Below are 288,358 nucleotides of genomic sequence, written 5' to 3'. Positions count from 1 at the left end.
CCTGGTTTGTGCCTCCCATTAGCACCTCCGGGTGGTGATAACAGGGCACTTGGGGCTTACCGACCGGGCGCAATGAAATCAGTGACACCCACAACACCCATTGCGGGTTTGCGGTGGCACTAAAACTTACTGCCTCAATATCTTGCACCCCAGAGATCGTGTCGTTATCCGGTACGCAGCATTGTGTTATCGCATAGGATGTGCAATTAGCTTCCGCCCGCTGCAGCATCGCCGGGCGTCAACATTGTTACCTTGGCTGGCCGCTTGAAGAGCGCTAATTAAAGGCAGTGGTGGTCATGTAGGCCAAAATGTAATTATGTCACCAGTGCCCTGCACTCTCAGCATCCTCATTCAGGCTAACATCCCCAGCATTGAAGCACTGACCACACTCGATCAGCTCTGCTGGGCAGGCCACATAGTTCACATGCCAGACACGAGACTCCCAAAGCAAGTGCTCTATTCGGTGCTCCCCCACGGCAAACAAGCCAAAGGTGTGCAGCGGAAACGATACAAGGACACCCTCAAAGCCTCCCTGATAAAGTGCGACATCCCCACTGACACTTGGGAGTCTCTGGCCCAAGACCTAAGAGGAGGACGTGTATCCGGGAGAGCGTTGAGCACCTCGAGTCTCAATGCCGAGACCATGCAGAAATCAAGCGCAGGCAGCGGAAAGAGCATGCGGCAAACCCACCCACCCCTTCCCTCAATGACTATCTGTCCCACCTGTGACGGAGTCTGTGGCTCTCGTATTGGACTGTTCAGCCACCAAAGAACTCACTTCAGGAGTGGAAGCAAGTCCTCCTCGATTCCAAGAGACTGCCTATGATGGTGCCTCTCAGAGTGTTTGGACCTGCTATGCGGGTATTGCAGGTGCCATCACCCACCACACATAGCCTTAGGCTTCAATGAATGCAGCATTAGCCCTTCCCTTTAAGGGAGAAAAGGAACATGTAAAACCGGCAGCGCTGCACGGAACATTGCGCAGCACTCTGCCGATCTCACTCTCACTCCCTTTAGTGCTCTAAGGGAAGTGGTTGCATTTGATTTCGTGCTTCACTTCCTCTTAGAGCGCTAAAGTGGAAGTTCCCGGCAGAATCAAATGTTTAGCACCCGGCGATACTTCTGTGCTCCTGCAAAAGTTATTGCCCCAAACGGAGCGCTACGCAATTTCTAACGCTTAGCTTTGTAGCCATTTGTGTTACGGGATCAATACATTGGCCATTGACACTTTTGTTTCCAAGTTGCCATTATCCTCGCATTGACGTATTCTAATTCGTTCTCCATTAAATTTTGGCATAAATTCACCACTGGAGGATCGGGGCACTACATTTGCTGCACCATTAATGACATCACAATGGTGTAACTTATGGCATTTGTATCCAAATCCACTATTCCAGAAATGTCCGTGACATGTCAAAGAACAGTTGACTCCAGACAAATACAGTTCTGATGCAAGCAGAGAATTCTAATGCAACGACTATTCATTCCTATTGTATAGGATTCCTAAACAATGTGAATCATTTGAACACAAAATCTTGACCGAAACTAGTTCCCCAATGATCTTATTATTATTCAACACTTATGATCTATCTCCTACAAATTTCACATGCATATACATATATATATTTATGTCTAAAATCTAATCATTTATATGTCTGATATCTTTCTGGTAAAGGGAAAATGTCTTCTATGTAATGTCATTTAATCCATGCTATAAAGAGAGCTATCTGCGTATGCATCAATGTCCCCCAATTACTCAGCTATGATGTGTTATATTTTAAAATGGTAATTACAGTTCAATATGGGCAAAAACATATTGTGTAGAACTCCCAATCTAACAACAGGAGGATTTGGTCCAGTTACCTTATTAATGGGACAGTGAGATGTGGGTGGCATTATTGATGTCGTGTAAACAACCAAAATGTTGGAAGAAATAATTAGGTTTTGACAAATTATTGTTATTTTAAATTCTAGGGCCAACCTTATAGATACTGCTTCAAGCATAAATAATAGTGCACCAATTAACAATGTTGGCTTCCTTCATATTAGCAAACAAAATCTATTCAACAACTTTATCACAATGCAAACAAAATACAAGCTGCTCCAGTGCTAGCCTGTTCTTTCCTGATGCTAAGCTAATTATGCCATTCTGAATTTGCTTGGTGTAAAACACACATGAACTCCATGTAAGCCAATTGGTAAACTTTTAAATGTGTATTTTGCTGGTACATGTTGTACCTCTACAGTCTGATACCCTTGGGACCTTGGGATTTGGGTTGCTAATATGAAGGAAGCCAACATTGTTAATTGGTGCACTATTATTTATGCTGGATCAGAGAATTTTCAGGACCACGGGAGGTCACACTGACCCTATTGTGTGTCAGCAGTACCCTAGACTTACCGGGTCCTCAGTCTTGAGATGTCTGTAACATTGCTTTGTAGCTCCAGAGTTGGGTTGTTGCTTGAGGCTCAGAAATGCTCTGCGCTTACAATCAATTAGTTCTTGGATCTCCTGATCATTTTCATCAAACCAGTCCTGGTGTTTTCTGGTTGAGTAACCAAATGTCTCTTCACAGGCATTGGTTATGGAGGCCTGGAGAGCAGACCAAGCGCTGTGGGCATTAAGCGTCTCAGGGTCATCAAGCCACGCCAGATTGGCTGTGAGGCGCTGGCTGTATAGGACTCTCTTAGCTGGGTCTTTAAGTGCCCCGGTATTAACTTTTTTGCAGCACAGCTTCTGCTGTTCCCTCTGCTTTGGGGCTATGTTAATATTGATGGTGGATCGGATTAGGCGTTGGTCGGTCCAGCAGTTGTCAGCTCCTGTCATGGCGCGGGTGATGCGCACATCCTTGTGCGGGAGTTGAGAGAGGCAGTGGCCTATAAAAGGCTCAGCAGTCCGGGGAGCGTCGAGAGAGGCGGGAGTCGAGAGAGGCAGCGGCCTATAAAAGGCTCAGCAGTCCGGGGAGCGTCGAGAGAGGCGGGAGTCGAGAGAGGCAGCGGCCTATAAAAGGCTCAGCAGTCCGGGGAGCGTCGAGAGAGGCGGGAGTCGAGAGAGGCAGCGGCCTATAAAAGGCTCAGCAGTCCGGGGAGCGTCGAGAGAGGCGGGAGTCGAGAGAGGCAGCGGCCTATAAAAGGTTCAGCAGTCCGGGGAGCGTCGAGAGAGGCGGGAGTCGAGAGAGGCAGCGGCCTATAAAAGGTTCAGCAGTCCGGGGAGCGTCGAGAGAGGCGGGAGTCGAGAGAGGCAGCGGCCTATAAAAGGTTCAGCAGTCCGGGGAGCGTCGAGAGAGGCGGGAGTCGAGAGAGGCGTACCGGTGCAGCTCCAGCTGAGAGAAGTCAAAAAAGAAGTAGAAAGAAATCAAAAGGTGACGTCACAGCCAACGTGGTAAGTGATTGGCTGCTGATTGGTGAGTAGTTTTTCTTTTTCTTTATTAGTCAGTAACTTTTAACATTGTTGTCGGCAATTTAAGTGTATCTAAGGGTTAAGTCATGGCAGGACAGCTCGGTCACGTGATATGCTCCTCATGTACCATGTGGGAACACAGGGACAACACCAGTGTCCCTGACGACTACATGTGCGGGAAGTGTGTCCACCTCCGGCTACTGACGGTCCGCGTTGCGGAGTTGGAGCTGAAGGTGGATTCACTCTGGAGCATCCACGATGCTGAGAATGACGTGAGTATCACGTGTAGCGAGTTGGTCTTACTGCAGGAGAAGGGTCCACAGCCAGAAAGGGAATGGAAGACCAGCAGGAAGAGTAGTGCAAGGAAGGTAGTGCAGGGGTCCCCTGTGGTCATCCCCCTGCAAAACAGATACACCGCTTTGAGTACTGTTGAGGGGGATGACTCATCAGGGGAGGGCAGCAGCAGCCAAGTTCATGGCACCGTGGCTGGCTCTGTTGCACAGGAGGGCAGGAAAAAGAGTGGAAGAGCGATAGTGATAGGGGATTCAATTGTAAGGGGAATAGATAGGCGTTTCTGCGGCCGCAACCGAGACTCCAGGATGGTATGTTGCCTCCCTGGTGCAAGGGTCAAGGATGTCTCGGAGCGGGTGGAGGACATTCTAAAAAGGGAGGGAGAACAGCCAGTTGTCGTGGTGCACATTGGTACCAATGACATAGGTAAAAAAAGGGATGAGTTCCTACGAAATGAATTTAAGGAGCTAGGAGCTAAATTAAAAAGTAGGACCTCAAAAGTAGTAATCTCGGGATTGCTACCAGTGCCACGTGCTAGTCAGAGTAGGAATCGCAGGATAGCTCAGATGAATACGTGGCTTGAGCAATGGTGCAGCAGGGAGGGATTCAAATTCCTGGGGCATTGGAACCGGTTCTGGGGGAGGTGGGACCAGTACAATCCGGACGGTCTGCACCTGGGCAGAATCGGAACCAATGTCCTCGGGGGAGTGTTTGCTAGTGCTGTTGGGGAGGAGTTAAACTAATATGGCAGGGGGATGGGAACCAATGCAGGGAGATAGAGGGAAACAAAAAGGAGGCAAAAACAAAAGACAGAAAGGAGATGAGGAAAAGTGGAGGGCAGAGAAACCCAAGGCAAAGAACAAAAAGGGCCATTGTACAGCAAAATTCTAAAAGGACAGAGGGTGTTAAAAAAACAAGCCTAAAGGCTTTGTGTCTTAATGCAAGGAGTATCCGCAATAAGGTGGATGAATTAACTGTGCAAATAGATGTTAACAAATATGATGTGATTGGGATTACGGAGACATGGCTCCAGGATGAGCAGGGCTGGGAACTCAACATCCAGGGGTATTCAACATTCAGGAAGGATAGAATAAAAGGAAAAGGAGGTGGGGTAGCATTGCTGGTTAAGGAGGAGATTAAGGCAATAGTTAGGAAGGACATTAGCTTGGATGATGTGGAATCTATATGGGTAGAGCTGCAGAACACCAAAGGGCAAAAAACGTTAGTGGGAGTTGTGTACAGACCTCCAAACAGTAGTAGTGATGTTGGGGAGGGCATCAAACAGGAAATTAGGGCTGCGTGCAATAAAGGTGCAGCAGTTATAATGGGTGACTTTAATATGCACATAGATTGGGCTAACCAAACTGGAAGCAATACGGTGGAGGAGGATTTTCTGGAGTGCATAAGGGATGGTTTTTTAGACCAATATGTCGAGGAACCAACTAGGGGGGAGGCCATCTTAGACTGGGTGTTATGTAATGAGAAAGGATTAATTAGCAATCTCGTTGTGCGAGGCCCCTTGGGGAAGAGTGACCATAATATGGTGGAATTCTGCATTAGGATGGAGAATGAAACAGTTAACTCAGAGACCATGGTCCAGAACTTAAAGAAGGCTAACTTTGAAGGTATGAGGCGTGAATTGGCTGAGATGGATTGGTGAATGATACTTAAGGGGTTGACTGTGGATGGGCAATGGCAGACATTTAGAGACCGCATGGATGAACTACAACAATTGTACATTCCTGTCTGGCATAGAAATAAAAAAGGGAAGGTGGCTCAACCGTGGCTATCAAGGGAAATCAGGGATAGTATTAAAGCCAAGGAAGTGGCATACAAATTGGCCAGAAATAGCAGCGAACCTGGGGACTGGGAGAAATTTAGAACTCAGCAGAGGAGGACAAAGGGTTTGATTAGGGCAGGGAAAATGGAGTATGAGAAGAAGCTTGCAGGGAACATTAAGACGGATTGCAAAAGTTTCTATAGATATGTAAAGAGAAAAAGGTTAGTAAAGACAAATGTAGGTCCCCTGCAGTCAGAATCAGGGGAAGTCATAACGGGGAACAAAGAAATGGCGGACCAATTGAACAAGTACTTTGGTTCGGTATTCACGAAGGAGGACACGAACAACCTTCCGGTTATAAAAGGGGTCGGGGGGTCTAGTAAGGAGGAGGAACTGAGGGAAATCCTTATTAGCCGGGAAATTGTGTTGGGGAAATTGATGGGATTGAAGGCCGATAAATCCCCAGGGCCTGATGGACTGCATCCCAGAGTACTTAAGGAGGTGGCCTTGGAAATAGTGGATGCGTTGACAGTCATTTTCCAACATTCCATTGACTCTGGATCAGTTCCTATGGAGTGGAGGGTAGCCAATGTAACCCCACTTTTTAAAAAAGGAGGGAGAGAGAAAACAGGGAATTATAGACCGGTCAGCCTGACATCGGTAGTGGGTAAAATGATGGAATCAATTATTAAGGATGTCATAGCAGTGCATTTGGAAAGAGGTGACATGATAGGTCCAAGTCAGCATGGATTTGTGAAAGGGAAATCATGCTTGACAAATCTTCTGGAATTTTTTGAGGATGTTTCCAGTAGAGTGGACAAGGGAGAACCAGTTGATGTGGTATATTTGGACTTTCAGAAGGCGTTCGACAAGGTCCCACACAAGAGATTGATGTGCAAAGTTAGAGCACATGGGATTGGGGGTAGTGTACTGACATGGATTGAGAACTGGTTGTCAGACAGGAAGCAAAGAGTAGGAGTAAATGGGTACTTTTCAGAATGGCAGGCAGTGACTAGTGGGGTACCGCAAGGTTCTGTGCTGGGGCCCCAGCTGTTTACACTGTACATTAATGATTTAGATGAGGGGATTAAATGTAGTATCTCCAAATTTGCGGATGACACTAAGTTGGGTGGCAGTGTGAGCTGCGAGGAGGATGCTGTGAGGCTGCAGAGCGACTTGGATAGGTTAGGTGAGTGGGCAAATGCATGGCAGATGAAGTATAATGTGGATAAATGTGAGGTTATCCACTTTGGTGGTAAAAACAGAGAGACAGACTATTATCTGAATGGTGACAGATTAGGAAAAGGGGAGGTGCAAAGAGACCTGGGTGTCATGGTACATCAGTCATTGAAGGTTGGCATGCAGGTGCAGCAGGCGGTTAAGAAAGCAAATGGCATGTTGGCCTTCATAGCAAGGGGATTTGAGTACAGGGGCAGGGAGGTGTTGCTACAGTTGTACAGGGCATTGGTGAGGCCACACCTGGAGTATTGTGTACAGTTTTGGTCTCCTAACCTGAGGAAGGACATTCTTGCTATTGAGGGAGTGCAGCGAAGGTTCACCAGACTGATTCCCGGGATGGCGGGACTGACCTATCAAGAAAGACTGGATCAACTGGGCTTGTATTCACTGGAGTTCAGAAGAATGAGAGGGGACCTCATAGAAACATATAAAATTCTGACGGGGTTAGACAGGTTAGATGCAGGAAGAATGTTCCCAATGTTGGGGAAGTCCAGAACCAGGGGTCACAGTCTAAGGATAAGGGGTAAGCCATTTAGGACCGAGATGCGGAGGAACTTCTTCACCCAGAGAGTGGTGAACCTGTGGAATTCTCTACCACAGAAAGTTGTTGAGGCCAATTCACTAAATATATTCAAAAAGGAGTTAGATGAGGTCCTTACTGCTAGGGGGATCAAGGGGTATGGCGAGAAAGCAGGAATGGGGTACTGAAGTTGAATGTTCAGCCATGAACTCATTGAATGGCGGTGCAGGCTAGAAGGGCCGAATGGCCTACTCCTGCACCTATTTTCTATGTTTCTATGTTTCTATGTTTCTATCCCTGGCTCGGACGATGACATAATCCAGCAGGTGCCAGTGTTTGGAGTGAGGGTGTTGCCACGATGCCTTGTGTTTGTCCCTCTGGCGGCACAGGGTGTTCGTGATGAGGAGTTCGTGTTCTAGACATTTTATCAGGAGTAGGGTGCCGTTGGAGTTAGATTTCCCTACCCCCTCTCTGCTAATCACGCCTCCCTAGAGGGCTGTGAAAAAAACAAAAAACCCAGGACTTAAAGAACAGGTGGTGGATGGAGAAAATGCAGGTGATACAACAATTGGCCGCCAGCCATGACATGCGAGGATTCTTCATTGTAGTTAAGGCCATCTACTGTTCAAACTCCCAAAGCTCCACCCCACTCCTGGCCAAGAACAGGAAACACTCATCAAGGACACCAAGGCTGTCAGGGCCCGCTGGAAGGAAAACTTCGAAGATCTCCTCAATTGAGACTCTGCCTTTGTCTCGAGTGTTCTCAACTCCATCCTGCAGCATGCAACCCGCCACCAGCTCAGTGAAACCCCATAGCTGCACGAGGTAGGCAAAGCCATAAAACAGCTCAAGAATAAAAAGTCTACGGGTGCGGATGGAATTCCTGCTGAGGCGCTAAAATATGGCAGAGAGGCGCTGTTGGTGCAGATACATGACCTCATCTCTCTCATTTGTAGAGAGGAGAGCATGCCGGGAGATCTCGGCGATGCAGTGATCATGTCCATGTTTAAAAAGGGGAACAAATTCGACTGCGGCAACTACAGGGGTATCTCCCTGCTACCAACCACTGGGAAGGTTGTCGCTCGAGTTCTCCTCAACCATCTTCTCCCTGTGGCCGAGGAGCTTCTCCTGGAGTCGCAGTGCAGATTCCGTTTCCTACGGGGAACAACGGACATGATCTTTGCAAGACGACAACTGCAGGAAAAATGCAGGGAGTAGTGCCAGCCCTTATACATGGCCTTTTTTGATCTTACAAAGGCCTTTGACACTGTCGACCCATGAGGGCTTATGCAGCATCCTCCTCCGTTTTGGATGCCCCCAAAAGTTTGTCAACATCCTTCGCCTGCTCCACGATGACATGCAGGCCGTGATCCTTAGCAGCAGTTCCATTAAAGACCCAATCCATGTCCGGACCGGGGTCAAACATGGCTGATTCATTGCCCCAACCCTCTTCTCAATCTTCCTCGCTGCCATGCTCCACCTCACAGTCAACAAGCTCCCCGCTGGAGTGAAACTAAACTACAGAACCAGTGGGAAGCCGTTTAACCTACGCCGCTCCAGGCCAGGTTCAAGATCACCCAAACCTCTGTCGTTGAACTGCAGTACGTGGACGACGCCTGCGTCTGCGCACATTCTGAGGCTGAACTCCAGGATATAGTCAATGTATTCACCGAGGCATATGAAAGCATGGGCCTTACACTTAACATCTGTAAGACAAAGGTCCTCCATCAACCTGCCCCCCAGTCATCAAGATTCACGCGTGGCCATCGACAACATGGACCACTTCCCATACCTCGGGAGCCTCTTGTCAACAAAGGCATACATTGAAGCGGAGATTCAACATCGCCTCCAGTGCACCAGTGCAGCCTTCGGCCACCTGAGGAAAAGAATGTTCGAAGACCAGGCCCTCAAATCTACCACCAAGCTCATGGTCTACAGGGCTGTAGTAATACCCGCCCTCCATTATGGATCAGAGGCATGGACGATGTACAGAAGGCACCTCAAGTCGCTGGAGATATATCACCAACGATGTCTCCGCATGATCCTGCAAATTCCCTGGGAGGACAGATGCACCAACATCAGTGTCCTCGCCCAGGCTAACATCCCCAGCATTGAAACACTGACCACACGTGATCAGCTTCGCTGGGAAGGCCACATAGTTTGCATGTCAGGCACGAGACTCCCTAAGCAATAGCTCTGTGCGGAGCTCCTTCACAGCAAACAAGCCAAAGGTGAGCAGAGGAAACATTACAAAGGCACCCTCAAAGCCTCCCTGGTAAAATGCGACATCACCACTGACACCTGGGAGTCCCTGGCCAAAGACCACCCTAGGTGGAAAAAGTGCATCCGGGAGGGCATTGAGCTCTTTGAATCTCAATGCTGCAAGCATGAAGAGGTCAGGGGCAGGCAGCGGAAGGAGCATGTGGTAAATCAGTGCCACCCCCCGCCCTCCCCCCGACGAATATCTGTCCCACCTGTGACAGGGTCTGTGGCTCTCGTGTTGGACTGTTCAGCCACCAAAGAACTCATTTTAGGAGTGGAAGCAAGTTTTCCTCGACTCCGAGGGACTGCCTATGATGATGATGAGGCTTACAGGGTGCTGCTGACAACGACCCCGTAACGTTATGCGCTGTACAGTAGCCTACTGTGCAGTATTTCTCAGGCCCAGCTTCGGCGCCTCAGTCAGCCGCCATGCTCCTCGCTCCCTCTCCATGCCGACCCAACCTCGGAGGGAATACCGGAGGCAGCGGGAAGAAGAGAAGCAGCCAGCCCCAGGACACAGTGCAGGTCGCGACCCGCGCTGGGAATGATGCCGGACCAGGGATGTTGCCGGACCAAAGAGTCCCGGACCATCATCATGGTTGGCATTTTGTAGTATTTTAATATGACTTTAATTCTCATTATACCAGATTTTATTGGGATTGAAATAGAAGTCATTTGTTTGACCAATAGCTATACGGAGTACATCAAAACTATACAAAAAAAAATTTACAAACTTTTTTAAAATATAATTTTGATCACAGTAATTCAAAGTTAATTTAAATAACCTTGAAAAATAGTCAAACCCATAATTTTATCTTCTTATTGGGCTTTTACAAAACCTTGTGAGTCGGTAACATAAGCCGAAATATTGGGGTGGGTGTGGGGGATGGGGGGTGGGCGGGAGGGGATTTTAACCCCAAAAATCAGTTGGGTTGTGGTTGAATGGGAGGTTAAAGTGTTAAAAATCTGAATCACAACCCCAACCCACCTACTTCCGGTTTTAACGGAAGTGGGACAGGGGCGGGCAGGAAGTGGATTGGCACTTTAAATACGACAATGAGGCTATGTGCCTAATGCTAAAGCTCCATTTTAAATGTAACTCTGGACAGCCGGGTTTCCTGCACTATGAAGAACCCCCAGCTAAAGGAAGGTGAGAATATGAGAGTAAACGAGAGAGACATAAAAACATTCAGTAAAAGCTTCTATCAGTATGTGAACAGGAAAAGATTAGCGAAAGTAAATGTGGGTCCCTTACAGGCTGAGATAGGAGAAATTATAATGATGAATAAGGAAATGGCAGAGAAATTAAACAACTACTTTGTGTCTGTCTTCATGGAAGAAGACACAAAAAACCTCCCGGAAATAATGGAGAACCAAGCAAAAATGAAGAACTGAAAGAAATTAGTATTAGTAAAAAAATAGTATTGGAGAAATTAATGGGACTGAATGCCAATAATCCCCTGGACCTGATGGCCTACATCCAAGAGTTTTGAAAGAGGTGGCTATAGAGATAGTGGATGCATTGGTTGTCATCTTCCAAAATTCCATAGATTCTGGAACAGTTCCCGCATATTGGAAGGTAGCTAATGTAACCTTGCTATTTAAGAAAGGAGGGAGAGAGAGGCATGGTAACAGGGCACTAGGAAATAATAATAGGATTGGGCAGAGTAATGCAACTGCTGATGTAAATACTATAAAAGGATCAAGTTCCTGAAGAGCTATCTTGTGCGTGTGTGTGTGTTTGTGATGTCCTAAAGAATATATCACATTGGCAATGTAGGATAGGATAATGGGATTCCCTAGCTGAAATTGTTGTTGGTGGATCATCCAGCCAAACAACAGAGACTTTGTGAGGTTCTTTGTTTTGCAGCACAGCTAAAAAGACAAAGGAAAATTTCAAGCACACTTAGCTGAACTGAAGAGTCCAGATGGTCATGCCTATGGGAATAATAGGGCACTTGGGTGAATTCCATCATGACTGAGAGACTTTTGAAGCATATGTGGAGCGGCTAGAAATGTATTTCACCGCAAATAATATCGTCGAAGTTCCCAATGATGAAAACCGTAAACGGGTAATGTTAGAAAGAAAACGGGCTATTTTCCTGACTGAAGCAGGCCCCAAGGTGCATGAAACCCTGAGAAATATGCTTGTTCCCATCAAGCCGAAGGACACGCCACTGACGGAGATAGCACTACAGTCCCTGGAAATTGCTGAAAGTTATGGTTTTGGAATATGAACTCAATTAACTGATGAGAGTATCAGTGAGTACATTGTAGCATTAAAAAAGCTATCCATTCACTGTCATTTCAGAAACGTTCAGGACTGAGCATTGCGTGACCGCTCTGTTTGTGGGATGAAAAAGTAAGCAATCAGAAGAAAGTTGTTGATAACCCCTAACTTGACTTTTGATTCAGCTTGTCAGACAGCTATGTCGATGTATATAGCCGACCAGTACTCCCGAGAATTTTGCAGCATTTCCAGTCATCAGCCAACCGAGGTGAATTGCTTGCTGGTTAAAAGTAAAAGGCAGTTGGGCCCCAAGGCCTCAGTAACTGGCCAGAATAACAATAAATTGAAGTTGTGCTATCAGTGCTTGGGACAACACATTGCTCAAAGCTATCTATATGTGAATGCAGAGTGTTTCTACCGCAAGAAAACTGGGCATCTTGCGAAGACATGCCAACTGAAGAGTAAACCGATGTTCAATCATATAAGTAGAAATCACTGAAGAGAAGCAACAGGACGGGGAGATTTTGGAGATACAGGTCATCAGGAGTACGAATGTGTCTAACAATGATTCACAATGTATTGTCATCCAAGTAGACATTGGAGGAACTAGGATACTCATGGAAATGGACACTGGTGCATCCTTGAGCGCAGGAGAAGGGGACGCCAGGGGCAGCAGCTGTAGAGACAGTGGTCAAGGGCTGCAGGTATCATTGTGGCCCAGCATGGAGAGGGCCAGAGAGATGGCGACAGAGGTGAGGTCAGAGAGCTGCCACAAGAAGGCTCTCAGCAAGGGCATTCCCTAAGTAGGAGAGCGAGGTATGCAGACCCCCCCACACCAGATACTGGGCCAGCAGTTCGAACAGCGTGAGTCCGGGGTGCGTGGAGAAGCCTATAAAAGGCCCAACATCGGAGGAGGAGCAGCAGTTCGAGCAGAGCGAGTCCGGGGTGCATGGAGAGGCCTATAAAAGGCCCAATGTCGGAGGAGGAGCAGCAGTTCGAGCAGAGCGAGTCCGGGGTGCATGGAGAGGCCTATAAAAGGCCCAACATCGGAGGAGGAGCGGGTGTTCGGGCAGCGTGACTCCAGGGTGCATGGAGAGGCCTATAAAAGGCCCAACGTCGGAGGAGGAACAGCAGTTCGAGCAGCGCAAGTCCAGGGTGCATGGAGAGGCCTATAAAAGGCCCAACGTCGGAGGAGGAGCGGGTGTTCGGGCAGCGCAAGTCCAGGGTATGTGGAGAGGCCTATAAAAGGCCCAACGTCGTAGGAGGAGTGGCAGTTCGAGCAGCGCGAGTCCAGGGTGCATGGAGAGGCCTATAAAGGCCCAATGTCGGAGGAGGAACGGCAGTTCGAGCAGCGCGAGTCCAGGGTGCATGGAGAGGCCTATAAAAGGCCCAACGTCGGAGGAGGAGCAGGTGTTCAAGCAGCGCGAGTCCAGGGGACGTGGAGAGGCCTATAAAGGGAGAAAAAGCAAAAAAGAAGTAGAAAGAAATCAAAAGGTGATGTCACAGCCAAAGGAGTAAGTGATTGGCTGATGATTGGAGAGTAGATTTTATTTTTATTTTTTTATATCAGTAAGTAACCTGTTAACAGTGTTGTCACCAAATTAAGTGTATCTAAAGGTTAAGTCATGGCAGGAGAGCTCGGTCATGTGATATGCTCCTCCTGTACCATGTGGGAACTCAGGGACACTTCCGGTGTCCCTGACGACTACGTGTCCAGGGAAGTGTATCTTCCTCCAGCTCCTGACAGACCACGTTGTGGAATTGGAGCTGAGGGCGGATTCACTCTGGAGCATCCACGATGCTGAGAATGACGTGAGTAGCACATGTAGCGAGTTGGTCTTACCGCAGGTTAAGGGTCCATAGCCAGATAGGGAGTGGAAGACTAGCAGGAAGAGCACTGCAAGGAAGGTCGTGCAGGGGTCCCCTGCAGTCATCCCCCTGCAAAACAGATACACCGCTTTGAGTACTGTTGAGTGGGATGACTCATCAGGGGAGGGCAGCAGCAGCCAAGTTCATGGCACCGTGGCTGGCTCTGCTGCACAGGAGGGCAGGATAAAGAGTGGGAGAGCGATAGTGACAGGGTATTCAATTGTAAGGGGAATAGATAGGCGTTTCTGTGGTCGCAACCGAGACTCCAGGATGGTATGTTGCCTCCCTGGTGCAAGGGTCAAGGATGTCTCGGAGCGGGTGCAGGACATTCTGAAAAGGGAAGGTGAACAGCCAGTTGTTGTGGTGCACATTGGTACCAACGATATAGGTAAAAAAAAGGGATGAGACGAATTTAAGGAGCTAGGAACTAAATTAAAAAGTAGGACCTCAAAGGTAGTAATTTCAGGATTGCTACCAGTGCCACGTGCTAGTCAGAGTAGGAATCGCAGGATAGCTCAGATGAATACGTGGCTTGAGAAGTGGTGCAGCAGGGAGGGATTCAAATTCCTGGGGCATTGGAACCGGTTCTGGGGGAGGTGGGACCAGTACAAACCGGACGGTCTGCACCTAGGCAGGACCGGAACCAATGTCCTATGGGGAGTGTTTGCTAGTGCTGTTGGGGAGGAGTTAAACTAATATGGCAGTGGGATGGGAACCAATGCAGGGAGACAGAGGGAAACAAAATGGAGACAGAAGCAAAAGATAGAAAGGAGATGAGTAAAAGTGGAGGGCAGAGAAACTCAAGGCAAAAAACGAAAAGGGCCAATGTACAGCAAAATTTTAAAGGGTCAAAGTGTAATAAAAAGGCAAGCCTGAAAGCTCTGTGCCTCAATGCGAGGAGTGTTCAGGGCCCAGGAGAGGGCTCTGAGCTAGTTAGAGTGGGTGAGAGCTCAGATGAACAGGACCCCAAGAAAGAATGCAAAAGGCAGGAGGCAACAGAGCAGAGTGGCACTGGGGTAAGTGTAAACCACAAGGTGATGGGAAGGGACAATATGTATGAATATAAAGGGGCTGCAGGAGGAGTCAAAACTAAAAATCATGGTTTAAAAACTAGTATTAAAACACTCTACCTAAACGCATGCAGCATTCGAAATAAAGTAAATGAGTTGATCGCACAAATCATTACAAATGGGTATGATTTGGTGGCCATTACAGAAACGTGGTTGCAGGGTGGCCAAGACTGGGAATTAAACATACAGGGGTATCTGACATTTCGGAAAGATAGACAAGAAGTGAAAGGAGGTGGGGTAGCTCTGCTAATAAAGGATGATATCAGGGCAGTTGTGACAGACGATATTGGCTCCAATGAACAAAATGTTGAATCATTGTGGGTGGAGATTAGAGATAGTAAGGGGAAAAAGTCACTGGTGGGCATAGTTTATAGGCCCCCAAATAATAACTTCATGGTGGGGCGGACAATAATCAAGGGAATAATGGAGGCATGTGAAAAAGAAATGGCAGTAATCATAGGGGATTTTAACCGACATATCGGTTGGTCAAATCAAATTGCACGGGGTAGCCTTGAGGAGGAATTCATAGAATGCATACGGGATTGTTTCTTAGAACAGTATGTTACAGAACCAACAAGGGAGCAAGCTATCTTACATCTGGTCCTGTGTAATGAGACAGGAATAATAAACGATCTCCGAGTAAAAGATCCTCTCGGAATGAGTGATCACAGTATGGTTGAATTTGTAATACAAATTGAGGGTGAGGAAGTCGTGTCTCAAACGAGCGTACTATGCTGAAACAAAGGGGACAACAGTGGGATGAGGGCAGAGTTGGCTAAAGTAGACTGCGAACACAGACTAAACGGTGGCACAATTGAGGAACAGTGGAGGATTTTTAAGGGTCTCTTTCATGGTGCTCAACAAAAATATATTCCAGTGAAAAAGAATGGTGGTAAGAGAAGGGATAACCAGCCGTGGATAACCAAGGAAATAAAGGAGTATCAAATTAAAAACCAATGCGTATAAGGTGGCCAAGGTTAGTGGGAAAATAGAAGATTGGGAAAATTTTAAACGACAGCAAAGAATGACTAAGAAAGCAATAAAGAAAGGAAAGATAGATTACGAAGGTAAACTTGCGCAAAACATAAAAACGGATAGTAAAAGCTTTTACAGATATATAAAACGGAAAAGAGTGACTAAAGTAAATGTTGGTCCCTTAGAAGATGAGAAGGGGATTTAATAATGGGAAATGTGGAAATGGCTGAGATCTTAAACAATTATTTTGCTTCCGTCTTCACAGTGGAAGACACAAAAACCATGCCAAAAATTGCTGGTCACAGAAATGTGGGAAGGGAGGACCTTGAGACAATCACTATCACTAGGGGGGTAGTGCTGGACAGGCTAATGGGACTCAAGATAGACAAGTCCCCTGGTCCTGATGAAATGCATCCCAGGGTATTAAAAGAGATGGCGGAAGTTATAGCAGAAGCATTCGTTATAATCTACCAAAATTCTTTGGACTCTGGGGAGGTACCATCGGATTGGAAAGCAGCTAATGTAACGCCTCTGTTTAAAAATGGGGGCAGACAAAAGGCAGGTAACTATAGGCCGGTTAATTTAACATCTGTAGTGAGGAAAATGCTTGAAGCTATCATTAAGGAAGAAATAGCGGGACATCTAGATAGGAATAGTGCAATCAAGCAGACGCAACATGGATTCATGAAGGGGAAATCATGTTTAACTAATTTACTGGAATTCTTTGAGGATATAACGAGCATGGTGGATAGAGGTGTACCGATGGATGTGGTGTATTTAGATTTCCAAAAGGCATTCGATAAGGTGCCACACAAAAGATTACTGCAGAAGATAAAGGTACGCGGAGTCAGAGGAAACGTATTAGCATGGATCGAGAATTGGCTGGCTAACAGAAAGCAGAGAGTTGGGATAAATGGGTCCTATTTGGGTTGGAAATCGGTGGTTAGTGGTGTGCCACAGGGATCGGTGCTGGGACCACAACTGTTTACAATATACATAGATGACCTGGAAGAGGGGACAGAGTGTAGTGTAAAATAATTTGCAGATGACACAAAGATTAGTGGGAAAGCGGGTTGTGTAGAGGACACAGAGAGGCTGCAAAGAGATTTAGATAGGTTAAGCGAATGGGCTAAGATTTGGCAGATGGAATACAATGTCGGAAAATGTGAGGTCATCCACCTTGTAAAAAAAAAACAGTAAAAGGGAATATTATTTGAATGGGGAGAAATTACAACATGCTGCGGTGCAGAGGGACCTGGGGGTGCATGAATCCCAAAAAGTTAGTTTGCAGGTGCAGCAGGTAATCAGGAAGGCGAATGGAATGTTGGCCTTCATTGCGAGAGGGATGGTGTACAAAATCAGGGAGGTCCTGCTGCAACTGTACAGGGTATTGGTAAGGCCGCACCTGGAGTACTGCGTGCAGTTTTGGTCACCTTACTTAAGGAAGGATATACTAGCTTTGGAGGGGGGACAGAGACGATTCACGAGGCTGATTCCGGAGATGAGGGGGTTACCTTATGATGATCGATTGAGTAGACTGGGTCTTTACTCGTTGGAGTTCAGAAGGATGAGGGGTGATCTTATAGAAACATTTAAAATAATGAAAGGGATAGACAAGATAGAGGCAGAGAGGTTGTTTCCACTGGTCGGGGAGACTAGAACTAGGGGGCACAGCCTCAAAATATGGGGGAGCCAATTTAAAACCGAGTTGAGAAGGAATTTCTTCTCCCAGAGGGTTGTGAATCTGTGGAATTCTCTGCCCAAGGAAGCAGTTGAGGCTAGCTCATTGAATGTATTCAAATCACCGATAGATTTTTAACCAATAAGGGAATTAAGGGTTATGGGGAGCGGACGGGTAAGTGGAGCTGAGTCCACAGCCAGACCAGCCATGATCTTGTTGAATGGCGGAGCAGGCTCGAGGGGCTAGATGTCACATTCCTGTTCCTAATTCGTATGTTCTTATGTAGCAGGCCAGGATGCAGCCTGCACGGGAGCCAGATGCTGGGCAGCAGCAGCCTGCAGAGGTGGAGGAGCCAGCAGAGCAGCAGGGAGAACACAATGAGGCACAGCAGAGAGCAAGACAGCTGCACAGACGTGGGGAACCGGGCCAAATCGCCACTAATTCTGATTGTTTTCTTCATATGGCCTCCTAGAAGAGATTGCGTCTGATAATGGGGAACAATTTTGTTCAGAAGACTTTGCACAGTTCATGAGCAGAAACGATGTGAAACGTACCAATGTTCCACCGTACCACCCTGCTTCAAATGGTGCAGCAGAGGGCATAGTACAAATTTTAAAACGTGCCCTCATCAAGCAAATGTTGGATCGAAATCCAAAGAAATGGCAGTTGTCGTTGGACCACGAACTAACAAATTTTCTAATTACTTGTCATAATACTCCTCAAAAAATACTGGTAGAACACCAGCAGAGTTGTTTCTCAAATGACAGCCATGAACTAGGTTCTCGTTGTTAAAGCCAAACTTGGCACAGTCAGTAGAAGAGAAACAATTAAGACAGAAAAAGAGTCATGATTGAGGTAGAGTAAGAGAGAGAAGTGTGAAATTGAATCAGAAGGTAAGAACCATCACGATAAATGGTAAAGTGGTTACCAGGAAAAGTAGTAAAGATATGTAGCCCTCACACATAGTTGCTCAAGATGTTTGATTGTGGACAGGTTAGGTTTGTTCACATTGATCATATTTTACCGACAGAAGAGGAGTTGAAATTTGGAATGATTCGATTATTTCTGATGAGTCAGATAGTTTTGTTACAAATAGGTATGATGGGATATCGTAGTGAAGGTGCGGTGAGCGTTTTGTGGTGGAGGACTGGTGAGAGATTTTGGCGGAGGTGCGGCAGATGAGGGCACGGGGCCCAGAAGAGCCGAGGGCCCAGGGGCAGCACTGGCCAGCCCACACTGCGATATGTGTGCGCACTAGGTCTGTGCAGCAGAGCAGATCTCCAATCGTCCCTGTTAACCCTTGTCACTGGATAAAGGCCTAGCTCTGTCCAGCCCGTGTGGTGGCTGATGTGCAACAGTCACCACACGTTAAAAAAATCTGCACACAGGCATCTTCCACTGCTTCGATTGGATTTCAGGACTGGAATATCGGGTCCTTCATTGAAACATCTGTGAACTCATGTGGAAGCAAGTCATCCTCGTTCGAGGGATCGCCTATGATGATGATGATAAGGTTACAAGTAGCGTGCAAGGAGCAAATCCTACATCAGATCTACTGGAAACAAGTCCAAGGGAAATTCAGAATTTAATTCTGAGTCCGAGTCAAGCAGACAAACAGTCTGAAGTTGTAAAGATTTCAAATGTCGATCAAGCATTGCCCTTGGATAATAACTCTCCTCAGGCTCAGTCTAGAATGAGTCTAACTTCAACAGCAAGTTTTGAATGTTCTGTTCGAGAGCGAAGGTATCCCCTTCGAAACAGAAACCCAGTGGTTAAGTTTGATTAGAAATATGGCATAATAAGTCTATGGGCCAGACTTTCCATAAAGGCACTCAATGCCCGATTGCCCACTGAGAAGGATCACTAACGCTCAGCGAAAAAAACAGGTGAGAATTTCCATTTTGAGGGTAAAGGTGTGTGGAACTGATCGCCCGGTGAAAAAAGGCCCGTTGCACACTCATTGTCGGCGGTGTCTCGGCGGGTAAGTGGAAAGTTAGCCAAATGGGCGGTCATTACCGGAATGGATGGTAAGTACAAACATTTAGGCCAAGGCTGCAGTTGGGCCTATGGAGGGGGGAAAACCTAAAGAAAAAATTATTATTTAAAAAAAACACATGCAAAGCATTCCCAAGACAGTTTTAACCCTAATCTCCGTGGTAAAATTTTAAATAAATAAATAAATAACCTTTCACTTACCTTTCTTTGCAGGGCCCCCCCCTTACCGCCCTGTAAAAGCAGTTTTTACAGGGCGGGTGTTTCAACGATCTGGACGCTGGCGGATGAGCCTAAACTTACGCCTGTTGGCTATTCTCCGTGTTGCACATGGGCGGTCTGGTGCTGGTGGGCGACTTCTGATCTGGGCGATACCAAGGAAAAAACTTGCGTGCAAACTCTCGCCGGGCAAAAAAACAACTGTAACGCCGAGAAAATCACAAACAATGAAGCGGAAAGTCTGGCCCCATATCTTTTGTTGTGTATAACCATACAAATTATAAATGATGATTATTTTGTTATGATTACATCCTCATTGAGGATAGAGATCCCCCTAGTGGACTACTGCTCCAGCTAGTGGACTACTGTGGTAATGCAACTGCTGATGTAAATACAATAAAAGGATCATGTGACAAGTTCCTGTAGAGCCATCTTATGTATAGGTATGCTTGTGATGTCGTAAAAAATATATCACATCCGCTTCAGTAGGAAAAATAGAAAAGCAGATATTTTTAAATGCTGAAAGATTGGGAAATGATGGTGTTCAGAGAGACCTGGGTGTCCATGTACATAAATCATTGAAAGTTACCATGCAGGTACAGGATCAATTAAGAAAGCAAGTGGTATGTTGGCCTTTATTACAAGAGGATTTGAGTATAAGAGTAAAGACATCTTATTGCAATTATATAAGGCCCTGGTGAGACCGCACCTGGAGTATTGTGCACAGTTTTGGGGGCCAAAATTGAGCCTTGCCCCAAATGGGGCACACCTACCATTGTTTAAAGTGTTTCTCTGCCCCAATACACGGGGTAGAGAATCCGGAGAAATTCAGGACTTGGAATTTTTTTCCGGTCAGAGCGGTGTAACAGGGCTGAAGTGCGGGTGGGTAAGAGCGGCCATCGCTCCAAGTCATCAGCGTGACGCGGATGTGCTGCGTTGCGCTGACTCATCACAACATCCTTCCCTACGGTTAATGGGGAGGGCAACTGCGAATTCTGCAGCCACTTTAGTGGCAATCATTGGGCCACCAGGGAGGGTTTTGGCCAGGCCAGTGGCCTGGCACCCAAGAGAGGGTACCAGGCTGCCTGTTAGTGGCCCGGCCGAACCCGTGGGCATAATTGTCGGAAAGAGCTGGCAGTCGGCTGAAAATAAAAATAAAATGGAGTCGCCGGCAGCGCAACCTCTCCTTTAAGGGCAGTCACGCCACCCAGCCACAGACAGCTCCCCACTGGGGAAAGCTGTTGGGGACAACGATTGGCGGTGGCGCTGCTCCCACGGGGCAATTCCGCACAGGGCGATTTCCCGTGGGGCAATTTCTTGCGGGGGTCGGTAAGGGGCCGGTGTTTACCCGATGCGACAGGAAAACAGGCGGTGCAGTAACCCAATCCTGCCACTTCCAGCCTGGGGGCAATTTCGAATGGGTCAGCTCATCCACCCGTCCATTGTCAGCAAGGCCTCTCCGCTCCATTCCTGCCTCTGAGAGGTAGAAATGGAACTTATGGAGGGAGGCAATTTTGGTCCTTGGTCTCCTTACCTGAGGAAGGATATATCTGCCATAGAGGGATTGCAACAAAGGTTCACCAGACTGATTCCATGGATGGAGGGATTGTCCGGTGAAGAGAGATTGAGTAGACTGGGCCTATATTCTCTAGAGTTTAGAAGAATGAGTGGTGATCTCATTGAAATATACAAAATTCTTACAGGGCTTGACAGGGTAGATGCAGGGAGGATGTTTCCTCTGGCTGGGGAGTCAAGAACCAGGGGTCACAATCTCAGAATAAGGGTCAGCCATTTAGGAGTAACATGAGAAGAAACTTCTTCACTGAGAGGATTTGTGAATCTTTGGAATTCTTTACTCCAGAGGGCTTTGGAGGCTCAGTCTTTGAGTATAAGAGATCGATAGATTTTTTAATATTAAGGGTATCAAAGGATATGGGGACAATGCAGGAAAATGGAGTTGAGGTAGAAGATCAGCCATGATCTTATTGAATGGTGGAGCAGGTTCAAAGGGCCAAATGACCTAATCCTGCTCCAATGCTTATGTTGTTATGTTCTTATGACTGCTGGATCCAGGAGGTTAGAGCCTTTCCACTTATCTGCTGGATCCAGCATTCCTGCCTCATCAACCCCCTACGATCGTGCACCCGCTGACTCTTCCAAAATACCCCCACTCCCAGGCCTCCAATCTCCTCCCGAGGCTGATCTCCGACCCCCCTGATCTATGCCCCCCCCCAACCTGCCTTCCTACTCCCTCTCCCGATCCCGTCCTTCCAACCTCCACCCCCACCCTGCCGCAGTGATCCCTGGCACCCGACCCTCTCCGACGATCCCTGACCCCGCTGTCCTCCGGTGATCTCTGGCCCCGACCTTCGCTGATATTCCTGGCACCCAACCCCCTCCGACGATCCCTCGCCCCAACTCCATCGACAATTCTGGCCCCAAGCCCTTCCGAAGAACCTGGCACCAAAGCCCCTCCGACGATCCCTGATCCCGGCACCCTCCGATGATCTTGGCCTCGACCCCCTCCGACGATCCTGACTTTTCTCGTCTCTGCTCCCCAAGCCGACATGCTCGACTGCCAGCCAGCCTCTCAAACTGGCTGGCTACTAGTGGAAACAGATTAAAAAACATCTTTAATCAGGCCCTGTTGTTAAATTTGGCATGGCCTGAGGGAAACCTGTTCTCCAAATTGTGCTGTGGGATTCTTTTATGTCCACCTATGAGGGATGACAGGGACTCAGTTTAACATCTCATCTGAAAAACACAGCGCATTGAAGCACAATCAAGATTTTATTTACATATACGCAACAATATAATAAATAATGTTAATGAGAACTTAAGCCCCAGGAATGGCCCTAGAAATAGTGAACATAATAAGAACATAAGAATTAGGAACAGGAGTAGGCCATCTAGCCCCTCGAGCCTGCTCCGCCACTCAATAAGATCATGGCTGATCTGGCAGTGGACTCAGCTCCACTTACCCGCCCGCTCCCCATCACCCTTAATTCCCTTATTGGTTAAAAATCTATCTATCTGTGATTTGAATACATTCAATGAGCTAGCCTCAACTGCTTCCTTGGGCAGAGAATTCCACAGATTCACAACCCTCTGGGAGAAGAAATTCTTTCTCAACTCGGTTTTAAGTTGGATCCCCTGTATTTTGAGGCTGTGCCCCCTAGTTCTCGTCTCCCCAACCAGTGGAAACAATCTCTCTGCCTCTATCTTGTCTATCCATTTCATTATTTTGAATGTTTCTATAAGATCACCCCTCATCCTTCTGAACTCCAACGAGTAAAGACCCAGTCTACTCAATCTATCATCATAAGGTAACCCCCCTCATCTCCGGAATCAGCCTAGTGAATCGTCTCTGTACCCCCTCCAAGGCTAGTATATCCTTCCTTAAGTAAGGTGACCAAAACTGCAGTGGATGCATTGGTGATAATTTTCCAACAGTCTATCAACTCTGGATCAGTTCCTATGGACTGGAGGGTAGCTAATGTAACACCACTTTTTAAAAAGGGAGGGAGAGAGAAAGTGGTAATTATCGACCAGTTAGCCTGAAATCAGTAGTGGGGAAAATGTTGGAATCAATTATTAAGGATGAAATAGCAGCGCATTTAAAAAGCAGTGACAGGATCAGTCCAAGTCAGCATGGATATATGAAGGGGAAATCATGCTTGACAAATCTTCTGGAATTTTTTGAGGATGTAACTAGTAGAGTGGACAAGGTAGAACCAGTGGATGTGGTGTAGTTGGACTTTCAAAAAGCTTTTGACAAGGTCCCACACAAGAGATTGGTGTGCAAAATCAAAGCACATGATATTGGGGGTAATATACTGATGTGCTGGTTTGCAGACAGGAAGCAGAGAGTTGGGATAAATGGGTCCTTTTCAGAATGGCAGGCAGCGACGAGTGGAGTGCTGCAGGGCTCAGTGCTGGGACCCCAGCTCTTTACAATATACATCAATGATTTAGATGAAGGAATTGAATATAATATCTCCAAGTTTGCAGAAGGCATTAAACTGGGTGGCGGTGAGAGCTGTGAGGGGGCCGCTAAGAGGCTGCAGGGTGACTTGGACAGGTTAGGTGAGTGGGCAAATGCATGGCAGCTGCAATATAATGTGGATAAATGTGAGGTTATCCACTTTGGGGGCAAAAACGCAAAGACAGAATATTATCTGAATGGCGGCAGATTAGGAAAAGGGGAGGTGCAACGAGACCTGGGTGTCATGGTTCATCAGTCATTGAAAGTTGGCATACAGGTACAGCAGGCAGTGAAGAAGGCAAATGGTATGTTGGCCTTCATAGATAGGGGATTTGAGTATCGGAGCAGGGCGGTCTTACTGCAGTTGTACAGGGCCTTGGTGAGGCCTCACCTGGAATATTGTGTTCAGTTTTGGTCTCCTTATCTGAGGAAGGACGTTCTTGCTATTGAGGGAGTGCAGCGAAAGTTCACCAGACTGATTCCTGGGATGGCTGGACTGACATATGAGGAGAGACTGGATCAACTGGGCCTTTATACATTGGAGTTTAGAAGAATAAGAGGGGATCTCATAGAAACATACAAGATTCCGACGGGACAGGTTAGAATGTTCCCGATGTTGGGGAAGTCCAGAACCAGGGGATACAGTCTTAGGAGAAGGGGTAGGCCATTTAGGACTGAGATGAGGAGAAACTTCTTCACTCAGAGAGCTGTTAACCTGTGGAATTCCCTGCCGCAGAGAGTTGTTGATGCCAGTTCACTGGATATATTCAAGAGGGAGTTAGATCTGGCCCTTACGGCTGAGGGGATCAAGGGGTATGGAGAGAAAGCAGGAAAGGGGTACTGAGGGAATGATCAGCCATGATCTTATTGAATGGTGGTGCAGGCTTGAAGGGCTGAATGGCCTACTCCTGCACTTATTTTCTATGTTTCTATGAAGATTCTAAACAATGGGCCTAAAATCCCTTCATTGGGAGAGGGTATAAATCAGCAATTCTGCATTTGCGGGGCCAGCAATATCTGGATGGGTAAAGGGGCACCAGGGTTCCGCTGGAGAAGCACGCCATCATAAATTCCATTCCGTTTCAGTGACAACAACATGCAAATGACAAAGTTAGGAAGGTATAATGTCACTCATCCTAAGTTCCATGACCTCCACATTCCCCGCCGCTCTTCGGAATATATGCCACTATTTAATAGATGCAGGTTGCCAGGACCTGTCCTTCAAAGTGAAACCACTTGATTAAAGCGACACTGCTCAACTGAGATTACCTATGGAGACCCTGTGGCCATATTTTGGGAATCACTGTAGGTATTGGGAAAAACATATTTAATCTCATACTCAAGAAGCTTTCCTATAATTTACATTACCCTTGGAAAGCATTCTATTTCAAGACAAATACTGAGCTCCGATCTGAGATCTGCAGAAGGACATTGGGAAACCCACGACACGGTCTATTAACTGGAGGAAAATGAGCAGCTGCAGGCTGTAAGGGAAGCTAGATTAATCAGGCAGCACTAGAGGAGAACCAAACTATTTGCCATTACCCATCTAACAGGAGCTCTGTTGCAGGAGGCTATGCTTTAGTCATGAAGCTTTAGAAGAGATCTGATTGCCAGATCTGCAAACCAAGTCCACAGCACACATCGAATTATATCGAATTTACAGCACCGAAACAGGCCATTCAGCCTAACTGATTCATGCGGTGTTTATGCTCCACATGAGTATCCTCCCACCACTCATCATCTAACCCTATCAGAGCTTCTAGTTTTTCTCCTGCATGTGTTTATCGAGTTTCCTTGTAAATGGTCTCACTGTGTCAGAGAAAGGGACAAAGATGTAGTTGAGAGGATCTTTAATCTAAAAGTTTCCCAAAACATAATACAGATGGATGCCCTTGCCACTATGGGCACATCCTGGGTATCTGGCACAAGACAAGGATCAGATAATGCAGTGTTAGGCAGAAACTTGTAGGCCTGTTGGTGCCACCAGATTGAATAGTATTTTTTTTTAAAGTGTAGATAAGCTTCCTTTAAAAAGGGGCGAATGAAACAAACAACTGGAAATTTTCTTCTGGGGTTCAGCTGGATCCCACATGCATCAAGCTGAGAGTCAGTATGTTTGGTTGAGCTGATATTGTAATTAAACTTGCTCTTCATCCACCCCACAGGTTAAAAAATAGCACTCAATACTTTGTCCTCAGCACTGTTTCAACCAGGACTTCTAATTGCACTGACGCCTTGGTTGGTAGGCCAACATTTTTTATTTGTCTGTGAGGCTACTTTGACTACAGGAGAATGATTTCTAATGTTTTTGACAGACAGCATTAGATAGGATGAGATCAAAAGATGTGAGCAGATGTCAAGCTTGTCAGTGATGTGCTGATATTCGGGATGCTCAGTGATCCACTGTATTGACAAATCAAGATTTTTCAATCAAATAGGATTTGGTGTACTATCCAAAACCTCTCAAACTGTCCGGGTGATCCTTGCAATTCACTAAACCTTTTCAGCTCCAGTCATACTAGAATATCTCCTCAGTTAGGGAAAAAATTGATTGGAAAGGAACCTACCTGTGCATCACTGAATGGCAACTCCCGACAACCTGCCACAATTGAAACATTTTCAGACTTCTGTGGAGGCAACTCAATCATGACAGCTCACACCCACTGGTATCAGTGGGAGCCACAGCAGTCAACCATTGTGTAACTTAAGATTCCTCCCTAATCTATTACATAAATATCTTACAGGCTTTGATTATATACTGAATAGAATGGATATTGTGTGCTTCATCTCACATTAATGTTTAAACTGTGAATGACATAATGGGGGTGATTTTCAACTTCTGGCCACCCATTTCTTGCCTGAAAAACATGCAGCCAGCAGTTGAAAATCGACGGGGCACTTCTGGCCACCCCATAGACACCCAAGGCCCGCCTGATGTAATTTTCAGATAGGCCTGTAAATGGGCAAGTAGAACCTGGGCCTGTAAATGGCCTGCCTATTTTGAGTGGGAAGTTTCCTTGTATATATGGAAATCAGGACCACTGTTACAATTTTCAGTTATAAATGGGCAGAGTGTGCTCCACACTTGCTCCACCCGTTTGTACTAGGTGATGAGTGGCACTACTAATGGTTCGTAAAAGGGCCACTGGAGGCCACTCGAGAATAGGCTCAATCATTTTGGGAGGAAAGATTTGTGGGGCTGTGAAGAACAGGATCGTTCCTCCTGGCTCCAAAAACTACTATGTCCCATTGCCTATCTGTGCTCGACCCCATACCCAGTTTGGCTCAAGTATAGGAAATGCCCAATTTTTCAACCTGTCACAACTGCTGAGCTTTTGTTTTCCGTGCACTCTGTGTAAAATGGCAGCATGGCCACCCTTAAAGGGGAGGGCGCACTGTGATAGCCACCGTGTTATTTTTTTTGTTGGCCCTGAATGTTATTACTATTCAAAATTCCTCTTGACCCAGTGTTAATTAATAAGATTAATTGTGGGCCGCCCCGATCTGTGTGAGAATACCACCGCAGGTTGGGGTTTTAATTGAGCTGGAGCGCCGGGCCCTGGAACATCGTGGGCGAAGGGGCGGCGAATGAGGGTACAAGGTCCAGAAGAGCTGAGGGCCCAGGGGCAGCATGGGCCTGCCCACACTGCGATATGTGCGCGCATTAGGTCCGTACAGCAGAGCAGGTCTTCAGTCGTCCTGGTTCAACCCTTGCCACTGGATAAAGGCTTAGCTCTGTCAAGCCTGTGTGGTGGCTGGTGTGCAATGGTCACCACACATTAAAAAAATCCACGCACAGGCATCTTCCACCCCTCAATTGGAGTTCAGGACTGGAACATCGGGTCCTTCATTGAATCATATGTGAACTCTTGTGGAAGCAAGTCATCCTCATTCGAGGGACCGCTTGTGATGATGATGAATTAACAAGACTCTTTAAAAAGCTTCTCTGTATTTGAATACTGGAGACTTTAACAACAGGTGTCACTGTTTGGGAAGATAATAGTCAAAACATATGGAGGGAGGTGGGGGTTGTGTGTGCAGGAAATAGTGATTGTAATGTGGAGTGTACATCGGAGGGCAGTGGACGGAGCAATCCCAACACCCACCATGTAGCTTCCCAGAGGCTCAAAGCTTGTTCATGGTCAGGCTTCATTTAAATGAAATTGGCAAGCTGTCTGTCCTAAACGGGTGCTGATAGGCAGCTTGCCAATCAGAAAGTGGGGGGCGGGGCAGGATATCTGGTGGCTCATCCATGGAGCTGAGCCGGCAGAAGACCCTTACAGATAAGGGTCAAGCTGATCGAGAAGTGGAGGGGAGGTAAGGCAATGGTCTGGACGTAGAGGAAGAGTAAAAATGCTCCTCCTGCTCCCAAATTTCTCCATAAATCTCTTGTTGGCTGCTTGCCACTCATTGTAGTTTATAGATGGCATTGATGTCCTATCTTACGTCACAACACCTTGATTAGCATCCAGCATTGAAGCGCCTACCTGTTTCTGGTAGGAGCACTTATTTTGAGTCTATGCTAGCCATTGGGCCTCAGGCAGGAAGACTGCAATGTGGCTTTTTAGAGATTTTGGTCTCACTGCTACCCTGTTGCCAACAACTCCCTAAGCAAACACCATATCACAGATAGAATTATCTACCATGAAAAGAATACTTTAAAAGAGTTCAGAATCAAATTGGTCTTGTCAGGAAAATGTATGATTTTGAATTGGATGTGTAGGTGCTTGGGTTTTCTGTATACATGAGATTGTGATCACAGCTGCTAACCGGAAGCACCTTACAAACTGGGATCCATTTAATGTTATTAATGCATGTAACCTCAGGAAGGATTTACTCAACATTTCACTTTGGTGAAGGATGCAACACATTGAGAAAATTAATATTTCAACAGAAAATACTTGAGCAGTATAGAACCAGACTTAGGCAAGTCCAACAACAATCCATTCATTTCTAAATCTTCAAGGTTTTTCTGACAATCTATTTCTAACAGTAATGAACAATGGATATGACTATAAGTGAAATGAATGTATAAAAACAAAAGGAAAACATTAAGAGAAAAAGAGACAATATATGAGTGCTGATGCGGCAACAATAGTAACACCCTTAGCCAGAGTGCAGTGTCCTGGCTTTGCCCTTTTGCATACCCACTTGTGCAAGCATTGGTATAAAACTCATGCAAAAAAGATGTAAGCAACTGAACTGCCAGGAAACTTAAGTGTAGCCTTTAAAAAAAAGTCTTAGCTGGTAAGTTTGGGTGAAATTAAGGCATTTATCTCATTATATGAAGAAGGCATTGGCAAGTGAACCTTTTGCTAAAATCGGAATGATTTTCCTCATGGGGTTAGGAAGGTGGAAAGGTAGTGCAGATGGGAAGAACAGAAAGCAGCTGCAGTGGCAATGGAAGCTGATTTCAGAAGGCAAATGAATGGCTGCTGCACAACTTTATTTCTCAGACAAATGTGCTGTCAGTAGCAATGGGATGAGAGTATGGGACACCACTTGACAATGTTCTCAAGGCATTCATGTTCTTGTGAAAAATTTGCTGAACTGAAGGAAGATAAAAACAACAGCATAGGCTGTCCGTTTGTACACAGAGTTCTCTTATTTATTCATTATACCTGTGTCTCTTTCATCAAATATATGGCAGACAAGCAGAAGAATCCACGCAGAAATTCATCCCAACCTTCTAATCAGAAAGGTTGTAGTGTGGTTATCTTGAATCATGGGTCTAGAATTTCCTTAAAATGAATTACACGCACGGTGCCTTTATAAAAAATTGTGCCCTGGAGAAGGAGTTACATGTATGTTTCCTGGGTTTGCCCTTTTGCATACCCACTTGTGCAAGCATTGGTGTAAAACTCGTGCAGAACAGGTGTAAGCAACTGAACGGTCTGGAAATGTATGTGCAGCCTTTAAAAAGACAGTCAAACCAGTTCGCTACAGTAGCAGACTGGGGAGAAACAGGTCAGAGAGCAACAATGCGGGAGTCTTTCACCACTTTCTAATGACTATGTCATTTGTGCCCAGACAGCAGTAGGACAGGGCCCCATTTAGGAGAACACACAACTTTACCGATTTGGACCTCCAAACCCTTGCTCAAGGAGATTGAAGAAGGGAGACATAGGCTCCTGGATGTAGGTGCCACCAAGCCTGCCACAAATGTAACTAATGCCTCCTGGCAGAAGGTGGCACTGGCACTGATTACCAACTGCCTTATCCCCAGGACTGAAGGCCAGTGCTACAAGCAGTTGAACGATGGCGTCAAGCTAACACACTGGGTACACTTTTCTTTGCTCACCCTGGGCACTAGCATATTGTTCACCCTCTTAAGGCAACGTTTCCACAACCAATCCTCACACTGCACTCTGATTAAAGGTGGTTATAACTCTGTATCCTGCACAATGGCTACACAGCTCCCCTCCAGCACTGATAACTGGCATGCACAATCTAAAAACTCCTGCCTTCACGTTAATAACCTCATACTCCAATGTCTCTTAATCCAGCACTACCATGCCATAGGCCACACACTCCATAACTGCTAGCCTTTCCCTCATTTACTCTATGTTTTACAGGATAAATTGCCATACAATGCCTATCAAAGGCAAGTCACTTGGAGTGGATACCCCCATCTTTAAACCCCTCATCTTCTTCACGGACAATGCCCTAGAGTTCATGGGCACTCATTCAGCTCTTGATTTGGAAGATCGTGGGGTCGACGCTATTTTGCCAATGCCAGGTTATTGACTGAACATCTACACTGTTATGCCTGTGAAGCGCATTACACACAGAAAGAACCTTAAACCCCATGTCTCTGTGTCGTTAATCCCAAGGGAATAATGCTCACCCATTCTTACCTTTCAACCTCCTTACTTGCAAATCCACCACAGCAATAGGGCCAAAGGAGGAGGAAGAAAATGATGATGAGGAAGAGGAAGATGAGCTGGGCAGGTATTTCTCCTCATTGCATACGATGATAATGAAGAGAAGGATGAGAACTGAGACACTTTCCCCATGCAACTTTTTCACTGTGCCCTGTCTTCCTCTGCACCAACCCCTGACAACTCACCACCTATGGCTCCTACTTCCTCACTCCGAGGCAACAGGTAAAATTCTTTCACCCGGGTGAATTGGGTTGGGTTAGTGAGAATGACTAGAGACTAGATGATTCACAGAACACAAAGGAACCAGAATCGTAGGAAGTGGGTGATGATGTGCCACCTTCCCAGCAGAGGCTGAAGAGAAGGCTGCCTATGGATTTGAAGTTGTGGGACCCAGAACTCAATGCTGCCTGAAAAGGAGGATGTTTGAGCAACGACATACCGACGTGCAAACATTCTCCGCGGATGTGCAGCCACTGATAAGGATGACGATCGGGTCTACAGTTCTCCTTTGCGGCAACGTCACAAAAAGTTTTATCTTCCTTGCAGGCACCAATGGAGTGATTGGCAGATTCATTGCATTCTGCAGCAGATCCCCAGCTAAAAAGCAGCCAGGCAGCAGTCGGTACCTCCACCTCCACGGAAACACAGACTCTGGATGTAATAAGGGACAAATTGGAGTGAAGCAAGGATCGTGACTTCCAGATCGTGACTGCCATATTTCAGGGTGTCATGTATGTAACCACAATGTAACACCACTGTATCACTGTATACACTCAACCTAGATGCACACCTTGACCACAAGGGGTGAACTTGTGGGAGACACTCCTTACCTGATCACACAGGTATAATAAGGGAGGTCCCACGTAGGGTCATCGTCTTTGGAGTCCTATAAATAAAGAGTTACGGTCACAGAGTGACCTTGTCCCTGGAAAGTGCCTCGCGTAATTTCATACTGTAGAGTAAGGACTTTACATTGGCGACGAGAAACAGGAATTCATGATCCACGAGAATGGCCACTGGTAGCACAGAGGAACGGTACTGTGTTGGGGAAGACTGGGCCGATTTTGTCAAGAGGCTTCAGCAAAGCTTCGTTATGAAAGAATAGCTGGGGGATGCAGCGGCCGACAAGCGAAAGGGTCATCTTTTGACCAGCTGCAGACCAAAGACTGACGCGCTCATGAAGGACTTACTAGCACCCAAAAAGCCGGCGGGCAAAACCTTTGAAGAACTTAGCAAATTGATCGGGGAGCACCTCAAACCGGCGAGAAGCATACACTTGGCCCGACACAGATTCTACACCCACCGACGTCGTGAAGGACAGAGCATACCGGACTTCGTAGCGGACCTCCGGCGTTTGGCCAGCCTCTGTAAGTTCACAGACGCCTGCAGGGGGGAGATGCTAAGGGATTTCTTTATCGAGGGCATCAGTCATGCGGGAATTTTCCACAAATTAATTGAGAACAAGGATTTGACCTTGGAAGCGGCGGCATTGATAGCTCAAACTTTGATGGCGAGGGAGGAAGAGACAAAAATAACATACGTATGCAATTCTGCCTTTAACGCGGTGATGGATCAGGGAGTCAACATCATCAATGCGACTCAGAGCCCCACAGGCAAGCAGGGGCAGTCTGACACTCCCCAGGCAGCTATAGACCCCAGAGTAGGACCTCAACAGAGACAATGGCAGGCTGAACGGACATTCAAGCCATCACAGTGGACAATGTGGTCCGGGATGGGGCCATTGACACCCACTAATTGGGTACTTTAGAGCAGTCAAAGGGACAGTCAGCACAGAATGCCTGGCCATAGTCCCTTTGCTCCCAACAATGGAAACTTTAACTCATGTTGGATGTGTGGGGGAAAACATTCAGCTAGATCTTGCAGATTGCAACAGTTTGTCTGCAGGAACTGCAATCTCAGTAGTCATTTAGCTCGAATGTGCAGGAAGCCTGCAACCAGACTAATATATGAGGCGGATGGACCAGAAGAGGGTTCTTTGAGGCAGGATGACTTTTGGGGCGAATCGATGGATGCCGAGGTTCAGCGGGTCCATGTGACGAATATTCACAGTTCATACACCAAAACGCCAGCAATGATGATGAGGGTTTTATTAAATGGTATCCCAGTACGCAAGGAGCTGGACACTGGGGCCAGCCAGTCACTCATGAGCGTTCAGCAATTTGAGCAGCCATGGCCACTTAAAGCCAGTAGACCCAAATTAGCACGTATTGAAACACAATTACAGACTTACACGAAAGAAATCATTCCGGTGCTAGGCAGTGCAATGTTGGCTGTCACACACAACGGGTTCGTGAATCGGCTGCCGTTCTGGATTGTCCTGGGTAATGGTCCTGCACTGTTGGGGAGGAGCTGGTTAGCTGAGATGAACTGGAAATGGGGGGATGTTCATGCAATGTCATCTGTGGAGCGGAGTTCGTGCTCACAAGTCCTACAACAATTCGATTCACTATTCCAACTTGGCATCCGGACTTTCAAAGGCACCAAAGTAGTAATGCACATCACCCTGGATGCCAGGCCAGTGCACCACAAAGCCAGAGCGGTGCCGTATGTGATGCGGGAAAATATCGAAAGCGAATTGCACCGCCTGTTGAGAGAGGGCATCATCTCGCTTGTTGAATTCAGTGACCTGGGCGAGCCCCATTGTTCCCGTCCTAAAAGTGGATGGCTCTGTCAGGATCTTTGGCGACAACAAGGCCATGATCAATCGGGTGTCCCTACAAGATCAATACCCGCTCCTGAGAGCGGAGGACCTTTTCGCCACGCTGGCAGGCGGCAAGCTGTTCATCAAATTGGACCTCACCTCAGCCTATATGACCCAGGAACTGGTTGATGAATCTAAACTACTGACCACCATCACCACGCATAAGGGACTGTTCGTTTATAACAGGTGCCCGTTTGGCATTCGATCAGCAGCCGCGATTTTTCAATGAAACATGGAAAGCCTGCTTAAATCCATTCCTGGAACGATCTTATTGCAGGACGACATCCTCATCACGGGTCAAGACACCGAGGAACACCTCCACAACCTGGAGGAGGTGCTACACCGACGGGATCGGTAAGGCCTACGACTAAAGAAGTCTAAATGTATGTTTTTAGCTCCTGAGGTTGAGTTTCTGGGCAGGAGGGTTGCTGCAGATGGGATTCGGCCCACCGAATCCAAAACAGAGGCGATTCGACGAGCACCCAGGCCCTGCAACACATCGGAGTTGCGTTCATTTCTGGGACTGTTGAACTATTTCGGGAACTTTCTGCCGAACTTGAACACGTTGTTGGAGCCGTTACATGTGCTCCTGCGTAAGGGTTGCGATTGGTTTTGGGTGACTATCAGGAACGAGCTTTTGATCGGGGGTGAAACCGACTTTGTTCAAACAAGTTGTTGACCCTGTATGACCCCTGTAAAAAATTGGTTCTGACCGTGATGCATCATCCTATGGGGTTGGGTGCATGTTGCAGCAGGGCAATGCTGAGGGTTAACTACAACCTGTGGCTTATGCCTCCAGGTCGCTCTCTCAAGCAGAACGGGGATATCGGATGGTCGATAAAGAAGCGCTCGCATGTGTCTGTGGTGTAAAAAAAAATGCATCAGTACCTCTTTGGTAGGAAGTTTGAATTAGAGATGGACCACAAGCCATTAACATCCCTGTTGTCAGACAGCAAGGCTGTCAATGCCAACGCATCAGCCCGCATACAGCGATGGGCTCTTACGCTGGCTGCTTATGATTACTCCATCCGGCACTGGCCCGTCACTGAAAATTGTGCTGACGCGCTCAGCAGGCTTCCACTGGCCACCACTGAGGGTGCAGCGGAGCAAAGCGCTGAGATGGTCATGGCTGTCGATGCCGAGAGTTTATGTTGGGCAATGGCATCAACCACGTCAGGAATGCACCGTTCAAGCCGGCCTCCAACGGCCAGGCGGAACGTGCGGTCCAAATCATTAAGTAAGGTATGTTCAGGATTCAAGGACCCTCCCTACAATGCCGCCTATCGCGTCTCCTGCTGGCCTATAGATCCCAACTGCACTCGCTCACGGGGGTCTCGCCCGCAGAGCTACTAATGAAACGGACACTCAAAACTTGGTTGTCCCTCATTCACCCAGTCCTGACTGACATAGTTGAGGGCAAGCGCAAGTCACAAAACGAGTACCATGACCGTAATGCGAGGGGGAGATGTATAGAAGTAAATGATCCTGTATTCGTCCTTAATCACGCCATGGGGCCCAAATGGCTTGAGGGCACCGTAATTGACAAAGAGGGGAATAGGGTCATCGTGGTAAAACTCAACAATGGTCATATATGCCGTAGGCATCTGGACCAAGTAAAAAAAAGGTTCAGCATCGACACGGAGGAACCTGAAGTCCACGAGATGGAGCTCACAAGACCGCCAGTGAACGAGCAACAAGAGCAATCAGAAGAATGCACAGTCCCTGCGGTCAGCCTGGACAGGCCGGAATCACCACAAGTGACAGACACTCACGTCAGTGTCCAACAACCAGAGCCCCAACTGCGGTGCTCCACGAGGGAGCGTAGACCACCTGAAAGAATAAATCTATGATTCCAAATAAGACTTTGCGGGGGAGGTGATGTCATGTATGTAACCACTGTATTACTGTATACACTCAACCTAGATGCACACCTTGACCACAAGGGGTGAACTTGTGGGAGCCACTTCTTACCTGATCACACAGGTATACAAAGGGAGGTCCCACGCAGGGTCATTGTCTTTGGAGTCCTGTAAATAAAGAGCTAAGGTCACAGAATGACCTTGTCCCTGGAATGTGCCTCGAGTGGTTTCATATTGCACAGTAAGGACTTTACACAGAGCTTTCAGGATAGCTACCATTAGACATGCCACACCACTGATTACTAAGGCCACAGAGCCAAGGCTGCGGAATGATGGTTCTTGGAGTCCAGCTGCCTGATTCTGCCATCCCTCAGGACCAGCCAGGCTTCTGGTCTACCCCACCATTCCCCCTCCCCCTCAGAGCACCATACCAGTGGAGCATGTGAAGCAACACCAGGCTACCCAGGAGCACTCTTCAGAGGCACTGCCAGCATTGGCTTCATGGCAAGAGCCAGTTGCCATGAGGCAAGGGCTGGCTCAGTCCCATGACCCTTCTGTACAATATAAAGAACCAACCATCTCCCCCCACCCAGCAGGTACTCCAGCTGCACGAAACTTGAGCATGGACACCCACCCATTTTATATTTCATTGGGTACGGTAGCATAGTGGTTATGTTATTGGACCAGTAATCCAGGGGCCTGGACTAATGATCTGCAGACACAAGTTGAAATGCCACCACGGCAGCTGGGGAATTTAAATTCAGTTATTAAATAAATCTGGAATTAAAAAGCTAGTATCAGTAATGGTGACCATAAAACTACTGGACTGTCGTAAAAACCCATCTGGTTCACTAATGTCCTTTAGGGAAGGAAATCTGCTGTCCTTACCTGGTCTGGCCTAAGTATCAGTCGTGGCTCAGTGGGTAGCACTCTTGCCTCTGAGTCTTGAAACTTGTGAGTTGAAATCCCACTCCAGGGACTTGAGCACATAAATCTAGGCTGACACTCCAGTGCACTACTGAGGGTGCTGCACTGTCGGAGGAGCCATCTTTTGGATGAGACATTAAACCAAGGCCCTGTCTGCTCTCTCAGCTGGACATAAAAGATCTCATGGTACTATTTCAAAAAAGAATAGGGGAGTTATCCCTACTGTCCTGGTCAATATTTATCCCTCAATCAACATAAAAATAACCCAGATTATCTGGTCATTATCACTTGCTGTTTGTGGTAGCTTGCTTGTGTGCAAATTGGCTGCCACGTTTCTAACATTACAACTGTTGTGCATATATATACCCTGTACACTCAATGTACAGTTACATAAGACCAATGAATGTATCTTTACACTGTATACAATACGCCTGTACCACCAGAGGGTGCAACAGGTGGAGACCTAGAGGTTACCTGTACACCGCAGGTAACCAGGTATAAAAGGGAGTCCACCTTACTGTAACCTCATTCGGGAGCTGCAATAAATGAACAAAGGTCACAACAGTTCAAGTGCAATACCTTACCTCATGGAGTCATTACTAAAGTGCCTGCAAACACGACAATTGGAGATGAGACTACGAATTCCATGTGAAAAATGGCTAACCTTAGCAACTTTCAACAATTCGCTGATGGAGAAGATTGGGATGCCTTTGTGGAAAGGCTAGAACACTACTTCATCAAGAACGACCTGGCTGGAAACACACCGACCTCGCTGGCTGATAAGTGCTGAGCCATCCTGCTCAGCAGTTGTGGGCCCACCGTTCATGGCCTGATCAGGGACTTGCTAGCCCCAGAGAAGACGACAACGAAAATGTTCGCGGAGTTCGTAACCCTGATACAGGAACAGCTTAAGCCAAAAGAGAGCATCCTAACAGCCACACACTGGTTCTACACATACCAGCGGCCTGAAAGCCAAGAAATTGCTAAATACACTGAAGACCTGAGGCAATTAGTTGCACTGTGTGATTTTGGTGACCACCTCACCGACGCACTGAGGGACATCTTTGCTATCGGAATCGGCCACGAAGGCCTCCTCCACAGGCTGCTCTCTGCGGACACCACCGTCACCCTGCAGAAAGCAATTAGCGTGAGCCAAGCGTTCATGGCCTCGGCCTGCGATTCCAGAAGGATAATGACTCAACCCCAGGGCTCCACACGGCAAGTACAGTGAACCGAATGGCGCCTTTCAGAGGCAAGACTGTGAGCCCGAGCCCCGCACCCTGAGTCCGCAGCAGGACGACAACCGGCCAGGCCCATGCTGGTGCTGTGGAGGAAATCACAGAGCCCACCAATGCAGATACAGAGATTATACTTGCAAGGGCTGTAACACTAAAGGCCATCTACAGCGAATGTGCAAAAGAAATTTTACTCAGCGAGTCGCTGAAGAGTTGGCCGATCACCCGGGCTCCAGTGGGGATGAAGATAAAGAGAGAGTCCAGGAGGCAGCTCAGCCCCAGGAAGAGGTGTACGGAGTGTTTACCTGATCCACTGAGAGTTCCCCGTTAAAGATAGAAGTTGAAATCAACGGTGTTCCAGCCTCAATGGAGGTCAACACAGGGGCGAGCCAATCGCTGATGAACCAGGCGGCCTTTGAGAAACTCTGGGACAACCCTATCGAATAACCTAAAATGCTATCAATCCAGGTGAAGCTGCTCACTTACACAAATGACCCCATCCCAGTCGTTGGCAGCGTGGATGTCCAGGTGTCCTACGGCGGTGCAATGCACAAGTTACCTTTGTGGATCGTTGCTGGTGATGGTCCAACGCTGCTAGGAAGAAGTTGGATGAAACAAATCCAAATCTTTTGGAGCTGGGAAAGCCTCCAGGCCCCGGCGATCGACGTCCTTGGCGGCCCCAAATTTGGATCCATCGCAGCACCTGAAGATCCTACCATCCAGCTCTGCACGGCGATGACACAGACTGCACTACCCTATGCAGGGAGACAGAGGGAAATAAAATGGAGGCAGAAGCAAAAGATAGAAAGGAGAATAGTAAAAGTGGAGGGCAGAGAAACCCAAGGCAAAAAACAAAAAGGGACACATTACAGCAAAATTCTAAAGGGGCAAAATGTGTTAAAAAGACAAGCCTGATGGCTCTGTGCCTCAATGCGAGGAGTATTCGGAATAAGGTGGACGAATTAACTGCGCAGATAGCAGTTAATGGATACGATGTGATTGGCATCACTGAGACATGGCTTCAGGGTGACCAAGGCTGGGAACTCAACATCCAAGGGTATTCAATATTTAGGAAGGATAGACAGAAAGGAAAAGGAAGCGGGGTGGCGTTGCTGGTTAAAGAGGTAATTAATGCAATAGTAAGGAAGGACATTGGCTTGGATGATGTGGAATCGATATGGGTGGAGCTGCAGAATACCAAAGGGCAGAAAACACTAGTGGGAGTTGTGTACAGACCAGCAAACAGTAGTAGTGAGGTTGGGGACAGCATCAAGCAAGAAATAAGGGATGTGTGCAATAAAGGTACAGCAGTTATCATGGGCGACTTTAATCTACATATTGATTGGGCTAACCAAACTGATAGCAATGCGGTGGAGGAGGATTTCCTGGAGTGTATTAGGGATGGTTTTCTAGACCAATATGTCGAGGGACCAACTAGAAAGCTGGCCATCCTAGATTGGTGATGTGTAATGAGAAGGGACTAATTAGCAATCTTGTTGTGCCCTTTGGGGAACAGTGACCATAATATGGTAGAATTCTTTATTAAGATGGAGAGTGACACAGTTAATTCAGAAACTAGGGTCCTGAACTTAAGGAAAGGTAACTTTGACGGTATGAGGCGTGAATTGGCTAGAATAGACTGGCAAATGATACTTAAAGGGTTGACGGTGGATAAACAAGGGCAAACATTTAAAGATCACATGGATGAACTTCAACAATTGTACATCCCTATCTGGAGTAAAAGTAAAACGGGGAAGGGGGCTCAACTGTGGCTAACAAGGGAAATTAAGGATAGTGTTAAATCCAAGGACGAGGTATATAAATTGGCCAGAAAAAGCAGCAAACCTGAGGACTCGGAAAAATTTAGAATTCAGCAGAGGAGGACTAAGTGTTTAATTAAGAGGGGGAAAATAGAGTACGAGAAGAAGCTTGCCGTGAACATAAAAATTGACTGCAAAAGCTTCTATAGATATGTGAAGCGAAAAAGATTAGTGAAGACAAACGTAGGTCCCTTGCAGTCAGATTCAGGTGAATTTATAATGGGGAACAAAGAGATGGCAGACCAATTGAACAAATACTTTGGTTCTGTCTTCACGAAGGAAGACACGAATAACCTTTCGGATGTACTAGAAGACTGAGGGTCGAGTGAGAAGGAGGAACTAAAGGATATCCTTATTAGGCATGAAATTGTGTTAGGGAAATTGATGGGATTGAAGGCCGATAAATCCCCAGGGCCTGATAGTCTGCATCCCAGAGAACTTAAGGAAGTGGCCCTAGGAATAGTGGATGCATTGGTGATCATTTTCTAACAGTCTATCGACTCTGGATCAGTTCCTATGGACTGGAGGGTAGCTAATGTAACACCACTTTTTAAAAAAAGAGAGAGAAAACGGGTAATTATCGACCGGTTAGCCTGACATCAGTAGTGGGGAAAATGTTGGAATCAATCATTAAGGATGAAATAGCAGTGCATTTGGAAAGCAGTGGCAGGATCGGTCCAAGTCAGCATGGATTTATTAAAGGGAAATCAAGCTTGACGAATCTTCTGGAATTTTTTGAGGATGTAATTAGCAGAGTGAACAAGGGAGAACCAGTGGATATGGTGTATTTGGACTTTCAAAAGGCTTTTGACAAGGTCCCACACAAGAGATTGGTGTGCAAAATCAAAGCACATGATATTGGGGGTAATATACTGACATGGATAAGGAACTGGTTGGCAGACAGGAAGCAGAGAATTGGGATAAACGGATCCTTTTCAGAATGGCAGGCAGTGACTAGTGGAGTGCCGCAGGACTCAGTGCTGGGACCCCAGCTCTTTACAATATACATTAATGATTTAGATGAAGGAATTGAGTGTAATATCTCCAAGTTTGCAGATGACACTAAACTGAGTGGCGGTGCGAGCTGTGAGGAGGATGCTAAGAAGCTGCAGGGTGACTTGGACAGGTTAGGTGAGTGGACAAATGAATGGCAGATGCAGCATAATATGGATAAATGTGAGGATATCCACTTTAGTGGCAAAAAAACACGAAGGCAGAATATTTTCTGAATAGCGGCAGATTAGGAAAAGGTGAGCTGCAACCAGACCTGGGTGTCATGGTTCATCAGTCATTGAAAGTAGGCATGCAGGTACAGCAGGCGGTGAAGAAGTCAAATGGTATGTTGGCCTTCATAGCTAGGGGATTTGAGTATAGGAGCAGGGAGGTCTTACTGCAGTTGTACAGGGCCTTGGTGAAACCTCACCTGAAATATTGTGTTCAGTTTTGGTCTCCTAATCTGAGGAAGGACATTCTTGGTATTGAGGGAGCGCAGCGAAGGTTCCAGGGATGGCTGGACTGACATATGAGGAGAGACTGGATCAACTGGGCCTTTATTCACTGGAGTTTAGAAGGATGAGAGGGGATCTCATAGAAACGTATAAGATTCTGCCGGGACTGGACAGGTTAGATGCGGGAAGAATGTTCCCGATGTTGGGGAAGTCCAGAACCAGGGGACACAGTCTCAGGATAAGGGGAAGGCCATTTAGGACTGAGATGAGGAAAAACTTCTTCACTCAGAGAGTTGTTAACCTGTGGAATTCCCGACCGCAGAGAGGTGTTGATGCCAGTTCATTGGATATATTCAAGAGGGAGTTAGATCTGGCCCTTACTGCTAAAGGGATGAAGGGGCATAAAGAGAAAGCAGGAAAGGGGTACTGAGGGAATGATCAACCATGATCTTATTGAATGGTGGTGCAGGCTCGAAGGGCTGAATGGCCTACTGCTGCACCTATTTTCTATGTTTCTATGTTTCTATAATCCAACCCCAACGGACAGAGCACATCTTCTGGACCGTGGCAGGACTCAGAAGGGAGAAGATCAATGCAGAAGGTATCTCTCCAGCTTCAGTGGCAGACCCTGGGGAGAGAAGGTTCACCGCAGCTTACCTCGAGAAGGAGAAGGTGGCGCCCGCACCACGAGGCGAAAGGCCTGAAATCAAGATGGCCGTGACCAGACCACGAGAGGCAGCGTTGAGGGAGTAACATCTGATGCGGAGCAACGAACCGGATTGGGGTAAAGATTGCAAGGCCCTCTTAAAGGAGACCAGCAACCCAGAACAATTAAAGAGATAGTTCCAGTTTTTGTACAGCGATGCCAGTGATACTAATATGAGACATGTAATTAACAAATGCAAGTATTAAACTGAACCGTTGAACAGCGATGCCAGTAGGTTACGCGGAAAAGGTGTAATTGATGAACACAAGTATCTAAATGTATCATTGTACAGCGATGCTGGTAATATACAGGGAAAATATGTAATTGAGCATAAAGATGTAATTGACAAATGTGAACTCGTACCTGAAAGCGATCGGAGCCAATGTATCATGAATGTAAACAATGGAATAATGTGTGATGCCGGGTTCAAGATGCTCGCTGACAAAACTAAGGTCAATCTCCCGTTTGAAGCACCCAGGTCAAATGGGCTACCCAATCTTGTAGCCTGCACCTCCAGGACCCCAGGGAGTGTGGCCACACACAGTGGGAGCTTACCCACTGCAGGGCCAGCGATCAGCGGACGGCACAGGCACCACTACTGGCACCCTGCCCCAGATCGGCCCTACCCCTCTGGCCACCAGGCCAGAACAGGGAGCAAGAGGCCAGCAATCTCTAGCCCTCAAAGGAGGTCAGGGAGGCCACACATTCCTGTGGCTCTGCTCACCACCAGGTAACGTCAAAGGCCCTGAAACCCAGCCAAGGGAGTGACCCGAGTTCACCCAGCTGGCAAGGGGCGCAGCGCCACCATCAGACAACCTGGACACAGTCCAGTGACTCTGAAACTGTTGTCTTCACCCACCTGCATCTACATCCCAGGGGCAAGACTGTAATACCATGTATGTACCTTATCTGTAAAATGTACTTGTTCCACCACTGCTAAACCCAAACAGTCATGTAACCAATCCTATTTTTTGTACATGTATGTAAGTGCAACTTTCGGACCACACACATGGTCTATGTATGGGGGGCTGGGAAATGGGGGTAAGTAGCCAAGGACACATGGATCACACCCAGAACCCACACAAAACCCCACTTCAACCTCCAACCATCCACTGCTGACCATTTCCCAATGTTGTGGCAATAAGGACTTGGCGATCCACAGGGAGAGAGCCATCCCCAAGCACAGACAAAGTGCAAGGGCTTTGGGCACTCAAGTCGAGGGCCAGAGCACCCAGTGCAAAGACTTAGGAGAAGTGATGATGTGCAAGTATATATCCTGTACACTCAATGTACAGTTACATAAGACCAATGAATGTATCTTTACACAGTATACAATATGCCTGTACTACCAGAGGGTGCAACAGCTGGAGACCTAGAGGTCACCTGTACACTGCAGGTGAGCAGGTATAAAAGGGAGTCCATCTTACTGTAACCTCATTCAGGAGCTGCAATAAATGGACGAAGGTCACAACAGTTCAAGTGCAGTACCTTACCTCATGGAGTCATTACTAAAGTGCCTGCAAACACTACAACAACAGTGACTACACTCCACAAGTACTTCATTGGCTGTAAAGTGCTTTGAGATATCCAGTGGTCATTCAAGATGCTGTATAAATGCAAGTATTTATTTTTTTATGTGAGTCCAGACCCACAGCAATGTGGTTGATTTGTAACTGCCCTCTGAAATTGCCTTGCCAGCTGCCCAGTTGTATGCATGAAGGAGACTCATCACCACCTTCTTAAGGGCAATTAAGGATCGGCAATAAATGCTGGCCTTGCCAGCGATGCCCACATCCCCTGAATTAATTTAAAAAAAACTGACACAGAGAATTTCAACAGAATAAAGCCAGTGGGCAGAAGTCTTGCCCCATCGTGGTTACAATGATGGAGCGAGATTGTAGATTTTCAGGGTCCCATCTCTCTAGCCACACTTTGTCATATTTCATCTGTTTCTCCCTAACTGGTCCAGCACCTAGCACCAAGAGTAATCCTAAGATTACTCAAGGCCTTTAGTCTCGAATCTAGCTCCTCAATCTCTCTAAATGAACCATGACATCTGGCTGATTTCCCTCCCTTTCTAGGCACTTTTGTACATGCTCCATTATACTTGTACCCTTAATATGAGGTACTAAACCATTTGGGATTCCCTGTAAATCAAGCTGTCTATGCCCAAATCTCCCATTACTATTCTCATAGGTAATATCTTTGCATCCACTACAGATAATCAACAATACCATTGCTGTTGATGATGTCAGGGAAAATGGTGGGTCTGGACAATTGGCAAAATTCCCACCAGTTCTGCCTCTGTTTTTGTTGTGGTGCTCCTCTTAATCACACTCACCTGTGTTTGTCCTTGTCCTCGTCAATCGTTACGCGATGTGATCTGCAGAGTTCGCATATTTTATTTCCGAAGTTAACATGATAAAAGGAACCACGCCACTTTGTTTCTTCATTGTAATATAGAGCAGTCCAGCAGTACTGATTGTTTTCAATGATGGTTTGCAATGGAATTGATTCGACACTGAGAATCTATAAGTACTTAATTGATATTTTTGCTCTATGCTGCTGTGACTGGGCATGACTGAATGAGACAAGAGAATGGAAGTGTGAAAACAGCTTTCATCATTGAAGTTTTGCAAAGTGATCCCTCTTATTTCAAATGTTGCAGTAACTCTGAACACACATCGTAATAAGAGATAGGGGATATATGATAAGGATTTATGGGATACTATCTATACTCCAATAGTAGATTGATCAGATAACTCAATAATGACAAATTGTAAGTAAGTTGTAGTCACTGTGATGAAAGATTCAGATTCTATTCTGGAGTTATTTATTATATGCTCACTTTATATCACACATCAGATATGTATTTCAATTCTAAATCAGCACTTAAGTGTTACATTAAGTTAGCATGCTGCCCCTTTGCCTCTGGAATCCAGATTGCAATCGAGTCTCGATTATTTTTTTGGCCTCTGCCAACAGTATGGTCCCTTAGAAAGTGAGTGCAGGGCAGTCTTCATCTACTTATCGAAATAGTTTACTCCAGAACATGGTGAAATCACAGAGAGAGAGATAGGTACAAGAAGAGGAGTGCATAACTGACAGCAGAGAAGGGGGAACCTACTGGAGGAAGAGGAGAAAATTTAAAAACTGGTCTGTCCAATAGGTGTGATACACTTGGTATCTGTGGGGGTACAGAAGAAGCTGCAGGAAGGATGGCCAAAATGCTAGTCAAGGTACTGTGGTACAGGAGGGTGTCCAGGGTTTGGGTGGAACGGAATGGAAAGATCGTAATCAGATATTCATGATCAAGTGTCCAGGAGGGTGTGTTGCTTACCTTGTGCCAGGGTAAGGTATAGCTTGAAGCAACTGGAAAAGAACTTGGAAACAGGGAGAATAACCAGTTGTTGTGGGCCATGTTGTAACCAGTGTTATAGGAAAGAACACCGAGGATGGCTTGCTAAATAAGTATTAGGAGCTCGGAGCTAAATTAAACTAGTAAAAGGGAGAAGAGAGTTCGGGTGGAAATAATAGTAACCTAAAGATAAGAAAAAGAAATGAGAACAAGTCAGAGTACAAAAAGAGATAAAGATAACATAAATACTCAGGAAACAGAAAAGGTTGTAGAAAGTAATAATATAATATCTGTTAAAAATAAAGCAGGAGTAATGAAAAATAAGAGCATTTTAAACTGCCTGTATAGCAACGTACAGAGCATCAGCAACAAAATGGAAGAAATTGGAGGCAGTGAGGAAACAGATGTAATAGGGATAATGGAAATATTGCTACTGGCAGGACAGGATTGGCAATTAAATATGGTAGAGTATAATGTATTTAGAAAAGATAGGGAAGGAGGAAGGTGTGGTGCAGTAGCTGTTTTGATCAAGTTGTGTTGCCTGCCCAGTGCCAGGGTTAAGGACATCTCCGGGCTGGAGAGCAACTTGGAGTGGGAAGGGAAAGATCCAGTTGTTGTGGTCCACATAGGTACATAATGGCACTGGCAATAAAGGACATAACTAACAAACAGATATAAATAGAATCCATATGGGCTGAGATAAAAGATAGGACAGATTGGTTCAAGTTGGGGAGTAAAACGGAAGGTAGTAGTGGTAGGGAGAGTATAGTTGGGGGGATGGATACTGTTCTCTGAAGCCGAGAGCGTGAGTCCCGAAGGCTGTGTTGCCTGCCTGGTGTCAGGGTTAAGGACATCTCCTCCGAGCTGGAGAGTAACTTGAAGTGGGAGGTCCATAGGTACCAATGACATAGGTAAGACTAAGAAAGAAGTTCTGCTGAGGGAGTATGAGCAGCTAGCGGCTAAATTAAAAGGCAGAACCACAAAGATAATAATCTCTGGATTACTACCTGAGCCACAAGCAATTGGAAAGGGTCAATCAGAGAGTTGAATGCGAGTCTCAAAGATTGGTGCAGTAGAAATGGATTTTGATTCATGGGGTACTGGCACGAGTACTGGGGAATGAGGGAGCCGCTCAGTTGGGACAGGCTTCACTTGAACTATGAACTCTGCTGGGATCAAATAACTAGCACTGTAGATAGGGTTTTAAACTAAATAGTGGGGTTGGAGGGTTCCAGTGAGGCAAATTAAAAATGCAATGAGAAAGTACAAGGCAATAGTACAGGATAGCAATACAGGTTATGATAACCAGAGTGTGACAGTAAGGGACAGAGTGAACAAACATAAGAGTGCACCAGCAATTAGAGTCAGAGTAGGGGAACATGACAAAAAGACAAAATGAAAGGCTCTTTATCTGAATGCATGCAGCATTCATAACAAGATAGATGAGTTGAGAGCACATAGAAATAAATGGGTCTGATTTGATAGCCATTACAGAGACGTGGTTGCAAGGTGACCAAGGCTGTGAACTGAACATTCAGGGGTATCTGACATTTCAGGAGGATCGACAGAAAGGAAAAGGAGGTAGGGTGGCTCTGTTAATAAAGGATGAGATCAGTGCAGAGAAATGATATTGACTCAGAAAATTAAGATGTAGAACTAGTTTGGGTGGAGATAAGAAATAGGAAGGAAAATAAGTCATTGGTGGGAGTAGTCTATAGGACCCCTAAAAGTAAGACACGGTATAAATCAAGAAATAATGGGGGCTTGTAAGAAAGGTATTGCAATAATCATGGGCGATTTTAATCTTCATATAGATTGGTCAAATCTAATTGGCAAAGGTAGCCTTGAGGATAAGTTCATAAGAGTGTATTTGCAACGGTTTCTTAGAACAATATGTGTGCTACCAACTAGGGAGCAGGCTATTTTAGATCTGGTAATATGTAATGAGATAGGATTAATTAATGATCTCATAGTAAATGATCATCTAGGGAAGAGTGATCATAGCATGTTAGAATTTCAAATTCAGTTTGAGGGTGAGAAACTTGGGTCTGAATCTAGTGCCCTAAACTTAAATAAAGGCAATTACAAAAGTATGAAGAGAGAGTTGGCAAAAGGGGACTGGAAAAATAGACTAAAGCATAAAACAGTAGATAAGCAGTGGCCGACATTTAATGAAATACTTCATAACTCTCAGCAAAGATATATTCCAGTGAGAAAGAAAGACTCTATGAGAAATATCCGCCGCTAACTAATGAAGTTAAGGATAGTATCAAATTGAAAACAAAGGCATACAATGTTATTAAGATTAGTGGTAGGCCAAAGGAATTGGGAATTTTTTTTAACCAGCAAAGGATGACTAAAAAAATATTAAAGAGAGAGAAGATAGATTATGAGAGTAAACTAGCAAAAAATATAAAAACAGACAGTAAGAGCTTCAACAGGTATATAAAAAGGAAGAGAGTAGCTAAAGTAAACATTGGTCCCTCAGAGGATGAGACTGGGGAATTAATAATGGGAAACAGGGAAAGGCAGAGATGTTGAACAAATATTTTGTATCGGTCTTCACGGTAAAAGACACATAAATGCATCCCAATAATAATCGTAATCAAGGGGCTATAGAAGGGAGGACCTATTTCTAGAGAAAAAGTACTAGGCAAACTAATGGGACTAAATGCAGACAAGTCCCCTGGACCTGATGGCCTGCATTCTTGGGTCTTAAAAGAAATGGCTGCAAACATAGTGGATGCATTGGTTGTAATCTACTAACATTTCCTGTACTTTGGAGAGGTCCCAGCAGATTGGAAACTTGCAAATGTAACAGCCCTATTCAAGAAAGGAGGGAAACACAAAGCAAGACATTATTGACCAATTAGACTAACATGCAATTGGGAAAATGCTAGAATCCATTATTTAGGAAGTAGTAGCAGGACATTTAGAAAATCATAATACAATCAAGCAGAGTCAACATGATTTTATGAAAAGGAAATTGTGTTTGATAAATTTACTATAGTTCTTTGGGGATGTAACAAGCAGGGTGGATAAAGGGGAACCAGTAGATGTGGTGTATTTGGATTTCCAGAAGGCGTTCAATAAGGTGCCACATAAAAGGTTACTGCACAAGATAAGAGCTCACGGAGTTGGGGGGTAATATATTAGCATGGATAGAGAATTGGCTAACAGAAAACAGAGAGTTGGAATAAATGAATCATTTTCAAGTTAGCAAACTATAACAAGTGGGTGCCACAGGGATCAGTGCTAGGGCCTCAACTATTTACAATCGATATTAATGACTTAGACGAAGGGAGCAAGTGTACTGTAACCAAAATTGCTGATGATAAAAAGATAGGTGGGAAAGCAAATTTTGAGCAGGACACAAAGAATCGACAAAGGGTTATAGATAGGCTCAGTGAGTGGGCAAAAATTTGGCAGATGGAGTATAATGTGGGAAAATGTGAGGTTATCCACTTTGGTAGGAAGAATAAAAAAGCAAATTATTATTTAAATGGGGAAAGACTACGAAATGATGTGATACAGACGGATCTAGGGGTGCTCATACGTGAAACACAAAAAGTTAGTTTGCAAGTACAGTAAGTAATTAGGAAGGCAATGAAATGGTGGCCTTTATTGCAAGGGGATAGAGTATAAAAGTAGTGAAGTCTTGCTACAACTATTGCTGAGACCACATCTGGAGTACTGCGTACATTTTTGGTCTCCTTATTTAAGGAGGGATATACGTGCATTGAAGGCAGTTCAGAGAAGGTTCACTAGGTTGATTGCTGAGATGAAGGGGTTATCTTGTGAAGAAAGGTTGAGCAGGTTGGGCCTATACTCATTGGAGTTTAGAAGAATGAGAGGTGATCTTGTTGAAACATATAAGATTCTGAGGAGGCTTGACAGGGTAGATGCAGAGAGGATGTTTCCCCTTGTGGGGGAATCTAGAAATAGGAGGCATAGTTTCAGAATAAAGGGTCGCACATTTAAAACAGAGATGAGGAGGAATTTCTTCTCTCAGAGGGTTGTGAATCTTTGGAATTCTCTACCGCAGAGAGCAGTTGAGGCTGGGTTATTGAATATACTTAAGATGGAAATGACAGATTTTTGAACTACAGGGGAGTCAAGGGTTATGGAGAACGGGCAGGAAAATGGAGTTGAGACCAAGATCAGATCAGCCATGATCTTATTGAATTGCGAAGCAGGCTCAAGGGGCCAAATGGCCTACTCGTGCTCCTATTTCTTACGTTCTTATGGTCATATTAATATAGTTATACTACAGACCACCAAATAGTGGGAAATGGAGGGAGAAATATTTAGGCATATCTATGAAATGAACAAAAACACAAAATAATAATTATGGGGGATTTCAAATACCCCAAATAAACTAGCAAGGAGAGGGAGTGAAATGTGAAAAGGGGAGGAGTTTATACAGTGTTTACAGGACTCCATTCTGACTCAAAATGTAAGAAGCCCAACAAGATAGGAAGCACTATGAGACCCAGTAATGGGAAATAAACCAGAGCAGATAAGAGATGTAAGTGTGGGAATGTTCATGATATACTAAGGTTCAAGATTATGAGCTCAATTTTCCGCAGTGATTTACACTGTTTTTTTGGCGCAGGCTGCTTTTTTTGGCCGAAGTTTCCCTGATCAATTTGCACCAGCATAACTCAGTTAGTTACAATTTTTTTAGGTACGTTTTTTTCAGCCAAAGGGGCCGTAACCTGCCACCTGCGCCAATTCAGGCCAGTTAGGCAAGTTTGGCCAGTTGAGAGTTACTCCAGTTCTCCTTAGGTATGCATATGTGGCCTCTGTAGAAAAACCTTTTGGTGAGTTAAAGAAATATGTGCAGGTAAAGAAATTGGCGCAGCAGATGCCCGGACAGCAGCAGCAGGAGAGGTAAGAAAGAGGGGGAGAGAGATGGGTGAAGCCTTTTGGATATAGTTAGGTGCGGGGACAGGGAGGGAGGAGACCATTCGTCCTGGGATAGGTGTGGGGAAGTGGGCTGGGAGGCCATTCGGCCTGTGATAGGTGCGGGGGAGCCGACCAAGGCAAGAAACAAAAAGGGCCACTGAATATAAAAGGGCTGCAGGAGGGGTAAAAACTAAAAATCATGGTTTAAAAACTAGGATGAAAACACTCTACCTAAATGCACGCAGCATTAGAAATAAAGTAAATGAGTTGACGGCACAAATCATTACAAATGGGTATGATTTGGTGGCCATTACAGAAACATGGTTGCAAGGTGGCCAAGACTGGGAATTAAACATACAGGGGTATCTGACGATTCAGAAAGATAGGCAAGAAGGGAAAGGAGGTGGGGTAGCTCTGTTAATAAAGGATGATATCAGGGCAGTTGTGAGGGATGATATTGGCTCCAATGAACAAAATGTTGAATCATTGTGGGTGGAGATTAGAGATAGTAAGGGGAAAAAGTCACTGGTCGGCGTAGTTTATAGGCCCCCAAATAATAACTTCTTGGTGGGGCGGGCAATAATCAAGGGAATAATGGAGGCATGTGAAAAAGGAACGGCAGTAGTTATGGGGGATTTTAACCTACATATCGATTGGTCAAATCAAATCGCAGGGGGTAGCCTGGAGGAGGAATTCATAGAATGCATACGGGATTGTTTCTTAGAACAGTATGTAACAGAGCCTACAAGGGAGCAAGCCATTTTGGATCTGGTCCTGTGTAACGAGACAGGAAAAATAAACGATCTCCTCGTAAAAGATCCTCTCGGAATGAGTGATCACAATATGGTTGAATTTGTAATACAGATTGAGGATGAGGAAGTTGTGTCAGAAACGAGAGTACTATGCTCAAACAAAGGGGACTACAGTGGGATGAGGGCAGAGTTGGCTAAAGTAGACTGGAAACAAGGACTAAACGGTGGCACAATTGAGGAACAGTGGAGGACTTTTAAGGAGCTCTTTCACAATGCGCAACAAAAATATATTCCAGTGAAAAAGAAGGGCGGCAAGAGAAGAGATAACCAGCCGTGGATAACCAAGGAAATAAAGGAAAGTATTAAATCAAAGACCGATGCGTATAAGCTGGCCAAGGTTAGTGGGAAACTAGAGGATTAGGAAAATTTTAAGCAACAGCAAAGAATGACTAAAAAAGCAATAAAGAAAGGGAAGATAGATTACGAAGGTAAGCTTGCGCAAAACATAAAAACAGATAGTAAAAGCTTTTACAGATATATAAAACGGAAAAGAGTCACTAAAGTAAATGTTGGTCCCTTAGAAGATGAAAAGGGGGATTTAATAATGGGAAATGTGGAAATGGCTGAGACCTTAAACAATTATTTTGCTTCCATCTTCACAGTGGAAGACACAAAAACCATGCCAAAAATTGCTGGTCATAGGAACGTGGGAAGGGAGGACCTTGAGATGATCACTATCACTAGGGAGGTAGTGCTGGACAGACTAATGGGACTGAAGGTAGACAAGTCCCCTGGTCCTGATGAAATGCATCCCAGGGTATTAAAAGAGATGACGGAAGTTATAGCAGATGCATTTGTTATAATCTACCAAAATTCTCTGGACTCTGGGGAGGTACCAGCGGATTGGAGGGCAGCTAATGTAACGCCTCTGTTTAAAAAAGGGGGCAGGCAAAAGGCAGGTAACTATAGGCCGGTTAGTTTAACATCTGTACTGGGGAAAATGCTTGAAACTATCATGAAGGAAGAAATAGCGGGACATCTGGATAGAAATAGTGCAATCAAGCAGACGCAGCATGGATTCATGAAAGGGAAATCATGTTTAACTAACTTACTGGAATTCTTTGAGGATATAACGAGCATGGTGGATAGAGGTGTACCGATGGATGTGGTGTATTTAGATTTCCAAAAGGCATTCGATAAGGTGCCACACAAAAGGTTACTGCAGAAGATAAAGTTACGCGGAGTCAGAGGAAATGTATTAGCATGGATAGAGAATTGGCTGGCAAACAGAAAGCAGAGAGTCGGGATAAATGGGTCCTTTTCCGGTTGGAAATCAGTGGTTAGTGGTGTGCTACAGGGATCGGTACTGGGATCACAACTGTTTACAATATACATAGATGACCTGGAAGAGGGGACAGAGTGTAGTGCAACAAAATTTGCAGATGACACTAAGATTATTGGGAAAGCGGGTTGTGTGGAGGACTCCGAGAGGCTGCAAGGAGATTTGGATAGGTTAAGCGAATGGGCTAAGGTTTGGCAGATGGAATACAATGTCGGAAAGTGTGAGGTCATCCACCTTGGGAAAAAAAACAGTAAAAGGGAATATTATTTGAATGGGGAGAAATTACAACATGCTGTGGTGCAGAGGGACCTGGGGGTCCTTGTGCATGAATCCCAAAAGGTTAGTTTGCAGGTGCAGCAGGTAATCAGGAAGGCAAATGGAATGTTAGCCTTCATTGTGAAAGGGATGGAGTACAAAAGCAGGGAGGTGTTGCTGCAACTGTATAAGGTATTGGTAAGGCCGCACCTGGAGTACTGCGTGCAGTTTTGGTCACCTTACTTAAGGAAGGATATACTACCTTTGGAAGGGGTACAGAGACGATTCACTTGGCTGATTCAAGAAATGAGGGGGTTACCTTATGATGATAGATTGAGTAGACTGGGTCTTTACTCCTTGGAGTTCAGAAGGATGAGGGGTGATCGTATAGAAACATTTAAAATCATGAAAGGGATAGACAAGATAGAGGCAGAGAGGTTGTTTCCATTGGTGGGGGAGACTAGAACTAGGGGGCACAGCCTCAAAATACGGAGGAGCCAATTTAAAACCGAGTTGAGAAAGAATTTCTTCTCCCAGAGGGTTGTGAATCTGTGGAATTCTCTGCCCAAGGAAGCAGTTGAGGCTGGCTCATTGAATGTATTCAAGTCACAGATAGATAGATTTTTAACCAATAAGGGAATTAAGGGTTACGGGGAGAGGGCAGGTAAGTGGTGCTGAGTCCACGACCAGACCAGCCATGATCTTGTTGAATGGCGGAGCAGGCTCGAGGGGCTAGATGGCCTACTCCTGTTCCTAATTCTTATATTTTTATGTTCTTATGACCAGGAGGGAGGAGGCCACTCGGCCAGGACTAGGTGCGGGACTGGGAGGGAGGAGGCCACTCGGCCAGGGCTAGGTGCAGTGGAGCAGACCGGGAGGCCACTCGGCCAGGGCTAGGTGCGGGACTGGGAGGGAGGAGGCCACTCGGCCAGGGCTAGGTGCAGGGGAGCAGACCGGGAGGCCACTCGGCCAGGGCTAGGTGCGGGACTGGTAGGGAGGAGGCCACTCGGCCAGGGCTAGGTGCGGGACTGGGAGGGCGGAGGCCACTCGGCCAGGGCTAGGTGCAGGGGAGCAGACCGGGAGGCCACTCGGCCAGGGCTAGGTGTGGGACTGGGAGGGAGGAGGCCACTCGGCCAGGGCTAGGTGCAGGGGAGCAGACCGGGAGGCCACTCGGCCAGGGCTAGGTGCAGGACTGGGAGGGAGGAGGCCACTCGGCCAGGACTAGGTGCAGGGGAGCAGATCGGTAGGCCACTCGGCCAGGGCTAGGTGCGGGACTGGGAGGGAGGAGGCCACTCGGCCAGGGCTAGGTGCAGGGGAGCGGACCAGGAGGCCCTTCGGCCTGGGATAGGAGCTGGGATCGGAACCGGCATCGGGAGGGGGGGACTTTAATAATTTAACGGAGGTAAGTTGCTGCAATGTATTTGTGCTTGTGAAGTTGCTGCAATATATTTTAATGTGCTTGTGCAGGTTGCGAGCTGGCTGTATTATGTTTCACTTTCCAGCCTCAGCCCGCATTGTGTCCCTGGCAACCCGATCATTTTGACACAGATCAAGGCTCCACCTCCAAAACTAAATGACAGGCTAGGCTGCGCCAAAATGAAGAAATCAAACGGGGAAACTTGGAACATTTTTTTTTGGCGTACTTTGGCCCCCCAAAAAATGGGCGTAACTCTTCAAGTACGCCTAAAAAAAGCTTTGAGGAAAATTGAGCCCTATGATTGAGATATATACAGATAGTACAAAGACTAAAATAATAGTTTGGGGAAATAAACAACTATGAAGGAATAACCATTACAACAGTGACTACACTTCAAAAGTACTTCATTTGCTGTTAACATTTTGAGATGTCATGAGGTCATGAAAGGTGCTATATACTTTCTTAAAGATGGAGCTAAGGAAGGTAAACTGGAGAAGAATACTGACAGACAAAGAGGTAGAACAACAATGAACACTATGTAAAGGAGCGACCGATTGAGCTCAGAAGAAATATGTTCCAATAAAGACAGAACAAACTAACCAAGAATCAGATGCCATGCATTAAAAAAGAGGTGAGTATGAAATTAAATCTAAAAACAGACATACACAAAGTACATTCAGTTCACTAATTGCAGGGTTCTTATGATTATGGCCTCATCACTTAATGATTTGTTCAGTGCCTGAATAAAAACTGCTGTTCCTAACTTAGAGGACCACAAGTTCTAGAATCCAAGTCAGTACCTGGCAGCTGGCGTCATTGTAATACTGCAAGAGACATAAGGGGAAGTACAAAGAATGCATTTATGATTTTGCCACAAATAACAAACAGAGGAGATGGCCCCTATATTGGTTACAAGGTGAGAAATTGCAAATTGTAAGTGTATGAATTGACTTTAGCTGTTATGGGATCATAACCATAAGCCTATAAGAAGTATGCATCACATTGCTTAGTAGGCGAGTGATGTGCTTGTGCTCATATGTTCTAGTGGCTCAGTGAAGGGAATGCACCAGATTTGCTACCTACAGGTACCATTCTAGTTCATTGAGTTGCGAGAGCAGAACTCCATAATGTCATAACATATAAAGTGTTAACTCCAAAAATCTCTTTCATTACCAGTCTTAAAGCATACAATGTGGAAGCAAAGAGTGACAAAGACTGCTGCTACCACTTTTATGTTGATGTGCAGTGGTTTAGACGAAGGAATTGAAAGTAATATCTCCAAGTTTACAGATGATACTAAGCTGGGTGGCAGTGTGAGCTGTGAGGAGGATGCTAAAAGGCTGCAGGGTGACTTGGACAGGTTAGGTGATTGGGCAAATACATGGCAGATGTGGTATAATGTGGATAAATGTGAGGTTATCCACTTTGGTGGTAAAAACAGGAGGGCTGATTATTATCTGAATGGTCACAGATTTGTAAAGGGGGAGATGCAACGAGACCTGGGTGTCATGGTACATCAGTCATTGAAGGTTGGCATACAGGTGCAGCAGGCGGTGAAGAAGGCAAATGGCCTGTTGGCCTTCATAGCGAGAGGATTTGAGTATAGAAGCAGGGAGGTCTTACTACAGTTGTACAGGGCCTTGGTAAGGCCACACCTTTTATATTGTGTACAGTTTTGGTCTCCTAATCTGAGGAAGGACATTCTTGCTATTGAGGGAGTGCAGCGAAGGTTCACCAGACTGATTCCCGGGATGACAGGACTGAAATATGAAAAAAAACTGGATCGACTAGGCTTGTATTCAATGGAATTTAGAAGAATGAGAGGGGATCTCATAGAAACATATAAAATTCTGACGGGATTGGACAGGTTAGACGCAGGAAGAATGTTCCCAATGTTGGGGAAGCCCAGAACCAGGGGTCACAGTCTAAGGATAAGGGGTAAGCCATTTAGGACCGAGATGAGGAAAAACTTCTTCACTCAGAGAGTTGTGGGCATGTGGACTTCTCTACCACAGAAAGTTGTTGGGGTCAGTTCGTGAGATATATTCAAAAGGGAATTAGATGTGGTCCTCATGGCTAAAGGGATCAAGGGGTATGGAGGGAAAGCAGGAATGGGGTACTGAAATGCATGATCAGCCATGATCATATTCAATGGTGGTGCAGGCTCGAAGGGCCGAATGGCTTACTCCTGCACCTATTTTCTATGTTTCTATGTTTTCAATTCATAGCAACACGAGAATGGCAATATAACTTAGACTTAAGGTCCTGAATTGACTCTTGATTGTACTGAAGTCCAGAGGTGTGACACCACCTCTAGGAAGTAGTCTCTTTTTCCCCTGTGCAGCATAACACCAGCTGGTGCCAAAGCTACCTTTTAAACGTGCTTAGGCAATCCAATGGATACTTTACAAAATTGGCATGGAAGCTTTTAAATAGAGTTTCTCTAAAAGAGCTTTTGAAGAGTTTAAATCCATGAAAAAATATTCCAACACATTTAATTATTGCACCATTATTATTTAGGAATTGTTTCTTCAAGAACATCCCTTCCAATTATTAATCAAAATGTAATACTAACATTCTCCCCAAAAATATCAAAATGCCAGTAGTTCTTATTCAGGTTTATTTAATTGATATTCATCAGACTGTTTCCCAACCGATTGTTAATGACTTATTGATCCAGAAATCTTTGTCTGTCATTTGAACAAAGAGTTCCTGTAAATGAAAAAAGAGAATTAGACAAGCATAGATGTCCCTTGTAAGTGTACTGCTCAATATTTGAGTGGTAATCAGGTAAATTATTTAATTGCTTTTATTAAAGTCATACCAGTGAAGGAATCGAAATAAGTAAATGCAGAGCAAGCACTAGAAAAATCTTCCTTTGATTATCCAATTTTTCAATGTAAATGGTGATTTTTTTTTAAAAGTCCCCCTTTATTGAAATGGCATTAGGAACACCCCAAAATAGGAAAAGAGGAAGGCTTTAGGTCTATAGAGCCTGTTCCACCATTTTAGTTAGTTATTGCAGCACTATTGGTTTAATCGCAATTCCCAGCCTTTTCATATTCTTTAATATCCTTATCATTTTAATATTTATTTCCCCTTTGAAATACCCCAGCAGACTTTACATTGGTAGCCTTATGTGGCAGAATATTTCATATTCAGTCCCTGAAATCTGCAATGTTTTGAATAGATCTGAGATGATATTCTGGGCAGCTGGGGGCATCGCTAAAAGAGGTGAAACTGGCAGCATGGTATCTTCTGCCCAAATTCCCACCAGTTGCACCTCAGATGCCCCTGGTACAGTGAACACCTGCATGAAACATGATGCATGCTTGTTGGGACTTAATGACAGTGGAAGTGGGACCAACACTAATTTAAAATGCTAGCTTCCCTCCAGCAGTCAATTGCAGAGTGATCAGTTGACAAATTTTAGTTAAACCTTCAGCTGGCAAGGCTCAGCAGCTAGTTTACAGCCCGTACTGGGTGTGCCGCAAATCGCATGAATGCCCATCTGCTTTGTGAATACACCAGATACTGGAAATTTGAACGGTGGCAATTGGCCAGAGGGCAGAAGGCTGAAAAGCCCCGAGGTCTAATTTCAGTCAAACCTTGGTCGTCTGGATTCTGGCATGTACTCCCAGATTGCCAACCATTCTGTGCCCGGAAACAAGTCAGAAAGAATTTCTACCCCATTGAGTGCTAGTTGCATGAAATTCAGGTGAATCTTAAAGAAGTGCAAACTTAATTTCTAATGGACTGACATCTGAAGATGAAAATCACTCCCAAAAATTGTTTAACTATGTAAAATTTGATGGATATCAGCAGAGGTTATAGATTTACCACAAATACATCTACCACCCATTATTTTCTGCTGGGGTTGATTTGTTTTGTATCACATTACTGCTGTGTCAGCATCTAGTTTTGCATAATTAGACAGCGTTTTAGATCCTGATATTTATAGGACCAGAGGTAGCATTATAAATCAATGTTTATATCAAATTAGTTGGGCCTCTAACTCATGCAGCTTCTATAATATATCAGATTCTATGAGTTCTGTGATTTCTACTCTTTATTGTATTCCTTTTGCTGTCTTCTGTTTGAAAAATCAATTTCTGTCTCACATTGATTCAGACCCATATTCTTACATTCCACTTAATGCCAGTTAATAGAGACAAGAATAATAGGAACATTCATATAAATTGGGAATTTTCCCAGAATAATTGATTTTGAATACATTTAAATCAATACTAATGAGTTTTGCTTAATGGGGATAATCTGATAAATGGAAGGATTTCATTTTACCAGGAAAACCTGCATTTTCTTTCTCTTATACTTAAAGGGGAAGTGCATTATACTGTATACTTATTAGTAGCTCTTAGTTGTCCCTTGTTACTGTGTTTTGTATTTCAAAACTGGTAGGTTAGAGAGTGCCTGGCAGCAGTTTGGAATGGACTGAGTGCCTGGGCAACACTTCCTATTCATGACAGCATGATATGAGTGGAACTTCATGGTGTCACATCAGGGGACACTACACAATGACAGTAAAATTCAACTTCAATGGCAGCATAAAATGGTTTGTGACAAATGGACCGCCCATTATACACCCCTTCTGATTATCCTTTCCATTGACTTCACAGCTGCACAGACTCTCAGTCCAGTGCAGAGGGTGAGTTTAAGCTCCCAGTACTCACTGGACAGAAGGTTTGGAACATTACACAGTGCAGAAATTGGGAGATCAAGTGATGTAGATAATTCTACAGCTATCTGACTTTATAACATTTAGGATTATGATAAAATTCAGTGGGATAAATAAGAGGAGTTTCACTATCAGGATCACTGTTAAAAATAAATTGTTTCAAACAATTATGATTAACGTCCTCTCTATTTTATTCTGTCAGTGTTTGAATATCTTTTTGTTTAAAAAATGAGTGCTGATGATATCATCAAAGTACGAGTGTGAAGAATTTACTGAAGCTATCTGTAAGGAGGCTGATAAAACATTAGAAGAAATATAGTCATAAACTGAGGTACGATTCACTATGAACTGTGTATGTTAATTCAAACTCCATCACGTTAAACTAAGCTGGTATCCACTCACTAAGATAATGGGGTAAATTTTATGAGACTCCACTATCAGATGGGAATAAAAACTGGAGAATTGAGCAAAGAGGTTAGCATGCCCAATACATGCCATTCCAATTTTCCAGTCACTTCAAATAAAAAGTTAATACGCTTAAAAATGGGAATGCTGCACTGATCTCCATGCTTGACTCTCAGATCTGTACTCCTGTCGATTCCAACATTGGGAGTAGTCTCATAAAATTTACTGTAATATGCTTTTTACTAAATGACCAAATGAACAGCACAAAAATTTGCAGTATTTTATTTCATTTTATCTGGACAAAGCGATATATATTCACGTTAACCAAAAATTTTGTACGTGTTTATTTTTTTAAAAGGTATCTTGATAGTAAAATACTTTCTTTCTCTTTAAGGAATACCACAACATATTAAAACGTGCATTCTGATAAACGTAGAAGTCAAACAGCTCTCTTGTGCTTTATCCCACATATCCCCGCAAGATCCTACAAATCCCCTGGGAGGACAGATGCACCAACATCAGCGTCCTCCTCTAGGCTAACATCCCCAGCATCAAAGCACTGACCACACTCGATCAGCTCCGCTGGGCAGGCCACAATGTTCGCATGCCAGCCATGAGACTCCCAAAGCAAGTGCTCTACTCGGAGCTCCTTCACGGCAAACGAGCCAAAGGTGGGCAGTGGAAACACTACAAGGACACCCTCAAAGCCTCCCTGATAAAGTGCGATATCCCCATTGACACCTGGGAGTCCCTGGCACAAGACCGCCCTAAGTGGAGGAACTGCATCCAAGAGGGCACTGAGCACCTTGAGTCTCAGCGGCGAGAGTATGCAGAAATCAAGCGGAGGCAGTGGAAAGAGCGTGCGGCACACCAGTCCCACCCACCCCTTCCCTCAACGACTATCTGTCCATCCTGCGACGGAATCTGTGGCTCTCCTATTGGACTGTTCAGCCACCAAAGAACTCACTTCAGGAGTGGAAGCAAGTCTTCCTCGATTCCGAGGGACTGCCCATGATGATAATGAAGTATGTATATGTGTGTCTATACAGATAAATAAGGATAGATAGTTCCTCAGTATATCTAAAATCTGAGCAACCTTATTTTTAATGTGAACTTGTGCGTCCTTACAGCAGTTACATTTTCTTACCTGTGATTGAGGGTTGTAGGTAAAATTTGTGATGGCATGTGATATGGTTCCATAAGTTACATTGACATTTGTAGGCTGAATGTTCCCTGCTCCCCAGACTTGGAGATATCCCAGTTTCAACTCATTTGCTGTGCTCTTCTCGCTGTTGTGCAATATATTAGTTCGCATAGTATTCTGTAATTTGACAAATAGATCACAGACATAATCAGATGTTATACCAAATTATAATTTGACATAGCAGCAACAGTTGGTTGATGCAAGACAGCTAGTTTTAAGTAACCAAAGTTAGACAAGTTGGTAAAGGATTCGTCATCCAAGACTGACACAATGTAACATCGAGATAAATCCAGAAGATTAATTTTAATGCTGAATTCGACTGTACAATTGCAATCCAATAAAAAGCTAAAGGTGGACTCAAGTATATAAATAACATGTTGGGAATATAATTGGAATAATTTAAGTGACTCCATTCCCAACCCAAAGTCTTGTAACTGGTGAGCATAGGTCAGAAAATCAGGGCTACAATGTTACAACTCCATGTCCGCTACTGTGTTTGTCACTAGCAAAACTCTGTTCAGAAGCAAAACCTTGCAAAATTGCCGTGAATATTTATACCATCTGTTATATATGCAGACTATGGATGTACTCTCTGTGTAGTCACTGTGTGGTTGCATAAGATGGAGACTTGTTTACCTGATATACTATCAATAAGGTTTACACAGTGTATATGCATGCTGGCATCACTAGAGGGTGCAACTGGTGGAGACCAGGGGTTTCCTGCCCTGGTGGCAGGGCCCAGTATAAAAGGCTACGCACCATGCTTGTCCCTCACTCTGGGAGTTTTGAATAAAGAACCAAGGTCACTACAGTTTGAGTACAACACACTGCCTTGTGGAGTCATTCATAAGTACATCTCAGACATAATACCATCAATATTGAGAGATATAAATAATTAAGAATAAGGAATTGTTGCATTCTAAAAACATTTAACATGGAATTGAACAAGTACTTAAAATGAAGGAATATAAAAGGATACGGATAAAGCGCATGGAAATGGGATGAGAGTAGATAACTCCAGTTGACGAGCTAACAGTAGCACAGGTATGATAACCAAATGGCTCCCTTCTGTGCTGTAATTTCTGTGCATGTGTGCACATGTTAGAGGAGGTTATGCCCTTCCTACCAATGGATATTAAAACAAAATTTATAAAAAGCACACTGGCAGCATCTATTGACAGTGGGGCAATTTTTATCTAACCAGCCCATTGGGAACAAACAAGATTGTATGTAACACTCCATGGCCTCACTCCTCCCTATCTCTGTAACCTCTTCCTGCCCTATAACCCTCTGACATCTCTGGGCTCATCCAATTCTGGCCTCTTGTGCATCCCTGATTTTAATCACTCAATCACTGGCAGTTGTGCCTTCAGCAGCCAAGCCCTTAGCTCTGGAATTCTCTCCCTAAGCCTTTCTACCTTTTACTACGTTAAAGGCGCTATATAAATGCAAGTTGTTTTTGTTTTGTTTTGTTTTACCTGCCACCCGATTTTACTCTCCGCTGAAGTCAACGGATAGTAATATTGCACAGGGTGTAAAGCTGGTATTCCACCCGAACCCAGGGGTTTCTGCCTGCTGAGTCAGGTTAAAAGTACCCCCAGTATATCAGTACATTTTAACGTACTGATTCTGCTATTTACATTCAGACACAGCTAAGTGTTCTATGGTCAACCATTGTCCTGGAAGAAAATAGAAAATATCCCTATTCTTGACAATTTAGTTTTCTAATTTCTCTGTTCAGAGACTGCCATAAATCTTCCTCCGACTGGGAAGAGGAAACTTTGGGTCAGTGGCTAATAGAAACATAGAAACATAGAAAATAGGTGCAGGAGTAGGCCATTCGGCCCTTCTAGCCTGCACCGCCATTCAATGAGTTCATGGCTGAACATTCAACTTCAGTACCCCATTCCTGCTTTCTCGCCATACCCCTTGATCCCCCTAGCAGTAAGGACCTCATCTAACTCCTTTTTGAATACATTTAGTGAATTGGCCTCAACAACTTTCTGTGGTAGAGAATTCCACAGGTTCACCACTCTCTGGGTGAAGAAGTTCCTCCGCATCTCGGTCCGAAATGGCTTACCCCTTATCCTTAGACTGTGACCCCTGGTTCTGGACTTCCCCAACATTGGGAACATTCTTCCTGCATCTAACCTGTCTAACCCCGTCAGAATTTTATATGTTTCTATGAGGTCCCCTCTCATTCTTCTGAACTCCAGTGAATACAAGCCCAGTTGATCCAGTCTTTCTTGATAGGTCAGTCCCGCCATCCCGGGAATCAGTCTGGTGAACCTTCGCTGCACTCCCACAATAGCAAGAATGTCCTTCCTCAGGTTAGGAGACCAAAACTGTACACAATACTCCAGGTGTGGCCTCACCAATGCCCTGTACAACTGTAGCAACACCTCCCTGCCCCTGTACTCAAATCCCCTTGCTATGAAGGCCAACATGCCATTTGCTTTCTTAACCGCCTGCTGCACCTGCATGCCAACCTTCAATGACTGATGTACCATGACACCCAGGTCTCTTTGCACCTTCCTTTTTCCTAATCTGTCACCATTCAGATAATAGTCTGTCTCTCTGTTTTTACCACCAAAGTGGATAACCTCACATTTATCCACATTATACTTCATCTGCCATGCATTTGCCCACTCACCTAACCTATCCAAGTCGCTCTGCAGCCTCACAGCATCCTCCTCGCAGCTCACACTGCCACCCAACTTAGTGTCATCCGCAAATTTGGAGATACTACATTTAATCCCCTCATCTAAATCATTAATGTACAGTGTAAACAGCTGGGGCCCCAGCACAGAACCTTGCGGTACCCCACTAGTCACTGCCTGCCATTCTGAAAAGTACCCATTTACTCCTACTCTTTGCTTCCTGTCTGACAACCAGTTCTCAATCCATGTCAGTACACTACCCCCAATCCCATGTGCTCTAACTTTGCACATCAATCTCTTGTGTGGGACCTTGTCGAACGCCTTCTGAAAGTCCAAATATACCACATCAACTGGTTCTCCCTTATCCACTCTACTGGAAACATCCTCAAAAAATTCCAGAAGATTTGTCAAGCATGATTTCCCTTTCACAAATCCATGCTGACTTGGACCTATCATGTCACCTCTTTCCAAATGCACTGCTATGACATCCTTAATAATTGATTCCATCATTTTACCCACTACCGATGTCAGGCTGACCGGTCTATAATTCCCTGTTTTCTCTCTCCCTCCTTTTTTAAAAAGTGGGGTTACATTGGCTACCCTCCACTCCATAGGAACTGATCCAGAGTCAATGGAATGTTGGAAAATGACTGTCAACGCATCCACTATTTCCAAGGCCACCTCCTTAAGTACTCTGGGATGCAGTCCATCAGGCCCTGGGGATTTATCGGCCTTCAATCCCATCAATTTCCCCAACACAATTTCCCGACTAATAAGGATTTCCCTCAGTTCCTCCTCCTTACTAGACCCCCCGACCCCTTTTATAACCGGAAGGTTGTTCGTGTCCTCCTTCGTGAATACCGAACCAAAGTACTTGTTCAATTGGTCCGCCATTTCTTTGTTCCCCGTTATAACTACCCTCAATTAATGCTGCTCTATAGTTGGCTAGCAGCATACATTCCAACTGTTCACAATTCATGTAGAGAGGTCTGTGCTCTGAGGTCAATGTCTGCTTGCCCACGTTTGTGGAGGTCAGTGTCTGCTTGCCCACATTTGTGGAGGTCAGTGTCTGCTTGCCCATGTTTGTGTACAAAAGTCAACTCCGCAGCTGATTCCTGGGAAATAGAGCAATACAGTTACCGGAGGAAAGTAGCAATTGTAGAAAATGAAGCACCCACAGTTCAAAACGTGATTGCAGGGTGCATTAATTTAGGGCAGAGTTTTTGCATTGTGGGTAGACAGGATATTGATGAAGGGAAAAAGGTAGACAGCCTCACACCACCGGCTGCAGGAAAAGTGCCTCTAGCAATAAGGCCTGGAGCAAGGTGAGAGAGGACTTTAAACATGGCAGGGAATGAGGGGAGAGGCACATGAGAGGGAGGAAAACAATGCACAGAGAATCAAGATGGGAAAATGAGCAAGAGATTAGCAAAGAGGAAGAAAGACACCAGGAAAGTGTACACATGAAGAGAGGAAAGCACAGCATAAATTGAAGGAAGGGTGAGAAGATTGTAGCATGAGCTAGGAGGGAGGGGTCGGGAATGTTAATTTGACTCAGTAGATGAAGAGACAATGTCTCCATGTCACTTATAAATTAAAAATATGTAACAGCCCGCAATTTCTCCACAAGGAATGAAAGAAAATCTCTATAATTTTTGTCACAATCTTTTGCTTTCCAAGTGACAAAATGCTGGATCGATTTGCAGCTTAAGTTATAACAAGGTCATGCCTCATTACACTTGCAATATAACTACATATTATAGACCTATTGTTATGTATGCAATAATCGTTCAAACTGAGTACTGTTTAACTAAGCAAGGTACAACCTTGGCTCTGCTTTATTTAGGCCCAAAGTGCCTGACTCTCAAAATGGCTGGCCTTTTATTCCTGAACAGCATCATGTGCGTGCTGCTCAGTGGCCTCCAACAATGATGCCATCTGGTGGCTACAAACAGAATGTACATACATGACAATATCCCCCTCTGAGATCTTATCACAGTCTTTCACAGATTGAGATGGTCCAGTGCTTTGCTTTCCCGGGTTGACCATCTCAGTTCGATTCTAGCCTTGGGTGAGTGTGCGGGGTCTGTTGTGGCTGATGGCTGGGTGACTGACTTATTGGGGGTGGCAGTGGCCATGTCAGGAATTGCAAGTCCATTTTTATTGAACAAGTCCGTGATGGAAATTCCTGGTTCACTGATGACCCTTTGAGTCCTCTGAAGACTGCTGGTAGGTTGGTTGGTCGTTGATAGTTTCTTCGTCCAACTGTTCTGGCTCATCTGTGTGCCTCAGCTTTGTCTGATCCATGTGTTTCCTGCAAGTTTGCCCATTCTTGAGCTTAATAACGAATACTCTGTTGCCCTCCTTGGGCATGACCGTACCAGCGATCCATTTGGGACCCTGACCATAGTTCAACACATATACAGGATCATTAACATAAATCTCACATGACACAGTTGCGCGATCATGGTACCCTTGTTGACTTTGTCTTCTGTATTCAACATAATTATTTAAATCTGGGTGTGCCAGAGATAGCTTGATCTTAAGACCTCTTTTCATCATGTGTTCAGCAGACGAGACCCCTGTGAGCGTGTGGGGTCTTGTCCTGTAACTCAGCAGTATGCAGGACAAGCAGGTCTGCAGTAACCCTTGGATTACTCTCCTCATGCTTTGCTTGATAATTTCTACTGCACGTTCAGCCTGCCCATTGGACGCAGTCTTGAGCGGTACTGACTTTATAGGTTTTATGTCATTAAGTTTCACAAACTCCTGAAACTCCTGACTGGTGAAGCACGACCCATTGTCACTCACCACTATGTCAGGCAGACCATGTGACGCGAACATGACATTGAGATTTTCTATGGTTGCCATGGATGTGCTGGATGATATGATTATGCATTCTATCCACTTCAAATAAGCATCCAACACCACTAAAAACATCTTGCCCAGGAAGGGACCTGCAAAATCTACATCGATCCTGGACCAAGGTTTGGATAGTCACGACCAAATGCTCAGCGGCGATTCTGCTGGTGCTTTGCTGAGCTGCATGCAAGTGTTGCACTGATGCACGCATGCTTCCAGCTCAGAATCAATTCCTGGCCACCATACATGGGACCTGGCGATGGCCTTCATTATCACTATACCAGGATGTGTGCTGTGTAACTCATGCACGAACTTCTCTCTCCCTTTCTTGGGCATTACAACGCGATTGCCCCACAGTATGCAATCTGCTTGAATAGACAATTCGTCCTTGCGATGAATGTACGGTTTGGCCTCCTCGCACATTTGCTTAGGTATGGCAGACCAATCACCTTTGAGGATGCATTCCTTTACCACCGATAAAATCGGTCCTGGCTGGTCCAGGTCTTAACTTGTTGAGCCATGACAGGGGTACCTTCACTCTTAAAAGCATCCATGATTAACATTAAATCCGCCGATTGAGGCGTTTCTACCTGTGGTGTGGGCAACGGCAACCGGCTCAAAGCATCAACACAATTCTCTGTGCCAGGTCTGTGGTGAATGACATAATCATAGGCAAATAATGTCAGCGCGCACCTTTGGATGCAGGATGAAGCATTGGTATTGATACCTTTGCTTTCGGAAAACAATGAAATGAGTGGCTTGTGATCAGTCTCTAATTAGAACCTCAGATCGAACAGGTATTTGATGCATCTTTTTAACACCGTACTCACGCAACAGGTTGAAGTTTCCCCGACTCATTGGCTTGTTGGATAACGCAACCAGTTCCATATGACGATGCGTCACAGGTCAAAACTAAACATTTACATGGGTCCTAATGTACCAGCAGCTTGTTCGAGCAAAGCAGATTGGTGGTTTTCTTGAAAGCTCTGTCTTGCAATGTGCCCCACACCCAGTTGTCGCCTTTTCTCAATAGCATGTGCAGTGGTTCAAGTAAGGTGCTCAATTTAGGTAGGAAGTTACCAAAGTAGTTGAGTAGACCCAGAAACGAATGCAGCTCCCTCACATTCTGCAGCTTGAGTGTATTCTTGATAGTCTTGGTATTCACATCAGTAGGTCTGATGCCATCAGCGGTGATTTTCCTCCCGAGGAATTCGACATCCGGTGCCATGAAGATGCACTTCGAGCATTTCAGTCTGAGTCCTACTCTATCCAAACACAGTAGAACCTCTTCCAGGTTGCTCAGATGTTCCTTGGAGTCACAACCGGTGATCAGGATGTCATCTTGGAACACAACGGTTCTGGGAATGGACTTCAGTAGACCTTATTCCTCTGGAATATTGCTGCAGCCGAACGAATTCCAAAAGGGCACCTGTGGTAAATGAACATTCCTTTCTGCGTGTTAATGCACGTAAGACTCTTTGATGTCTCGACCAACTCCTATGTCATATAGGCTGACATCAAGTCCAGTTTTGTGAATGATTTCCCTCTGGCTAGTGTCGCAAACAAGTCATCAGCCTTCGGTAACAGGTACTAATCTTGTTTCGAAACCCTGTTGATCGTAGCCTTGTAGTCTCCACAGATTCTGACCGTGTCATCACTTTTCAGCACAGGAACAATGGGGCTGGCCCATTCATTAAATTCAACCGGTGATATGATCCCTTCACGTGGAGTGTGTCCAGTTCAATTTCGACCTTCTCCCTCATCACATACGGCACTGCCCGAGCTTTATGATGGACGGGTCTTGCACCTGAATCTACGTGGATCTGCACCTTGGCTTCCGTGAAGTTGCCGATACCCGGTTCGAACAGCGAGGGGAACTTGCTCAATACTTGGGCACATGTATCTTCCTCCGATGACAACGCCTTTATTTCGTTCCGCATCTGATTTTCTCCAACCAACTCCTGCCGAGCAGCGTTGGGCCATTGCCTGGAACAATCCACAGCGGTAACTCATGAACTGCACGATTATATGACACATTAATTTGTGCACTGCCAATCACCTTTATCAGTTCTTTGGTGTACATGCGCAGCTTGGTTTACTCTTGATTACAAAGGAGTACAGTCCATACACTTCTTCCTCTGGCATCTCGGATTGCGTATCCAGATCCGTGCTAGTCTGACTCTCATCCTCCACGTGGTGTATCACAGCTCGCTTGATCATCTGCGGACACTTGTGCTGGAGATGCCCCACTCTCAGACAGCCTTTGCAACTATATTGCTTAAATCGGCACTGCTGGTGCTGATGATTTCCCCCACAACGCCAACACGGAGAAGTCGGATACATTCCTGCTGGCAGATTTTGGGCAGCCACAGGTTTGGCAAATGCAGCCGGATAGGCCCTGCCATGTGCCGCTCTGCCACACACTGAATCAATTGCATTTACAGTACTTGCTGAGGTTCCGTTCTTCACCGCTATTTGCTTTAGACTCCTGTCCATCGTCATACATGATTGAACGACCTGGATGGCCCTTTTTAAATCCAACTCCTCCACTATGAGAAGTTTGCGCAGGATCACCTCGTGGTTGATACCGATAAGAAAGAAGTCCCGCAGCATATCTGCCAACACCGTCCCGAACTTGCACTGTCCCGCTAGACGTCTCAGGTCAGCAACAAATTCCGCCGTGCTCTGGCCCTCCGATCGAACGTGTGTATAAAACCTGTATCTCGAGATGATGATGCCATCGTCTGGCTTGAGGAGCTCCCATGCCAATATAGACAACTTCTCGTACATTTTCTCTGTTGGATCACTAGGCATGTGTAGATTCTTTATCAGACCGTAGATCTTTGAACTGCACACAGTGAGGAACACGGCCCGGCGCCGATCTGCATCGTCGAATCCCTTCATTTTGTTGGCCACGAAGTGCTGGTTCAAACGGCTCCAAAGTCTGCCCAATCTTCTCCCTCCACAAATCGCTCTAAAAATCCAATCGTGCTCATTTTGAAAACAAAGGTTCTTGTATTCTCGTCGATAAATGTTATGTATGCAATAAAGGTTCAAACTGAGTAATGTTTAGTTAAGCAAGGTACAACCTTGGCTCTGCTTTATTAGGCCCAAAGTGCCTGACCCTCAAAATGGCTGGCCTTTTATACCTGAGCAGCTGTTGCGTGCTGCTCAGTGGCCTCCAACAATGACGCCATCTGGTGGCTACAAACAGAATGTATATTCATGACACCTATATTCAGGGCTGATTTTGTGTGATCAGCTTTTTAAGGATGTGTCAGTACTTCTTTAGGGCTTTGATCAGTTTTTTACTAGTTATCTAGCTTGACATGTATATAGCAGCTGGCCTTTGAAACATAGCAAACTGGCAGTTGAAGCAGGAGGAGCTGGTACCTGAGGTGCAGTAAGTTTGCAATTGAAGGAGGGTCGGTGGACAATGTCCTTTTCCTTTGCTGCTATGAAATGGAATATTTAACTTCTGCATGAAAATGTTTAGAGAGATAGATGAAATGTGCTCACTTGAAGCAGGTGAGTGCTATTGACAGACAACCCAAGGACTCATCATCTTAAGCTTAGATTTCACCGAAAAGGATCTGTTACTGAGCTGGCAGACATTCTGATATTTACAGAGGGGATTAGTCAATGCTAAGAGGGTGCTTATAAGAAAGTCCAGGGGAATTTTGTGTTTCACATCTTCACAAACTGAAAGAACAAATGGGTTACACCGTCCTGAAATCCTGAGCAGGATTATTTTTCAGTCGGCATCCATTATTAATTTACCTGACATTAATGATATATATCAATATGTACAAAAATGACTGTTCATGATCACCTGTGGTGATGTGACATCACCATGCAGATTACCATATGAAAAATAATTAGCCATAGTAATTCTGGAGGCAAAGAAAGGCACATGTGAGCGATAATTTTATGAAATCATGCTGCTAGAACAATTTTAAATAAAATTAATGGACAGAAAATCATGAGAGGCACGTACTCAAGCTTCCAGTGGGAGGAGCTTTCTGCCAGGAGGGCCGTTTTGTAAAACAAAATGCTTCTGTGGTAAAAACATTTCACTTCTATTTCCGCCCATTGAAATAACATTGAGGAATTCTAAAATACAAAGGGTACCACATACCTTATCAGCACTGAATTCAGCTAGGAAGTATTCACTTCTTTCAACTGTATCTGAAAAGTAGAAGTAAAATAAAATATTGATAAAAGTAATATCAATGGAACTTGACATTAGTGAGGATTATATATGGCAAGTAGCATTGATAACAGTGCATCACTGATTTTCTTTATGAGTATAAAAGATTTCCATAAGTTATAAAGATCTTTGGCATGGCTGAAACAACATCAATAATACATCACTGGTATGTTGTGGATTATATCTAAACAATGACAGTGAGCTACTGCCGTTCTCTCACAAGCATGAAGGACTCATTACTCACAAGCATGGCAGCCATGAGTGAGTTATGATGGTTTTCCACAAGTGAAGGAGTAGCTGGAAATACTGAGGAATCCTACGGAAATAAAATCATCCCTGGAATTCTAGTCCAAGCTCTTAATGGAATTTTAGAATGGGGCGCATTGCTGCCAAATTTGATTAAATGTTGACCATTTACAGATCTGCATGAGATCATTTATATGTTCACGTTGACTCTCAAACTGTATTGTGGCAATTAAAAAATAATTATCTCCCACAGAAGACATTCTTTTCATTCTATTGCCCACATATGATTATGACAGATGATTCTCTTATGCATGAGGCATTCTGTTTTAAATAGATCCCAGAACTTGACATCAGACACATATCATGTTTAACTTTTTTTATGCAGTGTCTTATTATGCTGATACAGTGAGATAACAAGAACTATTACAGCAAAACTACGTGGCTTAGTTCCGAAGTACAGTGCACAGTATGGAAATCAGGGAAACAACAGGGATAGCCCCAGATTTCATATCAACCAAGGTGGCAGTAAGTTATTCAGTTGGCATCAGCATCTCTGGCCGAGAGAAGGAAAGGAAAATCAGTCACCACTCCTTCTCCTGGTCCTGACTGCTAATCAGTGACCTCTACTGTTAAATGGGTGTTGATGTTAGTTGAGTGTGGCATTAGGTCTGTCTGTGATGGCTGCCAACACTCACTGTCTCGTCACACAGAAGCAGATTGGCCATTGAATAAGGTGTTTGTGCCTATAGAGCCAACTTCAAAAGAAGTCAGTGCCTTCAGAATAGGAGAGAAGAAAAATAAATTACACTAAAATGTGTTCAAAGTTACCATCATATTCCCATACAGATTTTGTTCTATTTAACAGTAATGGCTTTCACGGTAGATTATACGAACCAGGCAAAACAAAGAATTGCAATAAAAGAATCAAAAGTTGACATACCGATGCTTTGACCGTCATCCCAGTAAAAACGACCTTTAGCAACTTGATTATCATCCAAGGCAACGATTAGACCCAGGAAGTTTTTTCGGCTGTAAAATAACTTTATTTAGTTCAATCTGTTTTTTTTTTAACATTTGCATTTACATATTCTTCAAGATCAACAACCAGCAAACAAATAAGTTTCTTAGAAAATGTGGTGATATATTTACAACAGACTTGAAAATGTTGGATTAAATATGTAAATACCAACAAGAACTCTAGCCAAACTTATATTCTCCTTTTATGGTCCTACGCTCATTCCCTTCCATCCCGCTCTTGCCTAATCTTCACATTTCAGGGCCTGAATTCACTCAAGCTCAAACAAATGGTATCTGTCAGTATTCCTTCAACTAATTTGATTCCTGCTCCTGCCTACCTGCACCTGTCAAGCAGTTTTTAATGTTTAAATATATAAGAGATAGTTTTCTGACTCTGTTCATCATAGGGGAACCTCGCTCATTGCAATCGCATGTTAGAAATGTTGTTGTTGCTCAAAATGCACTCTCATAGAATCATAGAATGGTTACAACATGGAAGAAGGCCATTTGGCCCGCCAAACCTGTGCCGGCTCTCTGCAAGAGCACATGACTTTCTGTTGGTGAGCCACCCCTTTCGAGAATGGAAAGTTGGAAAATTATCTCATGAAAGATATTTTCTATTGCATGTCCAGTTCTTTGTAAGAATCAGTTTAATTAAACTAGCCTGCAATATACACATTTACCTGTAATATGTAGTGTTCGCTGGCTCTTGCCAGGGAATAATATAACCTCCTCTGATATGAAGATTGATGTGATCGAGTGGTGCCGGCATAACAATCCACTCACGTCTTTCAGGGATGCTTTTGGCCTGTAGAAAACATGCATGGCTAATAAAGAGTGCTATTTGTCTGCTCGAGTTGCCAATTACAATTATCCTGAATACCATTATTATCAGTTCCTGCTGCTGATTTATTAAATGACTCAAATTACAAGGATGCAAGTTAGATCTTTTAATTTCTAAGTTATTCTCAAATATCTTTCCAGTTTTTTTGGTTGAATGACCGGCATAAAATAAGTCTTGCATCTGTAAAGTAAAAAATAGTCTTAATTTTACTAAACCAAATAAAATAATTAGCAACCAAATGTCAATCAAGAAATTTCCACCAACAGAGAGTCAGACAAAAGATGTGGGCTCGAGCCTGCTCTGCCATTTAGTACAATCATGGCTGACCCGGTCATGGACTCAGGTCCACTTCCCTGCCCGTTCCCCAGAACCTCTTATTCCGTTATCGGTTAAGACACTGTCTATCTCTGTCTTAAATTTATTCAATGAACAAGTTCCACAGCTCTCTGAGGCAGTGAATTTCACAGATTTACAAGCCTCTGCAAGAAGCAATTCCTCCTTTTAAATGAGCGGCCCCTTATTCTAAGATTATACCCCCTAGTTCTAATCTCCCCTATCAGTGGAAACATCCTTTCTGCATCCACCTTGTCAAGCCCCCTCATAACCTTATACGTTTCAATAAGATCACCTCTCATTCTTCTGAATTCCAATGAGTAGAGGCCCAACCTTCTCAACCTTTCCTCATAATTCAGCCCCCTCATCTCCGGAATCAACCTAGTGAACCTTCTCTGAACAGCCTCCAAAGCAAGTATATCCTTTCTTAAATATGGAAACTAAAACTGTTCACAGTATTCCAGGCATGGCCTCACCAATACCCTGTATAACTATGGCAAGACTTCCCAGCTTTTATACTCCATCCCCTTTGCAATAAAGGCCAAGATTCCATTGGCCTTCCTGATCATTTGCTGCACCTGCATACTAACCTTTCGTGTTTCATGCACAAGTACCACCATGTCCCGCTGTACTGCAGCACTTTGCAATCTTTCTTCATTTAAATAATTACTTGCTCTTTGATTTTTTTTCTGCCAAAGTGCATGACCTCACACTTTTCAACATTATACTCCATCTGCCAAATTTTTGCCCACTCACTTAGCCTGTCTATGTCCTTTTGCAGCTTTTTCTGTGTCCACCTCACACATTGCTTTTCCTCCCAGCTTTGTATCATCAGCAAACTTGGCTATGTTACACTCTGTCCCTTCATCCAAGTCGTTAATATAGATTGTAAATAGTTGGGGTCCCAGTAATGATCCCTGCGGCACCCCACTAGTTACTGGTTGCCAACCCGAGAATGAACCATTTATCCTGACTCTCTGTTTTCAGTTAGTTAGCCAATCCTCTATCCATGCTAATATATTACCCCCAACCCAATGAACTTTTATCTTCTGCAGTAACCTTTTATGTGGCAACTTGTCGAATGCCTTCTGGCTGTCCAAATACACCACATCCACTGGTTCCCCTTTATCCGCCCTGTTCATTACATCCTCAAAGAATTCCAGCAAATTTGTCAAACATGACTTCCCCTTCATAAATCCATACTGACTCTGCCTGACTGAATTATGCTTTTCCAAATGTCCTGCTACTGCTTCTTTAATAATGGACTCTAACATTTTCCCAACCACAGATGCAGGCTAATTGGTCTGTAGTTTCCTGCTTTTTGTCTGCCTCCTTTTTTAAATAGGGGCGTTATATTTGCAGTTTTCCAATCTGCTGGAACCTCCCCAGAATCCAGGGAATTTTGGTAAATTACAACCAATGCATCCACTATCACTGCCGCTACTTCTCTTAAGACCCTAGGATGCAAGCCATCAGGTCCAGGGGATTTATCCGCCTTTAGTCCCATTATCTTACTGAGTACCACCTCCTTAGTGATTGTGATTGTGGTAGGTTCTTCCCCCCCTATAGCCCCTTGACTGTTGGGATATTTTTAATTGTCCTCTCCCCTAAAGACTGATACAAAATATTTGTTCAGACTTTCTGCCATCTCTATGTTCCCCAGCAATAATTCCCCGGTTTCGTCCTCTAAGGGACCAACATTTACTTTAGCCACTCTTTTCCTTTTTATATACCTATAGAAACTCTTGCTATCTGTTTTTATATTTTGTGCTAGTTTACTTTCATTGTCTATCTTCCCTTTCTTAATCATTTTTTTAGTCATTCTATGCTGGCTTTTAAAAGCTTCCCAATCTTCTGTCCTCCCAATAAATTTGGCCACTTTGTATGCCTTTGTTTTTAATTGGCTACCATCATTTATTTCTTTAGTTAGCCATACCTACAGTCCAAACTGGGCTGATAGGGAATCAGCAGCCCATTTTACACCATGCACAGTTTTGTTTTCCATTGGCGGCCAGTTCGCTATCAGCCCATTTTGTGCCACTAATTTTACGCTGTTGATTTCATTACAGGTGTGAATGAGAGTATAACTGATGAGTAAGCAAGTGATAAAAACTTTGCAATGCTCTGTGTCCATTTGCTAAAATCACATCTGGAGAACGAAACAGTGCATGGGTTAGCACATCTGTGGGATTGAGCCCAGCACAGGATACTGGGATGAAATAAAATGAGTTTGAGCAGATTCAACCCTTTTTCTAACAGGCAAGAGTCCAAAGCATAAAACTGACCATAACATAAAAGTAACAGATGCAATTTAAGGCAAAGAAGTTGAGGTAGTACATTTAGAGAGGAAAAGCCAGGATTGGGAGTATACATTCAATGTAAAGATGCTGAAGGGTGTGGCGGAAAAGAAAGACCAAGGAGTTCAAAATCTAGTTCCCTGAAAGTTCGAGTGCAAGTAGATAAAGCAATAAAAATGGCAACAGCATACAGTACAAAAATAAAGATATAATGATAAATTTGTACAATGCAATGGCTAGGCCATACTTGGAGTTTGTGTGCAGTTTTAGGCACCCGATTATAGAAAGGACATTAAAGGCATAGAGAGCAATATAAGATATTGGTGAGGCCACACCTGGAATACTGTGTGCAGTTTTGGTTTCCATATTTACTTTGGAGGCAGTTCAGAGAAGGTTCACTACGTTGATTCCGGGGATGAGGGGGTTGACGTATGAGGAAAGGTTGAGTAAGTTGGGCCTCTGCTCATTGGAATTCAGAAGAAATGAGAGGTGATCTTATAGAAACATATAAGATTATGAGGGGGCTTGACAAGGTGGATTCAGAGAGGATGTTTCCACTGATGGGGGAGACTAGAACGAGAGTGCATGATCTTAAAATAAAGGGCCGCCCATTTAAAACAGAGATGAGGAGAAATTTCTTCTCTCAGAGGGTTGTAAATCTGAGAAATTTGCTGCCTCAGAGAGCTGTGGAGGCTGGGACATTGAATAAATTTAAGACAGAAATAGATAGTTTCTTAAATGATAAGGGGATAAGGGATTATGGGGAGTGGGTGGGGAAGTGGAGCTGAATCAATGATCAGATCATCCATGATCTTATTGAATGGCAGAGCAGGCTCGAGGGGCCGTATGTTCTACTCCTGTTCTTATTTCTTATGTTCTTATGTTCTTATGTTCAATGTAGTTCACCAAGATGATGCCAAGAATAGGAAGCTGTCGTTATGAGGAGAGATTTGATATACTGGAACTATTTCCACTGGAGCAGAAAAGACACGGAGAAGATTTAAAAGAGTTTTTTTTTAATAATTATTATGCATTTGTCTTGTGTAAGCAAATTCAGTAGCCATTTTGCTCGTAAGTCCCCATGAACAGCAGTAACCTGCTAATCTATTTATTGGTGCTATTAGTTGAGGGCAAAATAGTAACTAGATCAACAGAAGATGTCCATGCTTTTCTTTGATCAGTAACATGGGACTTTTAGAGGATAGTTTTCTGAGTACATTCTGGACAGAATCAATTAAATCAATGGACAGCAATCTGCCAGTGGTGAGGTTCCCTACTGTCGACACATACTCAATAATTTACTGCTCCAATGTCCACCTGAGTCACCAGAACAGACATAAGCCTCAGGTTAACACTTCATCTGACATTAAGACAACCCTCAGCACTCCAATACAGTGTCAATCTAAATGATGTGTTTTAATTCTGGAGTGGGTACTTTAGCCATTAACCTCATGTTTCAATGGAAAAATACTTCAAACTAAGCCATGTTGAAAGAATTGCTGGTGTATCATTAGAGTCTGGCCTATACCTTCAAAATAAATGGGAAGGAAAATTCAAATTTCCCTTTTGTCCCTTTCTATTTGTACAAGTGAAATAAATGTCATTTACTAAAATGAATAATGTAACTCTTTCAGTGAGGCCTACTGGGATTTATTGTAACTAATATTAACGATAACTTGTCTAGCATTCATGGAGTCTACCAAATGCTTCAATTAATATAAATTAGAAAGAAACAGTTATTCCAAGTCAGACTGAATGGTCAGCATTGTCTTTACGTACACAATTCCTACATTAACATCAGGATCTGATAAAAGTGAGACAAGAATGTTTGATTCTTTCAGACTTGATAGTAGCTTTCTCTGCAGCTCTCACCATTTTATCATCCACCCATGGCATCCCATGTAAAAAATCTAACTCAAGATCCAAAATATCATAACTCAAACTCCACAGGCAAACTGATGAGTTTTGACACTTTTATCAATCAACTAATATTATGCAACACACCCAGCATTATTTACAAAATGGTTTGTCACAGAATAATCAATGTATTTGCTTCTGAACATTGATGTTCCTTTCTGCCCATGCACAAATGAAGATAATAAAGGTAACTTATTTCAGGATTGAAAACAGTCAGATTGATTATCACTTTGTGAAAGCAGGCAAAGCCAATTCAAGGAGGGAAGCTTGATAACATCATTACCTGACAATTAGAAAATGGACAATTATGGTTACCTCGGCTCAGCAGGAAGAAATTACCTGTTATGATATCAACTTATAGACAATAGACTGGCAGAAGACCAGCATGTTTCTGTTTTTCACCAGTCCAGGATAGCTATTAACTATTCTTAACCTGGGAGGACTTGTTGTTAAAATGTTCCAGTCCACTTGAACAGATGTTTAAGTAAAATTAATATTTGGCAAAGCACAGCAATAAAATGTGACAGAATTTTATTTAATAGGAATTAATAGGAATTCTATTTTAAAAAATTGACAACATCAAAAGAAATCACTGGTTGTGGTATCTTTTAAACAAGAAGACTGTATGGGAGAATATGATGTATGTCGTGTGGAAACAATCCAGCCACATTTCAACAATTATTAGCCTCTCACAACACTGTATTACCTCCCAACGGATTGATTAAATCCCCAGTCTGATTATCATGGATCTTCAGTACTGTGACAGTAATGTTGCTACTTTGTCCTATGGTTTTAAATGACTGTACATTTTTGCGTAATTTGTATGTTGCACAATAAAGTATTTTGAGGTTTTATGGTCTAAACTTTTGAAAATTTCTCCTAATATATTATTTTACCTTTTCATATAGTATTAAGTCTGAGCATAGTTTGAAATAACTTACTGTAAACCAGTCATACCAGCGACAGTCAGGGACATATGCACGTACAGTGGTTATCCCCTGAAACAAAGAGTAAGTTTGTGAAAAATCACTAGCATTTATAATCAGTGGTCGTCAATAGGTAAGTGTGCAATAAAATAAATATGGATCCCTACCTCATCCAGTGCAGGAGTAATCATCATTGCTCCACCCCAAAGGAACTGTCGATCAATATCCCATGTTGTTTTATCTTCAAAAAACCTTTATAAGCAAACAAGGCAATATTTGAATGGCTGTAGAGCTAAGCAATTTTTAATCAGTGAACACTGGATCAATTTAATGTACATACTCATGAAGTAAAGGTCTTATTACTGTTCGGCCATCCTGATGAGCTTCATACATCAACGTGTAGAGAAATGGCAACAGTTTGTAACGTATTAAAAGAATATCCCTTGAGATAATTTGGAATGTCTCATTCCAGGCCACAGGATCTTGTCTCTGAAAAATAAAAATATGATCACTAAACCAGCAGGTGTTTAATTTAACTAAAGGTATGTTCATTCCTTGCTGACTTAAACATTTCCTAGCTGAAATTTGAAATGTTCTGCTGCCATAAGTCTTGTTTTCCTTCAAAATTATTTGAGGGGAAAAGAATCCTCCTAAGAACCCTGCATAGTTTCTTTGTGCGACCTTTGATTTTACAGATATATGATATGATGCATCTATTAAAAATACAATCAGATGATTCAGTTATAATGGAAACAGGCCGCTAAAAACGTGGGGATGAATTTCCATGGGGGTTCTCTTGCTTGCTTGCTGTAACCTCAATGGAACAGTCGTTAAAAACTTGGAAAAATGGCATAAATGGTCCCCGGACAAACTGTGTAAATACCTATTTATATAATTTTTCAATGGTTTCAGCAGCTCTTCAAACAAAGTTTAGCGGACAAGCAGGAAAACCCTGTGGAAATTCAGTCCCTTATTGGGCCCATATTAGGGATATTTGGCTATAACATAGAATATCTTATTTATCAGAAAGAAATAAAGAAATTGCATTTGTATAGCGACTCTCACATTCTCAGGACATCGCAAAATGCTTCAGAGCTAATGAGGTACTTTTGATGTGTAGTCACTGTTGTTATGCAGGAAAACCTGGCAGCCAACTTGTGCACAGCAGTGATATAAGTGATGCAGATAATCTGTTTCAGGTGGTGTTGGTTGAGGGATAAATGTTTGCCAGGACACTAGGGGAAACTCCCCTGATCTTCTTTGGCTACTTTGATTTCAAAATTCTCATCCTTGTTTACAAATCACTCCATGGCCTCGGCCCTCCCTATCTCTGTAATTTACTTCAGCCTCATAACCCGACGTGATGTCTGCGCTCCTCAAATTCGGCCCTCTTGAATATCCTTGATTATAACTGCTCAACCATCGGTGGCCCTAAGCTCTGGAACTCCCTCCCTAAACCTCTCCGTCTCTCTACCTCTCTTTCCTCCTTTAAGACACTCCTTAAAACCTATTTCTTTAAACAAGCTTTGGTCATCTGCTGTAATTTCTTCTCTTGTGACTCGGTGTCAAATTTATCTGTTTTATCTTATATCGCTCATGTGAAGCATCTTGAGACATTTTGCTATGTTAAAGGCGCTATATAAATAAAAGTTGTTGTTGTTGCTTAGTACCATCTGAACTTTTACATCCACGTGAGAGGGAAGACAGGGTCCCAGTTTAATGTCTCGTCCTAAAGATGGCATCTCTGAGGATGCAGCAGTCCTTCACTACAGTTCTTTTAATAATTTTATTTTGTTAACTTTCCCCCACTTCTCTCCTGAAGATGTAAACTCCTGCTAGGTTAACCACCACCCTCCAATACTTCATCCAAGGGTCCAACTCCCTCGGCAGGGCACTCAACACAGGGGCATCATAGCTGAGTGCAATACTGTTCCCATCCAGTGCAATTGGGAAGTGCACACATATGAACATTCCAATTGCTTCCCAAATCCTATTGGCTGAGATCAGCTAAGTCAGTCCAAAACAACCATAGGGGATCTTCTGATAAAGAATTTTCTGGTCTGCCTTGGAAATTGTTCATGGCCTCAATGTTTCTATTCTATTTCAACATATCTTGGCTTTCTCTCAGACTATTCTCTGATCAACCTGTCAGCAGATGGCCAGGATATATTGGTTAAAAAACAATGTGAACCACACTAAAATTAATGCTAATATTAAAAATAAGAAAATAATAATTTAACTCAAACTTTTACTGTGGTTTTCATCAATAGGCACTTGCTCTGTGATATTTTGGGGGATAAGTTTAAAATCCAGGATTTTAGAATGACACAATTTAAGCCATGTGATTTACTCAGGTTCATGGCCATTTGAATTCTTGCTGGATTCACTTATTAACAAAGTCAAATTCAATACATAATTACACTAAATTAATTTCAATTAAACAGAATGTGAAAGGAAATCACTTTAGCTCTAATGCAAGATTTGTCAACATATAAACTTTAGATATGAGCCTATATGTGTTTATCTGTGTAATTATTCTTATTCTTTCCAAGGTCTCCATAATGTAATTAATGAAACATGCATTCATCATTAATATTATTTTAATGACAAGGCAATCAGAGAGGCAGGTAAACAAATCTCTGCCTTGCTTCTTGGTGGCGGCGCTCGTCAAATTATTTGTGTTTTCTGTCACCGGTTGCCATGGATTTTAGAAATCCTGGAATATACTTGGTCTAAGCTAACATTCCATTTTTTCTAAGGTAGGAAAAAGGTGCTGTATCAATTGGTTTATGAAATATTATTACGGTTGACATGAAAACAAATTTCATCTTACTAATGATGCACATGTGCTCTTTATTTTACATAATTGATTGACTATTTGGGGTGAAAGATAATTAATAGATCTTAATACCCAACTAAAGAGGTAGCTCAAAATTGAATGTTTATCTAAGAATGCATTATGTAAGATGGTTGATAAGAAATGTTTTAAACTCGTTGGTGGTGATTTTAAGTTGTTGCGCCTTGAGACCGCCGATGAGACCGCCCCATTTTGAAAGGGGCTTATCGGTAGGCGCCCAAAGAGCCTGCTCATTTCACCCAGTAGATCACTTTTAAAGTGCAAATCGGGGTTCAAGGGCCCCAATTGCCATTTTAGGTTGGAACTGGTCAAAGTGTGCACACCACATAGACTCCGATAAGTTCCAGAGCGGATAAAGCTGACGAGGCCCAGCAAAGGTAAATTTTGAAATTACTTTAATGAAACAGAAGTGCTCGTCCGGGCCGCACAAAATGTTCCAGGCCACTGCAGCCTCAGGAAACCATTGGTCGGCAGACTCCACTGGTCTCCACACTCCAATAGACCGCACATGCCACCAGAAACCCCGCATTCCACCGGAACCCCTACACTCAAATGAAACCCTCCCCCCTAATCCACCGGAACCCCTCGCACTTTGCCGGAACCCCCACACTCAAATGGAACCTCCCCACACCTCCGGAAAGCCCTCCCCCCGCACTCCACTGGAATCCCCGCACACCACCAGAAATTCCCCACTCCACCAGAACTCCCGCACTTCATTGGAACCCCTAACTCCAATGGAACCCCCTAACTCCACCGGAACCCCCTAACTCCACCGGAACCCCCACACTCCACTGGAACCCCCACACTCCACTGGAACCCACTCACATACTGGAACCCCCTAACTCCATTGGATCCCCCCAACTCCACCGGAACCCCACACTCCACCAGAACCCCCACACTCCACCAGAACCCACTCACATCACCGGAACCCCGACACACCACCAGAACCGTCGTACTCCACCAGACACGACACTCCACCAGCCAGGTGCCAAAAAGTCAAAATAACCCCATTATTGTTCAAAAACAATAGTCCATTATTCCTTTAAAAAAAATTTAACTAATATCCTTAACTGTTTCGTAGAAGAAGGGCAGACTAATTTTAACAAGTATTTCTTCCTCGGGCTCAAATTGTCCTCCTTCTTCATGTTGTCACACATTTTGCTCACTACAATAGAAGCTGAATCACAGTCTAAAATCCCAAATTGGATATTCTATTGAAATTGTTAGTGTAGCATTCAGTGGTAACATTAATTCATGAAACATTTCATATTTTGTCAATCAGTTCTATCAATTCACCTTGCCATTAGGTGCCAGGCTAATTTCAAAAGAGGAAGGTAATTTTGGATCTCTAACTTTGAAGAAACTAAGTTATGAGGAAATTCAAAGATTAAAAACAATAGCTGACAGTACAACCTCGAAAGACAAGAGGCGTCAAAAGCTCTCTGAACTTTCTTCAGACTTCCTCGTTAGTTCTGTTTGAATAATTTGGTGGTCTGCAAAAGATACCCAATATAATACCCCTCTTTTTATTTCTTTGCTCAATCCACAGATCCTTGGATGATTTTAACTTTTATCATTGGGTGAAAAACAGATGATAGCAAATCAACCACCCATTTTACACTATTGAATAGTAGGGGAGGACTTGCATTGTAAATCTCCCGATTTTCTGATCCATTGACTTGAAAGGAAAAGAGAATTAGGAAAGGTGAAAAATGAGCTGCTGATTCGCTATCCCCCATTTCTCGCCAAATGATAAAAGTCAAAATTCCCCCATTATTTGTTTATCATTACTTATAATAAGAACAAAAGAACATAAGAACATAAGAAATCGGAACAGGAGTAGGCCATACGGCCCCTCGAGCCTGCTCCGCCATTCAATAAGATCATGGCTGATCTGATCGTGGACTCAGCTCCACTTCCCCGCCCGCTCCCCATAACCCCTTATCCCCTTAGCCTTTAAGAAACTGTCTAGTTCTGTCTTAAATTTATTCAATGTCCCAGCTTCCACAGCTCTCTGAGGCAGCGAATTCCACAGATTTACAACCCTCTGAGAGAAGAAATTTCTCCTCATCTCTGTTTTAAATGTGTGGCCTCTTATTCTAAGATCATGTGCTCAAGTTCTAGTCTCCCCCATCAATAGAAATATCTTCTCTGCATCCACCTTGTCAAGCCCCTCATAATCTTATATTTTTCGATAAGATCACCTGTCATTCTTCTGAATTTCAATGAGTAGAGGCTCAACCTACTCAACCTTTCCTCATAAGTCAATTCCCTCATCCTCGGAATCAACCTAATGAACCTTCACTGAACTGCCTCCAAAGCAAGTATATCCTTTCGTAAATATGGAAACCAAAACTGCAAGACTTCCCTGTTTTTATAATCCATCCCCTTTGCAATAAAGGCCAAGATTCCATTGGCCTTCCTGATCACTTGCTGTACCTGCATACTATCCTTTTGTGTTTCATGCACAAGTACCCCCAGGTCCCACTGTTCTGCAGCACTTTACAATCTTTCTCCATTTAAATAATAACTTGCTCTTTAATTTTTACTGCCAAAGTGCATGACCTCACACTTTCCGACATTATACTCCATCTGCCAAATTTTTGCCCATTCACTTAGCCTGTCTATGTCCTTTGCAGATTTTTTGTGTCCTCCTCACACATTGCTTTGCCTCCCATCTTTGTATCATCAGCTACATTACACTCAGTCCCTTCTTTCAAGTCATTAATATAGATTGTAAATAGTTGGGGTCCCAGCACTGATCCCTGTGGCACACCACTAGTTTCTGGTTGCCAACCAGAGAATGAACCATTTATCTCTACTCTCTGTTCTCTGTTAGTTAGCTAATCCTCTATCCATGCTAATATCCTAATGTTGATTAATTTCTTAATGCTATTTCCTCTTCTGTTTTCTCTCTCTCTACCTCTTCGAAAAGCATTTGGGTATATTTTCATCTGTACTATCTGGACATAAGATATGAAATTCCTCAACAGAGTACAAAGAGGAAGGTCAAGTGGGGAGCACAGCATGCTTGTAACACAGCATGTCCAATTTGAAAGGAAAATCAGGTGGGCTCTGTAATTGGTGTGTGATCCTCTCCACCCAATTTTCATCTCTACTCTCTCACCAGGTTATATTTTGCACTCAACCAGTAGAGACAAAGATCCACAATGTCATAACTCTAAATATTTATTTCTCAGTAAAGCCAAGTTTTAGTTAACTGCAATGACTGCTTTCATTTTATTTCTTATGCTACTTGCATTAGTTTCATCCCTTTTTTCTAGTTGCCTTTAATTACTGTCACTCCATCAGAACTTTTCTTCTTTTTCTCGTAGCTATATTTTTGTTTATCCTTCCTTTCCTCCCTCTAAGGTCAGTCTCATTCTCTCCCCTCTTGGCCTTTTCATTCTTATTTGATTTGTGTTATTTCCACTCCACTTTTGCTAATCTTGAGATCTAATTATCAATAACAACATCTTTGAAGCCTTAACATTCTGAGTTTTTGGCCTGTCTTGCTGTTCCCTCCATCCACCTTCCAGCGTAAATCCTCCTCTACTATTCAATGAACCCTCTTCACAAGGATATTGGTGCTATTCCGTTTCAAGTGAAGATTGTTCAATTTAGCCTCAAATTCTAATGAATTAAAATCTGTCTGTAAACAGAAATAATTTGATTGTGCTTAAGCTTTAATCTAAAGCAAAAAAAAATTGTATTATTTGCTGATGATTCTGTTTCACTGTGGATTTCAGTAATGACAATGAAAATGCAATCAACAAACTGCTTTACTGCTGTTTACATGGTTAACGTTTGAACATCTATGCATCAATGATTGACAAAGGGCATTTAGAATTTGTAACCTCTCTTAACAAATGTTATTTCTTTCTTCCTTGGTTCATATTGGAGGCAGAAGTTCATGTTATATATTGGCCCAGAATTTGCAATGAGAATAACAATTAGGATATCAGCGCACACCGTTGTAATGGAGGAAATCTGACAGCAACAACTGGAGTACACACATGCGCAGTTTAATGCAGAAATCCAAAAGTTGCTGTCATAGATACCCTGCTCCTCCATAGGGTGCGCTGGTGCAGTCCTCACCAATAGACTCAGCATTGAAATGATTGCAACGGCATGAACTTGCTGAACTTGCCCACTGATCCCACACTAAAAACAGCTAAAAAATTTAGGGCTGTTGCATTCAGGAGTAAGTGAGTTTATAATGGCATGGTAAGTGATAATTACTGCTGAACAACCTCTCTGGCCCTGAAAAATTAATTTTATAAATATGGTGTCTCATTCCCTCACAAGAATATTCATGTTGGAGATTTACAAAATGTCTGTCTGTCTCTTTTATCTCTCTTCCTTAATCCCATCTGGAATTCCCAATCTTTATTTCACTTTCTGTACATTATTTAAATCTAATTTATATTTCCTGCTTTGACTCCTGGTTTGGATTCTGCATGACACAGTGAGGATACTTCAATCTGATTGGTTGAAGAGCCTCACTTTTGGTTGCCCAAATCACAGACACCACAGATCCCTTGCAGATGGCATCACGCTGGAATAAAACACTGGATGAGAGGAAATTTACGCTGACAAGCCTATGAAAAGTCTGTGGGCAACTGTCAGCGAGGTGAATTATAAGCACCGTCCCGTCAACACTGAGAGCAAACTCTGGGCCATTATATTTAATCTTAAAAGGTAATAGATTATATTTCAACCTCAAGTTTTATTAAACAAGGATATTTACTGTCTGTAGTTAAGGGGCAACTTTCCGACATTGCACTCTTGGCGGTGTACCTCATCCGCTGCAGGAAACAGTGACAATTTACATCTGCGACTCGGATCATTCACACTTGAAAAAAGGGCAGCCGGCAATTGAAAATTTAAATAAAAATTGCCTGCCCCATGTCAATCCAAGGCCCACATGATTCGGTTGGCCATTGCTTCCACCCAAAACAGGCAGGAGCATACTTGACTATGAATATCAGGGTCCTATGCAGCTTATAGGACCCTCTTTAGAAAACAGTGACTAGTAGGGTGTCGCAGGGATTGGTGCTGGGTCCTCAACTATTTACAATCTATATTAATGACTTGAATGAACGGACCGAGTGTAATGTTGCCAAGTCTGCTGACGATACAAAGATGGGTGGGAAAGCAAATTGTGAGGAGGACACAAAAAATATGCAAAGGGATTTAGACAGGCTAAGTGAGTGGGCAAAAATTTGGCAGATGGAGTATAATGTGGGAATATATGAGGTTATCCACTTTGGCAGAAATAATAGAAAAGCAAATTATAATTTAAATGGAGAAAAATTGCAAAGTGCTGCGGTACAGAGAGACCTGGGGTCCTTGTGCATGAAACTCTTTTGGAGTTTACCTGAAAAAACATAAACATTAATCGGTGCCACCCGACCTGGATGACACACCAGACAAGGCCCCTTTTTTTTTTGGTTTTTTTTTTGGGCACTAAAATCAAATTTTTTCCTCCAGTGCCCCCTATAAAAGGGGAGGGGGACATTAAAAGCACTGGCAATTAAAACAAATTAAACTTTAAAACGTAAAATCAAATTAAAATTTGGTTGCCGGGCGTGATGATGCACTCCAGTCCCTCCGGTGCCCACCTCTCGCGGAAGGCCGCGAGCGTACCGGTGGACACCGCGTGCTCCATCTTCAAGGGCACCCTGGACCGGATGTAAGAGCGGAAGAGAGGCAGGCAGTCAGGTTGGACGACCCCCTCGACCGCCCGCTGCCTGGACCGGCTGATGGCACCCTTGGCCGTGCCCAGGAGTAGTCCTACGAGGAGGCCCTCGGACCTACCCACTCCCCTCCGCACAGGGTGCCCAAAGATCAGGAGAGTGGGACTGAAGTGCAGCCAGAATTTCAGGAGCAGCCCCTTTAAATAATGGAACAGGGGCAGCAACTTCGTGCACTCAATAAAAACATGGAACACGGACTCCTCCAGACCGCAGAAATTGCAGCGGCCTGGGAGTCCGTGAACCGGCTTAAAAATTTGTTGCACGGCACTGCTCCGTGCACCACCCTCCAGGCCAAGTCCCCGATGAATAGTGGGAGGACTCCTGCATAGAGTGCCCTCCATCGGGGACCCCCGCCTCCTCCGGACGGCAAGCTGGTACGCCATGGCATGTCCGGACGGCCGGCGAGGATGGCAAAGTTGAGAGTGTGCAGGAGCAGCCCGTACAGGAAACCCCTCCGCGTGGAAATGAAAGGCACGGAGGGGATTTCCCCGAGGCGGCTCAAGTTGTGAGGCGCCGGCCCCCGAGGGAGGTTCCGGGGTTTGGCGCCAATGAGGAATTCCGTCTGGACGGGGGTCAGTTCGGACGGGATCTCCCCACGTGCTTGAGCCTCCTCGATGCACCTAACAGAGTCAGGACCCAAAGCTGTTTTTAGCGACTCGATGGCTTCGGCCGCGCGGCGGACGTCTGCTGAATTTAGGCGCTGCGCCAGCGTGTCTGGCGTCATCCAGCCCGCTCCTCCGCCATCAGGTCCCTGACCCTGGTCACCTCACCAGCCACAGCCCTCTCTTCCGACCGCCACATAAAACCTCGGTCGTGGAGGTACGGATTCCCGAGCAGCGGCTCCTGCAGGACGGCCGCCACTCCAGCCGGCGGAGAGCTGCGCTTGGTGGAGACTTTGTTCCAGACCCTGATGAGTTCCTTGTAAAAGACAGGCAGCTCCCGGAGGGCGGCCCTGACACCCGCCAAGTTCACAAACAGGAGCTGCGTGTCGTAATTGAGGTCGCGCTGCTGGCGGAAGAAATACATCGCCAGAGCACACCACCTTGGAGGGGGCTCGACGTAAAGGTATCTCTGCAGGGTCTGAAGACGGAAAGTCGCGAGCTGGGCGCTCACGCACACCAACGACTGACCGCCCTCCTCAAGCGGGAGACTCAAGACCGCGGCAGAGACCCAGTGCTTCCTGTTGTTCCAGAAGAAGTCCACCAGCTTCTTCTGTATCTTGGCGACAAACGCAGGGGGAGGGGTCAAAGTGACCAGCCGGTACCACAACATTGCGGCCACCAGCTGGTTTATGACGAGCGCTCGACCCCTGTAGGACAGCACTCGGAGCAGTCCTGTCCAGTGCCCTAGGCGAGTGGCGACCTTGGCCTCCAGCTCCTGCCAGTTCGCCGGCCAGGCTTCCTCGTCGGGGCTAAGGTAGACTCCCAGATAGAGGAGATGGGTCGTGCTCCAGGCAAAAGGCCTGAGCTCCTCCGGCAGGGAGTCCACCCGCCACTGACCCACCAGGAGTCCGGAACATTTCTCCCAGTTGATCCTGGCGGAGGACGCGGCCGAGTAAATCTCCTGGCACTCACGCATCCTCCGCAGGTCAGCGGGATCCTCTACCGCGAGGAGCACGTCATCGGCGTAAGCCGAGAGGACGCCCTCCACGCCCGGACCTTGCAGAGCCAGTCCCGTCAACGTCGTCCGCAGGAGGCGCAGGAAAGGCTCCACGCAGACGGCATATAACTGGCCGGACATGGGGCATCCCTGGCGCACCCCTCTCCTAAAGCGAAGGGGCGCCGTCAAGGACCCGTTAACCTTAATCAGACACTCCGCGGCGGCGTACAAAAGTCAGATCCGGGCGACGAAATGCGTCCCGAACCCGAAAGCGCGCAGAGTTCCGAGCAGATAGTCGTGATCCACCCTGTCGAACGCCTTCTCTTGGTCGAGAGATAGGAAGGCGACGGACAGACCAGCCTCCTGGGAATGATGGATGAGGTCCCGGACCAGATGGATGTTGTCGTGGATTGTCCGGCCCGGGACCGTGTAGGACTGGTCGGGGTCCTTGTGCATGAAACACAAAAAGTTAGTATGCAGGTGCAGCAAGTAATCAGGAAATCAAATGGAATATTGGCCTTTATTGCAAGGGGGAAAAAGTATAAAAGCAGAGAAGTCCTGCTACAACTGGACAGGGTATTGGTGAGGCCACACCTGGAGTACTGCGTACAGTTTTGGTCTCCGTATTTAAGGAAGGATATACTTGCATTGAAGGCTGTTCAGAGAAGGTTCACTAGGTTGATTCCGGAGATGAGGGGGTTGACTTATGACGATAGGTTGAGTAGTTTGGGCCTATACATAGTGGAGTTCAGACGAATGAGAGGTGATCTTATTGAAACTTATAAGATAATGAGGGGGCTCGACAAGGTGGATGCAAAGAGGATATTTCTACTCATAGGGGAAACTAAAACAAGGGGACATGGGGCCCAAGTTTCACCAGGAGTTGCTCCATTTTTTTTGGAGCAACTAGATTTTTTTGGAGTAACTTAAAAATCGCAATTCTCCCCATTTAATTTGCTCCAGTGTAAGTGAGTTAGTTAAGTTATTTTTTAGTTTCTTTTTTTTCAAAATTGGGCGTAACCAGCCACTTACGCCTGTTTTGGCCAGTTAAGCAAGTTTAGCCAGCGAAAAGTTACTCCAAACTAACTTAGGCCAGCATATAAAAACATAGAAACATAGAAAATAGGTGCAGGAGTAGGCCATTCAGCCCCTCGAGCCTGCACCGCCATTCAATGAGTTCATGGCTGAACATGCAACTTCAGTACCCCATTCCTGCTTTCTCGCCATACCCCTTGATCCCCCTAGTAATAAGGACTACATCGAACTCCTTTTTGAATATATTTAGTGAATTAGCCTCAACAATTTTCTGTGGTAGAGAATTCCACAGGTTCACCATTCTCTGGGTGAAGAAATTTCTCCTCCTAAATGGCTTACCCCTTATCCTTAGACTGTGACCCCTGGTTCTGGACTTCCCCAACATTGGGAACATTCTTCCTGCATCTAACCTGTCTAAACCCGTCAGAATTTTAAACTTTTCTATGAGATCCCCTCTCATTCTTCTGAACTCCAGTGAATACAAGCCCAGTTGATCCAGTCTTTCTTGATATGTCAGTCCTGCCATCCCGGGAATCAGTCTGGTGAACCTTCACTGCACTCCCTCAATAGCAAGAATGTCCTTCCTCAAGTTCGGAGACCAAAACTGTACACAATACTCCAGGTGTGGCCTCACCAAGGCCCTGTACAACTGTAGCAACACCTCCCTGCCCCTGTACTCAAATCCCCTCACTATGAAGGCCAACATGCCATTTGCCACCTGCTGTACCTGCATGCCAACCTTCAATGACTGATGTACCATGACACCCAGGTCTCGTTGCACCTCTCCTTTTCCTAATCTGTCACCATTCAGATAATAGTCTGTCTCTCTGTTTTTACCACCAAAGTGGATAACCTCACATTTATCCACATTATACTTCATCTGCCACGCATTTGCCCACTCACCTAACCTATCCAAGTCATTCTGCAGCCTCATAGCATCCTCCTCGCAGCTCACACTCCCACCCAACTTAGTGTCATCCGCAAATTTGGAGATATTACATTTAATCCTCTTGTCTAAATCATTAATGTACAGAACCTTGCGGTACCCCACTAGTCACTGCCTGCCATTCTGAAAAGTACCCATTTACTCCTACTCTTTGCTTCCTGTCTGCCAACCAGTTCTCAATCCACGTCAGCACACGACCCCTAATCCCATGTGCTTTAACTTTGCACGTTAATCTCTTGTGTGGGACCTTGTTGAAAGTCTTCTGAAAGTCCAAATACACCACATCAACTGGTTCTCCCTTGTCCACTCTACTGGAAACATCCTCAAAAAATTCCAGAAGATTTGTCAAGTATGATTTCCCTTTCACAAATCCATGCTGACTTGGACCTATCATGTCACCTCTTTCCAAATGCGCTGCTATGACATCCTTAATAATTGATTCCATCATTTTACCCACTACCGATGTCAGGCTGTCCGGTCTATAATTCCCTGTTTTCTCTCTCCCTCCTTTTTTAAAATGTGGGGTTACATTGGCTACCCTCCACTCCATAGGAACTGATCCAGAGTCTATGGAATGTTGGAAAATGATTGTCAATGCATCTGCTATTTCCAAGGCCACATCCTTAAATACTCGAGGGTGCAGTCTATCAGGCCCTGGGGATTTATTGGCCTTCAATCCCATCAATTTCCCCAACACAATTTCCCGACTAATAAGGATTTCCCTCCGTTCCTCTTTCTTACTAGACCCTCTGACCCCTTTTATATCCGGAAGGTTGTTTGTGTCCTCCTTAGTGAATACCGAACCAAAGTACTTGTTCAATTGGTCTGCCATTTCTTTGTTCCCAGTTATGACTTCCCCTGATTCTGACTGCAGGGGACCTACGTTTGTCTTTACTAACCTTTTTCTCTTTACATATCTATAGAAGCTTTTGCAGTCCATTTTAATGTTCCCTGCAAGCTTCCTCTCGTACTCTATTTCCCCTGCCCTAATCAAACCCTTTGTCTTCCTCTGCTGGGTTCTAAATTTCTCCCAGTCCCCGGGTTCGCTGCTATTTCTGGCCAATTTGTATGCCACTTGCTTGGCTTTAATACTATCCCTGATTTCCCTTGATTGCCACGGTTGAGCCACCTTCCCTTTTTTATTTTTACGCCAGACAGGGATGTACAATTGTTGTAGTTCATCTATGCAATCTCTAAATGTCTGCCATTGCCCATTAACTGTGAACCCCTTAAGTATCATTCGCCAATATATCCTAGCCAATTCACGCCTCATACCTTCAAAGTTACCCTTTTTTAAGTTCTGGACCATGGTCTCTGAATTAACTGTTTCCTTCTCCATCCTAATGTAGAATTCCACCATATTAAGGTCACTCTTCCCCAAGGGGCCTCACATAACGAGATTACTAATTAATCCTCTCTCATTACACAACACCCAGTCTAAGATGGCCTCCCCCCTAGTTGGTTCCTCGACATATTGGTCTAGAAAACCATCCCTTATGCACTCCAGGAAATCCTCCTCCACCGTATTGTTTCCAGTTTGGTTAGCCCAATCTATATACATATTAAAGTCACCCATGATAACTGCTGCACCTTTATTGCATGCACCCCTAATTTCCTGTTTGATGCCCTCTCCAACATCACCACTACTGTTTGGAGATCTGTACACAACTCCCACTAACGTTTTTTGCCCTTTTGATATTCCGTAGCTCCACCCATACCGATTCCACATTATCCAAGCTAATGTCCTTCCTTACAATTGCATTAATTTCCTCTTTAACCAGCAATGCCATCCCGCCTCCTTTTCCTTTCTGTATATCTTTCCTAAATGTTGAATACCCTTGGATGTTGCGTTCCCAGCCTTGGTCACCCTGGAGCCATGTCTCCGTGATGCCAACCACATCGTATCCGTTAACTGCTATCTGCACAGTTAATTTGTCCACCTTATTCTGAATACTCCTCGCATTGAGGCACAGAGCCTTCAGGCTTGCCTTTTTAATACACTTTGACCGTTTAGAATTTTGCTGTAAAGTGGCCCTTTTTGTTTTTTGCCTTGGGTTTCTCTGCCCTCCACTTATACTCATCTCCTTTCTGGTCTTTTGCTTCTGTCTCCATTTTGGTTCCCTCTGTCTCCCTGCATTGGTTCCCTTCCTCCTGCCATATTAGTTTAACTCCTCCCCAAACTAGCAAACACTCCCCCTAGAACATTGGTTCCGGTCCTGCCTAGGTGCAGACCGTCCGGTTTGTACTGGTCCCACCTCCCCCAGAACCGGTTCCAATGCCCCAGGAATTTGAATCCCTCCCTGCTGCAACACTGCTCAAGCCACGTATTCACCTGAGCTATCCTGCGATTCCTACTCTGACTAGCACGTGGCACAGGAAGCAATCCCAAGATTACTACTTTTGAGGTCCTACTTTTTAATTTAGCTCCTAGCTCCTTAAATTCATCTCGCAGGACTTCATCCCGTTTTTTACCGATAGCGTTGGTACCAATGTGTACCAAGACAACTGGTTGTTCACCCTCCCTTTTCAGAATGTCCTGCACCCGCTCTAAGACATCCTTGACCCTTGCACCAGGGAGGCAACATACCATCCTGGAGTCTCGGTTGCGGCCGCAGAAACGCCTATCTATTCCCCGTACAATTGAATCCCCTCACTATCATTCTCCCACTCTTTTTCCTGCCCTCCTGTGCAGCAGAGCCAGCCACGGTGCCTTGAACTTGGCTGCTGCTGCCCTCCCCTGGTGAGTCATCCCCCTCAACAGTAGTCAAAGCGGTGTATCTGTTTTGCAGGGGGATGACCGCAGGGGATCCCTGCACTACTTTCCTTGCCCTGCTCTTCCTGTTGGTTTTCCATTCCCTATCTGGCTGTGGACCCTTCACCTGTGGTAAGACCAACTCGCTACACGTGCTAATCACGTCATTCTCAGCATCGTGGATGCTCCAGAGTGAATCCACCCTCAGCTCCAATTCCGCAACGCGGTCCATCAGGAGCTGGAGGTGGATACACTTCCCGCACACGTAGTTGTCAGGGACACTTCTGTCCCTGAGTTCCCACATGGTACAGGAGGAGCATATCAGGCCACTTGTGGTGAATTAAGAAATCAGCACACGTAGCCAGAAATAGCGGGGGGGGGGGGGGGGGGGGGGGCGGCGGGGGGAAGGAAAGTGAGAGGTTTTGCAAAACACTTAAATTTCTTCACAACAATATTAAAAAAGCATAAAAACCACCATCAATAATAAATGAAAAATAAATCAATTACTAAAAAATAAAAAGTCCTACCTCACCGACCGCAGCACGCACCGGCAAGCTATTCGACCAGGTCGAGGGTCAGGAGGTTTGTAACAAGCAGCAGGAGAGCCCGCCAGGGCATGTCAATGGAACTATTTGAAAGGTGAAAAAATTGGACTCAAGCTGCGCCCCCCCCCCCCGGGCTCCTCCAGCCCCTGCTCCTGCTCCCCTGGGCTCCTCCAGTTCCTGCTCCTGCTCCCCCAGGCTCCTCCAGCTCCTGCTCCTGTTCCCCCGGGCTGCTCCAGCTCCTGCTCCCCCAGGCTGCTCCAGCTCCTGCTCCTGCTGCCCCGGGCCCCTCCAGCTCCTGCTCCTGCTCCCCCGGGCCCCTCCAGCTCCTGCTCCTGCTCCCCCGGGCCCCTCCAGCTCCTGTTCCTACTCCCCCGGGCTCCTCCAGCTCCAGCTCCTGCTCCCCCGGGCCCCTCCAGCTCCAGCTCCTGCTCCCCCAGGCCCCTCCAGCTCCAGCTCCTGCTCCCCCGGGCCCCTCCAGCTCCAGCTCCTGCTCCCCCAGGCCCCTCCAGCTCCAGCTCCTACTCCCATGGGCCCCTCCAGCTCCTGCTCCTGCTCCCCTGGGCTCCCCGGCAAGCTTCCCTTGGCACATACCACGCACACACTGAACTGGAGCAGCGGTCGGCTTGTGCGGCAGGCCACTCGGCCCGGGATACGGGCGGCGAACATCGGGATACCCTGGGAGGGCGAGGAGCTACTGCACACGTGCGCAGACTCCATTGCGCATGCGCACAGCTGCCGGCACTGTTTTCAGCGCAGGGATGTAGCTCCGCCCCTCCCCCCCCCACCCACCCCCCCACTGTGATTGCCACGCCGCGTCAGACCATAGGACAGTCCACGGAGCGGGGAAAATCAGCAGCTACATTTTCGGCACCGTTTTTGAGTAGAAAGTCGGCGCACCATGGGTAATTGCACTGGAAAACGGGGTTGGGGAAATTTGAGCCCATAGTCTTAGAATAAGGGGCCGCCCATTTAAAATTGAGATGAGGAAATATTTCTCTCAGAGAGTTGTAAATCTATGGAATTATCTGCCCCAGAGAGCTGTGGAGGCTGGGTCATTGAATATATTAAGGTGGAGATGGACAGATTTTTGAGCGATAAGGGAGTAAAGGGTTATGGGGAGCGGGCAGGGAGCTGAGTCTATGATCAGATCAGCCATGATCTCATTGAATGGCGGAGCAGGCTCGAGGGGCCAAATCGTCTACTCCTGCTCCTATTTCTTATGTTCTTATGTTCTTTAAATCTTCAGTATTGACGGGGAAGCATTCTGCAGGCTGCTTATAAAATGACCACGAAAATTTGTTTTATGTGGCCAGTAGGTACATTCCTACTCCTCCTGGTCCCACAAAAATACTGTGACCCACTGCCAACCACTCACTGCCTCCCTGCCCTCCAGAGTCCTTCAAAGCCATCAGATTTCACGCACCCCGGATCAGTGAGCATTCGGCAACGTGCCGCCCAGATACAAAAAGATCCAAACTTGAACATTTTGAGGTATTCACTCTACTGAGAACAGGGAGGCAGTTCGAGTTTATTGTCTGAGCCATGCGAATGTTGAAAATTTCCCCTCATATCAAAAGTTGCAGCTGAATTGGAAGCCGGTGACTTCTGAGTCTCCAGGGAGGCAGTCTACAGCCTAAAGAAGGCATTAGGCCCCTTGCATGTGCTAATAAGTAATATGTTTTAGGACCCCGATGCCAGATTTGGCAGAAGCTGAGCAATGCATGCGCCACACATGCTACGCTCAGTTTTTCTGGATCTACAGCAGCCTAACTAGTGATCCTTAAAGGGATAGCTGGAAAACGGTAACAAAAAGGCAAGAAAAATGTTTTTTAGAAACCTTAACGTGGAGCCTCCTCCTGGCTCCACAGAAATACTGCAGGGTACTGCCCGTCTGTTCCCGTCGACCCTTCACCCCTCCCTCCCCAGGACGCCACTCATTCTCCCCACCCCCAGCACCCCTCCCCTCGCCAGAACTCCGCTCACCAGGTCACCCTCCCCTCTCCCCACCCCTCCCCAGGACCCCCTTCCCCTCTCCCCTCCCCTCCCCGGGACTCCGCTCCCCAGGAGCCCCCTCTCCTCACCCATCACCTCCCCAGGACCCCACTCCCCTCCCCAGTACTCCGCTTCCCAGGACCGCCCTCCCATCTCCCTTCCCCTCCCCAGGACCACCCTCCCCTCTCCCAACCCTCACTTCCCATCCCCCCTTCCCGCTCCCCACCCCTCCCAACCCCACCCACTCTCCCCAACCCTCCCCAGGACCCCCATCCCCTTTCTCCATCCCTCCCCAGGAACCCCATCCCCTCCCCAGGAACACCCTCCCCAGGTCCTCACTCCTCTCCCCAGGATCTCCCTCCCCTCCCCTTCCCAAGACACCCGTTCCCTCCACTCCCCAGGATCCACCTCCCATCTCCTCCCCAGGAACCCCCTCCCCTCCCCAGGAACACCCTCCCCAGGACCCCCTTCCCCTCCCCAGGACTCTGCTTCCCTCCCCAGGAGCCCCTTCCTTCTCCCCACCTCTCCCTTCCCCTCCCCAGGAACACCCTCCCCAGGACCCCCTTCCCCTCCCCAGGACTCTGCTCTCCTTCCCAAGAATCCCTCCCATCCCCGAGCCCCTTCCTCCTCCCCACCTCTCCCTTCCCCTCCCCAGGACCCCCTTCCCTCTCCAAACCCCCACTCCCCTCTCACCACCCCTCCCCAGGAACCCCTACACCCCCCTCCCCAGGACCCCCATCCCCAGGATCAAGCTAGCTGAATATTCAAGGGCCCCAACTGGCGTGTTGCTCACCGGTTTTTTGTAGGTGAGGCCTAAATTGGAACGACCCTCCCATTTTACGGCAATTTCCAGGGTGAAATCAACACCTCTTTTTCGAATAAATGGATTAATGTTTCCATTAAAACAACAGACAGAGGAATTTCATGTGAATGCATCAGCATTGGTGCGAAAGTATTGCTTTCATCCCAAAGTCTTTTACAAAGGTAAATAAAGAATAAGCACTTTGCAAAAATGAAGCAGCTGTTAAGTATTTTGTTCTGATCATTACAATTTAAAAAACAGCCTTTTGGGGCTACCCAGATTCACTTTAAGCATCATGACCTACTGCTCTTGCTAATAAACTAGTATTATTGTTTAATACAGTCTGATAGTAAAGTGCAATATTAAAAAAGCATAACATTATATTCTAGTGCTATTACCAATTTTAGTTTTTTTAACCATAAAAACAAAAAAAAATAGCAGTATAGTTATTTTTTACAACTGTAATTTAAAAGGAATCAGATAACCACACAGTAAGCAGGCAAGAGCCATTTTTAAAAGCCATCTCATGTGTTCAGTTCATGAAATTCGGAAGCCTGTTCACAAAAATGATTGGAATTATTTTTCTTATTTTATAGTCAAGTTCTTCACCATGGTTTAAACTTTTAAATTTGGAAAAATTTTGAAAAGAATTATTCAGACTGAGGTTAATCATTATTGATAACCAATATACATAATCAGAGCAAGAAAATAGTCATATGAGGAATTAAAAAAAAAAGTTTTTCAGAATAAGATCACAGCAAATTATGATTGCTGGAAATAAGAATAAGTGCTGATGGGTTTCAGAATCTCAAGCTTAAATGCTGTTCATTTCTCAGGGCTCAATCGCAAAAGTCTGAAGGCAAATATTTTATATCCTATAGATAAGGTTCCAATCTAGTTGTTTCCATTTTCCAAAGTAGTCCTGTGTTTCTGTTTCTATTTTCAATGCAAAATATCAGATAGTATATTGACTGCTGACTATAAGGAAGAAATTTGCCTCCTTTGCGCCTCCCGTTAGCGCCTCCGGGGGCAATAATGGGGCGTTACCGGCTTTGCGATCGAGTGCAGCGAGAGTACCGATGCCCGCGAGGTTCCCATCGAGGTTTGCAGTGATAGTAACCCCAAGCGCCATGATCTCCTGCACCCGGAGATCGTGACATCATCTTGCTGCTCATCGCCTTGGTAGTGCTCCGGACCCGAACTTCAATTTCACCCCCTGCAGCATTGCCGGGCGTCAACACGGCAGCTGCAGGAGGTGTTGTTCGGGAGGCCGGCTGCTTGGAGAGCTGTAATTAAAGGTAAGGCCACTTGTGTCCATAAAAAATTTTTTTTTACCCCTTAGGTTGTGTTTTGAACATCTTGATGTGCCGCGATTGATCAGTCCTGCACTCTGTTCGAGTGCTTGTGGCTGATCGTCACGGATTGCAGCTGTCATCGGAAATGATGGATATCATTGAAATGCAGAGCCTGCAGCAATGGCCCTTCCCTTTAAGGGCGAGAAGGAGCCTCTGTTCCCAGCAGCGCGGCCCTTGACATTGGGCAGCGCTGCACCAGTACCACCCCTCTTGCCAGCTTTAGTGCTCCAAGGGAAATGGTAGTGCTTGACTTAGTACTCCACTTCCTTCCTGGAGCGCTAAACTGGAAATCGAAGACCCTCGCGTAATGCCCTATGATAAATTTTGCAGTAATGCAAAAGTATGGCCCCTAGTGGGGCGCTACGCAATTTCTCCCCTATATGTCTTCTCTTTCTACTTTGCATTTAGTACTGTTTTATCATAGTGACTCAAAACTGACTTACAATCCACCCCAAACCATTGTGGTTCCTAGAATAGGGATAGAATGCTCCAAGCTGCATCCACCGAAGACACAGTTCATAGCTAGAGTCCTGAAAAAAGCCACAGATGTCTGCTCCAGTCTGAAAGTTAATGAAATATATATTATTGTACATGAAATTGCTGAATTCTTGCATGAACTAATGAAAAATATATTTCAGCACATTCTGTACTAAAAGATTTAAATAGACTTACATAGGAAATTCCAAATAAACTGAACTCCAACATTCCTATAAAATAGAAAAGGCATTTTTTGATTATATATGAATTCCCAATAGGGATGAAGCTTAATCTCAGAATACTCAGGAGTGCTCAAAACTGTGCGCACTGATCTCCACACCCAGACACATGCTCTCCATGGCAGGAGTCTCACCTCAGAAAAGTGGCAATTTTACGCAATCAAGAAATGTATAAATACAGTTTATTAGTTGCGACTGAAAATATATTCTGTCACTATGGTCTGAAAGTTGTATTTGGAGGCGTAACTCCGGAGTACGCCTCTGACCTGAAAAGAAAAATCCAAACCTACCTGCTGGCTCCCGGGCTTCAGAGACTTCCGGTCCTGGGCCTGCAGGTGTATGCCTGTGTAAAAGCCCACGGATCCCATGAAAGAAGGTCATTCGGAAGTGTCCCTGGGATCACATGGGCCAGGTCCTCCCATCTGATAGGTGGATTCCTCACATGCTTATGGGAATTCCATTTTCGAACAGAATCCCCATTAGCATATGAGAAATCCCCAAATATTTAAATTTACACAACTAGAATAAAATTAAATGTTCCCATTTTCAAATTTAATTAAAAGTTCCTTTAATGAAGTATTTACAATAAAAATTAAATTTTTTGAAAAATAATTTTAAACATTTTAATCCGGGCCAAAATTTACATAAACTAATGTTTGTGGATGATTTTTTATTTTTATATTTTTAATTTAACATTTAAATGAACACTTATGCTGGGGAAAGCAGGCCCTATGTCTGCTTTTACCAGGCATAAGGCTTACATGGGCATTTGCTGGGCAGTAGTTAGCTCTGCGCCAGCGAAAGTGATTTTTGCGTCGGTTCATATAATCACTAAAGGCAGATTGCAAGTTCTGAGTTTTTGCACATGCATAGCACATATGTAAACCCGAAACTTGTGAGGCCTTTTACAAGGCTTGTGCGTACACCTTCATCTGCTCTGCAAAATCTGGGCCAATATTTCCAATGAGCATTCAATGTCATAGATTTCTGTTAAGAACGAGTGTAAATGTGTTTTTAAAAATGTTAGTAGTAAATTTTTGTAGTCCTCAAAATGAGAGGGTGTTAGTGTTGTAAAACCAGAGCATTCTTCCACTTCCGTTCCTCAGGATCAGCATCAATCACTCCCAGGTGAGATTTAGCAAAACCAGATGCAAAGTGTAGTTCCTTCTTCTCTGCCCCAACATTGTGCTTTGATCTGAACCTCACAAAAGTAAACCTTACTGAACAAATGTGAATTATAATGCAAAACAATACATTCATTTAAATAGCACTAGATAGTCAAAACATTTCATATAAAAATACTTTTGGAGTCCAATGTTATGCAGACAAACACAATCTGAACAAGAAATGTATCACACACAGAATGATCAGTTAATCAAATGTTTTGGTGGTATTGATTGAGAAAGAAATATTGGCTAAGGCATACAGAGAATCTTCTTTAAATAAACCATCAGGCCTTCAATGGCTACCTTATAGGCAGACATGATCTTAGATTAAAATCAGCACTTCTGGCAGTATTGCACTCCCTCGGTACTGCACTGGAGTATCAGTCTAGATTATGCACTCAAGTCCTGGTGAGCCACAGGAGATGGTGCTAACGCTGAGCCATTTCCTATACTAGCCATTTGTATTTCTTCACTGAATGCCAGTTCATTCCAATAATGGGCAAATGCACCCACGAGGAATTTGTTTGAGACTGTAGTTTATAGATGGTGGAGAATGGGAGGCCAGCCAGAAGAGCTCTTTGATTTTTCTATAAGCATTGTTGTTTGCTTTTGTGAATATTAATGATTTAGTGTCAACATAATCAAGGGTTTTGTGTTGCAGTTCCATGCGCTTTTTTTCGTGCAACATTATCCAATATAATTACATTCGAAATGATCTAAAGTAGCTCAGTGAATAATACACCTCATATGGTGACACTGAAACCACAGTGATCATGAAGGTTGGAGCTGAATCCCTGATCTGTGATAGAAATGGGGCACTAAAACTGAACGCAGCAACATTGGGTTAAAGGAAAATCAGATTAGGCCCCTGTTTCTGATTCAGATCCAGTGGCATGACCTCTGCTGAAAAGTACATGTGGATGTTGGGAAAGGACAAGTTCAGGGTCGGCAGTGCTGTTCCTACTCCTCCCCTCGAACCCCTGTTGTCAAACTGTCTGCCATGACACGCTGTGCAGGCTCAACTATGAAGACAGATTACTTGAGGAAGGGAGCAGAAGACTGCTAACATTGCTGGGATTCTACCGCAGGATGAGTCACTGTCTTCAGGATAGAGGAGTTGAAGAAGGCAAAAAATAGGAAGGAGGGAAAAAATGGCAGAAGAGCATTGAATGTAGTTCTACAAAAGATACAAGAATTTGACGCTTTATACCAATGATTGATTTATGCATCTGGTCCCAGGCAGCTGTGTTGTCTCCAAACCAATGTCCTGCCCATTGGCCACTAGTTGGGAAAGTTGAACGTGTCACCACAATCCCTCGCTCTCCAGTTATGTTCTGTAAAGCGCTATGAAAAATATAATATTAATTGCAATGACAACAGTAAGATGCCACTTTACAACTATGAAAATGGTCAATCATTTGAGAACTAGAATTTTTCCAAAAATCATACCTAATTAGAACTTTCTATTTTGCTCAGAATGTGGTATAAATAACCATGTTTCTGTTTACTTTACTTATGTGTTTGATGGTATTTATACTTGTTCTTTTCAAAAGTACATGCCAATCTCCCATAGCATTGTACAGGGGAAGACGGGACCAAGTTTAGTCTTCAGGTGGAGTGAGGTTAAAGGGTGGGGAATAATTAGACCAGGGCAGATAGACATCATACATTCTGTCCTTATCTTTTTTTATACTTTGATTTTGTATTATTTATAAATAATGTGAAACTTAGGGCAATATGTGAAGCAGAGCTGGTGAGAACATAGGAGTTTCTCTACAGCAAAGACTGAGGAGCTGGGAGATGCAAAACTGAGGCACTACATTGATACCGCAGGCAGTAGGGTATAATTTCAATGGCCTAGGAATCCCGGTCAAGGTCTTCCCGCGGGCAAACCACTGAAGAAAGGACAGAAAATGTTCACTTACCTGAAGCTGTTGGGCCCGCTCAAGATCCCGGTCTGGAGGCCTCTCCTTACTGCGCGTCGCAGCACGTGCACGTTGGGACGTGCGCAGGCCTGGAGCTGGAGTCACATGGCTCTGGGCAGCCAATCAGGCATAGTATATTCTCATTCATAGTAATAGGAGTTTCATAAGTTGAAACTTCTATTACTATGAATGAGAAACACCCTCAAACAACCAAAACACTAATAAAAAATAGAAAATATACACTACATATTTAAGATTCATTTAAATTAAAGTTATGAATGTCTTATAAAAAATATATATTTTTCCAATTTTTTAAAATGTTTTTTAATTATGGTTTAAAATAAACTTACCGTAGTGGGGAGGGTTTTTAACAATAAAATGTGTTTTTATACTTTTATTTTAACATGTTTTTGTGTGTTTTAAAACACTTGGCCTGTAAAAGTAGGCTGTTTTTATCAGGCGCAAGAATTTTGAGGACATTTGCTGGGCAAGATATGCGTAAATACCGCAATCTTGCCCAAGCAAATGTCCTCGCTCCCGATATGTGTAGGATCTGTCAAACTCCAGCTTGACAGGTCAGAAAAGCTGGTTTTCAGCGTATGCGCATTGCACGCTGAAAACCAGCTTTTCTGATACCTTCCCGGGGTCCGTAGAAACTTCGTATGGGCCCGGGAGGCAGGAATTTCTGCCCCTATGTATCACGTTTATATAGGCAGTTTCCATTATAAATGTGGATATTGGGTTTTATAATTGAACAGCTGACAGGAAGTTTGTGCAGATATATATTATAGATAGATATGCAAAAAAAGTTCTTACCAGAAATGAAAGAAAAGCTCAAAGGTTACACTGTTCTAATTTTACATGTTGATAACATTAGCATACAAAATTCACACATCAATGTCTTCAATACTGAGTTAGTTAAATCACCTTCAGCCGACATATTGACAGCTTTAATTCTCTAAAGGTTAAACTATTCCCTTGCATTAAAACAGGTTGGGAGTACTTTTTTGGGCATACACTGGTGGAGGAATCCTCATCTGGTACCATCGGAAAACCATATGCATACTGTACCAACGACAGGCAAGGTTCTCACCATCCATATAAGCTCGGAACATTACCCCCAGGAGTATTCAGAGGGTTAACGTGTGCTTAGAACAGAGTCTTATCACACTCTACTTTCACTTTCGAACTTGAATTCCAATGCAACCCAGATTTAGTGCAGAACAGTTATTTTCCTCCTATAAGGGTCCCATAGTTAGGGCAGTCTCAATTTAACCTGAGTGAACTTAGATTTAGAACTCAAAGCTGTCTAGAATTTGGAAGAAATTGCCGATCCTACTTGCATACCCATAAGGATGGCTGGTATGTAAAGCAGGCTAAGGTTGGGGTTGAGACTCACTTCGAGGTCCAAAAGTAGAAAAGCATTTAATTCTGCAGCACTGGCTATCCTCAGGTGGATGAACACAAAACTCCATCTTTGTATAAAGTCCTCAGATTACACACTGACACATCACTGCTTCTCAACAGGAAGGACCACGGTCTAAAGTGAGTGCTAGTAGGATAACAATGCATTACCTCACTCAAGCATGTCATACAGTTGCCTTCGCTGCTACAGAATCACACACTCTCTGTTTCATAAAACCAAGTTCATTTATTTTTGTCTGCAGTTCACTTCAAACATTGTCCTTCAATTTTGAAGAACAAGATGACGTTTATGGTATATGAGCAATTGGTCTGAATTTCTCATGACGTTTTGTCACTGCGCCACCGTAACTTCATTATAGAATGGTTACAGCATCGAAGGAGGCTATTCGGCCCATCGAGCCTGTGCTGGCTCTCTGCAAGAGCACTTCAGCTAGTCCCACTTCCCCGCCCTTTCCCCGTAACCCTGCATTTTCTTTTCCTTCGGGTACTTATCCAATTCCCTTTAGAAAGCCATGACTGAATCTGCCTCCACCACCCTGTCAGGCAGTGCATTCCAGATATTAACAACTCACTGCGTAAAAAAGTTTTTCCTCATAACGCCTTTGGTTCTTCTGCCAATTACTTTAAATCTGTGTCCTCTAGTTCTCGACCATTCCGCCAATGAGAGCAGTTTATTTCTATCTACTCTGTCAAGACACCTCATGATTTTGAACACCTCTATCAAATCTCCTCTCAACTTTCTCGGATCTAAGGACAACAACCCCAGCTTCTCCAGTCTATCCACGTAACTAAAGTCCCTCATCCCTGGAACCATTCTTGTTAATCTTTTTTCTGCACCCTCTCTAAGGCCTTCACATCCTTCCTAAAGTGCGGTGCCCAGAATTGGATTCAATACTCCAGTTGAGTCCGAACCAGTATTTTATAATGATTCATACAACTTCCTTGCTTTTGTACTCTATGGGGCCGAAAATGCCCACCGCTGGAATCAGGGTGCACCTACCCTGTTTCTGTTGTTTTTACCTGCGCGGTGGATGTGGCAGCATCTTGAGTGAAATTCTGCTCTCTGGCTTTTTTTTTCAGTGGACCGGAAGTCAGTCATAATGGGAGTGGATGAATGGCAGTGAGCGGAAGTGCACAGTCTAGACGGGCACAAGGTGGGGATGGGTGTAGTGGCCGTCGCTCTCAGTCAGCAGCGAAGCACTGATGACGTCATCACGGTGTCGTGTCACCATGGCTCTCCCCTTCTCTGTGCGATTCTTTAAGTTCAGTCCACTGGGCCACCAGGGAGGGTTTCAGCTGGGCCAGGCTGCCTGTTGGCGGCCCAGCCGAACCCGGGGGCATAATTGGCGGCCCAACATGACAGTTGGCTGAAAAAAAATACATGGCGGCATGGTAGTAGGTGTCCCTTTTAATAGGAGCCGCACCACCATTTTAGAAGGACTTCAAGCTCAGTGCACTGGCAGAAAAAACTGCCCTTGGTACCCTTTGGCTTATATTGCCTCTCCTTGCTCTTCCTACCAAAATGTATCATTTTGCACTTTTCTGTATTAAATTTCATCTGCCACGTGTCTGCCCATTTCACAAGCCTGTCTATGTGTTCTTGAAGTCTATCACTATCCTCCTCACTGTTCACTATACTTCTAAGCTTTGTGTCATCTATAAATTTTGAAATTGTGCCCTGTACACACAAATCTAAATCATTAATATATATCAAGAAAAGCAATGATCCTGGCCCCCACCTCTGGGGAGCACCATTATATACCTTCCTTCAGTCCGAAAAACAACCGTTCACTACCACTCTCCCTTTTATTCCACAGGCTTCAGCTTTGCTGGCAAGCCTAACATGTGGCACTTTGTCGAACGCCTTTTGCAAGTCCATTTACACCACATCAACCCTCTCTGTGACCTCATCAAAAAACTCAATCAAGTTAGTTAAACATGATTTGCTTTTAACAAATAAGTGCTGGCTTTCCTTAATTAGTCCATACTTGTCCAAGTGACTGTTAATTTTGAAAATGTGGTGGAAACCCCATTTATACACATAAACAGTGATTCCATCATACATCTGGTGAAGTTATGACAGTGCAGTGGTAGAAAGTCTGAGGAGATTTGGGCCCAACAAGTAATTTTCTGTGTCTAGAAATGCACAGGTTTTGTTATCAAATTATTTGTATTGATTTTCTCTATTAAACTCAGATACTGCAACTTGTTTTCTTCTTATCTGCTCTCCACTCTTCACAATTAGCCCAGCTATACATGTCTCCATATATCACATATCATTTTCAAATCATAGGTTATTACAAGATAATCTTCTGCAACTTACTCCAGTGTTGGTTTTGTTTGTGACCATCCATAAAGATTATGCACATCATAGTGTTTTACTGAAGTTCCATCTGCTAGAATGTGTTCACTCTCCATACACAGGGTTTTGTGTTGCAGTCCCATATGCTTTGATTCAAGAGCTTTGAAATGAAATTATATCACATACTTAACACAAATGCAGTTACAGAATGAAATGCATAAAATAATGAACCAAAGCCTTCCATGTGTGGAATTAGGAACAATGAACAGGAGTAGGCCATTGAGCCCCTCGAGTCTGTTCCGCCATTCAATGAGATCATGGTTGATCTGGTACCTAACTCCATATACCCGCCTTTTCTCCATAACTCTTAATACCTTTGGTTAACAAAAATCTATCAATCTCAGACTTAAAATTAACAATTGACCAAGCATCAATTGCCATTTGTGTAAGAGAGTTCCAAACTTCCACCACCCTCTGTGTGTAGAAGTGTTTCCTAACTTCACTCCTGAAAGGCCTGGCTCTAATTTTTAGACTTATGCACCCTAGTCCTAGACCCTCCAACCAGCAGAAATAGTTTCTCTCTATGTACCCTAGCAGTTTCCCTTAATATCTTGAACACTTCAATCAAATCATCCTTTAACATTTTAAATTCCACAGAGCACAACCCTGGTGTGTGTAATCTCTCCTCTTAATTTAACCCTTAAAGTCCAGATATCATTCTGGTAAATCTACTTTGCACTCCCTCCAAGGCTAATATGTCCTTCCTAAGGCGTGGTGCCCAGAACTGCTCACAGTACTCCAGGTGTGGTCTAACCAAGAGGGCAGGGAAATAAAACCTCTATTAAATTTTAGCTGCAAATTAGTCAAAGCAAAGAACACAGGTGGGCTGAGAGGTGAGCCGAGACCATGGGTTGTTAGCAAGCTTGTTACTGGCACAGGTTCAAAGGTCAGCCAACAAAAAGGAGTACTAGAGGAAATTTTACACTTTAACACTGAGATCTCCTATTTGCATAATAAAGAGACCTATCACCTGAAACAGGAGGAAGTCCACTGCCTCAATCATGAAGGCACCCCGGCTACCAAAGGAAGGCTGCTTTAAAAATGGTAGCTGCCGGAGCGATACCATTAATGGGTATTGACCCCATTTTGAGGCTATTACCACTCCGTTAAGGTTGATTTGGCCAACTGATGATCGGCCCCACTGAGTAAGGCTGAAATTGTACAATTCCTTCAAAAATAACATTAAAAAAACATTACAGTTTATTTTGAGACGACTGTGGATTAAGTAATAACCTATGGTTCACTACATTGATATATTTTACAACAAACTATTCACCAATTTTCAAATTTGAGAGGGAGATTCAGTACTCAGAGTTACATTATCTGCAGACGAGCTGCTTTCAATTTAAATGACAAGGCAGCTGACAAACTATTGATCTCCAAACTCATGTGATTTTCTTTGATTGACACATTTGAAGAATCCATTAATTGGAAATGTCCTAACCTGGCATATATGGTGGATTGTTCAGCTTGGTATCATGACAGCCGTTAACAGATCCATGAACAAAGCTTGCAGGTTCATTCATGTCCTAAAAATAAAAAAAAGGAAAAGAATGCCTTTTGCTTTTAATTGAAAATAGGAATTGCTGTTTAATGAAACAGGACATGTACAATGAAAACTCACAATCCAAAGTCCATCAAACTTCAAGCTTTTACTTGCATTAACTGGATTGGTATACTGTTCTTTTATTGCTCTATGCCACCATTCTGCTGTTGTGTTGCGGAAGAAGTCTGGGAAAGCAGTATAAGATCGATAGTGCTGCAACAACATGAAATCACAATTTTAAAAATAAGCAGGCAAAATGTATTATATATGTTGTTAAATATTGAATTCTAGATCTTCTTAGGATTTTCTTTCTAATTTTCTCTTGCATATTAATCAAGCACCTCTGCTTCCTTGGCTGCATCTTTAGAATATGTTCATGTTGAAGTTAAAAATGATTTGAACTTAACCTTTTAGGTTTTCTTAGTCAGTGTATAGACTCATAACAAAACATTTGGCTTCATATAAATATTAAATTAATATAATTTAGCTGAAGGTGCGATTTTTTTCGAGAAATAGAAATAAATCAGATATGCAAAGTTTTTATAAATCTGGCTTACTTTCACTTGATAATCCCAGTCTGCTGACGTATTAACTATTACATGTGGAAGATCTGGCCATACCTGTAATATGTATTCAAAAGTTCTAAAGTTACTATTGCTTTATATATTATGCAGCTGTAATGATAAACAAATAATTCAATTTCTGAAGAAATATTAGAATCAATAAAATTGTCTTCATTACAAATGTAACTAAAACACTTCATAACACTGCTAAAGTTTAAATATCTCTTTAAAAAGTAAAAAAAAAATGGTGATGATTACCTTCCCCCACATAATATCAGAACTGCTGTTCCATTTAATGAAGACATCATTATCAAGTCCACTTGTAAAGGCTTTGTAAGGCTGAGTTTCATTTCCTGAAATTGCTGGATCCTGAATAGTTTCAAAAACGTAGTATCACAATTATAAAATATTCATAGTTCCAAATGAAATTATTAATGTATAATTCAAGTCCAGTTGTTAAAAAAGGATACACAAGTAGCTTACCAAAATGACAATAAATCGCATCCCTTCACTTCTCATTTCATTAAACAAATCTGGCAAATTCTGGAAGTCATCAACATCAAGAGTAAAGTCCAATTGCCGCTCCATGTAATCAATGTCAACATATTGTACATCCTTCAAACAAAGATATATTTTAATACATAGAAAACTTGGCAGTTAGATTCAGCATTACTTAGGCTGCTGTTACCAAACTCAGATACTGATATCTATATAGTATGATACCTAATTGGCAGACCTGATTTACATTGTCAGTTGTACCTCACTGCAGGTCACATTGAGCTCAGTAACAAAGAAGCACTGTGCATACATGTTTTGAGCTATGTATGGAGCCTTGCTCCAAAGCAGGCTAATTTTTAATCTAATGAGAGCAATGGGTAAGACGATGTTTGACTCCTAACATTAAAAAGAGTCAAAAGTATGTTTATAGAGTTCCTCAGAGATACAAAGGCTGCGCACTGGGCTGGTGTATTACAGAGTATTACTACAAAGCCCACATGTGAGATCACCCATTTGAGGAAACATCACACCTGCTGGCTGTGCAGTCAAGGGTTGGATATGTATACTGCCACTTTTGCATCAATGCACATCTGAAACCAAATTCCACTGGTGTAAATTGTTATATAATGGTACCTTTAAAGTGCTTTTTATAACAGTTACTCTTTCATCCTTATTTAAAACAAATCAAATTCTCAACAAATTATTGGATAGATTGATACAATACTTGCACATAAGTGTATAACAAACATACATATGGTATTCCTGCCTTCTTCATATCCCTGTACAGATCAGCTATTTCATTGTCATTTTTATATCCATATCGACATAACTGGAATCCCAGTGACCAATAAGGTGGCAGGACTGGGCGGCCAATAAGCTGGAAAGAATACAAGAAAAGACAATTATTTTGGTTTATGTTCAAAGCTGGCAAGGTGCCTTTTATCATAAATTGTTCTCTGTTACAACACATAAGCATACATTTGTACTTTGTTAGTTTAATAAAAAATGCATGAATCAGCCAAAGAACTACTAATAATATTGGTCTTTACCACTGTAACTGCTTATTGCAAAAATATTAATCCCTGCAGGACATTCTGACAGTATTTGTATAGATTTCAGAGTTTTTATGCCAAATGGGTTAGTGTCTGTTTCTTTTGTACCGTGGACTAGGAAATCCTGCTTGACAAATCTTCTGGAATTTTTTGAGGATGTAACTAGTAGAGTGGACAAGGGAGAACCAGTGGATGTGGTGTATTTGGACTTTCAAAAGGCTTTTGACAAGGTCCCACACAAGAGATTGGTGTGCAAAATTAAAGCACATGGTATTGGGGATAATTTACTGATGTGGATAGAGAACTGGTTGGCAGACAGGAAGCAGAGAGTCGGGATAAATAGGTCCTTTTCAGAATAGCAGGCAGTGACGAGTGGAGTGCCACAGGGCTCAGTGCTGCGACCCCAGCTCGTTACAATATACATTAATGATTTGGATGAGGGAATTGAGTGTAATATCTCCAAGTTTGCAGATGACACTCAGCTGGTGTGAACTGTGAGGAGGACGCTAAAAGGCTGCAGAGTGACTTGGACAGGTTAGGTGAGTGGGCAAACAAGTGGAAGATGCAGTATAATGTGGATAAATGTGAGGTTATCCACTTTGGGGGAAAAAAACACGAAGGCAGAATATTACCTGAATTATCTGAGGCAGATTAGGAAAAGGGGAGGTGCAACAAGACCTGGGTGTCATGGTACATCAGTCATTGAAAGTTGCCATGCAGGTACAGCAGGCAGTGAAGAAGGCAAATGGTATGTTGGCCTTCATAGCTAGGGGATTTGAGTATAGGAGCAGGGATGTCTTACTGCAGTTGTAAGGGCCTTAGTGAAGCCTCACCTGGAATATTGTGTTCAGTTTTGGTCTCCTAAGCTGAGGAAGGACGCTCTTGCTATTGAGGGAGTGCAGCGAAGGTTCACCAGACTGATTCCCGGGATGGCAGGACTGACATATGAGGAGAGATTGGATCAACTGGGCCTTTATTCACTGGAGTTTAGAAGGATGAGGGGGGTCTCATAGAACATATAAAATTCTGATGGGACAGGATGTTGGGGAAGTCCAGAACGAGGGGACATAGTCTAAGGATAAGGGGTAAGCCATTTAGGACTGAGATGAGGAGAAACTTCTTCACTCAGAGAGTTGTTAACCTGTGGAATTCCCTATCGCAGAGAGTCGTTGATGTCAGTTCATTGGATATATTCAAGAGGGAGATAGATATGGCCCTTACAGCTAAAGGGATCAAGGGGTATGGAGAGAAAGCATGAAAGGGGTACTGAGGTGAATATTCAGCCATGATCTTATTGAATGGTGGTGCAGGTTCGAAGGGCTGAATGGCCTACACCTGCACCTATTTTCTATGTTTCTATGTTTCTATGAGCCTAGGATATATGGGGGTTTGATGATGTGGCAGTCAGCCATTGGTGGTAGGCTGAAACTAGATATGGAAAAATTCTCCTGGTTCAGCCTCATACAATTGTTGTGAACTGGGCCATAGAAACATAGAAACATAGAAAATAGGTGCAGGAGTAGGCCATTCGACCCTTCGAGCCTGCGCCACCATTTGATAAGATCATGGCTGATCATTCCATAGTTACTCACTATACATTGTTTGGGTGATGGAATCTACCAGTCATCACTTCAATAACTAAGATAACGGACTAAAGAACTTCGATAATGGACGACATTCGCTCATGGCGTAGGAAGCTGAAATACATCCACACACTATTTTGCATCAGTATACATTATTTTAACATGGTTAGGCTGCAATTAGGGGGAAATCCACCCAGAACGTCATACACATCCAGTCTGGTGCCACAATGAGAAGGTTCGGAATGCAGGGTGCTGGGATTGGCTGGATTGTGCTTGTTGATCATTTAGATTCTATAAGGCTTTTTTGTCCACTGGGCTGGAATTTTGTGCCCAACCAGAAAATGTGTAAGATTGTGCTCTCACTGGCCCCAAGTTTCGTCCCGCGGCGAAAATGGTGCACCTCCGAGCTGGGCGCCTGTTTTTTGCGCTGAAAACTGCGCTTAAAAAAATCTCCGATATTCTCGAGCTCCTTGGAGCTCGATGTCTGCTTGGCGCGGCGCGCTCTTCGCAGCAGGGGGCGGAGCCTAACACTCGCGCTGATTTTCTAAGTAGCAGGGGGCGGGTACAATTTAAATTAGTCTTTGTGGTGCCGGCAACCCTGCGCGTGCGCGTTGGAGCGTGCGCGCATGCGCAGTCTCAAACAATCATTGGCACTCGTCCATTTTTAAAAGGACTGCAGAAAAAGTGAAGATTTGTTTCTTGGACCCCTGCAAAGGCTTGTAATTTAATTTTTTTGATATTTCTGTGTGTGAGGGAGTGATTTTAGCAGCACTGCTGAATAAATCACCTGCTGAAATCAGTGAGTTCAGCTTTTCACTGCTAAACTTGCAGAACCGGTGCTGCATTGGTGCATGCAAATTAAGGACTGTGTGTTTGGAGAAATAAGAGTGCCAATTCAACTTTGCAATGGATCAACGTCCACCATTGCATAATACGTGGTGTTGACAATGCAGCACCCATTCTGCAAATTTAAATATAAAACTGTCGATGTGGCTGCCTCTCCCTGTCCAAATGGCCTCAGTCCCCCTCACAGCTCGAAGGCTGCTGCTGTATCTTCGGCTGCCGTCAAGCCACTGACGCCACCCCTAAAGTGTGGCCAAATGGCCTCAAGCACCATAAAGAGCTGCGTGTGTCAGGGGTTGATTCTTCGGCTGCCGGCCAGCCACTGATGCCGTTGCTATCTCATGGCCGAATGGCCTCACGTCGGTCCACTGCTGATTCTTCGGCTGGCTGCCGGCCAGCCACTGACGCCGCTGCTATCCCATGGCCGAATGGCCTCAAGTCCGTCCGGGTGTTGCTTCTTCGCGGCCAGCCACAAAGAGAATGAAGGCCTGCCTCAAGCACCGCAGCTCAGCTCGAAGCTTGCTGCCACTGCCGTCGAGACACTGACGCCACACCCCTGCCTGTCTCCAATATGAAAGGCCTGCCTGAAGCACAGCAGCTCGAAGGTTGCTGCTATTTCACACAGGTAGGAACATGGTTTATTTAATCTTTTCTTTGCTTATAAATTTTTATTCAGGTTGGATTTATTTGTATAATATTTGTATAAGTATAACTAAGGATTGATTGTAGAATTTAATGACTTCCCTTCCCCCCCAGCCACCCCCCCCAACCCACCTCGTTCCCTACGCCTAATTTGTAACCTACGCCTGATTTTTGAAAGTGTAGACAAGGTTTTTTCGAGCGTACAAAAATCTTCACTTACTCTACTCTAAGTTAGTTTGGAGTAAGTTTTCACTGATGAAACTTTGAAAACAGGCGTAAGTGGCCGGACACGCCCCCTTTTGAAAAAAAAATCCTGTTCCAAAGTGAAACTGTTCTAACTGACTAGAACGGGAGCAAACTAAATGGCGAGAATTCCGATTTCTAAGATACTCCGTTCTATACCAGTTGCTCCTAAAAATCAGGAGCAACTGAGGCCGAAACTTGGGGCCACTGTTACTACTTCCTCAGCATTCTGCTGAGGTCATGGAGCCCCATTTGTGTAGGTGCAAGAGGGCGTGCATTTGGTTGATTTGTATTTGCTCTTTTTAAAATTAATTGCAGGTGAAAACTGTATGACTTGACTTGCAAATTAATCCTCAATCATCATCAGATAGGGTTCAATTGAGATCTCTCCCTGGGTATCCTTGCTGTATTAGTATTATTTGGGTACATTTTTAAAACAATACATTCTTAAACTTTGTTTAGTAGCAAACTGGTCCATAAAGGCATTGTTACTTACTGTTGTGTATTGTTCAACAACATTTTCTGGGGTTGGACCAAGAACCATATAAAAGTCTAGGATTCCTCCAATAGTACGATAGGTCAGAGCAGGGGTCGGTTGAAGTATTACATCTGAAGGAGAGTGATATATTTACTCAATCAGGTAATAAATATCACAGATAGCATAAAACTAGCAGTGATTATTGAGGTTAGTGTCCCGGATTACTAATTATTGTCATTAAGTAAATTTTCACCTTAAATACATGTATGAAGTATTTCCTTAGCATAGGTTATTGACTCATTATTTTAATATTTGCAACAAAGTTACTTTTATCCTGTATAGTTTAGCATATTTAGAAAAGTAAAGTTGATATACTCCAACATAGCAGTCATGCCAGGCGTAGGCTCAATTTTCCCCAAAGCATTTTTTTGGCGTAATTGAAGAGTTACGGCCAATTTTTTGGGGCCCAAGTACGCCAAAAAAACAATGTTGTCAGTTTCCCCATTGGATTTCTTCATTTTGGCATGGCCTAACCAGACCTTTAGTTTTGGGGGTGGAGCCTTGATCTACAGCAAAAAGACTGGGCTGCCATGGTAACCAGGAATACAATGCGAGCTGAGGCTGCTGAAGCATACAGCCAGCTCCCAACACATTAAAAGAATTGAAAAACACATAGCAGCAACCTGCCCGATCGCGGTTTCTCAGTCTCTCGGTATCTCTCTCTCTCTATGTGTTTTTCAATTCTTTCACTGTGTCCGGGCATCTGCTGCGCCACTTTATTTACCTGCTCTGATTTCATTAACGCCAGGAAAGGTTTTTCTGGATAGGCCACATGCGCTGGCCTAATCAGAACTGGAGTAACTCTCAGCTGGCCAAATTTCTCTAAATGGCTAGAAATGGCGCAGGTAGCTGGTTATGCCATCTTTGGCTGAAAAGAAAACTGACTTAAAAACATCGTAAATGAGTTACACTGGTGCAAATTGATTGGGGATACTGTGGTTTTTCAACTTAAGCCAAAAAGAGCAGCCTGCTCCATAAAATAGCGCAAATCACTCGGGAAAATTGAACCCAAGCGGCCCAACATTGCCCAACTCCTTTTTTCGGCGCACTGACCTGAAGCGTGCCAACTCTGCGCGCTGGAAAGGGTGCCAGAAGAAAGGGGCTCCATCCTGGCCGCTCTTCGGAGTCCCCGGAGTCCTGGCATGGCGTGAAGGCTGAAGGAGGGGGCAGAGCAACAGGCCAGCGCACAAAGCACTGCCGGCACCTGCGTGCATGCTCACTGAGAGCCGCGCACATGCTCCTGCCCTCCCAGCGCGGCCTGTGGGCTGTGAGCAGGACCCGATGCTCGCAGCCCCTATCCCTGGCCGAAGGGACGCCCGATCTCACTGCACCCTATCCCTGGCCGAGTAGACTCGCGCACCGGCCGGCCGGCCGGCCCGCTGAGTTCCCGGGCAGGTAAGGACTTTGCTTTTATTTTTTATTTACTGGCTGTGCTTGAAATTTTTGATTGCGGGGGAGGAGGAGAGTTTTTGCGGGTGGTGTGGGGAGGAGAGTTTTGGGATGGGGGAGGAAGAGAGATTTTTGTGGTGGGAGGAGGAGAGTTTTGGGAGTGGGGGGAGGAGGAGAGTTTTGGGAGTGGGGGGAGCAGGAGAGTTTTGGGAGTGGGGGGAGGAGGAGAGTTTTAGTGCCTTTCTCGGGCAGGCTTTAAAGATAAGGTAGGATTTACTTATTTTTTTATTGTATTTTAATGATTTGAGCTTTTCCTTAATGCTTGCTGCTTGGTTGTTGAGGTCCTCTCCAGTTCCCTTCCCTGCCCTAATGTCTGCTGAATGTGCGTGGCTTTTTCTTAACTTCCCGCAAGGTTTTTCAGAGCTGGCCACATACGCTGACCTACGTGGATTTGGAGTACGTTTTTGCTGGCCAAAGTGGCATAAATGGCCAAAACTGTTGTAAGTGTCTAGGAACGCGCCCTTTTGAAAGAAAAACTGACCTAAAAAAATTGTACCTAACTGACTTACTCTGGAGCAAATATTTGGGGGAAAATGGCATTTTCTAACTTACGCCAGAAAAAACAACTTACTCCAAAAAAATTGATGCAAGTCATGGCCAATGTTGGGCCCTATATTACTAACGCTTTAATTATAATGTGATTTGCGGCACATGATTGATAATATCCATATATTGGGCCCAAGTTTCGGGCCGCGCCTAGAACGGTGCAGCCCCGACCTGGACGCCCGTTTTTCGCACCACAAAGTGCGCCTAAAAAAATCTTACAGATTCTCCAGCTCCCTGCTGGTCCTCCTGAGTCAGGCGCGGCGCAGCACGAGCAGTTGGGGGTGGAGCTAGGTCCCTGCGCTGAAACCAGTGCCGGGACCTCTGCACATGCGCGCTACAATGGGCGTGCATGTGCAGTAGCTCCAAGCGCCCAAAACTGTGTGGGAGGGGCCCGAAGCATGCAGCCCCTAGCCCTGGCCGAATGGCCTCACTGGGGCTGCGTGCATAAGGCTGCCTCCCACGCCCAGCTCCTGCTTCCTCCCGACCCGACCCGACTCCCGCTTCCCCGCCCTCACCCCCCCCGGACCGGACCCGACCCGACTCCCGCTTCCCCCCCGCACACCCCGCCCCCGGACCGGACCCAACCCACGCTCCACCCTCCCCCCCCCCACTCAACCTGACCTCCCTCCCCCCCGACCCGAACCGAACCGACCTCCCTCCCACCACTCCCCCCACCCCGACCCGACCCGCGCTCCCGAACCCCCCCCCGCCACCCAGACCGGACCTGACCTGACCCAACCCGACCCGCGCTCCCCCCCACCCCCACCCGACCTGACCTCCCTCTCCCTCCGACCCGAACTGAATCGACCTCCCTCCGCCCCCCCGACCCGACCCACGCTCCCCTTCTCCTCCTCACCCCCCTTTCCCCTTCTCCTCATCAATTCCCTTCCCCTTCTCCCCCTCCCCCCTTCCCCTTCTCCTCCTCCCCCCGTCCCCTTCTCCTCCTCCTCCTCCCCCTCCCCTTCTCCTCCCCCCTTCTCCTCTCCCTCCCTTCCCTCCCCCTTCTCCCCCTTCCCTCCCCCTTCTCCCCATCCCTCCCTCCCCATCCCTCCCCCTTCCCCCCACCTCTCTCCCTCTACCCCCCTCCTCCCCCTCCCTTCGCTGTCAGAAACACAGACACTGACAGACAGAGTGAGAGACACACACAGATAGACAGACAGAGAGATAGAGATACTGACAGAGACACACTGGGGGGGGGCAACCCAGCACGCTGTTGGAGGGCTCCCGGTGCTGCAGTCGGTAAGTAGAAAATGTTTTATTTATTGATTTTTAAAAAAAATATTTCTTATTAATTTTTTTGATTGATTTATTGGTTGATTTATTGATGTTTTTATAATTTATTATTGATGATGGCTCTTTATTTGTAAAACTGAAGTGTTTAATGTTTTTAAACTTCCCTTTAAACCCCCCCCCACCCCCGCATTCCCGACGCCTGATTTGTAACCTACGTCTGATTTTTTAAAGTGTAGACAAGGTTTTTTCGAGCGTACAAAAATCTTCACTTACTCCATTCTAAGTTAGTTTGGAGTAAGTTTTCACTGCCGAAACTTTGAAAACAGGCTTAAGTGGCCGGACACGCCCCCTTTTGAAAAAAAAAATATCTGTTCCAAAGTGAAACTGTTCTAACTGACTAGAACTGGAGCAAACTAAATGCCAAGAATGTGAATTTCTAAGATACTCCGTTCTACACCAGTTGCTCCAAAAAATCAGGAGCAACTGAGGCCGAAACTTGGGCCCATTACTACTGTGACCATCTAAAAAGATTAGGAGAGCAGTAAACTATAGACTGTTGGTTTGTATTCAGTGAACTCTTTGATTTTGGAGACACTAAATATTGGTGTAAAAATTCCAGAGTCTTCATTTTTGAGGGTTGAAGTTCCGTTTGCTGTCTGATTCAAATGTGTGAGCCAAATGCACTGGTTAATATATTTGTGTCAAATTCTTGATTTCACTGTTTTAATGTCATTAACCTGTTTTAGATTAACAACTTAATTAAAATAGGTGAATGCATTAAAAAGTGTACTCCACAGACTGTGAGCAAACCAGTATTTCATTACTTTATTTTGCCTTTCATTGGGATTCAGTGCAATTTAAGATAAATGCAGATTTTTAAGTTTTTGGATCTTTTACCTTCTGATATCATCAGTTGTAACCTCCCTAATTCTTTGGATTTCACATCAGTTTGTAGCAATTATCTTTGATATTTGTATTGTTTACTTTAATATCTATAAAAATCAGATTGTACATTAAGGCAGAATCAAAGCCACCACGGTCCAAATGGGCCTTGCGATCACAACATGATTTAATAATATTTATTGCTACATTACAGCAGTGACTACACTTTGGGATGTCCGATGGTCGTGAAAGGCGCTGTCTTTCTTTCTTTTTGATAATGGCAAGATTAATTGATCTATCATCAATCCTTTACTAACACATCTTTATTATATTTAAGACACAAAACTTAATTTAATAAAATGTGATTAATCCTTTGCTTATTGGAAATCCTTATACTTTCAAAATATGCTTGTATCATAGAAAAGCTACAAAAAATAATTTAAAATAAAGATTAGTATTTAAAATGTGCATGTACCCTCAGAATTTCATTGATATTCTTAAAATAAAATTTGACTAGAATTTTAAAAAGAAAGACTTGCATTTATGTACCACCTTTCATGACCTCAGGACATCCCAAAGTGCTTTACAGCCAATGAAGTACTTTGTTGAAGTGTAGTCACTGTTGTAATGTAGGAAACGTGGCAGCCAGTTTTCGCACAGCAAGCTCCCACAAACAGCAATGTGATACTGACCAGATAATCTGTGTTAGTGATGTTGATTGAGGAATAATTATTGGCCAGGATAACTCCCCTGCTCTTCTTCGAAATAGTGCCTTGGGATTTTTACCTCAGAGGGCAGATGGGGCCTCAGGTTATTGTCTCATCTGAAAGACGCCACCTCTGACAGTGCAGTAGTCCCTCAGTACTGCATTGCAGTGTCAGCCGAGATTTTTGTGCTCAAGACTCTGGAGTAGGACTTGAGCCCACAACCTTCTGACAGAGATGAGAGTGCTACCAACTGAGCCGCAGCTGACAATTTAATGCAAAAAAAGGACCTCAAAATGATTAACATGTTTCTTTCAAAAGATGGTACATAAAATAACACTTTAACTTACCCATTGCATTACTGTTCAACAGTAGTACACCATGGGCTTTGATATTCTCTTCAAGACCCATATAAAAGGGATGGCTCCCATAGCAGTTCATTTTATACTGTGAACATATATTAAAGAGAAGATTAGAAAAAAACTCTTTACATGGGCCCTGATTAGAATGTAAAAATTCTACCACAAACTTTTGTTAAACTAGAGTCCATGGCCGATAAATTTGTCCATGTAGAGGCTGTTTTTAGAGTGCTAATGGCCCTATTAAGTCCCCAATATGGCAGGCAGGAAGCATGTACACATTTCTGTCCAGAAGTGTGTTACCCGCCATATTGGTGAGGGGAAGAAACTAGATGTATAAGCCCCACGCCTGAAACTGGAGTAATGCCCTTTGCATATGCAAATAAGGTTGGTCTGCCCGAGGCAGCCCATGTCAGTTGTACACGGTGAAACCAGATCTTGGTGACTGTGACAAAGGCAAACTATCCCTCCTCGTCCTTCTTGACTTGTCTGCAGCCTCCATCCTTCTCTAACGCCTCTCCATTGTTGTCCAGTTGGGTGGGACGGTACTTGCCTGGTTCCATTCTTATCTATCTAATCGTAGCCAGAGAATCACCTACAATGGCTTCTCTTTCTGCTCCCAAATCGTTACCTCTGGTGTCCTCCAAAGGTCTATCCCTGGCCCCCTCCTATTTCTCATGTTGCCCCTTGATGATATCATCCAGAAACGTAGCGTCAGTTTCCACATGTACGCTAATGACACCCAGCTCTACCTCACTACCACTTCTCTTGACCCCTCCACAGTCTCTAAATTGTCATACTGCTTGTCCATCATCCAGTTCTGGATGAGCAGAAATTTTCTCCATTTGAATATTGGAAAGACCAAAATTATTGTTTTCGGTCCCCGCCACAAACTCCGTTCCCTAGCCACTGACTCCATCCCTCTTCCCAACTCCTGTCCGAGGCTGAACCAGACTACTCACAACCTTGGTGCCATAGTTGACCCTGAAATGAGCTTTCAACCACATATCTCCAGCATAACTAAGACCGCGTATTTTCACCTCCATAGCATCACCCGTCTCCACCCTTGCCTCAGCTCATCTGCTGTTGAAGCCCTCATTCATGCCTTTGTTACCTCTAGACTTGACTATTGCAACACACTCCTGGCTGGCCTTCCACATTCTACTCTATGTAAATTAGAGGTGAACCAAAATTTGGCTGCATGTGTCCAAACTCGTAAAAAAGTCATGCTTACCCATCACCCCTTTGCTCGCTGACCTACATTGGCTTCCGGTTAAGCAATACCTCAATTTCAAAATTCTCATTCTTATTTTCAAATCCCTCCATGGCCTCGCCCCTTTCTACCTCTGTAATCTCCTCCAGCCCCACCACCCTCAAGATCTCTGTGCTCCTCTAATTCTGCCCTGCTGAGCATCCCTGATTGTAATCGCTCAACCATTGATGACCGTGCCTTTTGTTGCCTAGGCCCCAAGCTCTGGAACTCCCTACCTAAACCTCTCCACCACTCTACCTCTCTTTCCTCCTTCAAGATGCTTCTTGAAACATACCTCTTTGACCAAGCTTTTGATCACCTGTGCTAATTTCTACTTATGCGGCTCAGTGTCAAATTTATATCGCATAATAATCCTGTCAAGCGCCTTGGGACATTTCACGATGTTAAAGGCGCTATATAAATACAAGTTGTTGTTGTTGTAACAACCTGCTAACAAAAAGATTATTTTTTCAAACTTACTTACCTGAACATAGAGCCGGGAGGAGCAAACATTTAAAGAACAAGAACACAAGTTGTCAACCCCCCCACCTAATCTGCTTAACTCACCCTGACACAGCATCTGAAATCCTAACCCCCGGCCTTCAATCCTCACCCTGGCCTGCTAATTCCCCCTTCCCTATGACCAGGGAGGCATAGAGTGAGAGGACTCTAGGATTCTCCAGAATTGCAAACTTCCCCAAGGTGCAGGGAGCAATAGACTGTACGCACATCGCGATGCGGGCACCTTTTCAGGATAAAGAGATTTTCAGGAACTGCAAGGGATTCCACTCCCTGAATGTCCAACTGGTTGTTGACCACCAGCAAATTATACTGGCAATGACTGCTCAATTTCCAGGCAGCATTCATGATGCTCACATCCTGTGTGAGAGCACTGTATCTGACTTGTTTCACAATCAGCCACAAGGTCAATGCTGGATGCTTGGTGACAAAGGATATGGCCTCGCCACCTGGCTGATGACCTCACTGCCTGACACCCACACCAAAGCCGAGAGGCGATACAACCAGAGCCACAGAGCAACTCGCAATATCATGGAGACAACTATTGGAGTGCTGAAGCAGCACTTTAGATGCCTGGACCACTCAGGAGGCGCGCTCCAATACCACCCTGAGCAGGTAGCTCAATTCATGGTGGTGTGCTTAATGCAGCACAATTTGGTTATCAGGAGGGGACAAGAATTGCCTGATGAGTCTGACAGTCCAGCTCACCAGACAGAGGAAGAGGAGGATGAGGAGGAGGATGCTGACATCGGCCCAGACAATCAGCTGATGCTGATGCCATGCCCCCGCCCCCCCCTGTAGACCACATGAAAGGGCCTGTGGTGGCATGATAGCTGCAAGAGCCTTACATCAGGAGCTCATCAATGATCGCTTTGCCTGAAAGAACGTTGGTGTTATTTACAAGGCTGACACACCCCTGCTGGGTGTGCAGGTCATATATCAATGGTGGGCATCATCTTGGTCACAGTTAAAGTTTAAGTTGATTGAAGTTAAGTGTAATTATACCCTTTGAGGTTAAGGAATCATCAGTGTGTAATGATGCAGCTATCTGAGCCAATGCGCTACAAGGTTTTGTTAAATAAAAAACATTTAAACTGAATATTAGTCTGAAAACATCAGTATTTCTGTAAAAACCAACCTTTCCCCTCCCCCCCGCTTCTCCTCCCCACCTCTACCCCTTCTCCTTTCCCTCCTGACTCCAAGCCGCCTGGCCAAGGAGCTCCTCAGGTGATGCTTCGTGGGGGGGGGGACGATGGGGGGGAGGGGGAGAGGGGGGCAGTGACGGCCAAAATGCTGCTTGGACAGATACAGAAAGGATGGTCCTGAGGTGGAAACGTGCTCCAAGCCAGAAGCAAGATGTTGCTGCTGGCTCTCATGTGTCGTTGGCAATGGGGGTGCGGCACCTTGGGGTGCAGTGTCGCGCTCCGGGACCACTGGGAGCCCTCTGCCACCAGTGTTCCTGGCTACCAGCTCCAGGGCCTCCTCCATCCTTTCCATGTTATATCTTATTTGTCGGACAAAAACTCAGTGCCAACTATGTTCTTGGTGCTTAGTAGGCATTTTGCTGCTGCTGAATTTCCCTTGTGCTTCCCACAACAGCCAAACAAACCCACACCAGAGCCACACACGCTTTCAGTGCCTCTGAGCTCCCTCCTCTTTGCCTCCTTTTCATGATGACCCTTGACCTCCTAAATCGCGAGAATCGAGCGTTGCCACGCCGTTGTTAAGGACGGCAGAAGGTAAAAAAAAATTAACGCTGTCACCCTTTTCATATCGCTCGTGGTAACGCCCATTTTTAAAAATGGAGACTAGGTATTTTGAGAGTGGGTGAGAAGCCGGCAATCTGACAACCCTTTTTTACCGTCCACGCTGGAAATAATGCCCATTTTTGGGCGATAAGCACAAAAGTGGAGGTTCGAGCCCAAAGAATCTGCAAAGGGATATAGACAGGCTAAGTGAGTGGGCAAATATTTGGCAGATGGAGCATAATGTGTGAGGTTATCCACTTTAACAGGCAAAATAAAAACATTATTATTTAAATGGAGAGAGATTACAAAATGCTGCAGTACAGAGGGACCTAGGTGTCCTTGTGCATGAAACATAATATGTCAGCATGCAGGTACAGCAAATAATCAGGAATGCAAATGGAATGTTGGCCTTTATTGCAAGGTGTATAGAGTATAAAAGCAGGGAAGACCTGCTACATCTATGAGGGGTATTGGTGAGGCCACACCTAGAGTACTGCGTACCGTTTTGATCTCCTTATTTAAGGAGGGATATACTTGTATTGGATGTAGTTCAAAGAAGGTTCTCTAGGTTGAATCCTGAAATGAAGGGGTTGATTTATGAAGAAAGGTTGAGCAGGTTGGGCCTAACTCATTGGAGTTTAGAAGAATGAGAGGTGATCTTATTGAAACATATAAGATACTGAGGGGGTCGACAAGGTAGATGCCAAGAGGATGTTTCCCCTCGTGGGGGAATCTAGAACTCAGGGGCATAGCTTAAGAATAAGGGGGCGTCCAATTAGTACTGAGATGAGGGGGAATTTCTTCTCTCAAGAATCTGTGGAATTCTATGTCCAGAGAGCTATGGAGGCTGGGTCATTGAATATATTTAAGGTGGAGATAGACAGACTTTGAAGAACAAGGGAGTGAAGGCTTATGGGGAGCTGAACCCAGGATCAAATCAGCCATTATCTTATTAAATGGCAGAGCAGGCTGGAAGGGCCAATGGTCTACTCCTGCTTCTAGTTCTTATGTTGTTCTGTTCTCTATGTAAAATCCAATCTAGTCTAAATTGGGTGCTTCCTCTCATTGGCGGCAATCAATAACATCTATCAAAGAATCACCGATAAAGTTTCTTTCAGCGTGTTCATAGATGTCCTTTATACAGTAACTATTTTACTACTGATAGCAATAATAATCTTATTCTCACACATAGATTTACTTATCACATTATATTTATTTTAATAAGCCATTTGCCATTTGTTTACTGGCAGTAAAATCAATTCAATGAAGGTTTTGTTTCTAGTGAAGACAGGATATTATAATTGTCCAGTAGGGAGAACCAAAGTGCAATGAGCATGAGATTCTATTAGAGTATGATGCTATCTGAGCTCTACAGATGAATCACATGCTCAGTGCACATACTGATCACAATAGCTCATCCCTCACTGTCTTCCTGTGACCTGAGAAGAATTTAGATGGCTGCCAGTTAAAACAAGAAAATGATTCCACAATCGCAGAGGGACGTTTCCAATAACACCAAACCCAGAATCATTTATTGTGTTTCCATGAGTTTGTGGGGATGGGAGTTAAGTTGATGTTTCCTAATGTCAGTGCATTTCTGATCTGAGATTAGATCAAATATTTTCACTGCAGTAAATACATCAACTGAAATCCACTGCTGTCACATGAATTGTCTACAATCTAAAATCAATCCTTTCCACATAGTTTTTATTCATTCTCATTGCTGTTAAAATCTATTTGGCTGGTGTTTTCTTAAATATTTCTGCATTCTTTTGCCTCCAAATTGCTCATTGCATCCAATTCTTCCAGGATTGATAACATTGATTTTTTTTTTCTCTCCACTCCACCAACTCCATTTGTCATCTTATTCCACTTTAAAACATCTTCAAAGCAGTCACCTTGGTCACAGATGCTGGAAGATTGTAACATTCGTGCTCTTTCTTAGGAATGCAGTATAATGTGCTAAAGCTTCACTTTTTATTAGCAACCCCATATTTATTTTTGCATTGTGATTTGTGAGATAGAAAAACTTCTGCACTGCCCAAGTACAACACAAACAATATTGGAGAAAATTACTAATGAAGGTAAATTACTAAACAATATGTTGAAAATTAGATACAAAAAGCAAGCTAAATGCTGCTTCTTGTTTGCCACTACGTATGCCACACTACTAATGGGGGAAGAGGGGAACTGAGCCAGCAAGGTTACCTACAGCTGTATTCTTTGCTGCTACTATTGCCTTCCTTGTGATAAAAACACAGGTAGGTTTTATTAGCAGAAGAATAAAATCTTGAATGTACTTTTCAAAATAGTTTTCTGCTGTGCACTTTATATAAGATTCAATCTTCCTGATGTCAACGTAACCAGATGAACAATTAACATACTGGTATGACTTTTCTTTGTCAACTATTTTAAGGGAGATCTTAATCTATTTAAAATAGCCAAGTTGAACATTTTTGGACTTTTACCTATTTGGCCTGGAAGGGGATGTTGTTTAAATTGCTTGGGTTAAAATAGCAAATGGTGGAATGTCATCCAAAGCATTAATCTGCTAACAATAATATCTCGGCTCCTGTGATTGAAATGTATTTGTGTGAATGCAATTATTGTCAATAAATAGCAGTTTATTTTATATCAATAGTGCTCTATATTCCATTCCAGAAACAGCGATCAAAGTTGAGATCATTGCTCTGGCACAAATAACTTTTGAATCAGAATGGAGGCTGCTATTTCTGTATGCGCCTGCATTCTACCATCAAGCAGAAGAACATTCATATCAGTCAGTTGCTTCACAATTTTGCAGACAACATTCCTGGATAGGAGAGATAAAGAGTTACAGTAAATCAAGCCTCTGTGATTTATGTGTGAATGGGTTCTGTTATTCTTCACTGTAAAACTTCTAGCAATTGTAATCACTTTGACTTACAACGTTGAATCCCGTGTTTGAAATGTAGCTTGGGTAATTCAATTTTTCACAGCACTTGATGTTAGTAATAAAACACAATAAGTCACAACTGAGGAAATAACTTTCTAAACTTACACCAGGCGGCTGATCTTTGGCAAACATTCCCCAAGTATTCCAGTTCAGATCATGTTTGAATCCGCGATGTTCAGTTTCTCCAAAACCATAAATATTTTTCGAAGGGAGTCGGGTTGTAATTTGTATGAATTGATCGGCAAATGTGAAACCAGGCACTTGGGAATTCCAACTGTGAGAAAATAAAGAAGCACTAAATTCTTAGTATTTTGCATTTAATTTAACCAACGACAATCTGAAAATAAATTTGTTATAATTTGAACAAAATTAGATAGAATTCTAATCTGGCATAGACTACTATTAGACTAAATTCTCACATTACAACAGTGACTACACTCCAAAAGTACTTCATTGGCTGTAAAGCACTTTGGTGTTGTGAAAGGCGCTATATAAATGCAAGTCTTTCTTTATTATTAGGTGCAAATTCTTAAAAAGTTCACACAAAAAGACAATTAATATGTAGGTAGGGAAAGAAAAATTATCAGTGTGCATAATCCAGAGCAATTCAATATGACAAAATCATGCAATTAGATGGTAAAATAGTAGGAATATGTTGTGGTATATCTAATGCAAAGAAGGAGAGCTAATTATTTCAAATAGAAGATTACAGATGACTTTTCTGTGTCCATGTCAGTAGTAAGATACCTCACCTCTGGCAATGCTTATCAGAAAATAAAGGATGTGCTGTCGCAATCTTCTGACTTCCTCTAGCAGTGGGTGAGATATCTTGCTTCTGGCACACAAGGAACATTGAATCTGTGTAGTCTAACTCTCTAGTAATAATTGTGCAGAGCTCATCAGGCAGCAATTAATGCATTTGAAAATTCTTGCCTTTTTCTTGAGAATATTGGAATAGCAGAAAAACAGTTGGGTATGGATAATGTACATGTTCAGAATCTGAATCATAATGATATAGCAATTACAAAAGCAACATCTTGCATTTATAAAGTGACTTTAACATAGAAAAATGTCCCAAAGTTGCTTCAGAGCAGTATAAGCAGACAAAACATCAAAACCGAGCCAATGATGGAGATATTAGGAGGGTTGACTAAAAACTTGGTCAAAGAGGTGGATTTTAAGGAGGACCTTAAAGGAGGAGAAATTTAGGGAGAAATTCCAGAGGTTAGAGCTTAGACTACTGAAGACTTGGTTGTCAATGGCGGGGCACGAAGAGTGGGGGGTGCACATGGAGCTAGCCTCAGAGAAACATAGAGTTCTTGGAGGGTTGTAGAGCTAGAGAAGACTATAGAGATAGGGAAAGGAGATCCATGAAGAGACGTAACCACATTTATGAGAATTTTGAATTTGAAGTGTTGGGGGATAGGCAGTCAATGTAGGTCATTGATCACAGAGTAATGGATGAGTGGGACTTGTTGCGAGTTAGGATACAGGCAGCAGAGTTCAGGATGAGCTGAAATTTCTGGAAGTTGGAGGATGGGCTGTCGGCCAGGGGATCATTAGAATACTCGAGTCTGGATGAGGTTTCAGCAGCACATGGCTGAGGCAGAGGCGGAGACGGCCGATGTTACAGAGGTGGAAGTAGATGATCTTTGTGATGGAGTGAATATGGGTTAGAAGCTCAGCTTGATGTCAAATAGGATGCCGAGATTGAGAACAGTCTGGCTCAACCTGAGACAGTAGCCAGGGAGGGGGATAGAATTGGTAGTGAGGGTACATAATTTGAGGCGGGGATCAAAGACAATGGCTTCAATCTTCCCAGTATTTAACTGAGGACCTTATTTCACTACTACCACAATCATTCTAAAAGCGTTCAACAGATCGCGTAAAGACAATTTCTCAAGGAAGCCAAGAACAAATTATGCATTTATGACATTTTGGAAAAAATTAGAAACGAGCCTTTTTGGCTGGACTGAAAACTTCCGATGGCTGCCATTGATAACTACCTTCATTTTCTAACACATGTTTATGTTAAAAATATAATTGAAAACATTCAAAAAATTTTTTGTAAACATAATAATGCAATAACATTTTGCCTGGTAGCTCAAATTCAAAAAAAATCTATCGTTCTGTAAAGCTAGAGTTAGCTGTTCTGGATTTAGTTCATTGCTTTTTTTGGTATGACTTATTTTGCTGGAAGGATCATCTGCCATCATCAAACTTCACTGTGTTCAAGTGCCGCATTGATTACTTGTACCTCATTACCATTTGTGTAGGAGAATCTGAAAATTATTATCTGTACTGACTGTAAGAATAGGAACCAAATAATATTATAAAACCCACTACTTACAGGATTGTACCAGTACTCTTTCTTTTGACCTGGATCCCAAATGGATTATCGGTAAATACAACCTCGTAAAGTCTTGTAGAACCATCACCTAGTGTCGGCTTGGGAATGTTTAGTTGGATTGGAACTTTAAATCTTTTATTCGGTAGATCATAAATCTGGAGAACAATGGAATTTTGTCATTGATATTATTAGACACTAGCATTTAACAAATATTAGCTTGGCTATATTAATTGTGACCTGATCCATTTATTCAGGATGTAAAAGATTCTATGGCACTATTTGAAGGAGAGCAGGGATTTATCCCAGTGACCCGGCCATCATTCTTCCCTCTGCCAACAATATCGAAACAAAAAATATCAAAACAGAAAAAGATTAATTGACCATTTATTTCATTTGCTGTTTGTGGGATCTTGCTGTGTGCAGATGGCTTTTTAAAAAATTGTTCTCGGGCTGCAGGCGATGCTGGCAATGCCATATTTATTTGCCCTGTGAAGGTGGTGGTGGATCTATTCCTTGAACTGCTGCAGTCCTCATGACAGTGGTGCTAAAAATGGAGTTCCAGAATATTGATCCAGTGATGATAAAGGTCCAACTCAGAATGGTGCACGACTTGAAGGAGAACTAAGCGGTGATGGTGTTTTCATGACATTGCTACTCTTGTCCATCTTGGTAGTAAAAGTCACAGGAAAGGGAGGTGCTGTTAAAGTAATCTTGACAAGTTGCTAAAGTGCATCCTGTAGATCACCATACTGCAGCCACAGTGCATCAGTGATGGAGGAGGTAGAAATTGAGTCTGGTGGCAGAAGCACTGGCCAAGTGAACTGCTCTATCCTGGCTAGTGTCATGAGTGTTGTGGCTGCACCTGTCCATGTGAGTTGATGAATATTCTATCACTATTGGAGACTTGTTGATAATGTAGAGATCTCAAGGGATTAGGAGGTAAGCCATTTATTGCAGAGCACCAAGTCTCTGACTTACTGTTTTATAAGAACATAAGAATTGGGAACAGGAGTAGGCCATCTAGCCCCTCGAGCCTGCTCCACCATTCAACAAGATCATGGCTGATCTGACCGTGGACTCAGCTCCACTTACCCGCCCGCTCCCCATAACCCTTAATTCCCTTATTGGTTAAAAATCTATCTGTCTGTGATTTGAAGACATTCAATAAGCTAGCCTCAACTGCTTCCTTGGGCAGAGAAGTCCACAGATTCACAACCCTCTGGGAGAAGAAATTACTTCTCAACTCGGTTTTAAATTGGCTCCCCCATATTTTGAGGCTGTGCCCCCTAGTTCTAGTCTCCCCGACCAGTGGGAACAACCTCTCTGTCTCTATCTTGTTTATCCCTTTCATTATTTTAAATGTTTCTATAAGATCACCCCTCATCCTTCTGAACTCCAACGAGTAAAGACCCAGTCTACTCAATCTATCATCATAAGGTAAACCCCTCATCTCCGGAATCAGCCTAGTGAATCATCTCTGTACCCCCTCCAAAGCTAGTATATCCTTTCTTAAGTAAGGTGACCAAAACTGCACGCAGTACTCCAGGTGCCGCCTCACCAATACCCTGTACAGTTGCAGCAGGACCTCCCTGCTTTTGTACTCCATCCCTCTCGCAATGAAGGCCAACATTCCATTCGCCTTCCTGATTACCTGCTGCACCTGCAAACTAACTTTTTGGGATTCATGCTCAAGGACCCCCAGGTCTCTCTGCACCGCAGCATGTTGTAATTTCTCCCCATTCAAATAATATTCCCTTTTACTGTTTTTTTTTCCAAGGTGGATGAATTCACATTTTCCAACATTGTATTCCATCTGCCAAACCTTAGCCCATTCGCTTAACCGATCTAAATCTCTTTGTAGCCTCTCTGTGTCCTCTACACAACCCGCTTTCCCACTAATCTTTGTGTCATCTGCAAATTTTGTTGCATTACACTATGGTTTGGACAAGGCGAGTCCAGTTAAGCTTCTGATAACCCCCACAAGATGCTGATTTGGGTAATTTATTGATGTTGGTAGGTCAGTGGGAATGACTAATCTTTTGCTTTTCAAGATGGTAAATGTCTGGCACTTATAATTGCATGAATGTTACCTGCTATTTGTCAACCCAAGCCTGGTTGTTATCCAGGTCCTTCTGGCATAGGCTGCTTCAGAGGAGTTGTGAATAGAGCTGAACACTGTGGAATCATCTGTGAACAACCTCACTCTTGACCCAATGATGGAGAGAAGGACATTGATGAAGCAGCTGAGGATGGTTGAGTCAAGAAACGTGCCTGGAGGAACTGCTGCAGTGTTCTCCTGGGAACGCAATGATTGGCATCTTCCTTTATTCAGGTCGAACTCCAACCATTGAAGGGTTTTCCCTTTGAGCTCAGTTTTGCCATGGCTTTTTGGAGCCATACTGGATTGAATGCTGCCTCGATGTCACAAAGTTAAAATGTTACAAAGTATTTACAGCACAGAAACAGGCCATTCGGCCAAAAGGTCCATGCCAGTGTTTATGCTCCACATGAGCCTCCTCCTATCCCATTTCATCTAACAACAACAACTTGTATTTATATAGCACCTTTAACTTAGTAAAATGTTCCGAGGCACTTCACAAGAGCGTTAACAAACAAAATTTGACACCGAGCCACATAAGGAGATATTAGGGCAGATGAATAAAAACTTGGTCAAAATTGTAGGTTTCAAGGAGTGTCTTAAAAGAAAGAGAGGTAGAAAGGCCGAGAGGTTTAGGGAGGGAAGGCAGCTGAAGGAACAGCCGTCAATGGTGGAGCAATTAAAATTAGGGATGCTCAAGAGGCCAGAATTGGAGGAGCGCAGATATCGTGGAGGGTTGTAGAGCTGGAGGAAATTACAGAGATAGGGAGCGGCAAGGCCATGGAGGGGTTTGAAAACAAGGATGAGACTTTTAAAATCGAAGCATTGCTTAACTGGGAGCTGATGAAGGTCAGCGAGCAGAAGGGTGATGGGTGAATGGGACTTGGTGCGTTAGGACATGGGTAGCAGAGTTTTGAATGAACTCAAGTTAATATAGGGTGGAAGATGGGAGGCCGACAGGAGTGCATTGGAATAGTCAAGTCTAGATGTAACAAAGTTATGGATGAGGACTTCAGCTGCAGGGGAGCTGAGGCAGGAGCGGACATGGGCGATGCCAAGAGGTGGCTATAGATGGTCATAGCAACAACTTGGATATGTGGTTGGAAGCTTATCTTGGAATCAAATCTCTCACCAAGGTTGCAAACTGTCTGGTTCAGCCTCAGACAGTTGTCAGTGGCTAGGGAACAGAGTTTGTGGCGGGGACTGAAAACAATGACTTCAGTCTCCCCATATTTAGTTGGAGGAAATTTATGCTCATCCAGTACTGGATGTTGGGCAAGCAGTCTGACAATTTAGTGGAGGACCGAGAAAGGTGGTGGTGAGGTGGAGCTGGATATCATCAGTGTACATATGGAAACTGACGCTGTGTTTTGGATGATGTCGCCGAATGGCATTCTGTAGATGAGAAATAGGAGGGGACCAAGGATAGATTCTTGGGAGTCACCAGAGGTAATGGTGCAGAAGCAGGAAGAGAATCCATTGCAGGTGATTCTCTAACTATGACTGGATAGATAAGAACAGAATCAGGCGAGTACAGTCCCACCCAGGTGGAGGAGGATGGTGTGGTCAACTGTGTCAAAGGCTGAAGACAGATCGCAAAGGATCTAACCCCTTCAATATATCCTTCTAATCCTTTCTCTCCCATGTGCTTATCTAGTTTTCCCTTGAATGCATCTATGCTATTCGCCTCAACTACTACCTGTGATAGCGAATTCTAACATTCTCTGGATAAATAAATTTCTCCTTAATGCCCTATTGCATTTATTCGTGACTATCGTATAATTATGGCCTGTAGTTCTGGTTTCGCCCACAAATGGAAACATCTTCTCTACATCCAGCCTATCAAACCCTTTCATAATCTTGAAGATCTCTATCAGGTCACTCCTCAGTCTTCTCTTTTCTAGAGAAAAGAGCACCAGCCTGTTTAATCTCTCCTGAGAGGGATAACCTCTCAGTTCTCGTATCATTCTAATAAACCTTTATTGCACCTTCTCCAGTACCTCTGTATCATTTTATAATATGGAGATCAGAACTGTTCACAGTACTCCAAGTGAGGTCTAACAAAGATTCTATACAAGTTTAGCATAACTTCTCTGCTTTTCAATTTTATCCCTCTAGAAATGAACCCAAGTGTATCTTTTGCCTTTTTATGGCCTTATTAACCTGTATTGCTACTTTAGTGATTTGTGTATCTGTACCCCCAGATCCCTCTGCTCATTTACCCCATTTAGACACTTAGGATGAGATATTGACCTGGTTTGCACATCCTGTTTGCATCTACAGGGGGCAGTAAGGGGTTACTGACTAGGCGCTGCAAAATCACTGACGCCCGCGAACTTCCCTGGAGGTTTTGCGCTGGTGCTAAAACTTACTGCTTCAATCTCTTGCATCCAGAGATCGTGACATCGCCCTGGATGCAATATTTGATCCCGTCCACTGCAGCATCGTCGAGCATCAACAACGGCAGCTGCAGGAGGCGTTGTCACCTCGACTGGTCACTTGGGGAGAGCTAATTAAAGGCAGTGGTGGTCAGGGAGGCAACATTTAATTATGTCCTCAGTGTGGTGTTTTGTTGGACCAGCAATTGCACAGCCCTGCACTCTCTTAGAGTGCTTGGTGTTGCATTGCGGGTATCGCAGGTGCCGTCGCCCAACATACACAGCCTTAGGATACAATCAACACAGCATTGGCCCTTCCTTTTAAGGGAGGGAAGGAATCTGTAAAACTAACAACGCTGCTCCGAACATCGCTCAGCGCTCTGCCAATACCATCCCTCTCACTCCCTTTAGCACTCTAAGGGAAGTGGTAGCACTTGTTTTATGACTCCACTTCCCTCTTGTAGCACTAAGATGGAAGTTCCCGACAGATTCAAATCTTTACCGCCCAGCAATACTTTTGCGCTCCCGCAAAAATTAGTGCCCCAAACGGAGCGCTATGCAATTTCTCGCCCTTATTTTCCAAGGAGTATGTGGCCTCCTCATTCTTCCTGACAAAATGTATTGCCTCAGACTTACCTGTATTGAAGTTCATTTGTCCATTACATGCCCATTCTGCAAGTTTATTAAAGTTTTTCCGTGTTTTGTCGCAGTTCTCCTCTGTATTAACCACATACCCCAATTTGATGTCATCCACAAAGTTTGAAATTGTACTTCTGAGTCCCAAGTCCAAATCGTTTATGTAAATGGTGAACAACCGTGGTCCCAGCACCGATCCTTGTGGAACATCAATTGCTAATTTGAGTAACTACCTTTAATCCCTACTCTCTGTTTTCTGCTTTGTAGCCAACTTGCTATCCATTCTGCTACTTGTCCCTGACTCCATATATTCTGACCTTAGTCATGTGTCTGCTATGTGGTACCTTATCGAAGACTTTTTGGAAATCCAAATATATTTATGTCTACTACAATAGTCTTATCTACCCTTTCTGCTATTTCTTCAAAGCATTCAATAAGGTTGGTCAAGCGTGATTTTCCCTTTTGAAATCCATGCTGACTATTCTTCTTTATATTTTCAGTTTCTGGATGCTTTTCTATTACATCTTTGATTAAGGATTCCATTATCTTTCCTACCACCAACATCCAGCTAATTGGTGTTTAGTTCCCTGGGCTTGTTCTATCTCCCTTTTTATATATAGGAATCTCATTAACTGTCCACCAATCATCTGGCACTTTTTCCTATTCTAATGAATTAATATAAATATGTAATACCTGTAGTGCCTTTGCAATCCCTTCTCTAACTTCTTTTAATATGCGGGGATGCAATAATCCGAACCAGGGTCTTATCCTCTCAAAGGTTGATTAGTTTATCAATTATCTCCCGCCTTTGTATATGAAATATCTTTGTATCCTTTATGTTGAGAGCAGGAACTCCCATATCTCCTTTAAACTCAAACTTCCTCACTGGTAGCTTTTTGAACATTATAAAATTAATTAAAAAATGTAGTTTCACTCATGACACAGTGTACATAAGAACATAAGAATTAGGAACAGGAGTAGGCCATCTAGCTCCTCGAGCCTGCTCCGCCATCTGCAGATGAAAGACTATTTTGAGACAGCTTACCATAGAGCCCTAGCATTGCTCCAGTAACCTTTCTCCAGGTAGGTGGGTTGGGGGCAGGAGGCCTCCGAGGCAGGTGGAAAACTCGCGAGGCAGAGCCTGATTTGCATGTGAGGTCTCGGTTGCAAGGCCGCAGCTAGCCAGATTGAGAGGGGTCAGTCTGGAGGAGGGATCGCGCAGAAAGGGGCCTTGGTTGGGGATCGGGGAGGATGGTCGGGGATCGACAGGGGCTCGGTCGGAGATCAGGAAGGGGGTCGGGGATCGCAGGGGTGGTTGGGGATCTGCGGGAAGGGTGTCGGCCGGAGATCCAGGATTGGAGTTGGCAGGGATCAGGGGGGCTGGAGGATCAGTGGGTTGATGGATCAGCTGTCATATTAGTGGTAGGGGGGAGAGAGGATCGGGGCCAGGCACTGGAGGGTTGTAGCCGGCCTCAGCACCATCGGTGGAGAGGAGGGGGAGGCCTCGTGGCGGGAATCGGAAGCCTGGGGGGGATGATCGGAGGCCTTATAAGAGTGTCTCCAGATCACTAGGCAGGGACCCTAGACTCAGGAAGGTAGGTATAAAACCACTTACCTCATGGATGCAGCAGTCCCCGCCTTGATTTAATTGCTGGGTTTCACGAATTGTGTGGACCCCATTCACAAGCAGTTAAATTCAAAATGGATGTTAAAAAGAAGGCTTTCAGCCTCATTAGAATATGAAATTGACATTCCACCCTGTGGGAACGGGTTGGTCACCCATCCTGCCCCATCCCGCTTCCATTAAAACCGGACGTGGGCGGGTTGGAAGCAGGATCAGATAAGGAATCCCATTTTTAACAATTTAACTGCCCTCACGCTCCAAACACACCCATTCCTTAGGGTAAAATTCCAGCCAAAGTAACAAGAAGGAACAACTTTATTACAGTGCCATTACAGTTGTCAAGAGGAATTGGTTTTGCACCAAATTTCCACATTTTATTTACACTGCTTAATTTGAATGATTGAATAATTAATATTTTTAACTCAAAACATGACTTTGAATTATCAGAAGTAGACTGTAAATTAAGTGATTGATGGATTACAGAAATACACATTTTCTATTTAACCGTGAGCTTTCAAATCTTCTTGACTTTTCCACAACTGTTGGAATCCTACCTTAAAATTCAACATATTGTCGTTCAGGTATATGACGTCAACCTTGAGGATTTCTACAGTCTGCCTTTTGTAACGCACTGGATATGCTGTATTCCTTTTAATTTCAGCGCTCATTCCATTTGCTGTTTGATTAACCCCTTTGGCTGTATTCATGATATAGCCGTAGTCACTTGGGTAGAAACACCAAGGTACATTTTGATTGGAACTGCTCTGCAAAATGAAAAATACAGATTTCATATTAAATAAATAAAAATAAGAATAATGTTGTTCCAGGTAGCACAAAGCAAATATATGAATTTAACCAAATGCATTTAAGTACCTCTTAACTGTATGTGGCGTAATATCTGAAACATTTTGCAGTCGATTTCAGCAGAATTTATTGAACTTTTTGTACCATTACTTTAATGTTAGATCATTGATAATTACTCTCCTAATGAAAAGCAGTGCTTAATTTTACACATCATGAGTTAGTCACTATGAGGGTATGTTGACTGTAAATACGGTCTTTCAGTGAAATTATACACATGATTTTCTGTATCTATTGTTCGCAATTCTTTAAAAAATAAAACCTGTCACTGCGTCAGGCTGCTTTCATCCAGCCATCAAATTAAAAAAGATTTAGATCAACAATCTCATTCACATGAATATTAATCTCAAATCATTTTTGTGGTGTATCTAGCACACAAATCACTGACTCCACACGGTCTGGTATAAGTCTAACTGCTGTGACCTTCGTCCTTTATTGTTCATCTCCAGAGTGCCTCTCAGCTGTGGTGGTCAGCCTTATATAGTGCCTGTTCTAGGTACTTCCAGGTTTCCCACCACAGCGCCCTCTGTGGTGTGGCATAGTGCTTACATTACATTTAAGGTACTGGGACGATACACATTACATAACATCACCTTCCCCCCCACCCCCACCAGGACGTAGGACAACGATACACACATCATTACATAACATCACACTTGTCCAACGGAAGGCAGGTAGGCATGGACAGCGCGTTAGTGTGGTACATATTATCTGGTACATTAACTAGTTATTGACTGGTAACGGATCCTTGATTTCCTTGTTAGCCCTTATCATTAATTGTACTTCACCCATTATTTTACACAAATACAGTGGCCATTCAGCAATAAAAAATTAATTCTTATTATAAGTTCGCCATCTCACATTAACATAGCTCATTTTAGACTCGCTCTGCCTTACAGAAGTCCTTTGTGGGGACCACCTCTTGGTAAGGCCCTTTTAAGACTCCCGGGTGCATTTCCTTTTTAAGGCGCCATCTTTGATGCAGGAGGATTGCACGAGGCTTCTCCTTGGGCGCCGCCATCTTTGATGCTCTGCTGCTCTGAACACGATGCCGCCGCCGTCTTCTTCTCTGCCGCTCCGGATGCCCTCCGCCGTCGCAGCCTCCGCTGCCACCTGACTTGCCACCTCTCCTGCGGCCGTCGTGGCCTCTCCAGCGGCCGCACTTACCGCGTCCCCCGCGGCCTCTGTAGCGGTCTCCCATGCGGCCGCCATGGCCGTCGACTTCCAGCTGCTGCCGCCGCCCGACGCTAACAGCTCCTTGGCGGGGCCCGCCCGACAGCAGCTTCCTCGGCGGGGCTCTTCCGATCCGCCGGCCATCCTGGATCCCTCGCACCCCGCCGGCTCACCCCCACCCACCCTCACTAGGCCCCTCTCTGCAGGGCTGCTTGCCTGTGGGGGCTAAGGCTGCAGGATCTCTGTGTGAGGTCCGGGCCTGGGGCTTGCTCTGCTTGCCTGTGGGGGCTGAGGCTGCAGGATCTCTGTGGCTTGAGGTCTGGGCCTGGGGCTTGCCTGTAGGTGGATTGAGGCTGCAGCTCCAGCTCAGTCGGCGCTGTTCTCTGGGGACCAGGGGCACGGCAGCACCCCGGGGAGCAGCAGCTTGTGGAGTGGTGAAGTCTTCCCAGCTCCCACGGACCATCCCCATCCACCTCCGGCCAAGGAGCGTTGGCCCATCGCCTGCAACGACCCACAAAGGTAAACCGTGCGTCTCGTCCCCGTGGGATACCTGCACCATCGCTCTGTCAAGAACAGGTATTAGTTCCCTGGTGTAGTTACGCAGCTTCGCCGTGACCGGGACCAGCTTGGGTCGTGCAGCTGGGTTAATCCGCAGTTTATCAAAAGTTCTCCGACTCATCAACGATGGACCCAAGCCCGTGTCCACTTCCATACTCACAGGGACTCCGTTGATTTTTATTTCCCTTATCACTGGGGGCGAATCGTCAGTACACGTGTACAGTCCCAACACCTCATCATCTTCTACCTGCTTCTCGCTGAACAGTAGATCATCCCCATCTCCTCAGCCACATGGTGAGTCCGATTTCTTTTACACATATGCTGAAGGTGGCCTTTAACGTGGCAGGTATTGCATGTGTACTCCGCAAACCTGCACCAGTGAGCCCCATGGCTTCCTCCACAACGCCAGCATGGTGCTGCTTGATTGGCCCCCCTCAGCAGACTCTGAGTTCCAGGACCCCGAGATCCGTGCTCTCTGCCCCGGGCAGAGCCACTTTCTGCAGTTTTGTCCGTGGTGGGCGCTATCCTGTGGATAGTGCCTGCCGGGTTCGAGACTGTGTGGATTATTTGCTTGGTGCTGCAAGTCGAGGTCATATGTGCCCGGCTGATGGCGATGGCCTTTTTCAGAGTGACTGTGGGTTCCGTGGCTAACAGCTTGTGAAGGAGACCCTCGTGGCCAATCTCCATATCGAAAACGTCCCGCAAAGCCTCATCAAGGTGTGCGCCAAAATCACACGGCGCCGCGAGTCTCCTGAGGTCCGCAGCATATTTGGTGATATCCTGGTCCTCAGGTCTGCAGTGATGGTAAAATTTGTATCTGGCCGTAAGGATGCTCACCTTCGGTTTCAACTGGTCACGAATGAGTTCAGTCAGCTCCTCGTATGACTTGTCCCTGGCGCTCCCGGGTGCCAACAAATCCCTGATGAGACAGAAAACCTCATCTCCACAACTGGAGAGCAATATCGCCTTACGCTTATCTCTCATTGCATCCATGTTCTCCGTCAGGTCGTTTGCTGTGAAGTAGTACTCGAGCCTTTCCGTGAAGGCCTCCCAATCATTGCCCACGGTAAAATTCTTTAGCGAGCCCAGAGTAGCCATGGTTGCGTGGAGTTCGTCCGCTTCCTAGTCGCCAATGTGGTGTCTCTAGCACACAAATCACTGACTCCACACGGTCTGGTGTAAATCTAACTGCTGTGACCTTCGTCCTTTATTGTTCAGCTCCAGGTGTGGTGGTCAGCCTTATATAGTGCCTGTTCTAGGTACTTCCAGGTTTCCCACCACAGCGCCTCTGTGGTGTGGCATAGTGCTTACATTACATTTAAGGTACTGGGACAATACACACATCATTATATAATATTTTTAATATTTATTAACTTATATTTTATGTATATGTACTCATCAAGGTAAAAAAACAAAGTTAGTACAGGAGAATTATACTTTTCCTTCTTTTCACTCATGACAGCATCAGGCAATCCCACATTAGTTAAAAGAAAGAAAGCCTTGCATTTATATAGCACCTTTCATGACCTCAGGATGTCCCAAAGCACTTTACAGCCAATTAAGTACTTTTATTTGAAATATTATCACTGTTGTAATGTAGGAAATTAGTAATAGCTCTGTTGCATATTGATCTCAACAAATCATCAATACCACAAAAGATATATTTTACATGTATACTAGCACTAGAGGCCAGACTAGACTTGAAAATCTAGAAATGCGATTGCATCCGAGAGCAGGCATGCAGGGGATGGGCCACGCACTACACATGCCTGCTTACGTGGACAGCACAATAAGTTCGTGCTGGAACCTCCTTAAAATGATTCAAGCTATTTCAGGGCAGTAGGGGTGGGGGGCGGGGTGGGGAGGAGTCATAAATCAGGCATCTCTGATGTCACTCAGAAGCAGCCAGCACCCCTTTAATGGGAGTTGCACTCTGGCTGCAGGCAGCAGGGAAAATGTCCAGATGCAAAAAGGTGGCTGGAAACGGTCCAAACATCGCACTCAGTTTTTCCAATATTGCCTTGGCGCCCCAAGTGTGGGTAGTGGGCAGGAAGAAAGAGATCCTGTGCCCCTCATAGGGTAGAAAGTTCTTCAGGCAACACCTAAGCCACCAGTGGGAGGAGGTCGCAGAGGGGATCAATGCCAGGAGCTCAGTTTCCAGAGTGTTTCTGTAAAATGTTTCATGACATCACCAGAGTTGTCAAGGTAAGAATACTATTCTCTTACTCTCTGCTCACACCTCCACCACCTCACTACTCAAGAATATTCCCCTCTCCTACTTGCCTTCACTCTGCTACATTCACAGCACCACACTTCACTCCACCTCCTTTTCCTCACACTCACACACTCACCAGTATTGCAACCATCATTTCCCCACACCTTAAATACCAACTATTCCACCACGACAGGCACATTCTCTAAACACCTAAAGACTGTCACTAACAGATGCCCTTCTTTCTTACATGAGAAGGTTACGCACAATTCTAGACAGCTGCTGAAGGGTCCTTCCTGCCTGTTAGTGCCACGCGTTGCTGGGCGAGATTATCACTTGCTGAGACCGGCACTGGGGCATACTAATATCAGAAAAGGATCTTCCAAGAAACCGAGGACCTCAATTTGAAGATTTTATTAATTCTTATAGTTCTGGTTTGCACCTTGGATGCCTATGGAGCAGCACAATCCAAAGTGGTGCGTGGGGATCCCACCTGCTATATTAGTTGCTTAGGCACCCATTGTGCACCTGAAAAATGGGTGCAAACCATCGAATTTCTAGGCTGCAATCTTCCAAAGGCCAATCTTTGACTGGCATTATAAAATTCAGTACTCTGAAACATTTCCAGATTCAAAAATGCCTTTCCCAGGGATGGATTTCATTCTCGAACCAATTTGGGAGCAGATTACTTGCTGAATTTGCAACTGTATCCCACAATTTCATATGCTGGATCCACTCATGCTGCCCAGAGCTGCTGCTTCATACCACCAGCCACATCACCTCATGTCTCTCGCTATCGATTATGCTTGCCAAATAACATTTAATTAAAATTGTTAAATGTACACACACTTGGGTCTGGCATAGTAGCATTTGGTCTGCATTTGTATGCAATGTGGCCCATAGAGCTGCTCCATTTAGAGCCCAGGATATAAACAGAGCGGTTCTACTCAATCAGCCAGACTCAATATAAGTACAACATAAACTCAGCCGACACAGGCCTTGATTTCCTTTAAGAATATATTGGACTCCTTAACTTAATGTTCCAAGCATAGCTCAACCAAGATAACAGTTCACAGACTGGCACGTTAGATTTTCTTGATTGATGCTCCAGCTGGTTGAGAAGTTGGTTAAAACAAAAGAAGCAGAAAGTACTTGAGAAAGATGTACTGTCAAACTGAAGGAGGTTTTGAGTGGACACCTGCAGAGGTCACTGCTTGGACCTTTGTGACCTGAACTTGAATTTCTCCCCTCTGTTGGCTGCCAGAGTAATCTTACTACCAATTTGAACCTTAACACCTTCTGATGGTTTCCACACTGAACCTCACTTCCTGGAGGGTCTTCTGCACTGACAAACCATTATAATGTGGGGTGGCTTCCTACCTCATACAGGTCCTATGCCAATGACCCTCTTTGCCCATGTTCTATGTAACCTAAGGTTTCCCCATGTCCACTGTGCGCACAATTCTGTTGCTACACTGGCCTCCTACTCCCACTTTTTTCTCTCCTGTTTCCTTGCCTTCCTCTTCACCCACAGTCCCCTAACCTAACAGAATCCGACAGTTTTACTCATCTACCCATGGGAAAATCTCTGCCCTAACTTGCATACAAGTTCATTCGCAAACCTCCAGTTACCCATCTCTGCCCTCCAATCACCATGACACCTCAGCCACCACTCACTTGCTTAACTAATCTCTTGCTTCTATCTTTGGTACTCTCATTCCCACCAAATCACTCAGCATCTCCCACACCTTCCGTTCCCCATACAGTCCCACCTTAATGCCCTCAAGTCTGACGGTTGCAAACCTGAGTAAATATGGCATACAACTGGTCTTGTAATTCACCACCAGATCTAGTTTGACCACGGGGTCACCAGCTCCACCTTTCCACCATTGCTCTGGACTCAACATCCACCATAATGCTATTGTTTGTCTAACATCACGTCATGTAAGAGTCACAATTTATTTAAACTGAACATTGGGAAGATCGAAACAATCATTATTGGCCTTTGCAATTAACTCCATTTCCTTGTCCCTGACTTCATGCCTTTCCAAAGCAATTCACGCAGATTTAACCAGACAATTCAAAAGCTTGGCACCTGTTTAAACCGGAGCAGAGCTTCAATCCATCACAAACACCACTTAAGAACATAAGAAATAGGAGCAGCAGTAGACCATTTGGCCCCTCAAGCCCACTTAATAAAATCATGGCTGATCTGATCATGGACTCAGCTCCACTTCCCTTTTATTCCCTTATCGCTCAAAAATCTGTCAATCTCCGCCTTAAATATATTCAATGACCCAGTTTCCACAGCTCTCTGGGGCAGAGAATTCCAAAGGTTTACAACCCTCAGAGAAGAAACGCACCTCATCTCAGTTTTAAATGGGCGGCCCCTTATTCTGAGACTATGCCCCCTAGTTTTAGTTCTTCTATGAGTGGAAATATTCTCTCTGCATTCACCTTGTTGAGCCCCCTAATTACCTTATAAGTTTCAATAAGATCACCTTTCATTGTTCTGAACTTCAGTGAGATTAGGCCCAACCTACTCAACCTATTTTCATAAGTCAACTCCCTCATCTCCAGAATTAACCTAGTGAACCTTCTCTGAACAGTCTCCAATGCAAGTATGTCATTCCTTAAATACAGAGACCAAAACTGTACATAGTACCTAGGTGTGGCATCACCAATACCCTGTAAAGTTGTAGCAAGACTTCTCTGCTTTTATACTCTATCCCCCTTACAATAAAGGCCAACATTCTATTTGCCTTTCTGATCACTTGCTGTACCTGCATACTAACTATTTGTGTTTCATGCACGAAGACCCCCAGATCTCTCTGTACTGCAGCACTTTGCAATTTTTCTCCATTTAAATTATAATTTGCTTTTCTATTTTTTCTGTCAAAGTGGATAACCTCACATTTTCCCACATTATACTCCATCTGCCAAATTTTTGCCCACTCACTTAGCCTGCCTATATCCCTTTGCATATTTTTTGTGTCCTCACAATTTGCTTTCCCACCCATCTTTGTATCATCAGCAAACTTGGCTACATTACACTCGGTCCCTTCATCTAAGTCATTAATATAGATTGTAAATAGTTGAGGCCCCAGCATCAATCCCTGCGGCACCACACTATTAATGTTTGCCAACCGGAAAATGACCCGTTTATCCCGACTCTCTGTTTTCTATTAGTTAGCCAATCAACTATCCATGCTAATATGTTACCTCCAACCCCATGAACTTTTATCTTGTGCAGTAGCCTTTTATGTGGCACCTTATCGAATGCCTTCTGGAAATCCAAATACACCACATCCACTGGTTCCCCCTTATCCACCTTGCTCATTACATCCTCAAAGAACTCCAGCAAATTTGTCAAACATGATTTCCCTTTCATAAAACCATACTGACTCAGCTTGATTGAATTATGCTTTTCCAAATGTCCTACTACTGCTTCCTCAATAATGGACTCCAAATGACAGATGTTAGGCTAACTGGTCTATAGTTTCCTGCTTTCTGTCTGCCTTCTTTTTTAAATAGGGGCATCACATTTGCGGTTTTCCAATCTGCTGGGACCTCCCCAGAATCCAGTGAATTTTGGGAGATTACAACCAATGCATCCACTATCTCTGCAGCCACTTCTTTTAAGATCCTAGGATGTAAGCCATTGGGTCCAGGGGACTTGGCCACCTTTAGTCCCATTATTTTACTATGTACTACTTCTTTAATGACTGTGATTGTATTAAATTCCTCCCTTCCTATAGCCCCTTGATTATCTACTATTGGGATGTTTTTAGTGTCTTCTACGGTGAAGACCGATACAAAGTATTTGTTCAAAGTCTCTGCCATTTCCCTGTTCCCCATTATTAATTCCCCAGTCTCATCCTCTAAGGGACCAACATTTACCTTAGCCACCTTTTTCCTCTTTATGTACCTCTTACTAGCTGTTTTTATATTTTGTGCTAGTTTACTTTCATAATCTATCTTCCCTCTCTTTATTATTGTTTTGCTGGCTTTTAAAAGTTTCCTAATCCTGTGGGATCCCACTTGTCTTGGCCATTTTTTATGCCCTTGTTTTGAATTTGATACCATCCCTTATTTCCTTAGTTAGCCACAGATGATTATCCCTTCTCTTCCAATCTTTCCTTTTCATTGGGAAATATTTTTGTTGAGAGTTATGAAATATCTCCTTCAATGTCTGCCACTGCTCATCAACCATCCCATACTTTAATCTATTTTCCCAGTCTACTTTAGCCTTATTTCTACCTTCACAACATTTCTGCTAGTACCCTTATTCACACTTTTATCACCTCTAGATTCAATTACTCTAATTGCCCTCTTTCCAATCTCCCAACCCTTCATCAACTCTAACTTGTACAAAACATAGCAGCCTGTAACCTGTTTGGTAAAGTTTCATTCACCAAATGCTTCCATTCATCATTAGCTCCCTGTTCCTCAATGTATTATCTTCAAAATCCTTGCCCTTACCCTCAAACCACCCCACCGCTTCACTCTGTCCTATATCTGCAACCAATTCCTTCCTTGTATTTCCTCACACTTCCTTAGGTCCTCTGACTTTGACCTTCTGTGCAGACGTCCATTCGCTCTCTCATCCTCTTTGTCCTACCATTGATGGCAAAGCCTTCAGCAACCTTGGCCTTCTCTGGAAATTACTCCCTAAGCCCCCAAAACCCCTCTGCCCCTTCACCTTTAAAAAACGACTGAAAACCCATCTTTTTGACTAAGCTTTCTCTCCCCCTTTCTCATTTCTCCCTCCATGGCTCGACATCCGTTCTTTTATCTAGCTCTAATGTGAAGCACCTTAGGACATATTGTAAATTATCGATGTATATAAATGCAACTAGTTGTTGGATATCAAGACGAAATGTAAAGGCATCTAATTTGCGGATGCCATTAAAATAGAAAGATCAGTACAGACAAGGGCTTGGGATTTCCTCTCTTCTTTTGCTGGAGAAGAAACAAAAGTGGGGTGGGAAGCTGTACAAATCAGCACAGGATCACGCAGTTGTAGAGAATGCCCAGAATGCACCGCTGAAACCTTCATCGCTTTGTTCCGCAGCCACCAACTCAGAGGCACAGAGATACAAATGATGTCCCTACATCCTTCTGATGTTACTCACAGTGACTTCCACACCCCACCATTTTGGGCATCAAGCAGAGTGCTTGCCTGTATAAAACAGGCACTCATTGTTTTTGAATGTAGCGAATGGTAAATATCTGTACCAAGGTTTGAAACTGTGCTATTAATTGTGAGTACCTCTATTGTTGATAAATAATCTTAATTTCACTATTACTCAGGCCACTTCAGATTAAACCACTGCTGTCAAGGTCTTTGCAATTCTCTGTCACTGATGCGCTCCGCAACAGGTCTCACCAGGGTGTCAATTGATATCTCCTCAAGGGAGGGATCAAGGGTTGAATGAAACATTGCCCCCCCTTCATAGTTTTCTGTCCATGCAGATTATGAGCATTCTTCTACTAAGGTGGTAAAGCAAGTGAACTGTGCAGGGGAACAGCCATGGACAGTGATAGGCATGCTGATATTGCAGTGACAAAAATCCTTTGGCCATTTCAATCAGTGACCAGTGGTATTCTCTTTGCACCTGCAGTTTGTGGCTATTTCAGTGAGACTATTGGCATACATGCCCCTGTGTGGAGGAAAGTGCCAACATTTCACTGGGAATGGTGAAGACTCCGCTTTCAAGTGCTCTGTACAAATGTGCCAGCTGTATTGCATTCAACGATGCCCAGCTGTATCCTTGCAAAACTTACCAAACCTATCTTCATCAGGTCATTACATTTCTTACAGTGCTAAGCAAAATTCTGCGATTTTCTTCCTCCTGCTGATGATCTTTACCATTTGGTTCCTTTGCCCACTGATGCTCTTCTGCCCGCAAACATTTAAATGGTATCTCCAACCATGAATTCTTGCTCCTTTCTGTGATCCTGGGCAATGTCTGGCTAATCTCCAATGGCAGTCCGTAAATCAATACTCAAATTAGTTGATGCCAGAAAACATCTCTGGATCAGCAGTGCACATTTTTGGCAGAGGCAGTGGCTGTGCACTTAAGATTTGGCAGCACACTGGCTTTGCAGAAAGCCCAGGCCACATAATGTAGAAAAATCCAGAAGGATTTAGATCAGCTGTGTAAATGGACCAAGACAGCAATGAACTTGCATATAACTGAAGTAAGTAGCGTACGAGTGCAATTTCCAATTGGCAGAAGCCATGTACGGTGGGCTATGTTGCTGCCCATGCGCCGCACAGCAGTCCTGATGGAAATTTCCAGGTCTGGAATTCCTTAGCCAATCACGGTGAGCTCCCACTCTTGTATCTGCCTATGTCTGGGAGCTTTCAGAGTGGGGAACAGGATTCCCAACACTGCTTCTGCTAGTTAAAAGGCCGCAATGATCATATGAAGATGAACAGCTCTTAAAGGTAATTGCTAAATATAGAGGGTTAAAATAATGTTTTGAGGGCATAACCATCAGAGGAAAAAAATGGAGAGAAAAACCAAGGGAACAATTTAATGCTTTGAGGGACAAGAAATCAGTGTACGTCAATGAATCGTCTATGCCGATTTTGTCAATGGCATATTGTTATCTTAAAAGTGAAAAACATTCTGATGCAACTTAACTACTTATGATGGTAAGTACTGCAGGGAATCAAATACAGCCAGGGAGGGCGCTGAGCATCTCGAGTCTCATCGGCTGGATGGGTTGGAGAGGAATTTTACCAGATTTTTTTTCCCCAATTGACCTGGGTTTTTATCTGGGTTTTGCCTCTCCCAGGAGATCACATGGCTCTGGTTGGGGTGGAGTGTAGAATGTTTCAGTGTAAGGGGTGTCGCAGTTATGTGGGGTGGACTGGTTGGGCTGGGTGCTCTACCTTTCTGTTCATTGTTCATAGGTTTATATGTAACCTTAGACTGCCCTAAGTGGAGGAAGTGCATCCGGGAGGACGCTAAGCATCTCAAGTCTCATCACCGAGACCATGCAGAAATCAAGCACAGGCAGCGGAAAGAGCTTGCGGCAAACCTGTCCCACCCACCCTTTCTCTCAATGACTATGTGTCCCACCTGTGACAGGAACTGTGGTTCTCGTATTGGAATGTTCAGCTACCTAAGGACTCGTTTTAAGAGTGGAAGCAAGTCTTCCTCAATTCTGAGGGACTGCCTATTATGATGATATGTAACCTTCAGGGCTGCTGACCAAGGGCCGTGCGGCTCTTTGTCAGCCGGCGCGGACACGCTGGGTTGAAATGGTCTCCTTCTGTGCTGTAAATTTCTATGTTTCTATATTAATTTACTCACACTCATGCTACAGTAGGATGCATATTTGAAACTTACAGCATCTGTACACCACTTCTCTGCCTGCAGGACAAGTTGGGTCACAATAGGAAGGAGCAGACTTGCACAAGAGGATAGACTGTAATTTCAATTCCTTAAATTCCTTCAAAGAGGCCATGAAGGACATCATTGTTGATGAGAACATTAAGGGAATGGGAAAGAATGAAGATTTCACAAGTTGTAGGCTTGTACCATGTTGTTCATGTTCTCTTTCCCCTTCTTACTCCCTCACTCATTCATGGGATATGCTCAAGCAAAGCCATCACACACAGTATGTTTTATACACAGTGTTTGAACGGGCTTCATGTGTACTGGGGGTAGATGATAAGACAGCATCTCACTAAGTGTTTCCACTCGCGAAGTACTTGCAAATAGGATAGAAAAGTTGTGCACTATATGTCACCAAGGGAAACAAGCTGGACAATGAACACTAAAGTCACATACAAATAATTTTGAATTAGAGTTTTTAACCTAATGATGCAGAATAAGGTAGCAGCTTAGTACAGGTTATCCATACAGAGTTTTTAAATGCACAGAACAATGTCAATTATGTTATTTTGGGGCCATTCGGCCAGGAGGTTCGTTGAAAGGATAGTTCAGGCACATTGTTGAAGGCCACTTTGATGAGTGTGTGGCACACTAGTCTTCCTAAGGCAACAACCTCTTCGTCTATGGCTACATCCTGCAGAGCCCTTGGTTGTAGAATAGTTTCCTCCTGCTTCCACACAATTAGGCCTCTAAAAAATTAGGCTATAATTTTCACAATCCAACTTACACCACAATTCCGCCCAAAATTATGCCGATCTTGTCAATGGAACTAATGCTGAAATTTCCTAAGAACCTCAACAGCATACAGGGGACTGTAAAAGCCAGTATGAAACAAGTGGAAATTAGAGTAAACAATCAGGGCCCAAAGAGGGAGAGGAAAATAAACAAGCTTTATGCTTTAAGTCCCTCACTGCCTTTGGTCCCTGCCACAAACTCTGTTCCTTGGCTATCATTTCTATCCCTCTCCCTGGCAGCAGTCTGAAGCTGAGCCAAACCATTTACAACCTTGGTGTTGTGTTTGCCCCGAGATGAGCTTCCGACCACATGTCTGCTCCATCACCAAAACTGACTACTTCCACCTCCATAACATCACCCAACTTCGACCCTGCCTCAGTTCATCTCATGAAATCCTCATCCATGCCTTTGTTACATCTAGACTTGACTATTCCAATGCTCTCTTGGCCAGCCTCCCATCTTCTACCCTGCATAAACTTGTGCTCATCCAAAACTCTGCTGCCCGTATCCAAATTTGCACCAAGTCCTGTCCACCCATCACCCCTGTGGTTGCGGACCTACACTGGTAATGCCTCGATTTAAAAATTCTCATCCTTGTCTTCAAGTCCTTCCATGGTCTCATCCCTCCCTACCTCTGTAACTTCCTCCAGCCCTACAAGCCCTTAAGATCTCCACGCTCCTCTAAATCTGGCATCTTGCACATCCCTGATTTTAATTGCTCCACCATTGGCATTGTGCTTTCAGTTGCCTTGGGCCTAAGCTCTAGAATTCCCTTCCTAAACCTCTCCTTCTCGTTACCTCTCTCTCATCCCCTAAGTTGCTCCTTAAAACTTACCTCTTTGACCAAGTGTCCTGGCATTCCCTTCTGTGGCTCTGTGTCAAATTTTGATTGATAATATTCATGTGAAGCACCTTGGGATGTTTTGCTACATTAAACGCACTAAATAAATGCACATTTTTGTTATTTATCTTATTGATGTCATGAAAGTTAAAGTTTGGAGCCATCAAGCCATTATGTACGCACATTAATGCAATTGTGGAGGGTTTTCTCTCTTTAATGCAATAAATTCTGATATAAAAAAGCATTCAACGATGTATAAAATACAGTTTAGGTCCTAGTAAGGAGAAATTTTTTAAAAATCACCAAAATCATTGTAAAACACCAGAAATATTAACTTTGGTTCCTTCTGTGCTTACATTTTTGTACTGAAATGTATGCCCAATCTGAACTAGCATCAATGGAGGAAACTCATGTCCTCTAGACTTGTGCAAGAGAGCGGGGCTATGTTAATGAGCTAAACTGAAATAGAATCATAGAATTGTACAGCACAGAAGGCAGCTATTCGGCCCATCGTGCCTGTGTTGGCTTTTTGAAAAAGCTATCCAATTAAAACCCATCTGGTTCACTAAAGTCCTTCAAGGAAGAAAATCTGCTGTCTATAAGTGGTCTCACCTATATGTGACTCCAGACTCACGGCAATGTGGTTGACTCTTAACTGGCTTTTGAAATGGCCGAGCAAGCCACTCTGTTGTACCAAACTGTTATGAAATCAATAATAAGAATTACACCAGACGGACCACTTGGCATCGACCTAGGCACTGGCATCGAACACAATAAAGGCACATCCAGCCCAGTAGACCTAGCAAGGTCCTCCTCACTAATATCCACAGACCCGTGCCAAAATTGCGAGAGCTGTCCTACAAATTAGTCAAGCAACAACCTGACATAGTTATACTCACAGAATCATACCTTTCAACTAACATCCCAGACTCCTCCATCACCATCCCTGGGTATGTCCTATTCCACCGGCAGGACAGACCCACCAGAGGTGATGGCACAGTGGTACACAGTCGGAAGGGAGTGGACCTGGAAGGCCTCAACATTGACTCTGAACCCAATGAAGTCTCATGGCATCAGTTCAAACATGGGCAAGGAAATCTCCTGCTGATTATTATCTACTCAGCTGATGAATTAGTACTCTTCTATGTTGAACACCACTTGGAAGAAGAACTGAGGGTAGCAAGGGCACAGAATGTATTCTGGGTGGGGGACTTCAATGCCCATAACTAAGAGTAGCTCAGTAGCATGACTACTAACCAAACTGGCCAAGTCCTGAAGGACATAGCTGCCAGACTGGGCCCGTGGCAAGTGATGAGAGAAGCAACACGAAGGAAAACCCTACTTGACCTCATCCTCACCAATCTATCTGTGGCAGATGCATCTGTCCATGACAGTATTGCTAGCAGTGGCTACCGCACAGTCATTGTGGAGACGAAGTCTCGTTTTCACACTGAGGACACCCTCTATCATGTTGTGTGGCACTAACACTGTACTAAATGGGATAGATTCGGAACACATCTAGCAGCTCAAAACAGGGCATCCATGAGGTGCTGTGGGCCATCCGCAGCAGAAGAATTGTATTCCACCATAATCTGTAACCTCATGGTCCAGCATATTCCTCACTCTACCATTATTATCAAGCCTACAGACTAACCCTTGTTCAATGATAAATATAGAAGAGCATGCCAAGAGCAGCACCAAGCGTACCTAAAAATGAAATGCCAATCTGGGGAAGTTGTAACACAGGACTACATGCATATTAAACAATGGAGACAGCATGCTATAGACAGGGCTAAGTGATCCCACAACCAACGGATTAGATCAAAGCTCTGCAGTCCTGCCACATCCAGTCATGAATGGGGTAGGCCAATTAAACAAATATTGAAAGGAGGTGGCTCCATGAACATCACCATCCTCAATGAAGGTGGAGCCCAGCATGTGATTGCCAAAGACAAGGCTGAAGCGTTTGCAACCATCTTCTGCCAGAAGTACCTAGTGAATGATTCAGCTCGGTTTCCTCCTGAGGTCCTCACCATCACAGAAGCCAGTCTTGAACCAATTCGATTCACTTTAGAAACAGCTGAGCGCACTGGATATAGCAAAGGCTATGGGCCCCGACAACATCTTGGCTGTCATACTGAAGACTTGTGCTCAAGAATTAGTTGCACCTGCAGCCAAGCTATTCCAGTACAACTATAGACTGGCATCTACCCGACAATATGGAAAACTGCCCACGTATGTTATGTCCACAAAACAGGACCAATGCAATTTGGTCATTTACCGCTGCATCAGTCTACTCCCAACCATCAGCAAAGCAGAACTTACAGCAGCTCCCGAGGCAGCTCCCCTGCAAACAGCTCCTCAGCCATCAAACCCCCTCCCCGCTCCCGCCCGCCGCCTCCCACTGACTAAACTTCCCCAAGCCCCAGCCCTAGCCCTAATAGACCCCAATAGGGGGTGTTAAAGACCTAAATTTCCATCCTAACCCCAACTCTGCAAATCCCAAAAGTTCGGGCCTTAGGCCTCCCGCCACACTGCACATCGGCGTCTCCCGGCTGGTCCTCCTGCGGCGACTCGGCGTGACCTGAACCTCCCGACTAGACCTTCTGCGGCAACTCGGTGTGACTTGGGCCTACCGGCTGGACCTTCTGAAGCGGCTGGACGACTCGACGTGACCTGGACCTCTCGGTTGGATCTCCTGCGGCGATCGGGCAGTTGGACCTGCTATTGGGCCTCCACCTCCTCCCCCCCACGAATTGGACCTCTTCTTTCCCACTGATGGCCTGGTCTCCTCTTCTCCTCTAGCACGTGGTGAGTACAAAGGCTGACCCCCCTGCCCCCCCCCATTCTGAACCCCAATGCACCACTGGCCCTCCCCAATGCCTGCCCTCAACCAAACCTTGGAGCATCTACCACCAAGGGCGCTACCTATCACCGAGCCTGTGGCCAACACCTCACCGTAGGCAATTAGGCCCATATAGCAGTGCCAGGTCTCCAGTCGTCCTGAACCCCCTTGCCACTGGACCAAGACCTCGCTCAGCTAAGCCCGTGTGGTAGCTGGCATGCAACAATCACCCCACGTTAAAAGAAATCACGCACAGGCATCTTCCACTCCTCTAACATTAAGTTCGGGACCTGGAACGTCAGGACCCTCATGGACAACCCCAACAGCGACAGACCGGAATGCCGCACTGCCATAGTTGCCCGGGAACTTAGATGCTTTGATATCGACATCGCAGCCCTAAGCGAGACCCGGTGGGCAGGGGAAGGCCAGCTCAAAGAACAAGGTGGAGGTTACACCTTCTTCTGGAAATGGAAACCAGAGGAAGAATGCCACCTCCACGGAGTCAGCTTCGCCATCAAAAACGAGCTGGTCGACCGCCTCAAAGACACGCCCTGTGGGGCTAACGGATGCCTCATGACGCTTCGACTCACCCTAACCCGGAACCACTGCGCCACAGACATCAGTGCTTACGCCCCAACACTCGATGCAACAGATGAGGCCAAAGAGGGTTTTTACTCAAACCTCGAAAAATCCCTGACCTGTGTCCTCGCGGGCGACAAACTGATCCTCCTCGGCGACTTCAACGCCAGGGTTGGCAGGGACACAGACCTCTGGGGAGGCGTGATCGGCACAGAGAGGGTAGGGAAAGCCAACTCCAGTGGTACCCTACTCCTGACAAAATGTCTAGAGCATGAACTTGTCATCACCATCCGCCAGAGAGACACATACAAGGCATCGTGGCAACACCCTCTCTCCAAACACTGGCACCTGCTCGACTATGTCATCGTCCGAGCCAGTGATTGCAGGGATATGCGCATCACCCGTGCCATGACAGGAGCTGATGACTGCTGGATGGATCAGAGCCTAATCCGATCCATCATTGACATCAACATAGCCCCAAAGCGAAGGGGGCAGCAGAAGCAGTGTCGCAAAAAGTCAATGCCGGAGCACTTAAGGTCCCAGCTAAGAGAGCCCTTTACAGTCAGCGCCTCACAGCTAACCTGGCGTGCCTTGATGACCCCGAGATGCAGAATGTCCACAGCGTTTGGTCGCCAGGCCTCCATAACCAATGTCTGCAAGGGGACGCTCGGTCACTCAACCAGGAAACACCAGGACTGGTTTGATGAGAATGATCAGGAGATTCAAGAACTAATAGATTGCAAGCGCAGGGCACTTCTGAGCCTTAAACAGCAACCCAACTCAGGAGCAGCAAAGCAGCATTACAGACGGCTAAAGGCTAAGGTCCAACAAAAAACCCGGGACCTGAAGAACAGGTGGTGGATGGAGAAAGCACAGGAGATACAGCAGCTGGCCGACAGCCATGATGTGTGAGGTTTCTTCACCGCAGTCAAGGCCACATTCGGACCAAACTCTCAAGGCCCCACCCCACTCCTGGCCAAGAATGGGGAAACCGTTCAAGGACACCGAGGCAGTCAGGACCGGCTGGAAGGAACACTTCAAAGATCTCCTCAATCGAGACTCTTTCTTTGACTTGAGTGTTCTCGACTCCATTCCACAGCATTCTACCCGCCACCACCTCAGTGAGACCCCAACACTGCACGAGGCAGAAAAGGCCATAAGACAGCTAAAAAACAAGGCTACGGGAGCGGATGGAATCCCTGCTGAGCCACTGAAGTATGGCGGAGAGGCATACTGGCGCGAATACATGACCTCATCTTTCTCATCTGGAGGGAGGAGAGCATGCCGGGAGATCTCAGAGATGCAGTGATCATGACCATCTTTAAAAAAGAGGACAAGTCCGACTGCGGCAACTACAGAGGAATCTCCCTGCTATCAACCACTGGGAAAATCATCGCTAAAGTCCTCCTCAACCGACTTCTCCCCGTGGCCGAGGAGCTCCTCCCAAAGTCGCAGTACAGATTTCGTCCCCTCCGGGGCACAACGGACATGATTTTTGCAGCACGACAGCTGCAGGAAAAATGCAGGGAACAGCACCAGCCCTTATACATGGCCTTCTTTGACCTTACAAAGGCCTTTGACACTGTCAACCGCGAGGGTCTATGGAGCGTCCTCCTCCGTTTCGGATACCCCCAAAAGTACGTCACTGTCCTCCGCCTGCTCCACGACAACATGCAAGCCATGATCCTTAACAACGGATTCATCACAGACCCAATTCACGTCCAGACCAGGGTCAAACAGGGCTGCGTCATTGCCCCAACCCTCTTCTCAATCTTCCTCACTGCCATGCTCCACCTCACAGTTGATAAGCTCCCCGCTGGAGTGGAACTAAACTACAGAACCAGTGGGAAGCTGTTCAACCTTCGCCGTCTCCAGGCCAGGTCCAACACCACCTCAACCTCTGTCATCGAGCTACAGTACACGGATGACGCCTGCGTCTCTGCACACACAGAGGCTGAACTCCAGGAGATAGTCGATGTATTTACCGAGGTGTATGAAAGCATGGGCCTTACGCTAAACATTAGTAAGACAAAGGTTCTCCACCAGCCTGTCCTCGCCGCACAGCACTGCCCCCTAGACATCAAGATCCATGGCATAGCCCTGGACAACACGGACCACTTCCTCTATCTCGGGAGCCTCCTATCAACAAGAGCAGGCATTGATGACGAGATCCAACACCGCCTCTAGTGCACCAGTGCAGCCTTCGGCCACCCGAGGAAAAGTGTGTTTGAAGACCAGTCCCTCAAAACTGTCACCAAGTCCATGGTCTACAGGGCTGTAGTAATACCCACCCTCCTGTATGGCACAGAGACGTGGACCATGTACAGCAGACACCTCAAATCGCTGGAGAAATACCACCAGCAATGTCTCCGCAAGATCCTGCATATCCCCTGGGAGAACAGACGCACAAACATTAGCGTCCTCGTCCAGGCCAGCATCCTCAGCATTGAAGCACTGACCACACTTGATCAGCTCCACTGGGCAGGCCACGTAGTTCGCATGACAGATATGAGATTCTCAAAACAAGTGCTCTACTCGGAACTCGTCCGTGGCAAATGAGCCAAAGATGGGCAGAGGAAACGTTACAAGGACACCCTCAAAGCCTCCCTGATAAAGTGCGACATCCCCACTGACACCTGGGAGTCCCTGGCCATAGACTGCCCTAAGTGGAGGAAGTGCATTCGGGAGGGCGCTGAGCTCCTAGAGTATCGTCGCTGAGAGCATGCAGAAATCAAGCGCAGGCAGCGGAAGGAACATGCGGCAAACCAGGCTCTCTGCCCACCCTTTCCCTCGACGACTATCTGTCCAACTGTGACAGAGACTGTGGTTCTCGTATTGGACTGTACAGCCACCTAAGAACTCATGCTAAGAGTGGAAGCAAGTTCTTCCTCGATTCCGACGGACTGCTTATGATGATGATGATGACTTACTCGCCAATAACCTGTTCACGATGCCCAGTTGGGTTACGCCAGGATCACTCAGTTCGAGACCTCATTATCACCTTGGTCCAAACATGTACAAAAGAGCTGAATTCCAGAGGTGAGGTGAGAGTGACTGCCCTTGACATCAAGGCAGCATTTGACTGAGTGTGGCATCAAGGAGCCTGAGTAAAATTGAAGTCAATGGGAATTGTGACAAAACTATCCACAGGCTGGAGTCATACCTAGCACAAAAGAAGATGGTTGTGGTTGTTGGAGGCCAATCTTCTCAGCCCCAGAACATCGCTGCTGGAATTCCTCAGGGCAGTGTTGTAGGCCTAGCCATCTTTAATAAGTTTGCATTTTGGGAAATTCAGCTGTATAGTAATATTGGGCAACAGCGTCATGTTTGCTGGTGATAAAGGAGCTACAAGTGTTTCGCTAAACAATGCATCAATCATTTGTTTAACACATCTGTGGACAGCAAATTATTCGATATTGAAAATGGTGGATGACCTTGACTGCCACTGGCTCTGCCATTCCTGTGTTGGAAATATTCTAAAGGTGCTTGTATAGCAGTGGAAACAACTCTGCAACTATCTCCATACTCACCTGGAGTTTACAGAAGCACTTTTGATGGCTGATGGTAAGAATTCTTAGCCTTTGCATGACAGTTTCATGCTGGCCAGAATATAACCGATGATCAGAAATTCTCCCCATTACTGATTTTGTAAAGTACAAGACTGGATCTTAAAAATAATATATATACATGTAACATATATATATATATATATATATGTATAGAGAGAGAGAGAGAGAGAGAGAAATAGTTAGACAGACAGGCTTTATTTATAATGTCATATGAACTAGTTTTTTCTCTCTGGATTACTTACAGTCCAATTACAGCCCCGGGCTTTACAGACAACTTCATTGGCATTTTCTTCAGGGTAACAGTCAATCCTTTCAGATTCTGAAGAATTCCATTGCACTGAATATGATTCTCCTAGCACAAGCCAAAGACCTGTTAGACGAGCAACCTATGTAGAGAGAAACGCATTTATTGCAAGGGTAATTTAAGAGTCAGCTATCAGAGTTTTGTTTAGAATAATTCAATTTTTAATCATTATTCTCAATATTACTTTTACAGCATGGCATTCATCCAATAACTAGGGCTTTTCTGGTTTTAGAAAATGCTATTTTTTTTGACCTTCAACAGGATTTTCCTCTAAATCAGCATCCATTTTTTGTGTGGTTTCTAGGTGGGCAGGAGTGGGAAATGTTTTGGAAAGCTCTTCTGCGGGCTCTTCAATCTCTTGGGCTTTCCACTAGAAATGGCACCTGCCTATATTTGGTTTGGGCCCAAGCAAATAACAAGGTATTGGCAGGAAGATCTCATCCAAAGCATTCCTAGTCATTAACACTGTTCGCAACACTGAGTCAAGAATGCCACTGCAATCCTATCATCCAGCGTTGTAAAGGTGTGGGGGACGGAACAACAGTTTTAAATTTAAACGGCTGTCTTGCTCAATGCAATCGATCATATGAACTTGGAGCGAGATATATTTTTTTCATTATTTTTTGTTTTACACCATACCATTGATCACAGTAACTTTCATCCCCCCATTCATTAGCAACTCAGTGGCCCTGAAAATACTGCTGGGTGCCTGCCAGCAACATCCAAGTTAGGCTGCCTCTGGGGCACACTATTTTCCCAGCAGGAACCCCACAAAAGAAGAAAGTCTAGCTAATTTTGTCATAAAAAAGTAATCGATTAAATTTTAACATATATATACACCTAATGTAGTTACAAAGTCATCACTGGTTGCAATAAAGACTAATTTCTTACTGGTACGATGCACTTATCTTTTGGTTTCATTGTTGAAAGACACTCAGTCAACATAATAAAATAAATAAAAGTAACCAATAAAAACATTGTTTATGAGAATCATTATCAGATTAAAGAATGCTATGAAATGTTGCACTGAGTGTACACTATAATTACAGAACTAATACACCCCATGTTCATCTGTCAAAGCAGGGAATAGCCGGAGAAAGAAAAAATACTCCACTTTACAGGAAACTGTTAATTGTTCTTTTCCAAACACACTGTCCGAAGAGATATGTGTCCTTGCCTTCTTTATCGCATTCCAGCAAGAGCCGCAGTGAACTCTGTTGGATTGTACTTTGCATTTAACAAGTGTCACTTACACAGACCTTCATCTTTAAAAGCATTTTGGTGTTACCATCACCTTCCCCCACAGGACAGTCATTTCTTACTTAATTCTCATTCTACATGCATTAGATTTAAAGTTTGAGTTCAAAGTTAATCCTGGAATCAATTAGCTCTGCTACGAATAAGATGTAGCAGAGAACCATTGAGTTAACATTATTTTTGACATCTAAATGGTATAGGTTTAAAAAAAATAATTGCTCAGGCTGAGTAACACAGAATGGAACAGTTAGTGAGCAATGAATTTTGGATGTATTTGATTAAAGAAAGAATTATTGAGATTATCAGAAAGTTTCCATTACCTTAGTAATTGTATTATAAGTGACATTTCCTGGTGGTAAAGGTCTGACAGTAGTTCCCTGTTTCACGATGACGGATGTCGGAGCACTCTTGATGCCAAGGATTTTTATTTCTTCAAATTTAAGGTTGTTTGGGTCAATGTATCCTCTTTTTAATACTTTAAGATCCAAAAGATTCTAAAAGAGAACAAAATAATCATTAAACATATGGAGCAAATTGCATGATTCTTTTTCCTGGTAGTGATGACACGAATCGTGCAAATGAGGTCTGCATTGTAAGGTATTTAGGCCTTGCGCATATTTTGTCCAAAGCAATGAGCTTGCTATCTATTAAAAGAGCAACAGAGGGACAACCATTAAGGATTCGAATAACATTTAATCAAGTATTCCCACCATAATGGCCCAGATTTTGCTGCAGCAGGGCAGCTAGCGGCATCTGCCTTCAGTTAGATGTGCCCTTGCACCTTCAGGATTTTTACGTGGAAAGTTGCTGAAAGTGCGAGCTGATAACATCACAGCGAGGGAAACCGGGCATCTGGGACTTGAGTGAACAGGACAAGTACCTGCGCATTTCCTTAGCTAATCACATTGAAAGATTATGAAATAAACAGCACAAGGACTGAGAAGGAAGTGTAAATTAGCGTGGGTGAATTCAATGACAAATCAGGTACAGAAAGAGAAATAAAGAGAGGGAAAGAAAGATTGGATTAAGAAAGAAAAAAAAGAAACAGAAAGAAAAAGTTAGTTATTTTTAAACTTTACATTTTAAAAAATTGTAATGTATCCACCTGTGAGTACGCTCACAGGTTTGTAGAGCTGTTGAACTACGCACGGGTCCTGGGGGGAAGTCTGGCGACTGGGGAAATGACCCTCTCTTGGCGCAGGGCAGTCATCATCCTGCTGCCTAAGAAGGGTGATCTCCGCCTACTTAAGAACTGGCACCCGGTCTCCCTCCTCAGCACGGACTACAAAATCTTCGCCAGTGTGATGTCTGCTCGCCTTGGCGCCGTGCTGGACCACATGATCCACCCCGACCAGTCCTACACGGTCCCGGGCCGGACAATCCACGATAACATCCATCTGGTCCGGGACCTCATCCATCATTCCCAGGAGGCTGGTCTGTCGGTCGCCTTCCTATCCCTCGACCAAGAGAAGGCGTTCGACAGGGTGGATCATGACTATCTGTTCGGAACTCTGCGCGCTTTCGGATACGGGACGCATTTCGTCGCCCGGATCCGACTTTTGTACGCTGCCGCGGAGTTTCTGATTAAGGTTAACGGATCCTTGACGGCGCCCCTTCGCTTTAGGAGAGGGGTGCGCCAGGGATGCCCCATGTCCGGCCAGTTATATGCCATCTGCGTGGAGCCTTTCCTGCGCCTCTTGCAGACGAGGTTGACGGGACAGGCTCTGCAAGGGCTGGGCGTGGAGATCGTCCTCTCGGCTTAAGGCGATGACGTGCTCCTCACGGTAGAGGATCCCGTTGACCTGCGGAGGATGTGTGAGTGCCAGGAGATTTACTTGGCCGCATCCTCCGCCAGGATCAACTGGGAGAAATGTTCCGGACTCCTGGTGGGTCAGTGGCGGGTGGACTCTCTGCCGGAGGAGCTCAGGTCTTTTGCCTGGAGCACGACCATCTCCTCTATCTGGGAGTCTACCTTAGCCCCGACGAGGAAGCCTGGCCGGCAAACTGGCAAGAGCTGGAGGCCAAGGTCGCCGCTCGCCTAGGGCGCTGGACAGGACTGCTCCGAGTGCTGTCCGACAGGGGTCGAGCGCTAGTCATAAACCAGCTGGTGGCCGCTATGCTGTGGTACCGGCTGGTCACTTTGACCCCACCCCCTGCGTTTGTCGCCAAGATACAGAAGAAGCTGGTGGACTTCTTCTGGAACAACAGGAAGCACTGGGTCTCTGCCGCGGTCTTGAGTCTCCCGCTTAGGGAGGGCGGTCAGTCGTTGGTGTGCGTCAGCACCCAGCTAGCGACTTTCCGTCTTCAGACCCTGCAGAGTTACCTTTATGTTGAGCCCCCTCCTAGGTGGCGTGCGCTGGTGACATATTTCTTCCGCCAGCAGCACAGCCTCAACTACGACACGCAGCTCCTGTTTGTGAGCTTGGGGGGCGTCAGGACCGCCATCCAGGGGCTGCCTGTCTTTTACAAGGAACTCACCAGGGTCTGGAACAAAGTCTCCACCAAGCGCAGCTCTCCACCGGCTGGAGTGGCAGCTGTCCTGCAGGAGCTGCTGCTCGGGAATCCGTACCTCCACGACCGAGGTTTTCGGTGGCAGTCGGACGAGAGGGCTGTGGCTGGTGAGGTGACCAGGGTCAGGGACCTGCTCGATGGCGGAGGAGAGGGCTGGATGGCGCCAGGCACGCTGGCGCGGCGCCTAAACTCTGCCAACGTCCGCCACGCGGCCGATGCCATCGAGTCGCTAAAAACAGCTTTGGGCCCTGACTCCGTTAGGTGTGTCGAGGAGGCTCAAGCACGTGGGGAGATCCCGTCCGAACTGACCCCCGTTCGGACAGAATTCCTCATCGACGCCAAACCCCGGAACCTCCCTTGAGAGCCGGAGCCTCACAACTTGAGCCGCCTCGGGGAAATCCCCTCTGTGCCTTTCAGTTCCGCGCGGAGGGGTTTCCTGTACGGGCTGCTCCTGCACACTCTCAACCTTGCCATCCTCGCCTGCCGTCCGGATACGCCATGGTGTACCATCTTGCCATCAGGAGGAGGCGGGGGTCCCTGATGGAGTGCACTTGACGCGGGAGTCCTCCCACTATTTATCGGGGACTTGGCCTGGAGGGTGGTGCACGGAGCAGTCCCGTGCAATACATTTTTAAGCCGGTTCACGGGCTCCCAGGCCGCTTGCAATTTCTGCGGTCTGGAAGAGTCCGTGTTCCACGTTTTTATGGAGTGTGCGAGGTTGCAGCCACTGTTCCATTATTTAAAGGGGCTGCTCCTCAATTTTTGGTTGCACTTCAGTCCCACACTCCTGATCTTTGGACAACCTGTGCGGAGGGGAGCGGATTGGTCCAAGGGCCTCCTCGTAGGACTGCTGCTGGGCACGGCCAAGGGGGCCATCAGCCGATCCAGGCAGCGGGCGGTCGAGTGGGTCGTTCAGCCTGACTGCCTGCCTCTCTTCCGTGCTTACATCCGCACCAGGGTGTCCTTAGAGATGGAGCACGCGGTGTCCACCGGTATGCTCGCGGCCTTCCGTGAGAGGTGGGCGCCGGAGGGACTGGCGTGCATTGTCACCCCCGGCAACCAAATTTTAATTTAATTTTATTTGTTTTAAAGTTTAATTTGTTTTAATTAGCCGGGTTTTAGTGTCCCCCTCCTCTTTTATAGGGGGCACTTGTAAATTATATGATTTTATTGCCCCCCAAAAAAATTAAAAAAAACAAAACAAAACATTTTTTTTAAAAAACACAAAAAAAAAGGGCAGTTGAAATGTGGCTGGAGTGTTCCCCAAATAAGGGGGCACTTGATTTAATGTTAATTATGTTTTACTCCAAAAGAGTTGTAGAGCTGTTGAACTACGCATGTGTCCTGGGGGGATGTCTGGCGACCGGGGAGATGCCCCTCTCTTGGCACAGGGCTGTCATCGTCCTGCTGCCGAAGAAGGGCGATCTCCGCCTACTTAAGAACTGGCGCCCGGTCTCCCTCCTCAGCATGGACTATAAAATCTTCACCAGGGTGATGTCTGCTTGCCTTGGTGCCATGCTGGACCATATGATCCACCCCGACGAGTCCTACACGGTCCCAGGCCGGACAATCCACGATAATCTTCATCGGGTCCGGGACCTGATCCATCATTCCCAGGAGGCTGGTCTGTCGGTCGCTTTCCTATCCCTCGACCAAGAGAAGGCGTTCAACAGGGTGGATCACGACTATCTGCTCGGAACTCTGCGCGCTTTCGGGTTCGAGACGCATTTCGTCGCCCGGATCCGATTTTTGTACGCTGCCGCAGAGTTTCTGATTAAGGTTAATGGGTCTTTGACAGCGCCCAATCGCTTTAAGAGAGCGGTGCGCTAGGGATGCCCCATGTCCGGCCCTACGGCCACACTAATCTGAAAACGTCCGATCTCATCTGATCTTGGAAACTAAACAGAGTCAGGCCTGGTTAGTACTTGGATGGGAGACCACCTGGGAATACCGGTGCAGTAGGCTTTAGCCATCTGCATGGAGCCTTCCCTGCGCCTCCTGCGGACGAGGTTGACGGGACTGGCTCTTCAAGTGCCGGGCGTGGAGGTCGTCCTCTCGGCTTACGCCGATGACGTGCTCCTCAGGGTAGCGGATCCCGCTGATCTGCAGAGGATCTGTGAGTGCCAGGTGATTTACTCGGCCGCATCCTCCGCCAGGATCAAATGGTGGAAATGTTCCGGACTCCTGGTGGGTCAGTGGCGGGTGGACTCCCTGCCGGAGGAGCTCAGCCCTTTTGCCTGGAGCACGACCCATCTCCTCTATCTGGGAGTCTATCTTAGCCCCGACGAGGAAGCCTGGCCGGCAAACTGGCAAGAGCTGGAGGCCAAGGTCGCCGCTCGCCTAGGGCGCTGGACAGAACTGCTTCGAGTGCTGTCCGACAGGGGTCGAGCGCAAGTCATAAACCAGCTGGTGGCCACTATTCTGTGGTACCGGCTGGTCACTTTGACCCCACCCCCTGCGTTTGTCGCCAAGGTACAGAAGAAGCTGGTGGACTTCTTCTGGAACAACAGGAAGCACCGGGTCTCTGCCGCGGTCTTGAGTCTCCCGCTTAGGGAGGGCGGTCAGTCGTTGGTGTGCGTCAGCACCCAGTTAGCGACTTTCCGTCTTCAGACCCTGCAGAGATACCTTTACGCTGAGCCCCCTCCTAGGTGGCGTGCGCTGGTGACATATTTCTTCCGCCAGCAGCACAGCCTCAACTACGACACGCAGCTCCTGTTTGTGAGCTTGGGGGGCGTCAGGACCGCCATCCAGGGGCTGCCTGTCTTTTACAAGGAACTCACCAGGGTCTGGAACAAAGTCTCCACCAAGCGCAGCTCTCCACTGGCTGGAGTGGCAGCTGTCCTGCAGGAGCCGCTGCTCGGGAATCCGTACCTCCACGACCGAGGTTTTCGGTGGCAGTCGGACGAGAGGGCTGTGGCTGGCATGGTAACCAGGGTCAGGGACCTGCTCAATGGCGGAGGAGCGGGCTGGATGGCACCAGACATGCTGGCACGGCACCTAAATTCGGCCAACGTCTGCCGTGCGGCCGATGCCATCGAGTCGCTAAAAATAGCTCTGGGCCCTAACTCCGTTAGCTGTGTTGAGGAGGCTCAAGCACGTGGGGAGATCCCGTCCGAACTGACCCCCGTCCGGATGGAATTCCTCATCGGTGCCAAACCCCGGAACCTCCCTCGGGAGCCGGAGCCTCACAACTTGAGCCGCCTCGGTGAAATCCCCTCCATGCCTTTCAGTTCTGCGCGGAGGGGTTTCCTGTACGGGCTGCTCCTGCACACTCTCAACCTTGCCATCCTTGTCTGCCGTCCAGACACGCCATGGCGTACCATCTTGCCGTCTGGAGGAGGCGGGGTCCCCGATGGAGTGCACTCTACGCGGGAGTCCTCCCACTATTTATCGGGGACTTGGCCTGGAGGGTGGTGCACAGAGCAGTCCGTGCAACAAATTTTTAAGCCGGTTCACGGGCTCCCAGGCCGCCTGCAATTTCTGCGGTCTGGAAGAGTCCGTGTTCCATGTTTTTATTGAATGCACGAGGTTGCAGCACCTGTTCCATTATTTAAAGGGGCTGCTCCTCACATTCTGGCTGCATTTCAGTCCCATACTCCTGATCTTTGGGCACCCTGTGCGTAGGGGAGCGGGTAGGTCCGAGGGCCTCCTCGTAGGACTGCTCCTGGGCACGGCCAAGGGTGCCATCAGCCGGTCCAGGCAGCGGGCGGTTGAGGGGGTCGTTCAGCCCGACTGCCTGCCTCTCTTCCGCGCTTTCATTCGAGCCAGGATGTCCTTGGAGATGGAGCACGCAGTGTCCACCGGTACGCTCGCGGCCTTCCGTGAGAGGTGGGTGCCGGAGGGACTGGAGTGCATAGTTACCCCCGGCATCCAAATTTTCATTTGATGTTATATGTTTTAAAGTTTAATTTGTTGTAATGCCGGGTTTTAGTGTCCCCCCAGTCAGGGGGCAGTTGTATAATTTGCCTCTCGGTGCCCGAAAAAACCCCACAAAAAATCCGACAAAAAAAAAGGGCACTTGAAAAGTTTTTGGAGGGTATCCTCCCTTTAATAAGGGGGCACTTGAGTTAATGTTTATTTTGTTTCAGCAAAAGAGTTGGTAGAGCTGTTGAACCACGCGCGGGTCCAGGGGTAAAGTCTGGCGACCGGGGAGATGCCCCTCTCTTGGCGCATGGCAGTCATCGTCTTGCTGCCTAAGAAGGGCGATCTCCGCCAACTTAAGAACTGGTGCCCAGTCTCCCTTCTCAGCACAGACTATAAAACCTTCGCCAGGGTGATGTCTGCTTGCTTTGGCACCATGCTGGACCACATGATCCACCCCGACCAGTCCTACACGGTCCCGGGCCGGACATTCCAGGATAACATCCATCTGGTCCGGGACCTGTTCCTATCATTCCCAGGAGGCTGGTCTGTCAGTCGCCTTCCTATCCCTAGACCAAGAGAAGGCGTTCGACATGGTGGATCACAAATATCTGTTCGGAACTCTGCACGCTTTCGGGTTCGGGATGCATTTCGTCGCCCGCATCCGACTTTTGTACGCCGCCGCAGAGTGTCAGATTAAGGTTAACGGGTCTTTGACAGCGACCAATCACTTTGGGAGAGGGGTGCGCCAGGGATGCCCCATGTCCAGCCAGTTATACGCCATCTGCGTGGAGCCTTTCCTGCGCCTCCTGCGGACGAGGTTGACGGGACTGGCGTGGAGGTCATCCTCTCGGTTTACGGTCCTCATGGCCGAGGATCCCGTTAACATGCGGAGGATGCGTGACTGCCAGGAGATTTACTCGGCTGCATCCTCCGCGCGGATCAACTGGGAGAAATGTTCCGGACTCCTGGTGGGTCAGTGGCGGGTGGACTCCCTGCCGGAGGAGCTCAGGCCTTTTGCCTGGAGTACGACCCATCTCCTCTATCTGGGAGTCTACCTTAGCCCCGACAAGGAAGGCTGGCCCGCGAACTGGCAAGAGCTGGAAGCCAAGGTCGCCACTTGCCAAGAGCGCTGGACAGAACTGCTCAGAGTGCTGTCCTACAGGGGTCAAGAGCTAGTCATAAACCAGCTGGTGGCCGCTATGCTGTGGTACTGGCTGGTCACTTTGACCCCACCCTCTGCGTTTGTCGCCAAGATACAGAAGAAGCTGGTGGACTTCTTCTGGAACAATTGGAAGCACTGGGTCTCTGCCGCGGTCTTGAGTCTCCTGCTCAGGGAGGGCGGTCAGGCGTTGGTGTGCATCGGCACCTAGCTAGCAACTTTCCATCTTCAGACCCTGCAGAAATACCTTTACTTTGAGCTCCCTCCTCGGTGGCGTGCGCTGGCGACGTACTTCTTCCGCCAGCAGTACAGCCTGAATTACGACACGCAGCTCCTGTTTGTGAGAATGGGGGGCGTTAGGACCGCCGTGCAGAGGCTGCCTGTCTTTTACCAGGAACTCATCAGGGACTGGCACAGAGTCACCACCAAGCGCAGCTCTCCACCATCTGGAGTGGCGGCTGTCCTGCAGGAGCCGCTGCTCAGGAATCTGTACCTCCACGACCGCGGTTTTAGGTGGCAGGCGGATGAGAGGGCTGTGGCTGGCGAGGTAACCAGGGTCAGGGACCTGCTCGATGGCGGAGGAGTGGGCTGGATGGCGCCAGACGTTCTAAACTGGGCTGACGTCCGTCGCGTGGCCGATGCCATCGAGTCGCTAAAAACAGCTCTGGGCCCTGATTCCGTTCAGTGCGTCGAGGAGGCTCAAGCACGTGGGGAGATCTTGTCCGAACTGCCCCCCGAACGGACGGAATTCCTCATCGGCGCCAAGCCCTGAAACCTCCCTCGGGAGCCAGCGCCTCACAACTTGAGCCGCCTCGGGGAAATCCCCTCCGTACCTTTCAGTTCTGCGCGGAGGGGTTTCCTGTACAGGCTGCTGCTGCACACTATCAACCTTGCCATCCTCGTCTGCCGTCCGGACACGCCTTGGCTCACCATCTTGCCGTCCGGAGGAGGCGGGGATCACGATGGAGTGCACTCTACGCGGGAGTCCTCCCACTATTTACCGGGGACTTGACCTGGAGGGTGGTGCACGGAGCAGTCCCATGCAAAAATTTTTAAGCCGGTTCACGGGCTCCCAGCCAGCCTGCAATTTCGGCGGTCTGGAGGAGTCCGTGTTCCATGTTTTTATGGAATGTGTGAGGTTGCAGCCCCTGTTTCACTTTTTTAAGGGGCTGCTCCTCAAATTCTGGTTGCACTTCAGTCCCACACTCCTGATCTTTGGGCACCCTGTGCGGAGGGGAGAAGGTAGTTCCGAAGGCCTCCTCGTAGGACTGCTCCTGGGCATGCCCAAGCGTGCCATCAGCCGGTTCAGGCAGCGGGCGGTTGAGGGGGTCGTTCAGTCCGACTGCCTGCCTCCCTTCCGCGCCTACATCCGAGCCAGGGTGTCCCTGGAGATGGAGCACGTGGTGTCCAACGGTACGCTCGCGGCCTTCTGCGAGAGGTGGGCGCCGGAGGGGCTGGAGTGCATCATCACCCCCGGCAACCAAATTTTAATTTGATTTTACATGTTTTAAAGTTTAATTTGTTTTATTGCCGGGTTTTAGTGTCCCCCTCCCCTTTTATAGGGGGCACTTGCATATATTTGTGTTTTAGTGCCCCCAAAAAAACCCCCAAAAAAATCAAAAAAAAACACAAAAAACCCCCAAAAGAAACAAAAAAAAGGGGACACTTGAAAAGTGTTTGGAGTTTACCCCCACTTTAATCGGGGGGGGACTTGCTTTAATGTTTATTTCTGTTACAACCAAAAAAAAAGAGTTGTAGAGCTGTTAATTTGAGAGTGGCTTAGCCAGTCAAGTGATGTTTGCAAGACACAATAAAACCCCAGCCAGTTGTTTTCGGGGGATCCACGATGAGCCTGGTGGATGAACTGATAATGTATTGTGTGATTGTTAAACCTTTTGTTAATAAACCAACTGGTTCTTAGTCGCAATGTGTTGCAATGAATTCTTAAGCAAAGAACCCATGAACCAAATACATTACAAAATTGCGCCGAGGATGGGTTTTCTTCATGAAGACATTTTTGGTGGAATTTCCTTTCATGAGAAGGCAAATGCAAGTGGAGCACAACAAGGAGATATACTGGCAGTGTGATTCCTGAATGAGAAATTGGTGGTACCATTTTTTTTGTGAGTACTGAACAATGTTGAACTGATAAAAAGAGCTAATGGAAATACATTTAGAGCCATTGAAAAGCAATTCAAGATTCTCAGATGAAAGCTATTCTGTCAATCATGATTGGTGCAAAGAATTATGGTATCTTAGTGAATTTGTTAATCCCGAGAAAGATTAGGGATGCTTCATTCTCAGACATACTCCAGATATTGGAGAATCATTTTGACTCACAGCTTTTGGAAATAGCAGAGAGCTATATGTTCGCAAAGAGAAACTAAAGACCTGATGAAACCATCAGTGAAAACAGTGTTGCTATAAAAAAACTATCTCTACACTGCAATTTTGGAGGATTCCTAGATAGGGTTCTTCAAGATAAACTTATATGTGGACTAACAGATAAATTCATCCTGTCAAAATTGTTCCGGTACAGATGATCTCTCTTTTGAGAAAGCTTGCAAGATAGCCACCTCCACGGAGATGACAGAGAAAAATATTAAGGAATTTCACCCATTACCGGCAGTAGCAGCAGTTCACAGTCACCGGGCTGTAGAAAAGTAGAAGAGTGTGAGCCCTAGTAGGAGGGAGAGTTATGAAATCAAGACGAATAGACATCATAGGTGTAATGGCAACCATACTACACAGCAGTGTCAGTTCAAGTGGGCAAGATGCTACTGCTGTTAAGTAAGGGGACACATTGCAGCCGCATGTAATTCCAAGGACAGGCCCAATGACTTCGCTGGGGTGGAAACCGATCAGAACAGTGTAGGTATTGGTGTATATGCACTGAAGGGCATGACAGTACATTCCTTATGGCAGGAATTCAGAACGTTAGTACTGGGTAATAATTGATGGATTAATATGACAATAGATACAGCTGCTGATTGCTTAATAATGAGTCAGGATGCGTACTGCAAGAATTTCAGGGGTATACCACTAAAAGCGAGCTAAGCAGAGCTGAAAACATATTCAGGGGAAAAACTGCAGACGCTTCGACAAATGAAGTGTATAGTACAATACCAGGGGCAACAAGCAAGATTACCTATTATTATAGAAAAATATGTCAATCAGCCAACACTTACAGTCAAAGATTGGCTAAGAGTGCTTTGTTTGGATTGGTACAGCATTTGAAGTATAGAACTGGTTAAATCTCCGTTAGATAATCTGCTGGAGAAATATGCTAACATGTTTGAGGACTCATACAAGGGCATCAAGGGACACAATGCATATATTTGGAATTGGTCGGATGTCAAACCTTTTTTTTGTAGACGAAGGCCGGTACCATATGCATTAAAATCACAGGTTGAGCGAGAGCTTGATAAGTTGGAGAAAAACTGCGTTTTAGTGAAGACTGATAGGAGTGACTGGGCCACCCCATTAGTTGAAGTTCCGAAGGCAGTCAAAACAGTACGGCTCTCTGGGGATTATAAAATTACCATGAATCAAGCAGTTGATGATGAACAGTACCCTTTACAGGACCTGTATGCAGAACTGGCAAGAGCCAAATTATTCACAAAAGTGGATCTCTCCCCTGCCTATGCTCAACTCAACATTGACAACGATAGTCAGCAGTATCTGACAGTCAACACGCACAAAGGTTTGTATTCATGCACTAAGTTGCTCTATGGCATCAAGTCCTCACCAAAGATATTTCAGGCTACCATGGATCAGATCTTACAGGGAATGAATCACTGTTTGTGCAATCAAGATGATATGTTGATAACCACCGGCACAGAGAGGGAAAGCCTGGAAATCTGAGAAGAAGTACTCAAATGGTTCAATAACTATAATCTGAAGCTGAAAAGGAGTAAATGTGCATTCATACAGCATGAGGTGGTTTATCTAGGATTGCGGGTTGATGAAAATGGTCTCCAACCAGTTAAGGAGAGAGTGCAAGCCATCATGATGGCTCTGGAACGGAAAAACGGTACTGAATTACAATCGTTTTTAGGCATGGTCCAATATTATGCTTGTTTTCTTCCTGGACTAGCAATGTGCTCGCACCACTCCATTATTTATTAAAGAAAGAGGTGCGTTGGATATGGGACAAAGAGCAACAGAATGCATACGACACAAGCAAGCGACGCTTGAACAGTCGTGCTCTTCTCGTCCATTATAATCTGACTCGTGAACCAAGACTTGCATGTGATGCCTCTGAGTATGGCATGGGAGCAGTGATCAGCCATGATATGAATGATTGGCAGGAAAAAACAGTTGTCTTTGCATCGCGTACACTCAACAAAAGCGAACAAAATTATGCCCAGATTGAGAAAGAGACTTTGGAAATTATATTTGGTATTAAAAAGTTTCACCAGTTTCTTTTGGGACGCCAAACGACGCTAGTAACTGATCACACACCTTTAGTAGCTATCCTAGGCCCAAAGGTGGCAATCCCATCTATGGCGGCTTCCAGAATGCAAAGGTGGGCTTTTTTATTGTCTCAGTACGATTACAAATCAAGTATCGCATGTCGAAGCAGAATGCAGTGGTCGATGCCCTCATGAAGATTCTGAAATTGGCCATGAACAGTCAATCTTCACGCTAGATGTTACTGATGAGGACTTTCTGGTCACCACCTCGTTAATTATAGAGCACACACAGAAAGATGCCACGTTACAGTGGGCCTATGTGCAAATCCCACAAGGGGGGGGTCTGACGATCAGATGCATTTAGATGAGGGGATAAAGCCCTTTTTTCATTGTTGGCATGAATTATCATGTGAGCAGGGATGTCTGAAATGGGGCCTGAGAGTAATCATTCCCAATGCATTCCAGGCCAATGTCTTGACGGTACTTCATGGTGAGCGTACTGGCATCGTAGCCATGAAATCGGTAGCCTGAAGTTTTGTTTACTTGCCTGGGTTGGATAAAGACTTAGAAGTATTAGTAAGTAAGTGTACTATCTATCAAGACCATGCCAGCTAAAATGTCTTGGCCAACGAGACCATTCCAAGGAATACATTTTGGAGGAAAAATTGCCGTCGGAGGCTTCATTCGTACGAACGCCGCCGACCCCCAAAAAATCTACAAAAGTACCTGGTGGTCCCGGAGGAACATGGATATCCCATTCGGAGGCCTAAATTAGATGTGCAGCGCATGGGAGGATGCCTTTCAGGTATGTACGTACAAACTGGAGTCATGTGGGCCTGGACCACCAAGCACTATGCAGTATTCTCATTGATAAAAATGGGAGATCTGTTTGTATGGACTCCTATTACTATCAACGAGAAAAGCCACTAAAACACCGAAACACAGCGCGGCTGGAGGGGGGCGGACTTGGGCCCAGCGTGTCGTGCAGTGCCGGCAGGGGCATGCATGACTGTTTCAGTGTGCACACATGCGCAATGGGCACTCCAATAGACAAATGGCGCAAGAGCGTGCAAGAAGAACCAAGAATTTCCTCCATGGAAATTAGTAATGTTTACTGAGGAGAAATGGCTGGAGCTGGATATCAGCAAGAGTGGTCCGTCAAAGTTCTCCCCCAAGGAAATGAGGAAAAGCTGGAACCTCGTTGCCGAAGAATTCTCCACTGGGGTCAATACTGCTAGATCTGGAAGCCAGTGCAAGAAGAAATGGCAGGACATTGGTCAAGTAGTGAGTGTAAGTAATATCTTCATCTTTAAATTGAATTGCAGTGGAAAATGTGAGCATCTGTATGTGTCCCACCCATCAGAAGCGCACCTTGTCTGACAATTTATATTTTCATCTTTGCAGAAGAAATTGGCCCACAACAAGAGGGAGAGAACTAGAAGAGGAGGAGATCCGTCAAATCTACATCAACTGTCACCCCTGGAACAGAGGATTGCTGCCTTGCTGACTCGCACTGGCAGAAAAAGAATAAGCTCTGCACAAGCTGGACCCACACGTGAGGGTGAGGGTGAGTCATTAAAATGCATAGTGGCCTTTCAAATCAACCTGCTGACTGGCCTGCTACACGTGAGACTACTCATGCCACTCATCCTGCCCCCTCGTGTGCTGCTAACCGTTTGACTGTTGTATTGTCTTTTGCAGAAGAAGACAACATTCCTCAAGATGCTGAGAATCCAGATGCGTGCGCTCCAGACCAAGGCGGGTGGGGGCAGGAGTGGTCCATCGAAATGTGTGCTCAGTCGAATGCTGGCAGTGATATCGATCAGGACATATCACAGGGCATCACACAGCCAGAATCCTCCATTAGCTCCTTAGCAACCTTCCATGGGTTCACACCTTCCGCGGTCGCGGGTCCGAGTGGCGGTCGGGAAATGCATCTTGGGACACCCAGTGTCCCACCATCCCAGCCTGCACCTCGCACTGGAGGGTGCCACTAGATAGACCTACGGCAAGGGGAAGGAGAAGCCGACCAGGCTCTCCTGAGAGGCAGCCCTCAGTAGAAGTAAATCAGGTTTTTTCATTGGGTGAGGAGACCAATGCCCTCACAAGATCACTCGTGGTGGCCGTCAGTGGGATGCGTGATGATGTCGCCACACTATTGGGTGAAATCTCTGCACTAAGACGGAATGTTGGGGCGGGTATTTCAGAGGGTGTGCAGATGATGGCAGATGCTATGAGGGATCTGGCTTCTGCAATAAGGGCACAAAGGCCGGAGACTCAAATTTCACTCCCACTTTACTCCATGCACCATCCATCGGAAAACCCAAGCCAGGTCCCCAAACCCACCCACCACCATCACCGACCCCATGAGGAAGTGCACTTTCCATGAGATGTGGATGAGGGATGGGTGCAGACTTTCTTTCCTTCTGTGGATATTGTTGTTGTTGTTTATATCGTTGAAGTGCACTGTAAAATTCACAATAAAAGATATTTTGCACCAAAACTGTATCATCCTCCATTAGGACCACGCAACATTTAGGATCAACTGTAAAAAGTAAAAATCCCTCATCCCTACAGTCACGCGTGCCTGCCGCCCCTAGCCCTGGTGGGAGGGCGAGCCGGTGCGTTCTGCAGTTGGCAAGGTAGGACTGCTCTATTTTCTGTAGCTGATTTATCTTTCTTTTATTTGTGGTAATTTTGTGCAGCTGTTGTGCTGAAGATGTTGTAATGTTGTGCTGATGTTGTGAAGGTCTTTAGAGCTTTGGAATCCTCTAACTCACCTTCTCCCCCTCCCCCCCCCCCAACTCCCTGCCCTATCTCTGGCTACCTGCGCTGATTTCTTAAATGTAGGTAAGGTTTTTCTGTGCCTACAAAAGTGGCCACATACATTGGTCTAAGTTAGTTTGGAGTAACTTTCAGCTGGCCAAATTTGCTTCTATGGCCAAAACAGGCGTAAGTGGCTGGTCACGCCCCTTTTGGAGAAAAAAAATTAAACTAAAATAAAACCTAACTAACTGACTGACTTACACTGGAGCAAGTTAAATGGGGAAATTTGCGATTTTTAAGTTACTCCAAAAAAAGCTACTTGCTCCAAAAAAAGTGGCGCAACTCCTGGGGAAATTTGAACCCATAGAATATAAAAGCAAAAAGATCATGTTAGAAGTATATAAATCATTGGTTAGACCTCAGCTGGAGTATTGTGGACAATTCAAGACATCACACTTCAGGAAAGATGTAAAGGCCTTAGGAAGAGTACAGATGAAATTTACCTGGATGTTACCAGGGATGAGGGACCTCAGTTATGAGGAGAGGTTGGAAAAGTTAGGACTGTTATCTTTGGACAGAGAATGTTAAGAGATGGCCTAATAGAAGTTTTCAAGATGATGAGAGGTTTTGATCGAGAAAAACTATCCCCTCTGGCGAGTGGGTCAATAACTTGAGGTCATAGATTCAAAATCATTGGCAAAAGATCTAGAGGGGAGATAAGGAGAACATTTTTCACCCAGAGTTGTCGGGATCCGGAATGCTCTACCTGAAAAGCTGGTGGAAGCCGATTCCATAAATATTTTAAAAGGAAGTTGGACAGGTACTTGAGGATGAGGAATTTACAGGGTTATGGACATAAAGTGGGGATGTGGGGCTAAGCATGATGTTTGAAAGAGCCACGAGGCTGAATGGCCTCCTTCAGTGCTGTAAGTTTTTATGATTCTATGATTAAGGAAACTGAGAAGATAAGATTAACCAATATTACTATGCGTCAGTTACCTGGCACTTGCCATCAAGTGCAGCCTGTCAACTTGTATTCTGTGTGTTGCTCCTGAGTGCCAAACTCTCACACCAGCCTACAGCTCTTCTGTTATGTCTTGACTGTATAACTCCACATTGAGCAGGGTACACAGCCACAATGCAATGTACAATTGGAAGCCGTGCTACACTCAATCTTCCAAAGGCTTCAGGTTAAGGCCGGATTAAATCTGGGTTTGTCCCTATTTATCTCACTGAAATAAGATAATTTCCAGTCCAACACTTTTAACTTGGACTCCTTTTCTTTAAATTTTCCCTTTTTTCAAGCTATTTTCCATGTGCACCTTATGAAGTTATTGTTACTATTACCTAGATATTCTCCGACCTTAAGGTAATTAATTTGTCCTGTTTCATTGTTTGGGACCAGATTTAATGCTGCATCCCTCCTTATTAAGCATCCAACATACTGATGAAGGAAACTGGATTTGGATGCATTCTAAGAGTCCTTATCCATTTTGATCAGAAGCTTTTGTCTTATGATACTTAACAATCCCTAGTATTACAACTCTATTATTCATGAATACTCCCCTTAATTGCCTGAAAGATTCATCCTTAATTTCTTTCCTGCCAATGGCTAATAATGTACTCTCAAAATGGTAACAGACCCTTACAATAGAGGAAAGGTAATTGATGAAGCAGATAATGATGGTTGGGGTGAGGACAATATCCTGAGGAACTCTCGGAGTGACGTCCTGGGGCTGTGATGACTGGTTTCTGATAACTACACCATTTGCCTTTGCATGAGGTATGACTTCAGCCACTGGAATGTTTTCTCTTTGACCACCCCACTGACTTTAGAAAGAAAGAAAGACTTGCATTTATTTGGCACCTTTCATGAATACCAGACCTCTCAAAGCGATTTAACAGCCAACTAAGTGCTTTTGGAGTGTAGTCAATGTGGGAAATGCAGCAGCCAACTCACACACAGCAAACTCTCACAAACAGAAATGTGATAATGACCAGATCATTTTTTTTTGTTGATTGAGGGATAAATATTGGCCAGGACACCAGGGATAACTACCCTGCTCTTCTTTGTAATAGTGCCAGGGGATCTTTTACATCCACCTGAGGGGGCAGACGGTTTAATGTTTCATCTGAAAGACGGCACCTCCGACAGTGCAGCACTCCCTCAGCACTACATTAGAGTGTCAGCCCAGGGTTTTTTGTGCGCTCAAGTTCCTAGAGTGGGACTTGAACCCACAACTTTCTGATTTTGAGGCGAGTGTGCTACCCACTGAGTCACAGCTGACACTTAGCTTTAGCTTTTCACGAGCTCCTTGTGCCATACTTCATCAATAACTGCCCTGATGGGCATGTAATGTCAGCATTAAGCACTCTAAAGTAAAGTAAAGCCATTAAACTCACAAATTAAATCTGAAAATTACTATTGGCACTGTTATCATATGAATGCTTAATGTCCTATTTAAATATTTTTCTTAATTATTTTAACAAGGATTTCATCTCTTTATTTTAAATGGGTTAATACATCCTTTAAGTATTCTGTTTAGTGGCTGAATGAATGAGGACGGATGCATTTTGAAATTTGATTATATGCTTTGGTATGTAAGCACGTCTTAGAATTTCCATAAAATGGAGAATGAACTCATCCTGATATTTTTACAGACCCTTTTGGAAACATAATTCCTCTTGACAAAGGGTAACATTTATGCAGTTTAAAGGGATACACAGATACTTCTGTAACAAATCTCAGCCAAAAATCCAAAAAATATGTTCCTTGTACACATTGAGCAGCAAATTTTGTAACAGAATAACGATTAGAAATTGTCGTTGAATCAATTGGAAAAGACTAACCTCTGCAACTGTAAACTGATAGGCAATGTAAGCTTCCCTTTGGAAAGTATCTGCAAGGTAAAATTAGCACAATTTACTGTTCAGCATTACAATGCATCACAAACACTAGTGATTTATTAAATGATCAATTAAATTATATTATTAAGTGATATATTTTTAAAGGCATTCAGGGCTGAGAATGAAGCTCAACAGTAAAGCTACTTCGATAGGTAACATAATTGCACGATTATCAATGTTGAAATAGCTTGCCAGCCATGTGCTTCCCTAAACAGGTTTAAAACTACTTTTGAAATGACAGTTTATTTCTGAACTCAGACTATGGGCTCAGGCAATATATGTAGAAATGATCCTGAACAGTAGGTTCACAGGCCGACAATTGGAAGCAGTGTCTCCATTTATAGCTTGTATATTCTGAGGAAAGTTATTTATCTGATCTGAATTGCTGAAAAAAGGTGTTTGGTGGATATCCCGTATTCAAAGCAGCTGCACACTGAATTATAGCATGCTGTAATGTTTAATACAATACCTCTGGATTCTCCATCATCCCAGAATAACTCTCCACCAGCCTTTCCTTGTTCATCAAGGGCAATGAGGAGATGAAGGGGGTTCTTCCGACTATATATAATAAAATATTTATTGAATGTAATTCAATGACAGCTTCATTATCTATGATATTTTAGTACAAGTGCGTCTAACTTCAGGAAAGCTAAGCATATATCTGGTTGCACTTACCTGTAAAAAGTAGTATTAGCTGGTTGCTGTGTTGGGAAGACAAATCCACCTCTGACATGAAGTCCCAGTTTATCTGCTGGTATCTGCATAGCCACATACTGCTTTCGAGAAGATATGGGAACACCCTAATTTAACAATAAACAGTTTTTTTGAGAATATATGTTTACTGTATTCTTGTTGTTAATTAATTAATTAGTATGGCACAGCACTGGGAGAACTAATTGAGGCACAGCTGAATATTAATATAATTTCTGCATCAATTTGTCTCTTACTCATTGTACCAAATGTAAATTCAGTTCTATTATCAGGATTGGTCATTTTGACCTGAAAGAATAGATATATTTTGTTGTTAACAGACATAGCTTAATGCAAACTGTTACGACATATGTACAAGGCAGTATCTGATGTCCAACCATCTTCAGCTGCTTCATCAAACACCCCTCTCCATCATAAGGTCAGAAGTGGGGTTGTTCACTGATGATTGCAGTGTTTGGTTCCAGTTGCAACTTCCCAGATAATAAAGCAGTCCATGCCCACATGCGGTAAGACCTGGACGATATTCAGACTTGGCTGATAAGTGGCAAGAAACATTTGTGCCACACATGTGCCAGGCAATGACCATCTCTAACAAGCAAGAATCTAATCACCACACCTTGACATTTAATGGCACTACCATCACTGAACCCCCACCATCAACATCCTGGGGTCACCATTGACCAGAAACTTAATTGGACTAGCCATATAAATACTGTGGCTACAAAAGCAAATCAGAGGCTGGGTATTCTGCGTCGAGTGTCTCACCTCCTGAATCCCCAAAACCTTTCCACCATCTACAAGGCACAGGTCAGGCATGTGATGGAATACTCTCCATTTGCCTGAATGAATGTAGCTCCAACAACAATCAAGAAGCTCAATGCCATCCAAGACAAAGCAGCCCATTTGATTGTCACCTCATCCATCACCTTAAACATTCACTCCCTCCACCACCAGCGCATTGTGGCTGTAGTGTGTACCATCTACAAGACACACTGCAGCAACTCACTGAAGCTTCTTCAATAGCACCTCCCAAACCTGCGACCTCTGCCACCTAGAAGGACAAGGGCAGCAGGCGCATGGAAACACCACCACCTGCAAGTTCCCCTCCAAGTTACACACCTTCCTGACTTGGAAATATATCACAGTTCCTTCATTGTCACTGAGTCAAAATCCTGGAACTCCCTTCCCAACAGGGGAGTTCCTTCATCAGGACTGCAGCAGTTCAAGAATGCGGCTCACCTTCTCAAGAGGGATGGACAATAAATGTTGGCCTTGCCAACAATACCCACATCCCAGGGACAAATTAAAAAATACATAGCTTTGTCAAAAACAAATTTAAGAAAAACAAATACTAAAAATATTAAATTCAGTTAAAGTATTCAGTGCCCATTGAAAAGGTTCAAGTTTGAATTATATCCTGACTAAAGTTAAAATGTTAAGATCTATTATTGGGCACATTTGATCAGTTTTCAGCTGAACCAGTAGATAGACAATTTCATGCTGGAAGAGAGAAAATGTTGGCAGGTAGGATATAACCTACCTGCTTTCTCTCAGATAATTTGATATAACACTGATCTACAGATCTCCCCATTACCTTCAATAAAGTAAGCCAGTGTGGAGGCAGCAGGACTAAAATTGGGGACAAAGGTGAAAATCCCGAGGGAGAAATATTTGGATAGTTTGTGCTTCCCATTAGCGCCCCTGGGCACGGCACCACTACCGACTACCGTGAAATTCCCCGTTTAGCGGTGGCACTAACCGGTAGCACCCCGTGCCGCTGGGCGGCGATGATAACGTCATCACCCTGCACAACAACCCGTTTTTGTCCTGGGGTGAAAATTTCGTACCGCTCCGTGAAGCTGCCGTAGGCAATGCCCATGACAGTTTCACGGGATGTGTATTGGGCTGTAGGCTGCTCTCAGGTGAAAATTAAGGGGGAGATGCAGCAGGCAAAAAAAATGGTTGCAGCCTTCTTCATTGTAGATAAGAACATAAGAACATAAGAATTAGGAACAGGAGTAGGCCATCTAGCCCCTTGAGCCTGCTCCGCCATTCAAAAAGATCATGGCTGATCTGGCCGTGGACTCAGCTCCACTTACTCGCCTGCTCCCCAAAACCCCTAATTCCCTTATTGGTTAAAAATCTATCTATCTGTGATTTGAATACATTCAATGAGCTAGCCTCAACTGCTTCGCTGGGCAGGGAATTCCACAGATTCACAACCCTCTGGGAGAAGAAATTCCTTCTCAACTCAGTTTTAAATTGGCTCCCCTGTATTTTGAGGCTGTGCCCCTTAGTTCTAGTCTCCCCGACCAGTGGAAACAACCTCTCTGCCTCTATCTTGTCTATCCCTTTCATTATTTTAAATGTTTCTATAAGATCACCCCTCATCCTTCTGAACTCCAACGAGTAAAGACCCAGTCTACTCAATCTATCATCATAAGTTAGCCTCCTCATCTCCGGAATCAGCCTCGTGAATTGTCTCTGTACCCCCTCCAAAGCTAGTATATCCTTCCTTAAGTAAGGTGATCAAAACTGCCCCCAGTACTCCAGGTGCGGCCTCACCAATACCCTGTACAGTTGCAGCAGGACCTCTCTGCTTTTGTACTCCATCCCTCTTGCAATGAAGGCCAACATTCCATTCGCCTTCCTGATTACCTGCTGCACCTGCAAACTAACTTTTTGGGATTCATGCACAAGGACCCCCAGGTCCCTCTGCACCTCAGCATGTTGTAATTTCTCCCCATTCAAATAATATTCCCTTTTACTGTTTTTTTTCCCAAGGTGGATGACCTCACATTTTCCGACATTGTATTCCATCTGTCAAACCTTAGCCCATTCGCTTAACCTATCTAAATCTATTTGCAGCCTCTCTGTGTCCTCTACACAACCTGCTTTCCCACTAATCTTTGTGACATCAGCAAATTTTGTTACACTACACTCTGTCTCCTCTTCCAGGTCATCTATGTATATTATAAACAGTTGTGGTCCCAGCACCGATCTCTGTGGCACACCACTAACCACCGATTTCCAACCCGAAAAGGACCCATTTATCCCGACTCTCTGCTTTCTATTAGCCAGCCAATTCTCGATCCATGCTAATACATTTCCTCTGACTCTGCGTACCTTTATCTTCTGCAGTAACCTTTTGTGTGGCACCTTATCGAATGCCTTTTGGAAATCTAAATACACCACATCCATCCTTACACCTCTATCCACCATGCTCGTTATATCCTCAAAGAATTCCAGTAAATTAGTTAAACATGATTTCCCCTTCATGAATCAATGTTACATCTGCTTGATTGCACTATTCCTATCTAGATATCCCGCTATTTCTTCCTTAATGATAGCTTCAAGCATTTTCCCCACTACAGATGTTAAACTAACCAGCCTATAGTTACCAGCCTTTTGTCTGCCCCCTTTTTTAAACAGAGGCGTTACATTAGCTGCTTTCCAATCTGCTGGTACCTCCCCAGAGTCCAGAGAATTTTGGTAGATTATAACGAATGCATCTGCTATAACTTCCGCCATCTCTTTTAATACCCTGGGATGCATTTCATCAGGACCAGGGGACTTGTCTACCTTGAGATCCATTAGCCTGTCCAGCACTACCCCGCCTAGTGATAGTGATTATCTCAAGGTCCTCCCTTCCCACATTCCCGTGACCAGCAATTTTTTGCATGGGGTCGCGGGGTCCGTGCCATGATCTTGCAGCCCGGTACTCCACTCGTCTGCTGGGCTGCTGCCACAGCACCACGCTCCCTGGTGGTTCAGTGATAGCCCCATTTCCCGGCCACGGAGTCAGCAGCTTGAGCCTCCCCTTTAATGAAAGGGAAGGTCCTGTTTACGCGACAGCGCTATGCCTTCCTCTGCGTAGCGCTGCAAACATCGCCTGCCTTTGTGCCCCAGTTCTATCCCCGAGAGGAAGTGCAGCGCGATATTTTGTGCTGCAGTTTTTCTCAGAGGTGGTAAGCCCAATTTAGCTTGCGGGGCGGGACTACCACACCTGGCACATGAACTACCTCCTCACAGCTGTTACGGCCCCCACCGAATTCCGCCCCCTTAGCCTTTTCTTGCAGTAAGTATTACTATTTTCATTGCAAGCTCTAAGTATACTTAATCTGTATTAAGTCCTTTCGATGTAATAGATGATCAACGGAAATCTTTACTTCCTGAAAATGAAAGCACTGATTCCGTGATCGGGTGCTCTAAACAGGAAGCTCTAGCCAGAAAACTGCGCCTGCAGTGTCTGATTTGGTATTCATTCATTTAGATAGATGGAAAATCAGGCACTGTTGATCCGTGATTTACTGGACAGCATTCCCTGTGAGCGCTATTTCACTGCAGGAGTGTCAACCATGGAATAAGAACTTATTACTACAAAATTGGATTAAAGTGATATTTACTGTTTCGTAATCATACCAAACCGCATCGGGCACATAGGCTTGGACTTCTTCCGTACCCTGAAAATAAGGAAAAGTATGTAAGAAGCATTGATGTAAATTTTAAAACAAATATTAAAATAGTTCATAATTGCAAAACAAAACAGCAAAGACATTGTTTTTTTCTGGATTAACAGGCATCCAGCCTTTTGGTGTGGCATAATGCTGCACTAATGTCAGCCATAGCTCAGAACTCTCAACCGAGTCACAAGGCTGTGGGTTCAAATCCCATTCTGGAGACTTGATCATATAAGGAAAAACGTAAATGAGAAGAGATGCTGCTATCTGTGTGATACTAAAAGTCTAAAACTGGAAGTTTTCACAAGGTATATTTAACTTCTAACTGAAAAATTTGCAACAAAAATTTAAACTCAGAGATGAAAGATAAACTGGAGTCTGCCCTCTCAGATGGATGCAAAAGATCCCACGGCACCAGTTGATGAAGAGAAGAGGAGTTCTCCCAGTGCCATAGCTGACATTCATCTCTCAACCAAAACTTAAAACAGATTACCTGATCATTATCCCATTACTGTTTGTGGGAGCTTGCTGTGTGCAAAATGGCTGTTGTGTTTCTTATATTAGAACAGCGACTACACTTCAAAAAGTACTTCATTGGCCGCAAAGCACTTTGGGATATCCTGAGGTTTTGCAAACCACTATAAATTCAAGTCTTTCGTCTTTTCTTTCTTTCACTGTGCCAGAATGTGGGTTCATGCTCATGTATTAAATCTTCAATCTTAGATCACAAGATACTATCGATAAGTAAGGGCATTTGCTAAATCTTAATTCATCCAGCCTGAACAATGCTGTATGCTCCCTTTGTCACATCTAACTTTCCTCAAATGATTCCACACTGTGCCCATAGTTCAGTTATTGGGGTAGGCACTGTATAGAAGCTAGCTAGATATTTAATAAGAATGTTTTTATATTATACAATTTGGTATTTGAAATAATGAAAATCATTCATATTCTGCAATACCACAGTAGCAAAAGTGATCAGTTGTAAACTGTGTTGTTATTAGCTTGCTGATAGCTGTACATATTTAAAAAAATGGCAGGAGTTTAATTAACGTACAGGATCCAACACAGGAGTGATAAGAAGAGCAGGTCCCCATAGAAACTGACGGTCGATAGTCCATGTTGCATTGTCTGAAGGAAACCTTGTAAAAGATAAAACAATTCAGAGATCTGGATATAGTTCACATGAATGTCTTCATGATGAGGACGAAAATGCTTGGAAATGGACTTTTACTACTTTGTCCTCACCAGCAGCAGTTATCAATGCTACACCACGTACAAAACAAGCCAAGCACAATCAAACTCCTTCTACATTTCCTGATAAACTAGTTTAAATCTAGTGCCAGAAGCACACATCCTACTTTACCAGTGGAACAACAAGAACAATAATGTAGCAACATCTTCGAAGACATTTCCCAGTTTGTGGGGGATGGGCGGTGGGGCGGGGAGTGGGGTTGGGGGGGTGCTGGGAGGTGGGGGGGGTGGATGGGTGATGGGGCGGGGATGGTGGGAGGCGCTGGGGCAGGGGTGGAGGGATGATGGTCAGACCCAAGCAGAAGTAGGAAGTGGTTGAAGGTCTTGTCAAAGATGGGTTTGAGGGAGAATGTTGAATGTAGGGAGAGATGTAACAGAATAAATGGGTTTAGGGAGGGAGTTCCTGAGATTTAGGAAGACTCTGCCACTGATGGAAAGAAAAGGGGGAGGAACGTGAGGAATTGGAAGGGTGGAAGGAACAGGCGATGAAATGGAACTTGAGGAGGTTGCAAAGGTCGGGTGAGAGTGTGAAGTGATTTGAAGATGAGGATTTTAAAATCAATGCACTGAGGGATGGGGAGCCACTGGAGGGTGGCAAAAATCAAAGTAAAAGCTGATTAGAATTTTATATGGGAAGGGATGTGGGCAGCGAATTGAATTCTGGATGAGTTGGAGCTGTGGGTATGAGAGAAGAGAGCTTTGGAAAAATCAAATTTCTAGGTGAAAAAGGCATGGTTGACAGTTTGACCAGCAGTGGGATTGAGGTGGAAGCAGAGATGAGAAATATTTCAGAGGTGGAAATAGGCTGTCTTCGTATGGACTCATTGTGGAGTTTGAAGCTAAGTTCAGAGGCAAATAAGATACTTAAGTTGCACACTGTTAGATTGAGCTCAAATAGGCACCCAGGGAGAGAGTTAGGATTACTGTCTAGCGTGGTGAATGGCGAGTGAGAGACAAAAAGAATGCTTTTGCTGATTTTGAGTCATAAAACATTATGGAATCTCCACAAATTGATATTGGCCAGGCAGTCCCAATAACACAGTGCTAGCCATAGAATCAAGGCTGACAGTGGAGAAGTAAATATGGGTATCATCAATCCGTATGAAGGCAAGGATAATATGAGCAAGGAACAACACATGAAAGGAATATGAGGGCACCAAGGATGGAACCTTTGGGGAAAACTGGAGGTAGTTGTCATGAATGGGAAGAAAAGTCATTGCAGGAGAATTGTTGGTGGCCTTGAGACAGGTAGAAATAAGTCCCACACAGGTGAATCCTGTTCCATGTGTGTCAGTCATGGCTCAGTTGGTCGTACCATTGCCTTTGAATCAGAAATTGTGCATTCAAGTCCCCTTCAGAGATTGGAGCATAAAAATCCAGCCTGACACTCCTGTGCAGTACTGAGGGAGTGCTGCACTGTCAGAGGTGCCATCTTTCTGATGAGACTTAAAACTGAGGCCCCATCTGTCCTCTCAGGTGGGCCTAAAAGATCCCATGGCAATATTTCAAAGAAGAGCAGGGAAGTTATCCCTGGTTGGACATGAGGTGGTATTTGGAAAGGATGAAGTGATTGTGGGCAGGCTATTTAAGGAGCTGGATTGTTACAGTAATTTTGCAAGTAGGGGGAGCAATGTCTGAGGAGAGGGGTTGATGATGTTGTTGACATTGGACCAAGGAATAGTAATTAAGTGGTCAAGTGCTGAGTTTTAAGGGGTCAAGAAGAAGTTGGTGCATCGCATGGGAGAAATGAGTTGAGTAATAGCTAGGATGGAGATAGAGAAGACCTGATAGTGTGTTGTGAGGTCAGAACTCAGATTACCCAAAAATTGGGTGGGTTGATGTCGGGTGGGAGGATAAAGTGTTAAAAAATTGAATCCTAACCCCCAACCAGCCCACTTCCGGTTTTAACGGAGGCAGGATAGGGGGTGGGCAGCCAACCCACTCCTAGGAAGCGATCGCCCATTTAAATATTATAATGAGGCTCTGTGCCTCATGATGAGTCACCATTTCAAATTTAATTCTAGCTGGTCAGGTTTCCAAGGTCTCTCGGAACCCGCCAGCTAAATAAAGGGAGGTGAGGACTGCTGGATCCAGGAGTTAAGTGTTTTTCCATTTACCTGTTGGGTCCAGCAGCTCTGCTTCACCAACCCCCCGCGATCAGACACAATTTAACCCTTCCGATCTGTCCCATGAGGCCTCCGATCCACCCCCACCGAAGCCTCCAATCTGCCCCACGAGGCCTCCGACCTGCCTTCTGATGCTTCCACTCTGACCCCGACCTCCCACCCCTCCACCCCTCCCAACCTCCAAGGCCTCTGATCCCGTGCCGCCCACGAGGTCTCTGATCTGTCCCCCAATGCTTGTGATCTCCCCCCGACCTCTCCTTGATCCACCCCTTGAGGCCTCACACCACCGCTCGCCCCCCCGCCCCCCACAAGGCCTCATGCCCCTGATCCCCCTCCGGCCTTACGACCACCCCCTCTGGCCTCAATCCCCCTCCGGCTTCCCCCCTCTGGCTCCGATCTCCCTCACACATCACCCACTCCAGCCCTGATCCTCCTCCAGTCTCCGACTGCGCCTCCCTGATCCTTCCCTCCCTCCTCTCTTTGGTCTGTTGTCACAGCCCGACCTGCCCAACAAGCAGTCAGCCTCTTCATCTGACTGACTGCTGCTGGAATAAGTGCTTTGAAATGGTAATCAGGTCCTGCCGTTAAATTTGGTATGGCCTGTGGGAAGCCTGTTCTCCCGATCACTTTCCAGCTCCCCCCCACCATGTTCCCGACCCGTCTCCAAATTAAAATTCCAGCCAAAATATCAGCTGGCAGTTGTCAGGGTGATGGAAAGGCAACTCCTAACATCATATTTCTATAGCGTATTAGAATATGACCAACTCCATAGCAGAGCTCATTAAATGCAGACCAGGTTTGCTCACTGCTAACTGAATGGATTCAGCTCCAACTTATTTTATTTATGATCCCCAACTACCATAAGGGAACGAGAATGTATCCATCTATTTGAGGCATGTTAAAACAAGCCCCAGATCGGGAAAGTATGTGATATTATGACAAAATGTGCAGATTTCATCCATGCACAACCTATCCATGAAATTTATCCAGAACAGTTAATTTGTTTGGATCCAAATTTACTCTTCCCCCTGCCTCCCGCAAATTTCTGATGCTTTATTTTCTTTCTGTACCCTGAAACCCCTATACTGCACAATCAGCTGAGGCAGGGTAGCTTCTTCCCAGGCCTTTGACAATTCCATCTGAAGCTTTTCACTGGAAGGTTTGCAATAATAGCCTTAGGTAACTTCCTGTGGGGAAAATTCGGCTCTTCATGTTGTGTCTTAAATAAAGAGTCAGACCAGATACTGCAAGCTCAAAGTAAGGTGTGACCGTAGTCCTTTATTACAGGTCTCAGAGTGACTTTCCAGCCTGTGAGGCTTCCTTATGTACAGGTGCTCCCAAGGGATTGTGGGATCCCTTGGGACTCCAGGGGATGAGCCCTCTGGTGGCTAAACATAGTATTTACAGGTTTACATATATAACAATACTCCCCCACCAAAGTCAATAGTGTAACTCTTTACAATGTGGGCCTTCCTTTCTCTGGTTGATCGTCTTGGTGCAAATGCTGGTTTTGGTGAGTCGTTTGTTGGGTCCTCACTGGGCTGCTGTGCAGCTGGTCTTGCTGGGCTGCTGGGCGTGGTGAGTCATGCTGGGCTGCTGCGGGTGATAGGTTCTGCTTCATGGTCAACCATGCTGGATCGGTTGCCACTTGTGTATGTGTTGCAGGGTCGAAAAAGGTAGAGTCTATTGTGGGTTGTTCTGGATAGTCCGTGAATCTGAGTTTTGTTTGGTCCAAGTGTTTCTTGCAGGTGAGTCCATTTGAAAGTTTGACCTGAAACACCCTAAACCCGTCTTTGGCCACGGCTGTGCTGGGAAGCCACTTGGGACCTTGTCCATAGTTCAACACAAATTCAGAATCATTCATCTCGATTTCGCGTGACACAGTTGCGCGATCATGATATGTATTCTGTTGAAGCCGCCTGCTCTCTACCTGCTCGTGTAGATCAGGGTGGACTAATGAGAGCCTTGTCTTAAGTGCACTTTTCATGAGCAGTTCAGCGGGGGGAACCCCAGTGAGCCAGTGGGGTCTTGTGCGGTAACTAAGCAGGACTCGGGATAGGCGAGTCTGCAGTGAGACTTCAGTTACCCTCTTCAAGCTCTGCTTGATTGTTTGTACTGCTCGCTCTGCCTGACGGTTGGACGCTGGTTTAAACGGGGCAGATGTGACATGTTTGATCCCATTGCAGGTCATGAGCTCTTTGAACTCGGCACTGGTGAAGCACGGCCCACTGTCACTCACATGGCCCATTGTCACACCATTGAAAGCCTGTGGATCATGTTTGCCATGCATGGACGTCAGGCAGTCCATGCATGGCAAACATGAACCGCAGGCTTTCAATGGTGGCAGCGGACATGCTTGCCGACATTATCACACATTCAATCCATTTGGAATATGCATCTACAACCACTAGGAACATTTTTCCCAAGAATGGGCCTGCATAGTCAACATGGACCCTGGACCACAGTTTGGAGGGCCAGGACCATAAACTTAGTGGCACCTCCCTGGGTGCATTGCTTAACTGTGAACATGTATTACATTTGTGCACGCAGGACTCTAAGTCTGCATCGATACCGGGCCACCACACGTGGGATCTAGCTATCACTTTCATCATTACAATGCCTGGGTGAGTGCTGTGGAGGTCACTAATGAAAGTGTCCCTGCCCTTTTTTGGCACCACGACCCGATTACCCTATAGGAGACAGTCTGTCTGTATAGACATTTCATCTCTGCGCCGCTGGTACGGCTTTATTTCCTCCTGATCAACTAGATCAACTCCCATGGAGCACACAGTTTTTTACTAAAGACAGTAAGGGGTCCTGGCTTGTCCAGGTTCTAATCTGTCAGGCGATAACAGGTGATTGCTCACTCGCGAATGCTTCCATTACCATAACTAAATCTGCTGGCTGTGCCATCTCCACCCCTGTGGTGGGCAATGGCAGCCTACTGAGAGCATCGGCACAGTTTTCTGTGCCTGGCCTGTGGCGGACGGCATAGTTATATGCAGACAACGTGAGCGCCCATCTCTGGATGTAGGCTGATGCATTCGTATTTATCCCCTTGCTTTCAGAAAAGAGGGATATAAGTGGCTTATGGTCGGTTTCCAATTCAATTTTGAGCCCAAACAGAAATTGATGCATTTTCTTTACCCCATAAACACATGATAACACTTCTTTTTCGATCATGCTATAGCCCTCTCAGCCTTAGACAGACTTCAGGATGCATAAGCAACCGGTTGCAATTTCCCAGATTCATTAGCTTGTTGCAATACACACCCAACATCATATGATGACGCATCACATGCTAGTACCAAACACTTATATGGATCGTACAACACAAGAAATTTGTATGAGCGTAACAGTTTCCTAGCTTTCTCAAAGGCATTTTCTTGGCTTTTACCCCATACCCATTCATCTCCTTTACGCAGTAAAGAGTGCAGTGGTTCTAACAATGTGCTAAGACCCGGTATGAAGTTACCAAAGTAGTTCAGGAGTCCTACAAACGACCACAGCTCCATCACGTTCTGTGGTCTCGGTGCGTTCTCGATTGCCTCCATCTTCGAATCGGTGGGCCTGATGCCATCCGCCGCAATTCTTCTCCCCAGGAACTCCAGTTCAGGTGGCAGGAAAATGCACTTCGAGCATTTTAACCTGAGCCCCATATGATTAAGCCGACTAAGAACCTCCTCCAGGTCCTGCAGGTGCTCGATGGTGTCCCGACCTGGAACCAAGATGTCCTCCTGAAAGACCACCATGCGTGGGACCGACTTCAGCAAGCTTTCCATGTTGCTCTGGAATATCACAGTGGCCGATCGAATCCCAAATGGGCATCTGTTGTAAAGGAAGAGACCTTTGTGCATGTTGATGCAGGTGAGGCCCTTCGATGATTCCTCCAGCTCCTGCGTCATGTAGGCCGAGGTCAAGTCCAGCTTCGTGAACATTTTTTCTCCCGCCAGCATCGCAAATAGGTCATCTGCCTGATCATGAAGGGAGAAACAATTGCTAGTTACTCTGTAATCACCAAAGATTCTGACGGTGTCATCTCCCTTGAGGACTGGAACAATCGGACTGACCCACTCGTTGAATTCGATCGGCGAAATGATGCCCTCTCGTTGCAGCCTGTCCAGCTCGATTTCCACCCTCTCTTTTATCATATACTGTACCGCTCTCGCCTCGTGAATCAAGTGGATCTGCACTTTTGCTCCTTGGAACTTCCCGATGCCCGGTTTGAACAGCGAGGGGAACTTGTTTAGGACCTGGACACATGAAGTGTCGTCGACGGAGGAGAGCGCTCGGATGTCTTCCCAGTTCCAGCATATCTTCTCTCGCCACCTCCTGCCGAACAGCGTGGGGCCATCGCCCGGTACCACCCAGAGTGGTAAATTGTGCACCGCTCCATCGTAGGAGACCTTTACGGTAGCACTGCCGATTACGGGAATCAGTTCCTTTGTGTACATTCTCAGTTTAGTATGAATGGGGGTCAGGACTTGCCTTGAGGCCTTGCTGCACCAGAATTTATCGAAAGTTCTTTTGCTCATTATGGACTGGCTTGCACCCGTGTCCAGCTCCATTGACACCGGGTGTCCATTTAATTCAACCTTCAGCTATATCGGGGGACATTTTGTGGTAAATGTGTGCACCCCATATACCTCTGCCTCCTCAGTCTGAGGCTCTGGTTCATCGTGATCCACCGTGGATCTGTCCTCCTCTGCAACATGGTGGTTTGCAGGATTAGCAGGGTTTGCAGCTCGCCTGCACATAGGTTGGAGGTGTCCCATTGTTCCACAGCCCTTGCAAACGTATCCTTTGAAGCGGCATGAATGGAAACGATGATCACCCCCACAGCGCCAACAAGGTGTTAATGGCCTTGCATTCACCACCCTTGATGGTGGGCTCTGAATCACCTGTGGACTTGCAGCTGCAGGCATGTAAGTCCTGCCCTGTACATTACGATTTGAAAACAACATTACTTTGTTCACAGTACTTGCAGCAGCACTCGTGTGCTAAGAGATTTGTTTGGTATTGTCACTGGTGGCGATAAATGCCTGGGCTTTCGCTGTGGCTTTACTCAAGGTTTTGGTCTCTACAGTCAAAAGTTTGCGAAGTATTACTTCATGGCCAATGTCAAGTACAAAGAAGTCCATGAACATGTGCTCCAAGTGTCCTTCAAATTCGCAAATGTCCTGCAAGGCGCCTTAGCTCGGCGACGTAGCTTGCCACTTCCTGGCCTTCAGACCTCTTGTACGTGTAGAACCGATACCTCACCATCAGAATGCTTTCCTTCGGGTTTAGATACTCCCGGACCAGTGTGCACAAATCATCATTTGACTTCTCTGTGGGTTTTGCTGGAGCGAGCAGATTTTTCATGAGGCCATACGTTGGTGCCCTGCAAACGGTGAGGAGGATCACCCTTCGTTTGGCAGCGTTCTCTTCTCCTTCCAGCTCGTTGGCCACGAAGTATTGGTCAAGTCGCTCCACGAAGTTTCTCAATCATCTCCTTCTGAAAATTTCTCCAGGCTGCCCACGGTTCTCTGCATTGTTGAGGTGAGGTTCGTCATCTGTATCTCATCACCAGTTGTTGTGTCTTGAATAAAGAGTCAGATCAGATACTGTAAGCTCAAAGTAAGGTGTGACCGTAGTCCTTTATTACAGGTCTCAGAGTGCCTCTCCAGCCTGTGAGGCCTCCTTTTGTACAGGTGCTCTGAAGGGATTGTGGGATCCCTTGGGACTCCAGGGGATGAGCCCTCCGGTGGTTAAACAAGGTATTTACAGGTTTACATATATAACACTTCACTCACATCATCCTTCGATGGCATGGTCCATATCATATGGGTGCAATATGACAGTGGATGTCAAAACGACAGCAACTGAAAAATCAACCTAATCAGTTACCCATCAGGCCAAATTGGCATTGATTAGATTTAGATGGATTTCATTTTCCATCTTCTCGCTCCTTAAATTAATTTCAACAGACGTCATTCACTTGAGATCAAGCAGTTTAAGCAGAAAGAATACCATAAGGTACACTGACAATTTCATTGTACAAAAATTCTACGTCCGTCCAGTGAATTAATTTCACTAGTATGGATTATTAATATGTTGATCTGGCTTTGATAATCATCGGAATTAATTGATTTTCTAAAGAACTTACTCATGAAGCAGTGGTCGCACTACAGTGTCTCCGTAGACATTAGCCTTGTGAAAGAGTGTGTAGAGGTAAGGAAGCAATGTGTAACGAATGTTCAGGTAATGTTTGGAACTGTTCACTAAAAGGGAGTTTTCACCATAAAAAGCAGGATCTTGAGGCTAAAAAATAAGATTTGTATTTTAAGGAAGAATTTTGTTACTATAATTATAAGTGACATATAACCATACATTGCACTGTTTGATGAGTTACAGGTATCTTACATGATCCATAATTTATTCTATTGCAATAAAATATCTATTATCAATTTATGAAAACTTACTTCATATCCCTCGGCATTGTGGTTCCTACAATATGGATAAAATGCTCCAACCTGCATCCATCTCCTACAAAGTTCTTCAGTCGAATTACCAAAGAAACCACAAATGTCTGCTCCAATCTGCAGAAAGGAAGTACAGGTGTAACTCTGTTAATTTATCAAAGGTTATGGTTGTCCAACTTTTTTAAGCAGCTAAGCTCTCCATAAAATAAATCTTGTGTTTTGATGGCATTTTGTAGTCTTGATAATGCATGCCAAATATTACACAGAAAACGTAAAGACAACTAGATGAATGCTTCTTTTATAGTTTTCACTGCCAACTTCACTTACATATTCTTAAATTAACTTACGTATGGAATACCAAAGAGATTAAACTCTAGCATTCCAGGAATTGCCCATTTGATGTCATTCCAGTTTGCCCCATTATCTCCCAGCCAGTGTCCTGTGTACTTTCCTGACCCAGCAAATGTTGATCGAGAAAGAATAATACTTCGCTTCCCAGGGAACACACGGTTAATTACTCTGCAATGTCAAACAACAAAAGGAAAAAAAAGGAAATTTTTGTTATAATGAGGGTAGGAATTGATACATTCCAGTATGATTTAAAGGTGAATGCTCATGAATCACACTCATATTTTCTAATACAGCATCACATGATTTTAGCAATGACCTGTATTATAATTTACCAATGAATTATTTTGACTTGCTGTTGCACCATAAAGTTTTGCCTAGCTTCCCCAATGGATCCCCTAAGCAATCCTGACTCGAAATGTCCCAGCTTCAATTCCCAGAGTTAGCTGATCTCTCCTGACCTGCATTATGAGTGCTATAATTAACTTCAATGAATTTGGTTTATGAAGGAGAAAATCACTGAGATTTTCTGCTACTGGTCACTGTCCAATGACCTCTGTTGGAAGTACACAGGTATTAAGTTAAAGTGCAGACAGAATTTGGCTTGGCTGTCACATCCTCAACAGTTGAAAAGCTGTTTTCCGTCATATATACCATTTGTCTGGGGTTGTGCTGGTCTCCAAACAGAGTTCAGCAGGAGACTGGGAGAATCCTTACAGAATTTCAAGGCCATATTAGTAACCATTTGAACAGAGTAGTGGAGGGCGCCAAGGGATGAGTCAATGCTTTATAGAGACAATTGGCAAAGAAAAGAGAGAAAGAAAACTTTCAGAAAGTTTCTTTTTAATATAGAAAGTTAATGCTCTTTTGCTCTGCATCAAATTCATTTTAAAGTACTGTCTAAACCAATATATATCATTATTTTTCTATCCACTCTGGCATCAAAGAGGTAGTCACCACTGGAGTGAATGCTAGCTTTTAAAAATATATGAAGTGTCATGTATGTAAATTCTGTTTGTAGCCACCAGATGATGCCATTGCTGGAGGCCACTGAGCAGCACGCACATGGTGCTGCTCTGGTATAAAGGGCCAGCCATTTTGTGAGTCATGCAATTTGGGCCAAAATAAAGCAGAAGCAAGGTTGTACCTTGCTTAGTTAAACAGTACTCAGTTTGAACCTTTATTGCATACATAACATTTGGCGACGAGAATACAAGAACCTTTGTATGCAAATGAGCACGATTGGATTTTTAGAGCGATTCATGGAGGAAGAAGATTGGGCAGACTTTGTGAGCTGGTTGAACAAGTACTTCATGGCCAACAAAATGAAGGGGGTCGACGATGCAGATCGGCGCCGGGCCGTATTCCTCATGGTTTATGGTCTGATAAAGAACCTACTGAGTATGCCGAATGATCCAACAGGGAAAATGTACGAGGAGCTGTGTACATTGGTACGGGAGCACCTTAAGCCAGACGACGGCATCATCATCTCGAGATACAGGTTTTATACACACATTCGATCGGATGGCCAGAGCATGGTGGAATTCGTTGCAGACCTGAGGCATCTAGCGGGACCGTGCAAGTTCAGGACGGGGTTGGCAGACCATGCTGCGGGACTTCTTTGCTATCGGTATCAATCACAAGATGATCCTGCGCAAACTTCTGGCAGTGGAGGAGTTGGATTTAAAAAGGGCCATCCAGATCGCTCAATCATGTATGATGACGGACAGGAGTCTAAAGCAAATAGCGGTGAAGAACCGAACCTCGGCAAGTACTGTAAATGCGATTGATTCGGCGTTCGGCAGAGGGGCACATGGCAGGGCCTATCCGGCTGCGTTCGCGAATGATTCAGCGTTCGGCAGAGGGGCACATGGCAGGGCCTATCCGGCTGCATTCGTGAAATCTGTGGCTGCCCAAAGTCTGCCAGTGGGAATGTATCCGACTTCTCCATGTTGGCGCTGTGGGGGAAATCATCGGCACCAGCAGCGCCGATTTAATCAATATAGTTGCAAAGGCTGTCTGAGAGTGGAGCACCTCCAGCGCAAATGTCCGCAGATGAGCAAGCAAGCTGCGACACACCATGTAGAGTATGAGAGCCAAACTAGCGTGGATCCGGATACGCAATCCAACATGCCAGAGGAGGAAGTGTATGGATTGTACTCTTTCATAACCAAGAATAAACCAATTTTGATTAAGATGAAGTTTAACGGGATACCAGTATCGATGGAACTGGACTCAGGGGCGAGTCAATTGATAATGAGTGAGAAAGCATTTAATAAGCTGTGGGACACTAAGACTGGGAGGCCCAGGCTGAGCCCTGTTAACGCCAAGCTGCGCACGTACACCAAAGAACTGATAAAGGTGATTGGCAGTGCACAAATTAATGTGTCGTATGACGGTGCGGTTTTCACGAGTTATTGCTGTGGATGTTTCCAGGCAATGGCCCAATGCTGCTCAGCAGGAGCTGGTTGGAGAAAATGAGATGTGACTGGAACGACATAAAGGCGTTGTCGTCAGAGGAAGATACAAGTATTGAGCAAGTTCCCCTCGCTGTTCAAACCGGGTATCGGCAACTTTACGAGAGCCAAGGTGCAGATCCACATGGACTCAGATGCAAGACCCATTCATCATAAAGCTCGGGCAGTGCCGTATATGATGAGGGAGAAAGTTGAAATTGAACTGGACAGGCTCCAGTGTGAAGGGATCATATCACCGGTCGAATTTAATGAATGGGCCAGCCCCATTGTTCCTGTGCTGAAAAGTGATGGCAGTCAGAATCTGTGGAGACTATAACGCTACGATCAACAGGGTTTTGAAACATGATCAGTACCTGTTACCGAAGGCTGATGATTTGTTTGCGATGCTAGCTGGAGGGAAGTCATTCACAAAACTAGACTTGACGCAGCCTAAATGATGCAGGAGTTGGTCGAGACATCGAAGAGACTTATGTGCATTAACACGCACAAAGGACTGTTCATTTACCACAGGTGCCCATTTGGAATTCGCTCAGCTGCAGCAATATTCCAGAAGAATGTGAAAAGTCTACTGATCCATCGTGTTCCAAGATGACATCCTGATCACTGATTGTGACTCCAAAGAACATCTGAACAACCTGGATGAGGTTCTACTGCATTTGGACAGAGTGGGACTCAGACTTAAATGCCTGAAGTGTGTCTTCATGGCACCAGAGGTCAAATTCCTCGGGAGGAAAATTGCCGTTGATGACATCAGACTGACTGACATGAAAACCAAAACCATCAAGAATGCACCCAAGCCGCAGAACGTGACGGAGCTGCGTTCATTCCTGGGTCTATTCAGCTACTTTGGTAACTTCCTACCTAAATTGAGCCCCTAACTTGAACCACTGCAAATGCTATTGAGAAAAGGCAACAACTGGGTGTGGGGCGCATTGCATGACAGAGCCTTCGATAAAGCTACTAATCTGCTTTGCTCGAACAAGCTGCTGATACATTATGACCCATGTAAACGTTTAGTTTTGTCCTGTGACGCATCGTCATATGGAATTGGTTGCGTATTACAACAAGCTAATGAGTTGGGGAAACTTCAACCTGTCGCGTATGTATCCAAAAATTTGTCTAAAGCAGAAAGAGCTGACTGTATGGTATAAAAAGCTTTAGTGTGTATGTACGGTGTTAAAAAAATGCATTAATACCTGTTTGGTCTGAGGTTCATAGAAACATAGAAACATAGAAAATAGGTGCAGGAGCAGGCCATTCAGCCCTTCTAGCCTGCACCGCCATTCAATGAGTTCATGGCTGAACATGAAACTTCAGTACCCCCTTCCTGCTTTCTCGCCATAACCCTTGATCCCCCGAGTAGTAAGGACTTCATTTAACTCCCTTTTGAATATATTTAGTGAATTGGCCTCAACTACTTTCTGTGGTAGAGAATTCCACAGGTTCACCACTCTCTGGGTGAAGAAGTTTCTCCTCATCTCGGTCCTAAATGGCTTACCCCTTATCCTCAGACTGTGACCCATGGTTCTGGACTTCCCCAACATTGGGAACATTCTTCCTGCATCTAACCTGTCTAAACCCGTCAGAATTTTAAAAGTTTCCATGAGGTCCCCTCTCATTCTTCTGAACTCCAGTGAATACAAGCCCAGTTGATCCAGTCTTTCTTGATAGGTCAGTCCCACCATCCCGGGAATCAGTCTGGTGAATCTTCGCTGCACTCCCTCAATAGCAAGATTGTCCTTCCTCAAGTTAGGAGACCAAAACTGTACACAATACTCCAGGTGTGGCCTCACCAAGGCCCTGTACAACTGTAGCAACACCTCCCTGCCCCTGTACTCAAATCCCCTCGCTATGAAGGCCAACATGCCACTTGCTTTCTTAACCGCCTGCTGTACCTGCATGCTAACCTTTAATGACTGATGTACCATGACACCCAGGTCTCATTGCACCTTCCCTTTTCCTAATCTGTCACCATGCAGATAATAGTCTGTCTCTCTGTTTTTACCACCAAAGTGGATAACCTCACATTTATCCAAATTATACTTCATCTGCCATGCATTTGCCCACTCACCTAACCTATCCAAGTCACTCTGCAGCCTAATAGCATCCTCCTCGCAGCTGACACTGCCACCCAACTTAGTGTCATCCGCAAATTTGGAGATACTGCATTTAATCCCCTCGTCGAAATCATTAATGTACAATGTTAACAGCTGGGGCCCCAGCACAGAACCTTGCGGCACCCCACTAGTCACTGCCTGCCATTCTGAAAAGTACCCGTTTACTCCTACTCTTTGCTTCCTGTCTGACAACCAGTTCTCAATCCACGTCAGCACACTACCCCCAATCCCATGTGCTTTAACTTTGCACATTAATCTCTTGTGAATTAGAGACCAATCACAAGCCGCTCATTTAGTTGTTTTCCGAAAGCAAAGGTATCAATACCAACGCTTCATCCCGCATCCAAAGGTGGCCGCTGACATTATCTGCCTATGATTATGTCATTCGCCACAGACCTGGCACAGAGAATTGTGCCGATGCTTTGAGCTGGTTGCCGGAGGTGGAAACGCCACAACCAGATATTATCGGCGGTAAAGGGTTGCATCCTCAAAGGGGATTGGTCTGCCATACCTAAGCAAATGTGCGAGGTGGCCAAACCATACATTCGTCGCAAGGACGAACTGTCTATTCAAGCAGATTGCATATTGTGGAGCAAGCGAGTTGTAATGCCCAAGAAAGGGAGAGAGAAGTTTGTGCATGAGTTACACAGCACACATCCTGGTATAGTGATGATGAAGGCCATCGCCAGGTCCCATGTATGGTGGCCAGGAACCGATTCTGAGCTGGAAGCATATGTGCATCAGTGCAGGACCTGCATGCAGCTCAGCAAAGCACCAGTGGAATCACCGCTGAGTCTGTGGTCATGGCCATCCAAACCTTGGTCCAGGATCCATGTAGATCTTTCAGGTCCCTTCCTGGGCAAGATGTTTTTAGAGGTGGTGGATGCCGATTCGAAGTGGTTAGAATGTATAATTATGTCATCCAGTACGTTCACGGTAACCATAGAGAATCTCAATGTCATGTTGGCGACACATGGTCTGCCTGACATAGTGGTGAGCGACAAATGGGTCATGCTTTACCAGTCAGGAGTTTCAGGAGTTTGGATAATTTAATAGTATAAAACATGTAAGGTCAGCACCGTTCAAGCCTGCGGCGAACGGGCAAGCAGAATGTGCAGTACAAATTATCAAGCAAAGCATGAGGGCCCAAGAGTCACTGCAGACCCGCTTGTCTTGCATACTGCTGAGTTACTAGACAAGACCCCACACACTCACAGTGGTCTCGTCTGCTGAACTCATGATGAAAAGAGGTCTTAAGATCAAGATATCTCTTGTACACTCGGATTTAAGTAATCATGTTGAATCCAGACGACAGAGTCAACAAGGGTGCGACGATCGCGCAACTGTGTCACGCAAGATTTCTGTTAATGATGGTCAGGGTCCCAAATGGATCGCTGGTACAGTCATGGCCAAGGAAGGCAACAGAGTATTTGTTATTAAGCTCAAGAATGGGAAAACTTGCAGGAAACACATGGATCAAACAAAGCTGAGGCACACAGACGAGCCAGAGCAGTCGGACGAAGAAACCATCGATGACCAACCAACCAACCAGCAGCCTTCAGTAGACTCAAGGGTCATCAGTGAACCCGGAATTTCCATCACAGACTTGTTCAATAAAAATGGACTTGCAATTCCTGACATGGCCACTGCCACCCGCAACAAGTCAGCCATCCAGCCACCAGTCACAACAGAATCCGCACATTCACCCAAGGCCAGAATTGAACTGAGATGGTCAACCCGGGAGCGTAAAGCACCGGACTGTCTCAACCCGTGAAAGACTGTGATAAGATCTCAGAGGAAGGTATTGTCTTGTATGTACATGCTGTATGTAGCCACCAGATGGTGTCATTGCTGGAGGCCACTGAGCAGCACGCACATGGTGCTGCTCTGGTATAAAAGGCCAGCCGTTTTTGCGAGTCAGGCACTTTGGGCCAAAATAAAGCAGAAGCAAGGTTGTACCTTGCTTAGTTAAACAGTACTCAGTTTGAACCTTAATTGCATACATAACATGGAGAATGTGGGTTAGGCCAGAATTTCAGATATTACATTGAGCAATTTAACGTTCCAAACTGAAAAATAGCTATTCAAAAGCACAAGCTGTTTAATTAAAATTCCAAAATGTCCCAGTTACTTTCATATGGTTACACAAATAAATTTGTCTGTCCTTAGTTGCTAAAATGTTGTTTTAAAAATAGCATAATACATATAGGTAATACTGGTATCTGCATTGTGCAGGATATGTGTACTGATTTTGAAAGAGATTGCAAACTACGTTAAGTCAAACAAAGGAAAAGTTTGGAGAATGTTTTTGTGCAAAGTGCTGTTAGGACATGGGATAACTTAGGAGAACAGTGGTGATAACAGGATCTGCATTAGCTTTTAAATGGGAGAGGGATCAATATTTAATTTAAAAAAGGATATGGGGAAAAGATAGGGAAATGGGACTAAATGACAAGCTTCTTTGGAGAATTGGTACAACCATCATAGGCCAAATGGCTTTCTTCTGTGTTGAAGAATTCTATGGTCCAGAAATTCTGTTGCGTAGCACCCGTTGTTTGCAGCCTCACTCCAAGGCAAAGACAGCGCTGCCAGTGGCTGTGAAGGTGATTGTGGCCCTGAATTTCTTCACGTCGGGTTCCTTCCAGGCTGGAGCAGGCGACATCTGCAACATCTCAAGGTTCGCTGTCCACTGCTGTATAAGAGAGGTGGCAGAAGCTCTTTATGTCAGGAGAGGGGACTTCATTGTCTTCTCTCTAACCAGAGAAAAGCAGAAAGAGCATGACTTGTGTGGACTTCACCATGGTGCAGGGCGCCATTGACTGCACGCACGTGGCATTGCGGGTATTGCTTCTAAATGTTGAGATGTACCGCAACCGCATAGGTTACAACTCGCTGAATGTGCAGTTGGTGTACAACTATGCTCAGCACATCATGATGTTGCATGCCATATATCCTGACAGCACTCATGATGCTTTTATTCTGTGCCTGTCTGCTTTTCCCTCAGACCTTGAGCCACCATGACAAACCTAAGGGCAGCTACTGGACGACAAGGGCTATCCGCTGACGACATAGTTCATGACTCCGCTCCGCAACCAAACTGCATTTGGCCACAATGAGAGCCATGCTGCGACACGGAACATCATAGAGAAGACCATCGGGATGCTGAAGCAAGAGCTCTGCTGCCTGGCTCACTCTGAAGGAGCCCTCCCGTACCCATTGGACCATGTGTCCCCATTTGTTGTAATCTGCTGTATCCGCCACAACCTGGCCATCATGATATAGTCACCTGCTTAGGAGCAGCAGGAGGAGGAAGTGGTAGAAGTGGAAATGGAAGAGGAGGAGAAGGAAGCAGAAGAAAGGAGGCAACCCAGATATCCAGGAACGAATCATCTACCTGTGATACCAGTGAATGCAATCCCAATTTCCCATTCAACCTGAGTCCCACACCTTACCTTCCCTCTGTTATTAACCATCACAGTGTCTTCTTGGCCACAATGCTACAATAAAAGCCACCCAAAGCAAACATTCCAATCAAACCTTATCCATCTATCCATACTATATTACATCAAAAGATAAACTAATTACTTTTGTGCATTTCCCTAGTGAATGCCTTGCATATGCTTGTGCCTACTCTCGTGCTCCTACACAGTGCTACCCCAGTGGCTGTAGCATGGCTGGTGGAAGGCTGCTGATTATCAGTGGGGGAGACTAAAGATGACGTTGTAGGAAGACGTTGAGGAACTCTGGGCCTAGTCGGCCCCGTTTTGGACTGCACTACCTCAACATGGATGACAAGAGTCTGGGCTAGCTGTCTGACCGACAAGGGCAAGGGCACTGGCCGAGTGGCAGTGGTGGGGGGACAAATGCTGTCACCCTGAGAGAGGACAGAGGATTGTCCTTCACGATCCAATGCCACTTCTCTGGGGCAATGCCTCAGCAATCCTAATCATCTGCTGGAGTAGAGACTGCTGGATTGCTGTGAATCCCTGCACGCCCCTTTCAGCACTGGTAAACCCAGGCACGATGGCTGCAGTCTATGCTTGCATGGCAGTGAGCTGAGCTTGCATGACTTCAGACTGAGCTTCCATTACAGCACTCAAATGTAGGAAGGCTTGGAAACTGAGACAGCGGCCATCAGACGCGGCATGATGGTTGGGTCTACAAGTGCATAGAAACATAGAAAATAGGTGGGGGAGGAGGCCATTCGACCCTTCGAGCCTGCACCACCATTCAATAAGATCATGGCTGATCATTCACCTCAGTACCCCTTTCCTACTTTCTCTCCATACCCCTTGATCCCTTCAGCCGTAAGGGCCATATCTAACTCCCTCTTGAATATATCCAATGAACTGGCATCAACAACTCTCTGCGGTAGGGAATTCCATAGGTTAACAACTCTCTGAGTGAAGAAGTTTCTCCTCATCTCGGTCCTAAATGGCTTACCCCTTATCCTTCGACTGTGTCCCCTGGTTCTGGACTTCCCCAACATCGGGAACATTCTTCCTGCATCTAACCTGTCCAGTCCCATCAGAATTTTATATGTTTCTATGAGATCCCCTCTCATATTTCTAAACTCCAGTGAATACAGGGCCAGTCGATCCATTCTCTCCTCATATGTCAGTCCTGCCATCCCGGGAATCAGTCTGGTGAACCTTCGCTGCACTCCCTCAATAGCAAGAACGTCCTTCCTCAGATTAGGAGATCAAAACAGAACACAATATTCCCGGTGAGGCCTCACCAAGGCCCTGTACAACTGCAGTAAGTCCTCCCTGCTCCTATACTCGAATCCCCGAGCTATGAAGGCCAACATACCATTTGCCTTCTTCACCGCCTGCTGTACCTGCATGCCAACTTTCAATGGCTGATGTACCATGACACCCAGGTCTCGTTGCACCTCCCCGTTTCCTAACCTGCCGCCATTCAGATAATATTCTGCCTTCGTGTTTTTGCCCCCAAAGTGGATAACCTCACATTTATCCACATTATGCTGCATCTGCCATGCATTTGCCCACTCACCAACCTGTCCAAGTGCATGAAAGAATGGGCTCAAAACTCTTCCCAAAGCCCCGTGCAAGGCTGGAGCTGGACTCCTCCACTCCTCCATGCTCCTTGACATTGCATTCAGGCCTTCTGGCAGGCCTGCCAATGCACCAAGCATTTCATTGTGCATACGCTTCAGCGTTCTTCTGTAGGCCACCACATCAAAGTTTTCATCTGAGTTCTGTGCAGCAGAATTCATGTGCGACCTCGCCCTTCAGGAATCTGGCACCCGAGCTCTCCTTTCCACCTGTCCTTCTCTAAAGTATGTGGATTGACAGTATCTGAGTTGGTGGCTGGGAGTGTGAAAATGAGTGACGGTGTTTCTTCTTCTTCTTCTTAATAACTCTCCTCTCCCTCTTCATGTTGACCTACTGCCAGGCTGGATTTCTTGGGTGTCTGAAATGAGCAAGGCACAAGTTTAGGGTTGTTGTGAGGGAGTGGGGGAAAGCAAGAGGTGCATGCTTACACCATGTGCATATTGTAAATCAGAAGAAATTGTGGGATAAGGAGGAAGTAGGATGCGAGAAGGAGTATAACATATGAGGATACCGGCATCTTCTATTTTTTCAGCCTCGCTGTTGGCCACAGGTTCAGTCATGCTCCTGCCAATAATGAGCAGTACCGTCCCTCCAAATGGGTGAGGTGATGCACGGGAGCCTCTTCCCTGCTGGTTAAGGTCTGCTGGCGCCGGTTCTGTGCCACCTTTTCTTGCAAGAGACAGGGAATTGTTTCAGTAAGTATAGTATAATGTGTTTGGGTAATGGACCTGTCATGGTTGAATAACTGACAGTGGGGGAAAAATTCATTACAGCCTGATTTGAGGCGGTGACACTGCCCGGGCGTTAATTTTAGGACCTGCCGATGTTTACCATCTCCAACCGGGATATTCACTATTAGCGCCCCAAGAGGGGAGTGGAGCGCTAAGGGAAACATTCCATGCTACTCTTAGGATGCTACGTTGCGGTAGCGCTGCAGTGATAATGACATTCTGGCGCTAGGAAACCGGCATCCTAGCGCCAAAAGGGAGGTCAGCTGGACCACCCGAAAAATGAGAGAAAGTTGAAAGGAGCATTGGAAGCATCAGCAGCAGTATGTCAGGCCTCACAGAATCACAGCACTGTTAAAAGATTTTACACTGAACACCCACCTGCTCCTGCTTTATAATATCGCCCCGGGAGCTTCCACGGAACGCCTGCTCACCCCGCCGGTAACAACGCTAGGCACTACGGCAGGCAAAAGGAGTGAAATTCGGGATCGCAGCGCTAGCACCATAATGCACACTCATGACCTCATCAAGTGGGTGGCGCTAGAGTGCGCAGCGCTAACTGATAGCGCCACCACTAAACCACCAAGGAAGTTTGCGGCAGGCACTAACAGCGCCAGGGCGGTAAGTGCTTAGCGTCCAAGTAGCGGCCTTCGCCAGTGCTAACAGGTGGCTCTGTTCCATTCAATTTTTAGCCCAGTGTATTCAAGCTGTGAAATGTTGTTGTGAGGCTTACAACAGTGGTAAGTGTGTGCAGGTGAGGTGAAGCTATGAATGTGAGGTTCGAGTAGCGTTTGGTGGAGATTTTTGGTAGGTGAGTGATGGGGGTGTGGTGCATTGAGCAGTGTGTGGGGCTAGTGGTGCAGATGGTGAGATATGGCATTTGAAGATTAATTCACTGACCCTGAGCACACGTGTGACGCTGTTAAACTTCATCCTGCTCTGAATCCAGGTTCTTGGAGGCTAGACTGCTGGCATTTACCTCAGCAGCTATCTGTTCCCATTGCAGTCTTGTTTCTTGCCTGGAGGGCCTGCTGGCCCCCTATGGAAAGGGAACCTTTCTCCTCGAGTTGACCTCCTGGACCAAGGCCTCCAGTGCTGTATCCGTGAACTTTGGAGCCCTGCCCTATTGAGCTACTACTCAGTCGTCTTCGTTGTAACACTTGCTTCCACAACCAGGTCCAGCACCTGTTCCTGGCAGAAGGCACCTCCCTTTTAAGGAGCACAAACTGCTTTTAAGAATGGAGGCTTGCTTTAATTGGAGCCAACCTCACACAAAGTTGGGCCCCAGACTGAGCGTTCAGCCACTCAGCAGCGTGTTCAGTGTTCAGTGATCATTTAAATGATCAAGCAGCACGAATATTACATGCTACCTGCAGTCCTCCGAATGGGAATGGGTTGCTATCGCATCGCAAAATCCGCGGCCATCTTCGGGGGAGGCCTATGTTTCGATGACAAATTTGGCTGCTGTAACCACCTGAGATTCTAAGAAGATAAATACTGACTCGTTCATCACTAAAATACATTTTTCTACCAAATACTGAGTCTTCAGTTAAGGTAAGTATGGAACGTACCTAGTTGATGGCATATACAGGAATTCAGGCATATGCAAGAACAGATACTAAACTGGATCCAGTGTAGAATGCTGAATGCATGAAGGAGCAGGCAATGCAGATGTTTTTTGCATGAGGCAGATTTTCAACTTGCCGCATGGATGTAAAACTGTCATTATGTATTGGTCGCCCATTATCCAGTACCCATCGGATATGGTTGCATAGATGTTATGTTACTGGACAAGTAATCCAGTGGCCTGGATTAATGGTCCAGTGACGTGATCAAAATCCCACTGGGGGGGAGAGGGGGAGACTGTGGAGGGGCGGGAGAGAGAGAGCGAGAGACTGGGGAGGGGGGCGGGGTGGAAGAAGAGAGAGAGCGAGAGAGAGAGAGAGACTGGAGGTGGGAGAGAGAGAGAGAGACTGGCAGGGGAGTGGGTGGGTGGCGGGAGAGAGAGAGACTGGAGATGGGAGAGAGAGAGAGAGACTGGAGGTGGGAGAGAAAGAGAGAGACTGGGGGGGGGTGTTGGGAGAGAGAGAGCGAGAGAGAGAGACTGGAGGTGGGAGAGAGAGAGAGAGAGATTGGGGGGGTGGGTGGGTGGTGGGAGAGAGAGAGAGACTGGAGGTGGGAGAGAGAGAGAGAGACTGGGGGGGGTGTTGGGAGAGAGAACGAGAGAGAGAGAGACTGGAGGTGGGAGAGAGAGAGACTGGGGGGTGGGAGAGAGAGAGAGAGAGACTGTGGGGGAGGGAGAGAGGGGAATTTAATTCCATTTATTACATAAATCTGGAATAAAAAGCTAGTATCCTTAACAGTGACCATGAAACTATCGGATTGTTGTAAAAACCAATTTGGTTCAGTAATGTCCTTTAGGGAAGGAAATCTACAATCCTTACCTGGTCTGACCTATATGTGACTCCAAAGCCACAGGAATGTGATTGACTCTGAAATGGTCTACCAAGCCACTCAGTCATATAAAACTGTTGCAAAAAACAAGAATAAGGATAAAACCGGACACACCACACTGCATCGTACTCTTCCATGCTGAACACCACGTAGAAGAAGCACTGAGGGTAGCAAGGATGCAGGATTTACTCTGGATGGGGGATTTCAATGTACATCACCAAGAGTAGCTCAGTAGCATCACTAGTGACCGAGCTGGCCGAGTCCTGAAGGACATAGTTGTTAAACTTGACCTATGGTAGGTGGTGAGAGAACCAACATGAGGGAAAAACCTACTTGACCTCATCCTCACCAATCTACATGTCCCAGATGCATCTGTCCATGACAGCATTGGTAGCAGTGACCACACAGTCCTTGTGGAGATGAAATCCTGTCTTCACATTGAATACACACTCCATTGTGTTGTGTGGCACTACCATCGTGCTAAATGGGATAGTTTCAGAGCAAACATAGCAGCTAAAAACAGGGAATCCATGAGCCCCTGTGGGCCATCAGCAGCAGTAGCAGAATTGTATTCCACCACAATCTGTAACCTCATTGTCATGTATGTAACCACAATGTAACACCAATGTATTACTGTATACACACAACCTGCATGCACACCTTGACGACAAGGGGTGAACTTGTAGGAGACACTCCTCACCTGATCTCCCAGGTATATAAAGGGAGGTCCCACGCAGGGTCATCACTTGTGGAGTGCTGTGAATAAAGAGTTGAGGTCAAAGAGTGAAGTTGTCCCCAGAATGTGCCTCGTGTGGTTTCATGCTGTAGAGTAAGGACTTTACATTGGCGACAAGAAACGGGAACTCACGACCCATGAGAATGGCCACCAGTAGTGCAGAGGAACGGTACTGTGTTGGGGAAGACTGGAACGATTTTGTCGAGAGGCTTCAGCAAAGCTTCGTTATGAAAGAATGGCTGGGGGATGTAGCGGCCGACAAGCGAAGGGCTCATCTTTTGACCAGCTGCGGACCAAAGACTTAAGCGCTCATGAAGGACTTACTAGCACCCGAAAAGCCGGCGGACAAAACCTTTGAAGAACTGAGCAAACTGATCAGAGAGCACCTCAAACCGGCGAGTAGCATACATATGGCCCGACACAGATTCTACACCCACCGACGTCGCGAAGGACAGAGCATACCGGATTATGTAGCAGACCTCCGCTGTTTGGCCAGCCTCTGTAAGTTCACAGACACCTGCAGGGGGGAGATGCTAAGGGACTTCTTTATCGAGGGCATCGGTCATGCGGGAATTTTCTGCAAATTAATTGAGACCAAGGATTTGACCTTGGAAGCGGCGGCGTTGTTAGTTCAAACTTTGATGGTGGGGGAGGAAGAGACAAAAATAATATACGCGCGCAATTCTGCCTCTAACGCGGTGATTGGTCAGGGAGTCAACATCATTAATGTGACTTAGAGCCCCGCAGGCTGGCAGGGGCAGTCCGACATTCGCCAGGCAGCAATAGACCTCAGAGTAGGACTCCAACAGATACAATGGCAGGCTGAACGGACATTCACGCCATCACAGCGGACAATGCGGCCCGGGATGGGGCCATTGACACCCACTAATAGGGTACTTAAGAGCAGTCAAAGGGACAGTCAGTGCAGAATGTCTGGCCATAGTCCCTTTGTTCCCAACAATGGAAACTTTAACTCATGCTGGAGGTGTGGAAAAAACACTCAGCCAGATCTTACAGATTTCAACAGTTTATCTGCAGAAATTGCAATCTCAGGGCCATTTAGCTCGAATGTGCAGGAAGCCTGCAACCAGATTAATATATGAGGCGGAGGGACCAGAAGAGGGTCCTTTGAGGCAGGGTGACCTTTGGGGCAAATTGATGGACGCCGAGGTTCAGCGGGTCCATGCGGCGAACAGTTCATACACCAAAACGCCACCAATGATGATGAGAGTTTTATTAAATGGCATTCCAGTACGTATGGAGCTGGACACTGGGGCCAGCCAGTCACTCATGGGCGTTCAGCAGTTTGAGAAGTTAAGGCCATTTAAAGCCAGTAGACCCAAATTAGCACGTATTGAGACACAATTCCGGACTTACACTAAAGAAATCATTCCGGTGCTAGGCAGTGTAATGTTGGCTGTCACACACAATGGGTTAGTGAATCGGCTGCTGCTCTGGATTGTCCTGGGTAATGGTCCTGCACTGTTGGGGAGGAGCTGGTTAGCCGAGATGAACTGGAAATGGGGGGATGTTCACGCAATGTCATCTGTGGAGCGGAGTTCGTGCTCACAAGTCCGACAACAATTCGATTCACTATTCCAACCTGGCGTCCGGACTTTCAAAGGCACCAAAGTAGTAATACACATCACTCCGGATGCCAGGCCAGTGCACCACAAAGTCAGAGCGGCGCCGTATGTTATGCGGGAAAATATCGAAAGCGAATTGTTGAGAGAGGGCATCATCTCGCCTGTTGAATTCAGTGACCTGGGCGAGCCCCATTGTTCCCGTCCTAAAAGCGGATGGCTCTGTCAGGATCTTTGGCGACGACAAGGCCACCATCAATTGGGTGTCCCTACAAGATCATAGAAACATAGAAACATAGAAAATAGGTGCAGGAGTAGGCCATTCGGCCCTTCGAGCCTGCACCGCCATTCAATGAGTTCATGGCTGAACATTCAACTTCAGTACCCCATTCCTGCTTTCTCGCCATACCCCTTGATCCCCCTAGTAGTAAGGACCTCATCTAACTCCTTTTTGAATATATTTAGTGAATTGGCCTCAACAACTTTCTGTGGTAGAGAATTCCACAGGTTCACCACTCTCTGGGTGAAGAAGTTCCTCCGCATCTCGGTCCTAAATGGCTTACCCCTTATCCTTAGACTGTGACCTCTGGTTCTGGACTTCCCCAACATTGGGAACATTCTTCCTGCATCTAACCTGTCTAACCCCATCAGAATTTTAAATGCTTCTATGAGGTCCCCTCTCATTCTTCTGAACTCCAGTGAATACAAGCCCAGTTGATCCAGTCTTTCTTGATAGGTCAGTCCCACCATCCCGGGAATCAGTCTGGTGAACCTTCGCTGCACTCCCTCAATAGCAAGAATGTCCTTCCTCAGGTTAGGAGACCAAAACTGTACACAATACTCCAGGTGTGGCCTCACCAATGCCCTGTACAACTGTAGCAACACCTCCCTGCCCCTGTACTCAAATCCCCTTGCTATGAAGGCCAACATGTCATTTGCTTTCTTAATCGCCTGCTGCACCTGCATGCCAACCTTCAATGACTGATGTACCACGACACCCAGGTCTCTTTGCACCTCCCCTTTTCCTAATCTGTCACCATTCAGATAATAGTCTGTCTCTCTGTTTTTACCACCAAAGTGGATAACCTCACATTTATCCACATTATACCCGCTCCCGAGAGCGGAAGACCTTTTCGCCACGCTGGCAGTCGGCAAGCTGTTCACCAAGTTGGAACCCACCTCAGCCTATATGACCCAGGAACTGGCCGACGAATCTAAGCTACTGACCACCATCACCACGCACAAGGGACTGTTCGTTTATAACAGGTGCCCGTTTGGCAGTCGATCAGCAGCCGCGATTTTTCAATGAAACATGGAAAGCCTGCTTAAATCCATTCCTGGAACGATCTTATTGCAGGACGACATCCTCATCATGGGTCGAGACACCGAGGAACACCTCCACAACCTGGAGGAGGTGCTACACCGACTGGACCGGGTAGGCCTACGACTAAAGAAGTCTAAATGTATGTTTTTAGCTCCTGAGGTTGAGTTTCTGGGCAGGAGGGTTGCTGCAGATGGGATTCGGCCCACCGAATCCAAAACAGAGGCGATTCAACGAGCACCCAGGCCCTGCAACACGTCGGAGTTGCGTTCATTTCTGGGACTGTTGAACTATTTCGGGAACTTTCTGCCGAACTTGAGCACGTTGTTGGAGCCGCTACATGTGCTCCTGTGTAAGGGTTGCGATTGGTTTTGGGTGACTATCAGGAACGGGCTTTTGATCGGGGGCGAAACCGACTTTTTCAAACAAGTTGTTGACCCTGTACGACCCCTGTAAAAAATTGGTTCTGACATGTGATGTGTCATCCTATGGGGTTGGGTGCGTGTTGCAGCAGGGCAATGCTGAGGGTTAACTACAACCTGTGGCTTATGTCTCCAGGTCGCTCTCTGAAGCAGAACGGGGATATCGGATGGTCAAAAAGAAGCGCTCGCATGTGTCTATGGTGTAAAAAAAAATGCATCAGTACCTCTTTGGTTGGAAGTTTGAATTAGAGACGGACCACAAGCCATTAACATCCCTGTTGTCAGACAGCAAGGCTGTCAATGCCAATGCATCAGCCCGCATACAGCGATGGGCTCTCATGCTGGCTGCTTATGACTACTCCATCCGGTACCGGCCCGGCACTGAAAATTGTGCTGACGTGCTCAGCAGGCTTCCATTGGCCACCACTGAGGGTGCAGCGGAGCAAAGCGCTGAGATGGTCATGGTTGTCGATGCCTTCCCCATCACAACCCGCCAGATCAAAATCTGGACAAACAGAGATCCCCTCCTATCCCTGATTAAGAAATGTGTCCTGACTGGGAATTGGGCGTCCGCACACGGAGCATGCCCTGAGGAGGTCAGACTGTTCCACAGACGGATGGATGAGCTCTCCATCCAAGCCGACTGCCTACTATGGGGTAGCCGGGTAGTTATGCCCCAGAAGGGCAGGGAGACATTCATCAGGGAACTCCATAGCGAGCACACAGGCATTGTGCTGATGAAGGCCATTGTCCGGTCACACGTTTGGTGGTCTGGAATTGATTCAGACCTGGAACACTGTGTTCGCAGGTGCATGACATGTGCCCAGTTGGGTAATGTCCCCAGGCAGGCCCCGCTCAGCCGATGGCCCTGGCCCACCAGGCCATGGTCATGCATTCATGTTAACTACGCGGGACCGTTCATGGGAAGGACGTTCCTTATTGTGGTCGATGCGTACTCGAAATGGATCGAGTGCATCATTCTGAATTCATGCACGTCATCCACCACTGTGGAAAGCCTACGTGCGATCTTTGCAACCCATGGCTTGCCGGACATCCTGGTTAGTGATAATGGCCCATGCTTCACAAGCTACGAATTCCGGGAGATTATGTCGGGCAATGGCATCAACCACATCAGGACTGCGCCATTCAAGCTGGCCTCCAATGGCCAGACGGAACGTGCGGTCCAAATCATCAAGCAAGGTATGCTCAGGATTCAAGGACCCTCCCTACAATGCCGCCTATCATGCCTCTTGCTGGCCTATAGATCTCGACCGCACTCACTCACGGGAGTCCCGCCAGCAGAGCTACTTATGAAACGGACACTCAAAACCCGGTTGTCCCTCATTCACCCAGTCCTAACGGACACAGTTGAGGGCAAGCGCAAGTCACAAAACGAGTACCATGACCGCAATACGAGGGGGAGACGTAGAGAAATAAATGATCCTGTATTCATCCTCAATCACGTCATGGGGCCCAAATAGCTTGAGGGTACTGTAATTGACAAAGAGGGGAATAGGGTCCTCATGTTAAAACTCACCAATGGTCAGATATGCCGTAAGCATCTGGACCAAGTAAAAAAAAGGTTCAGCATCGACACGGAGGAATCTGAAGAAGGTCATGAGATGGAGCTCACACCACCGCCAGTGAACGAGCAACAAGAGCAATTAGAAGAATGCACAGTCCCTGCGGTGAGCCCGGACAGGCTGGAATCACCACAGGTGACAGAAACTCACGTCAGTGTCCAACAACCAGAGCCCCAACCGCGGCGCTCCATGAGGGAGCGTAGACCAAACCTATGATCCTAACAAGACTTTGGGGAGGAAGGTGATGTCATGTATGTAACCACAATGTAACACCACTGTATTACTGTATACACACAACCTAGATGCACACCTTGACCACAAGGGGTGAACTTGTGAGAGACACTTCTTACCTGATCTCCCAGGTATATAAAGGGAAGTCCCACGCAGGGTCATCACTTGTGGAGTGCTGTGAATAAAGAGTTAAGGTCACAGAGTGACCTTGTCCCCAGAATGTGCCTCGTGTGGTTTCATGCTGTAGAGTAAGGAATTTACACTCATGGCCTGGCATATCCCTCTCTCTACCATTACCTTCAAGCCAGGGATCCAATCCTGGTTCAATGAGTACAGAAGAGCATGCCAGGAGCAGGACCAGGCATACCTAAAAATGAGATGCCAACCTGAGGAAGCTGCAACACAGGACTACATGCTGGCTAAACAGTAGAAGCAGCATGCTATGGACAGAGCTAAGAGATCGCTCAACCAGTGGATTAGATCAAAGCTCTGAAGTCCTGTCACATCCAGTCATGAATGATAATGGATCATTAAACAACTAACGGGAGGAGGAGGCTCCATGAATATCCCCATCTTCAAAGATGGCGAAGCCCAGCACGCAAATGCAAAAGACAAGGCTGAAACATTTGCAACCAAGTACTAAGTGGATGATCCATCTTGGCCTCCTTCTCAGGTTCCCCCATCACAGAAGCCAGTCTTCAGCCAACTCGATTCACTCCACGTGATATCAAGAAACAGCTGAGCGGACTAGATACAGCAAAGACGATGGACCCCGACAACATCCCGGCCATGGTGCTGTAGACTTATGCTCCAGAACTAGCTGCACCCCTAGCCAAGCTGTTCAGTACAGCTGCAACACTGGCATCTACCCAACAAACTCCCAGGTATGTTCTGCCCACAAAAAGCAGGACAAGTCCAAAACGATGGAAGGTGGCACCTACAATGCCATCAAGCAGCACTTACTCACCAATAACCTGCTCACCAACTCACAGTTTGGATTCTGCTAGGACCACTCAGCCCCAGACCTCATTAAAGCCTTTGTTCAAACATGGACAAAAGACCTGAATTCCAGAGGTGAGATGAGAGTGACTACCCTTGACACCAAAGCAGCATTGATGGAGTGTGGTATCCAGAAGCCCTAGTAAAATTGAAGTCAATGGGAATCAGGGTAAAACTCTTCACTGGCTGGAGTCATACCTAGCACAAAGGAAGATGGTTGTGGTTGCTGGAGTTCAATCAGCTCAGCCCCAGGACTTCACTGCAGGAGTTCCTCAGAGCAGTGTCCTAGGCCCAACCATCTTCAGCTGCTTCATCAGTGACTGTCCCAACATCATAATGTCAGAAATGGGGATGTTCGCTGATGATTGAACAGTGTTCAGTTCCATTCGCAACTCCTCAGAAGCAATCCATGCCCGCATACAGAAAGAGCTGGACAACATTCAGACTTCTGCTGATAAGTGGCATATAACATTTGTGCCATGCAAGTGCCAGGCAATGACTATCTCCAACAAGAGAGTGACTAACCACAGCCCCTTGATATTCAACAGCATTATTATCGCTGAATCCCCCACCATCAAATCCTGGGGGTCACCATTGACTAGAAACTGGACCAGCCACGTAAATACTGTGGCTACAAGAGTAGGTCAGAGGCTGGGTATTCTGCAGTGAGTGTCTCACCTCCTGACTCCCCATAGCCTTTCCATCATGTCCGAGGACAAGTCAGGCATGTGATGGAATATTCTCCACTTGCCTGGATTAGTGCAGCTCCAACAGCACTCAAGAAGCTCGACACCATCCAGGACAAAACAGTCCACCTGATTTGTGCCCCATTGTTCGCACTGTGGCTGCAGTGTGTACCATCTGCAAGATGCACTGCAGCAACTCGCCAAGGCTTCTTCAACAGCACCTTCCAAATCCGCAACATCTACCACCTAGAAGGACAAGGGCAGCATGCGCATGGGAACACCATCACCTCCTAGTTCCCCTCCAAATTACACACCATCCTGACTTGGAAATATTCATTCATTGTCGCTGGGTCAAAATCCTGGAATTCACTCCCTAACAACACATTCACCATATGGACTGCAGCAGTTCAATAAAGTGGCTCACACCACCTTCTCAAAGACAATTAGAGATGGACAATGAATGCCGGCCTTGCCAGCGATGCCCACATCCTAGGAGCAAATAATAAGAAATATACAAACCATCTAATTTTCATCCCATTGATTTGAGTAGAATTGACGATTGGGCGGTTTCTAGAATGGGTGGGCAATCTTCAATAGAAGTTTTACGGCCAGGCCGCAAGATGAAAATCTACCCCATGGTCTGTAACTCTACCAGAAAAGCTTAACATACAGATTGCGTTTCTGCCTCCAGAGGACAGTTTGTGATAACATGTATGATTTGTAATGCAGTGGAACAATAAAATTATTGACTAACTCTTTCACACTGTAACACTGGCTCACCTCAACATGTTAAAATATACTCTTACATTTAACACTTACTGTTCAGTAGCAAGTATCATTGAGTGTCCATAAAGACTGTGAAGATCATAATGCATTCCCCCAGTCTGTTTGGCATCCATGCAAAGGGTCTTCTCGTACATTAGTTTATCAAGAATCCCTTCAAAAGAAAATATTATATAAAAAGGATGATTGTAATTTACAAGCAAACATAAAAAGATTACACACACAACTTTGGGCATATTTTTCCTCTAAAATTGTAGTGGCATAAACTGAAGAATTATAGTGCAAATTCCATTGTGTATGGATTTTATCTTAAAAGCTTATTTTTGGTCATGGTATTCAGTGGTGTATTGCCCTATAGATTAGGATTTCTCACTCTCAAGTCCCAAAAGCAAATCCCATGCAGCGATGCAGAGAAGTCATTAAATATTCCCCACGTAATATCTCCACTGGCATTAGTCCAAACTGACAAGTAAAACAGAACAAGGTAGAAAAAGTCAACACAAAACCTATCTTATTTGGGAAGACATTGACCTGTTCTGACAACACCTTCTCAAAAGCAATGTTTTGACATGCCAGCAAAGGCCCTGAATTAAAAATATATTCACAAATCTGGAAGAAATGTTTGACAAAGACCAATATAACGAGAGAGAAAACCCGAGTGCAGGGTAAGTTCAAATGGTATTTGTAGCTTGTGAAGAACAACCTAGCTGCTAAAACTTGGACGCAATGTTCCATCCAACCATTTCCCCAATAGTGACCTTACTCTTACTATACAGGAGTTAAAGGATAAGAAGTAGTTCTGGAAAGTGAAGATTACTTAAAAGGTAAATAGCCTTAAAATTACATGTTGTAAATAACACTATATTTAAAAGTACTTTTCTTTGTAGAAAAAAAAACTGAACATGTTTCTTTTCTGAGCCAAGTATTTTTTTTCCTGAGATGTTGTCTAAATGTTGTTACAGAATGGCAGAAACATAACCTTTTATGAAGCAAAACATGCAGTGTTTTATAGTGAAATATAGAATTGAGTCAAAGAAGATATGCTATAAAGCAATCATAAAAAACTTCGAAATATAAGGCAGTGCATTGAAACAAATGATGAAGGGGTAAATTTTCACCACCTGGGCAGTAATCTGCCGGAGCGGATCGCCCACCTATTGTTGAACCCATCCAATATACATCCCATTGATATTGACTGCAACTGACACAGATTCAACTTCACATGCCAAGGTCCGGAACTCAACTATGCTGCTGTGAAAAACCACAGGCCTAGAAATTGGTTTTCCCCCGAAAACAGACGCAGGGATCACAGTGCGCGGTCAACCCGCTCCCATTCATGCTGCCTGCTCACTTCCATGATTGTAGCATTCAGGCACGTGCTGAATGCTCTGCTGAGCTGCTTAACACTCAACAGGGGCTCAAGTTTGTGCAAGGCTAGCACCAATTAAAGCTAGCCTGCACTTCTTAAAGCCAGTCTGCACTTCATAAATGGAAGATGCAATCTGCCTGCAACAGATCATTGAACTGGCTGGGGAAAACAATGGAAAAGAACAATTAATGGTGAGACCAAGATTCTCCAATGCAGCACTGGAGGCTTTGGTGCAGGAGGTCAATAGGAGGAGAGAGGTCCTCTTTGTCATCATCATAGGCAGTCCATCGGAATCGAGGAAGACTTGCTTCCACTCCTGAAGTGATTTCTTTGATGGCTGAACAGTCCAATAAGAGAGCCACAGACTTTGTCACAGGTGGAACAGATCGTCGTTGAGGGAAGGGGTGGGTGGGACTGGTTTGTAGCACACTCTTTCCGCTGCCTGCGCTTGATTTCTGCATGCTCTCGGCGTTGAAACTCGAGGTGCTCAGTGCCCTCTCGGATGCACTTCCTCCACTTAGGGCGGTCTTGGGCCAGGGACTCCCAGGTGTCAGTGGGGATGTTGCACTTTATCAGGGAGGCTTTGAGGGTATCCTTGCAATGTTTCTGCTGCCCACCTTTGGCTCGTTTGCCGTGAAGGAACTCCGAGTAGTACACTTGCTTTGGGAGTCTCGTGTCTGGCATGCGAACTATGTGGCCTGCCCAGCGGAGCTGATCAAGTGTGGGCAGTGCTTCAATGCTGGGGATGTTAGCCTGGATGAGGATGCTGATGTTGGTGCACTTGTCCTCCCAGGGGATTTGTAGGATCTTGCTGAGACATCGTTGGTGATATTTCTCCAGTGACTTGAGGTGTCTGCTGTACATGGTCCATGTCTCTGAGTCATCCAGGGGGATGGGTATTACTACAGCCCTGTAGACCGTGAGCTTGGTGGCAATTTTGAGGGCCTAATCTTCAAACACACTTTTCCCTCAGGCACCCAAAGGCTGCACTGGCGCACTGGAGGCGGTGTTGGATCTCGTCGTCGATGCCTGCTCTTGTTGATAGGAGGTTCCCGAGAAATGGGAAGTGGTCCACGGTGTCCAGGGCCACGCCGTGGATCTTGATGACTGGGGGGCAGTGCTGTGCAGTGAGGACAGGCTGGTGGAGGACCTTTGTCTACAGATGTTTAGCATAAGACCCATGCTTTCATACGCCTCAGTAAATACGTCGACTATGTCCTGGAGTTCAGCCTCTGTATGTGCACAGATGCAGGCGTCGTCCTGTAGCTTGAAGACAGAGGTTGGGGTGGTATTGTTGATAGGAGGCTCAGGTTGAGAAGGTTCCCACTGGTTCTGTAGTTTAGTTCCACTCCAGTGGGCCGTTTGTTGACTGTGAGGTGGAGCATGCCGGCGAGAAAGATTGAGAAGAGGGTTGGGGCGATGATGCAGCCCTGTTTGACCCCGGTCCGGATGTGGATTGGGTCTGTGATGGATCCGTTGGTAAGGATCACGGTCTGCATGTCATCATGGAGCAGGTGGAGGATGGTGACGAACTTTTGGGGGCATCCGAAACGGAGGAGGACACTCCATAGACCCTCGTGGTTGACAGTGTCAAAGGCCTTTGTAAGGTTGAAGAAGACCATGTATAAGGGCTGGCGCTGTTCCCTGCATTTTTCCTGTTGCTGTCACTGCAACAGATCATTGAACTGGCTGGGGAAAATAATGGAAAAGAACAATTAATGGTGGGACCAAGGTTCTCCAATGCAGTGCTGGAGGCTTTGGTGCAGGAGGTCAATAGGAGGAGAGAGGTCCTCTTTGTACTTGGGGCCTGAAGGCCCTCCAGGCAACAGCGTAAAGTGCAAAGGGAGCAGATAGCCACTGTGGTGAATGCCAGCGATGTAGCCCGAGGAAGTGGACGAAGGGTGGGAAGAAGTTTGATGACCTGACACGAGTGGTCAAGTTCAATGAATTCATTTTCAAATGCCATAACCCACCATCTGCACCACTGGCCTCACACACTGCTCAATGCACCACACCCCATCACTCACCTACCAACAATTTCGACCAAATATGACTCATTCCTCACATTTATACCTTCACCTCACCCGCACACACTTACCACTACTACAAGCCACACACCCACATCTCAGAGCTTGAGCATATTGTCAGCTATTCAATCATAACAGGCACATCACCCAAACACATTGCACGCCTTTCACTGACGCACTTCCCTTTCCCTTGCAGAAAAAGGTGGCGCATAACCGGTTCCAGCAGAACCTAACTGATAGGGGACAGGCTTGCTGACATCACCTCACGGAGGAGACAGTGCTGGCCATTTTTAGGAGAGGCATGTTTGAGCCCGTGGCCAGCAGAGGGACTGAAAGAATAGAAGATGCCGGTATCCTCATACATTATCCTGCTTCTCACATCCCACTTCCCCGCATCCCAAAATCTCTTCTGATTTACAAGCTGTGCGTGGAGTAAGGATGCAGCTCCTGTTTCCCACCCTCCTCTCACTACAACTCTACACTTGTGCATTTCTTATTTCAGACACCGAAGAAATCCAGCCTGCCCAGCCAGTGGTTCAAGGAGAACTGGAGAGTGAAGAAGAAGAAACGTCATCAAATGTTGACACTCACAGCCACCCAACAACAACTTGTATTTATATAGCAGCTTTAATGCAGTAAAATGTACCAAGTTGCTTCACAGGAATGTTATAAGATAAAACAAATAAATTTGACACCAAGCCACACAAGAATAAATTACGGAAGAACAACAGCTTGGTCAAAGAGGTAGGTTTTAAGGAGCATCTTAAAGGAGGAAATAGAGGTAGGGAGGCGGAGAGGTTTAGGGAGGGAGTTCCACAGCTTGGGGCCTAGGCAGTTGAAGGCAAGGCCACCAATGGTTGAGCAGTTATAATTAGGGATGCTCAAGAGGGCAGAATTTAAGGAGCGCAGACATCTCGGGGAGGGGTTGTGAGGTTGAAGGAGATTACAGAGATAGGGAGGGGTAAGGCCATGGAGGGATTTGTAAACAAGAATGAGAATTTTGAAATCAAGGCGTTGCTTAATCGGGAGCCAATGTAGGTCAGTGAGCACAGTGGTAATGGGTGAGTGGGACTTGGTGCGAGTTAGGACACGGGCTGCTGAGTTTTGGATGCCCTCAAGTTTACATAGGGTAGACTGTGGGAGGCCAGCCAGGAGTGTGTTGGAATAGTCAAGTCTAGAGGTAACAAAGGCATGGATAAGGATTTCGGCAGCAGATGAACTGAGGCAGGGGTGGAGACAGGCGATGCCATGGAGGTACACTGTCAGAGGTACCGTCTTTCAGATGAGCAATGTTACCAGCTGAGATACTGGAGTTTAGAGGGTAGCTTCGAGACAGAATCTGCACACGGTAAGTCATCGGGCAGGAGTGGACTGCAGCCAGGGCAGGGGGAAAGGATACCGCAGGTGCCAGTTCCCCGGGTGCGAGGTCGCACACAAGTTTTGCTGCAGAGGACTCAGATGAGGAATTTGATGGGACAGCCTACAGAAGAACGCTGATGGGTATGCACAGCAAAATCCTTGGTGCATTGGCAGACCTGCTAGAAAGCCTGAGTGGAGCATGATGGAGTCCAGCGCCAACTTGGCACAGGACTTGGTGCATGGAAGGGTTGGACAAAATCATTAGTGGACCCAACCATCCTGCAGCTTCTAATAGCTGATGTCTCAGCTTCCATTGTAGCACAAGCACAAGTCAACCGATGTCTGAGTGCTGCAGTGAAAGCTTAGACTGCTCTCATGCAGGCTCAGTTTGCTGCCAGGCAAGCTCAGACTGCCAACATCAAGGCTGGGTTTACCAGTATGAAAAGAGGCTTGCAAGGTGTCTGTGGGGAAAAAAAAACAGATGGTTATAACTGCTGTGGCATTGTTCCGGAGAGTGACAGTGGATCTGTGGAGAAAAAAACCTGCTGTCCTCTCTCTGGATGATGGCATTTGTCCTCCGCTACTTTGCCAGTGCCCTTGCAGATGCCTGTCAGTCAGCCAGCCCAGACTGCTGGCACCCATGCTAAGTTGGTTCATTCTGCAGCTGGGTCTTCTATGCCCAAAGGTGTTCGTGGTTATCTGCTGTCTCCCCCATTGTAAGTCAGCAACCTACCACCAGCCGTGCCGCAACCACTGCGGTAGTACTTCATAGAAGCACCAGGACAGGCAAAGTCACAGTGAAACAGGTACTAAGGGAATGCACAGAGCTAATTCATTCACTTTGTTATGTAATATTGTAATGGATTGATGGATTGGAATATTTCTTTTGTGGTGGCTTTTATTTCAGCATTGGGGCCAAGAGGATGCTGTAATAATCAGTAACAGAGGGAAGGTAAGGTGTGGGACCCATGTTGAATGGGGAATTGTGGTTGCATTCACTCGTACCACAGTTGGATGGGTCGATCATGGACAGTTCAGGAAAAAAGAGGCTGTCTGGGCTGCCTCCTTCCTTCCGCTTCCTCCTCTTCCAGTTCCTCCTCCTCCTTCTCTTCCTCCTCCTCAGCTCGTCGCCGTATGCCTGGTGGCAAGGGTGTGCCCTCATGATGGCGAGGTTGTGGAGCATACACCAAACTCTTCCAGAGCGGTCCAGGCAGCAGAAGCGCTGTTTAAGGACTCCAATGATCTGCTCTATCAGATTCCACAAAACTCGGAAATGTAGTCAACAGTGAGGAGGATAATAACAGACTTTAGTAAGACTGGTGAACTGGGAAGCACATGGCAGATGCAATTTAATGCATAGAAGTGTGGACTAATTCATTTTGAAGGGAAGAATGAACAGAGGTAAAATAAAACTAAATCCCCCCCCCTCCCCCCGCCCCAGGCCTGGAACAACCCACTTTGGGGATCGCGATTCGGCCCCGGGATTAGAGATCGGATCCCCTGGGGATTGCAGCTCCGAACAGACTCCCCCCTCCGGGCTTGGACCCTCCCCCACAGGGATCAGACCCCCCCCTCGTGCCCCCCCCCCGAAGCCCACGGCGGAGAACCCATTCCTGAAGTCGCATGCACTCTGTGGAGTTAACTCCACAGCGTGCTGGGAAACTCAACCTTCTGGGTTTCCCACCATCTCCCCGGTCAAAATCCAGCCCATAGAGTACAAAAGCAAGGAAGTGATGCTAAACACTGGTTAGTCCCCAGCTGGAGTATTGTGACTAATTCTGTGCACCACACTTTGGAAAGTATATCAAGGCTGTAGAGAGGGTGCAGAGGAGATTTACTAGAATGGTACCAGGAATGAAAGACTTTAGTTCGGTGGAGAGACTAGAGAAACTAGGGTTGTTCTCCTTAGAGCAGAGAAAGTTAAGGTAAGAATTGAGAGAGGTGTTCAAAATCATTAAGGGTTTTGATAGAATAAATAAGGAGAAACTGTTTCCTGTGGCAGAAAGATCAGTAACCAGAGCACACAGATTTAAGGTAATTAGCAAAAGAGACATCTTGAGAAAAATATTTTTTAGGCTGCAAGTTATGATCTGGAATGCATTGCCTGAAAGGCTGGTGGAATAAGATTCAATATTACTTTCAAAAGGGAATTGGTTAAATACTTGAAGTGGAAAAGTTAGCAGGGCTATATGATAAGAGCAGGGGAGCAAGACTAATTGGATAACTCTTCCAAAGAGCTGGCACAGGCACAATGGGCTGAATGGCTTCCTTTTGTGCTGTATCATTCAAAGATTCTATGATTTGCTTATTCTAATGGCTACTTCCTATCGAGATTATTCTGAAGCCACAGTACAAATGTGTGGTGAAAAATAGCATTTGGAGCAAAGCCTTAGGTTTGGAAGAATGCTCATAATTGAAAACTTATTACAGCACAGTCACTGAGTCAATAATCAACTCTGATTATTCCATGGCACTATGATGGAAATGGAATCTCTTGTGTGCTATTGTGCTTCAAGGTAAAGCTCATTCCATTAGAAGATACAACTTACTTGGAATGAAAGGAGGATTGTTCCATTGATTTTTATTACATCCGTTTACTGAGCCTTTTACGAAACTTGACACCTCATTCATATCCTGCAATTGGGAGATATAACAAGAATCATGTATACACCTAGGAGCTTTACAATTAGGTTTCATAAAACAGAGGAAAAAATTAAATTAAATTAAATTAATAAATAAGATAAAATGGAACATACAATCCAAAGCCCATCATATTTTATTTCTTTGTAGAAGTTTTCACATTCATCCACCCACCACTGAATGCATTGAGGGTTTGTGTAATCAGGGAAGACAGTTTCACCTGGCCAGACCTAAATGATATGAGATAGAGAAACAGCAATAAAGTATTTATAGATTGTGAATGTTACCATAAAATGCATCCCATACAGTAAAGGAAAAATAATGCTATGAATCAGGACACCGTCAAATATTAAACTATAAGCAACTACTAACGTAGAACCCCATTTTTTTAATAAATGGATGTTGAAATCTTTTGGCAATACTTAATGTATCAAAAGATTAAATATGGGATATTATTTGTTCAATATCTCCACTCTTCCTTTTAAGATTCGAATTTTTGGATGTTATTTTTCAAGATGTATCACTACCTACCATATGCACAAATAAAGTTTATTTCAGTTACCTCCCCTAAAAGGGGTGTCCTTCCATCAGATTCATTGATCCACACTCCTATTTGTGTGCCTTTATCATACGGATGGTATGGGCCATCTATCCGTTTCTGCGTGCTAATAGCTGGGTCCTGGGTTTAAAAAAGAACATAACTGTGAACATTCAAGTCGAACAAACCTTCATTCCCTCTATATTTTAAAATGTCAACATTTTATTTTAATTTGTTCTGAGGATGTAGGTGACACTGCTAGGGCAATATTTATTACCCAACCCTAGTTGCCCTGATGTTCCTTTCTCTGATGGACATTAGTGAACCAGTGGGTTTTTATGACAACCTGGCAGCTTTCATAGTCATCTTCTGATGCTAGCACAAATTTATTGAATTCAGCTTCATTACTTACTTTGTTGGGATTTGAACTCAGCACTGTTGGGTTGATAGTATAGTACCAAAGCCACCACGCAATCATACTAAACTGTGTGCGATCTTAGATGCCAGACTGCTTCCAGTGCAATGCTATTACAAGGCTACTATTGAGAAAATTTGATGTCAACATCAGAAATACAATAATTGAGCTGGTGCTTAGTAGTCATCTGCCTTGTGATACGTGCAAGATTATTATTTCATTATTCTTTGTGTTTTATTTTCATGCAGCAGCATATATTAAATGTAAATGTATTGATAAAAGATATCCTTGCTTTTTAAAACTGTTCATTCTAATTTGTTGCAATTTTCTTAAGTGATCAAAATGACAAGGAAAGCAGAACGATTATGGAACTTACCAAAATGATGATGTACCTCTGCCCATGATTATGTAAATCATGAGCAAATTTAGGGAGATCGTGGAATTTTACCAAGTCATAAGTAAAATCCTTTTTGTTTTCCATATAGTCGATATCAGTGATCTGGACATCCTAAACAATTTTTAATTAAACATATGTTAGTTCATATTCAACAAAATCCATGCCCTTTTGATGCTAACAAATGTAGCTTGAATTATTTGCAAAAAATACACGTGAATAATTGTCCTAAATTGTATTGAAACTTGATCCAAATTTTCATCATTTTTAATTGGTATTCTCTTTATTTATATTATTGTAATAAGCTTTCCCAGGGCATGCCAGAAGTATTCTTTTCTGAAATAATCAGTTTGTTGATGCTATTTGAAACACCAAGAGTGTAATTTTTTTTTACACGCCAGCCATTCTCATGGCCTCGCTGAGTGAGACTGCCAGTTTAGTGCTTACTAGCAATTGGGTTAAGATGACATAAGTAGACTTTATGTAAGACTTCCATGATTACATAAAGGAGATTTTCATCCTGTACAAACCCAGGTCCCAGAGGTGAAAGGTTAGCATGATAACCAGCGATGCCACCCATCCTCTTGGTCTTGCTGTTAAGATTTAATCCATGAAGATACCATCAAGATTTTACAAATCATAGAATCATAGAAATGTCTGGCACAGAAGGAGACCATTTGGCCCATCTTGACTGTGCCGGCCAAAAATGAGCTATCCAGCCGAATCCCACTTTCCAGCTCCTAGTCTGTAGCCTTGTAGGTTACGGCACTTCAAGTGCATATCGAAATACTTTTTAAATGCAATGAGGGTTTCTGTCTCTACCACCCTTTCAGGCAGTGAGTTCCAGACCACCACCACCCTCTGGGTGAAAAAAATTCTCCTCAACTCCCCTCTAATCCTTCTACTAATGAATTTAAATCTATGCCCCCTGGTCATTGACCTCTCTGCAAAGGGAAATAGGTGCTTTCTATCCACTCCTAGGTCCCTCATAATTGTATATATCTCAATTAAATCTATCTTCAGCCTACTCTGTTCCAAAGAAAACAACCCGAGTATATCCAATCTTTCCTCGTAGTTAAAATTCTCCAGTCCTGGCGACATCCTCATAAATCTCCTCTGTACCCTCTCTAATGCAATCACATCTTTCCTATAATGTGGTGACCAGAACTTCACACGGTACTCGAGCTGTGGCCTAACAGTTTATACAGTTTGAGGATAACTCCACTGCTCTTCTAATCTATGCCTTGGCTAATAAAGGAAAGTATCCCGAATGTCTTCTTAACCACCTTATCTACCTCTCATGCTACCTTCAGAGATCTGTGGACATGAACTCCAAGGTCCCTCTTTTCCTCCACAATTCTCAGTATCCAACCATTTACTTTGTATTCTCTTGCTTTGTTAACCCTCCCCAAATGCATTACCTCACACTTCTCCAGATTGAATTCCATTTGCCGCTTTTCTGCCCACCTGACCAGTTCATTGACATCTTCCTGCAGTCTAACGCTTTCTTTCTCACTATCAACCACACAACCAATTTTTGTATCATCTGAAAACTTCTTAATCGTGCCCCCTACGTTGTAGTCTATTCTAATATTATAAAATATATTCTAATATTGTGATCAGATTTGAAGAAGATTCTGATTGAGCAGTTCAATCAATGGCTATGGTTTGGTCTTAAATATCATACATGAGTAGTCTGCCCTCTTTCTCTGTCCACTAAAATATAATGATTTTATGAAATACCATATGTGCATTGGACACCTGGATTTTAAAAAGCAGCCACTACTTTGTGTTGTTATTTAAGGTGCATTGCCATTTTTTTTTTGCAATAGGTGGCTTTATTCAGCTTGTGGCATTGCTTTATATTTATTTCATCGCATTAAAACAGGAAGATTGTTTTATTTTTATAATTCATCATATCAGGAAAAGATATACCTTCAGAATTCCTGGATAAAACCTACAGATTTTGCTCTTTTGACCTGTTGGGGGAGAAAGCAATTGTGGTTTCCGATATAAGGAGAAGAAAGCACAACTGAAGGAGTTCAGACTGGTGCTGACACAGTGAGAAAGAGAGATCTATAGAATTGCTGTAAAAGGCTGTTTATAAGAACTGGAACCAGTTACAACAATCGTTAACCTTTGGCTCACACAAAACAACATTTTTTTAACAGAGGGTAATGGCTGTGTCTGATTCCTGTTGGTCAGAAAAAATGGTTGCATTTGTCCTGTCTATAGTAAATGACTACACTTTCGTTATTAACCTGGTCTTCAGCTGCTGTTTGTTAGCTGCTCACTGACCAGAAAGACATGACACTTCATACCTCAATCATATCAAGTATGCTATAGAGCGTTTTATGAGTGATAACCCTTTTAGGAAACAGGAATATCAAACTATTTCCTTTAAGTTACTGATAGTTCATTTTTGTAAAGATGCGCTCTACTCACGTATGGTAGATTTATTTTTCTGTTCCTGTCCACTGTAGCTTTAACATCATTGAGGCTTTTATAGCCCCAGCGACTAAGCTGGAATCCCAGAGTCCAGTATGCAGGCATTAAGGGTTTGCCAATCAGCTTCAACCAAAAACAGAAATGGATAAATGATGTTTATTGTTTTTGCTTAAGATGTTTAATGACATGTAAATGACTTAACTGAGAAGAGCTTTCTCTTAAATAACAAGAGCAACTTACGGAATTGTTTGAATGTCATGATTCTGTAATTTTATCCAGTTTTATTGATAATTACTGATAATGATTACCTACCGTTAAGTACTCACGAACAACTTCCTCAGGTGAAGAACCCAAGAAGATGTAAAAGTCCAGAACGCCACCTATTGTCCTATATGTTATTGATGGGCTTGGCTGAAGTTCAACCTCTGTCAAAAGAAGAAATAGAGACAGGATCTGTTAATTAGGTTTTGCCACTATGGTTAACAGTGATAAATCAGAGATGACCATAATAAATAGTTATACTGAATTTAAGCTCTACTACTTTCCTGGGGGGAAAAGTACCCTGAAACAAATACACCAAAAACATTCCCAATGCATACCTCACGCCACCACAACATAAATCGCAAAAAAAAAATCACACTTACCTGAAGTCAGCATTACCTACCTCACTGCAACTGCTACAGCTTGGACGCCTGCTTTCACAGGTGTTCCCACCAGGGTGCGCTACGGAGTGCTACGGGTTGGGCGTGATCCAGAAATTGAGCCGGTGTCACAAGCAGGGGCGTTGCACACCGGCTCACCACTTCTGGCTGGTAATGCTCCGTGCCTCCGATACCAGCACTGAATGTCCCAGTGGGGCGCTGGAAACTGGCCTGGGAGCAAGTGCTTTTCCCTGCCATTGCCGCCCCTCTGGGGCGCCAAGAGGCGTGTCAAACTACTGAAAATCCAACCCAAGGAATTTATAGTTAGCTATTAATAGACTACAAGTAGCATTATAAGAGGTACAAAAGTACACTTGAATCATGTATACAATTAGTTCCATTCTATGGGCCCAAGTTTCGGCTGTCCCGCAGAACGGTGCACCTCCGAGATGCCCACCTATTTTGTAAAATTAAAAGCGCACCTAAAACATACCTCGCAATTCTCGGTGTTCAGCAGGCCTATTTAACAGTCGGCACAGCTCAGCACATGCAGCTGGGGGTGGAGCTACAGCCCTGCCCCAGAAAGAGCGCCGGCAGCTGCGCGCGTGTGCAGTGGAGTCTGCGTGCACGCACAGTAGCTCCTGGTCCTCCCAGCACGTCCTGTCTCCGGGCGACCCTATCCCTGTCCGAAGGGACGTCACGATGTTCGCAGCCCCTATCCCGGGCCGAGTGGCCTATCTGCCTCACCGTCCCTTGACTCACATCGTCGCCACTGCCCTTACCTCCTTGGCGGTGGGGCCCGCTCGACTAGCAGGCCTTTGGCGGCAGGGCCCGCCCGAACTCCTCCCCAGTGACGGGCACAGCCTGAACAGCTCCTCAGTGGCAGGGCTCGCCCGAACAGCAGCTCCTCGGTGGCAGGCCCCGCCCGAACAGCTCCTCGGTGGCGGGGCCCACCCGAACTCCTCCCCGGTGGCAGGCCCCGCCCGTACAACTCCTCGGTGGCGGGGCCCACCCGAACTCCTCCCCGGTGGCAGGCCCCGCCCGAACAGCTCCTTGGTGGCGGGGCCCACCCGAACAGCAGCTCCTCGGTGGCAGGCCCCGCCCGAACAGCAGCTCCTCGGTGGCAGGCCCCGCCTGAACAGCTCCTTGGTGGCGGGGCCCACCCGAACAGCTCCTTGGTGGAGGGGCCCACCCGAACAGCTCCTTGGTGGCGGGGCCCACCCGAACAGCAGCTCCTCGGTGGCAGGCCCCGCCCAAACAGCAGCTCCTCGGTGGCAGGCCCCGCCCGAACAGCTCCTTGGTGGAGGGGCCCACCCGAACAGCAGCTCCTCGGTGGCAGGCCCCGCCCGAACAGCTCCTCGGTGGCGGGGCCCACCCGAACTCCTCCCCGGTGGCAGGCCCCGCCCGTACAACTCCTCGGTGGCGGGGCCCACCGGAACAGCAGCTCTTCGGAGGTGGGGCCCACCCGAACTCCTCCCCGGTGGTGGGCCCTGCCCGTACAGCAGCTCTTCGGAGGTGGGGCCCACCCAAACTCCTCCCCGGTGGCAGGCCCCGCCCGCACAGCTCCTCGGTGGCGGGGCCCACCCGAACAGCAGCTCTTCGGAGGTGGGGCCCACCCGAACTCCTCCCCGGTGGTGGGCCCTGCCCGAACAGCAGCTCTTCGGAGGTGGGGCCCACCCGAACTCCTCCCCGGTGGCAGGCCCCGCCCGCACAGCTCCTCGGTGGCGGGGCCCACCCGAACAGCAGCTCTTCAGCGGTGGGGACCGCCCGAACTCCTCCCCAGTGACGGGCACCGCCCGAACACCTCCTCAGCAGTGGGGCCCGCCCGACCAGCTCTTTGGCAGGCTGTTGGAGGGCTCCTGGTGCTCCCGAACGGATAGGTGCTGCAGTAGGTGAGTAGAAACTTTAAATTTTTTATTTATTGATGATTTTTTATGTTTTATTTTTTATTTTTTTTATCTTTTATCTTTTATTTTTTTAATTTTTTGATTTTTTGATTTATTGATTTATTGATTTATTGATTGATTTATTGAGGTATTTATCATTTATTATTGATGCTAGCTCTTTATTGGTAAAAGTCAAGTGTTTAATGCTTTGGAAAATCCACTAACTTCCCTCTAACTTCCCTTCCCCCGCCATATCTCTGGCTAAATGCACCTAATTCTAAAGTGTATGCAAGATTTTTTCTGAGTGTACAAAAGTCGACACTTACAACATTCTAAGTTAGTTTGGAGTAACTTTTCACCGCCTAAACTTGCAAAACAGGTGTAAGTGGCTGGTAATGCCCCCTTTTGAAAAAAAAACTGAACTAAAACGCAACGAAATTAACTCACTAGAACTGGAGCAAACTAAATGCCGAGAATTGCGATTTCTAAGATACTCCAAACTAAACTAATTGTTCCAAAAAAATAGGAGCAACTCCAGCCGAAACTTGAGCCCTTGGTTACACCTGAGGGCTTAAAGTGGATTTTCTGTACCCGAGAAATGCTTTGATGTCAAATAGAATAAATTTAAAGCATCAAAAATAATGGAGTTTAATTTCCTCTAAAGCACAAAGATTAATGTGTTTGTGTAAATTCCATTGAGTGGTCTTTTGATGCAGTCATTAGTCTATTTAATATATATGTTAGTAATCAAATTAATTTTATGTAAGTGCTCTATTCAGTGTGCTACCATAAGGAATCAAACACAGGTTCTTCAATCAGATTGTTTCATTGATGCTGGAGCTAGGTGCTAACATGGTATATGCTATTGCCTGGAGCTGACTGGCCTGATTTAAAAGTAGGTCATATTCAATATGCAAATGATGATGATAATGAAGATTCTTCATTACACTGTGTGTAGTCGAAAGCGAAGGAAGGAACAATGACTGTCCAAAAGTATGCTCATATAATGGCTTATCATAATATCTACATGACAATAGTGATTGCACTATTTGTGTAAAACACTTTGAGATATTTACTGTCATAATGTGCAATATAAATGCAAGTTTTTTAAAACATCATTTTTTTCCTGAGTTCCTCCTACTTGGATCCTGATGGTGATGCAATATCATATTTCACACATCAAAAACTAATATGGCATGGATACCTGAACCTATTTGAACACCTCTGTGGTGAATTACAAAGGAGAATGAAGAAGAAAGTATCCAATACAATAGTATTGCAGGTTACAGTGGGCTAGGATTTTGCAGGAGGCTTATTCTGTCCATGAGTTGTATAGGCAGATAATGCGATGGTCGGCACCACAGAAAACTGGGCACAGAAATCTGAGGTCTACCAACATGCCCCAATGTGGGCAGCAGAAATAAAGGGGGCTGGCCGCTTAGGTATAAGCTGTGCACTCGGCTCACTAGACCCTTGACTTCAATGTAAATGAAGGCATCTGTCCCACAATGCAGCTAGAGCAGCTAAGCAGAGTTCCGGCCACACAGAGCACATTAGGAATGGTTACTGAAAGGGAAGCTGTCATTCAATTTAAACGAAATTGAGCAGCCCTGCCTTTTGCTCCCCAGGCACCTAGCAATACTTGCCCAGTGACCATATATTTTTCCTGTTCCTTGCCTCCTGCTAAATGCGTGGAAAGCACCCATTCACTATCTGCTGCCACCCAACAATGCTGCCCTGACAATTCTGGTGCATCATGAGAGACTGCCTGGAGCATCAGGAACTCATGCAAATGGCCATATAAGGTGTTGCCACTTATTAAGAACACATGGGTGTGCTTATGGTGGTTTTTAGATATTTCCTTCCCTATTGCAACATTGAGCCACTGGTAGTAAAAATGTGTCATTCTCTTTTATTGGTCTTTGAGATACCATGGTAGCTCAATCATATCTCATTGACACTATTTGTGTGCAATTGAGGCTAGTAACCATTTATACTACCTACAGCGTAACTCTTTTTTGGCTGTATTAATCCATTACAAAATTTCCTGTATGCATTATTAATAGTGAATTTTTATACATGCCTTTATGAAAAATGCATTTACAACTTTGGTACAAATAGTAACCACAAGAAATTTAGCCTATTGTGCCTAACTGGGAACAAATGCACTGTTACACCTTTTGCATTCATCAGTGATTACAGTGGCTATTCCTCCATTTGGAAATTAAAAAGTAAATTACAGTGTGCTGAAAATTGACCCAAAAGTCATTTAAAACCTCAATACCATCGAGATCTAGGATTTAAAAAAAATTTATTTTTAAGGGGATGGGCAGTGCACAGCACTACACTGCCACTCCAAAGTAATAGTAACATCCTGCTGATCTTCAGTCTTACTACATTACAATTACATTGACGGCATATCCTGCAATGCATTAATTATCCCCCCACCCCACCCTCACTGCCATACAACTGATATTTGGGGATTGATATATACCTCAATGTTAACACTGTGGACAGCACAGTAATGCACCAGTAACAACATTCAGCCCAATAACTTTTCTATTTTAATAATTTAATTCAGTTTACAATTTGAGACAGTTCTGATTAAATCAAATTAAAATGAAATCAAATTAGAGCAAATCTCTGGATTAAAACATTAAGATATTACCATACATACTCTACTTTTTACTTTATTAAGATGTCATGGATAAAACAGTCAAATTTAATTCAAGATAAACTAAAATATTTCATTAACACAGCAAAAGAAAATGACATGACATCATCATTGCTTCAAAACTGTTAGGGGATAATTTTAACCCCCAAACACAGGTGGGTTTGGGATGGGTGAGATGTAAAAAATGTTTAAATCTCAAACCTGACCCAACCCGTCCACTTCCAGGTTTAATGAAGACGGAATAGGGGGCGGGCAACCAACCCGCTTCCAGGAGGTGGGTCGCTCTTTTAAATATTTTAAAGAGGCTACATGTCTCAGATTTCACCTGGCTTCTAGGTTTAATCCTGGCGGTCTGGGTTTCCTAGGCCTCGGGAAATCCGGCAGAAAAAGAGAGGCAAGGACTGCTTAGTGGAAAAATATGTGCCCAAGCTTACCTCCTTCCCTGCCATGGGCAGCCCCTCCCCTGTCATCAGACCCCCCCACCCCACCCCTCCTGGATCAGGGATCAAACCACCCCCCCCCCCCGGGGATTGGACCCATCCTCCCAGGATCGGACCCCTCCCCACAAGATCTGGATCCTGCCAATCCCAATCAGGCTGGCTTCCGGGCAGGGATCCTGTTTAAAAAATGACGCACGCTGTGGAATTAAAACTCTGCAGCGTGTGGTGAAACCCAGACTTCCCCCCCCACCTCATCTCCTCAGAGCACCCACCTCTCCCCGCCACCCACCCCTGCTCATGCAACCCACCTGACTAAATATCAGGGCCTTAATTTCTAAAATGTTCAATTCTGATGAAAGGTCATCGACCTAAAATCTGTTTTCCTCTCCACATTAGCTGTCTGACCTGATGAGCGTTTTCTATTATTGTGACAACATCATTTCCTTATTAAGCACAGAGACCTGGCACAAGACCAGCTAGCTACAAATGCAAAATAATGTAAACAAAACTACGGAATCATATCATTTTATCATATTCAACTACAAATCATTAAACTGCAGTCTGCATGAGTTTTACTCTGTCTGAGTGTCTTTGCATAGTTCAATATAAGATGGAGCAGTCATGCAGTGTGCAAGAGGCCCAATCAGCTGCATTGTGAAGTTTCCAAAGCTTTGCACCTGCAACTCTCCACATGCTGAATTCTAACATCAGTTCTGTTGCAGTGGTGAGAAAAGCCAAAAGGTATCTTTGCGGGGTGCGAGGATAAATAGGAGGCAGCTCTCATACATATTCCAGGAGCTAGTTTCAAAGCAGTATTGATGGAGTCTTACGAACATATAATTTATCTGCTCACACTTAGCTATTATCCTGTTGGTTGGTGCATTGTACAGAGTACCAGCCAAGGGAAGGCCATATTTTAAAATGATGGAGAGCTACCCTTAGAAAAATCAATGCCAAATTGTATATTGGCTAAGTGTATAATTTAAAATTCATCCCTTGTCATAGTCATTACAAAAAGCTTACCCATAGCATTGCTATTCAGCAAAAATACACCAAAAGCTAAGCCACTCTCCCCTTCCAGACACATAAAGAAAGTGTGGTGTCCATAGAGATTATGCATCCCCTGTTAAAGAAAAACAGCAGCTTTAACTGTCTTGAGAGCAGTTATATCACACATTTACTGTTTCAATTTCAGTTTACTCTTGATACACTCACACAGGCCTTGCACCATCTATATTTTTAAGGCAGTGAATTCAACAACAATTTACACTCATATAGCAACTTTCCTGCAACAAAACATCTACAAATGCTTTGCAAGATCAACATGGACACCAAGCAGAATGTAAGCGAAAAATTAGGGCTTTACAATTCAGGAATATTCCAGATATATTTTTCTTATGAACAATACAAAGAACCACTTCCACAGGTAAGCTCACACATCCGACAAACTGAAGCGTAGCCTTATAAGTGAAGTAATAACCATATTTATTATTGAAATGTGCACATTGGAAACAGCAGCCTAGAAATTGGATTGTGCTCGAATTAGGGCGCGATGCCGGTGCAGTGTCCACCATTAGCAGCCATACGCTCAACCACCTTGGCCTCTGGGATTCTCCACGTAATCCCCTCCATTGCTCCACCTCCATGCCCTCCTTTAAGACCCTTCTTAAAATCCTGTGTCTTTAACTAAACTTTTGGTCATGCCTCCTAATATATTTAGCTTGGTGTTCACTTTTTTTCCCCTCTACACCTCTGTGAAGCACCTTGCAAAATTTTCTATGATAAAGACATGATAACAATGTGAACTGTTATTATTTTTGTTGCCCAGTCGCATGCATAGTGAATAGCCACATAGATGAGGTATTGGAAAGCTATTTTTGTAACTGTACCACACTATGAGGCAAAGTTAGGGTTTAAAAGATTATGTGCCCAAGTCTCTGAATAGGGCTTGAATCCATAACCTACTGATTCAGAGACGAATGCTGATGTCATATATACTTATGAGGACTTATGATTTGTTTTTCAGTATATCATTGTCCACAAGTTACTTATATAATTTCAACTGTGTTTTGCAGTGGAACTAATAAATGGTTCCAGCAATGGACAAGATAAGGATAAAAAAGCAACTTAGAAATATGGCAGCTGGAACCATCTGATGGCATAATTGAAAATAAAACTGACATTCAAATGGCTTTCATACCCCATTAGGAAATGCATCTCTGGTGAAGATAGGCCAGATCTTCCAATTAGTGTCATGGCGATAGTGTTTATGAACATGCTCTCCAAATCCATAGATGTTGTGACTGGGAAGTTTTGCAGTTATTTGCAAATACTGATCAGCAAACTGCAACGGTCCCACTGAAGTATCAAACCTATAGACAGAAATACTATTATTCTTTTACTCTGTATGATGTACTACTTGAAACATTTGTAATAGCAAAGTGTATATAAATCTACATCGTACACACACGCACACAAACAGACACAGAAGTTGTGTGTCTCTTTTTGTTTGTTCAGAACCAAGTACCTCACTCTTCCCACTAAAACAAATGCTGTGGAAGATATTTCCATGAGTAATTTAGGTTTTCAGCAGTTCACATAACTGCTATTCTTAATAATTTTATTTCCTATAGTTTGTGTTATTAATCATCAGAAGTTAATATAAACATTTAAATACCAATCAAGCTTCCAACTGGTGAGACCAAATACATTTAAGTTAGTAACACAAATGTATTTAGATTTTGTTATACCTCATGCTGGGGAAAATAACTGAAATATTCACAAAATTATATTATTATTAAGAAATCCAGCGTGCTTGTATCATATTTAATATTGTTAATTGTTAAAATTTACATATGTCTGGCTGCAAATTTAGTAGAGAGGGTTTAAATAGAACTCATCGGTGCCCTGTGTAAATGGTCAATAATGGTTTGACATGCCACTCCATATCTTGTGCTTGATGCACTGTGATTTGTATAACTCATCAAAGAGCTAATTGACGGTTTTTAAATGAATGACAGCACTTAATTAGGCTGAGATAAGTTATAGGTCAAAATACAGGTTGATTACATTGCATCTATAGACAAGGCGATAATTTGATAAAATCTATTTTCAAAAACTCATTCTAAGTCATTAAATTACATTCCAGGGTAGAGTTTCTGTTTTGGACACAATCAGCAACCTGGGCGCAAATTGCGCTTGAAATTGTGCTGTTTTTCCAAAGTGATGGTTTATGTTCTGCCCAAACTAATTTGCATAATCACAAACATCGAGGCTGGAAATTTGCCGGCGTCAGTGGATGGGATGGGTGGCGGGTTAGCTGTTAAATTGAAAATGATTGGCAGCGGGTCAGGACCCCGCTGTTAACCTGCCGCCTCACTAATTTCCCAGATGCCAGGTCTGTCAACAATGACATGCCGCGGCAGTGGAGGCAATTTAGGTAATTATGAGCCTATTAAAAAGAATTTTGAGCTGAACTTACCATTTTACCAGGTTGCCCATGAAGTTTACACTGCTCGGGGATCACGTCAGGTAAGGATGTTGGGAGTTGTAAACCATGGCTTCATTTCTTTACTTGACAGCTGCAATTGTGCTATAAAATTACCCCTCTCACAGCTGTTCCAAGATCAAAAGCTATTGCTTACTGCTTTTGGAAGGCACATTGAGCTTTATGTAGGTTGCAAGTGTTTGGAGCAATTTCTCGATCCAATGTCACCTCGTTGGAACAACCTCTTTCACCACTGGCAGATCGCTTTTGTCATCTCAAGTTCACCTGCCATCTATTAGTATTGGTGCTCTTGCAACTATGTCACCTTTGTCCTCAGAATCCCACCACAATCAGCCCCAACACCGGCAGGGCCAACAAGAACACCAACCTTCCCTGCAATCAATTGATGCTGCACAGGACACACAGCATCAGCACCCGACTACATTGTTGCCCTGGATGCCAGGGATGGCCAGACCATGACCAGATGATGTGCCAGGTTGGCACCATCCCACACCAACACCATAAAGCATCCCTACAATGCCCAAGCCATTCCTTTCACACTCATTGCCATTGCGAGGGGTATCGTTATGTCTCACTATTTACTGCAACTCACTAAGCCACTTCCAAAGGTGCACACAAATCTGTCCAAGAATGCAAAGTGTTTAAAATAAAGATTTCAATGTTTGACGCCACATTAACCGAAACTTCACATGAACACTGGCTAAAACAACCAAGTGCCTATCCTTGTGTGTTGTTAGTTGGTATAATTGGACGAGGATGAAGAAACCGGCTGATGACGAGTCATCAAATGATGTCATCAGACCCACTTCTTTCAATTGGCCTGGGGAACGTGCTGGCCAGGCTCAACAAGCCCAATCAGCATAAAATCATTCCTACACAGCGAGTTGGAGCCAACAGCAAGGTCCAGACCCGCCACCGACATTGCCCGCTACAGACCCACTGAAGTTGGGGAAATTGCAGCTAAAACCATTGCAATCAGTCAGCTTAATAGAACGTAATTGTTCATTTATTTTTTCTTTGCATTAAAAGATATGCCTTGAATATTTAAGAGTCGTAACTTGGTGCAGTTCTATTAATATAGCTGAAAATGGGTTTATCACAAAAAATAAGCATTAATAAGTGTGTCTAGTCCTCCACCTGTAAGTGATTTGATTTTAAATCACTGAAAATGACTTAAAAACCATACAGAACCATTTATTAGTTTCACTGGTGTACACTAGTCAGCTTCTTAGTAAATTAAATATTTATTAATATTTAAAAACTTTTAAAACTTGCTGACTAGTGCCTGTGCGCATAAACAAACAAGCTTAATTTGAAGGCCCTCCTCGAACGGTCACAAATGGGCACAATCGGCGGACATTCGGCATGTTCATTATTTCGATCTGGCCAGTTTTGTAGGTGGGGCAAGCTTCCAGCGCAATGTTTTTTGCGCAGTGTTAAAGATCGCGGAAACTTGATTTAAAATTACTTTATCTTTTGCGCTAGCTTGGTCGATTTCAACAGGATTGTGCTGATAAAACCAACGCAAACTGGTGGAAACTCTTCGCCATGTGTAAAGGTAGCACCTCAATTCATCGATTTATAATTGTTAACCTGGACGGAAAGGTTCATATTCCTCAATTTTGGCACAAGGGCGGAATTTCTAAGGTTACTGATAAGTAAACTATTTTTAAAACCCTATAAAATGATATGATTGTTATCTTAAACAAAGCTATGGGCCCGAATTTGATGGACCCACCGCCCACTGCCGCCGACTGCCGCCGACATTCCTCCTTGGGTTCCGTCCAGTGCCAATTTCGATTTGGGTTGGAGCGGGCAGGAGGGGAGAACCGCCGGGAACCGCCCGCTGACGTCAACGGACGGCCGAGTGGCGTAAGTGGACTTCTGCCCGCTGAGATGCCGTATTCATGCGGGCGGGAGTCGGCACCAGAACAGAGGTGGGCCGCTGCGAGGAAGCTGGCCTGTCCCCGACGGTAAGTCTGCAGAGCTGAAAAAAAATTGAGTAAACATTTTTACATTTTTTCTTTACAGGGACTTACCTGTACGGGGTCCCCTGAAGGTGTTCCAATGTTTTTTTTTAATGCTTTTTCTTTGCAGGTTTTTGACCCTCTGTGGGCCCGACTCCATCCTTGGTGGCATTTGGGTGACAAGCGCCTTTACCCACGAGATTGGGAGCTCCCGCCGGCTGCCACCCAGATTGGCAGCGTAAGTCCCTCATTTGCCTCCCGCCGACCTTTGAGGGACCTTGTTGATAAATAACCTGCCAAAAATACTGCCAGGTACCTCGATGGCCATCGGTGGTCCTTTGGGTGGCACTTGGGTGGGCGGGGGCCTTCATCAAATTCGAGCCCTATATCTTTGTGAAAACATACCAGATTGCCTTTTGGAATTCATGGCCTGGTAATATTTACCTTTTCATTCGGCTTGCTTCAGAATTACATTAGAATGATATTGCTAAATGGCCAGTTTGTTAATCTAGACCGCATAAAATGTTACATATATATATATATTAACTGTCATGTATGCTTGCTTGTATTGTTATATGATGTTTGTAACACTGAATGTACCTTACACTGCACGCACATTACTGTACACCAGAGGGTGCTGCTGCTGGAGACGTAAGGGTTACCTACACACCGCGGGTAACCCAGTATGAAAGGGAGCTCCTTACCCGACAGCTGCAAATAAAGGACTACAGTCTACACAGTTTAAGTACCATACTCTGCCTCGTGGAGTCATTACCAAAGGTGCCTGCATAAATTACAACTGGCGACGAGGTCATGAACGACACGTTCAGCATGTCGAATCTCAGCAACTTTCAGCAATTTACCAATAGGGAAGATTGGGATGCTTTTGTAGAAAGATTGAAACATTTCTTCATAGCTAACGACCTGGATGGGGACACACCGGCTGCACGACCAAACAATCGCAGGACCATCCTGCTTAGCAGTTGTGGGCCCACCATCCATTCTCTCATCAGGGACTTGCTAGCTCCAGAGATGACAACCACTGAAAGGTCAAAATTCACGGGAACCGCCCCCCCGCCCCCCCGTGTTTGGGCTCATTGGAAAGGAAATTTAATTTGGGACTATCTACCAGAATGTTTGAAATCCTAAAGTGCTTATGGAAGAAACTATGAAATTTAATAGAATTTTGGACTTTTACAAGACAAATTCAAGTCTGTGGGTGGGCCTAAGGAATTAAAGAAGCCAACTTGATTACTGGAACTGTCTGGGTGTTGGGACTAAGGTAAATTGTCTGGAGAAATGGATATTCAAAAACACTTCTCCACAAGAGACATTAACATCACAACAATAACTCAGAGATGGCCAGCCATCAAACTAAATCGAGAAAAGCCATCTTCAACCTGAATAAGAACAAAGGGCCCATTACAGCCTGTATGCAAAAACAAAGCACAAATGGACATTGCGATTACCAAGCTAATATTTCCATCAGGAAACAGATTTAGAAGAGCAACCCACCCAAGACATATTAACTTTTAACGAACCCGCCAAAATATTACAAAGAAATGTCAAGCCCGCCAAATTTAAACAAAGATTTCTGGACTGATTTGACGTGAAGATTAGGACAACTCAACCATATAACTGGTCCCCTGTTTTAACAGAGGGTATGCCATACTACGCCAGATGCCATACTACACGTGTGCCATACTGTGCCTGTGTCATCAGTGGAGAGAGAAACCAACGCGACAGTTGTAAACTAACTTCTCCAGCCTTGAAGTCCTGAAGTCCAAAAGGAAGGACGAACATCACCATCGGGGCAGCAACTGACCACAGCCAACGTGGTACCACCGAAAAATCACCGCGATCGACCAATTTCGAAACGAAACTCCACAAGTAAGAAACCGAAGAATCAAAAAGTTTACACTCTACAATCTAAGTCCTGACTACCAACAGGTGAAAACATTACCTAAACAGACAAGAACCTATTTCTAACAAAGGAAACCGGGTACTTACCTCATAGATCCAAAATGCACCTTACCGCATCAGCGGAGTCAATCCAACTGAAGATTGTGCGGTAAGAAGTCTTCTCTGACGTTCGGGGTATGGCAAGCAGAACCTACAGAATTCAACTAACCCCAAAATTGCGAGCTACCGCTAACTGACCAGAAAGGATTGGTAAGCATAGTCCCTGCCTGCCCTGGAGTCTATCCTAGCTAGGATTAGGTATGGGAGGTGGGAGGTGTAATTTTTACTGTAACTTCCTTTGAATGTGTAATGTATTGTTCTTTATTAAAGTGATTATAAGTTTGACATTGTATTTTCTTCTCTGTAATAAAATCAAAGTTTCTTTGCATCAAACCAGTTGTCCTTTGCACTTTATCACACTCCCCAAATAAATCCAAAGTCTAGAACCCAAGGGAGTGGGAGCGATTCGAACCGCTCAAGTACGTCAGAAGTGAACCTGACCTCCGGAACCACCCCTTACACCACCAAGAGCTATGAGGAACTTGTAACACTAATACAGGAGCAACTAAAACCAAAAGAAAGCCTCCTCACAGCCAGGCACCAATTCTACACTTACCGGTGACCCGAAGACCAAGAAATTACTAAGTATGCTGCACATTTAAGAAGACTAGCTGCACCGTGTGATTTTGAAGACTACCTTAATAAAGCACTAAGGGACAAATTTGTCATCAGAATCAACCACGAGGGTCTCCTGCACAAAGTGTTCTCTGCCGACATCACAGTCACCCTGCAGAAAGCAATTCAAGTGAGCCAGGCCTGCATGGCTTCGGCCAGCGACTCCAGGTGAATAGTGACCCAGGACTCTAAACCGGCGAATGAAGTGCATCGCATGGCTACTTCTAAAGGCAGAAATGCTGCCCCGAGTCCTGCAACCCTGAGTCCGCCACATAGGGCAAACCGGATGGCCCCATGCTGGCGCTGTGGAGGAAACCACAGGGCCCACCAGTGCCGCTACAAAGACTATACATACAAAGGCTGCAAAGAAAAAGGGCACCTTCAGAGAATGTGCAGAAAAAGCTTTACTTACCGCGTCACTGAAGAGTTGGCTGATCACCGGGGCTCGGACACAGATGAAGATGACGATGAAGCTGCTCAACCCCTGGAAGAAGAGTATGGAGTTTATACTTGCTCCACTGAAAGTTCTCCATGGACGACGGAAGTCGACATCGACGGGGTCCCAGTTTCCATGGAGATCGACACAGGGGTGAGCCAGTCTGTGATTAGCCAAACAACCTTTGAAAACATTTGGATCAATCCCGCCACTCGATCAAAACTGTCTCCTGTCCAGGCGCAGCTGCTCACCTACACCAAAGGTAAAATCCAAATCATTGGCAGCGTGGACTTCCAGGTCTCCCAGGGCGGCATGTTTTTTTTTTTTGAAAGTCGTAGCCAATCGTTCCAATTCTTTGTCAAATCACAAACGCCAGAGGTCACCTTGGGCCCATTCAAGGATCACTCTGCGCCAATGCTCTTAGCCAAAAGGCCTAGAGCCACTGCACCGTTCCTGAAAGTACTGCAATACCAGGTTCGTGCCATGGAGGTGGATGGGTCAGGTCCCCCACACACCTCCGTGGAGGTGGATGGGTCAAGCCACCCCACCCATCTCCTATTTCCAAAAAAGCAAGCATATACCTTCCTGATCCAGGGAGAACCACCTTGGGGTTATGGTGGTTACTCCCCTGTCAGGTCAGTTACGCATGATCTTAGCCAAAAGGCCGAGGGCGGCATGTTGAGCAAACTCACCCTGTTGATCGTTGCCGGAATTGGTCCCATGCTGCTGGGAAGGAATTGGATAAACCCGGTCCAAATCAGTCGAAGTGGCGATGGCCTCCGGGCTCCAGCAATCGACATCGAACATGGATCCATTGCTGCATCTAGAGATCCCACTGTCGAGCTCGACTGCGCAGCGAAATCTCCAGGACCACACCACAGAGAAATCTCCAGGACCGAAAACCCAAACTCCACCTTCTGGGCCGGGCAGGACTCCAAGAGGTGAACATCATCGAAAGAAGTGGATTCCCGACGTCCATGGCTGAACTGGAGGAAGAAAAGATCACTACAGCCGACCTGGAGGAGAGCCAAAAGATGGCTGCCATACCACGAGGAGAAAAACCTAAAATCAAAATGGCCGCGACCAGACCACTAGGGCCAGCTTTGGAGGAGCGACACGTGACACGCGGCCAATCGGATTTGAAGGCTCCCTTAAAGGAGACCGGTAACCAAAAAAATTTAAAAGGGCAGTTTCAACTTAAAGATGACAGGGACTTTAAAGCTAAAAATGCAGTTAAAGGGTGCAAGTATGATAATGCAACCATGAATTATGATGCTGGTGTAACTAATGTGAAAAATGAAATGAATGCTTATGTAAGTAAGGTTAAGAACAAGCTTGTTATGTGTGATGATTATGGCAGAGAGTTTGAAATGCCTAATGTAACCATGTCTGGTGAGACCATGATAACAAAAAGTGATGCAAATGCTGTTATTAACAATGTAAAGGCAGTCAATAATGTAGACTCGACTATGTATGATCAGAGCAGTGGTGTCATGTATACAGGTAGAACACTGTTAAAGGACATTGGGTTCAACAGGAACCATGCAAATGCAAGAGGAATCCCCCGTGGGAGACCCCCAGGACCAGCTGGCTACCAGACCATGTAGCCTGGACCTTTGGAACTAGTGTGATACCCCAGGAAGGACACACACACACCCAGTGGGAGCAGACCCACTGCAGGGACAGTGGTCAATGGGCAGCACAGCCACCACCATTGGCAATCTGCCCCAGACCAGCCCTACACCCCCTGGTCATGAGGGCCAACACCAGGAGCGAGAGGCCAATACCCTCCAGCTTTCCTGGCAAACCCTTTGATGACCAGACTCTCATCCCAATTGGAGGACAGAGAGCCCACACAGTCCTGTGGCCCTGCCCACCACTACACAACTACCCACATCACAGAATATGCACCCTACCCACTGCTGCAATGGCTACCCCACTGAGGGATCCCACAACAGTGGTACCCACATTGTCTGTGTGTGAGGGGAGGGGGAAATGTATGAGGCTAGCCTCAAGTCCAGGGATCACACGTGGCACCCACACAACCCTCACTAAACCTGGCACCCACACAACCCTCACCACAATCTCCCATAGCCCACTATTGATCACCTCCCCAGGACTTGAAAAATGTTTATGGGGGAGTATTGTTATGTATGCTTGCTTGTATTGTTATATGATGTATATAACACTGATTGTACCTTACACTGTACACCAGAGGATGCTGTTGCTGGAGACCTAAGGGTTGCCTACACACAAGGGTAATCCAGTATAAAAGGGAGCTCACAACTTGATGTCCTCACTCGAGGAGCTGCAAATGAAGGACTACAGTCTACACAGTTTAAGTACCATACCCTGCCTCGTGGCATCATTACCAAAGGTGCTTGTATATACTACATTAATGAAAGAGTGAACACAGCTTATGGAGGAAGAAAACACTATGCCACATTGAAGAATAGTGATGGAAGATTGATATGGATGACCCCAGGATTTAAGGCTCTAATTTGCTAAGAGAACAACAGAACTGAACTTTGTTATAATTACAGGAAAAAAGTTTGAAAGACATGATCTACATTTTAAAAATGTTGGGAGTGGTGGGGGTGGGAGCGGAGATGGATAATCTGACTATGGAACTGCACCACATGAATTTATAAATAATAAAGCTCAAGCAAGATCAGGCAATTTTGTTTTTCTTAGAGTGTACATGTGCTGACTTTACAGGAAAGCGAATGGAAATGAGAAAATTCTGCAGGGAAGTCTGAGAGTGGAGATTACATGTGAGAGATAATATGCAAGAGAACATATTGAGGTAGACTTGGGGTGGATGCTGCGGAATGAACCAATAGGTTCTTCTTTTTTAGTTTCATATAACACTTTTGCCTTGAAATTGTGACGGGTGAACATAGTAACATAAATACATTCATATAAAATTTCTTGCCACTATTTTAAATGTTTATTTTTAATACCACTATTGAAAGAATAGATGGAGGAAGTTCATGCTCCTGCAATAATGTACTTGTTAGTAATAAAGTAACATTCGCAACACACAAGTGCCAGACAATGATCATCTCCCACAAGCGAGAGTCTAACTACCTCCCCTTGATATTCTATTACATTACTTTTGCCGAATCCCCCACCATCAACATCCTGGGGTTCACCATTGACCAGAAACTTAATTGGACCAGCCATATAATTACTGTGGAAAAAAGAGCAGGTCAGAGGCTAGATATTATGCGGTGAGTGTCTCACCTCCTGACTCCCCAAAGCCTTTCCACCAACTACAAGGCACAAGTCAGGAGTGTGATGGAATACTCTCCACTTGCCTGGATGAATTCAGCTCCAACAACACTCAAGCAGCTCGACACCATCTAGGACAAAGCAGCCCATTTGATTGGCATCCACCACCTTAAACATTCACTCCGTCCACCACTGGCGCACTGTGGCAACAGTGTGTATCATCTTCAGGGTGCACTGCAGCAACTTGGCACGGCTTCTTTGACAACACCTCCCAAACCCACGACTTCTCGCACCTAGATGAACAAGGGCAACAGGTGCTTGGGAGCACCATCACCTCCAAGTTACCCTTCAAGTTACACACCATCCTGGCTTGGAAATATATTGCCGTTCCTTCATCATCGCTGGCTCAAAATCCTGGAACTCCCTCCCTAACAGCACTGTGGGACTACCTTCACCACAAGGACTGCAGCAGTTCAAGAAGGTGGCTGACCACCACCTTGTCAAGGGCAATTAGGGATGAGCAACAAATGCTGGCCTTGCGAGCGATGCCCACATCCCAGAAACGAATACAAAAAAATAATCTATGCCAACATTATTCAAATTATGTATTGGTAAGAAAATTACTTACAGGACAGTTTTAGTGGACTTTCTCCTGATTACAATTCCAAAAGGATTCTGATTAAGTTCAACTTCGTAATTAGGGTTTGATGCTACAGGACCCTTAAATGTTTTAATGTTTTCATGCGGAACTTCAAATCGTTGTTTCTTAGCATCTGTAATCTTAGCATAACAATCAATAAAATAAATATGTCTGTTAGAAGTACAAATTAAAAAATATAAAATGCTCCCTTAAAAACAAATCTATTCACTAAGACATCAGTCTCATAATAATAAACCAAATGGTTGTTGCACAATACATTTAAGTAGGGGTTTTAGTAGCTAATTGTTTTGATAATCAAATATTATACAAATGAGTGATAAAAATTGAGTATTCTGATGCATTGTATATAAAAGTACTATCATACAATCATAGAATGGTCACAGCACAGGAGGATGTCATTCGGCCCATCAAGTCTGTGCCGGCTCTCTGCAAGAGCACTTCAGCTAGTCACACTTATTTTTATTTCCTTCAGGCACTTATCCAATTCGCTTTTGAAAGCCACGATTGAATCTGCTTCCACCACCTTCTCAGGTCGTGCATTCTATATATCTTGATTAAATGTGCATTCAGTGTTATCCATTAAGGTCAAATTAAAAAAACAAATTGCAGCTGTTTGTTCTAATAAACAAAAAACATATTTCAGCCTTTGTTTAAAAAAATTGTAGTATGGAATATCCATTTCACATTTGGAAAAAAAGGATGGTAGTGGAGAGCCCCAACATTTTAGTTCTCTTTAAAGCATGCTAACCTTGAATCGGAAGCGATTTGCTGTTTGCTTTTCCCCAGTCAATAGCAACGTATTAATGTCATTTCCATAAAGGGAGGGAGAAGGCAAACGCTGGAGCAGAGTTTCAAAACCTTTTTCAAAATAAGATCTCTGTTAAACACACTCAGCAATAAAAGCATTCAGATAATGTGATAAAAGAAGCAGACAAACAAAATAAGTTGTTTCAGCTGCAGTACAGACCTTCAGAAGTTTTCTTTTGACCTTCCTGGATCCTGTATCCAGCATTCGTTCCGAAGAAGCACCAGGGCCCATTTCCGATGGTCACTGCTTTCCAGCAGCAACCTCGAGCTTCACAGGCTTCCTAGGAAAGAGAAAAGTGGAAGATAAAAGACCAGAATTTACTGCAAAAATTTTTTTATTTATGCACTAATCAGACAGCAACGTCAGGCAATTGCGAATGCACAGTTAAGCACGTAAGTTGGGCAAAAACAGCATCTTGCTGTCTGGCTCCCCATTCAAATGTATTGACCAGTGTGAAGTTCCTGTACTGACATCATAGCTACAGACTAAACTCGCCACAGAAAGTTAGGGCCTGTCCATTTCAATCTAAGTACCCTTTTTAATGGAGTGATAAGTTTTAATTATACCAAGCAACCTGTCTGGCACTGAAAATTTACTTTTTTAAGTGTGGAGACTCTTTTAATTGTTAGAATGTTTTTATTAATGTAAATTAAAAAAAAAACACTTTTTCTTTCTGTCTCTTTCTCTCTTTCTTGATCCAATCTTTCTTTCGCTCTCTTTACTTTACTTTTTGTACCTGATTTGACTTTGAATTCACTATTCTAACTTACACTTCCTGGTTTAGATTTTGCACTATTGAATAATAATACTTCAATCTGATTGGTTAAGGAGATACACAGTTACATTGCCCTGTTCACACAGGTCCCAGATGCTCTGTAGAAGGTGCTGCACCGTTTGGATTTCTAACTTGCAGCAACTTCCATTGCAAAGGGTCATAGAAATTAAATGGGCAAGGGTAAGTCTAATGAACGGTGAGAACTGTTGGTTTGCTGGCTACAGTAAATTCTGGCCCATAATGAATTGATTTTCCGATATTGTTCAGATTTCTTTTGTCTCCCATGCATTTGTAATATTTCTCGGCCATTATTGGCACAAACTATAATGTGTGTCATAATTCCCTTGGCACAATCATTTGCATGGGCTTTCAAAAAGATGTATCATTATTGTCATGTATGTAGACCATGTATACTAACTGTATAGTCACATAAGGTGTGCCACCAGAGGGACCTGCGGTGGGAGACCTGAAAGTCACCTGCATAGGTGTACAGGGCCTAGTATAAAAGGCTGCTCACCATGCTTGTGCCTCATGCTGGAGTTACAATAAATGGGACTAAGGTCACAACAGCTCAAGTGCAATACTAGACCTCGTGGAGTCATTCATAAGAGTATTAAAGATGTAACAACTGGCAACAAGATTACGAACTTTCACGCAAAAATGATTAACGTTGGTGCATTAGAAAAGTTCTCAGAGGGTGAAGATTGAGAAGCCTTTACGGAGTGGCTCGACCAATATTTCGTAGCAAACGACCTGGTAGGCGATGATCCGGCCACGCTGGCAGATAAGCGCTGAGCACAACTGTTGACCAGTTGTGGGCCCGCGGTCTATGACCTCATCAGGGACTTGCTTGCACCAGAGAAATCAATGACCAAGTCAAAAGAGGAGCTGAAAGTGCTAATTCGGGACCAACTCAAACCAAAGGAGAGCATTCTCATGGCCAGGCATCGACTTTATACACACAGCCGCCCCGAGGGCCTGTAAATCGCGAAGTACGCTGCCGACCTCAGGAATTTGATGCATCCCTCGCTGATGCGTTGTGCGACATCTTCGTAATTGACATTGGTCATGAGGTCCTTCTTCACAGGCTACTGTCTGCCGAAACCACCGTCACTCTGCAGAAGGCCATCAGCATCAGCCAGGCATTCATGACCTCAAGCTGCAGTTCCAAGCAGATGATGACTCACTCTCAGGACTCAAACCCGGCAAGTACTGTAAATAGAATGGCACCTTTCACAGGCAGACCTGTTGAATGTGAATCTGTCCAGGGCAGAGTGTACAGGTCCCCGAGTCCTTTAACTCAGAGTCCGCCGAGGGATGCAAAAGTAAGTCGAGTAGCACCATGCTGGCGTTACAGAGGTAATCACAGGGCTCATCAGTGTCAGTTCAGAGACTGTGTGTACAAAGGCTGCAGCACAAAGGGCCACCTCCAGCGAATGTGCAAAAGAGCTGTGACTCACCACGTGGAAGAGGAGTCAGCAGATGGCTGTGAATCCAACGCTCTGAACCGACACTGATGAGCCCTGTGATTACCTCCGTAACACCAGCATGGTGCTACTTGACTTACATTTGCACCCCTCGGCGGACTCTGAGTTAAAGGACTCGGAGGCCTGAACGGTCTGCCCTGGGCAGATTCACGTTCAACAGTTCTGCCTGTGAAAGGCGCCATTCTATTTACAGTACTTGCGGGTTTGAGTCCTGGGGAGATGGCTAGAGAGGCAGCTCAGTCCCAGGACGAAGTGTATGGAGTATATACCTGCACCACAGATTGTCCTCCAGTGATAATGGAAGTCGAGATAAATGGCATTCCAGTTTTCATGGAAGTGGACATGGGGTCGAGTCAGTCAGTAATGAGCAAGGAAGCCTTTGAGAGGCTATGGAACGATCAAGCTGGATGACCCAAGCTGGTCCCGGTTCAGGCAAAGCTGCGCAACTACACCAAGGAACTGGTATCAGTTGTTGGTAGTGCGGACGTAAGTGTATCCCATGATGGCGCGGGGCACAATTTACCATTGTGGATTGTTTCAGGTGATGGACCAACGCTACTTGGAAGAAGATGAATGGGGAAGATTCATTGGAACTGGGAAGACTTCATCTCTCTAACGATCGACGCCCCCTGTGCTCAGAGGCAGAGCAAACCCCCACCGTCGGTTGGACCAGGAACCGGAGAGCAGATCTGCGCAGCCCCCAAGGCACTGACCACTCATCACGACTGTGTGGCAATGATCCGGCTGAGACGACCCGAATGCACCTTCCCAGTTTCAGTGGCAGGACTCCTGGGGAGGAAGATTGGATCCGAAGGCGCCTTCCCGCTTCAGTGGCAGAGTTTCTGAGAAAGAATATCGCAGCAGTCAACATCATGGACAGGGAAAAGGTGGCGTCCAAACCACAAGGTGCAGCGCTAATGGAGCAACGACACGTGGTTCCACACAAGGAAGATGATTGGGTAAAAGTAGTACGGCCATTTTAAAGGAGGCCAGCAACCCGTCATTTTTGAATGAACGGCGTGAAGTTGGTAACCAATGTAAAAGTCCAGCTGTAACAAGCAAAATGTTGTTGAGCGATGTCGGTTGCAAATTACAATCAGCCAATGTAGCTGGCGAACACCTAACGGTCGTATACAGGTCCAGCGGGCTACCCAATGCTGTAGCCTGCGTCCCCGAGACCAGAACGATGCATCATAAAGTGTCCCCACTGCTGACAGAAGTAGACAAGCCGCAGAGTAAACGATCCCCGGAGAGCGGAGGCATCAACAGCGATACCCTGCCTCAGATCGGTTTAACATTGCGGGTAGCCGATGGCATGAACCGCCACGGGCCAGAAACAGTAAACCGCGCCTACCGTCGGCTACCGTCGCCCACCAACCGGGTGGAAAAGGCGCAGCCCACAAACCCACTCGCCACCACGGCAATGCCCAAGAGCAAAGGGTCACTCGCAACGGCTCCTCCGAACGGGACCTGAACCAGCCAGGATCCCAAACTAGAGAGTGCTCACAACAGTGCCCTCAAGAAAAAAAAAGTCAGCTGTCCCCTGCGAACTGCTAGACAAGACGAGGCAGCCCCACCGTCACTTAGACGAAACGCTCACTCGCTCAGACCACTTCCCAGGGAGCAGCACCGACACTGTGCAAACAAAAAGGACAGGGAGGTCACAGACACATCTGCTGTCTTTGGGCCTGCCTGACACTAGGAGTAATGGCAAGAGACCTGAGCTCTGGCAACTCGAGCAAAATGAGCTCACCTCGCCCACAGACCCACTAGCATTTGGCGCTGCGCCACCACCAGACGACCCGGATCTCATCCGGCCATGCTGGAACTAGACTGCCCTTGTGTACCTGTACTGATATACCTGTACTGATCATGTAAATGTACCACACAAAAAGAAACGCAACTGTAATCCACCCAACAAATGTACCAAGAGGTAAATGTAAAACCCATGTGATGAATTTGAATGCAACTTGCATGTAACGGGTCATTTGCATGATCTCTGTGTGGGAGGGGGGTGGATACAGAAGGATTGTAAATGTGGCAGAGGGATGGAGATAGGGAATCATGGGAAAATAGCTAAAGAAATGTCAAGATGCAGACATTGCAGAATCGACAGAAAAAAAGGGGGTTACTGAGAGTTGAGGTTAAACACGGGTCACGGGAAAGAAAAAGTAATCACAGATAGGAGAAGGTAACGTAATGGTTTTCACTAATAAGGAGGGGAGAATAACGTAATGCTTTTTACTGATAAGAGGGAAATAGGTTTTACTGATAAAGAAGAAGAATTTAATGAGGCTATAAACAAGCTGACCTCGGGGCCAGCTCTAATTAGGAGACCTCCTCACCTGCCATTGAACATACTCGGGGGGGGAGGAAGAAAGGGAGTGGACAGACCAAGTGCTAATCAAATGTGTTATGTTTTGAAAATGTATAACTACTGTGCTTTTTGCGCTGTAAAGGGGCTTGTCCAGAGGAAGGTAAACAGGCTCTGATTGAGAGTGTTCCTTTGTCTTGACAAGTCCCGGCCGGAGAATCTTCAATAAAGGTCTTTTTACAGAAAAGGCAAGAAGGTGTTTGCTTCAGTGTATTCGCTGAAACAGATTGAGGGACAAAGAATCCATATTAACATTTGGTGTCAGAAGTGGGATCTCAACGGACGACTGCCGAAAGCTTATGAACTAAGAGCCGGACTAGCCTTGGACGAGACGGGAGGAAAGTGGCCACTGGAGTGAGTACCCTTTAAATACCTCTTCAGTTTCCTTCAGTTCCAAAAGTCTGAGGAAAGTTTGGCCACTCGCTGGTTCTCAGGTAGCGTCTGATCGAGATCCAGGTCAATCTGGCGAATACCTTTTAACTTAGGAAATAAATGTCCAAGTCAGGTACAACGTCGACTTTGTATATCACTTAGTCCGTCTAGGCACTGATTGGACTTAAATAGACTATCGCAACAGTGCCCTCAAGGAAAGCAAGTCAGCTGTCCCCTGCAAACTGCTAGACAAGATGAGGCAGCCCCACCGTCGCTTAGACGAAACGCTCACTTGCTCAGACCACTTCCCAGGGAGCAGCACCGACACTGTGCAAACGAAAAGGACAGGGAGGTCACAGACACATCTGCTGTTTTTGGGCCTGCCTGACACTAGGAGTAATGGCAAGAGACCTGAGCTCTGGCAACTCGAGCAAAATGAGCTCACCTCGCCCACAGACCCACTAGCATTTGGCGCTGCGCCGCCACCAGACGACCCGGATCTCGCAGGGCGATGCGAGGAATTGTGTAAAACTAAATCGCAGGGCGACGCGAAGAATTGTGTGAAACTAAATCGCGGGGCGATGCGAGGAATTGTGTAAAACTAAATCGTGGGGCAACGCGAGGAATTGTGAAAGGATAAAAGGAATTGTGTAAGGATAAAATATTTCTTTACCACAGGGCGATGCGGGAATGGGCAATCATGGATCCAAAAATAGAGCCGGCCAAAGAAAAAAATTAATTAATAAGCTTTGTTGAATGAAGAGAGACTTTTATGAATGTCTGTCGTTGAGTGAGAGTCCTTGTGTGATTTTTTGACTGCGGAATTAATTTTTATGTTTTCAGGTTTTAAAAGCCTGTTTGGAAGAGTGGAGCAGCTGTTTGTTTATTTTAGCTCCACCCACTTCTCCAAACAGAGTGAAAGTTTTTTCAACCCTTTGTAGTGTTGTCCTGTATGTGGGAAGTTTTAAGACATTTTAAGTTAGAAACGCAGGTATGGATTTATTCGGATGATAAGTTACGGAGCTAGGAAATGCACAAAGGATTGATTACATTGGGTTGAAAGACATAAATTTAGTCTCGGAATGAGATAAAGAATGCCTTTTAATAAAAGCTTCTAGCTCAAAAAAAAGAGTTTTAAATAAAGATTGAAATTACAAAATTTGAATTGGAATTTTGAGATATTAAGAGAAGGCTAGCAAAATACTGAGGTGGATTCAAACTAAAAAAAAAAATATTAAATTGAATCTGATCTCTTAAAGAAAAAAGGAGGAAATAAAACTAAAAGGTTTGGAAACAATCTAGAAATACCTTCACAAGAAAAAGATGAAGACGACACTTTGAAAGTAAACAAATGATTTTAAATTAACAAATTTACAGAGACATGAGCCCTCCGTGTAAAATACAAAACCTAATTTGAAGAAAGGTGATCTGGAAAAAAGATGTAACGCACTAATTAGGTGCTGGAAAAAAAAGGGGTGTTTGCGATGGAAAAAGACATAACTTACTAAATACTAGTTGATATCGGCTGTGAAAATGATATTGGTTTAATTGAAAAAAAAGAATTTGAAGTAGTAAAAGACACTCTCCATTGATAATGATTTTAAATTACGAGAAAGTTTCACTGCAGTTTGAAAGATTTCCAAAATGGACATTGTTTATCAAGAAAAGTCCCGAACAGTCTAAACAAGCAGGAGGATTTTGAAAATAACGAGGAGAAAAGATCTAAGCTATGCGAACTCAGCACAGAAAGAACTGTGAATTAGAGAATCTTACTAAATTTTAAAATTCTTACAGAAAATGGAACTGGCACGGATGTTTAGATTTTGTGCTGAGAGAGAAATAAAACACAAGATTTGCCCAGTGAACGGGATCGTAAAATAAAACGAAATGTTAGAATGTACACAGTGTGTGTGAAAATTGGATTTCAGTAAACAAAATATCTATTAAAAATGTATGGTCTCGTTTTAAATCAATCAAAAAAATCTTTGGCAATTAGAAGTTAAGAAAACATTGGAGTTTACTCTAAAATGCCATCTTTCCTGATGAGAAGACTTTTATTATGACGGCTTTACGAATGATTTCTGCTGTTTTAACGGATTCTTAATTTCTAAGCAAGTTTTGAAGGCACAAAGACTTTAAAAAAAAGAATTTTTCAGATGATTACGTGAAGTCACGTAATGACATCAGGCTTTCTTACAAACCTGTAAAGGAGTTAACCCTTTCCATTGACAGCTGTTTTATACTGGACATTATTAATTTGGATTTCTTAATAGAATAAAAAAGACTCACCTAACAAAGGAAATGGTGCGATAGTCAGAATAAAAATAAAAACAGAACTTGCCTATGTCATAATACTCGCCTGATACAAATAAAAGAAAGATACTCAAACAAAACAAATTCAAGAGTTAAAAGCTAAGATAAATAAGCTAGAAGAGATTTTTTTTAAAACGGGGCCAGACGGATAGTACAGTGCGCAGCCATAGCACCATCACCTATGGCAATAGAGCCAATGTACCCCACGGTGGGTAAGTGTAGTCTACAAACCCAACCTAACCTTACCTCCGATTTCACAGAGTGACCTAGACATGCATCGATAAAAGATGAGTAGACCAGAACCTAACACCTGGTGACGACCAGGCTATCTGTTTAAAATTTGCAGATAAAACACTCACCGAGATGGGACCACAGCGGCTACTTCAACTCTGGAGACTCAGGATACTGGGAACCTTGAGGCCCACGCAGGCACTGGATAATACAGATGGACTACGAGATATATAGTACACGCAGGAAAGACAACTACATGAACTAGCTTTGTTTAATTTGGCTGCCGAAATATGCATCCCAGCAAACAAGGACTGGAGCAAGGACAGAACTTATTTTAACGCATGGCTATGTATAGTGTATTAAGTAAGGTTGTAATGTAGCAGGCTGCCGATGCCATGGATGCCAGTAGATTCCGAAGACAGGAGCAAGTTCATAGGACCAAAAGGGGAAGGGCGCAGAAATCCAACTGGATGGAATTTCAGTTCTAGAAGCTCACGCCTGGGCGGATGAAGCTGCAAACAAGCAGCCAAATCCACCCCGCAAGAAACAGAAGGATGGGAACAGAACGGAGCAAAAAGGGGGTGGGACCCCAGGATGTTTAGGAAAACTGGCCAGTGGGATAAAATAAAGACCAAGGGAGGTCTCTGGAATATAAGGTGTATGTCCTGAAGCGTGACACGGTTATAACACGGAGAAGCCGGTATTGATCATGCGCAGCGCAAATAAGAAGGAATACAACCTGAAAAGGGGGGCTAGTAATAAAAGAATCGAAAGAAAGGATATAATTTGGGGTGCGTCAGCGACTATTTATCCTAAACCTAATGGATATCATTTTTCCTAGCTTCTGTGGGAATGAAACTATGAGTCTATACCAGAACCTGGCACAATGGATCCTTGAAGGCCCGGAACCCACTACCCTGAGATTTAATGTCAGAAATAGAACAGGGCAAGGTCGAACAAAAAGGGGAATACTGGAAACACTAGGCACGGGTTATGTGGCAGGGGTTACGACGATGAATTCCATAGGCCTGTATGCAATATGCGACCGGGTTAACAACTTAATGGCGTAGTCTTGAGTGGTTTAGTGGGGAGGGACTTGGATAACCAAGCCCTACATGCGTGGTTGGGAGATGGCGCGGAAGGGGAACTGTTACAGGTGGCTCATACATTACAGAAACATGCCAAGACAATAAAATTGATCCATGCAATGGGGAAAGATATAAGTAAACGATTACAGGCTGAGATAGTTTGCTCCGGGTATGGGGCCTGGATATTAAGTGAGGTACAACATAATTTGGAGCAACTCCAGAATGGAGACATACCAGATTGGATTCCGAACAGCATAATTAACAATTGGACTCTTGATAAAAAAATGAATAACACATGCAAGGTACGAAGGGATAGTCACGCATGGGTGCCGAAATTCAGATGTATTACTGGGCGGGTGAATATGATCGGATTTATGTTGTCCATACCACAGTATGATGTAACAAAGGGAGACCCCTTATATCAGATCGATAATATTGGTGAAGTGAGAAACCAAACTCGGTTACGTTACCATCAGCCTGCCAGATGGGTGGTTAAAATTAATAATAGTACCAAAGGCATTGACATAACTGACTGCTATAAAATTAACCAAGTGGTTTTATGTCGAGGTATGCCATGAATGACGAATGATGATTGCAGATTCCACCAAACAAACGGATACATGCTGAGTATCACTCCTCTCGAACACGATTCCGAAACAATCGCTGCTCCACAAGGGAATGGAGCACAGGAGCAGCCAACCCGACGATTAAGACCAGGGGAGGAGTCACCCCCTGTGTCATTACCAACCCTAACTTGTGTTTCAGGCCCATGGGAAAAATAGATGTAAATGGATACCACATATATCCCGAGACAACGGAAATCATCCACGGAACAATCACGGATACCTTCCGAGAAGGGTACGAAGAGGCGGTATGGGAACCGCAAGGCAAACAGATACCGGAACTAAATGAGGAACAATTACGTTTGGTGCAAGGAATCCAGAATCAAAGACGGCAGTATTTCTGGCTGATGGAAGAAATAGACAACTTACAGAGAGACACTAACGCAATGCTGGCTGATCAGCTCTGATACTCAAAGCTGTGGGACATTGGACTTAATATTCAAATTCACCCATGGATAAGAATAGTATCACATGTACTTGTAGTAATACAGGGTCTGGTTCTGATGGTCATGATGGGATTAACATGTGTACGAATTAAACAGGCCAAACGATAAGTCAGGGCACGCACTATGATTAAGGCCATAAGGGATGAAAATTTAAGCAGTCCTACAGGAAGGACTTACCTTATATAACTCTGTGGGAAGGTTTCAGGAGGACCCGAAGCTTGGGAGATGACCACCCAGGTGAACGAACCTATCTGGAACTTGCCTACAGGGAGATAGTTATTGGGAAATATGGCCAGCTTGGCGTATAGCCAAGGGCCAAAAGGGGAAATTGTAAGAGAAATTTGGCATTAGGGGAATCAGCGGGACAAGGGTTAAAGTGCTGGTTCCTGCACTGGCCCATAAGGAGGTAAAAGGCCTCTCTTCGGCCTTGTACCAAGGCTCCAGAAGTTATCAATTCAATAATATTCCGACAGGAAATGATGTGAGAACCTAAACAGACATTGATAAGACCTTGCGAAGAGGCTCGAGGCGGACTCACAGACAACAAGGGGGATCAGGAAAGAGAGTGCGAACGGCTGAATGCGATACTCCTGGAATAGTCACCAGGGTTATCATGGAATGATAAAAGGGGGGAATGAGAATGGATACAAAAGGATTGTAAATGTGGCAGAGGGATGGAGATAGGGAATCATGGGAAAATAGCTAAAGAAATGTCAAGATGCAGACATTGCAGAATCGACAGAAAAAAAGGGGGTTACTGAGAGTTGAGGTTAAACACGGGTCACGGGAAAGAAAAAGCAATCACAGATAGGAGAAGGTAACGTAATTGTTTTCACTAATAAGGAGGGGAGAATAACGTAATGCTTTTTACTGATAAGAGGGAAATAGGTTTTACTGATAAAGAAGAAGAATTTAATGAGGCTATAAACAAGCTGACCTCGGGGCCAGCTCTAATTAGGAGACCTCCTCGCCTGCCATTGAACATACTCGGGGGGGGGGGGGGGGAGGAAGAAAGGGAGTGGACAGACCAAGTGCTAATCAAATGTGTTATGTTTTGAAAATGTATAACTACTGTGCTTTTTGCGCTGTAAAGGGGCTTGTCCAGAGGAAGGTAAACAGGCTCTGATTGAGTGTGTTCCTTTGTCTTGACAAGTCCCGGCCGGAGAATCTTCAATAAAGGTCTTTTTACAGAAAAGCTAAGAAGGTGTTCACGTCAGTGTATTCGCTGAAACAGATTGAGGGAAAAAGAATCCGTATTAACATGTGGGGGTGAGAAAAGAGTAGTCATGGACTCACAACCAGAAACCACGGGGATCTCCACTGGCAACAAATCTCACTACCAACCCACCCAAGCTAGAAGCGACCCTCCAATGGTCAACCAGGAAGAACAAGGCACAGGTCACCGTCAATGTACGAGTCAATTTGCATTAAAGACTTGACGGGGAAATTATGTCATGTACGTAGACCATACATACTAACTGTATGGTCACATAAGGTGTGCCACCAGAGGGCACTGCGGTGAGAGACCTGAGGGTCACCTGCATAGGTGTGCAGAGCCCAGTATAAAAGGCTGCCCACCATGCATGTGCCTCACTCTGGAGTTACAATAAATGGGACTAAGGTCACAACAGCTCATGTACAATACTAGACCTCATGGAGTCAATCATAAAAATATTAAAGTCAGAACAATTACGGTAATCGTAGTTCATATAATTTTCAACAAGAAAATGGTGCATTTTAAATTGCTATACAGATATTTTCACACACTGCCATGTGTCAAAACATCATGTGATTTCCTATATTTCAACTGACGGTTAAAGTTAGATTTCCTTAACCCGCTATCCACTGCTAACTTTACTGGGCAGAAAACGTATTTTGCACTTGAAATGGAAAACTTCATACTTTGCTAACTTAATTCGCTAATGGATGAATTTACAAAATGAAATGGATAATGAGGCTTTAATAAGGTGTTTATAGTATACAGCTGCTTCAAAATGTAGTTCTGCAAATTGGATTTGTGCTCTCCGACCATGAAACTGCCTTGTTCAAAGTGTGATGCAGTTTAACAGCAGAAAAGGTGGCAAAGAAATAATGCTGACTGTCAGCGCAAGGGGCTGTAGCCTATCTGCTCTCCCTTGTGTAGATAGTTTCACCGTCACCTACCAGTACAGAGCTTCCCAACCAGTAAGGAAGCTCTTGGGCCCAAAAATGAAAAAGATATTAGAAATCTCAAGAGGAAGGCCCACTGCCACGGCCACCATTTCATTTTTAATCTTGTTTCATGTCTGCAAGCTTGTAATGTTTGTATCTCGACACTGTGGATGTGGATGTATTATGTACTGCAACTGCATAGTTAATAATAAACAGAACCAGGCAGATTCCGGAGGCTTCTGAGAGAGATGCCTGCCATGTTAGGATCTGTGTGTGCTTGTGCTCTGTGAAGATATCACATTTGGCGGCGAGATGGGATTTTTCGGATAATTTAAAGCTTAAATGTTGTTGGTGAAGGAGTCAGCCAGCCGACAGAGAGACTTTGGAAGTTTCTGTCTTTGGAAAAAGCTACAAAATCTGAGGTAAAATACATCACACGGTGTGAACAACTAGAGATTAAAATGGCAGGTGTAATCGGACATTTGGGGGAATATAGACACGACCGGGAACGTTTTAAAGCGTATGTGGATCAGCTAGAAATGTATTTCACTGCAAATATCAGAATCAAAGTTCCAGACAACGCAGTCCAGAACCGGGATGTGTTGGAATGTAAGAAAGCCATCTTCTTATCGGAGGCGGGTCCGACATTGTACAAAACCCTTGGAAATCTACTTGTGCCTGACGAGCCAAAGGACACAATGCTTAAAGAGATTTTAATGAAGCTGGAGCAGCACTACAACCCCAAACCATTAGAAATTGCTGAAAGCTATCATTTCAGGACTTGGAATCAAAAAGCTGATGAAAGTATCAGTGATAACAACATAGCATTAAAAAAGCTATTGATGCACTGTAATTTTGGAAACTTTCAAAACCGAGCATTACGGGATTGCTTTGTTTGTGGGGTGAAAAGTGATGCGATCAGAAAGTTATTGACGATGGATGACTTGACTTTTGAGATTGCTTGTCAGACAGCGAGGTCGATGGGCATGGCCGAACAATATTCCCGAGAATTAAATAATAATTACGGTCGTCAGTCAACCGAGGTAAATCACTTGCAGGTTCAAAGTAAAAAACGGTGGGGGCCCAAGTCTCAGAAACTGGAAATTCTAACAGAGCTTCGAAGTCGTGCTGTTGGTGCCTGGTACAAAACATTGCTCAAAGTTGTCCATACGTGACAGAGTGTTTCTTCTGCAGAACGACTGGGCATCTTGCGAAGGCATGCCGACTGAAGGGTAAACCAGTTTTTAAAGCTATGAGTCCAGTGTTCAAAGCTATGAGTAGAAATCCCAAGAGACTAGATAGCATGGAAGAACAACAACAGGAGTTACACGTCATCAGGAGCATGAGGTTAAAGGACAGCGATTCGGAAAGCATCAAAATCCACATAGATGTTGCGGGATTCAAGCTACCAATGGAAATTGACACGGATGCATCTGTGAGTGTAATACCGGAGTCACTGTACCTCAACAAATTGTGTGATTTCCAACTGGAGAATTCCAAGATCGAGCTGCGAGGCTACTCGGCAGAGAAAATTCCTTTGGTAGGTCATATCACCGTACCGGTGAAATATAAAGATCAATTTTAGAACTTGCCTCTAATAGTAGTGAAGGGAGACAAGTCTGCCTTACTAGGAAGAAATTGGTTGAGCTCACTGAAGCTGGATTGGAGTAAGATTTTCTGTGTGGAAGCAAGATTTTCATCAACAGATGAGGTTATCAAGAAGTATCTGAAGGTGTTCTGCGAAACGGGCAGTCCGATTCAAGGCTTGAAGGTGAGTGTCAGGATACAGAAGGACACTAGATCAGTTTGCTACAAGTCACGTTCCGTATCATATGCACTCAAGGAGAAAATTGAGCAAGAACTCAAAAGACTAGAGACTGAGAACATTATTTGTAAGATAGATCGATGTAATTGGGCTACACCCATTGTTGTTGTACCTAAGTCCGATGGTAAAGTAAGATTGTGTGGTAATTATAAAGTAACCGTAAACCAGGTTCGAAAGGGTAATGTCCCCAATACATTGCCGAATATAGAAGCTTTGTTCACAATACTGACAGGTGGTCAGATCTTCTCAAAACTGGATCTTACGAATGCCTACTTACAGCTTGAACTAGATGAGGAGTCCATGTCATGTTTGACTATAAATACTCATCTCGGCCTATATCAATTTAATAGGCTACCATTTGGAGTGTCTTCCGCTCCTGCCATATTCCAAGGGGTGATGAACCAGATTTTGCAAGGTATTGAAGGGGTAGTATGTTATTTGGATGACATACTAATTTCAGCACCAAATAAGCAAATTCATAATAACATATTGAATGAAGTCGTCAAACAGCTGGAGAAGCTCAGAGTACGAGTGTCTGCTCGTAAGTGTGAGTTATTTAAAAACTCAGTGGAGTACCGAGGGTACAGAGTAGACAAATATGGTTTACATCCAACCATGGAAAAATTGGATGCAATTAGAAATGCACCCACTCCCAGGAATGTCACGAAACTTCGTTCATTCTTGGGTTTCTTGAACTATTATGGGAAGTTCCTACCAAATTTGGCTACAGTATTACATCCACTGGACTTTTGAAAAAACAGGTCCATTGGAAGTGGTCAAAAGAATGCAATAAAGCATTCAAGAATTGTAAAAGCAAAATGGTAGAGAGCACCATGTTAGTTCACTATGACATATCTAAGGAGATTAAGCTAGCATGTGATGCCTCTCCGTGGAGTTGGGGCAGTGATCTGTCATGTATCACGTAGTTGGGGGGAGAGACCAATTGCTTTTGCTTCATGCAGTCTCAGCGCCAGTGAGAGTAATTATGCGCAAATTAAAAGGGAAGCTTCGGCATTAATTTTTGGGGTCAAGATGTTTCACAAATACTTGTATGGTCATAAGTTTACTATAATTGCAGACCATAAGCCCCTAACAGCAATCCTCCATCCAAAGTCCCCAGTTCCAACATTAGCTGCAGCCCGAATGCAGAGATGGGCTTTGATTTTGTCAGCATATACATATATTGAATACAGACAATCAGCTGATCACAGTAATGCTGATGCAATGTCTAGATTGCCTTCCCCATCACAAGTTACCCCAGATAGGGAAGAAGTGTTTTATTTTTCATACATTGATGAACTACCAATCACAGCTAAAGAGATTGCTCGAGCAACCAAACGTGACCCAGTGATGTCAAAGGTGTATGAGTATATTGCAAATGGATGGCCAAACCAGTTAACAGACAAAGATACACATCCATTCTTCATTCGTAGGAATGAATTATCAGTCGATAAAGATTGTATCATGTGGGGTGCAAGAATGGTTATACCAAATCAATTCAGGTCCAAATTATTAGGAGACCTCCATTACCAGCACCTGGGAATGTGCTTGACCAAGAGTATTGCACGCAGTTATTTATGGTGGCCAGGACTTGATAAAGATATAGAGTACATCGTGAGTCAGTGTACGACATGTCAATAGATAAGCAAGCGACCACCAGTACCATTACAGCCATGGAAATGGCCTCCTGGGGTATGGCAAAGGCTACATATTGATTTTGCTGAGTTAGAAGGACAACAATTGTTCATTGTGATTGATAGCCTTTCGAAGTGGGTTGAGGTGTTTCCAATGTGGAAAATAACAACAAGTGAAACATTGGACATTTTGCGAAAATTATTTTCTTCATTTGGCCTCCTTGAAGAAATTATTTCGGATAATGGACCACAATTTCATTCAGAAGAATTTGCACAATTCACGAGCAAAAATGGTGTGAAATATACAAAGGTTCCATCATACCATCCTGCTTTGTATGGTGCAGCAGAGCGCACTGTACAAATTGTAAAACGTGCCCTCATTAAACAAATGTTCGATCCAAATCCAAGGAAATGACAGTTGTCATTGGATCACAAATTGGCTAATTTTTTGATTACATATCGAAATACTCCTCATACAACTACTGATAGAATACCAGCAAAGTTGTTTCCCAAATGACAGCCACGAACCAGACTCTCGTTGTTAAAGCCAAATTTGGCACAGTCCGTAGAAGAGACACAATTAAGACAGAAAGAGAATCATGATAGAGGTAGAGTAAAAGGGAGAAGTGTGAAATTAAACTAGAAGGTGAGAGTGAAGAACCATCACCATAAATGTTTAAGTGGTTACTAGGAAGAGTGGTGAAGATATGTGGTCCTCGCACATATTTGGTAAAGTTGTTTGATAATGGACAGGTTAGGTTTGTTCATATTGATCATATTTTACCTACAGACATGGGAGGAGTTGAAGGTGGGAATGATTCAATTATTTCTGACTCAGATAGTTTTGATACACCAGTAGCAAATCCTAAATCCAATGTACTGGAAACAAATCCAGGAGAGAATCAGAATAAAAGTCTGAGTCCGAGTCAGGAAAACAAAGAGCCTGAAGTTAGAGTGAGTTCAAACGAAAATCAAGGAAATTCCGTGGAGGAAAACGTTCCTCAGGATGAGCCTCAAATGAGTTTAGATTCAACACCATGTTTGGAAGATTCTGTTCGAGAGCGAAGGTATCCTCTTCGAAACAGAAAACAAGTGGTAAATTTAAATTTGTAAATATGGGAAAAAAAATAAGTTTATATCCTGTGTTATGCATAAACATGAAAGTTATGTATGATGTTGGTTATAATAACTTCTTCATTAAGGAGGGAGAAGTGTAATGTCTGTAAGCTTGTAATGTTTTAGCTTGACACTGTGGATGTGGACGTATTATGTACTGCAATTGCATAGTTAATAATAAACAGAACCAGGCAGATTCCGGAGGCTTCCGAGAGAGCTGCCTGCATGTTAGGAGCTGTGTGTGCTGTGCTCTGTGAAGATATCACAATTGAGATGGCATTCCCTCATTTTAAAATGGTCACCACACCGAAGTTTTGTTTACACTACAACCTGAGTGTTACTGGGAAGTAACTTCCTTTTATATTTTCAGTATAAATCAGGGGTCTGCAATCAGTCAGACTACAGAGAGAGGTGCCATCTTGAAAGAACTTGTTTCATATCATATTAGAATGGTACTACATGGAAGGTACTTACAGTGCATTATCAAACAGGGGATCAGGGCCCCTGTGGACTTTCTTGGGGATTTGGGCCTACAGGTAATGTACAGTTCATATTGCATGGACATCGCTGATCATATTGTCTAAATATTTCAAATTAATTATTGGGATAGGAGCTCCTCACAAATATGTAACTATGTTTGCATAATGCTCCCTCATTGGCAAGAGTATTGGAGTTCAAACCAGGCAGTATAAATGATAATAAGACAGGCAGCATCTGTGGAGAGAGATACAGAGTTAATGTTTCAGGTCGATGACTCTTCGTCAGAACAGGAAAAAGTTAGAGATGTGACAGATCTTAAGTATAGGGGCAGGGAAATTTTAAATGGGATGCTGCCTGGCTGGAACCATAGTGCAGCTACCGGTCTCAGTATGTACAGCATGAAACTGTTTTCTTTATTTGACAGGATTGGGGGATAAAATAAGTCTAGAAAGCCTTGTTGAATGGGGTGATCAGTCCACCATTGCCATTTTAACTGCATTACTGCTCTGTTTCTCCCAGGCTGAGGAGTCAAAATCACCCTTCAAATTTCTTTAGATTGAATTTTATCTGACATCTATCTACCTAATCTATTAGTCTGCCAGCCCCCCGAAGAAACTTAGGGGTAGAAATTGCCCCCCTGCCCGAAACGGGGCGCACCCACCCGTTTCGATGGCTTTTACCGCAGCTGCGGTTCAGGTCGACTCTTGCGAGATATTCAGTTCTTTGTTTTTTTTTGATCCGGAACTCGATCATAATGGGGGTGGTGACTACACCTGAGGGGCAAAGATGCGGCAGTAACAGCAACTGAGGAGTGGAAGTTGGGTGCGGAGCAGAGTCACCACCACGACGACGTCATCACGGCTTTCTCCTTCACTTAAAGGGGAGCGCCTCCGTGATTTAACTTCGGGCCACTGGGCCACCAGGGAGGGTTTCGGCCAGGCCAGTGGCCTGATACCCAAAGAGGGATGTTGGGCTGCCTATTGGCGGCATATTTGTCGGGCTGACATGCTGGCAGCGGCAGTGCATCCTCCCCTTTAAGGGAAGCCGCACCGTCGCTGCAGCATTCCACAGCCTCACTGGACCACTGGGAAAAACCTTGTTTTGGCACCTCCGGGCGGGCCAAAGATTTTTGAAGGGGAATGTTGCCATCGGGGGGGGGGGGGTTAGATCGGCAGGGAGCTCAGTGATGATGCGCTTAAGACGGATCGGCAGCAGCGGAGCAGTACGGGGGGGGGGGGGGACATTACCCTTACTGTCGGGAAAACTTGGGAGGGCAATGGGGCTATCAGCAGCCATTCCACGAAAAGTTGGCAGCCACTCCACTCCGCAGTGTGGCCGCCAATTTGCGGTGGTACAGGCCTTAAAGCAAAGGGCAATTTTGGCCCCTTACAGACTTCTTCACAATCATGCTCACTATTTTTGAAAATGTTGATATTATGTCCCCTACACCCAAGTCTGATCATTTATATATATATTAGTCCTCACTCTGACCTCTGGGAGACACCACTATTTATAGCCCTCTAGTCTGAAAAAACATCTGTTAACTGCTCTGTTTTCTATCCTTCACATATTGTCACATTCCATTCCATACGATGTCTATATTTTCTTTAAGCTGCGTAGCTGCATGGCCGTGCAGTGCTCTGGAGGTCCAACGCAGCCGGCTCGCCAGCTTTTAAATGGCCAGCGCGGTCCCCTAAAAAATTAAAACGAATAATGTACCAATATTAATTTTAACAACCTAATGGCATCTAATTAAATGTCCGTTGAAAATTAATTCACAATGCACTGCATTTCTCTTATCAATACTCCATTATTTCCACAAAGAACTGTTATCAAATCAGCACTGGCATAATGATAAGCAGGAGCCTATAAAAGTCATCTGGACTGTAGTTCTGGTACAATGTGCAGAACTAGTTAATTAATCAGCATATAAACTATGTGCATAGTTGTCATGCAACATGCACTTCTTGTTCTGTGATCAATGTGCAAAACATAATAGTTTATGCACAGTCAGCTGAAATGGGTAAAGGTCTGTCCACATTTCTAATGGTACAATGATAAAGGGATTGTAAACTAGCACAAAAATCAATAGGCAAATTATTTTACATCTAAACAGTATAAGTCTTTTACAGTGAACTGACTTGCTGAGTTTTGTCCATTATATGTAGCTGCCCAACAATTCCAGCAATTACTTTCTTATATTTTCCAAACACAGTTATTTTTATCACTTATGTGCAGCCATACTACAGCTTTGGTTGATCTTGCTAGCAAGCATCTGTTGTTACTATGGGAGTATTGTCTTTCAGCTTTACAGTGCTGTGCAGTGGATGCCCAAATTCCCTAAATGTATCATCAGTGGGCTAAGGCTGCCCTCTGAAAAAAATGAAATTGGAAAATTATCCCCCAGGCATCAGTCCACCAATGATACCATTGTGTAAGTATAGTTCCATATGAAAATAAATCCCAAATCCATGCAAAAACATCTAATAATAAATCAATTGCGTATCATGACCAATTAAAGTGATGTTAACTTCTATTATAAGTAATTGATGTGCTATTGAACTTCATTGCCAGGATTTGGAATTTGAGATTTTAAATGAGTATTTGATTGTCTGCAATACCTGTGCTGGGCATAATATAGTAAGAACAATGTTATAGATTAAACCTGCATAACTGTCGAAATGAGTCACAATTTATTTGGCTTTACTCAACAATTAAGGAAAAAACTATGGTTATGATCCAAAAATATCTTACTCATTAATCTCCACAATAATAGGTATATTATGATAGTCAGATTTGTACTTAGAAGTGTTCTGCATACGTCTTCTTTTCATAGGCAGTCCCTCGGAGTCGAGCATGACTTGCTTCCACACTAATATGAGTTCTCAGGTGAATAATGAGTCCAATGCGAGACCTACATTCTCTGTCACAGGTGGGGCAGATGGTGGTTGATGGGTGGGTGGGGTGCTTGGGTTGCCGTGCGCTCCTTCCACTGCCTGCGTTTGGCTTCTGTGTGCTCCCGGCGAAGAGACTCGAGGTGTTCGACGCCTTCCAGAATGCTTCGCCTCCACTTTGAGCGGTCTTATGCCAGGGATTCCCAAGTGTCGGTGGAGATGTTTTTCAAGGAAGCTTTGAGAGTGTCTTTGAAGCATTTCCTCTGCCCACCTGGGACTCGCTTGCCGTGTCACAACTCTGAGTAGCGGACTTGTTTTGGGAGTCTCGTGTCGGGCATGCGGGCGATCGAGCATGGTCAATGTTTCGATGCTGGGGATGTTGGCTTGAGCGAGAATATTGATGTTGGTGCATCTATCCTGCCAATGGATTTACAGGATCTTGTGGAGACACCTTTTGTGGTACTTCTCCAGTGCTTTGAGGGGCCTACTATATATAGTCCATGTCTATGAAGCATATAGGAGAGCGGGTATCACTACTGCTCTGTAGTCCATGAGCTTGGTGCCGGCTTTGAGGTCCTAGTCTTCAAACATGCACTTCCTCAGGTGACCGAAGGCTGCACTGGCACATTGAAGGTGGTGTTGGACTTCGTCATCGACATCTGCCCTTGTTGACAGTAAGCTCCCGAGGACCATGTTGACCAAGGCCTCATCGTGGATCTTGAAAATTGGGGGGCAGTACTGTGTGGCGTGGGCAGGTTGGTAGAGAACCTTTTTACTTAGAAGTGAGAGTGCCACCAACTGAGCCATAGCTGACACTCAAGCTGACACATGGCCCATATTCTCGTATGCTTCGGTGAAGGTGTTGACGAAGGAGTTCGACCCATGAAACCATAGACAAATTTGCTGGGATTCTTTGAGGATGTAACAAACAGGGTGGATAAAGGGGAACCAGTAGATGTGGTGTATTTGGATTTCCAGAAGGTATTTGACAAGGTGCCACACAAAAAGTTATTGCACAAGATAAAAGTTCATGGGGTTGGGGGTAATATATTAACATGGATAGAGGATTGGCTGACAAACAGAAAACAGAGAGTCAGGATAAATGGTCCATTCTCTGGTTGGCAATCGGTAATGAGTGGGGTGACGCAGGGATCAGTGCTGGGACCCCAACTATTTACAATCTATATTAACGACTTGGAAGAAGAGATTGAGTGTAATGTAGCCAAGTTTGCTGACGATACAAAGATGGGAGGAAAAGCAATGTGTGAGATGGACATAAAGAGGCTCAAGATTATGAGGGGGCTTGACAAGGTGGATGCAGAAAGGATATTTCCACTGATGGGGGAGACTAGAACTAGAGGGCATGATCTTAGAATAAGGGTCTGCCCATTTAGAACTGAGATGAGGAGAAATTTCTTCTCAGAGGGTTGTGAATCTGTGGAATTCGCTGCCTCAGAGAGCTGTGGAAGCTGGGACATTAAATAAATGTAAGACAGATATAGACAGTTTCTTACATGGAAACATAGAAACTTAGAAAATAGGTGCAGGAGTAGGCCATTCGGCCCTATGGCCCTAAGATCACGGCTGACCATTCCTTCAGTACCCATTTCCTGCTTTCTCTCCATACACCTTGATCCCTTTAACCGTAAGGGCCATATCTAACTCCATCTTGAATATATCCAGTGAACTGGCATCAACAACTCTCTGCGGCAGGGAATTCCAAAGGTTAACAACTCTCTGAGTGAAGAAGTTTCTCCTCATCTCAGTCCTAAATGGCCTACCCCTTATCCTAAGACTATGTCCCCTGGTTCTGGACTTCCCCAACATCGGGAACGTTCTTCCCGCATCTATCCTGCCTAGTCCCGTCAGAATCTTATACATTTCTATGAGATCCCCTCTCATCCTTCTAAACTCCAGTGAATAAAAGCCCAGTTGATCCAGTCTCTCCTCATATGACAGCCCAGCCATCCCTGGAATCAGTCTGCTGAACCTTCGCTGCACTCCCTCAATAGCAAGAACGTCCTTCCTCAGACTAGGAGACCAAAACTGAACACAATATTCCAGGTGAGGCCTCATTAAGGCCCTGTACAGTTGCATTAAGACCTCCCTGCTTCTATATTCAAATCCCCTAGCTATGAAGGCCAACATACCAGTTGCCTTCTTTACCGCCTGTTGTACCTGCGTGCCCACTTTCAGTGACTGATGAACCATGACGCCCAGGTCTCGTTGCACCTCCCCTTTTACTAGTCTGCCACCATTCAGATAATATTTTGCCTTAGTGTTTTTGCCCCCAAAATGGATAACCTCACATTTATCCACATTATACTGCATCTGCCATGTATTTGTCCACTCACCTAACCTGTCCAAGTCACCCTGCAGCCTCTTAGCATCCTCCTCACAGCTCATACCACCACCCAGTTTAGTGTCAACTGCAAACTTGGAGATATTACACTCTATTCCTTCATTTAAATCGTTAATGTACATTGTAAAGATCTGGGGTCCCAGCACTGAGCCCTGTGGCACTCCACTAGTCACTGCCTGCCATTCTGAAAAGGACCCGTTTATCCCGACTCTCTGCTTCCTGTCTGCCAACCAGTTCCCTACCCGCGTCAGTATATTACCCCCAATATCATGTGCTTTGATTTTGCACACCAATCTCTTGTGCGGGACCTTGTCAAAAGCCTTTTGAAAGTCCAAATACACCACATCCACTGGTTCTCCCTTGTCCACTCTGCTAGTTACATCCTCAAAAAATTCCAGAAGATTCGTCAAGAATAATTTCCCTTTCATAAATTCATGCTGACTTGGACCGATCCTGTCACTGCTTTCCAAATGCGCTGCTATTTCATCCTTAATGATTGATTCCAACATTTTCCCCACTACTGATGTCAGGCTAACTGGTCTATAATTACCAGTTTTCTTTCTCCCTCCTTTTTTAAAAAGTGGTGTTACATTAGCTACCCTCCAGTCCATTGGAACTGATCCTGAGTTGATAGACTATTGGAAAATGGTCACCAATGCTTCCACTATTTCTAGGGCCACTTCCTTGAGTACTCTGGGATGCAGACTATCAGGCCCCGGGGATTTATCGGACTTCAATCCCATCAATTTCCCCAACACAATTTCCCACCTAATAAGGATATCCTTCAGTTTCTCCTTCTCACTAGACCCACTGTCCCCTAGTACCTTCGGAAGGCTATTTATATCCTCCTTTGTGAAGACAGAACCAAACTATTTGTTCAATTGGTCTGCCATTTCTTTGCTCCCCATTATAAATTCACCTGAAACTGACTGCAAGGGACCTACGTTTGTCTTTACTAAACTTTTTCTCTTCACATATTTATAGAAGCTTTTGCAGTCAGTTTTTGTATTCCCAACAAGCTTCCTCTCATACTCTTCTTAAACGATAAGGGGATAAAGGGTTATGGGAAGCGGGCAGGGAAGTGGAGCTGAGTCCATGGTCAGATCAGCCATGATCTTATTGAATGGCAGAGCAGGCTCAAGAGGGCTTATGGCCTACTCCTGCTCCTATTTCTTTTGTTCTTATGTTCTTATGAATGAAACCAAATTCCATGAACTGATGTGAATGGCAATATTCTCTTTGTGGAAATAACATATTTGACCTCACAAGGATTTAACTGCCTCCAGTAGCTCACTAGTTAATGCATTCACATAAAATTCCAATTTTAAAACAGTTGTTTATGTTAAATGGTTCAACATTTAACTAAGGACTCATTTTAAGAGTGGAAGCAAGTCTTCCTCGATTCCGAACGACTGCCTATGATGATGATGATAAAATAGTATGCAAATGAATTCAATGTAATGGCTAACAAAGGAATTTAAATCTATTGATGTCTATCTGTTGCTATCTCCTCCTCCTTTTGTGGCATTTCTATTAAGGCACTTTTCCTCTCTGATGTGTCAGCTGTGGCTCAGTTGGTAGCACTCTCACCTCTGAGTCAAAAAGGTTGTGGTTTCAAGTCCCACTCCAAGGACAGCACTAAAATCTAGGCGGACACTCCAGTGCTGTGTTGAGGGAGTGCTGCACGGTCGGAGGTGCTGTATTTTGGAAGACGTTAAACCGAGGCCCTGTCTGCTCTCTTAAGTGGACATAAAAGTTCCCATGGCACTATTTCGAAGAAGAGCAGGTGATTTATCCCTGGTATCCTGGCCAATATTTATCCCTCAGTCAACATAATAAAAACAGATTATCTGGTCATTATCACATTGCTGTTTGTAGAAGTTTGCTGTGCGTGAATTGGCTACTGCAATTCCCACATTACAACAGTGACTACACTCCAAAAGTACTTAATTGGCTGTAAAGTGCTTTGAGACATCTGGTGGTCATGAAAAGCTCTATATAAATGCAACTCTTTCTTTTGATCATGCCAGCTCTGATGAAGGCTTAAAACATTAACAGCTTGGAGTTTCCTCAATGGGTGCAATTTCCTGATTGTGCCCAAAATACACCTGACTTTGTGCACATCTGGTCGAGGTAAAGTTAAGCCCAGGCTTCTGTGCAAACTAGTTAACAAAAACTTGCAACAGCAATAAAAGCAACTTGTACTTATATGTTGTATTTAATGTAGTAAAATGTCCCAAGACGCTTCACAGGAGCATTATAAAACATAATTTGACTGAGTCACATAAGGACCTATTAGGGGAGATGACCAAAAGCTTGGTCAAAGAGGTAGGTTCTAAGGAGCGTCTTAAAGGAGGAAAGGGAGGTAGAAAGGCAGAGAGGCTCAGGGAGGGAATTCTAGAGCTTAGGGCCTTGGCAGCTGAAGGCACAGCCACCAATGTTAGAGCGATTGAAATTGGGAATGCTCAAGAAGCCAGATTTGGAGGAATGCGGTTATCTTGTAAGGTTGTGGGGCAGGAGGAGATTACAGAGATAGGAAGGGGTGAGGCCATGAAGGAATTTGAAACTTTTAAAATTGAGGCATTGTTTAATCGGGAGTCAATGCAGGTCAGTGAGCACAGGGGTGATGGGATAGCAGGACTTGGTGCGAGTTAGAATACATGTCAAATCTCCCATTAATCAGCACAATCAACCAATTGCTTAATTGATTTGTGACTGGAACAGAGCCAATGGATCCTCAAGTGCTAGGGTGGGGTAGTATAAAAGCTGAGGAAAAAAATATTCCCCCTTCAGAGTCACTCATCAAGTTTTATTAAAGATGCATGATTTCTGCAGCAGCAGGGAAGTTCTGAGGCTTTAATTCACTGCTGGTCCATTGATTTGTGTTTGATTCATATGACCACGGCAGCCTGTGCACCTGAGAATCTCGCCGCAATGTAATGAACCCCTCCGTTGCAATTTGAGAAAACTCGCATTTTGGTGCTAGGGTGTGACCAGTTTTGTGGGCAGGGACTTGTTTGGGGGCAGAGTTCATTCTTTCAAATGAGATGTTAAACCAAGATCTTGCTTGTCCTCTCAGGTGGATGTAAAAGATCTCATGGCACGACTGAAAAAAAGTAGGGGAGTTTTCCCAGGTGTCCTGGCCAATATTTATCCCTCAACGAACATCACTAACTCAGATTATCTGGCTATTTATCTCAATATAGTTTGAAGGACCATTCTGTGCATACATTGGCTGTCAAGCTTGCTACATTAAAATAATCACTACACTTCAAAAGTTCTTCATTGGCTACAATTTGGGACATCCTAAGGTCGTAAAAGATGCTCTATAATTGCAATTATTTCTTTCTTTCTCTGTGCACTATATTTTAACAGGGTTAACAGCTGTATCAAAATCGGACACTGTGAATTAGCATGAGAATGATAACCATTCAAATGTGGAATTCACCAACTGATATTTCTAGTCTTTAAAGTCCTCTCAAAAGTCATGTGCTTGGTGATTTTGGAAGCTATTTTGGTAAAGTTGAATAATGCTAAACATTTTGGGAAAATTTGCACTATAACAATAAAAATCAAAAACGATATATTTAAAAAAAATTTAATTCACTACTGGGTCTCCTGTCTAAACCAAATTTGAATATACTATCATTTCACCTGGCGACCATTGGCTTGAATCCTCACCAAGCAGTGTCAATCCTCACCAAGCAGTGTCAATCCTCACCAAGCAGTGTCATAGAAACATAGAAAATAGGTGCAGGAGCAGGCCATTCAGCCCTTCTAGCCTGCACCGCCATTCAATGAGTTCATGGCTGAACATGAAACTTCAGTACCCCCTTCCTGCTTTCACGCCATACCCCTTGATCCCCCGAGTAGTAAGGACTTCATCTAACTCCCTTTTGAATATATTTAGTGAATTGGCCTCAACTACTTTCTGTGGTAGAGAATTCCACAGGTTCACCACTCTCTGGGTGAAGAAGTTTCTCCTTATCTCGGTCCTAAATGGCTTACCCCTTATCCTTAGACTGTGACCCCTGGTTCTGGACTTTCCTAACATTGGGAACATTCTTCCTGCATCCAACCTGTCCAAACCCGTCAGAATTTTAAACGTTTCTATGAGGTCCCCTCTCACTCTTCTGAACTCCAGTGAATACAAGCCCAGTTGATCCAGTCTTTCTTGATAGGTCAGTCCCACCATCCCGGGAATCAGTCTGGTGAATCTTCGCTGCACTCCCTCAATAGCAAGAATGTCCTTCCTCAAGTTAGGAGACCAAAACTGTACACAATACTCGAGGTGTGGCCTCACCAAGGCCCTGTACAACTGTAGCAACACCTCCCTGTCCCTGTACTCAAATCCCCTCGCTATGAAGGCCAACATGCCATTTGCTTTCTTAACCGCCTGCTGTACCTGCATGCCAACCTTCAATGACTGATGTACCATGACACCCAGGTCTCGTTGTACCTTCCCTTTTCCTAATCTGTCACCATTCAGATAATAGTCTGTCTCTCTGTTTTTACCACCAAAGTGGATAACCTCACATTTATCCACATTATACTTCATCTGCCATGCATTTGCCCACTCACCTAACCTATCCAAGTCACTCTGCAGCCTCATAGCATCCTCCTCGCAGCTCACACTGCCACCCAACTTAGTGTCATCCGCAAATTTGGAGATACTACATTTAATCCCCTCGTCTAAATCATTAATGTGCAATGTAAACAGCTGGGGCCCCAGCACAGAACCCTGCGGTACCCCACTAGTCACTGCCTGCCATTCCGAAAAGTACCCATTTACTCCTACTCTTTGCTTCCTGTCTGACAACCAGTTCTCAATCCTCACCAAACCCTGTCAATCCTCACCAAGCCCTGTCAATCCTCACCAAGCCCTGCCAATCTTCACCAACCTCTGTCACTCTTCACCAAGGTCTGTTAATCCTCACCAAGGCCTGTCAATCCTCACCAACCTCTTTCACTCTTCACCAAACCCTGTCAATCCTCACCAAGCCCTGTCAATCCTCACCAATCTCTGTCACTCTTCACCAAGGCCTGTCAATCCTCACCAACCTCTGTCACTCCTCACCAAGCTCTCTCATTCCTCACCAAGTATAAAGATTTGCACACGGGCACACAGTTTTGAAAAATGATGTTGCACCTTTTTTCAAATTTTATATGAATGATTCCATTGGTTAAGAAATTAATTTAAGGGAAAAGGGAAAAAGCACACTGAGGTTTCACTTACAACTACATCAGTGTGACTCCTATTGGCACAAAAGTAATTGAAAAATTCAGAGGAATATTTAAGGTATAAAATCAGGATTTTCTCTAAATTTACTGGTATGTTTCTAAACCACACATTTTCCCATGGATAGGTAATGCCATCAGGTATATATCTAACAGCAAAGTCATCGCTAAGACTAATTCTGCTTTGGGATTTGGGAGGAGAAATTAGGCTACTTTGCGCCTCCCGTTTGTGCTCCCTGGCCTCAAATGAGTTCCCGCCCGGGTGCGACGAAAAGAGTACATCTCGCTAAATTCGGCGGGGATTTTGTGCCGCCGGTATCACGTTGCACCCCACTCTGCTGTGCCCGGCGATACTGACATCCTGACTGTACGCAGCGTCCCAGAACAAAAATGTTGGCCCTCGCCCACTAGTTTAGCACCTGGCACTGATAACGACAACTTCAGCACTTGGGTTTCAGTTGGATGTTGGCTGGAGGAGTGCTATTTAAAGGTGCCAACATCAGGTAAACTTCTAGTCGGCCAATAATTAGTTTCAGACAGGCAGATAGGTGTTTTGACCGATTTCAGTGATTTGCAGTTGAAAGAGTATTCTGACTCATAAAGATTTGTGACTTTCATTGAGGTCAGATTTGAAAGTCCAACATTTACATCATTTCATGGGGGCTGTGCTGAGGCAGATAGAAAGACAGCAAAATGTGACCAGAGGTAGGAGGGCCAACAGGGCTATCAACAGGAATATCCCTCCCAGGATATTCTGGCAGCAATTCTCCTACATCAATTTCATTGAGGAACAGAGTGCTTGAAGGATGCGCTTGAGCAAGGACGTGGTCGCAGAGCTGTCACCTCCTGCAACCAGACTTCGAGCCTCAGACCAGGGGTAGGATGGCTCTCTCAGTGGCAGTCAAGGTCATCATCGCCCTCAATTTCTACACCAGCGGATCGTTCAGTGTGCAATAGGAGACATCTCCAACATTTCCCAGTTTGCGTCCATCGCTCTATCTGCGAGGTCAAAGATGCTCTGTACAGAAGGAGTAGGGAATACATTTCCTTCCCAATGACCAGAGAGAAGCAGCTGGAGCGTGCATGTGGTTTTTTCAGGATAGCGGCTTACCCATGATGCAGGGCGCCATTGACTGCACCCATGTCGCTTTGAGGGTACCGCATAACAATCCTGAAGTATTCCGTAACCGCAAAGGCTACCACTCACTGAATGTACAGCTGGTGTGTGACCACACATGCTGAATCCTCACCGTCAATGCCTGCTATCCTGGCAGCAGCCATGATGCCTTCATCCTGCGCCAGACCGGTGTGCCAGTTCTCTTCCAGCCATCACATCAAGCTCGCGGATGGCTGTACAGGGACAAGGGCTATCCACTCTCCACATGGCTTATGACTCCCCTACACAACCCCAACAATCCTGCCCAGCTCTCATATAATGAGAGTCATGCTGCCACCATGAATGTCGCTCAGCAGACCATCAGAGTGCTCAAGCAATGGTTCCGCTGCCTTGACCGCTCAGGAAAAGTCCTCCAGCACTCAGCTGAGTGGGTGTCCCTTTTCATTATCGTCTGCTGTATGCTGCACAATCATGAGGCTGCAGCCATCTCCAGCAGGTCGAGCTCCACCATCTCAGGAGGAGGACAAGGGGGAGCAGGAGGAGGAGGAGGCAGCCACTCAATTGGCATTCTGCAATGTTAGTCCGCGATGGCCTCATCAGATTTCGGTTCCAATGAATTGGAGGCCACTTCACGGTTTCTCTGCATGTCCCCCATCAGTACATCAATTTCTCCTTCAATACCACAGGCCCAAAACTGAAATGAGAGACAGCACCAAATATGCAACATTCCAATTAAAATTTTATTGCATAACATTAATTCAAATATAAACAACAATTAAATTTACTGTTCACCCTTGTGCAAAACCTTATATCCCTTGTTAACATAGCTATTCTACTGCTCCTTCGTAGTGGCGCCCTGGTGGAAGGCTGCTGAGTGTCAGGTTCAAAGACAACAGATGGCCTTGCAGGATGCCCTCGACCAGCTCGGGCCTGGAAGGCCCGGCTGTAGACTTCACCATCTCAGGCTGGGTGATGGCCATCTGGGCTGGCTGGAAGACAGGCAGCGACAAATGCACTGGTGGACTGGCAGTGGTGGGAGCAGGAATGCTGTCGTTCTGAGAGAGGACCACAGGTTCCTACTCCACTGACCCAGTGCCATACACCCGGGACAGCACCTCAGCATCGCTATCAATCTGCTGGAGCACAGATTGGTGGCCTGTTGTGACACCGTGAGATCCCCGGTTGACCCAGCAATGATGGCAGTAGTCATAGCTTGCATGGCATCCAGCTGAAACTGCATGAGAGCAGTCTGAGCTTTCATGCCAGCAACCACTGACTGCATTACAGCACTAAGACATTGCCTGTGCTGCACTGGAAGCTGCCACATCGCCCATGATTCACGTCATGAGGTCTGGGTCCCTATGGTCTCTCTGGGAGTCCAACATCATCTGCAGACTGGAAATGATGGGCTCCATGTTGGAGGTGGACTCCTCCATTGCCGAGAGGCTCTCGAGCACCCTTGCCATTGCACTTATCATCTCGGAGTGCATGACCATCACCCTTCTTGTGAACCCCTCCCCATCGAGGTCCTCATCTGAGTCCTGTGCAGCAGAACTCACGCGCAAATTCTCCCTCTGGGGAGCTGGCCTCCAAGCTACCCTTTCCCCTTGGCCTTACTGCAGCCTGCTAGATTCTGGTGCATCACCCAATGAAGACACCTCTAATAAGCTTGTCTCTAATGAATGTGTAGTGCCAGTAGTAGAAGCAGTGACGTGATGCTTGGGTCCTCCTCTGTCACTGTTATTGAGGGGGCAGGGGGCCTCAGTGACAGGATGGTCATCTGCTTGCTGATTATCTGAAAGCATAAAAGGCACAAGAGGGTAAGGGGTTGTGAGGCAGGAATGGAGCAAGGAAGGCATTCAGTATCAGGAGTTGGAAAGTGATAAAGCTTTCTGGTGTGAGGGGGAATTGGGATGAGAGAAGGAGAGGGGATAAAGATATTGTTATTGCCCCCAATGTGGTCGACATCGCTGACGACCATGGCGCCCACCACCTGCTGCCCAATAAGTCGCAGCACTCACTCCTTGAGGTCTGTGAGCTGCTGGAGCAGAGGTTCACCCCTGCCTGTCCTCTGATGTTCCCTCCTATTGTGTGCCATCTTGGCCTGCAAAAGAAAGAAATGTGTTTGAGTCAGAGTGCAGCTATGTGTTTGGGAGATATGTCTGCCATTATTGAATAGCTGTGAATGTAGGCAAGGAGATGAGGATGTGAGCTTGAGTAGGTGCAGAGGTTTTGTGGGTGAGTGGTTGGTGAGTGGTGCTTTGTGCAGTGTGCACAGACAGAAGTTTAGATGCTGGTATGTGGGACCTGTTGAAACATGACCTTGACTACCCGACTGAGGTTGTTGAATTTAATACGGCATTGTGTGAGGCTTCATTGAATGACAGTACTGGCCGAGACCTCCTAGGCCACTTCTCTCCACATTTCCCTGAAGACCTGGGGCAATGGCTTCCTTCCATCTGCTCGGTTCAGCGCTTCCGTCCTTTGCTCCACTGCCCCCACCAATGCTACGTCATTGACCGTCGAGCTCTTTCCCTTACATTTGGATTGGGAGTAGCCATAGCCATGAGTTCTTCCAGTTGCTCTCAAGTCGACTTCAGTTCCAGGAATGCTGAAAATGAGCAGCTGCACATTGATACAACCTCCCCTTTAAGTGCTGGAATGAGCCAATGTGAAGGATTGAAGAATGATTGCTGAATGCAAGTCATTTGCAATTTGGTAGCGCTCTGGTGGTAGTGCTCTGTCGTGTCCCATGAGCTCATTAGTGCTTGATTTACAGCCTCCTTCCTTTCTGGGCACTAAAGCCCAATTTAGAAGAAGTTCAGAAACCTTTGCACCTGGAGCTAAATTTTCAACATCTCTATTCCTGCTTCCCAAAAATGGGGCACTACCGAATTTATGCTCTCAGGAGTTAAACTAATGAATCAGGCAAGCTAATTATAGTGAAACTAGACTCAAGTATCTCACGTAGCCTTTTTAGCTGAAATTTATGCACTGCCAATTTGGTGGTATTAAATGAAGGCATTAACCTTGAACTGGCCTCCATAGTACATTTTGTGCAACATCATGTGAATCATTTCTGAGGAGCCCCATTAAGATCTCACAATAAATGTAAGGGTTATACATTTCCAGAACATAAAAACATAAGAAATAGGAGCAGGAGTAGGCCATTGGGCCCCTCAAGCCTGCTCCGCCATTCAATAAGATCATGGCCTCAATTCCACTTCCCTGCCCGCTCCCCATAACCCTTTACTCAATTATCGCTCAAAAATCTGTCAATCTCCGCCTTAAATATATTCAATGACCCAGCTTCCATAGCTCTCTGGGGCAGAGAATTCCATAGATTTACAACCCTCTGAGAGAAGAAATTTCTCCTCATCTCAGTTTTAAATGGACAGCCCCTTATTCTAAGACTATGTCCCCTAGTTTTAGTTTCCCCTATAAATGGAAATATCCTCGCTATCCACCTTGTTGAGCCCACTCATTATCTTATATGTTTCAATAAGGTTACCTCTCATTCTTCTGAACGCCAGTGTGTATAGGCCCAACCTACTTAACCTATCCTCATAAGTCAACTTCCTCATTTCTGGAATCAACCTAGTGAACCTTCTCTGAACAGCCTCCAATGCAAGTATGTCCTTCCTTAAATACGGAGATCAAAACTGTACGCAGTACTCCAGGTGTGGCCTCACCAATACCCTGTACAGTTGTAGCAGGACTTCTCTTCTTTTATACGCTATCCCCCTTGCAATAAAGGCCAACATTACATTTGCCTTCCTGATTACTTGCTGTAACTGCATACTAACTTTTTGTCTTTCATTCACAAGAACCCCCAGATCTCTGTGCTGCAGCACTTTGCAATTTTTCTCCATTTAAATTATAATTTGCTTTTCTATTATTTCAGCCAGAGTAGTCTGTTACTGAAGAAGTGTCTTGCACAAGTTAGTATATCATATTTGTGTAGAGCAAGTTTTCCCAAACTTTTCTAAACTAACCTTTGAAGCTCCTTCTTCTGAAAAGCAGTCGATTCGGTCACTATCGCGAATGCTGAATGGACAGTATGAGGTGTAAGACTGGGTTTCATCTGTGAAAGTACAAACAAGGATTCAGCAACATTGGAAGTACACCAATTGTAGCCAACAGAAGGATCCTTAATATTTTTTAAACGAAGTATTTTAAGTAAAGATGATTTTTATATTATCTTTTCAAATACAATGAACCGACTGTAAATTAATGAATAAAGTTGTACTGGTAAACTAATTTCATCAGGGCTGGAATTCTAAGTTGTTTCTTCATGCCACAAGACAATAGCCTTTTGAATATAACTAAAATCTGGACCTTGATGTAAAATTAAATTTTCCAAAGTGAGGGAATCCCAGGTGCTAATGCAGCTTAGAATCCATCTTTCAATAATATGTGCCAATCCAAATTCACTTTAGGTATGTTTATCTTTATTGCATCATTGTTTTGTTATAAAACTACAGTAAAGAAAACTAAATGATGAATAATACATACCATTGCCAGTTGTTCCTGTTTGGCCAGTGGCTAAAAGTACACATAAAACAATGGCCACTAGAAACACTAAGATGAACATAACAATAAGCATTGTTTCCAAGTTAGAAAACGTTCTTCTCGCCATTTATCAGCCTAGTCAGGAAATAAATGAATAAAAATAATGTTATAACATCACGATGCTTACCCAGAGGAAAAAGCCACATTCTATTCACTACCCTTCACTCACTTTCTTCACTGGTTTCCTTTATTACTGTATTAGAAAAGTTGGCTTCAATTGCTGCTATACTTTCTTTATTCTCTTGTCCATATAATTTCAACACTCTGATCATTTCCTATGCTTGACATGAACACATTTAAAAGGAGAGATTTACCATCATTCCAAGTACAAACAAACCATTAAAAATAATTTGGTCGCTATGTTCTGACAATGTGTGGTTGAATTTCCTTGGGAGTTCTCCAGATCGTCCGTCGTTTCCCTGTGGTTTCCAAGGATCTTCTGCGGACGTTACGCCAGAATATTGGAAGAACCCCCCAAAAAGTGTAACCCCTGCCTGTTTAGATTTAATTGAAGATCTGGTTGTAGACATCCTGACAGAACATTTTAACAGAAATGGGGTACCAGTCAATAACCACCTTCAGTGTGTTTGTATGAACCCAGGGAGCAGCAGGTTTCTTAAAGCATCAAATGGCTACAAAACAAGGTTGTAGAAAAATCAGATCAGAATAATAGTCTCAATTCAGGTCAGCCTGTCTTATTGCCAGTTCATAGTACAAAACAGACAGTCATCTACAACTAAATTATTCACTTCAGCAGCCCTTTAGTTTCGCTTCCATCGACTTCTGTTCGGTTTCTGAAATTTTGAATTAAATGAGGAGCACTGATAAAATCATCAGGACATATCGTGCTTTGGAGAGTTGTTTAGCCTAGAGGTATGGGAGAAGCTACAATTAACATTACCAGATACTCAGACAAGTTAATGGTCCTGTCCTTTCAACTGTGTAGGCTATTTCAAATGTCTCACACCATAAGGCTCAGTACACCTCTCCAATTGTGTCATCAACATGGATGATCAAAAATATTTTTAAATAGAGAAAAACAACTGTCAGAGTTGGCCATTTTTCTTTTGATTGCTTGATTATTAAAAATAGTATTAATGGAGCGGTCCACCATTTAATGTTACTGGGTAATAACCTTGGCAATTGTGATTTGGCAATGCTCCTATAGTTAGTTGTTTCTGGAGTCACATAAAATCATTCTATCAGCTTAATGCAGAAGTCAACACAGGAAGCATACATAACTTTCAAATGCCCGTGCATTGACTAATTTACTTTCTACTACATGGTTTCAAAAAATTGATGTAGGGTTTTAAGCTTTAACCCACCACTGGAAAATTCTATTGTAAAAAAAAATGTCTATACCCCACCAGATGGTTCAGTCCTATTATACAAGCAAATATTTAACTCGCAGTCTAACTAAAGGATTCTAAAAGTTTTATTTGACATCAAATCAAATTAGGAAAATATCAATGGCCTAGAAATCCCGGTCGGCTGCTTCCCGCTGGCGAATGACTGAAAAAGGGAAAAAAGATGAGCACTTACCGGTTCCTGCTGCGCCCACGAGAGATCCCGGTCCTGAGGCCTCCACTCACTATGCGTCGGAGCGCGTGCATGTCAGGACGTCCATGAGCTGAACCTAGAGTCACATGGCTCTGGGCAGCCAATCAAGGTACAGTATTTTCTCATTCATAATAATGGGAACTCCATTATTATGATTGAGAAACAGCCGCCAAACACCAAAACACTAATACAAAATAGAAAAAATACACTACATATTTAAGATTAATTTAAATTAAAGTTATTAATGTCTTAGAAAAAAATATATATTATACGGCTTTTTTAAAGTTTTTTAAATTACAGTTTAAAATAAACTTACTGTAGTGGGCAGGGTTTTTAACAATAAAATGTGTTTTTTAAATTTTATTTTATATTAGGGTAGAAATTCCGACGTCCTGGGCCCGTAGGAAATTTCTATGGACCCGGGAAGGCATCGGAAAAGCTGGTTTTCAGCGTGCCATGGTGGTTTTCAGATTGCTGGAGCTTGAGAGATTGTAGCCATCTCGGGAGTGAGGACATTTCTTGGGCAAGATTGCGGGATTTATACATATTTTGCTCAGCAAATGTCCTCAAAAATCTTGTGCCTGATAAAAGCAGGTGCATAGTCTACTTTTACAGGAGCAAGTGTTTTAAAACATACAAAAACACGATAAAATTAAATTCTAAACATATATTTTATTGTTAAAAACCCTCTCCACTATGGTAAGTTTATTTTTAACCATAAATAAAAAAACTTTTTTAAAATTCGGGAAAATATTTTATTTTTATAAGACATAATGGACCCAAATTTCCCCAGGAGTTGCTCCGTTTTCTTTGGAGTAACTTGATTTTTCTGGAGTATCTTTTTAGTTGCAATTCTGGACATTTAATTTGGTCATTGAAGCAAGTTTAGCCAGCTAAAAGTTACTCCAAACTAACTTCGGCCAGCCTAAGTGGGCACTCTTGTACGTTCAGAAAAACCTTACGGTGACTTAAGAAATCAGCGCAGGCAGCCAGAGATGGTGGGGAAAGGGGACCTTGCAAAGCTCTGGACACCTTCACAACAACATTAAAGAAGCATAAATACTTTTAAAGCACCAAGCACTAAACAAAGCAGTCCATTTGCACCAAGCACTAAACAAAGCACAAAAAGTAATAAGCAATTAATTAACAAATAAAAAATAGAAGGAACCCTGCACCTAAAGCACCAAGACCAAAGTAATAAGCAATCAATCAATCAAATAAATAATAAATAAAAATTAGAAGGAACCCTGCACCTAAAGCACCAAGACCAAAGTAATAAGCAATCAATTAATCAGTAAATAACAAATACAAAATAAAAGTCCTACCTTAGGGAACGCAACGGGCCGCCGATGAAGGAGACCATTCAGCCAGGGCTAGGGACGGCGTGCTTCTGGCCCCTCCCACACATCCTGCAATGCGCACTCACAGATTCGGCCTGCCAGGAGCTATTGGACATGCGCGCAGACTCTAGCGCGCATGTGCAGAGGTCCCGGCACTGTTTTCAACGCCGGGACCAGGCTCTGCCCCAATCCACTGGGCCATGCTATGCCACCACCGAAGAGAGGCTGGGGAACATCCAGGATCGGGAGGAAGATTTTCGGCGCGCTTGGAGGCGGACAAAAGCGACGCACTTCGGATGAGGGAGGCAGAAAAAGGGATTGGAGAAATTTGAACCCTATAACTTTAATTTCAATTAATTTTAAATATGTGTGGTCTGTTTTTTATTTTTTATTATTTTGTGTGTTTGGTTTTGTTCCAATGAATAGCACTGAGATCTCGTAGATACGTGAGTCTCAGTGCTATTAATGGGAACCTGCGAAATACTTGCCCAATTGGCTGGGCAGTCACATGTAGCTGCATCTTCTGCATGGGAACCCTCCGGACGGGAGCTCGTTTCGCAGCGCCAGAATCCAGGACACCTCCTAGACCACCAGGTAGATTCGTAAAAGTTATCTGGCGAGGAGGCAATTGCCCGCGGGAAGATCTCAAGAGGAATTTCTGGGTCTATGTTTTTGTATTTTAAAACTCTTATGCCTGTAAAAGTAGGCTATGCGCCAGCTTTTATCAGGCACAAGAGTTTTCAGGGCATCTGCTGGGCAATATATGGGTAAATACTGCAATCTTGCCCATGAAAATATCCTGGCTGTGGAGATACGGAGGATCTGTCAAACTGAAGCTTGACAGATTGGAAAAGCTGGTTTTCAGAATTGTGCGCTGTAAATCGGCTTTTGCGATGCTTTCCCGGGTCCGTTCTCCACGAGAGATCCGTATTGAGTATGGGGAGACCGGGATTTCCAGGCCATAAAATCACTAGGCACAATTTTGTAAACTGAAATAAATACATAAAATGGTAATCTTTATCACAATACTCAACTATAGCTAAGAGAAATCATAATTAGTGAAGGATCATATCTGAAACATTAGCTGACTGACCCTCATGTGCATATCCAGCATGTTCTGTCGTATAATTTTATCTGAATTAGATATACACAAACATCTGCGATGGAGCTAAAACACGCTGACTGTTGGATCCAATTTTCTTACATGTTACAGAACAGTATTTCAGTGCCTCATGAAATGTGTAATGCCTGAAGCCAATAAGGTATGAACCTTCACATGTAGAGATATTTTCAGAAAGGAAAAGTTGATTTAAAAGCGTAATTACATAAAGTGACTGGATACACTACGATGTAAATCAGGAGATGACAGCCTGAATTATTCAAAGTGTTGTTCAAAAATATACTATCTTATTAATGTAGTAAAATAGTTCTCAAGACAATGCAGCAACCAAAAAATGACAAACATATTCAGTAGGTGGTTTAGCAGAGACCTGAGAGGAACTACATTGTTAAATAAAGCAAAGATGAACGCTTACTTTTGGTGCTATGTTCCTCCTGTTCCAAGCTTTATCCGTTAGGACGGGATACTGAGTGATGTTCAGGAACTTTGGATTTTTATTTTGGCACAGACAATAAATGGATCATAAAGAGCTTTTCTCCAACCACTTAGCCTCGTCCTTCATGGACTTAACCACACTGATAGGAAGTTAAAATATTACATAAGTTTAATATAGCGTGCATTGTATGGCATGCAGCTAAACACGTAATGTGGGAGAATCATTGTATGGTTACTGCGTGAAAATGTAGCTGCTCACGATATTGACTGTTAATTATTCACCGCTGGTTAAATATTAGTTGTTTTTTTGAATCTTCTGGTGTTTGATAGGATCATTATTTATTACCACTTAGAACTTTGACTTCTGTGCTTATTGTTAACTATAAAATATCTCATTTTAAATTATCAGTTAAAATCTGAGAGGGTTACTGTGATGACAAAGCACGTGTTTTGTAAACTCCACAGCTGTTAAGGTTTGTACTCTAGTTCCTGTTTTAACCATGTTTCTATGTTGATAGACGTCCCTTAGAATACTACTTAAGTTTATTTTATTGAATTGAATTTGGCAAGTCTCAACTCAATTTCTAGTAGGCAAGGGCCCCAGTACCAAAAGCCTCACAACTCAACAATATTTTGTCACTAAATTAGCAATCTTATCAAAAGAGTCCAAAAAGACAGGTAGTACAAGAAATGCAGCAGAAACTTCTCACTGGAGTTCTGACACACTGCTGCTTCGGAGTGGAAGAGCTTTCAGTGGAGATTTTCTATTCTGCGCTCCCAGTACATGCTGGGAGAACATATCAAGAAACTGCATTCCCTCAGCCCACATTTTTCTGATATCTGCTCCCACAGGAAAATCCTCTTAATTCTCTGTCTTCCTGTGTTATACCACACCTGGTGCTGATGCTGATTTTTAATACCCAAAATATTAAAAAGCATCCAACTCACTAGCGATGATAATGCGAACAAAAAAAAGTATTCCAAACAAAATTAAAATATATACTTTAAATTCAACATTTTAGAGCACTACTATCCTTTCATTCTGAGATCTAGCCTTAAATCCATTCCAGACTGATAAGATCATTGAATCATACAATGGTTACAGCATGGAAGGCCATTTGGTCTGTCGAGCCCATGCCGACTTTCAACTAGTCCCACTCCCCCGCCCTTTTCCCGTAGCCCTGTAATTTTTTTTCCGTCAGATACTTATCCAACTCCCTTTGGAAAGATAATATTGAGTCTGCCTCCACCACCCTTTCAGGCAGTGCATTCCAGATCATAACCACTCACTGTGTAAAAAGGTTTTTCTTACGTCGCCTTTGGTTCTTTTGTCAATCACCTTAAATCTGTGTCCTCTGGTTCTCGACCTGTCTGCCAATGGGAACAGTTTCTCTCTATCTACTCTGTCCCGACCCCTCATGATTTTGAACACCTCGATCAAATCTCCTTTCAATCTTCTCTGCTCGAAGGAGAACAACATAGAAACATAGAAAATAGGAACAGTAGTAGGTTATTCGGCCCTTCGAGCCTGCACCGCCATTCAATATGATCATGGCTGATCCTCTATCTCAACACCATATTCCTTCTTTTTACCAATACCCCTTGATGCCTTTTGTGTCTAGAAATCTATCTATCTCCTTCTTAAATATACTCAGTGACTTGCCCTCCACAGCCTTCTGTGGTAGAGAATTCCACAGGTTCACGACCCTCTGAGTGAAAAAATTTCTCCTCATCTCGGTCCTAAATTTCCTATCCCGTATCCTGAGACTGTGACCCCTTGTTCTAGACTTCCAAGCCAGGAGTAACATCCTCCCCGCATCCAGTCTATCCAACCCCGTCAGAATTTTATACATTTCAATGAGATCCCCCCTCATTCTTCTAAGCTCCAGTGAATACAGACCTAGTTGACCCAATCTCTCCTCAGTCGATAGTCCTGCCATCCCAGGAATCAGTCTGGTGAACCTTCGCTGCACTCCCTCTATGACAAGTATATCCTTTCTTAGGTAAGGAGACCAAAACTGCACACAATAACCCAGGTGTGGTCTCACTAAGGCCCTGTATAACTGTAGTAAGACATCCTTGCTCCTGTACTCAAATCCTCTTGCAATGAAGGCCAAAATACCATTTTCCTTACTAACTGCTTGCTGCACCTGCATGTTTGCTTTCAATGACTGGTGTATAAGGACACCCAGGTCCCTTTGTACATTGACATTTCCCAAGCTATTGCCATTTAAATAAGACTTTGGCTTTGTGTTTTTCCTACCAAAGTGGATAACTTCACATTTATCCACGTTATACTGCATCTGCCATGTGTTTGCCCATTCACTCAACCTATCTAAATCACCTTGCAGCATCTTTACATCCTCCTCACAACTCACAATCCCACCTAGTTTTGTGTCGTCAGCAAATTTGAAAATATTACATTTGGTTCCCTCATCCAAATCATTTATATATATTTATATATATTGTGACTAGCTAGGGCCCAAGCACTGATCCCTCTGGTACCCCACTAGTCACTGCCCGCCATCCCAAAAAAGACCCATTTATTCCTACTCTCTGTTTCCTGTCAGTTTACCAATTTCAATCCATGCCGGTACATTACCCCCAATCCTATGTGCTTTAATTTTGCACACTAACCTCTTATGTGGGACTTTATCAAAGGCCTTCTGAAAATCCAAATACACTACATCCACTGGTTCTCCCTTATCTATTCTATTAGTTACATCCACAAAAAATTCCAGTAGGTTTGTCAAACATGATTTTCCTTTCATAAATCCATGTTGACTTTGTCTAATCACATTGATATTATCTCAGTGTGCTGTTATCATATCCTTTATAATAGACTCCAGCATTTTCCCTACTACTGATGTTAGACTAACCAGTCTGTAGTTCCCTGTTTTCTCTCTCCCTCCTTTTTTAAATAGTGGGATAGCATTTGCCATCCTCCAATCTGCAAGAACTATTCCATAATCTATCGAATTTTGGAAGATGACAATCAATGCATCCACTATTTCCATGGCTACCTCTTTTAGTACTCTGAGATGCAGATCATCAGGCCCTGGGGATGTATCAGCCTTCAGACCCAGTAGTTTCTCCAGCACTATTTTCTTACTAATAATAATTTCCTTTAATTCCTCTTGCTCACTAGAGCCTTGGTTCCCTATTATTTGTATCTTCTGCTGTGAAGACAGAACCAAAGTATTTATTTAATTGTTCTGCCATTTCCTTGTTCCCCATTATAAATTCTCCGATTTCTGTCTGTAAAGGACCTACATTTGTCTTCACTAATCTTTTTCTTTTTACATACTTGTAGAAACTTTTGCAGTTGGTTTTATGTTCCTTGCAAGTTTACTCTCATTCTCTATTTTTCCCCTCTTAGTCAATCTCTTGGTCCTTTTTTGCTGGATTCTAAACTGCTTCCAATCCTCAGGCTTGCTACTTTTTCTGGCAACTTTGTATAATTCCTCTTTGGATCTAATACTTTCCTTAATTTATTTTGTTAGCCATGGTTGGGCCACTTTTCCTTTTCTGTTTTTACACCAGAAAGGAATGTACAACCCCAGCTTCTTCAGTCTATCAACGTAACTGAAGTCCCTCATTCCTGGAATAATTCTCGTTAATCTTTTCTGCATCTTCCCGAAGGCCTTCACATCCTTCCTAAAGTGTGGTGCCCAGAAATGGACACAGTACTCCAGTTGGGGACGAACCATTGTTTTATACAGGTTTATCATAATTTCCACACTTTTATACTCTATACCTCTATTTACGAAGCAGAGGATTCCGTAAGCTTTTTTAACTGCTTTCTCAACCTGTAAACAGCAGCCGAACAGTGTCTTGAACCCTGGACCCTCAAATTAAAAGTCTGATGCATTAATGAAGATGAATTCTGGTGGATTTAAGGTCCTGCATGAACTGAATTTCGAGAGTACCAACTCAGTTCCTGGTCGATGATTCCCAAAGGTTAATGTGAGCTGTGATCGTCTGAGATGGCATTCTGTTTCTTGGCTCACTGGGCACTTTAGTAAACTCTCTCAATCTCTAAATTTGGCTCTGTTTTCATTAGCCAGTTGATCATGTGTAATTAGCAAACACCAAAATATCTCTTATGTGCACTTGCATCAATCACCATGGTGACTAGTATGTGCTCCAAAGTCTGTTTTTCCCATTATACTTATCTTTGAACATTTATTTGTTACAGCTCCCCAGCATGCTTTGCTACTGCCCCACCGGCCCACCCCCAACCTTGATATTTTTCCTGCTAGGCTTACTGTCATGCTTTCCTGACCAGTTACCCTCAATGGCCATGCTCCTGCCCTTCATAGTGCTGTTTCCCTCTCCATCATCATTACATCACATGAACAACAATAATTAATTGTCAAAAGTTAACATTCTGTGTGGATTTTCATGCACAACCAGAGATTCGATTGTCAGAAATATTGGCCCATATATTGTGCAATGCTATAAAATTTCTCATATTCAGTGAGCATGAAATTAGAAAGAATGGGTCATAAAAGACTAACACCCCATAAATAATTATTTCTATTACATTAGAATAAGGCATTGTAAATAATGATGTGAATGAAATCTCCCCAACATCACTATTGTTTATAGTTGTGACAGTCCCATAACACATAAGTCACATACCACACAACATGAATGTTTACCAAGTGACATTGATAACTTGCCATTACCAATTAAATATTTATGATTTGGCATTTTTGTCAAGTTTAAAGCAAGAGCATTAAATACTTATGGCAGATTTTTAAAAATAATATCAAAAAGACATTTTCCTGGATAAGGAAGGCAAATTGCTTTTCTTTAATGAGGGCATCCCCAGGGAGAACATCCTACCCAACACTGTGCTAAGGTCTGTCTGCAGACTATGTTCTGGATCTATTATTTCACTCTACTCCACACCAAGACCAAGAAGTTGGATCGCGTGGCCCCATTTTTCAGGTGAAAAACAGAAGCTGAAGGGTCCAATATGGCATGTGCCATGCACACACACAGCCCACGTCAAGCGAGAGTTGCATGCTAAATTGGTTAGGGCACGCTGAAGTCATCCAGGACACCTATCTTAAACGAGCATTAGCCCCATTGCCTATGTGAATGGTGAGCCTATCGTATGTTTCAGGCCACTTTGGGGAATTGAATCACGACTGACTATAGTATGCGCTGTATATGCTGTAACCAGTTTTCTCAAGCTTTAAACAGCCTAATCAGCAATCCTTCAAAAAATCGCTGGCCGCGAATAAGGTATGTTCAGAAAGTGGAAAACCTGGAGGAACAAGAGTGCTCCCCGTAGCTCCATATTGAAACTGCAGGCCACCACTCGGCTGCTCCCAACCGCCTTGCTGCCCTCCCTGACTTACCGTAGGCCAGATGCTGGTATCCCGCCAGCAGACTTTGCTCCAGCACACTGATTTTGGAGTGCGTATCGCACCGCCAGTACCTGGGCCATGTCCTGATCATGCAAGAGGACCAATTTCATATGGTCCTTCAGCACAGCAGTTTCGGCACAGCAGTTGTTGCCTCCATCAGGCTTGGATCCAAATTTGAACGCAAACCGATTACTGGCCTTACAGATTTGCTGAACATTGTGGGGCAGATTTCTCTGTTCCTGGAAATGTATATTGGATCACTTGGGAGATATAAACAGAGGGAAATCAGACAAGGAGGACTGCACTGCTCTATAACTATTGGTGCAGTAGCAGCAACTGGGAGTGTAACTTGTGACTTAAACTGGATATCCATGACCCTTGCACATGAATTTCTTAAATCTCTCCCAAGGTAGACTGACTTAACACTAAATAAGCTGAGGGTTGGTTCAAATTATTAAGCTGCTTTATTCTACAGTAAGGTGCATATACAGAATAACACGCTTGATCAGATTGCCGTGGTTCAATTGGCAAAATTTATCTTTGTGCAATTTAAAAGTATGGACATGCTACATGACCCCATTTCAATGAGTTCTCCTTTTTAAATTAAACATACATTTTTTGGGGTGCGCGGCCCTATTAAGGGACTGCATAGCCATTCAAAATACCTCGCACACGCAGTTTTTCCTATATAAAAGCCAATGAGCCGGTTGTGTGGGAGCTGTAGAGCGCTGCACAGCCACGCAGTTTAAAGGGAACATTGGTCCTACGGTGGTTTCGGGCTACAGACACCATTTTGGTTGACATCCATGTTGCTAGCGCCTGTTCCTCAAACCATGGTCATGACCAGTTAGGAGGTTGTCATTTTCAGTACTCTTAAAGGGATGCTGAGCTGCTCCCAGGTAAAATGTCCCAACAAAATCTACAAAAATAACTGTTGAAGTCAGAACAGCATTACTTGCTACAGTCAAGGTCACTGCAGTCTTTGGTTCTTTCCAAGCAACCACAAGAAAGATCAGTAACATCAGTCAGTTTGTAGTTCATGCTTGTAGTAAGCACATAACTGATGCCATTTTTGCCAGAGCAAACACCTTCATAATATTCCCAATGGACATAAGTGTTACATCCAGAATAAAGTAATGTGATTGAGTACTGTAGACGTGAGTAAGTGTGAGCTTAGTCTCTTTAGTCTAACTCCAGAGTGTTGGTACAGCATGGGAGGCCTGGTTATATACAGTGTTCCAAAGGGATGCTGAGATCCCTTGGGACTCCAACAGATACGCCCTCTGGTGGTGGTAGAATGCTGGTTACATAGGGTTGCATATGTAACATCACTCCCTCCCAAAGTCAATAGTACACTTATTTACAGGGTGAGACAATCTGGGGCTTTTCGCTCCCTAGTTGATCGTCTCGGTACAAATGCAGGTGCAGATGAATTGGTTGGTTCATCGCTGGGCTGCTGTGCAGCTGGCCTTGCTGGGCTGCTGGGGATGGTGAGTTCAGCTTCGTGGTCAACCATGATGTCGGTTGCCACTTGTGTGTGTGTCAGAGGTGGTACACTCAAAATAAAGGATGAAACTGAGTACTGTGTACAATGAGTAAGTGCGACCTTAGCTCCTTTAATAATACTCCAGAGTGCAGGTATCGCGTGGGTGGCCTGCTTATACACCATGCTCCAACAGGTTGGCCCTCTGGTGGTCAGGTGTTATACAGGTTACAAGGGGTTAAATACATAACAACACAACCCCGTGAAGTCAACAGTACACTTATTTACAAGGTGAGACAATCTAGGGCTTTTCGTTCCCTTGTCGATCGTCTCGGTATAAATGCGGGTGTGGGTGAGTTGGTCAATTCTTCACAGGGCTGTTGGGCAGCCGGCCTTGCCAGGCTGCTGGGGATGATGAGTTCGGCATTGTGGTCAATCATGATGCCAGTTGCCACTTGTGTGTGTGTGTTGGAGGGTCAAAGTTGATGGTGCCTTCTTTGAGTTGTTCGTAGCTGTTGGTGAACCGCAATTTGATTTGGTCTAAATGTTTTCTGTACATTTGTCCATTTGCCAATTTGACCTGAAACACCCTACTCCCCTCTTTGGCTGTGACCATGCCAGCGAGCCATTTGGGACCATGTCCATAATTGAGCACAAACACACGGTCATTGATCTCAATATTGCGTGACAAATTTGCGCGGTCATGGTACACACTTTGTTGATGCCGCTTGCCCTCCACTTGATCATGAAGATCAGGGTGGACAAGAGGGAGCCTTGTTTTAAGCGCCCTTTTCATGAGCAGCTCGGCTGGGGGAACCCCGGTGAGTGAGTGGGGTCTGGTGCCGTAGCTGAGCAGCACTCGGGACAGCTGGGTCTGCAGGGAGCCTTCCGACACTCGTTTCAAGCTTTGCTTGATGGTCTGAACTGCCCGTTCTGCCTGGCCGTTGGAAGCAGGCTTGAACGGGGCAGATGTGACATGTTTTGATCCAGTTGCAGGTCATGAATTCCTTGAATTCAGCACTGGTTAAGCACAGCCCATTGTCGTTGACTAGGACATCAGGCAAGCCATGCATGGCAAACATGGCTCGTAGGCTTTCAAACGTGCTTACAGACATTATTGCACATTCAATCCATTTTGAATAAGCGATCACGACAACCAAAAACATTTTGCCTAGAAATGGGCCCGCATAGCCCACATGGATCCTTGACCACGGTTTGGAGGGCCATGACCACAAACTTAGCGGTGCATTGTTCAGTTGAGAGCAAGTGTTGCACTGGCGCACGCATGACTCTAAATCTGAGTCGATGCCGGGCCATCACACATGAGATCTGGCTATAGCTTTCATCGTTACAATGCCTGGATGGGTGCTGTACAGTTCACATATGAACGTATCTCTGCCTTTCTTGGGCAAGATCACGCGATTGCCTCACAATAGACAGTCCGCCTGCAGGGACAACTCGTCTTTGCGTCTGTGGAACGGCTTAATCGCCTCCTGCATCTCCGCTGGGACACCGGACCAGCTCCCATGGAGGACACAGTTTTTTTACCAAGGACAGTAAAGGGTCCTGGCTGGTCCAGGTCCTGATCTGGTGGGCCATAATGGGGGACTTCTCATTCTCGAATGCCACCATGACCATGAGCAAGTCCGCTGGCTGTGCCATTTCCACCCCGGTGGTGGGCAATGGCAGCCGACTGAGAGCATCTGCGCAGTTCTCTGTGCCTGGTCTGTGGCGGATTGCGTAATTGTATGCCAACAGCATGAGCACCTATCTTTGGATGTGGGCAGAGACAGTGGTATTAATCCATTTGCTCTCAGAGAACAGCAATATGAGCAGCTTGTGGTCAGTTTCAAGCTCAAACTTGAGGCCAAATAAGTACTGCTGCATTTTTTTCACCAAGTAAACGCAAGCCAGAGCCTCTTTTTCAATCATGCTGTAGGCTCTTTCGGCCTTGGATAAACTCCTGGACGCATAAGCGACTGGTTGCAAACTCCCTGATTCGTTAGCCTGTTGTAACACACACCCGACCCCGTATGACGACGCATCGCAAGCGAGCACTAATCATTTACAAGGGTTATACAGGACAAGCAGTTTGTTTGAACACAACAGATTTCAGTTTTTTTTAAAAGGCAGCCTCTTGTGAATTCACCCATACCCAGTCATCTCCCTTGTGCAGTCGTGCATGTAGGGGTTCTAGCAGGGTGTTTAACCCAGGTAGGAAATTACCGAAATAGTTAAGGAGTCCCAGGAACGACCGCAGCTCCGTCACGTTCTGTGGTCTCGGCGCGTTCTTCATGGCCTCCGTCTTGGCATCGGTGGGTCTGATACCTCTGCTGCGATTCTTCTTGCCAAGAACTCGATGTCCTGCGCTAGGAAAACACATTTCGAGCATTTCAACCTGAGCCCCATGCGATCCAACCGACTAAGAATCTCTTCCAGATTCTTCAAGTGCTCAATGGTGTCCCGACCTGTAACCAGTATGTTGTCCTGGAAAACCACGTTGCAAGGAACCGACTTTAGCAGGCTCTCCGTGTTCCGCTGGAAGATAGCCGCGACTGACTGAAGCCCGAACGGGCACCAGTTATAGATGAACAGACCTTTGTGCATGTTGATGCAGGTGAGGTATTTCGAAGACTCCTCCAGCTCGTGCCTTTTTGCCCCACAGCCTGTCGAAGACCTTTTTACTCATTATGGACTGACTCGCACCCGTGTCCAGTTCCATAGATACTGGAATACCGTTCAGTTCAACTTTCAACATTATTAATGGACATTTCGTAGTGAATGTGTGTACCTCGTACACTTCTGCTTCCTCGGTACAGGTCTCCAATTCAGCCTGATCCACAGTGGATCGATCTTCCTCTGCAACGTGGTGGTTTGCAGGATTTGCAGAGTTTGCAGCTCGCCTGCACATTCGCTGGAGGTGTCCCATTGTTCTGCAGCCGTTGCACGCATAATGCTTGAAGCTGCATTGATGGAGCCGATGATCACCTCCACAATGCCAACAAGGTGTTAACTGCCTCGCATTAACAATTGATGGCAGACTCTGGGTCAACTGAGATCTGGGCACAGCAGCCAGTGTGTACATTCTGCCATGTACATTTCTGCTCGAAACCGACATTACTTTATGCACAGTACTGGCTGAAACTTCTTGACTCTGTGAAATTTGTTTGGTGTTGTCACTGTTGGACATAAATGCCTGGGCTATTGTTATGGCTTTACTTAGATCCGGAGTTTTTACAGTCAACAGTTTGTGAAGGATTGTCTCATGTCCAATGCCCAGTAAAAAAAGTTTCTGAGCATTTGTTCCAGGAATCCCTCAAACTCACAATGTCCTGCGAGGTGCCTTAGTTCAGCGACATAGCTCGCCACTTCCTGGCCCTCCGATCGTTGACACGTGTAGAACCGATATCTAGCCATCAAAACGCTTTCCTTAGGATTTAGGCGTACACAATTCTTTGTAGGATTTCCCTGTTGGTTTTGCCAGAGCCAGGAGATTCTTCATGAGGCCATAGGTTGTTGCCCCACAGACAGTTAGGAGAATCGTCCTTCGTTTGGTAGTATTCTCGTCCCCTTCCAGCTCACTGGCCACGAAGTATTGGTCGAGTCTCCCCACGAAGGCCTCCCAATAATCCCCTTCTGAGAACTTCTCCAGGATACCGACTGTTCTTTGCATTTTTGCGCGGTTGTTCGTTACCTCGTCACCAATTGGTACACTCATAATAAAGGATGAAACTGAGTACTGTGTACAATGAGCAAGTGTGATCTTAGCTCCTTTAATGATACTCCAGAGTGCAGGTACCTTGTGGGTGACCTGCTTATATACCGTGCTCCCAAGGGATGCTGGAATCCCTTGGGACTCCAACAGGTGGGCGCGCTGGTGGTCAGGTGTCATACAGGTTATAAGGGATTAAATACATAACAGGAGGGATGAAGTTGCTGGTGTCCTCTTCAGGTTGCTCGTTGCCGTCTGTGAATCGCAGTTTGGTTTGGTCCATATGCTTTCTGCAAGTTAGTCCATTGGAGAGTTTGACCTGAAACACCCTACTCCCTTCTTTGACTATGACAGTGCCAGCAAGCCATTTGGGACCATATCCATTTGTAGCTGCCTAAAAATACAGGGTCATTGACTTCAATATCACATGACAAATTTGCGCGCTCATAGTACATGCTTTGTTGATGCCGCCTGCCCTTGACGTGATCATGGAAATCAGGTTGGACGAGAGAGAGCCTTGTTTTGAGCGCCCTTTTCATGAGCAGCTCGGCTGAGGGAACCCCGGTGAGCGAGTGGGGTCTGGTGCGGTAGCTGAGCAGGACTCGGGACAGGCGAGTCTGCAGGGAGCCTTCTGACATGAGTCTCAAGCTTTGCTTGATGTTTGGACTGCCCGTTTTGTCTGGCCATTGGATATGGGCTTGAATGGGACAAATGTGACGTGCTTGATCCCATTGCGGGTCATGAATTCCTTGAATTCAGCGCTGGTGAAGCACGGCCCATTGTCGCTGACAAGGACATCAGGCAGGCCGTGCGTGGCAAACATGGCTCGCAGGTTTTCGATGGCGGCAGTGGACGTGCTTACAGACATTATTACACACTCAATCCACTTTGAATAAGCATCCACAACAACCAAGCACATTTTGCCTAGAAACAGGCCAACGAAGTCAACGTGGATCGTAGACCACGGTTTGGAGGGCCATGACCACAAACTTAGCGGTGCCTCCCTGGGTGCATAGCTCAGTTGAGAGCAAGTGTTGTATTGGCACATGCAAGACTCCAAATCTGAGTCGATGCCGCGCAACCACACATGAGATCTGGCTATAGCTTTCATCACTACTATGCCTGGGTGGGTACTGTGTAGGTCATGTATGAACGTTTCCCGGCCTTTCTTGGGCAGAACCATGCAATTACCCCACAAAAGACAGTCCGCCTGTATGGACATTTCGTTTTTACGCCACTGGAACAACTTGATCTCTTCATGCATCTTCGCTGGGACGCTGGACCAGCTCCCATTGAGGACACAGTTTTTTACAAGGGACAGTAAAGGATCCTGGCTGGTCCAGGTCCTGATCTGGCATGCCGTAACAGGTGACTTTTGATTTTCAACTTCCCCCA

General features: G+C 44.9%; 1 protein-coding gene and 1 pseudogene across 1 annotated transcript; one reads left to right on the top strand and one right to left on the bottom strand.

Annotated features, from left to right (window-relative positions):
- Positions 1-55,761: 55,761 nt before the first annotated feature.
- On the bottom strand, positions 55,762-276,463 carry si (sucrase-isomaltase). The gene is made up of 48 exons (XM_070882329.1): positions 276,368-276,463; positions 271,876-272,007; positions 271,356-271,444; positions 238,994-239,114; positions 238,775-238,884; positions 237,994-238,145; positions 227,784-227,955; positions 226,607-226,706; positions 220,255-220,367; positions 219,940-220,065; positions 217,477-217,608; positions 216,710-216,826; positions 216,264-216,377; positions 216,057-216,141; positions 208,789-208,906; positions 187,554-187,725; positions 187,207-187,323; positions 186,891-187,045; positions 178,420-178,504; positions 177,309-177,365; positions 172,867-172,991; positions 172,661-172,749; positions 172,135-172,184; positions 154,890-155,063; positions 153,251-153,394; positions 132,778-132,987; positions 125,488-125,642; positions 123,243-123,411; positions 116,675-116,771; positions 111,469-111,581; positions 107,361-107,486; positions 106,595-106,726; positions 106,370-106,480; positions 106,106-106,168; positions 105,627-105,761; positions 105,447-105,531; positions 103,964-104,102; positions 99,501-99,634; positions 97,081-97,115; positions 96,852-96,968; positions 77,107-77,255; positions 76,934-77,018; positions 76,782-76,838; positions 71,133-71,257; positions 70,373-70,461; positions 69,115-69,164; positions 59,398-59,571; positions 55,762-55,861 (listed from the first exon to the last, which is right to left on the bottom strand). Exons 2-48 carry the CDS (start codon positions 271,997-271,999, stop codon positions 55,787-55,789), a joined length of 5,466 nt encoding a protein of 1,821 aa, XP_070738430.1. The 5' UTR covers positions 272,000-272,007; positions 276,368-276,463; the 3' UTR covers positions 55,762-55,786.
- LOC139266335 (5S ribosomal RNA) lies at positions 158,928-159,045 on the top strand (annotated as a pseudogene).
- Positions 276,464-288,358: the final 11,895 nt, after the last annotated feature.

Source organism: Pristiophorus japonicus, chromosome 6 (genome assembly GCF_044704955.1).
Source record: "Pristiophorus japonicus isolate sPriJap1 chromosome 6, sPriJap1.hap1, whole genome shotgun sequence".
NCBI lineage: Eukaryota > Metazoa > Chordata > Chondrichthyes > Pristiophoridae > Pristiophorus > Pristiophorus japonicus.
The sequence above is the reverse complement of the archived record's forward strand: the minus strand, read 5'-3'. Positions and strand labels throughout refer to the sequence as shown.

Coding starts and splice junctions, on each gene's coding strand:
- si (XM_070882329.1), bottom strand. CDS start 271,999: ATGGCGAGAAGAACGTTTTCTAACTTGGAAACAATGCTTATTGTTATG. Junction 227,956..237,993: donor AAGTCCACTAAAACTGTCCT/GTAAGTAATTTT, acceptor TTCTGTCTATAG/GTTTGATACTTCAGTGGGAC. Junction 77,019..77,106: donor ATAAGACCTTTACTTCATGA/GTATGTACATTA, acceptor TTGCTTATAAAG/GTTTTTTGAAGATAAAACAA.